This window comes from Rhinoraja longicauda, chromosome 13 (assembly GCF_053455715.1).
Source record: "Rhinoraja longicauda isolate Sanriku21f chromosome 13, sRhiLon1.1, whole genome shotgun sequence".
In the NCBI taxonomy this organism is placed as follows: Eukaryota; Metazoa; Chordata; class Chondrichthyes; order Rajiformes; family Arhynchobatidae; genus Rhinoraja; species Rhinoraja longicauda.
The window spans coordinates 21,030,081-21,258,277 of NC_135965.1; the positions used below are offsets into that span (position 1 = coordinate 21,030,081).

A 228,197-nucleotide genomic window follows, 5' to 3' on the forward strand; every position below is an offset into this window, starting at 1 on the left:
TGGAAAGGTGACATTTCGGGACGACACCCTTGTTCAGTCTTTGTTGGTCTGGAATGTTATGCCAACTGAAGCTATGGATATACATGTGAGCTATGGATCTGCCATAATCCTTTTGCACAGCTGAATAGGTTCAAGGGACGAAATTACCAATATATTTTCCTATATCTGACATTCTCTTAATCAACTCAGAGAAGGAATTCTGACATTCTCTTAATCAACTCAGAGAAGGAATTCTGCATGAAGCAGTGGACAAAGAGTTTAGGTTTGGATTTATTACTGTCACATGTACCGAGGTAGAGGGAAAAGCTTTTTTTTACATGTTATCCAAACATATCAGACATACTATACATGAAAACAATCAAGTTAATTTCAAGTACAATAGTTAGACCAAAGGGGAAGATACAAAATGTTTCACAGCATTGTAACACATCAGTTCCATAAACAAAGTACAATGTCCGCAATGGGATAGAGGTGAATCTCTAGCTTATGGAAGGAACCTGATAACAGAGGGGAAGAAGTTCTTCTTGAGTCTGGTTCCGTATCTTCTGGTGCATGGGAAGAGGGAGAAGATGGAATGACTGGGGTGGGGCAATTCCTTGATTAAGTTGGCAGCTTTTCCGAGGCAATGTGAAGTGCAGAAGGTGGGAGGTCTGGGCTGTGTGATGAACTGGGCTACATCTAAAACTCTCTGGAATTTCTTGCAGGCTTGGGCAGAGCTTTTCCCAAATCCCAGGCTGTGATGTAACCCAACAGTCTATGGTGCATCTATAGAGGCTCCTGTAGTTTCCTGTAGAATACAGCCAAAGCATTACGTTATATCGCCTTGGCTGGACTGTTTGGCATTCATCTGCTGAAACTATCTCAAGGTCACCATCGGGGCAAGATTGAAACAGAAAAATTGTACCAAACTTGTCTAAGATTAGAGCTATCCTAACCCTAACCAAGACTCATTACCCTTTTACACCTTTGCACTATAGACTTCAATGGTTCAATGATTCTTTGTTGTCACGTATGCACAGTGCAGTGAAATTGTTTTGCACTTTAGGAAGCAAAACCCACCGTCTGTTATGCCTCTCGGAGTGTAATCAGTGTGTGGGGGAACAGTATGTGTGATGATACCATTAAAATGCAGAATATATCTCATCTATCAATTCACAGTTTTTTTGTTATTTTTCTTTTTAAATGTTTTCCCCCAGCATAATCTCTCTGATTTTATTATTTCTTACTCTTTCTGCCCATTTCCCTCCCATCCTTTCTTCCCAGTCCCCTCTTTCATGCAGTTTCCCTTGTATTGCTCTAACACACACCCTGCACAAATTTTACTTTCATATATATATGTGTGTGTGTGTGTGTGTGTGTGTGTGTGTGTGTGTGTGTGTGTGTACGTGTGTGTGTGCGTGTGTGTGCGTGTGTGTGTGTGTGTGTGTGTGTGTGTGTGTGTGTGTGTGTGTGTGTGTGTGTGTGTGTGTGTGTGTGTGTGTGTGCCTGTGTGCGAGAGGCAAGATAGAGATAAATGGATCTCAAAGTTCCTTCTCATGGATCAGAATCAACTTTGATTTAAAGCAACGCTCTATTTCTTTCTTTATCTTATTTTTCACTTGATGTACATAAACCATAAAGGCAATTCGATCTTTATAGTTTATGTATATGCATATATATATGCATATACATAAACTATAAAGGTCGAATTGCCTTTATAGAGAAATAAGATAAAGAAAGAAACACACACACATATATATATATATATATATATATATATGTGTGTGTGTGTGTGTTTCTTTCTTTATCTTATTTCTTTATCATATATATATATATATATATATATATATATATAGTTTCTTTCTTGTGATTTCCTCTAATTATTTGTTTAGCAACCTTTTTCTTTTAATCTACCTCCCTCTCTCTCTCTCTTTCTCTCTCGTCATGCACACACTTCTCAGCACATGGTTCTCCCTATCATGATCACTGTTCCCTCACATACATTTCATTAGGGCCTACCCATACACATTCTTAATCAGTGACATCAAACCTATTGTATAAGAAGATAACTGCAGATGCTGGTACAAATCGAAGGTTTTTATTCACAAAATGCTGGAGTAACTCAGCAGGTCAGGCAGCATCTCGGGAGAGAAGGAATGGGTGACGTTTCGGGTCGAGACCCTTCTTCAGACTGAGGGTCTATTTCAAACCTATTTCCTGAAATCCTAATATTGTGAATAAAATAACTATGAACACGTGTCAAGATATGTTTTTCATTCTATATTAGTGTAATAAAATGTAATGCATACATACATACACTGATACAGGAGTGTTAGCTTTAGACATGAATAATGTACATTACTACCATAGTTTAGTTTTGAATTTAACATATAATTGAGGGAGTTGATGCAATATAGTGGTAACCCTCACTTTTGTGAAAAATCAGTTACATGCATGAACACGATCCTTACCCACTACCCTACAACCTGTAAAAATTTCATATTTAAATTCAACCGATAAGTTGGTCAAATAACATAGGCACCTTGTTTTTTTTCTGATTTATGGATTTTTCAAATGTAAATATCTCATAATGACATATTTGTGGGTTAGCAGTATATTGCACCAACCCCCTCAATTTTAAATCATTCAAAATTGAATTTCATAAACAAGGATAACACTTTTTATTTCTGTCATTCATGGTAAGATTTACATAATTTTGTGTGCGAGATATACACCATTTTGCATATCAGCGAGCAAATGAAAGATCAGGTCCTGAGTTATACCAGCTCTTCACCTTCCCCCCCTTGGCCGAAGAAGGGTCCCAACCTGAAACATCACCCATCCTTTGCCCACCAAGATCGCACTGACCAACGGTAGTACTATCCTACACACGAGGGACAATTTACAATTTTTAACCGAAGTCAATTAACCTACAAACCCGTACATCTTTGAAATGTGGGAGGAAACCGGAGTACCCGGAGAAAACACACGCGGTCTCAGGGAAAACGTACAAACACTGTCCAGACAGCACCCATAGTCAGGATTGAACCCAGGTCTCCGGCACTGTAAGGCAACAACTCTACCGCTGCACCACCATTCCGCACTAGTTTAGTTTTGTTTATTATTGTCACGTGTACGAGGCACAGTGGAAAGCTTTTGTTTGCCTGCTGACCAGTCAAAGACTATACATGAATACACTCAAGCTGTCCAGAGAGCACAGATACAAGATAACGGGTAAAATATGTAGTGCAAAGATTTATCATTGAAGTCTGGTAAAGTCTGATTAAATATAGTTCAACGGTCCCTAATGAGGGAGATTCTACGATTCTATGATTGAGAATCAAAGAGTTGGTTGCTTATTGGTTTTGGCCATAAGCTTTTATACAAGATTCTTGCTCCAAGATGGCACAGTGGTGTAGTGGAAATATTCAATCAGTACATCCAAAGTTTAAAGATCATAGACCCGGGTTCGATCCTGACCTCAGGTGCTGTCTGTGTGGAGGTGGCATTTTCTCATCAATTCCAGACTCCCACTTATTTCCCTGAAATCTATTAATCATCTATAGTTTCCTTTACTTAGTAGATATTCACATAGTTAGCTGCTTAGTAATGCTTACTGATAGCATGGGTGGTGAGAGCAGGTATTGAGGGGAGTGGTTCTGAGATGCCAGAGTTACCTGTTGAACCTTCCTGAGGTGTTATGGGCCTAACTCAACAAAATACTAGTGCAGGAAGGAGTCATGATAACCCCGTCGCTTAGTTTTTATGCGCTTGTTAACATGTAGATTATGGAGTTATTGTCCTATTGCATAAGCATGCATACGCAATTTAGATACTACTTTGGCATTGGCTTGGATTTCTTGGTTGAGCGCTTATCCTGGTGTTATAGCACAAGCACTTTGTATTTTAATAGTAATTAATTAGAAAATAGGTGCAGGAGGAGGCCATTCGGCCCTTCTCGCCAACACCGCCATTCATTGGATTCGTTGGATCCATGGCTGATCGTCTCCGATCAATAACCCATACCTGCCTTCTCCCCATATCCCTTGATTCCACTAGCCCCTAGAGCTCTATCTAACTCTCTCTTAAATCCATCCAGTGATTTGGCTTCCATTGCGCTCTGTGACAGAGAATTCCACAAATTCACAACTCTCTGGGTGAAAAAGTTTTCTCTCACCTCAGTTTTAAATGGCCTCCCCTTTATTTTAAGACTGTGGCCCCTGGTTCTGGACTCGCCCAACATTGGGGAAAATTTTCCTGCATCTAGCTTGTCCAGTCCTTTTATAATTTTATATGTTTCTATAAGATCCCCTCTCATCCTTCTAAACTCCAGTGAATACAAGCCTAGTCTTTTCAACCTTTCCTCATATGACAACCCAGCAATCAATCTCGTGAAACTACGCTGTACTGCCTCAATTATAAGGATATCCTTCCTCAAATTAGGAGACCAAAACTGTACACAATACTCCAGATGTGGTCTGACCAAGATATGCCCATATACAATACAATACAATACAATACAATACAATACAATACAATACTATACAACTGCAGAAGAACCTCTTTACTCCTATACTGAAAACCTCTTTTTATGAAGGACTCACACATCTCTCTCACATCATCATTTGATTAACAACTAGGGAATAGATTTTTCTGGGAAGTAAAGCAAAGATATGGCTTTCTACAAGATACGTGAAGACAATCCTCTGATTCTGCTTCACTCACTGTGAAGATCGATTGATCACAGCAGAAGGCCTTTCAGCCCATCATGCTGTGATAGTTCACCTCAACATCTCTAAATTAGTGTCCATCGTTGTTTAAGGTTGGAGCTCCATCAATCTTTCTAAAGTGATCATCCAATTTTCTTTTGAAAGCTGCCAAGCTCCCAAAGAATCAATTCCTGGCACTATTTCAGAAAATGCACTCCAAGTCATAATATACTGTGAAATAAAAGAAATTCTCATCTTGGTTTATTTGCCAATTAGCTTACAGCAACTTCTGTACCCAAGGTAATCCCCTACATATTTATAGCAACACATTCTCAACATCAAGATTGGATCTTTTTTATGTTTTTCTTGGCTAGTTATATGGCACACTGTGATACTTTGAACTTAATTAAGGTTCTGGGCACTAGCTAAATTTATTGACTTGATTTATTACCCACTGTATTTTAGACTTTAGACTTTAGAATTTGGAGATACAGTGCGGAAACAGGCCCTTCGGCCCACCGAGTCTATGCCAACCAGCGACCACCCCATACACTAAAAACTATCCTACGCACAAGGGACAATTTCCAATTTTTTACTGAAGCCAATTAAACCTCCACGTTTTTAGGACGTGGGAGGAATCTAGAGAACCCAGAGAAAACCCACGCAGTTACAGTGAAAATGTACAAACTCCGTACAGGCAGCACCTGTGATCAGGATCAAATCCGGGTCTCTAGCGCTGTAAGGCAGCAACTCTACCGCTGTGCCACTGTGCCGCCACCTAACGGGAAGATATGCCCATATACAATACAATACAATACAATACAATACAATACAATACAATACAATACAATACAATACAATACAATACAATACAATATAATATAATATATCATTATTGTCATTGTACAGGGGTACAACAAGAGTGGGAATGCGCCTCCCATACAATGCAATAAATCAATTAGCTAATCAATATTAATTTAAACAACCCAATGAAACAAATTGTAACAGTTTTAAAACAGAATAAAGTGCAAGTAGATCTGTGCCGGTTCACTGTGCGATGTGACCATCCGGCTCAGCAGGACCGGTTCATAGCAGCTATGGCCCTGGGGATGAAGCTGTTCCTGAGTCTGGAGGTGCGGGCGTAGAAGGCCTTGTATCGTCTGCCCGATGGTAGAAGTTCGAACAGACTGTTGCAGGGATGTGAAGAGTCTTTGTGGATGCTGGTGGCTTTTCTGAGGCATCGTGTATTGTAGATGCCCTCCAAGGCTGGTAGCTGTGTTCCGATAGTGTTCTGAGCTCTGTGGACTACCCGCTGAAGAGCTTTCCTCTCTGCCTCCGTGCAGCTGAGATACCACACAGGGATGCCATGTGTTAGGATGCTCTCTAGGGTGCAGCGGTAGAAGGTCGTCAGCAGCTGTTGGGGTAGACCAGACTTTTTCAATATTCTTAGGTAGAACAGTCGTTGCTGCGCCTTCTTGACCAGCACAGCAGTGTTAGTGGACCATGTTAGGTCCTCCGAAATGTGAGTGCCCAGAAACTTGAAGCTGGACACTCTCTCCACACTGACCCCGTTGATAAGGTTCGGGGCGTATACCCCGTTGTGTGACCTACGGAAGTTGATGATCAGCTCCTTGGTCTTGGTGGTATTTAGGGACAGGTTGTTATCAGAGCACCAGTCCGCCAGGTTCTGCACCTCCACTCTGTAGTTTGTTTCATCACCGTTGGTGATCAGCCCGATCACCGTTGTGTCGTCTGCAAACTTGACAATGGTGTTGGTGTCGAATGCAGGAACACAGTCGTGTGTGAATAAGGATTCATTTTGAGAGTCTAATCTATAGTATGGTTTTACCGGATTGTATGCAAAACAAAGAATTTGACTGGACCTAAGCACATGTGACAATAATGTATCATTGAATCATTGAATTATCATTGAGTCTGCAGCCATTCTCTCTTAGAGTTATACAGCATGGAAACAGTCCCTTCGGGCCAACTTGCCCATGCCTCATTCTGGTCTGAAGAAGGGTCGCAACCCACAACTATCTTTAATCAGACTTTACTGGTCTTGATCTTGCACTATACATTATTTCTTTATCCTGTATCTGTACACTGCGGACGACTCGATTGTAATCACGTATCGTCTTTCCGCTGACTGGACAGCACGCAACAAAAACGTTTTTCACTGTACCTCGGTAGGCGTGACAATAAACTAAACAGAAATGGTAATTGTCCACTGTCTGAACATTAGTACACCTATGTGTCGACACTGAATGTTTATGTGTCGACATTGAATTCTGAAACCACCTGCCGCTCACTCCAGGAACATAGAAAATAAAGTAGGTCAGTCAGCATCTCTGGAGAAAATGGATATCCCCTCTCTTCGTCCCTCCCCCCCCCACCCTAGTCATCGAACTAGTTTCACTGTCATCCTGCTGAGATTGCATCACTCGATATCACCTTCTCCACAGCCAACATTGGCCCATTGTGGGCTCTACCTTTCCTTGGTCATCATTGCTGGCTTTGATTTCTCCTCTTGCATACCTTTCCTTCATTTTTTCTTTGTACCTTTGTACCTTCATATCTCTTGTTTCTCTCCCCCTTGACTCTCAGACTCTCAGTCTATCCAAAACGTCACCTATTCCTTTTCTCCAGAGGTGCTGTCTGACACGTTGAGTTACGCTAGCTTTTTGTGTCTATCTTGTGGATAGGAGACATTTTGGTCAGGCTGAAGACTGGTCCCAGCCCGAAATGTCACCTATTTCATGTTCTCCAGAGATGCTGCCTGACCTACTGAGTTATTCCGGCACTTTTTAATTAGCGGAGAAGCAGCTGATCCTGAGTTGGGTGGTATGCACATTCAAGCATTTGTACCTTCTGCCGGATGAGAGAAACGGCACGGTGGCGCAGCAGGACAGCTGACCACGGGTGCTGCCTGTATGGAGTTTGTACGTTCTCCCTGTGACCGCGAGGGTTTTCTCCGGGTGCTCCGGCTTCCTCCCACATTCCAAAGACGTACAGGTTTGTAGGTTAATTGGCTTGAGTAAATTGTAAATTGGCCCTAGTGTGTAGGATCGTGCTAGTGTGCGGGGATTGCTGGTCGCCGCAGATTCGGTTGGCCTAAGGGCCTGTTTCCTCGCTGTATCTCTAAAACTAAAACAAAAAGGGGAAAATGACCAAAAGAGTTAGATAGTCAGCAGATTGATAAATTGATTCTGCTTGATTCGGGGAAACTAATGATGAAAAGTTTACATCAATGCTCTCTGGAGAGCAGCAAAGCTCTGGTCTATGATGACTTTCAGTAAATCATTCATCTCTAAAGAGGACATAGACAGAAGGAACTACAGATGCTGGATTACAAAAAAAAAGTGCTGGAGTAACTCAGTGGGTCAGGCAGCATCTCTGGGGAAGACAAAATGTGCTGGAAGGAGGAGAAGGAGGAATGAACAGGGCAGTACAAGTCTTTGATTATGTTGGCTGCTTCTCCAAGGCAGCATGAATTGGGAATGGAGTCAATAGTGGGGAGTCTGGTCTGTGTGATGGGACTGGGCTACATCTACAACTCTCTGCAATTTCTTGCGGTCTTGGGCAGAGCTGTTCCCAAACCAACCTGTGATGCTACGCGGGAGTATGCTTTCTATGGCGTGTCTGTATTGAGCTTATGGGCCAGAACTAACAGGCCCAACACACAGGTAACCTCAAAACACTCCCTACTTAATTCACCAACAGTGGGAGACAACTTAGAAGATTTGAGGAGATTTACGAGGATGTTGCACGGGCTCAACGGCTTGAGGTTGAACAGGCCAGGACTCTATTCCTTGTAACGCACGAGGATGAGGGGGGGGGGTGATCTTAGAGAAGGGGACAAAATCTGAAGAGTCTAAAGAAGGGTCGCGACCCGAAAGGTCGCCCATTCCTTCTCTCCATAGATGCTGCCTGACCCGCCGAGTTACTCCAGCATTTTGTGTTTACCTTCTGTACAAAATTCTGATCGGAATAGATCAGGTCTCTTGCCCAGAGTAGTGGGGGTGGAGAACCAGAGGACATGGGTTTCAGATGAGGGGAGGATCAGGTGTTAGTCGGTGTGGACAGCATCTGTGGGGGGGGGTCAACATTTGTGGTCCAAGGTCCAATATTTGTGGTCCCTCTTCCTCCAGAGATGCTGATCGATCCTCTAAATTCCCCCAGGAGTTTTTTTTTTGGCGAGAGAGAGAGAGATTATGCAAAGATGCAAATTAGATGGTGTGCACCGCTGTGTGTAAAAAATAATAATAGGGCTCCTCGCAGTGTCTGCCTGTTCATTCCAGAGAGAGAGAGAGGATTGCAAACCGACATCTTGCAAGCACCCTGAGCGGATGGAGTCCGTGCAGCGGGATCTCAGCTTCGGCTTCGTGGCTTGAATCCCTTCAACGCGGTCCAACGCTGCGGGGGTTGCTGGCCGGATCACCCGAGGGCAACTTCCGAGCAGTCTTCGGCTTCTTGAAGGCACGTTATCAGCCCGCTCCTCCTCCCCACGTTGAGCATGACCCGGAGAAATAGCTGGGGAATTAATGTCAGATCGCCTCTAGAAAATCATTTTGGTCTGACAAGTCGGTCGCAGGCTCCAGTGTGACTGTAGAGAGGAGAGAGAGAGAGAGAGAGAGAGAGAGAGAGAGAGAGAGAGAGAGAGAGAGAGAGAGAGAGAGAGAGAGAGAGAGAGAGAGAGAGAGAGAGAGAGAGAGAGAGAGAGAGAGAGAGAGAGAGAGGGGGTCCTAGGCTAAGGCTTGGAGCTGTTGGCTGCATCTCTCTCTCTTTAAATTCGTTTGGATTGAGGGGACCGTTATTATCACCTGGGTAATATTAGCATGACTGTAGCAGCCTTGCACGTTGGTCAATGATACCAGGTGAGTCGTGTAGTGTAACGAAGAGAACAGAGACATTTTCTATCTACCTTCATGTTTCTGCTTTTTTTTTAAAGTGTTCTGAAATCCTAAATCGTGGCCCCATTTGATTTAAACAGACATTCGTTCCCCGTTGGAGACCTGTTGCATGTGCAATGTTAGGGATTAAGTGTTTCGAATGTGTTAGTAATGATTGCATTTTAAATTGGCATGGGTCGACTCGATCTACGAGGTGGTCATTTACCCGTGGATGGCAATTACCCGGCTAATATTAGACAGGTATTTTGTCGAAGCGAGGAGCTGCAGATGCCGGTTTACCAAGGGAAGGCACAAAAGTGCCGGAGTAACTCAGCGGGTCAGGCAGCATCCGTGGAGAACGGAGATCGGGATCCTTCAGAATTGTGGTTGTGTTTACAACGGTTTGTCTGCGATAGAGGGAGGGAGTCGGCGGTTCAAGACACGAGCGTCGGAGTATTTAACGTCGTGTCTGTTCACTTCACCCCTGTGGGACCCCGAGTAGATCACCAGTATCGCTTTCACCTTTATTGGTAATCTTTACTGGTCTTCCTTTCCGCAAAAAAAACCCCGGTTAAATATAATCCGCAATCGCTTGTGCCCCGCTGTTATCACACAGTGAACTAAGGCTGTGTAATGTTCCCCTCCAGAGGTTGAGGGAAGACCTGATAGAAAAGTATATAAAATGATGAGAGGCACAGATAGGGTAGACAGTCAGAACCTCCCCCCTCGCCCCCAATGGGAGGAAAAGTCAAAGACTGCAGGGCATAGTTTTAAGATGAGAGGGACAAAGTTTAAAGGAGATGTGCAGGGAAAAGTTGTTTTTTTACACACACACACACACACACACACACACACACACACACACACACACACACACACAGTGGTGGGTGCCTGAAACGCGTTGCCAGGGGTGATGGTACAGGTAGAGACGATAGTGGCGTTTAAGACGCATTTAAATAGCCATATGGATATGGAGTGTGTGAAGGCACACTGCGTGGAAACAGGCCATTCGGCCCAGCTTGCACACGCCAACCAACGTACCACCTACACCAGTCCCACCTGCCTGCATTTGCCCCAGATCCCTCTATTCCCAGCCTGTGCAGGTGACATAGATCGTGTGCAGGCAGAGGCGATTCATTTAACTTGGCATCATATTCGGCACAGACAGAGTGGGCAGAAGTGCCTGTTCCTGTGCTGTTTTCCAGCTTTCTCCCCACTACTACGATCAGTCCGAAACGTCGTCTGTCAGTGTTCTTCAGAGATGCTGCATGGCCCGCTGAGTAGTCCAACGTGGAACCAGGCCCTTCGGCCCAACTTGCCCACGTCAAAAAACAAACATGCCACATCCACACTAGTCCCACTTGCCTGCTTTTGACCCATATCCCTCCAAATCTTTCATATCCATGTACCTGTCTAAATGCTTCTTAAACGTGCCTCCTCTGGCAGCTAATTCCATACACCCACCACCCTTTGTGTAAAAAAGTTCCGGCCCTCAGGTTCCAATTAAATCTTTCTCCCCTTCCTTTAATAGACAATAGACAATAGGTGCAGGAGGAGGCCATTCGGCCCTTCGAGCCAGCACCGCCATTCAATGTGATCATGGCTGATCATCCACAATCAGTACCCCGTTCCTGCTTTCTCCCCATACCCCCTGACTCCGCTATCCTTAAGAGCCCTATCTAACGCTCTCTTGAAAGCATCCAGAGAATTGGCCTCCACTGGCTTCTGAGGCAGAGAATTCCACAGATTTACAACTCTCTGAGTGAAAAAGTTTTTCCTCATCTCCGTTCCAAATGGCCTACCCCTTATTCTTAAACTGTGGCCCCTGGTAAACCTATGTCCTTTGGTACTCTGGGCAAGAGACTGTTCGTTTACCCGATCTATTACTCTCATGATCCTGCACACCTCTCTATAAGATCACCCCTCAAATTCCTGCGCTCCAAGGAATAGAGTCCTAGCCTGCTCAACCTCTCCCTATAGCCCTCGAGTCCTGGCAACATCTTGATAAATCTTCTCTGCGCCCTTTCCAGCTTGACAACGCCTTTCCTACAGCAGGGTGACCAAAACTTCAGCACTTCGTGTATTTATTTATTTTTGTAAACCAGCATCTGCAGTTCCTTGCGTCTGCCAGAGCGCGTTGCTCGCTGCAGCCAGGATTTAGTGCGGCTGGATTAAGTGTCGAGTTCAGAAAGGTGAAAATTCTCAAAGAAGACAAGTGCGTAAAACGCACTAGCGGGAAAGATGTTGGCTTCCCAATTCCTGCAGCCCGAGAGGCACCGGTCTATCGACCCTCTCATCCAAGCCCTGCGTTCAATGTAGCCTCTCGAGTTCACGTACTCTCTCTCTCTCTCCCTGTCTGTGAACTTGAGCTGAAATTGCTAGGCCGCCGTTGGAATGAACAACCTTTGACCGCAGGCTGTTTCCATCAGCACTAGCGGAGCGGCCTGACGCGATCCCTCCGTGTGATCTCTGAGCCCGCAGCCTCAGAAAATAGGTGCAGGCGGAGGTCATTTGGCCCTTCGAGCCAGCACCGCTATTCATGGCTGATCATCCACATTCGCGAATAATCAACAGCCTGCGTTTCATTTAAAGATCCAGCCCTTCCCGCTGGACAACCTCGAAAGCAACAACACCAAAACTAAGTTACTGCAAGGCTCCGGCTCCAAGAAAACCGTGCAGGCGGTGAAGGCAATGCTCCGAAACTGCAAACCGTACTCCCACAGAGTGGGTTAAATTACTTTTCTGTAGTGCCTGGAGTATAGTTCTACTCTCTTTAATAAACGTCTTGGGTGAGCAAAAACATATATGTAATATCATATAACATAATATAACTTTACATTATATTTTTTCTTTATTAATATATATGTGCGTGAATGTGTGTACGTGTGTGTGTTAGATATATATATATAATATATATTATATATATATATATTTATATATGCACATATATAAATATGTGCATATATATTATATATATATATATATTTATATATACCCATATATATATATATATATATATATATAACATGTTCCATCCGTTTCATTAAATCTATCCTACACACAAACAGGGTGTTTTTATCCAGTAAGAATGATAAACATATATTTTTAAATGCCCATTTAAATTTCCGTCTCAACGCAATAAAATGTTTGTGCAATTTCAAAGCTTGGAAGCTAAGATTAGCAGAACCCAAATAACTTCTGAAACCTTCATTGTGGCTTGTTAATGTCACAGGATTCGGTTTTAAATATAACAACGTTTGTGGGTTTTTTTAATAACATTTTTTTTAAAAAGACAAGCAATATAGTTTCATTCCATCCCTTGTTTATTTTTATTTTTCTTTCCAAACCCGGAGCTGGTCAAAGTTTATTATCACTGTGAGATCCCAACACGAAGTAAGGCGGCTGATGGTTTAGATAAGGGGATCCATCCGTATCGCCTGCTTCTCTTTACGAGACTCTTTCGACACCACGGCGAGTTACCTCGCCCAGAGCGAAGGCATTTTACATAAGATTATGAAAGTTAATTGAAGCTCTGATTGGGCACAGTCGGAGCCAACTGGCCGATCTTTAACTCTGGTCTGGGTGTGTAGATGACTGTTTCTCACTCGACTGTAAGGAGGTGGATGCTTAGAACAACCTCGCGCAGTTCTTTTATTTTCCACATTTCGCTGGTCTTCTAACTTCCTTGATCGCCAGTTACTGAACTGGTACTCTGCACTGCACTGTAAGTACTTCAAACCACCGAAGCCCAATGTCATCTGGTAATATGTTAGCCCCTGCCTTAAACTCTGTAGATAATATTGATACAAACCAGTCTTTAAATATTTTGAGCAACGCCATCGATTTAATGTATTGGATTCTGTATGTCTGTATATACTTTTGCAAAAACATCGGGTTCCTAATTTCGAATAATGCAACTTACAGCTGAATGATATTAATTGTACTTTCAAATTGAAATGCGTTTTTTCGTACTGCATTTTGTTTCTATTTTTGTTGGATAGTTGGCGGTGAGAGGAAATTCATTGCAAGCTTTCACGGCTGCATGTTTAAATAGGTTTATTTACAACGCGTAGCATCGCGAAAGGTTGGTAGCAGAACTCCGAGAGATTCCCATTGAATTCAGATTAGTGCCAACGGATAACATAGATCTAAATTTAGCAAACTATTGACGAGTGTTCGTTTAACTTCAACCTGCTATACTGTTGTATATCTCCCAACACCAAATAAAAGTGATGGACAATTATATTATATTTTTTGCAGTGGCGGTGCCGAGTTAGATAGACCCCGACAGGGTTCTGAGCGTGATCATTAGAGTGAGTTGATTGGGAGACGTGGATGGGATGTGCCCGCCCTTCCATCCATCGCTGTGTGGTGGAATGCAATATTATGGTTCCTAGGCTAACCGGCGTACTGTCCATTTGCTCTTCAGATCGATGTTATGGGCAAGTCTGAGAGCCAAATGGATATGATTGAAGGTAACCAAGAGAAATCAAAGAGGTCATTCAGATCGTGGAGCGCTCTGGAAATTGGACTGACAACCATTGTGGTTCTGCTGTTCATTGTGGTCATCAGTTTGATCGCCCTCTATGCAACTCGCAAAGGTAAGCGAAACAACCAATTCTGTGCCAATATTGTGTGTGTGTGTGTGTGTGTGTGTGTGTGTGTGCGTGTGCGTGTACCCGTGTGTGTGTGTGTGCGTGTGCGTGTACCCGTGTGTATGTGTATGTGTGTGTGTGTATGTGTGTGTGTGTGTGTGTGTGTACCTGTGTGTACCTGTGTGTGTGTGTGTGTGTGTACCTGTGTGTGTGTGTGTGTGTGTGTGTACCTGTGTGTGTGTGTGTGTGTGTGTGTGTGTGTGTCTGTGTGTGTGTGTTTGTGTGGGTGTGCCTGTGTGTGGATGTCTATACCTGTGTGTGTGTGTGTGTACCTGTGTGTGTGTGTGTGTGTACCTGTGTGTGTGTGTGTGTGTCTGTATGTGTGTGTGTGTGTGTGTGTTTGTGTGGGTGTGCCTGTGTGTGCATGTCTATACCTGTGTGTGTGTGTGTGTGTGTGTGTGTGTGTGTGTGTGTGTGTGTGTGTGTGGGTGTTTGTGTGGGTGTGCCTGTGTGTGTTTGTGTGGGTGTGCCTGTGTGTGCATGTCTATACCTGTGTGTGTGTGTGTGTGTGTGTGTGTGTGTGTGTGTGTGTGTGTGTGTGTACCTGTGTGTGTGTGTGTGTGTGTGTGTGTGTGTACCTGTGTGTGTGTGTGTGTGTGTGTGTGTGTGTACCTGTGTGTGTGTGTGTGTGTGTGTGTGTGTACCTGTGTGTGTGTGTGTGTGTGTGCCTGTGTGTGCATGTCTATACATGTGTGTGTGTCTCTGTGTGTTCGTGTGTATACCCGTGTGTGCGCGCCCGCGCGTGTATGTATGTGTGTATGTTTGTGCGTGTTTGTACCTATCTTTCGTTACCTCTCAATGTCTCGACCCGAAACATCTCCAGAGATGCTGCCTGTCCCGCTGAGTTACTCCAGCATTTTGTGTCTACCTTCTCCAGATATTCAGTCACTTCAGCACTCTGTGCCTTTTTTTGTAAACCAAGGACTTGTAAACCGGTTTCTGGTGTTTATCTATCCGTAAGCGGGTATGTGTCTCCCGAAGGCATTGATTACACCAACCGAGGAAGCTACGTAATACAATAAGTGCTGGAGGAACTCAGCGGGTCAGGCAGCATTTGTGAGGGCAATGGGCAGGCGACGGGTTTCTTAAACGTTGACATAGTACTTGCCTCAACTACTTCCTCTGGCAGTTCGCTCTATACACCCATCATCAAACCTTTGTGTGAAAAAGTTACCCCACAGGTCGGAACCCTTCTGGCTGATTGTAGTAGCCTCCTTCCAACTAAAATAGCGTCTGAAGAAGGGTCTCGACACGAAAATTCGTCCCTTCCATTCCCTCTTCTGCGGGTGCTGCCTGGCCCATTGAGTTCCTCCAGCACTTTGTGTTTTGCTCCAGATTCCAGCATCTGCAGTTCCTCGTGGCTACATAAAGCACTAGTTTGGCCCTCTTGCAATCGTGTTAATTTCTATGGCCGCCACAGTTGAGTGGAGTTTATCGTCATATGCACAAATACTGTGCGGTGCAGATGCAGTAAGAAATGAATAATGCATGAGTTACACCCATTTCTTTTTAAAGAAAGACTGCAAAACAAAAAACTGGTTCAAAAAAGAAGTTGGAAAAAAAACAAGTCCACATTAGAGACGTTCGGGCTCTGTTCCTTGGAGCGCAGAAGGATGAGGGGTGATCTGAAAGAGGCGCATAAAATCATGAGAGGAATAGATCTGGTTAATGCACAGTGTCTCTTGTACAGAGTAGGGGAATCGGGAAACAGTGGACATAGGTTTAAGGTGAGGGGGGGGAAGATTTAATAGGAACACAAGGGGTAACTTTTAACACGAAGGGTGGGGTGTATAGGGAATGAGCTGCCAGAGGAGGTAGTTGAGGGAGGTACTATTGCAACGTTTAAGAAACATTTAGACAGGTACATGGATAGGACAGGTTTAGAGGGATAAAGGCCAAACGCAGGCAGGTGGGAGTAGTGTAGGTGGGGCATGTTGGTCAGTGTTCCGTTGCCGAGGAAGGTTTAGGGTTGTGCAAGTCGGTTCAGGAATCTGGTGGTTGCAGGAAAGTAGCTGTCCCTGAACCTGGTGGTGTGGGACTTCGGGCTTCTGTACCTCCTGCCCAATGGTAGCAACGAGAGAAAGGCACGGCCTGGATGGTGGGGATCCTTGACGTTATGTGCCATAAATGTGAGGTTATCCACTTTGGTGGCAAGAACAGGAAGGCAGTTAATTATCTGAATGGTGTCAGGTTAGGTAAAGGGGAGGAGCAACGAGACCTGGGTGTCCTTGTACATCAGTCACTGAAAGTAAGCATGCAGGTAGAGCTGGCAGTGAGGAAAGCTAATGGCATGTTGGCCTTCATAATGAAAGATGTTGAGTACAGGAGTAAGGAGGTCCTTCTGCAGTTATACAGGGCCCTGGTGAGACCACACCTGGAGTATCATGTGCAATTTTCATCTCCTAATTTGAGGAAGGACATTCTTTCTATTGAGGGAATGCAGCGTAGGTTCACATGGTTAATTCCCGGGATGGCGGGACTGTCATATGATGAAAGAATGGAGCAACTGGGCTTGTATTCACTGGAATTTAGATGGATGAGAGGGGATCTTATAGAAACATGTAAAATTATTAAGGAATTGAACATGCTAGATGCAGGAAACATCTTCCCGATTTTGGGGGAGTACAGAACCTGGGGCCACAGTTTAAGAATAAGGGGTAGGCCATTTAGAACTGAGAGGAGGACAAACGTTTTCACGCAGAGAGTTATGAATCTGTGGAATTCTCTACCTCAGGAGGTGGTGGAGGCCGATTCAATAGATGCATTCAAAAGAGAGTTAGATAGAGCTCTTGGGGCTAGTGGAATCAAGGGATATGGGGAGATGGCGGGAACGGGGTACAGATAGTGAAAGATCAGCCATGATCACATTGAATGGCGGTGCTGGCTCGAAGGACCGAATAGCCTACTCCTGCAACTATTATCTATGTATCTATATATCTATGTGCCGCCTTCTTGAGGCAGTGCCTGGTGTAGATGCTTTTAACGGTGGGGCGGGCTGTTCCCGTGACGGACCGGGCTGAGTCCACCATTCTGCAGCCTTTCCTGTGCACCATTCTTTGGAAAGCTGTGAAGGCTTTGGAGAGATTATCAATTTCATTTATGCGAAGAGATTGGATTTGTTTTCCTTGGACAGTCAAAGATTGATTTGATGAGGATGCTTACGATTACACAGAAGGAAGTGAAGGAACCATCACCTGAGTGCATGAATATAAGGTGATGGATAAACAAGAGCTTGCGTCCTGTACACTGGGACAGCCTGATTGTAATCAAGTATAGTCTTTCCACTGACTGGATAGCACGCATCAAAAAGCTTTCACCGTACCTCGGTACACGTGACAATAAACTAAACCAAACTAGCTTGCATTGTGTTTCCAGTGATGGGTTCAGAAACAGTAGTAGCTTCCAGAAGGGAATTGGTCATCTATTTGATAATGCAGGGCTACGGGGAGAGTCGAGATTGATTCAAACATACAGCATGGAAACAGGCCCTTTGGCCCACAGAGTCCATGCCGACCTTCAATCACCCATTCACACTAGTTCCATGTTATCCCACTTACTCAACCACTCCCTACAAACTAGGTTTGATTCATAGAAGACCAATTGACGTATAAACCTGCAGGTCTTTGGGATGTGGGAGGAAGTTGCTGGTACAATCGCAGCGTTTAAGAAGCAACCAAGCAGATGCATGGATTGGACTGGTTTGGAGGGATATGGGCCAAATGCAGGCAGGTGGGACTGGTGTAGATGGGGCCTGTTGTCAACACGGGTAAATTAGGCCAAAGGGGCCTGTTTCCATGCTGTATGACTCCGTGACTCGATGAAACCGGAACACCTGGAGGAAACCCACGTGAACACAGGGAGAATGTGCAAACTCCTCCCAGACAGCATCTGAGGTCAGGATCGAACCGGGGTCTCTGAGAGGGAGCGGCTTTACCAGCTGCACCACTGTGCACCACTATGCTGGTGGTGTAGGAATAATAGAAAAAGCATTGTTCTTCCAAAGAGTCAATACCAGCACAATCCTCACTTTTCTCTTGCCCTAATTTCCTCATTATATCTCCAGATTCATTGAATGGATTTGCAAAAGAACAAAATACAGAATTCAGAATTTCAGGGCTTTACATAAATTTTCAATTGAAATCCATTAAGTACATAAAACATAGAACATAAAACAGTGCAGCATAGGAACAGGCCCTGTATCTCCTCTGCTTTAACGTGATCCATATCCCTCCATTTCCTGCATATCCTTGTGCTTGTCTAAAAGCCTCTTCAATGCCACTATTACATCTGCCTCTACCACTACCGCTGGCAAAACTAGACACCTTTGCCACCCTGGAGTGATATCCCATCCCCTATTTGAGGGATGCCCCCACCAGACATTGCCCCTCAATGTCCAGCAGCAGAAAGACCTTAGACTGTGGTCCTCATTACACAGAGCACTGGCATTGCATCGGAGCATCCCTCAGCACATACTCAGCAGTACGTTCCAGACACCCATCACCCTCTGTGTAAAAAACATTAAACTTTCCCTGTCTCACCTTAAAGCAATGCCCTCTAGTCTTTGACATGTCCACCCTGGGGAAAAAGGTTCTGACAGTTTAGGGCCTGAACTGTAGAGAGAGGTTGAACAGGCTCGGACTCTGTGTCTTGGAGCACAGGAGGATGAGGGGTGATCTTATAGAGGTGTACAAAATCGCGAGAGGAATAGATCGGGTAGACGCACAGAGTCCCTTTCCCAGAGTCGGAGAATCGAGAACTAGAGGACGTAGGTTTAAGGTGAGGGGGAAAGATTTAATAGGAACATGAGGGGTAACATTCACACAAAGGGTGGTGGGTGTTTGGAACGAGGTGTCAGCGGAGGTACTTGAGGCAGGTACTTTCGCAATATTTAAGAAATATTTTGACAGGTACATGTTTAGAGGGATATGGGCCAAACACAGGCAGATGGGACTAGTGTTGATGGGGCATGTTGGTCAGTGTGAGCAAGTTGGGCCGAAGGGCCTGTTTCCACGCTGCATGACTCTATGACACTGAGTCAAGTCAAGCCAAGTTTATTTGTCACATACACATACACGATGTGCAGTGAAATGAAAATGGCAATGCCTGCGGATTGTGCAAAAAAAAAGAATGTTAAAGACTATATTAAATACACAGAATAATTTGTGCCTCTGTGTTATCCTTAAGGTGTCTTTTTCTAACCTCCCTTCAATTTTCCATAAATTTGAATCTATTGTAAGCACAGAACTCTATCAGCCCCATAAGGAAAGGCTAGACGTATTTGGATTGTTTTTTTCCCTCTTGAAGTTTATAAAATTATGAGGAATAAATAGGATAGACAGTCAGGACTTTTTCCCCAAGGTGGAAATGTCAAAGACGAGAGGGAACAGCTTTAAGATGCAAGGAGCAACATTGAAAGATGTCAGGGCAGCACGGTGATGCAGCGGTAGAGTTGCTGCCTTACAGCACCAGAGACCCGGGTTCCATCCCAACTAGTGGGGTATGTTTGTACGGAGTTTGTACATTCTCCCCATGATCAGCGTGGGTTTTCTCTGGGAGCTCCGGTTTCCTCCCACATTCCAAAGACATAGAGTTTTGTAGGCTAATTGGCTTTGGTTCTAAATGATCCCTAGTGTGTGTGGGATAGTGTTTCTGTGCGGAGATTGCTGGTCAGCGCGGAGTCGGTGGGCCGAAGGGCCTGTTTCCGCACTGTGTCTCTAAACTAAACTAAAATACTAAATGCGCAGCGCAAGTTTTTTGTTACAAAGAGAATCAAATACTAGAGTGCTTAGCTTGAAGGTGAGAGAGGCAAGTTTATTTACACTGCATTGCAGTGGGTGCCTGGAAAGTGCTGCCAGGGGTGGGTGGCGAATGCAGATACAATAGGAGCATTTTAGAGACTTTTAGACAGGTAAATGGATGTGCAGGGAATGGAGGGATATCGATCATATGCAGGCAGCTGAGATTAGTTTATCTTGGCATCATGTTTGGCACAGACTTCATGGGCCGAAGGGCCTGTTCCTGTGTTGTACTATTCCATGTTATATGATTTCATTAGGCTGTTATCAGGACTGGATGGCTTGAGTTATAAGGAGAGACTGGACAGACTGTGGCTTTTTTTCACAGGGGTGTCTGAGGGCTGACCTGAAAGTGGTTTATAACATTAAGGGGAGCAAAGATAAGGTCACAGTTGTTTTCCCAACACAGGGAAGTTAAAACCTGGACTTATTTAAGACGAGAGGGGAAAGATTTAAAGAGGACCTGATGGGCAGCTTTTTCACACAGAGCGTGATGGATATATGGAACAAGCTGCCAGAGGAGGCTACACAGTTCTACAGTTCATGGGTTCTACACAGTAGCAGCAGGGTACACTGGGTAAACTGCCTCTGAATTCATTCCATTGAGGTCAATGGAAGGAATTTGATATGCAGTGTGCAACACACATACACCACTGTGTAGCAACATTTGCACTATTAATAGGGCCAGGCTTCTGGAAATCAGCCTCCATTTCCTTGAACCGTCCCAATTAATCCATATCCTACTTTTAGCCCTCTCGTCAACTATCCTTGTTACTTGTAAGAGTTAAAATAACTCATGTAAACTTTTGAAAGTTGTGCCATTTATAATGCGTTGTCTTTTCATTGAGGATAAGAGTTGGGAAGTCATGTTGCAGCTTTATAAAACTTTGGTTGGGCCACAGTGGAGTATTGTGTGTAGTTCTGGTCGCCCCGTTACAGAAAAGATGTGGAGACTTTGGAGAGGGTGCAGAAGAGGTTTACTAGAATGCTGCCTGGGTTAGAGGGTATTCACGACGAGGAAAGGTTGGACAAACTTGGATTGTCCACTTAGAAATACCCAACTCCTTGGTATCTATGAATGAACTGTCTTCATTATGCCTGCCATATTGCCAAGTTCCACATCAGATACCAACTATACATGTAGGCACAAGGAGTTGAGTCGAGTTTAGTTTAGTTTATTATTGTTACACCAAGGTACAGTGTAAAGCTTTGTTGTTGCATGCCATTCAGTCAACGAAAAGGCCATACATGATTACACTCAAAACCAACTCTTGATAACCACCAGTGAAAATCTCCTCCCAATCTGAAAATCTATCCATCTCCTGAAACCGTGTCTGGTACCATAATACCATTTAAAATACATTTTGATCAGATACACGGATAGAAAATGCAGGTGGGACTAGTGTTATCATGCAACTGAACCATTCTACACTGTTATCGGGCAACCAAACCATTCTACCACCAACCAGAGAGGAATCCTGATCTACTATCTGCCTCATTCGAGAACCTCGGGCTACCTTTCATCGGACTTTACTGGACGTAATCTTGCACTAAATAGTATTCATGTTATTCCCTTTATGTTGCATCTGTACACTGTGGATGGCTCGATTGTAATCATGTATTGCCTTTCTGCTGACTGATTAGCAAGCAACAAACGCTTTTCAGTGTACCTCGGTACACGTGACAGTAAGCTAAACTCAACTCAGTGTAGATGGGGCATCTTGGTCTGCATAGGTCAGTTGGGCCAAAGGGCCTGTTTGCATGCTCTATGATTCAGTAACATTAAGCTAATTCCTACCGATTCTGCTGCTTTCCACTTCCTTCCCTGGGCTTCCCGTCCTATCAACAAATGTACAAAGTGGCACATTGCATAACACCTTCTTTGAATCAATGCATTCACCAACGAATGATGTGTTTGCTCAACTTCATTCATATAAGTCAACCAAGACATTCAGTGCTGTCTGCCATTTGGACCATTTGATGCCCATTACCCTCATTGTTTCCATACTTCCATTGTCATCCAGATAGCAAGAATGAAGGGAAAGTGTACAGCCACATGGAGTTTGACCTTGCAGGTTCCATCTGTGGACTAGTTTAGTTTAGTTTAGTTTAGTTTAGATTAGTTTAGATTCATTTAGTTTGGTTTAGTTTAGTTTAGAGATACAGCATGGAAACAGACCCTTCTGCCCATCGAGTCCGCACCGACCATCGATCACCCATGTACTAGTTCTATCCTGCCCACTAGGGACAATTTACGGAAGCCAATTAACCATCAAACCTGCACGTCTTTGGAATGTGGGAGGAAACGGGAGCACCCAGAGAAAACCCATGCGGTCACAAACTCCATGCAGACAGCGTCAGTAGTCAGAATCAAACCCGGATCTCTGGCAGTGTAAGGCAGTAACTCTATCATTGTGCGACTTTGCTAACAATTATGAATAAATGGAGTAACCATAAACAATCACAACTAATGTACTAATATTAAGATCATATCAGTAGAAAATCAACATTCCAGTCTCTCTTGAGTAAAGTCTACAATTGAAATGACCTTTCATTATCGAAATGAGGGGAGGAAACAATGAAATGCTGATGCTGGTTTACAAAAACAAGACACAAACTGCCGGAGTAATTCATATGGGTCAGGCAGCATCTCTGGAGGAAATCGATAGATGACGTTTGGAGCCGGAACACTTCATCAGGAATGCCATCTATCCATGTTCTCGAGCGATGCTGCCTGACCCGTTGAGTTACTCCTGTGAGCCTCTCTCACTGCTCCGCCTCTGTGATTCCTGCTGTTCTCCTGCTCTATGACCATGTTCACCTATTACCTGCCAGGCTCCGTCCTGCCCCTCCTCTCTTCCAGAATTCTTCCCCACCCCTCCCCACCACAATCAGTCTGAAGTAGGGTCCTGTCCTGAAACGTCACCTGTCCATGTTCTCCAGAGATGCTGCCTGACCCGCTGTGTTACTCCAGCACATTGTGCCTTTTTTTTACAACTTTAAAACATTTTTTCTCCTCCAAACTTTTTTTAAACTAATAACAAGTAACTGCCAAAGTGGTTTATACTGAAGATAGACACAGAATGCTGGAATAACTCAGCGGGTCAGGCAACAGCCCTGGAGAAAAGAAATAGGTGAAGTTTCGGGCCAGGACCCTTCTTCAGATTCAGAAAATGTGAGATGACCTTGAACTAACCCACCAGTATCAAAAGGCTCTGTGGGCTACAGTTACAAGGTGAGGAGTCCTGGTGTCCATGACCCAGATACTGATTGTGGTCCAACTTGTCTTGAGTTACTCCAGCACTTTTTGCCTTTAGATGAGGGGAAGTCTGGTCTCGGGAGGAGAGCATGGAAAGCTGGCTCCAACCTGGCGCCAGTTGGTGATTTGATAGAGAAGTTGCTGGGAGCAAACTGTTTATCTTTGGCAGACTCAAGGCCTAAAATGTTGGCATGTTTGCAATGGAGCTCCTCGCTACTAGAAATTGTTTCTTGTTTCTGTTGGATTCAGTTTCCCACACTTGGCAATCACGCCACAATAAAAAGTTGATCTGTAAGTCAGCAATGCTTGACACTTTGCTGCCCCTCTGGGAGATTTCTGCTGATCAGGCATTCGGCATCAGGCCAGAAGGGACCAAGGTCACTCCAACCTCAATCAGCAACTAGAGCTTGCAAGTGATGCTTACAAATGCACTCATTAGGAGAGCAAACTCCCAGTGATTCATTCAATAAAGCTGACAAGAGAGTGGACTTTGCATTTGATCTCAAATTAATCTTGCCATTCTCAACCCACCCCATTCCCCACAACGCTGACTCCCTATGATGAATATCTGCGGCTGGCAAGACCCTGGTAAACATGGACCATTCCCCGTGGCTCAAGAGTCATCTCATCGGCATGAGCAAGTTGGGCCAAAGGGCTTGTTTTCATGCTATATGACTCTGAGTCATCCTTTAGAAGGACGAGAGGGGGACCTTAATGAAACTTACCAAATTACTGAAGGCCTGGATAGAGTGGATATGGGAAGGATGTTTCCACTCGGGGGAGAGTCTCGGACCAGGGGTACAAACAGCTTCAGAATAAAAGGATGTATCTTTAAAAAGGAGATGAGGAGGAATTTCTTTAACCAAAGGGTGGTGAATCTGTGGAATTCATTGCCACAGACAGCGGTGGAGGCCAAGTCATTGAGTATTTTCAAGGCGGACATGAACAAGTTCTTTGACACTAAGGGTGTCAAGGGTTACGTGGAGAAGGCAGGAGAATAGAGTTGAGAGGAAAGATAGATCAGCCTTGATTGAATGGTTAACCCAAAAGGACACAAAGTGCCAGAGCAACTCAGTTGGTTATGCAACATCTCTGGAGAACATGGATAGGTGACTTTTCGGGTTAGGTCCCTTCTTCAGGTCAATAAGATCTTGAGGGACATGGATAAAGTGAACGTTCTCAGTCTTTTTCCCAGGATAGAGGATTCTAAAACTAGAGGGCGTAGGCTTAAGGTGAGGTAGAGAGAATTAAGAGAGTGATTCAAATGGGATTCAAATAATACAACTCGCATACTTTGAATTAGTTTACAGAGATACAGCGCGGAAACAGGCCCTTCGGCCCACCGAGTCCGCACCGCCCAGCGATCCCCGCACATGAACACCATCCTACACACACTAGGGACAATTTTTACATTTACCCAGTCAATTAACCTACATACCTACACGTCTTATTGTCACGTGCACCGAGGTACAGTGAACAGCATTTTTATTGCGCGATGTCCGGTCAGCGGAAAGGCTATGAATGATTACAGTCAAGCCATCCACAGTGTACTGATACAGGATAAAGGGAATAACTTTTAGTGCAAAATAAAGTCCAGTAAAGTCCAATTAAAGATAGTCTTAGGTCTCCAATGAGTTAGTCAGGACCATTCTCGAGTTGGTGACAGAACGGTTCAGTTGCCTGATAACAGCTGTGAAGAAACTGTTCCTGAAATTGGAGGTGTGCGTTTTCAAACTTCTGTACCTCTTGCCTGATAGGAGAGGGGAGAAGAGGGAGTGACCGGGGTGAGGCTGATAGGTGTTCTCTCGGAGATTACGTGTCTGTGAAAGTGATCATGGATTTTTGTAGAAAGGAACTGCGGATGCTGGTTTGCACCGAAGATGGACACCAAAATGCGGGAGTAACTCAGTGGGTCAGGCAGCATCTCTGAAGAAAAGGGTTAGGTGACATTTCGTGTCAAGACCTTTCTTCTGACTGAGAGTCAGAGGAGAGGGAAAGTAGCGATGTGAAAAGGTATAAAGAATAAATGTATGAAAGGTCTACAAAAGGACAAATCAAAGCCAGCAACAATAATCAAGGAAAGGTAGAGGCCACAATGGTCCATTGTAGGCTGTGTATAAGATAACGAGGATGATGCTGTCAGATTAACGATGGAATATTGGCTCACCTTGACTGTCTTCTTTCTGCTTCCTTACAGATGAAACGTGTAGCACACCAGCATGTGTGTCAGCAGGTAAGCTGAAGCAATTGACTGTCACTAATCCAAATGAGCACACACTGGGACAACAAATACCTCACCTCCCAACTGGAAGTGTTGATTACTACCTCTGTATTGAACATAGAATGTAGAACAGTACAGCACAGGAACAAACCCAAGGAATTTCTTTAGCCAGAGGGTGGTTTGGATGTACGAGGAGTGTTTGAAGGCTCTGGGCCTGTACTCGCTAGTGCATAGAAGGATGAGGGGGGGACCTCGTTGAAACCTGCCGGATAATGAAAAGCTGAGATACAGTGGACGTGGAAAGGATGTTTCCAGTAATGGGAGAGTCAAGGACCAGCCTCAGAATAAAAGGACGTACCTTCGGAATGGAGATGAGGAGGAATTTCTTTAGCTGGAGGGTAGTGAATTTGTGGAATTCATTGCCACAGATGGCAGTGGAGGCCAAGTCATTGGGTATTTTTCAGGAGGAGATTAGCAGGTTTTTGATTAGTCAGGACATCAAAGGATATGGGGAGCAGGCAGGAGAATGGGTTTGAGAGGGAAAGATAGATTAGCCATAATTGAATGGTAGAGTTTTTATCCTTCTTCTTTTGAGGATAAATTCACACATGTATGATTGCCACTATTAAATGGCAGAGTGGACTTCTTCATACTGATTGTAGCAGGACGGGGTGGGGTGGGGAGAGAAAGCTGGAGAGGAGCGGCAGGACAAAGCCTGGCAGGTAATAGGTGGAACATGGTTGAAAACAAATTAAACTGTTGCTAATTAATTAACGGGGTGTAATTAAAGGACAAGGACATGGATGCAAAATGTTTAGTGGGATATGGGCTATAGGCAGGTGAATGGGACTTGCTTAGATGGGGCATCTATGTCAGCATGGGCAAGGTGGGCCGAAGAGCCTGTATCCATGTTGTATGGCTCTATAATTCACTGAGTGTTTATTTTATGACGCTATGGGGCTATCTAATCTAAACACTGTTATCCACTCTTTTCAAATGTCAGGAGAAAGTCTCTGTATATTTAGGCAATTATTATTTTACATATCTATTGATATGACTTTCCAATGTCACAATTAATTGTATCAGTTGTGTTTCTAAATTTAAATGGCAGCTGTAAATGATTAAGTTATTGTTAATGCATGAAAAGTGCATGGTGCATTAATGCAAAGTTTGTTCTTGCTTATCACAGTGTCTCACTGACAAACAGGCACTATTCGTGACCCGTATCGCTCTCTGGGCTGAACTAGTCGGGTTAGATTACAAGGGCTGGTTGGATCGGCAGAAATTGGCCACACAGCACTTTTCCCCTGTTCCAGTGTCCAATAGCTGATGAAAATTGAAAACAATAGCTGATTTTGTAAATATGAAATGAGGGCAGAAATTGAAGGGAAACACTCATAGAGGGTGACACTGTGGAGCAGCGGTAGAGTTCTTCCCTGCAGCACCAGAGGCCCAGGTTCCATCCTGACTGAAGGTGCTGTCCCTATGGAGTTTCTATGTTCTCCCCATGACCTGTGTCAGTTTTCTCCAGGTGCTCCTGTTTCTTCCTACATTCCAAATACAGGTTTGTGGGTTAATTGACTTGGTAATTGTAAATTGTTCCTAGAGTGTGTAGGATGGGATGGGATAGGCTAGTGCATGGAATGATCGCCGGTCAGCATGGACTCGGTGGGTCAAAAGGCCTGTTTCTGTGCTGTATCTCGAAATTAAACTAATCTAAAGGTCGGGCAGCATCTATGGAGGGAGAAACAAAGTTCACATTCTGGATTGGGGACCATTCATCCTAAATCTGTTCTTCATTCTACCGAGGACACCTGACATAGAACATACATGGAGATAACTGAAATCCTGAGCACCCTACAAAGTGCTGGAGGAACTGGGCAGAATCTGTGGAGGGAATGGATAGTCAATGTTCTGGGCTGGGATCTTGCTCATTCCTGCACTTTGTGTTTTATGTTTGAACAGTATGGCATAGGAACAGGCCCTTCGGCCCACAATAACTGTGCCAAACACGATGCCAAAATTAACCGATCTGACATTTAGACTTGAGACTTTAGAGATACAGTGCGGAGACAGCCCCTTTGGCCCACCGAGTCCGCGCTGACGAGCAATCCCCATACACTCGCACTATCCTACACATGAGGGACAATTTACAATTTTACCGAAGCCAAATTAACCGACAGACCCAACCCAAAACGTTGCCTATTCATGTTGTCCAGAGATGGCTGCCTGACCTGACCTGTTGAGTCATTGCATGTTGAGTCACTATTGTGTCTACCTTTGGTATAAACCAAACCAAATAACTTTGTTATTAAATCTTTATCCTTCGTCCCTCTGCAGCGGCCCGGATTATTGAGAACGCAGACCAAACTGTGGATCCTTGTCAGAACTTTTACCAGTATGCCTGTGGAGGATGGTTAAAGAAGCACATTATCCCTGAGACCAACTCTCGGTACAGCACCTTTGACATTCTGAGGAATGAACTGGAAGTCATTATGAAAGGTCAGTGACTCAACAATGAGTGTGGATGCTTTAAACTGATCTTTACAAGCTACTGTATGCAGTGCACAACCATCATCTGGATTGCTATTCCTCTGCTTAAGCAACTGATCCACTTATAATTAAGCAGTAATGAAGGATATCTTCCATTCCAACAAAAACTGAGTTAGTGGAATATGCTGGAATCCTTCGTAGAACACAATAGACAATAGACAATCGACAATAGGTGCAGGAGTAGGCCATTCAGCCCTTCGAGCCAGCAGCGCCATTCAATGTGATCATGGCTGATCATCCACAATCAGTACCCCGTTCCTGCCCTCTCCCCATACCCCCTGACTCCACTATCATTAAGAGCTCTATCTAACTCTCTCTTGAAAGCATCCAGAGAATTGGCCTCCACTGCCTTCTGAGGCAGAGAATTCCACCGATTTACAATTCTCTGAGTGAGAAAGTTTTTCCTCATCTCCATTCTAAATGGCCTACCCCTTATTCTTAAACTGTGGCCCCTAGTTCTGGATTCCCCCAACATTGGGAACATGTTTCCATGTGGGAACACAAAGTGCTGGAGTAACTCAGCGGGTCAGGCAGAATCTCTGGAGAACATGGATAGGTCCCATTTCAGGTTGGGACCCTTCTTCAGACTCAATTGGTGACGTTTCAAGTCAGGACCCATCTTCAGCCTCAGTAGGCGACATATTGGGTCGAGACCCTTCTTCAGATCCTGTAGACCCTTCTTCAAAGTCTAAAGTTGCCTATCCATGTCCTCCAGAGATGCTGCCTGACCTGTTGAGTAACTCCAGCACTTTGTGGCTTTCACTGAATTAAACTTCACCAGCGTCTGGTTTCCATTAATGGTGTTTGTTTGAGCCCATCTACTTTCATTGGCAAACTTGCCTTCAGACCATCTATGAGTTGTCCCTCACTTTGCAACTTCTGTTTGGGAGCCCAACTGTTGTGGGAAGCATGTTGTGTTGATCCTGTACTGGAAGTTCTTGAAGTTGAATTGGAAACGTGACATTGCAGGGAGGTTGGAGTTGTGTTCTGGAGACTGAAGCCCCCCCTAATTTGTCATGTCAGAGGGAATGAAACTGGTAGAAACAAGGAACTGCAGATACTGGTTTATACCAAAGATAGACATAAAGTGCAGAAGTAACTCAGCGGTTCAGGAAGTTCTCTGAAGAAAAAGGATGGGTGACATTTTGTGTCGAGACACTTCTTCAGACTGAATGTGGGGGGTGGGGGGGGGGTGATGATGAAGAGCTGGAGGCAAGAGAAGACCAGGACCAATCAAGGCAGGTCACAGATGTCCACAGGCAGGGCGGTGCCTGGTAGGTCCATGGTTGGCTAGGGAAGATGTGATCTCAAGAGGGAAACAGCTCAACGGGTCAGGCGGGGTCTCTGGGGAAAATAGACAGGTGACGTTTTGTGTCGGGACACACGTGCTCTGGTTCTCTCCCACATCTCAAAGATGTACCATAGAGGGAGTACAGAGAAGGTTCACCAGATTGATTCCTGGGATGGCAGGAGTTTCATATGAAGAAAGACTGGATAGACTCGGCTTTTACTCGCTGGAATTTAGAAGATTGAGGGGGGATCTTATAGAAACTTACAAAATTCTTAAGGGGTTGGACAGGCTAGATGCAGGAAGATTGTTCCCGATGTTGGGGAAGTCCAGAACAAGGGGTCACAGTTTAAAGATAAGGGGGAAGTCTTTTAGGACCGAAATGAGAAAGTTTTTTTTCACACAGAGAGTGGTGAATCTGTGGAATTCTCTGCCACAGAAGGTAGTTGAGGCCAGTTCATTGGCTACATTTAAGAGGGAGTTAGATGTGGCCCTTGTGGCTAAAGGGATCAGGGTGCATGGGGAGAAGGCAGGTATGGGATACTGAATTGGATGATCAGCCATGATCATATTGAATGGCGGTGCAGGCTCGAAGGGCCGAATGGCCTACTCCTGCACCTATTTTCTATGTTTCTATGTACAAGTTGGTAAGGCAATTGGCCTCTGTAAATTGCCCCTAGTGTGCAGGTAAGTGGTAGAATATATGGTGGGAGTTGATGGGGATATGGAGAGAATAAAACAAAATATGAGTAATGTAGGTTTAATATAATTAGGTGGATGATTGTTGGTGTAGACCAGCGTTTCTTAACCGGAGTTCCCAGGAACCCTAGGGTTCCGCGAGAAGTCGCTAGAGGTTCCGGGAGAAATAGTGATAAATAGGCAATCATATGTAAATGCATTTTTGAGTCATTTTTGTGTTTTGCATTGTCAATAAACCTGAGAAAAACATAAGGTTTTGTTTTGCTTAAACCAGTTATCAGAAAAATATATTATGTTTGCCTTATGAACTTTAAGTTTACGAAAGAGAAAGAAAGCGATTAATAAAGATATATAATCATTTTTATGTAGTGATTCCCTGAGGCATGAAAATCATTTCAAGGGTTCCTCAAGGGTAAAAAGGTTGAGAAACACTGGTGTCGACTGTGGGCCAAAGGTTCTGTTTCTGTGCAGTTTCTCAATTACTCAATAACTCTTTATAACTGCAATTTTGTGTAATGCAAAAACCTGTACTAATGATTTATCAAAGACCAGTGATTCTTTCTCTGGGACTGCATACATTTGTGGTTTACCATTGACAGTCCCCAATCACAGAATATTGTGCTTGAAGTGTAGTTTAGTTTATTTACTTTAGTTTAGTTTAGTTCAGTTTAGTTCAGTTTAGTTTAGACTAGTTTTGTTTATTGCCATGTGTACTGAGATACAGAGAAAAGCTTGGTGAGGTCGTACCTGGAGTATTGTGTGCAATTTTGGTCTCCTAATTTGAGGAAGGACATTATTGCTATTGAGGGAGTGCAGCGTAAGTTCACCAGGTTAATTCGCAGGGATGGCGGGACTGACATATGATGACTGGGCTAGTATTCACTGGAATTTGGAAGGATGAGAGGGGATCTCATAGAAACATATAACATTCTTAAAGGATTGGACAGGCTAGATGCAGGAAAAATGGTGGGGGAGTGCAGAACCAGGGGTCACAGTTGAAAAATAAGGGGTAGGCCATTTAGGACTGAGATGAGGAAAAACTTTTTCACTTAGGGAGTTGTGAATCTGTGGAATTCTCTGCCACAGAAGGCAATGGAGGCCAATTCACTGGATGAATTTAAAAGAGATAGATTTAGCTCATAGGCTAAACGTTTCAAGGGATATGGGGAAAAAGCAGGAACAGGGTGCTGATTTTAGATGATCAGCCATGATTATGTTAAATGGCAATGCTGGCTTGAAGGGCCAAATGGCCTACTCCTGCACCTGTTTTCTATGTATTTTCTATGGTATGTGTTTTCACACTTCTGTACCTCTTGCCTGATGGGAGAGGGAAGAAGAGGGAGTGACTGGGGTGAGACTCATCTTTGATTTTGCTCATGGCCTTGCCGAGACAGCGTGGTGTAGATGAAAGGAAGATTGGTTTCCGTGATGGTCTGGGCTGCATCCATAATTCTCTACAATTTCTTGTGGTCTTGGATGGAGTTGTTCCTAAACCATACTGTGATGCATCCCGATGTAATGCTTTCTAATGTAATCTGTAACATTGACCTGAAACGTTGCCTATCCATGTTCTCTAGAGATGCTGCTTGGCCTGGTGATGTATTCCAGCACTTTGTATTCAAGTGTATTCAAGAGAGAGTTAGATATAGTTCTTAGGGCTAACGGAATCATAGGATATGGGGAGAAAGCAGGAACGGGGCATTGATTTTAGATGATCAGCCATGATCATATTGAATGGCGGTACTGGCTCGAAAGGCCGATCGGCCTACTCCTGCACCTATTTGCTACATTTGTGAGAGTATTAACTGTCTCAGAGGCATCTGGCTGCTTATGAGGTATTTCTGCGACGCATGGTCTTCTGGGTTAGCATCGCCACCATTGCAGTCTTGTTTCCGATGCAAACCTGAGTGATCGTACAGTATTGGGATTACGAACTGCCAGATTGTTTTACGTAAGTGTGAGTTTATGTAAGTCGCCTATTGCATAAGTCAGGGAGTGTGTGTATGAAGCTGATTCCATGTTGGTTCTTTCTCGAGATGCCTGCGCTGTTACATACCAATGCCGTGGGAATTGAGATACTACTTATCATTTATTAGACGCTGAGTGTGTGTTAACAGCAAGAACTGTGACCGAGTTCTGCAGTCATTAATCATGGCTGACATTCCAATAGGGACAGTTCAGCAACTTTTTTATAAGTTGTGTCTCAGCCAAACCCTTTGCACTATGGCAAGGAGGTCAAGTCACTGGGTATTTTTAAAGCGGAGATTGACAAGTTCTTGATTAGTAAGGGAGTAAAAACGTTACGGGGATAAGACAGGAGAATGGAGTTGAGAGGGAGAGATACATCAGCCATGATTGAATGGTGGAATAGACTCGATGGGCCAAATGGACTATTTTTTCTCCTATGACTTATGAACATGAATTCCAATCAATACTGGGAAAGCTCAAATCTTTCACCACTACAACCCTATTGTTGTTACAATCTTTTGAAACCAATGACCGCGTGGGTTTTCCCCGGGTGCTCTGCTTTCCTCCCACACTCCAAAGATTTGCAGGTTCGTAGTATATCGTAGCAGGCTTCTGTATTTCGTAAATTGTCCCTCGTGTGTAGGATAGTGGTCGCTCGTGTATGGGGTGGTCGCTGGCCGGCTGTGCACTCGGTCGGCAGAAGGGCCATTTTCCACACTGTATCTCCAAACTAAACTAAACCTTGATTTAGTCTTTGATTTTTTCCATCCTGGGAAAAGGTTCTGACTGTCTACCCTAGCCATGCATCTTGTAACTTTATATACTTCGATTAAATTTCCTGAAGATAGACACAAAATGCTGGAGTAATTCAGCAGGTCAGCCAGTATCTATGGAGAAAAGGAGTAGATGATTTTTCAGATCAAGACCCTTCTACAGACTCTGACCTGCTGCCTGACCAGCTGAGTTACTCCAGCAATTTGTGTCTATCTTCGGTGTAAACCAGCACCTGCAGTTCCCCTCCTGCACGTATCAGATTTCCATTACACCATGTACCTCTCAACGTAAAGATATGCCCTCTGGTATTCGATATTTCTTTCAATGAAAAATGTAGCACCCGAAGTGCAGGAGTAACTCAGCAGGTTAGGTAGTGTCTCTGGAGAACATGGATAGCGGAACGACTTGTCTGAATGGGAGGATTAATTGAGCCAATAAGCATGATAGATCCGATACAGTTAGTTTGTTGCCATAGTTTCCTCAGCTATTGACTTTAAACCGATGGGACAAGAAATCTGCCTTCGGGGGTCATAGAGTCATAGATATTGGATAAAGGAATGTGATTATAATCATAGATGCATGATTGTGCAAAAAGAAAAGTGCAGATGAAGTAAATGAGCCTCATAAAACTGGGTCAAATTCCAATCCGTTACAAGTCATTGCTTGCTACCAGCAAAGCAGAATGCGTCTCACTATCTCTTGTCAGCTTACGCTGCACAGGAGAGAGCATGAACTGATGGACCTGTCTCGGGTTCAAGGGTCCACCTTGCACTTAATTGCAGCGTCATGAGAACAGGAGGAGAAGGCTACAGATGAACAATCATGTCACTTGTCCAAGCTGCCCAACCTGCTTACAGCGACACAGTGGCGCAGCGGTAGAGCTGCTGCCTCACAGCGCCAGGGACCAGGGTTCGATCCTGACTACGGGTGCTGTTTTTTATTTAATTTAATTTAGAGATATTAAACGGAAACAGGCCCTTCAGCCCACCGAGTCTGCGCTGATCAGCGATCACCCTGTACACCAGCACTATCCTACACACTAATGCCAATTTACAATTTTACCAAAGCCAATTAACCTGCAAATCTGTATGTTTTTGGAATGTGGGAGGAAACCGGAGCACCCAGAGAAAACCCATGCGGTCACAGTGAGAAAGTACAAACTCCGTACAGACAGCACCTGTGGTCAGGATCGAATTTGCTAGTCAATATGGACTCAGTGAGCCTGACTGTGGGTTCCTGAGTGAATGACCTGAGGAGTAAGACTAACTTGAAGCTGCTTGGTGTCAGCTTCCACAAACCCAATGGGCTGAATGGATTCCTTTTGTGCTGTAAAAGTCTGTGCAATTAATTTAACAGATGCACATAATTAAAATTTTGAGTGGAGTAGAATAGCAAGTTATTGGCTTGAAAACCAAAGGTTTGAAGCCCAGATGCAGCGTTCGAAACCAGAGATATTCAGTTAATTAAATAAATATTGAATTAAAAAGCTGGCATCAGTAATGGTGACTCTGACACTATCAGATTGGAGGAAAAGCACATCCGGTTTGCTAATGCCATTCTTGACTGCTCCAGCCTGCATGTGGCTCTTAATCAAAGGCATTGCAGATGGCTCTTAGTCTGCCTCTGAAATAACCCAGGAAAAAGCCCCAGTCAAATGCAGTAAGTCCCCTATTAATGCCACTGAATGAACCAAAACGGAAGAAAAAGTCTATTTGTTTTCAAAATTAGTTCCAACGAAGCAATCCCTCTTTCGCGAAAGACCATGCATGTCATAATTGATTTAAATAACTTTCACGCCTTAAGATATGATTACCCTCTATAAATATCTATTGACAATTGTCTCAATCCTTATTTTCCAGACATATTTTTAACAAAGTAAAGCTAACAAGAAAGAAACTCCACACAGACGGCATCTACTCCCTACCCATTCGAGGGAATTCACAGATTAATTTAGATTTGTTTTGGTTTAGAGAGATACTGCGTGGAAACAGGCCCTTTAGCCCAGCGAGCCCACGCCAACCAGCGATCACCCTTACACTGGTTCTATCCTTCACACGAAGGACAATTTACAGAGGTCAATCAATTTACAAGCCCGCACATCTTTGGAGTGTGGGAGGAAACCAGAGCACCCAGAGAAACCTCAGGCGGTCATAGGGAGAACGTACAAACTCCCTACAGACAGCACCCGTAGTCAGGATCAAACCCGGATCTCTGGCGCTGTAAGGCAGCAAATCTGCCGCTATGCCACCATAAGCAGGTCAAGCAGCCTAGACAAGTGGCGTGATGGTTTATGAGAATGTGCAAACTCCACACAGACAGCACTCGAAGTCTCTGGCACTGTGAGGCAGAGGCTCTACCTGCTGTGCCACTGTGCCACCCTTGATTTGTGTTGCTGATTTATTAATCATCTTATTTAATTTTGCACAGTGCCTTTTACAATCTCAAGCTATTCCAAAGTTCTTCACTGCCAATGGAGTATTTCCGAAATGCAGCCACAGCCATTATGAAAGAAATATCACGACAGCTCTGCCCATAGTCATGTTTCACAAACAGGAATGTCATAAATAACCCAATTCTCGATTACAGAAGTTGAGGAGGTGGTGGAATCAGATACTATGATTGTTTGAGAGGCATTTAAAAACGGCTTTATTATTGTCACGTGCACGGAAATGAAATTAAATACTTTGTTTGCTTGCTACCCAGGCAAATTATACTGTGGGTGAATACAATCAAACTATACACAAGTGCCACTGAGAGAGGAAAGAGACAGAGGAAACAGAGAGCTAACTATAGTGTTGTCGCTACAGAGAGAGTGCAGATCAAAACATACTGCCAAGGCCATAACTTTGGGGGGACGGTGACGCTGCGGTAGAGTTGCAGCCTTACAGCGCCAGAGGCCTGGGTTCAATCCTGACTACAGGTGCTGTCTGTACGGAGTTTGTACATTCTCCCCGTGACCTGCATGGATTTTCCCCGGGTACTCCGGTTTCCTCCCACACTCCAAAGACGTCCAGGTTTGTTGGCAAATTGGCTTGGTAAAATTGTAAATTGTCCCTAGTGTGTATAGGATACTGTTTGTGTGCGGGGACCGCTGGTCATCGAGGACTTGGTGGGCTGAAGGGCCTGGTTCCCCGCTATATCTCTAAACTAAACTAAACTAAAAGGTAAATACAAAATGCTGGAGTATCTCAGCGGGACAGGCAACATCACCGGAGAGAAGGAATGGGAGGCATTTTGGGTCGGGACCCTTTTTCAGACTCATGAAGCGACCTTTCTCTCCAGAGATGCTGCCTGTCCCGCTGAGTTACTCCAGCATTTTTTGTCTATCTTCGATGTAAACCAGTATCTGTATTTCCTTTCTAAACTTAAAAGGTAGATTGTCTGACTCAATTTGGATTTAATTCGTTCCTAATCTCAGGCCATCATCCGCAAGGTCTTCCGAACTTGCTCCTCAGAGGCTGGTGTGCTGCCTTCTTGAACCAGGCCCGTCCTGTTGCTGAGGGTAAAGTGTTGTTTGCTTTGAAAGTGCATCGAGGTGAAACTTGGTCTGTTATTCTCCTTTGAAGCCCTTTGGACTTCTTATCATGGAAAGGCATTCAAGGTATTTTAGGTTTAGGTTTATTATTGTCACACATACAGTCAAGTTGGATAATACTGCACATACTGTAGATATAAACAGGCCAATAGGCAGAGCAAAGGAGAAGATACAGAATGCAGTTTCCAGTGGGTCACGCATCTCTCTTGAAAAGGAAGAGGTGATATTTCGGGTCGAGACCCATCTTCAGACCTTCAGGCTGGTAGATTAATTGGCCGTGATAAAATTCTCCTGGTATAGGCAGAAGAATTAAGGAGAGTGACTGGATCTTTATGTGAGCATAGGTTGCTGGAAATAACAAGGAATGATCCAAAACCAGCAAAGACCTGATGGGTCGAATGGCGTCTGTCCAAGCTGGATGGAAAACATGTTTAGTCTAGTTTAGAGATACAGTATGGAAACAGGCCCCTCAACTCATCGAAGCCACGCCAACCATCGATGACCCCTTCACACTAGGTCTATGTGATCCCACTTTCCCATCCACTCCCTACACACTGGGAGCAAAAGGCTAATTAACCTACTAACCTACATGTCTTTGGGATGTGTGAGGAAACCAGGGCACCTGGAAGGAAACCCATGTAGTCACAGGGAGAACGTGCGGACTCCACACAAACAGCACCGGACAGTGTCTTCCCAGCTGATATTAGGCAAATGAACCATCCTGGCGCCAACTGGAGAGCGGTCCTGACCTCCCATCTACCTCATTGGAGATTCTTGGACTATCTTTAATTGGATTTAACTGGACTTTATCTTGCACTGAACGTTATTTCCTTTATCCTGTATCTGCAAACTGTGGACGGCTTAATTGTAATCGTGCACAGTCTTTCCGCTGATTGGATAGCACGCAACAAAAAAGCCTTTCCCTGTACCTCGGTGAATGTGACAGTAATAAACTAAACTAAACTAAACTAGGTCAGGATCAAACCCAGGTCACTGGCACTGTAAGGCAGCAACTCTACCGTATAGGATACGACATCAAGGCAAGTGCATCAATAACTTTCAAACTTTTGGATCTCTCGAAAATAGTTTATTTCTTTTTGCTGTCTTTACAATTGGACCTGGAAAGTTATTTCTCAACATAGGTTTCCTCCGATAACCTCCCAGAACTGCTGAGCCTTCTTCATTCTTATCTGGAGAATGACGTCCTTCTGGAACTTTGGCCCAAATTGCACTTGTGTAGACTTTAGAGATACAGAGTGGAAACAGGCTTCGGTCCACCGAGTCCACGCTGACCGGTGATCACCCCGTACACTAGCACTATCTTACATACTAGGGGCAATTTACAATTGAGATACAGCTTGGAAACAGGCCATTCAGCCCACCAGATCCACACCAACCATCAACCACTCATCAGCACCCATAATAACAATGAAATAAGCTGGTGGGGCAGAACACTTCGTGTCGGGTCGTATCACAACTTGGTATAGCAACTGTTCTGCCCAAGACCACACAAATTTGCAGAGTTGTAGATGTAGCCCAGTCCCTCACACAGACCAGACTCCCCACCACACACACACTCCATCTACACCACACTTATTTGGCAATGCAGCCAGATTTCCACAGATGACCATTTATTGTATATTTATTTGTTGTGTTGTTTAGTTTTAGCTTAGTTTTATCTTTGATTTGGCTTAGTTTTGGCTTAGTTTAAGTTTAGTTTTAGTTCAATTTTAGTTTCATTCAGACATACCGCTTAGAAATATGTACAGATGTTGCATTAATGTGCCTGTAAAGCTGGAGTAAGTAAGAATTTAATTGTTATGGTCCCGGTGCGTATGACAATTAAACACTCTTGACTCTTGAAATGGCAGCTTGTTGTGGGTAGTTGTGAAGCCGTGTTCATCTTTCGTGATTTAAGCTGTAATTCCGTGTGTTCCTGACACATGGATTTCAGGTTATCACTGCCATGTTAAATGGTCCTCTCTACTTGGTGTAATTGTGGGCCAAAGGTTACCGGGAAACAGTGGAGAAATTGTACTTCTTCACGGAGGTTTGGAGCACATCCCTAAATGGTTCTCATTGCCCATCTGATAAGCTCTTCCTGTAACTGAGCTCTGAATACAGTGTCTGCTTTGGGAGTCCGGTATTGTACAAAATACCCTGTTACCTCTATAGGGTATCAACTAACGTGCCAAACAAAAGACCCTAAACCAAGGTTTAGTTTAGTTTAGTACAATTTAATCTTTATTAACACTCGAGTAACTTTAAACATGCTTGCAAACAATTGACTTCTAATAACTTCTCATTTACTTTTCTATTTCAACATCACTTCTTAAACTAAATCACACAACAATAGACAATAGGTGCAGGAGGAGGCCATTCGGCCCTTCGAGCCAGCACCGCCATTCAATGTGATCATGGCTGATCATTCTCAATCAGTACCCCGTTCCTGCCTTCTCCCCATACCCCCTGACTCCGCTATCCTTAAGAGCTCTATCTAGCTCTCTCTTGAATGCATTCAGAGAATTGGCCTCCACTGCCTTCTGAGGCAGAGAAATCCACAGATTCACAACTCTCTGACTGAAAAAGTTTTTCCTCATCTCAGTTCTAAATGGAGATTTGGAACTCATGGCTTGGAGTCAGATATCACCCGTATAAATGAATTGGCCAGATTCACTCTGTTGGTAGGGTGTAGCCTTCTCTGAGTTTCGAACTTCGTGCCATGGTTGTTCCCAGGTTGTCACTGCCGAGGACTCCGACCGCCCCTCACCCCTCTTTTATACTAATTTCCCTTCAATGTTCGAAAGGAAGCCTTTGTTCTAACCCAAGGCTCCCATGATGTTAAAGTCAATCATTTCAAGTTGTCACTCCTCCAAGGGCTGAATAAACAAAGCACATCTTCGTTCCTTATCAGGCTAGGGAGTTCTTAATTATGTTGCCTGTTCATATTTTCATTCTCATCGTACAGTTCCTTTGCAAAATGCCCGTTCCCGGACACCTTATCTTCTCAAGGCCATACTGCCGAGCCATGAAGTTACTTGCAGCTCTGTTCTCACCAGATGTCCATCACGTGACCATTTTCACAGTGTTTCTTTGTTCCCCTGTTCCCAAGGTTTTGATCTGTCTGTCTCTAGCTAGTAGCATCCTCCCAAAGCATGTCGGGATACTTGACACCCAGTCCCAGGCTGCAGGTGACACGGTGGTGCAGCTGTTAGTGCTGCTGCCTCACGGCGCTAGAGACCCTGTTTCAATCCTAACCTAGGGTGCTGTGTATGTGTGTGCGGTAGTTTGCACGAATACCCTGTGACCATGCAGGCTTCCTCCAGGTGCTCCGGTTTCCTCCCACACATCCCACATTCATGCTAGTTGGCAGATTCATTGACCTATGTAAATTACCCCGATTGTGTGCGTAGTGGATGCGACAGTGGGATAAGATAGAACTAAAGTGAATGCGTGATCAATAGTCAGAGTGGGCCATGCTGTATCTCGAAACTAAGTGAAAGAAAATGGTGTATCCTGGCAGACAGTGTCAGCTGAGTATAATCTGGGCCCAGGTCTGGGGCAAGAGGTGGCCAAGTAAAGTCCGCATGGTTAACTCCACCACCACACCAATTCTCGATCCAGCCGGCTAGCTCTCCCTGAATCCCATGCAATCTATCCTTCCAGAGCAGCCTACCATACGGATCCTTATCAAATGCCTTACTGAAGCCCATAAAAACAATATCTACGGCTTTGCCCTCAACAAACCTTTTGGTTATTTCTTCAAAAAAGGCAATCAGATTTGTAAGACATGATATCCCGTGTACAAAACCATGCTGACTATCCCTCAGCCTTTTCCCGGTCACTCCCTCTTCTCCCCTCTCCATCAGGCAAGAGGTATAGAAGTGTGAAAACCCACAGCACCAAGTTCTGGGAGAGTTTCTTCCCAGCTGTTATCAGGCAACTGTACCATCCTACCAACAACTAGAAAATGGCCCTGAGCTACTATCTACTTTATTGGAGACCCTTGGGCCATTTTTAATCGGACTTTACTGGACTTTATCTTGCACTAAACGTTATTCTCTTTATCACATATCTCCGCACTGTAGATGACCCAATTGTAATCATGTATAGTCTAATCAATTGACTGATTAGCACGCAACAAAAAGTCTTTCACTACACCTGACATCTGACAAAAAACTAAACAAAACTGAACTAATCAGCCGCTATCTATTCAAATACATATATATCCTATCCCTCAGAAAAATCTCCAGTAACTTGCCGACCATAGATATTAGGCTCACAGCTCTATAGTTTCAAGGGTTTTCCTCGCAGCACTTCTTAAACAGAGGCATCACATTAGACACCCTCCAGTCTTCCAGTACCTCACCCATGTCTACTGATGGTTCGTATATCTCAGCCAGGGCTCCTGCGATTTCTTCTCTACCTTCCCACAGTGTCCTTAGATATATCTGATTCGGGTCAGGAGATTTGTGAATGGTCCTTCCGTATGAAGGCAGCCAGCTCTCCCTGGATTCTACATTACACCATGAGCTATACACAACAAATAGGCGGCGCAGTGGCACAGCGGTAGAGCTACTGCCTTACTGCACCAGAGATCCAGGTTTGACCTCGACTACGGGTGCTGTCTGTACGGAGTTTGTACATTCTCCCTGTGACCATGTTGGTGTTCTCTGGGTGCTGGGAATGGAAGGGCGGTTGGTTTGTGTGTATTTTGCTGAATCAGATGCTGAATACGAGTCACGGTGTTATGTTTTGGTTTCCCCATCAAGTAGAAACCTCTTTTCTGCCATCACTCTCTCAAAGGCCTTCATTGTATCTGTGGTCCACCAGAATCAGGAAGCACCACACTGACCGCATTGTTCCTACACACTCACAGAGCTCCTTATCCAGCTCCAGTAATGTGATCTTTTGGCCTCCAATGCAGAATGCTACACATTCCTCTAGTCCATGGAGGCATTTGCCCTGCACTTCAGTGACGGCAGAGGGATATCAGACCATCTAGTCTCTCCGATGAGTGAGGCGGTGACACTTATGTACGTCCCTGTCCAACTGACCACTCTGCAATCACACCCCCAGAACTTCCACAGAAGCTCATCTGATCAGTCCTCTTGTTTCACTGAGTCTTCAGACTCTTTGACTGGACTTTAGACTTTGGGGGATACAGCGTGGAAACAGGCCCTTCGGCCCACCGAGTCCGCACCAACCAGCGATCACCCGGTACACTAGCACTGTCCTACACACTAGTGACAGTTAACAATTTTCAGATGCCAACTAACATACAAACCTGTACGTCTTTGGAGGAAACCGGAGCACCCAGGGTGAAAGAACAAACTCTACAGACAGCACCCGTAGTCAGGGTCTATGGCGCTGTAAAGCAGTAACTCTATCGCTGCGCCACTGTACGGCCCCAGTAATTAGCTGACACACTCAAGTCTGTGCTAAATTCTGAGCGGGCACTCGCCATCTCTTGTGCGTTCCCCTCTCAAACTTCTCTGCCTTGTCCCCAGTCAAGAGTGTTTAATTGCCACATGTCCCGAAATCGAACATAGCACAGCAGTGGAGCTGCTGCCTCACAGAGCCAGAGACCCGGCTTCCATCCTGACCTCGGGTGCTGTCTGTGTGGAGTTTGCACATTCTCCCTTTGACCATGTGGGTTTTCTCCGGGTGCACCGGTTTCTTCCTGCATCCCAAAGATGTGCGGGTTTGTATTTTGATTGGCTTCTGTAAATTGTCCCTGTTGTGTAGGATAATGCCAGTGTATATAGGTGGTCACTGGTCGGCACGGACTCGGTGGGCCAAAGGGCCTGGTGCCACGCTGTATGCCTAAACCTAAACAATACTAAACTGAAATGTAAATTGCTCCTCCTGGTGTGTAGGAGTGGATGCGAAAGTAGGAAAACGCAGAATTAGTGTGAACGGGTGGTCGATGGTTGACGTGGACTGTATGTGCTGAAGGGCCTGCTTCCATGCTGCATCTCTGGAAGAAACGAAAGAAAAAATAATGAAATTCTTACTCACAGTAGCATAACGTCTGTAAACGTAATACTCAATAGAATTTCAACATATAAAAAAACATTAGTGCAAAAACAAAAGAATAGCCTTAAGCCCCTAGTGCGATCAAGACTGTTTGTAGTCCAATGGCATTTGTGGTGTTCAATAGCCTGATGGTTGTTGGGAAGAAGCTGCTCCGGAACCTGGGCATTACAGTTTTCAGGCACCTATATCTTCTTCTCAATGGCAGGAGTGAAATGAGAGTGTGACCAGGGTGACGTGGGTCTCTGATGATGCTGGCTGCCTTTTTGAGGCAGTGACGCCTGTAGATCCCTTTGATGGGGGTGGGGGTGGGGGGGGGGGGGGGGTAGTTCAGTACCCATGTTGAACAAGAACCTCATCTCCAGGTCTATCTCCATTTGAGATACCTCAGTGGTTTGAGACAACCCCAGTGCCAAGCAGAAGATGCCGAGGACAGGGGCAAAGACACGGACAAATTGCTAAAGTAGAATCCCTGTCAATGACGTTTAGCACCATGATGAAAGTGCAAATCACAACCAATTTCGTACCCCCCCCCACCCCCACCATATATCTCACCAGAATGATCCTCGGGACACAAAGTTAAATTAATGAGGATACGTTGCAAGGACTAAACACTCATTGAATGATGGAAAGCTGAAGGCTGATCAAAAGTAAGATTTTCAATTCATATATTTGACCGGGTGAATTGAACATAGAAGATCAGACATTCAGACATAGAACATGGAGTGCAGAACAGTACAGGAACAGCCCCATCGGCCCACAATATCTGTGCTGAACATAATGCCAAAACCAACTCTTATCTGCCTGCACTAATCCATATCCCTTAATTTTCCGCATATCTATATGCCTTTCCAAAAGTCTCTTAAACGCCACTATTGCATCTGCCTCACCACCACCCCCGGCAGCAAGTTCCAAGCATCCACCACCCTCTGTGTAAAAAAACGCCCCGCACATCTCCTTTAAACTTTACCCCTCTCACCTCAAAGCTATGCTTTCTAGTATTTGATTTTTCCATCCTGGAAAAAGACTCTTGACTGTTTACCCGATCTATGCCGCTCATAATTTTATTCTATCAGGTCTCCCTGCAACCTTTGGCATTCCAGAAAAACAATCCAAGTCTGTCCAACCTCTCCCTCTAGCAAATACCCAGGTGGTAATCTGCTGAAGAAGGTTTTATGTTACATTCCATCATATATACATTCCTGGTACACTTGCAGAAGAGATTTGAGCAGCAAATAGAGAGAACATTAAGTTGATAAGGCACACTGCTCATGTGGGCAAATGAGATTAATGTAGATGAGCAAAAAAGGTCGGCATGCATGTGATGGGCCGAAGGGCCTGTTCCTGTGCTGTACGACTCTATGACTGTATATCAGCTTCAAGTAAAAGGCAGGTTAAAGGATTTCCTTGATGGGTACTTCAGAAAACACCTAGGTTTAGGTTTAGGTTTAGGTATATTATTGTCACATAGGTGGAGTGAGTGACAAAGACTGGAGGACAAATGGAGGCAAAAGGTGTGAGATGATGGTAAGGAGACAAAAGAATTGGATAGACACAAAATGCTGAAGTAACGCAACAAGTCATGCAGCATCTCTGGAGAACATGGAAAGGTGACATTTTGAGTCGGGACCCTTCTGTCCTCGTTATTACATTTGATTTCACTTCATTGGATACTAGTTTTCAGTAAATCACACCGTAAATACTGACATCTTGTACTCACAAGTAAGCTTTCAGCATAGTAGAAGCTTTTCACTGTACCTCGGTACACGTGACAATAAACTAAACTCAATAACTCTGAGAGTGGCAACACAAGTAGAACGATAAAGAAGGCATATGGTATGCTTGCTTTTAAAGGTCAGGAATTTGAGTATAAAGTCAGGAACTCGTGATATAGTTTTATAGAACTTTTGGTTCTGCCATATTTGGAGTATTGAACGCTGTTCTGGTCGCCCCATTTCAAGATGATTGGAGATTTGAGTATAAAAGTCAGGAACTCGTGATGCTGCTCGAGAGGACTTTGGTTAGGCTGCATTTAGAGTATTCAATGCAGTTCTGGTTGCTCCATTATCAGAGAGACGTGGAGATTTTGGAAAGGGTGGTCAGAATGATGCCTGGATTTGAAGGTATTAGCTACAGGAAGAGGTGGACTGATTCGGATTGTTTTTCTCTGGAACACTGGAGGTGTAGTAGTATATCAAATTATGAGAGGAATTGATAGGGTCGACAGTCAGAACCATTTTCACAGGATGAGAAAAGCCAACTATTAGAGGACAGAGCTTTAAGGTGAGAGGGGCAAAGTTCAAAGGAGATGTGCGTGGCAAGTTTTATTACAGAGGGTGGTCATTATCTGGAAACTGTACCGGGTTATCGCTGGTTGGTGCAGACTCGGTGGGCCAAAGGGGCTGTTTCTACCTGTATTTCCCCTAAAGTCTAAAATGCTGCCAGAGGTGGTGATTAAGGCAGAAATGACCATGGCATTAAAAAAAAAACGTTTGAATAAACACATGGATATGGGGGAATATGGATTATGTGCAGGCAGATAAGAGTTGGTCTTGGCATCATATTCAACATGAATTATGGGCCAAAGGGCCTGTTCCTGGACTGTACTGTTCTATGTTCTATGCTCTGTATTCTAATCCTACAATGGGTACTGACATATTCCAAGAAACTTCATTCTTGGCTTTCCAGGGTATCCCAATGTTTAGTTTAGTTTAGAGATACAGCACGGAAACAGGCCCTTCGGCCCACCGGGTCTGCGCCGACCAGCGATCCCCGCACATTAACACTATCCTACACACACAAGGGACATTTTTTACATTTACCAAGCCAATCAACGTACAAACCTGTACGTCTTTGGAGTGTGGGAGGAAAACGAAGATCTCGGAGAAACCCCACGCAGGTCACGGGCAGAACGTACGAACTCCGTACAGACAGCACCTGTAGTCGGGATCGAACCCGAGTCTCCGGCACTGCATTCGCTGTGAGGCAGCAATTCTACCGCTGGGGGCACCGTGACGCCCATGTAAACTGCATGTAAATTCTGATCAGAAAATTCCAATGTACCACAATATAAGGATTGACAATCCTGGGCATTCTGTTGTGAATACCACCAGATGCCAGGGTAAATACTACCAAATTCCAGGAAATTCCACTGGAATAATTACACACTCAGGAAAAATGTCATTGGAATTTCCAGATGTTTCAGTATCTGCAATGTAAATAGTGGCACATTCCATGTAATCTCTAAATTCCAACCTGCACCTAGCTTTTCCAGTGCAAATACTGGTTCATTCCTGGAAGTTACATTGTAACTGCAAACAGATTCGAAGAAATCCTAAATGTAAGAAACAACACTCTGGGATATGACGTGCAAATATTGGCTCCATTTCAGGAACAGCAAAATATTGAATAAATAAACAGAATAACTGTAGGTTACTCCCACTACATATCATTAAATCCCCCTTATAAAGCAGCATCTTCCAGTTGATGCTTCAGTGCATTCTTTGACTAATTTTGGAAATACTGGCACGACTCAACAAATCCGATTTTGTAAAACAGCACGTGGAAATGTTTGCAGTATCTCCGAGCATATTCCAGAAGGATCTACCATGTTTACAGCACACCTGATGTGGATCATGACATATGTGGAGAATTGTTACCATAAAGTGCAGTCATAGAGTCTTACAACATGGAAATAGGCCCTTCAGCCCAATTTGTCCATGCCGACTAAAACGCCCATCTATGCAAATCACATTTACCCGCATTTGACCCACATCCCTCTAAACCTTTCTTATCCATGTACCTGTCCAAATGTCTTTTAAATGTGGTGACAGTACCTGTCTCAATAATTTCCTCTGCATTTTTAGCTTGTTCCACTGGCCTACTACCCTCTGTAGGTAATAGTCACCTCTCAGGCTCCTTTTAAATGTTTCCTGTCTCATCTTAAAGTTATGCCCTCTTGTCCCTGGTTCCCTGTGAAAAAGACTGCGTGCATTCACCCTACCTATTCCCCTCATGATTTTATACACTTTTGAAGCATCACCCCTCAGTCTTCCACTTTCCAAAGAATAATGTCCTGGCAAAAAACTCAGTGGGTCAGACAGAATCTGTGGAGAAATAAAGCCCTAACCTGCCCAACCTTTCCTATAACTCAGTCTTTCCAGTCCTGGCAACATCCTCGTGAATATTTTCTACACTCTTTGTACCTTAATGCCATCTTTCCTATTGCAGGGTGACCAAAACTGAACACAATATTCCAAATGCAGCCTTCCCCAGGGTCTTGTACAACCGTAACATAACATCCCACTGCTCATTATCCTGACCAATGAAGGCCTATGAACCAAAAGCCTTCTTGACCACCCTATCTACCGGTGTTGCCACTTTCAGGGAACTACATGCCTGCACTCCTGGATCCCTCTACTCCAAAGCATTCGAATGGCCCTTGCCATTCACCAAAGTCTTATACAATGGAAACATAACATCCCAATTTCTACATATAATGAAAATAGACACAAATTGCTGGAGTAACTCAGCATGTTAGGCAGCAGAAATAGGAGAAAAGGAATAGGTGACATTTTGAGTCAAGACCTTCTTCAGATAGTGAGTCAGGGTTATTTCTTGGACATAGGTCAGAAGGAATTGGACCAGAGGGGACAGCATGGAGTCGAGGTCTGTGGAAATGATTTCAGTGGGGCAGGAGCAGGCAGAAACTCATGGATCTGCCAGGGCAGTCCTCTTTATGAATTTTGGGGAGAAGGTAAAACCAGGCCGTGCGGGACTGGAGAACAATAAGGTTGGAGGCTGTGGAGGGCAGACAGCTGGAAGTGATAAAATCAGAGATGATCCATGAGATAATGGCCTGGTGCTTATCTGTGGGACTCCCTGACTCTCAGTCTGGAGGATCTCGGCCCGAGATGTTACCTTTTCCTATTCCCCAGAGATGCTGCCTGACCTGCTGAGTTAATCCAGCATTTTGTGTCTAACTTCGGTGTAAACCAGCATCTGCCAACACATTCTATACTCAATGCCCTGACTGATGAGGGGCAGAATGCAAAAAGCTTTCTTCACCACCCTATCTACCTGAGAGGCCGCTTTGAGGGAACGAACACGTTCCAGAAAAAAAATGTTGGGAACGTACACGTGATCATAGAGGTTGTTCTAGATGCAGTGACCTATTTTTACAATATTTACAATATATAACAATGATTTGGATGATGGAATTAAAAGTAACACTAGCAAGTTTGCAGATGACACAAAGCTGGGTGGCAGTGTGAACTGCGAAGAGGATGTTAGGAGGTTGCTGGATGACTTGGACCGGTTGAGTGAGTGGGCAGATGCATAGCAGATGAAGTGTAATGTAGATAAATGTGAGGTTATCCACTTTGGCGGCAAAAACAAGGAGGCAGATTATTATCTCAATGGTGTCTGATTAGGTAAAGGGGAAGTGCAACGAGACCTGGGTGTCCTTGTACATCAGCCACTGAAAGTAAGCGTGCAGATACAGCAGGCAGTGAAGAAAGCTAATGGCATTTTGGCCTTCATAACAAGAGGATTTGAGTATAGGAGCAAAGATGTCCTTCTGCAGTTGTATAGGGCGCTGGTGAGATCACATCTGGAGTATTGTGTGCAGTTTTGGTCTCCTAATTTGAGGAAGGACATCCTTGCTATTGAGGCAATGCAGCGTAGATTCACGAGGTTAATCCCTGAGATGGCGAGACTGTCATATGAGGAAAGATTGGAAAGATTGTATTAACTGGAGTTTAGAAGGATGAGAGGGAATCTTATAGAGACGTATAAAATTATGAAAGGACTGGACAAGCTAGTTGCAGGAAAAATATTCCCAATGTTGGGAGAGTCCAGAACCAGGGGCTACAGTCTAAGAATAAAGGGAAGGCCATTTAAAACTGAGGTGAGAAGAAACTTTTTCACCCAGAGTGTTGTGAATTTGTGGAATTCTCTGCCACAGAAGGCAGTGGAGGCCAATTCACTGGATGAATTTAAAAGAGAGTTAGATAGAGCTCTAGGGGCTAGTCGAATCAAGGGATATGGGGTGAAGGAAGGCACGGGTTACTGATTGTGGATGATCAGCCATGATCACAATGAATGGCGGTGTTGGGTCGAAGGGCCAAATGGCCTCCTCCTGCACCTATTTTCTATTTTTTTATGTTCCATTGTCCACATTAAAGTCTATTAGGTAATTGTATTCCAAAAATTTGTAATGCTTTGAAAACATTCCTGAACCGTTTCTGTGTGCTCCCGGAAATCTCCTGGTATGACAGAGTTCACAGTGCAAGTTTCAGAACTATAACGTTGGGCTTGTGAATGCTTTGACCCACCGTTTTGAATCAGCGGAGCAGCTGGTCGATCCACTGCCTCACAGCACCAGAGAACTGGGTTCCATCCTGACCTTGGGTGCTGTTTGTGTGTGTACAGTTTTCATGTTCTCCCTGTGATCGTGTGAGTTTCCTCCGGGTTATCCGGTTTCCTCCCACATCTCAAAGACGTGCGGGTTTGTAAGTTAATTGTCCCTCTGTAAATTGCCCCGAGTGTGTCGGGAGTGGATGCGAAAGAGGGAGAACATGGAACCAGTGTGAACGGATGATCGATGGTCGGTGTGGACTCGGTGGGTCAAAAGGCCTGTTTCTAAGACATATCTTTCAATCATCAATCTGAAGATTCCATAACACATTCTATAAAATACCACAAAAAATATTCACAGCAGCCCAGGTTGTGCACTTAATGTAATAACTGAAACATTGCAAAATAATTAATTTAAATAAAGAAATGGTCAATGAAATTGCACAGTAAATTATTTTATTGGAATTTGACCCACTGTTTTGAATCAGCGGAGCAGCTGGTCGATCCACTGCCTCACAGCACCACTGGAACTTAGAAGGATGAGAGGAGATCTTATCGAAACGTATAAGATTATTAAGGGGTTGGACACGTTAGAGGCAGGAAACATGTTCCCAATGTTGGGGGAGTCCAGGACAAGGGGCCACAGTTTAAGAATAAGGGGTAGGCCATTTAGAACTGAGATGAGGAAAAACTTTTTCAGTCAGAGAGTTGTGAATCTGGAATTCTCTGCGTCAGAAGGCAGTGGAGGCCAATTCTTTGAATGCATTCAAGAGAGAGCTAGGTAGAGCTCTTAAGGATAGCGGAGTCAGGGGGTATGGGGAGAAGGCGGGAACGGGGTACTGATTGAGAATGATCAGCCATGATCACATTGAATGGCGGTGCTGGTTCGAAGGGCCGAATGGCCTCCTCCTGCACCTATTGTCTATTGTCTATTGTCTATTTGGTCTGAGACGCCCGTGCCTAAGTTCTCCAGGAAATTGCATTGTAATTAATCACATTCCCCATGAAATTTAAATATACGTTTACATTGGAGGAAATTCCTTTGTAAGTACTGACACACTTCAGGAAAGGTTAGTACAATTGTTAGTACTCAATAAATAAACCCTGTGTTATTCAAACAAACTTCAAGAAGTAGCTTGAAATCACCAGTGTACACTCTGATAATCGTTGGCACTTTCCAGGAAATCCAATTGTAAATAGTGATTCACTCCAGACATTTGCATTGCCAATAATGATTCAGGGATATCCCGTGGATTAGTGGCACTGCAAGATATCCCAATGTTAGTACTGATACATCTCTGGAAATCCCAAAATAAGCATAATAATATTGCCAGGCAACATGTTCATAAATATACTTCATCCATCAGTCAATCAAACAACTCCCCCGCCCCCCCCACCTCATACGGTAACCACCTATCACTTACCAGGCTTTGTCCTGCCCCCACCCAGCATCTCCCCCCCCCCCTCACTCCAATCAGTGGGAAGAAGGATCCTGACCCAAAACAACATCTATCCATTTTCTCCTCAGATACTGCCTGACCCGCTGAATTACTCCAGCACTTTGTGTTTTGCTCAAGATTCCTGCATCTGCAGTTCATTGTGTCTCCAAAAATATTATTGGTGTTGGTGGATTATGGTCGTGCGTATCATGACACAGTGAAAAACTTTGTTTTACGTGCTCTCCTGGGAAATCATACTCTGCACGAGATGTGCAAAAGAGAAAAAAAACAGAGTGCAGAACACAGGCACTCCCCGACTTAGGAAGGATTATGTCCTGGAGCCACTTGCAGGACAATCCCCTGTCCTACTTAGGCGATTTTTTAGGCGACTGCAGGTGACTAGGCTGTCGCCACATGGTCGCCGGGGTATCGCCTGTACGGTCGTAAATTGTCTCCAAAGAATCATAGCGTTTTTCTGATCGCCGCTGGATTTTGAAATGTTTAAAAAATTTCGGCGACTGTTGGTTTGACGCCAATGATCGTAGCTTGACGTCTCCTGACGTAGGTGCTGTCGTAGGTTGTCGCCAGGTTGTCGCCAGGTGATGTAGGTTGTCGCCGGTGCCGACTTCAGTGGATTCCATTGGCGACTACTTACGTCAACCTACCTCAACCGGCAACAGGTACCAGCGTCAAAACCGGAGGCGAAAATGACGTGAACTGTCTTCAGTTATCGCCGCCAGGGTCATATCATATCATATCATCATATCATATATATACAGCCGGAAACAGGCCTTTTCGGCCCTCCAAGTCCGTGCCGCCCAGCGATCCCCGCACATTAACACTATCCTACACACACTAGGGACAATTTTTTTTACATTTACCCAGCCAATTAACCTACATACCTGTACGTCTTTGGAGTGTGGGAGGAAACCGAAGATCTCGGAGAAAACCCACGCAGGTCACGGGGAGAACGTACAAACTCCTTACAGTGCAGCACCCGTAGTCAGGATCGAACCTGAGTCTCCGGCGCTGCATTCGCTGTAAAGCAGCAACTCTACCGCTGCGCCACTCGTAGCTTGTCATAGCTTGTCGCGGGTAGACGTAGGTTGACTTCAGTTGTCATAAGCTGTCGCCTGTGTGGTCGTAGGTTGTTGTAGGCGCGGTCATAGGTGGACGTCCTAAGTCGCCGCGATTGGGTCGCCGGTTGTCGGTAGCTTACCGTAGCTTGACGTCGACTAGGTGGTAGGTTGTTATGGCTTGTCATAGACATTGTCGTGGGGAGGCGTCCAGTCGCCATTTTTTTGGCGACCTGCTGCGACTATGACAGTCGCCTAAAAAATCGCCTAAGTGGGACAGTAGGGACAATTTATAATTTTTTTTACCAAAGCCAATTAACTTACAAACCTGTACGTCTTTGGAGTGTGGGAGGAAACCAGAGCGCCTGGAGAAAACTCATGCAGTCACAGGGAGAACGTACAAATTATGTACAAACAGTACCTTCAGTCATAAAGAGCCATAAAGAGTAGAAACAGGCCTTTTGGCACAACTTGACAACATCAACCAACATGACCCAGCTACATGAGTCCTGCCTGTTTGCGTTTGGCCCATACTCCTCTAAACCTGTCCCATCCATGTACCTGTCCAAATGTTTCATAAACATTGTGACAATACCTGCCTCAACTACCTCCTCCGGCAGTTCGTTCCATACACCTACTACCGTTTGTGTAAAAAGGTTGCCCCTCAGGTATCTGTGAAATCTTTCCTCCCTCACCTTAAACATACTGTATATCCTCTGATTCTCAATTCCACTGCTCTGGGTAAAAGGCTCTGTGTGATTACCCAATCTATTCCTCTCATGATTTTGTACATCTCTATAAGGTCACCCCTCATCTTCCTGCACTCCAATGGATAAAGTCCTAGCCTGCTCAACCTTTCCCTATAGCTCAAGCCATCGAGTCCTGGCAACATCCCTATAAATCTTCTCTGCACTCTTACCAGGTTAACAACATCTCTCCTATAACAGGGTGACCAAAACTGAACACAATACTCTAAATGGGACCTCACCAATGTCTTGTAAAACTGAAGCATGACCTCCCAATTTCATCCTCCTGCCCTCCAAGGAATAAAATCTTGGGCAGAGCAGTTGATGAACCAAGCTGTACAGATACTTTGAAAACATGGCTTTGATGCAAAACCTATCAACTTTTAAATCGCTGTAATCCCATTGTAAAGATTTTTTGTTTAGTTTGTTTTATTATCGTGTGTACTAAGCTACAGTGAAAAGCTTTTGTTACGTGCTAACCAGTCAGCGGAAATATGATATATATGATTACAATCCAGCCATCCACAGTGTACCGATACATGATAAAGAAACTAACCAGAATAACATTTAGTGTAAGATAAAGTCTAGTCCGATCAAAGATAGTCCGAGAGTTTCCAATGAGGTAGATGAGGTCAGGACTGCTCTCTAATTGCTGGTAGGATGGTTGAGTTGCCCGACAACAACTGAGAAGAAACTGTCCCTGACTCTGGAGGTGTGCGTTTTTACACACCTGTACCTCTTGCCTGATTGGAGAGGGGAGAAGAGGAAGTTTCTGGGGTACGACCCGTCCTTGATTATGCTGGTGGCCTTGCCGAGACAGTGTGGAACAGGAAGAACTAAGGGAAAATGTAGGAAAAGTTCCAGGATTCCCTCTCCAATTACATACACCTCCTGGACACCCTATAGTCCAGGAAACCTTGCGTTAACTGTGTGACATTTTACAGGAATTCCCTCTGCAAATGTTTGACAAAGTCTGCAAATCACACCCCAGAAAAGGTGGATCTAAATTCCAACTCATTCTAGATCCAGGAAATCCCATGTTATACGCTAACGTTTTAACGTAGACTTTACCAAAAATTATGGCCAGAATCCAATAAGTATTGTTCACACACACCAGGAAATTTCACTGTTAATTAAGTCTGACATACTCCAGGAGATAGAGGCTACAAATACATTCCAAGAGATTCCCTTGTAATCGTTAACCAGTTCAGGAAACCAAATTGTAGATGGTGAAGCTTTTAAGCAGATTGCAATGTAAATATTATCTAGTAATTCGCAGAGTAAATACTGAAACAGTCTACTGAACCGTGGGGGAATTCTAAGCCGTGAAGGAAATCCTATCTGACACATTCCTGAAAATCATATTGATTCATGCAGCAAATCCCATTGAAAACCCTTGGCACAGTGGCAGAGACTAATAGCACCAGGAAACCAAAGGCAATCGGACTTTAGATGCTATCTGTGAAGTGTTTGTACCTTCTCTCCAAAAACACGAGGAAACCAAAGACGATCAAACTTTAGATGTGTAGGAAAATAACTGCAGATGCTGGTTCAAATAGAAGGTAGGCACAAGATGCTGGTGTAACTCAGTGGGACAGGCAGCATCTCAGGAGAGAAGGAATGGGTGACGTTTCGGGTCGAGACCCTTCTTCAGTCTGAAGAAGGGTCTCGACCCGAAACGTCACCCATTCGTTCTCTCCCGAGATGCTGCCTGACCCGCTGAGTTACTCCAGCATTTTGTATCAAACTGACCGTTTAGAGTTTGTACCTTCTCTCCATGACCATGAAGGTCTCCATTTTCTTCCCACAGCCTGAAGATGCGCTGGTAAGTTAATTGGCCACTGTAAATTTCCCTTCATGCAAGTGAAATAAGTTAGGGCCAGTCTCGCCCTAGTCACTCTCTCTTCTCTCCTCTCCCACCAGACAAAAGATACAGAGGTATGAAAACACACACCTCCAGATTCAGGGGCATTGTCTTAGACAATAGGCAATAGGCAATAGGTGCAGGAGTAGGCCCAGCTGTTATCATGTAACTGAACCATCCTATCACATCCTGACCTCCCATCTATCTCATTGGAGACCCTCAGACTATCTTTAATCGGGCTTTGCTGGACTTTATCATGCACATAACATTATTCCCTTTATCCAGTATCCGTGCACTGTGGGCAGCTTGATTGTAATCATGTATAATCTTTCCGCTGACTGGATAGCACACAAAAAAAACTCTTTTCACTGTACGTCGATACATGTAATAATAATAAACTAAATTAAACTAAGCACATAACAATAATAAACCTAAACCAAAACCTAAAGCTAAAGCTTTTCACTGCATCTGGAGACATTTGACAATATTGGGCGGCACAGTGGCGCAGCGGTAGAGTTGTTGCCTTACACCACCAAAGACCCTGGTTCGAACCTGACAATGTACGGGCTTTGCATGTTCTCCCTGTGACCTCGTAGGTTTTCTCCAGGTACTCCGGTTTCCTCCAACAATCCAAAGACGTGCAGGGTTGGAGGTTAACTGGCTTTTGTACATTGTCCCTAGTGTGTATGACAGAACTAGTGTACAGTGTGATCGCTGGTCAGCGCAGACTTGGTGGGCCGAAGGGCTTTTTCCATGATGGATCTTTAAGCTAAGCGAAGCTAGTTTTTTTGCTGACTGGATAGCACGCAACAGAAACGCTTTTCACCGTACCTCCTACCACGTGACGATAATAAACAAAACTAAAATTAACACATGACAATAATAAACCTAAACCAAAACTGTATCAGGGCGGCACAGTGGCGAACAGTAAACTTGCTGCCTTACAGCTCCAGAGATCCGGGTTCGATCACGAACATGGGTGTTGTCTGTACGGAGTTTGTAATTTCTCCCCGTGACCGTGTGGGCTTTCTCCGGGCGCTCCGGTTTCCTCCCACACTTCAAGATGTATATGTTTACAGGTTAATTTGTCTTCAGTAAAAATTGTAAATTGTCCCTAGTGTGTAGGATATATTCTACACACTGATCAATGGTCAGCACGGACTAGGTGGGCTGAAGGGCCTGTTTCCGTGCTGTACATCTAAACTAAACTAATGACCATCTTCATGAAACAATTTCATATTCTTTTCCCTCTGTTCTTTTGTGTTGTTGCTTCCAATTTTACCATCCCCAGAATTCTAGGCAGTCATTTCCCTGAAGCTCAGTTATCAAGTCTGAAGAATTACTGCACAGTGGGGTTTCATGTATTGCCTCTGTTCTTAATTAAAACCAGCGACACCACTTACTTTTTCCAGTGGTGATGATAGGTTATTGGCCTCAGGGGTTCTTTGGAAGATTTCTGCTGTGTTTTGCAATTTCACAATTTTTATTGAGTTGCTCGCAAAGATTAAAGTCACGAGTGCTGGTTCAAATAGAAGGTAGACACAAGATGCTGGTGTAACTCAGTGGGACAGGCAGCATCTCAGGAGAGAAGGAATGGGTGACATTTCGGGTCGAGACCCTTCTTCAGTCTGAAGAAGGGTCTCGACCCGAAACGTCACCCATTCCTTCTCTCCTGAGATGCTGCCTGACCCGCTGAGTTACTCTGTAAAGGTCTGTAAAGGTCGGGAAGTTGGAGAGTGGACCACCATTGGCTGAAAGTAAGTACCTGTTAATAGTGGTAGAAACGGCAGTTTAAAAAGAGCGCCAATAGGGCACTGTTAATCAGTCTGTAAAGGTCGGGAAGTTGGAGAGAGGACCACCATTGGCTGTAAGTGAGTGGGAATCACAGTGCAATAAGTCAGTCAGAAGAGAATATGTGGATTGGTTGATCATTTAAGTGAGAAGTCTGGTAAATTGGACAATCAGGCAATTTAAATTGGTGATATAAGCAAGACTTGCAAAAGGGTGCAGCCCTGTCCGGGTGCAGCCCAGTGAGCACCGCACCGCACCGCACCGTCATTCAATGCGATCATGGCTGATCACTCTCAATCAGTGCCCCGTTCCTGCCTTCTCCCCATACCCCCTCACTCCGCTATCCTTAAGAGCTCTATCCAGCTCTCTCTTGAAAGCATCCAACGAACTGGCCTCCACTGCCTTCTGAGGTAGAGAATTCCACACCTTCACCACTCTCTGACTGAAAAAGTTCTTCCTCATCTCCGTTCTAAATGGCCTACCCCTTATTCTTAAACTGTGGCCCCTTGTTCTGGACTCCCCCAACATTGGGAACATGTTTCCTGCCTCTAATGTGTCCAATCCCCTAATTATCTTATATGTTTCAATAAGATCCCCCCTCATCCTTCTATATTCCAGTGTATACAAGCCTAATTGCTCCAGCCTTTCAACATACGACAGTCCCGCCATTCTGGGAATTAACCTAGTGAACCTACGCTGCACGCCCTCAATAGCAAGAATATCCTTCCTCAAATTTGGAGACCAAAACTGCACACAATACTCCAGGTGCGGTCTCACCAGGGCCCGGTACAACTGTAGAAGGACCTCTTTGCTCCTATACTCAACTCCTCTTGTTATGAAGGCCAACATTCCATTGGCTTTCTTCACTGCCTGCTGTACCTGCATGCTTCCTTTCAGTGACTGATGCACTAGGACACCCAGATCTCGTTGAACATCCCCTCTTCCTAACTTGACACCATTCAGATAATAATCTGCCTTTCTATTCTTACTTCCAAAGTGAATAACCTCACACTTATCTACATTAAACTGCATCTGCCATGTATCCGCCCACTCACACAACCTGTCCAAGTCACCCTGCAGCCTTATTGCATCTTCCTCACAATTCACACTACCCCCCAGCTTAGTATCATCTGCAAATTTGCTAATGGTACTTTTAATCCCTTCATCTAAGTCATTAATGTATATCGTAAATAGCTGGGGTCCCAGCACCGAACCGTGCGGTACCCCACTGGTCACTGCCCGCCATTCCGAAAGGGACCCATTTATCCCCAGTCTTTGCTTTCTGTCTGTCAACCAATTTTCTATCCATGTCAGTACCCTACCCCCAATACCATGTGCTCTAATTTTGCCCACTAATCTCCTATGTGGGACCTTGTCGAAGGCTTTCTGAAAGGCGTTATGGGGAGAAGGCAGGAGAATGGGGTTAAGAGGGAAAGATAGATCGGCCATGATTGAATCGCGGAGTAGACTTGATGGTCCAAATGTCCTAATTCTGCTCCTATAACCTATGAACTTATGAACTTATGGATGATTGCAGATCCATTTCTGTGACCAGTACACAAAGAGTCACTCGGTTTGGATACTATATTGGATCATAAGTCCCAGGGTAACATAGAGTGGAAAATACAAGTGTGGACTCCTTCAAGGCTGAATGTTGGTCATGGCTCTGACAAAAGAAACACTGTGTAGGAAGGAACTACAGAAGCTGGTTTAAACAGAAGATAGACAAGAAATGCTGGAGAAACTCAGCAGGACAGGCAGTATCTCTGGAGAGAAGGAATGGGTGACATTTCTTCAGACTGAAAGTCACGGGAATTAGGAGCGAGAGATATAGACAATGATGTCGAGAGATATCGAACAAATGAATGAAAGATATGCGAAATGTAACCATAATAAAGGAAACAGGTCATTGTTAGCTGTCGCGAGATGAGAACGAAAATATATGAATATTGATTTCTCTAACTTCAAGTAACCCCTGCTTTCCCTCTCTCTCCATTCCTCCTCAACCCAAGCTTTTCATTCTCACCTTGCTACAGCTGACCATGACCTGTTTCCTTTCTCATTGTCACTTTTTTGCAGATCATTCATTCATCTGTCCTACATCTGTCAACATCATCGTCTATATCTCTTGTTTCCCTTTCCTGTGACTTTCAATCTGAAGAAGGGTCTTGACCTGAAACATCAACCATTCCTTCTCTCCAGAGATGCTGCCTGTCCCGCTGAGTTACTCCAGCATTTTGTGCCTATCTTCAAAAGATACACTGTGTTCATTGAGGAACTGATTAAGCCACGGCTGGTCTGTAATCATGGCATATGTTCATGTTACTCCAGTGAGGAGACCACAGACATTTTGGCTCCAGAACCTCTCAACATGTTACTGGAAGCTTTGAACACTACAAATCACTAGCTTTCTTTCATCCTCTTATTTTTAACCTCAAGTGTAGAGCAAAAGTTTACATTAGGTGGTGGATTTGGACTTGAAATGTTCATTTTTAACTAAAAATAACAAATTGAAATACCTTGAAATTCTACTTAAAAGAGTATTTGGGAATTCCTTTCAACACTGATTAAATCCTTTAGTCTTTAGACTTTAGATACAGTGCAGAAACAGGTCCTTCGGCCCACCGAGTTCGCGCTGACCAGCAGTTAACCTGTACACTTCCACTATCCCACACACTAGGGACAATTTACTATTTCAAAGCAAATTAACCGACAATTAACACACTCTTTGGAGTGTGGGAGGAAACCGGAGCACCCAGGAAAAACCCACGCGGTCGCAGGGAGAGCGTACTAACTCTGTACAGACAGCACTCGTAGTCAGGATTCAGCCTGGTCTCTGGCGTTGTAAGTCAACAACTCTGCCTCTGCGCCACTGTGCCATCCTTGCGTCAGTTATATAATTTATAACGTCAACCTTAAAATGTTGCTTTTAAAATGCAACTTGTAAAATGTGGACATGGAACAGAAAGAAATAAAGAATAGGAGTGGGGTGATTTTTTTTTTAACCATTTCCATCATTCAACAAGACCTTAGCTGATCTCAAGATTCTTGGATCTCCATAATGCAGAGGCTTCCAGGGTGATAACAATCACCAATGAAATGTATCTGGAGTATAGGCACGCTGTCATTTAGGAAACCCGGCAGTCAATTTAGCTTAGAAATACAGCATGGAAATAACTCCACACCGACTTCATCGACTCCACGCCGATCATTGATCACTTGTTCACACCAGTTCTATGTTATCCCACTTTCTCATCCACTCCCTGCACACTGACAATTTGCAGAAGCCAACTAATGTACAAACCCGCACGTCTTTGGGATGTTGGAGGAAAGTGGAGCACCGGCGGAAAAGTGCACGGTCACAGGGAGAACGTTCAGACTCCACACACACACACAGACAGCACCCGAGGTCAGGATTGAACCTGGGTCTCTGCTGCTGTGAGGCAGCGACTCTACCAGCTGTGCCATCCCATACTTGTGCATCGCATGCTCCCATGCACCAGGTCCTTATCTTTATTTCGCCTATCAGTTGCCAGGCTTTGTACCGATCCCACTTCTTTCATGCCCCTACTACAATCAGTATGAAGAAAGGTCTCGACCCGAAACGTCGCCTATCCGTGTCCTTCAGAGATGTCGCCTGTCCCGCTGAGCTACTCCAGCACTTTGTGGAGGTGGTTTGGCTCTATTTTAAGCAGCGTTCTTTTTGAGATAAACTTACCCTGCATTCTTTGTGATTGCATCATTGAGCTGGGCCCAGGACAGATCTTCAGAGATATGCATTGCTCAAGAACTGCAGATATAATAAGAAACCAAAAATCACTTGCAGGAATCAGGCATCCCGGTAAATAATTATTTCCTCTCAGCCATTACCATGCTAAGTGGTTCCTGAGCAGCCGGTAAACAAAAGCTAAATATAACCCGAAGGGATTGTGGCTTCACAGTGGAGATAACGTGTTGAAGCAGCTGAAACTGCAACCGCTGCTGATAATGGGTCAGAATTTTCCCACTGCTACTCTTGGACACACTGGGCAAGCTTTCCCTTTGCAATTTAAAAGGTGTACTTGCAAATATTTGACCAATTATTCTTGAAGTACAGTCTCTCAGTGTTTGGAAAGTTTAGTTCACAGATACAGCATGGAAACAGTCCCTTCCAGCCACCGAGTCCACACAGGCCATCAATCACCTCTACACTAGTTGCATACAGTTTAGAGGTACAGTGAGGAAACAGGCCCTTCGGCCCACCAAGTCCACTCCACCCAGCGATCCACACACACTAACACTATCATCCACACACTTGGGACAATTTACAATTTTACTAAGCCAATTAGCCAATTAGTACGTTTTTGAAGTGTGGGAGGAAACCGGATAATCCCGGAGAAAACCCACACAGGTCATGAGAAGAACGGACAGACAGCACCCGTGGTCAGGATCGAACCCAGCATAATCAAGGATGAATCGCATGTTGGCCACTCTCTCTTCGGGCAAAAGGTATAGAAGTGTGAAAATGCACACCTCCAGATTCAGGGACAGTTTCTTCCCAACTGTTATCAGGCAACTGAATCACCCTACCACAACTGTGGAGCAGTCCTGAACTACTATCTGCCCCATTGGTGACACTCGGATTATCCTTGATCGGACTTTACTGGCTCTACCTTGCACTAAACGTTATTCCCTTATCATGTATCTATACACTGTAAATGGCTCGATTGTAATCATGTATTGTCTTTCCGCTGACTGGTCAGCATGCAACAAAAGCTTTTCACTCTACCTCAGAACACGTGACAATAAACTAAACTGAAATGTCTCGGATCTTGCGATAAATGGCAGGTCCCAACCCGAAACCTCGACTATCCATTCCCTCCGCAGATGCACATTGACCCTTTGAGTTCCACCAGCACCTTATGTTTTGACGAGATCAGAGGACATAAGTTTAAGGCACGAGGTGAAAGATTTAATAGGAATCTGAGTGGGTGTATGGAATGAGCTGCTGGAAGAAGTAGTTGAGGCAGAAACGATAACAATACTTAAAAGGCATTTGGACAGGTAACATGGATAGGAAAGGTTTAGATGGACATGGGCCAAATACAGGCAAGTGGGACTAGTCTAAATGGTCGGCATGATCAAGCTGGGCTGAAGGGCCAGTTTCTGTGCAGTATGATTCTATCATTCATGAGTTAATTGTATTCATGAGTATTTAATTGTCATAGACGGGATAGACTCGGCTTGTACTCGCTGGAATTTAGAAGATTGAGGGGGGATCTTATAGAAACTTACAAAATTCTTAAGGGGTTGGACAGGCTAGATGCAGGAAGATTGTTCCCGATGTTGGGGAAGTCCAGAACAAGGGGTCACAGTTTAAGGATAAGGGGGAAGTCTTTTAGGACCGAGATGAGAAAGTTTTTTTTTACACAGAGAGTGGTGAATCTGTGGAATTCTCTGCCAGAGAAGGTAGTTGAGGCCAGTTCATTGGCTATATTTAAGAGGGAGTTAGATGTGGCCCTTGTGGCTAAAGGGATCAGGGGGTATGGAGAGAAGGCAGGTACGGGATACTGAGTTGGATGATCAGCCATGATCATATTGAATGGCGGTGCAGGCTCGAAGGGCTGAATGGCCTACTCCTGCACCTATTTTCTATGTTTCTATGTTTCTATATCCAACAGAACAATAAAAATCTTACTTGCTGTAGTTCCAGAGGCCCATTGAACAAAACAACGGTAATGATAAATATACAAGCCCACCACCGATTTTCCGGCAACTGATGGTCCGGCACCTCCTTTAATCTGGACAAAATTACGAGAGCACACTTGAAATCCCCCCCCCCCCCCCCCCCCCCCCCTCACCCCACAAACCGCGTCGGAACTTCAGCACCGATCGGCGGGTCGAATTTGCCGCCTGCGGCTGGGGCTCTGGAACTCCAGCTCGGCCCAGAGGGTTGTGGATCTGTGGCATTCTCTGCCACAGAAGGCAGTGGAGGCCAATTCACTGGATGTATTCGAGGGGGAGTTATATTTAGCTCTGAGGGCTAAAGGAATCGAGGGATATGGGGAAAAAGCAGGAACGGGGTACTGATTTTAGATGAACAGCCATGTTCATATTGAATGGTGGTGCTGGCTCGAAGGGCCAAATGGCCTACTCCTGCACATATCTTTCTATGTGTCTATGTTTCTATCCGTTCTCACAGCTGACACCCAAGACTGACTTTGCAGGCTGTATCTCAGACCCTAGGCAGACCGTCCATCCCGGTACCGTTGGACTCCTCTCAGAGGCCGTGACTTCTGTTGGTTCAGCAAAACGGATAGTCCACAAAGGCTCTGCAACCAAGGATTCCGGAAAGTCAGTGGTGGGCCTGTACAATAAATTACTGGTTATTCCTGATAAGCCAGAGTCTAACAGTGACAACGGAGACATAAAAAAAACTGCAGATGCTGGAATTTTGAGTAAAACACAAAAGTGCTGGAAGAACTCAGCAGGTCAGGCTGAATCTGTGGAGGGAACGGACAGGCAGCATTTCGGGTCGGGATCATTCTTCAGACTGGGAGAGGCGCGAGAGCTGGAAAAGAGGTGGGAACGGGACCTCCAGGTGAGAGGGTGATGAATGATAGGTGGATACATGTGAGAGGTGACCGCTGATAGGTGAATTCACGTGTGGAGGGGGGGGGGTTGATTGGCAGATCGGTGGAGTAAGTGACAACACCGGAGGTGAAAAGGAGACAAAAGGGTGTCAGTACTCTGTCTTTTGTTCTGCATTCTAACTTTTTTCAAATGGGTAATACCACACATCTCCCTTCTTGCAAATACACGTTACGAATTGCCCACAGATCACCTCCGATTGTTATTGTGGAAGCATAAAACTATCAGTCTACAGATTAAGCTGCAAATATATGCAGACTATATTTGATATTCTGGTCCAATAACAGTCACGTTACCATATTAACCACGGGTTGCCTTGTTGCCACGGGAACGCCACATTGGTAGAACATCCTTTTCTATCCTCAGTAGCCTCTGCAGGGTTGAGTCTATGGAAACCCTGCCTGTAGGGAAGAGTCAGACGGTGGTGAATCCCATTGCCGCAGACTTAGGCCATTCGGCCCATCAAGTCTACTCCGTCATTCAATCATGGTTGATCTATCTTTGCATTTCAACCCCATTCTGCCCTTTTCCCTTAATGCCTGACACCCTTACTAATCAAGAATCTGTTAATCTCCGCCTTAAATACATTCATTGACTTGGCCTCCACTGTCATCTGCGGCAATTAAATCCACAAATTCCTCCTCGTGTCCTTTCTAAAGGTATGTCCTTTTATTCTGAGGCTATGGCCTCCTAGACTCTCCCACTATAGACAATAGACAATAGACAATAGGTGCAGGAGTAGGCCATTCAGCCCTTCGAGCCAGCACCGCCATTCAATGCAATCATGGCTGATCACTCTCAATCAGTACCCCATTCCTGCCTTCTCCCCATACCCCCTCACTCCGCTATCCTTAAGAGCTCTATCCAGCTCTCTCTTGAAAGCATCCAACGAACTGGCCTCCACTGCCTTCTGAGGCAGAGAATTCCACACCTTCACCACTCTCTGACTGAAAAAGTTCTTCCTCATCTCCATTCTAAATGGCCTACCCCTTATTCTTAAACTGTGGCCCCTTGTTCTGGACTCCCCCAACATTGGGAACATGTTTCCTGCCTCTAATGTGTCCAATCCCCTAATTATCTTATATGTTTCAATAAGATCCCCCCTCAACCTCTACATATCCACTATGTCCAGGCCTTTCACTGTTTGGTAAGTTTCAATGAGGTCCCCCCCTCTTCCTTCTAAACGTTCTTTGACCTTTGGATGCGATGCTTTGCTTCTTTGGTGGCTAATTCTTCCACGAATGTTCCCAAGTCAATTCGCCCCCACTGATGTCATGTTTTCCCGCTGCTGCTAGATGTACTGGAGAAGCCTGGCGATGAAGGTTCTGTGGCGATTCAGAAAGCAAAGACACTGTACCAGTCATGCACGAATCAAAGTAAGTGACGGTCCTGCCATTACTCCAGCTGTTTCCCACCGTAGCCCTGACTCGCACTAACATCTCTCCCTGTGTTTACCTCAGCGGCCATTGAGAACAAAGGCGGGAAGCCATTGATCGCCATGCTGAAGGACCTGTCTGAGTGGCCCGTTGCAACAGATGACTGGGAGACTACTTACGGTAAGATCTCAACACAGCTCCACGTAGCACAGTTTAATGTCCAATCAAAGCTGCCGGTTTAGTGCATAGAACGTACCTTCAGAATGGGGATGAGGAGGAATTTCTTTAGCCAGAGGGTGGCAGATCTGTGGAATTCATTGCCACAGACGGGCGGCACAGTAACACAATAGGTTGGCACAATGGCGCAGTGGTGGAGCTGCTACCTCACAGCACCAGAGACATGGGTTCGATCCTGACTACAGGTGCTGCCTGTACAGAGTTTGTACATTCTCCCTGTGGCCACATGGGTTTTCTCCGGGGGCTCCGGTTTCCTATTGTCCCTAGTGTGTAGTATAGTGCTAGTGTACGGGGTGATTGCTGGTCTGCATGGACTCGGTGGGCCGAAGGGCTTGTTTCCGCGCTTTATCTCTAAGTAAAGATGACTGTGGAGGCCAAGTCATTGGATACTTTAAAAACTGAGATTGATGGTTCTTGATTAGTAAGGGTGTCACAAGGTTATGGGTAGAAGGCAGGAGAATGTTTAGTTTTGTTTTGTTCATTGTCACGTGTACCAGGGTACATTGAAAAGCTTTACCTGTTGCATGCTAACCAGTCAGTGGAAAGACTCAGTGGTCTCAGACAGCATCTCTGGAGAAAAAGAATGAGTGACGTTTGAAGTTGAGATCTTTCTTCAGACCCGAAATGTCACTATCCATGTTCTCCAGACATACTGTCTGTCATGCGAGTCACTCCAGCATTTTGTGTACTTTTATGTATTAACCATTATTTGCAGTTCCTTGTTTCTATTTTCTTCAATCTACGCCACACACTGTCACACTGTAAGATCGTGAGACATAGGAGTAGAATTGGAGCACACTCGGCTGTTCGATCATGTCTGATTTATTTTTCCATCTCATCCCAATTCTCCTGCCTTCTCCCCATAACCTTTGACACCCTTACTATTCAAGAATTCCAAATGTATTTTAAACGAGCGGGAAGAGCCACTACCTTACAGCACAAGAGTCCCAGGTTCAATCCTGACCTTCGGGTGCTTTTTGTGTGGAGTTTGCACATTCTCCCTGTGACTGCGTGGGTTTCCTTCGGGTGCTCTGGTTTCCTCCCACATCCCAAAGATGAGCGTGTTTGTAGGTTAATTAGCTTCTCCAAATCGCCCTTAGTGTGTAGGGAGTGGATGCGAAAGAGCGAGAACATAGAAATTTTAACATAGAAAAGTACAATATTATCGCTATATGATAATTATGTTAACATATAACATAAAATGGGTGATTGATGGTCGACATAAACTCGGTGGGCCAAAGGACCAATAACAACATTTAAAAGACGTTTGGACTGGTACATGGATAGGAGAGATTTAGTGGGCCAAATGTGGGCAGGAGGGACTAGTGTAAGTGGGGCACATTGGTCAGCATGGGCCAGTTGGGCTGAAGGGCCTGTTTCCTTGCTGTATGACTCTATGACACTCTATGACCTGCTCATGCATCAAAAGGTTCCACATTGGCCAACGCATATTCCTCTCCTCTAAGTCAACGGCATCTTATGAGATTAATTTCTGGCTTTGATGTCCAAACGTGCTTGCTTGCATTCGGACAAGGAGTGCGACTTCCTGTAATCCTGCTCACATTTGCCTTTGGGAGGGAGAGAAAATATATTCATGTTACTGAAGGTGAAAAGGTTTTGGAAGATTATAAACTCTATTTTCTTTCTTCCAGGTAAGACATGGTCACTTGAGAAGATCCTATCAACAATGAATGCCAAATATGGAAAACGTGTCCTTATCGACTTTTATGTTGGAACCGATGACAAAAACTCAAATGTTCACATCATCCACGTGCGTGCCTTTTTTGAGAATATTTTTTGTTCAATGGTCCATTTAGCTAGTTTGTTTAGTTTAGTTATTATTGTCATGTGTACCAAGGTACAGTGAAAGGTTTTTTGTTTGCGTGCTATCCAGTCCAAGAACAGATAATACATGATTACAATCAAGCTGTTAACAGTGTACAGATAAAGGATAAAGGTACAGCATTTTGTGCGAAGATATTGTTTTGAAGTCCGATTAAAGATAGTTCAAAGGTCTCCAATGAGGTAGATGGGAGGTCAGGCTGATGAGAGGACAGTTCAGTTGCGTGATATCAGCTGGGACGAAACTGTCCCTGAATCTGCAGGTATGCGTTTTCAAACTTCTGTTCTTTCCAAAGAGGTGCGGGTTTGTAGGTCAATTAGTTTCTGTAAATTGTCCCTTGTGTGTCGGACTGAACTAGTGCATGGGTGATTGCTGGTTGGCGCGGACTCGGTGGGCCAAAGGGCCTATTTCCACACTGTATCTCTAAACTAAACTAAACTAAACTAAACTGATGGGAGAGGGAGGAAGAAAGAGTGACCGAGGTGTGACTGATCCTTGATAATGCTGGTGGCCTTGCCGAGGCAGCGTGAAGTGTAGATGGAGTCAATGGAAGGGAGGCTGTAAAATATTGTTTCTGTTTGGAGTAGAACAATTTCAAAAGCATATTCTGAGCTAAAGATGGCAGGTCAGGGAGGATTAAGACCTTTGATTATAATCAGTGCAGAGGCAATAGAGGAAAGTGTGGGAGTTGTGGGAGAAGAATATAATGGGAATAGATATCCAATGTCAATCTAGGGGAGGCAGAATCAATACTAGGGAGACACAGGCAACTACAGATACTGGATTCTTGAGCAAAACATAAAGTGCTGCAGGAACTCAGTGGGCCAGGCAACATCTGTGGAGATGACGTTTTGGGTTGGGAGCCTTCTTCAGGCTGATTGTAGCATGAGCGAGAATGGTGGAAATGAAAGTTGGGGCAGGACAAAGCCTGGCAAGTGATAGGTAGCCACAGGTTGATTGGCGAAAGAGTAGAGTAAGTGACAAAGGCTAGAGGTGAAATGGAGACAAAAGGGTGTCAGATCCCAAGGATGATTGTGTTAACGTATGAGGAGCGTTTGAAGGCTCTGGGCCTGTACTCGCTGTAGTTTAGAAGATTGAGGGGGGGGATCTCATTGAAACTTACCAGATCATGAAAAGCTTAGCAATAGTGGACGTGGGAAAGAGAGACTAGAATCAGAGCCACAGGCGGCTATGGAGGCCAAATCATTGGTTACTTTTTAAATGGAAGTTGATAGGTTCTTAATTAGTAAGGGTGTCAAAGGTTACAGGGAGAAGGGAGGAGTTTGGGGTCAAGAGGGAAAAATAGTTCAGCCATCATTGAAAGATGGAGCAGACTGGATGGGCTGAATGCCCTAATTCTGCTCCTATGACTGGTTTTGTAGATTGGAGAATTAAAGAAAGCTGTAACCGACAATCTATTAACCCCACTTTAACTTTTGATGAATTCATAGATCGATCAGCCTAACCTTGGTATGCCTTCCCGGGATTACTATGCGTGCACAGGAGCATACAAAGAGGTAGGTGATTCTCATTTTAACATTGGTCATTATTCTTGAACAAAGAATGTAATGTTAATCAGTCGGGAAAACATAGAAACATAGAAAATAGGTGCAGGAGTAGGCCATTCGGCCCTTCGAGCCTGCACCACCATTCAATATGATCATGGCTGATCATCCAGCTCAGTAACCTGTACCTGCCTTCTCTCCATACCCCCTGATCCCTTTAGCAAAAAGAGCCACATCTAGCTCCCTCTTAAATATAGCCAATGAACTGGCCTCAACTACCTTCTGTGGCAGAGAATTCCACTGACTCACCACTCTCTGTGTGAAGAAATGTTTTCTCATCTCGGTCCTAAAAGACTTCCCCCTTATCCTTAAGCTGTGACCCCTGGTTCTGGACTCCCCCAACATCGGGAACAATCTTCCCGCATCTAGCCTCTCCAACCCCTTAAGAATTTTATATGTTTCTATAAGATCCCCCCTCAGTCTTCTAAATTCCAGCTAGTACAAGCCTAAGTACAAGATTTGATAAATGAAGGAAAGCTTATAGGAATGCTCACAATCAAGGTTTGGTGTACACTTCCATTAGCACGATGGTAAGTTTCCAATCATCTTCTTTCTAGTCCCCACTCTGGTAAGGGAGGAGGCCCAGGACAGAAAGATCAGAATGGGAATGGGAAGGGGAGTTAAAATGGTTGGCACCAGGGAGATACAGCAGACCTTGGCAGATCGAGCGCAAAAGTTCAGAGAAACGGTCGCCTAGTTCGGAGAAACGACACGGGTGGCACAGTGGCACAGCGGTAGAGTTGCTGCCTTACAGAACGAGAGACCCAGGTTCAATCCTGACTGTAGGTGCTGTCTGTATGGAGTTTGTACGTTCTCCCTGTGACCACGTGCGTTTTCTTCGGGTGCTCCAGATGCCTGCCACACTGCAAAGACGTACAAATTTGTAGCTTATTTGGCTTCGGTAAAAAAATTGTAAATTGTTCCTAGTGTGTAAGATAGTGCTAGTTTGCGGGGTGATCGCTTGTCGGTGCGAACTCAATGGGCCGAAGGGCCTGTTTCCGTGCTGTATGTCTAAATAAAAGAGTCCTTACTAAGATGGATAGGCAGGGAATGGAGGGTTATGGCAGTGCAGGCAGGGGATATTAGTTTAACCTCGCTGTAAAGGCGCCCACATGGGGAACACCGAATACAACGGATAAGGTAAGAGGAGATGCATTGGGACTAGATTTATACAACAATAAGCAAACATCGTATTGAGGAGCTTGGAGTTATTCACCATATGATGAAGAAACCTGTAACAGACTGATACCTGTAGACTGATACCTGTAGACTATCAAACTGAAAGGTGCCACAGTTTAGCATTGGACTCCCTGAGGTAATACGACTGAAATAATTCTTAGTTTCATTCAATGATGATTTCATGATACTTTATTGTCACATGTACCTTGCTACAGTGAAATGCTTTGTTTTGCATATAACCCAGTAAAATCGTGCAGTAAACCTCTCCGAGGCAGTACACAAGAGTCGCCAAAGTTTCTGGTGCCAACAAAAGTTACAAAAGTTCACCAAACAGTCCCATCTTCTGCCTGCCACTGCACTTGGCAACAGGAGCCCCCAAGCCATCCGCCCCCCCCCCCCATTCTCAGTAGCCCCCTGACATGTCCCCGTTCGTTCTCGGCTCTCACCTATCTCTACACGACCCTCCTCACTCTCCACGCCCCTTCTCACTCTCTACGACCCTGCTCACTCTCTACGGCCCTCCTCACTCTCCAAGCCCCTCCTCACTCTACGACCCTCCTCACTCTCCACGCCCCTCCTCACTCTACGACCCTCCTCACTCTCTACAACCCTCACTCTCTACAACCCTCCTCACTCTCCTTGGCCCTCCTCACTGTCTGCGACCCTTCTCACTCTCTATGCCCCTCCTCACTCACTACAGTGCTCACTCTCCATGACCCTCCTCACTCTCTACGACCCTCCTCACTCTCTACAACCCTCCTCACTCTCTACGACCCTCCTCTGTCTACGACCCTCCTCAATCTCTACGTTCCTCCTCTGTCTATGGCCCCAGGGCCGTTTTTACAGCATTATGGGCCCCCGGGCAAAGCAGTGTACTGGGGCCCCTACCGTTACTCTCCCCCACCCCCCTTTCCCTACCAGCCCCCCCCCCCCCCCTGTCGTGCCAGTGAAAAGCACTTACCGAAAAGCAATTAGCGATGGACTTAGGGTGCTACATTGTTGCGAAAAGCACTTACAGATCGCTGTGAGAAGCATTTGGGACCGAAAATGTTGCGAAAAAAGCACTTATTGAACCTACATTTTTAAAGTAGTATTTATTTATTGCAAGTCACTTAACATACACAGATCAGCATGGGGCCCCTATGCTCATGGGTCCCCGGGCAAGTGCCCATCAGGCCCATGCGTTAAGACGGCCCTGCATGGCCCTCCTCACTCTAAGGCCCTCCTCACTCTCTATGATCCTCCTCACTCTCTATGACCCTCCTCACTCTGCGATCCTCCTCACTCTCTATGACCCTCCTCACTCTACGACCCTCCTCACTCTCTATGCCCCTCCTCACTCTCCACGCCACTCCTCACTCTCTACGACCCTCCTCACTGTCTATGGCCCTCCTCACTCTCTATGGCCCTCCTCACTCTCTACAGCCCTCCTCACTCTCTACAGTGCTCACTCTCCACAACCCTCCTCACTGTCTATGGCCCTCCTCACTCTATGCCCCTCCTCACTCTCCACGCCCCTCCTCACTCTACGACCCTCCTCAATCTTGACGATCCTCCCCACCCTCAATGGTCCACCCCGCTCTCCACAGTCCTCCTCGCTCTCAACGGTCCAACTTGCTCTCGACGATCCACCGCACTCTCAACAACCCCCTCCCTCGCGTCGGTCCGCCTCGCTCTCGGAAATTCCTGGTAATTCCCCAGGCTTCTGCAGTAACAGTCATAAAATATCCCGTGGTTGGGCTCAGCAATTGTACCTACTGATGCAAGCTGTTCGCTATTCTGTTTTCTGGAATCTGTTTTGAACACAGGCTCTGGATTAACATGTGAGCTCTGCTTCCTCTATATAGGGTAAACAGCCTTTGTTGATCACAGCCTCACTAATGAGCTCAATTATAGGAGATTTCTGATGATTCTGCCTCTGCAGATAGACAGAGAATATAGAAAATTACGGCACAGGCTCACAATGTCCATGCCGAGCATAATGCCAAGTTAAACTGATCTCCTCTACCTGTACATAATCCATATCCCTCCATGCCGAGCATAATGCCAAGTTAAACTGATCTCCTCTACCTGTACATAATCCATATCCCTCCATGGCCTGCCTATCCATGTGCCTATCTGAAATCCGTGTTTGTCTCCACCACCACCCTTGAGCTTACATTACAGGTACTCACCACCATCTGTGTAAAGAACTTGCTCCACACACCTCCTTTAAACTTTGCCCATCTCACCTTCAAGGCATGCCCTGTTGTCTTTGGCATTTCCACCCTGGAAAAAAAACGTATGACTGCCTACCCTGTCTATGCCTCTCATGATTTTATGTACATCTACCAGGTCCCCCCTCAACCTCCAGTGTTCCAGAGAAAACAATTCAAGTTCGTCCAACCTCTTCTGAGGGCCCCGACCCGAATCATCACCAATCCATGTTCTTCAGGGACACTGCCTGACCCGCTGAGCTACTCCAGCACTTTGTATCATTTTTATTTGTAAACCAGCATCTGCAGTTGCTATTGTCTCTCCTTATAGCTAATATTTGGTTTAGTTTCGTTTAGTTTAATTTAAATTAGTTTAGTTTAGTTTATTGTCACGTACAGTGAGAAACATTTGTTGCGTGCTAACCAGCCAATGGAAAGACTATACATGATTACAATCGAGCCGTCCACAGTGTACAGATACGTGACCTGTAATCATTTTATATCTGTGAGCTTTTAACTGTGACACTGGGAAATACAACTGTGGTCAATAGCGTAGATTGATTTGGACTGGAGTTTCGGGAAAAATTGCAACTAATACCAAGAGGTCCACACTAATTGAAGCCTTTGAGATAATGAGTGGTCTATTAATTTGGTGACCTCAGTGACCAGACTAAAAGATGAATGGCCATAAATGTCATCCCAATTTCAGATATAGTCTCTGAAAAGGATTCATTATCACTTTAGTTTAATCTCTTTAGGGAGTTGTTGGGCAAGTAGCCAACCCCGATCTATCACAAAGATAAACACAATGTGCTGGAGTTACTCAGCGGGTCAGGCAGAATCTCTGGAGAAAAAAGATGGGTGATGTTGCAGGTCAGGACCCTCCTGAAAGATGGACCCGATTCGTCACCCATCGCACTTTGTGTCTATCTTTGGTATAAACCTGCATCTGCTGTTCCTTGTTTCTACATTTAATCTATCAGGGCTGCTTTATTTCTTTATTTCCTGTTCCCTCCTCTCTGAAACCTTCCAATGTTTCACCCAATAGATCATGTTCGTGTATGTGTTTTCTCGGGAATGTCAGAAGTTGAGGGGAGGCTTGATAGAAACATTTAAAACTCTGAGAGGCATAGATAGGGTAGACAGTCACAACCTTTAGATAGACCCATCAAGCTGGAGTAACTCAGCGGGTCAGGCAGCATCCCTGGAGAGAAGGAATGGGTGATGTTTCGGGTCGAGACCCTTCTTCAGAAACTTTATTCCTGGGAGGAAATGTCAAATGATAGAGGGTATAGCTTTATGGTGAGTGGGGCAATGTTTAAAGGAGATGTGCAGGGCAACCTTTATTACACAGAGGACGATGAGTGCCTGGAACGCACTGCCAGGGATGGTGCTGGAGGCAGATACGATAGTGGCACTTATGAGGCTTTAGGTAAGCACATGGATATGCAGGGAATGGAGGGATATGGATCACGTGCAGACGGAGGAAATTAGTTTAACTTGACGTCATGTTCAGCACAGACATTGTGGGTCGAAAGGCTCGTTCCTGTGCTGTACTTTTCTGTCTCTGTCCATGTGAGAATATAATCTTAAAATAAGGGATACTGACCATGTGCAGGCAGAGGAGATTAATTTAACTTGGCATCACGCGCAACACAGTGGCGCAGCGGTAGAGCTGCTGCCTTACAGCACCAGAGTCCTGAATTCGATCCTGACTACGGGTGCTGTCTGTACGGGGTTTGTACGTTTGTATGCGTGGGTTTTCTCTGGGTGCTCCGGTTTCCTCCTCCACTCCAAAGACGTACGAGTTTGTTGGTTAATTGGCTTCGGCAAAATTGTAAATTGTCCCTCGTGTGTAGGATAGTACTAGTGTATGGGCTGATCGCTGGTCGGCCCAGACTCGGTGGGCTGAAGGGCCAATTTCCGCGCTGTATCTCTAAAATCTAAAGTCTCAATCATATTCAGTATGGACATTGTGGGCCGAAGGGCCTTGTTCCTATGCTGCACTGTTCAACGTTCTACGATATTTTCCCCCAATCCCTGTTACTCATTGCTCTTCCTCTGGTGTTGAAACTTGCCTTGTTTCAATCTCTTCCCCTTGGGTTCATAAAATCACATGATTGAATTAGCTGGTGAGAATTAGATCTAAGGAATTCCCGGTCCTGTTCAGGCTCATTAAAACGTCTGGCAGAAAATAAACCAGAATATCATTGGGGAAGTGCCTCTACACGCTAACACGCTGATATATATGAATAGACAGTCCATTCCCATCTTGTGCCCTTGTCATTACATTTAATGAATGCATTACGTAAGTTTTTTTTTAAAGCATACACCATCAAACGTTGCACATATGCAATGCTGTCTGTAAATTTCTGGGCTCACATCTGAGATTAGGTTTAGTATAGTTTAGAGATACAACGTGGAAACAGGCCATTTGGCCCACCGGGTCCATACCAACCGGCAATCACCCATTAACACTAGTTTAGTTTAGTACAGTTTAGAGATACAAATCCACACATCTTTGGGATGTGGAACATCTGGAGGAAACCCACACAGTCACGGGGAGAAGGTGCAAACTCCACACGGACAGCACCCGAGGTCAGAAGCAAACCCGGGGTCTCTGGCGCTGTGAGGCAGCGACTCTATCAGCTGTGCCACTGTACTGCCCTGAGGACGTTTTGTAGTAGTGGAGATGTGTGTGTGTGTGTGTGTGTGTGTGTGTGTGTTTGCGTGTGTGTATATGAGAGTGTGTGTTCATGTGTGTGTGTGTGTGTGTGTGTGTGTGTGTGTGTGTGTTTGCGTGTGTGTATATGAGAGTGTGTGTTCATGTGTGTGTGTGTGTGTGTGTGTGTGTGTGTGTGTGTGTGTGTGTGTGTGCGTGTTTGTGAGAGAGAGAGAGAGAGAGAGAGAGAGAGAGAGAGAGAGAGAGAGAGAGAGAGAGAGAGAGAGAGAGAGAGAGAGAGAGAGAGAGAGAGAGAGAGAGAGAGAGAGAGAGAGAGAGAGAGAGGAGAGAGAGGAAGAGAGAGGAAGAGAGAGGAAGAGAGAGGAAGAGAGGGAGGAAGAGAGGGAGGAAGAGAGAGGAAGAGAGGGAGGAAGAGAGAGGAAGAGAGGGAGGAAGAGAGAGGAAGAGAGGGAGGAAGAGAGAGGAAGAGAGGGAGGAAGAGAGAGGAGCGGGTGACACCTTTCCAACTCAGGTCTCTGTCTACTTGGGTCAACCTCCATGGCTCCATTTGAGGAATAGACTGTACTGACCTACTGATGGCCAGCGGACTCGGTGGACTTAAGAGCTGGTTTCCATACTGCATCTCTAAACTAAATTAGGAGTAGGTTTCACAAATCACTCCACCAGTCCCACAGCACTTTGGACTCCTGAGAACATAATGAGAAACATCAGTGGTGAATTTATGTAATGCTTTTCCCTGTGCTGCACAGCACTTCAGCGATGGTGAAGTGCTTTTGAAAGTGTGGCCAGAAAGGAAATGTGGCAGCCACTCTCTGCACTGCAAACAGAAATCATATAATATTCAGCACTGGTGTTTATGATGGATATGCGGACAATGGAGAGAACAGAGCACTCCCAATGTGGGCATTATATCCATTAAAAGGTGAAGATGAAGCCCAGACCATCGCACAAATCAACCTCCCTTCCATTGACTCAATTTACACTTCACGCCCATGCAGGTGAAATACATGAGGACCAGTCACACCACGGTCATTCTCTCTTCTCCCCTCTCATCAGGCAAGAGGTACAGAGGTTTGAAAATGCACACCTCCAGATTCAGGGGCAGTTTTTTCCCAGCTGTTATCAGGCAACTAAACCACCATCTCACCAACTAGAGAGTGGTCCTGACCTCCCATCTACCTCGTGGAAGACCCCCAGACTATCTTTAATTGGATTTTACTGAACTATATTTTGCACTAAACGTTATTCCCTTTATCATGTGGATGGCTCGATTGTAATCACGCACAGTCTTGCCACGACTAGTTAGCACACAACAAAAGCTTTTCACTGTACCGCAGTACACGTGACAATAAACTAGAGTAAACTAAACCAATATTTCACATCAAGAGCACAGTTCAGCTCATAGACTATGGAGTGAAATTCAAGCCATGACCTTTGGTCTCAGCATGCTACACGTTCAGCTGAACACACTAGCGGAGAACCTAATGCGGCACTGAGATGCAATGGGTAAAGCTGCTGCCTCACTGCGCTAGAGACCCGGGTTCGATCCTGATCTCAGGCGCTGTCAGTGTGGAGTTTGCATGCTCTCTCCGGAATACCCAGGGAGAACGTGCAAACTCCACACACACAGCACCTTGAGTGAGTTTCCTCCGGGTATTCCAGGTTTCCTCCCACATCCCAAAGACGTGCGGATTTGTTGATTAATTGGCCCCCTCTGTAAATTGCCCCTAGTGAGTAGGGAGAAGATGTGAAATTGGGATTACATCGAACAAGTTTGTTTTGTGATACCTGCTCATAGTTTAGTTCAGAGATAGAGCATGGAAGAAGGCCCTTTAGCCCACCAAGTCCACACTGACCATCGATCACCTATTCATACCAGTTCTATGTTATCCCCAATTTCTCATCCATTCCCTAAACATTAGAGGCAATTTACAGAGGCCAGGACTCAAAGTGTGATTGGGTGATTGATGGTCTCAGTTGACTCAGTGGGCCGAATGGCCTGTTTACATCCTAAGTGTAGCAGTGTCATACAGCACGGAATCAGGCCCTTCGGCACAACTCGTCCATTCAACCAAGATGCCCCAACTAAGGCCCATTTGTCCTCAGTCTGAAGAAGATTTGCAATCAGTCTGAAGAAGGGTCCTGACTGGAAATGTCAACCATCCATGTCCTCCAGAGATAATGCCTGACCCGTTGAGTTACTCCAGCATTTTGAGTCTTTCCTCGGTAAACCAGCATCTACAGTTCTTTGTTTCTAATCATTTGCCTGCATTCGCTGCATATCCCTCTGAACCTTTCCTATCATTCCTGTATGCTTCAATCGATCAATCAAACTCATATTACTGAGCTGTTTTCTGATAGCCAGCATCTATCTTGACCAGTTACAAGTGGAATCCCTGGAGCGATAGCCCCTGCACCCTTATATTTATAATTCTCCTTATTTTTAATGATACTGTTGCTGATAACTAGCTCTGTTATCCATTCCATCGAATATATTTCACATCAGGTAGCGCAGCGGTAGAGTTGCTGCTTTACAGCGAATGCAGCGCCGGAGACTCAGGTTCGATCCTGACTACGGGTGCTGCACTGTAAGGAGTTTGTACGTTCTCCCCGTGACCTGCGTGGGTTTTCTCCGAGATCTTCGGTTTCCTCCCACACTCCAAAGACGTACAGGTATGTAGGTTAATTGGCTGGGTAAATGTAAAAATTGTCCCTAGTGGGTGTAGGATAGTGTTAGTGTGCGGGGATCGCTGGGCGGCACGGACTTGGTGGGCCGAAAAGGCCTGTTTCCGGCTGTATATATATGATGATATGATGATGATGAGTAATTAAAGTTCTGGGCTTCACATCTGCTCCAGATATTCACGTGGAAATGGTCACTAATTAGTTACAGCACGGAAACAGGCCCTTCACTCCCCCCCCCCCCCCCCCGAGTCCACGCCGACCAGTGATCCCCGCACATTAACACCATCCTACACACCACCAATAATTTACAATTTAAGCAAAGCCAATTAACCTACAACCTGCACGTTTTAGAGCGTGAGAAAACCCACGCAGGTCACAGGAAGAAAGTACAGACTTCATTCAGATAGCACCCGTAATCAGGATCTAACCCGGGTCTCCGGTGCTGTAAGGCAGCAACTCTACCGCTGCGCCCCCTTGCCGCCCGCAATGAATTCTTTAATTGCCGTCGGGAACTGCTCCCTCAGGCGCCTGTGTCCTCAGCCAACTGGTTTCCACCAAATGCCCGCAGGAAACTGCGCATCTTTGTTTAGTTTAGAGATACAGTGTGGAAACAGGCCCTTCAGCCCATCAAGTCCACGCCGACTAACAATCACCCGTACACTACATCAAGAACCAGAGGACATAGGTTTAAGGTATGGGGGGAAAGATTTAATAGGAACCTGAGGGGTATTTTTTACTTTGGCCCATATTCCTCTAAACCTTTCCTATCTATCTACCTGTCCAACTGACTTTGTATGTTGTATGTTGTATGTATGTATGTATGCATGTTGTAGTACCTACCTTCATCTTCTTCTCAACTTACTTCGTCATTGAAGAGGAAGAAAGCTATTTTTTCCCATCTGTTATCAGGCAACTGAACCATCCTGTCACTGACTAGAAAGCAGTCCTGACCTCCCATCTACCTCATTGGAGACCCTCAGACTATCTTTAATTGGACTTTGCAGGACCTCATGATGCATTGAACATTATTCCCTTTATCCTGTATCTGTACACTGAAGACACTTGATTGTTATCATGTATAGTCCTTCCGCTGACTGGATAGCATGCAACATAAAATATTTCAGTGTACATCGCTTCACGTGACAATAATAATAAACTAAACTAAACTGTTCATACTGTCTTGAGTATAATTTCTGCAATGACTATTTGCAGTAAAAAGATTATCTCTTCATGATCTTGTTAGTATTTTTATAGTCATAGAATCATAAAGCATGGAAACAGGCACTTCGGCCCAACTTGACCACATGGACCATCATGCCCCATCTACACCAGCCCTAGATGCCCGCGTTTGACCCATATCCTTCTAAACCTGTATAATCCATGTACCTGCCCAAAGGTCTCTTAAATGTTGGGGTAGTCCCTGCCTCAACTACCTCCTCCGGCAGCTTGTTCCATATATCCACCACCCTTTGTGTAAGGAACAGACTCCTAGCCTGCTGAACCTCTCCCTGCAGCTCAGGTCCTTGAGTCCTGGCAACATCCTCGTAAATCTTCTCTGCACCCCTTCCAGCTTGACAACATCTTTCCTATAACATGGTGCCCAAAACTGAACACAATATGCTAATGTGGCCTTACTAACCTCTTATATAACTGTTACATGACCTCCCAACTTCCATACTCAATACTCTAACTTATGAAAGCCAATGTGCTAAAAGCCTTTTTGACCACCCTATCTACTTGTGATGCCACTTTCAAGGAACAATGTACCTGGACTCCTAGATTGCTCTGCTCTGCAACACTCAATTCACTCAATTCATCGATTCCTCAGCCCACCTGCCCAAACGATCAAGATCCTGCTGCAGTTTTTGACAACCATCTTCACTATCTACAATACCAACCCCTTTTTTTGTCATCTGCAAACTTGTCAGAACTTTTGTGGAATCTTTTGGGCAAGTCAGAGAGAGAGAGAGTCATACAGCATGGAAATAGGCCTTTCGGCCCAACTTGCCCACACCGACCAACATGTCCCATCTACACTAGTCCCACCAGCCTGCCTTTGGCCCATAACCCTCTAAACCTGTCCTATCCATGTACCTAGGTGGGACAGGCAGCATCTCTGGAGAGAAGGAATGGGTTTTGGGTCAAGATCCTTCTTCAGACTAGTCAGGGGAAAGGGAAACAAGAGAGATAATGACAGTGATGTAGAGAGATATAGAACAAATTTATTCTATAACTTTAATTTGTTAATTTTTTTTATTTGTTCTATATCTCTCCATATAACTGTCTATATCTCTCATTTCCCTTTCCCCTGAATAGTCTGAAGAAGGGTCTCGACCCAAAACATCACCCATTCCTTCTCTCCAGAGATGCTACCTGTCCCGTTGATTTACTCCAGCATTTTATGTCTATCTTCGGTTTAAACCAACGTCTGCAGTTTGTTCCTATACACTATCCATGTACCTGTCTAATTGCTTCTTAAGAATTTTGATAGTACCTGCCTCAACTACCTCCTCCGGCTGCTTGTTCCATGCACCCACCACCCTTTGTGTAAAGATCAGAGCTCAACCTCTCCCTATAGCTCAGATCCTCGAGTTTTGGCAACATCCTCGTAAATCTTATTTGTACCCTTTCCAACTTCTTGACAACTTCTCTACTCGTTTCCAGTGTTGCAACAGTGGCTGCACATCCAAAGTACTTTGGGATGTTCTGAAAAGCCCTAACAAAAAGCATTTATTTCTTATTTTCATCCAACAGCCTCCACTAGACCGTGAAGTTTGTGCATTGTTTTGGAGATGCTATTTTGACCCTGTGCCAAAAATCCTAATTTCCAGTCTTTTCCAACAGTTGTTCCTACATTCACCATATGTGACTAATTGGGTGCCCAGGAGGAGCCAATTTCCATACATTACAAATGAGAAACAGACACCTCAAATGGGCCTATATTCTCATTGCCCACATTCAAACAGTTTACGTGTGAGAGATTAACCTCAGTGAGACAAACACCAGAGTGTGCCAGTGTTCTTTGATAAAAAGGCGTGATTTTCTTTCTTGGTTAATTTACAACAGTTAGTAAATATACCCAGGTGATGAACATTTGCCTTTATTAAGTGCAAGGGGTTTTCTACCAAAGTTTAGTGTGAATGATTACAGTCTCGAGGCCACATCTGTGCTTGGATTACATTAATTTCCATTGAATGTCTTTGTCTCACTAACCATGTTCCTTTTGATAAACAAAAGGACACAAAGTGCTGGACTAACTCAATGGGTAAAGCATCATCTCTGGAGAACATGGATAGGGGACGTTTCGGGTCAGGACCTTCGAAGGTCCAGTGAGAGAATTTTGTTTAGAACACATTCAGGATAATACTGCATCAGTTCCAGTCTTAGAACCCAGAGCAGGACAGCACAGGAATAGGCCCTTTGGCCCACAATGTTTGTGCTGAACATAATGCCTAGTTAAACTGATCTCACCTGCCACTACATGATCCTCTTTTCCCTGCATGTCCATGTGCCTATCGAAAAGCTTCTTAAACACCACTACCATATGTGCCTCCACCACCACCCCTGACAATACGTTCCCCGTCCCCACTACTCTCTGTGTAAATAACTTGCTCCACACATCTCCATTAAACTTTCTTCCTCTCACCTTATAGCTATGGCCTCTAGTGTTGCACATTTCCACCCTGGGGACTAGGGAAAATATGCTGAAGGTCTACCCTATCTATGCCTCTTGTAATTGTATGTAATTTTCTTGTCTCCACTCAATCTCCAATGTTCCAGAGAAAACAATCCAAGTCTGTCCAACCTCTCCCTGTAGCTGAAACCCTCTAATCTAGGCAGCATTCTGGTAAACCTCCTCTGCACCCTCTCCAAAGTCTCCATGTCTTTCCTGTAATAGGTCAACCAGAACTGCATGCAATACTGCAAATGTGGCCCAACCAAAGTCCTATAGAGCTCCATCATGACTACCTGACTCTTATATTCAATGGCCCTAGGAACGGAGGCAAGAATACCATAAGCCCTCTTTACCACCCTATCTACTTATGCTGCCACCTTCAGAGAGCTAAATTTGGCAGCACAATTTAAGCTCTTCTTAAAGAGGAAAGAGGAAGACGAAATGCATTGGCTGTGGTACCAAGTCTGGGTCAGAACACGGGCATACCCGCTGTGGTAGCGAGCCTGGGTCAGAACACGGGCATTCCCACTGTGGTAGCGAGCCTGGGTCAGAACACGGGCATACCCACTGTGGTAGCAAGTCTGGGCCAGAACACGGGCATTCCCACTGTGGTAGCAAGTCTGGGTCAGAACACGGGCATACCCACTGTGGTAGCAAGTCTGGGCCAGAACACGGGCTCCCCCTTTGTGAACAGGAGAGCAGCAAGAATCACAGAGGAGGAGCAGTTTGAGAGGGTCCCACAGAACTCCGGTCAGAGAGAGGAAGAAACTTCTGCAAAGCAGACATATCAAGAGGAAATTTCACAGAGGAGCAATAAAGTGGCGACAAAAGGAACTGCAGATGCTGGTTTACAAATAAAGAGCATGTAAAAGAAGAATTTGAAAGATATTGAGGATAATATAAAAGTTTTGTTTATTTTAGTTTAGTTGTCATGTCTAACCAGGTGAAAAGCTTTTTGTTGCATGCTATCCAGTCAAAGGAAAGACCATACATGATTACAATTGAGACTTCCAGTGAACAGATACTTAATAAAGGGAATAACGTTTAGTGCACGATAAAGTCCAGTAAAGTGAGTTAAAAAGAGAGTCCAAGGGACTTCAATGAGGTAGATATTAGCTCAGGAACGCTCTCTAGTTGTTGGTAGAATGGTTCCATTTCTTGATAACAGCTAGGAAGAAACTGTCTGAATCTGGAGGTATGCGTTTTCTCACTTCTGTACCTCTCGCCTGAAGGGTGAGGTATGAATCTGTCACTGTATCTAAAATAATGGTTTGTAAAGGCATTGGGGAGAATGTAAAAGAAGGATTTGCAAAGGCAAGACCAGAATTGAGAGGTTCTCATTTTCAGACATCCAGACTTTGAAGAGTTTACCATTCATTTATCAAAGTGATAGGATGTTGGCCTTTCTCAGAGGGGTAACCACACTTTTAATGTTTTTTCACAGGCGTGCGAAGCTTACTCTGAGTTTATGCAGAAAACAGCTAACTTAATCCGAAAGGACAAAGGTTTGAACAAGACAGAATTGGAAGTCAAAAGGGAAATGGATCTTGTCTTGCAATTGGAAAAAGAGATCGCCAATGTAAGTCTTCTACATCTTTGTGGCCATCAGGGCAGCACAGTGGTGCAGCGGTAGAGTTGCTGCCTTACAGCACCAGAGACCGGGTTCGATCCTGACTGCGGGTGCTGCCTGGATGGAGTTTGTACGTTCTACCCTTGACCTGCGTGGGTTTCCTCAGGGTGCCTCGGTTTCCTCCCACATTCCAAGGACGTGCAGGTTTCTAGGTTAATTGGCTTCTGTAAATTGTCTCTAGTGTGTGGTGTAGAACTAGGGACACATGATCACAGGTTGGCGTGGGTCTGTTTCAAGGCTCTATCTCTAAACTAAACTAAACTCTAAACTAATCAGTTTCATCTCAAACTTCCAAAGTAGTTGTGATGGCTGATTTCATTGCTTCTTCTTCTTGCGTTTGAGGCAGCAGAAATGATGTAACACCCTCCAGGCGCTGTACCCAGTGCAATGTGCTGTTGTCAGGGGCCATGAGGTCTACCCATCCACCAGGGGGACGGAGGAAAAGTGCAGTCGAAAATGACGACTCATTGCTTAAACATAAAACCTCACCTACTTCAGGCAGGAATGGGGCAAAAGCTTTTTTTCTAAGAAAGGTTTCAAGTCTTTGGAACTCTCTTTTTAAAGAATGATATTCAGAGTGTCCTCAAATATATTTAAGGCAGAGGTAGATAGATACTTGGAGGCACAAGGAACAGCAGGTACTGGAATCTTGAGTCAAACACAAAGTGCTGGTTGGACTCAGTGGGTCAGGCAGCAGAGGTGGGGGGAATGAACAGGTGAGGTTTCGGGTCGGGACCCTTCTTCAGGCTGATTGTAGGGGGGACGATATTTGAAAAAGAGCAGTGGGGCTGGGATAAATGATAGGTGGATACAGATGGGGGGGGGAGGCGGGGGAGGGTGTTTGACAGACAAAGGCCAGTGACACCAAGGAGAGACTGCAGAGGAGATTCACTAGGACTTTGCCTGGTTTGGAGGACTTTCGTTGAAGGCAGCGATTGGACAGGCTGGGATTGTTTTCCTGTAGTGAAGGAAACTGAGGGATAACGTGATAGCAGTTTAGTTTAGTTTAGTTTAGAGATGCAGCCAGGAACTTGGCCTTTCGACCCACCAAGTCCACGCTTACCATCGATCACCCGTTCACACTAATTCCAAGTTATCCCACTACCGACACACCAGGGGCAATGTACCAAGGCCAATTAACCTACAACGTACAAACCCACACGTCTTTGGGAACCGGTGCACCCGGAGAACTTTACTTTACACTTTATATTTTAGAGATACAGCGCAAAAAAAGACCGAGTCAACGCCAACCAGTGATTACCCCGTTCACTAGCACTATCCTACACACTAGGGCCAATTTACAATTTTTTTACCAAAGCCAATTAACTTGCAAACCTTTACGTCTTTGGAATGTGGGAGGAAACCAAAGAAAGCACACACGGTCAAAGAGAGAACATGGAAACTCCTCACGGGGAACGCCCAAGGTCAGGATTGAACCCAGGTCTCTGACGCTGTGAGGCAGCAGCTCTACCATTGTGCTGCTCTGGGATTATGATATATATTCGATTTTGAGTTTGATCTTAGTTTATTGTCACGTGCATCAAGCTTTAATAAGAGGCACAGATAGGGTAGACAGTCAAGATCTTATTTCTCCATGGTCGGGGCAACAAAAGCAAGAAGACACGGGTTAAAGTGGTTTTAAAGGGGATCTGAGGGGAAAGATTTTTAAACAGTGAATGATTGACTCACTACCGGAGGAGGTGGGGGAATCAGATACAATTATGTAAGGAGTGATTTAAACAGACGCTTAAATAACCAAGGTAGAAATGTTTTCATGCGATTGTCTTTATGTCTGTGATGTTGCTGCAAGCAAGGTTTCCATCGTACCTGTAACTCACCGTACTTGTGCATATGTAAAAGACTTAAAGTGCTGGAGCAACACAGCTAGTCAGGCAGCACCTCCGGATAACATGGATAGGTGACGCTTCGGGTCAGGACCCTTAGTGGTGGGGGAGAGGGTTAAGGAGAAAGCTGGAAGAGAGGTGGGATATCAGTCTGAAGAAGGCCACGACCCGAAACATCACCTACACTTGTTCTCCAGAGATGCTGCCTGACCCGTTGAGTTACTCCAGCATTTTTTTTGTAAACCAGCATCTGCAGTTCCTTGTGTCTCTGACAATAAATTCTGCTTGGCCAGTTTAGTTTAGTTTAATTTAGTTTAGTTTAGTTGAGAGATACAGCATGGAAACAGGCCCTTCGGCCCACCGAGTCAATGCCGACCATCGATCACGCGCTCACACTAGCTCTACATTGTCTCACTTTCTCATCCGGTCCCGACACACTAGAGGCAATTAACGGAGGCCAATTAGCCAACAAATCTGCATGTCTTGGGATGTGGGAGACAACCTGATTTGATTTGACATTATTCATTTATTTGTTGAAGTAAGTTAAGTCATTTTGCCTCTATTTGTGTTTGAAATAGGATTAAAGTATTAATATACATATTTATGTCTTTTTATGCCATAGGCTACAACCAAACCTGAAGATAGAAATGATCCAAATAAACTCTACAACAAGAAATCCCTTTCTGAAGTGATAAGTGAATACCCATTGAGTATCAAAGGCAAGGTAAATGATTTCTTGAATGAAATTTTGTGCTTTAACTGAAAGGCGGCAGAGTTGAGCAGTGGGTAGAGCTGCTGCCTCACAGCGCAAGAGACCCGGGTTCATTCCTGATCTTGGGTGCTGTCTGTGTGGAGTTTGCACGTTCTCTTTGTGACCATTGGGGTTTCTTCCGGGTGCTCCGGTTTCCTCCCACATCCCGTGCGGGTTTGTTGGTTAATTGGCCTCTGAAAATCGTCCCTTGTTTAACTACTCTATCTACTTGCCTTGTTACAGACTTGGACCCCAAAATCCCTCTGTACCTCAATCCCACAACCTACACACTAGGTACAATTTACAGAGGCCAATTAACCTACAACCCCCTACTCCTATGGGATGTGGGAGGAAACCAAGGTTCTCAGAGAAAACCCATGCGGTCACAAGGAGAACGTACAAACTCCGTACGGACAAGCACCCGTAGCCAGGATCGAACCTGGGTCTCTTGCGCTGTAAGGCAGCTTCTCTACTGCTGCACCACCGTGCCGCCTCTTCCAATGTTTCTAAAGAGCCAGAGGTGCAAAGCTCTGGGTGAACAGATTTTTTCTAATATTTTGAATTTTGTGTACTGCATAATATATATCCAATTTATTTCATTCAGCCTACATTCCAGTGGATGGATTTTATCAACCAAATCCTTTCCAGTGTACCTGTAACTGTGACAGAAACAGAGCAAATTGTGGTTTATGCACCTGGTTATCTTAAGAAGTTAGCAGATATCCTCAAGAAATATAATGACAGGTACGTGTGTCGAAAGTCTTGTGTGAGAAGGAGCATTACTATAGCTTAAAAATAAAGACACAAAGTGCTGGAGTAACTCACCGGGTCAGGCAGCATTGCCAGAAAATATGGATAGGTGACATATCGGGTTGGGACCCTTCTTTAGACTTGGACCTGAAACATCACCTATCCTTGTTCTCCAGAGCTGCCTTACCCGCTGAGTTACTCCAGCACTTTGTCTCATTTATTTGTAAACCAGCATTTGCAGTTCCTTGTTTCTATGACACTATAACTTCATTGGTTTGCTTCCCCCATTAAACCACACTCACCACCCATGCTTCTGGCTGGTTCTTTGATGGACATTGCCTAGTCCATCACGGGTACTGATCCTCCCACCATCAAATGGATCTATAGGAGGCACTGCCTCAAAAAGGAAACCAATTTATCAAAGACCCACACCACCCTGGCAACATTTCTATTTTATTCCTGCCATCAGAAATCGGAAAGCTGAGACCACCAGGTTAAAAAATATCTCAGAACCATGGTGTCATACATTGTGAAAACAGGCCCTTCAACCCAACTTGCCCACACCAACTAACATGCTCCATCTACTATAGTCCCACATGCCTGCATTTGGCCCATATCCCTCTAAACCTGTCCTACCCATGTATCTGTCCAAATGTTTCTTGAACATTTGATAGTACCTGCCTCAACTATCTCCACCGGCTGCTCGTTCCATGTACACCCTTTGTGTAAAACGATGCTCCTCAGCTTCCTATTAAATGTTTCCACCCTTACCTTAAACTTATGCCCTCTGGTATATAATAGGCAGACACAGGTGAGGAGGGTTAATTTGAAAAGCAGATGGTTGGTCAAAGGCCAGAGATGAAAAGACAGAAGGTGTAAGACAAAAGGGTTGAAGAGTTGCAAAATGAGAAGCAGGAGCAAGGAATTTAGGTAGAAAGTATCCTGGATGAATCATGGCCTGGTTCGGCAATTCCAACACACTTACACGCAAGAGGATGCAGAGAGTGATGGACTCAGCCTGGTCCATCAAAGGCACAGCCCACCTCATCATTGAAAGCATCTACACCAGGCGCTGCCCAAGAAGGCGGCATCTATCATCAAGGACTCCCACCTTCCGGGCCGTGCCCTTCTCTCACTGCTACCGTCGGGCAGGAGGCACAGAAGCCTGAAGTCCCACACCACCAGGTTCAGGAACAGCTCTTTTCCTGCAACCATCAGGTTCTTGAACCGACCCGCACAACCCTAATCCTACCTCAGCAACCGAACACTACTTCTTGCACCACCGTGGACTTGTTTTCTAATTGTGGTTTGCACTAATGTCCTGTTCTTTTACACATTTTTTTTCTTATAGAATTTATGTTTAATTTGTGTTTTTGAGTGTGGTCTGAGTCTGTGGTTGCTTCAAGCAAGTTTCCATTGTACGTGCACCTCATCCTACCTGCGCACATGACAATAATCTTGATTTAACCAAAGACTTTTGGACAAAGATTCAAAGTTTCTGCTTCATGTGATCTGCAGGGATATTCAAAACTACATCATATGGAAGCAAGTGATGGACCTCATGGGAAGTCTAAGCAGTGCCTACAGGGAGACAAGGGCAGCCTTCCGCAAGGTACGAGTTGTGTTCATATTTGAATGCTCAAACCTTGTCTAAAGTTATATTCATAACTACCGTTAAAGATAAGATCTGCTTTCACGCACCGTTTGGTCTTTGGGATTGGGGAAGGCTATACCAACCTTGACCCAAGCGGACATGGTACCATGACATCATAGGAAATGTATGATTGAACAGGTGTCAGAGGTTATGGGGAGAAGGCAGGAGAATGAGGTTAGGAGGGAGAGATAGATCAGCCATGATTGAATGGCAGAGTGGACTTGAAGGGCCGAATGGCCTAGTTCTGCTCCTATCACTTATGATCGTATGATCAGTAAAGCTGAGTTATTTGTTCCCTTCCGTTAATTTGTAATCATTTTTTAAAATAATTTAAATAAGCCAAGTTTTAAACATTTTTATGTAACTTTTTAATTTAAAGTCCTTTTTAATTTAAACGTGATGATTACTTTAGCTGTTTATTACTGTCTTAGATCACATCGTAGAACAAGGTCTCTTGGCCCATCGAGTCCTTGCTGGTGCTTAAAGGGCATGTCCCAGTTACGCCATTTTTAAGGCGACTGCCGGTGACTGTCAAAGTCGTAGCAGATCGCCAAAATTTTCTTTTACCCTACGACAATGACCACGACAATGCCGAGTCAGGTCGATACAAGTTACTTTTTTTGTGAAACTAGCACCTGGCTAAGAGATTACACCTTCTTCTGAAACATCGCGTAATTCCCACACTTACCTGACCGTCAAACTGTCGCCTCCAATCTAAATGCCTCCAAATGTCCTGACGGTAAATAAATTGGTTAAACAAAACTATCTTCTGGTATCTTCAAATGCCTTTTCTTAATTTAATATTACGTGCCTCTAAATGCATCTGCGACAAGGGTTTTTCAGTGATCCTCCAACAGAACCAATGCTTTCCCGTGGGGGACATGGGATCTGGTTTTAACGTGATGTCCGGGACTTTTCCGAAAGACAGCGAGAATCCGACTGCCAACACTGTTGTCCCCACTGTCTTTGTATCAGCCTCCCCGGTATCAACATCTTTCACTTATCCAGTCCCGCTGAAAATCTCTTCCTCCCACTGTTGGGAGATCCGATTCCTTGTAACCTGCTGCAGTCAGGTCGAAGAAAATAGACGCTAAAAAGCTGGAGTAACTCAGCGGGACAGGCAACATCTCTGGAGAGAAGGAATGGGTGACGTTTGGGGGTCGAGACCCTTTCTTCAGACTGAGAGTCAGTCCGGACCTTGCTGTCCTTATGACAGGTGTCCATACCCCCTTTAACAGCTTCACAGTAACTCATGGTCTTTGTGTTAGTAGTGTCTGTCTTTGTGTGAGTGTTTGCATTTAAACGTAGTGAAATGCTTGTGTATGTGTTTGCTTCATTGATCAAAATAAATGAATGAAAAGAGTTCTCAGAGTGCAGTGCTTGTGGCAGCGTTTTATTTCATTGGTCAAAATGAATGAGACTAGAATCTTTGAATGAGATGCCATGATAAAGTACTTAGAAACTCAATAAATTTAGACTCAAATTTTTTTTTAAATCACCAAAATCAACTTTATTACAACAAACTATATTCCTGGGAAAGATGGATAACTACATACCAAAATCTTTCTTTAAAAACGAACACTTCAAACGATTACAAAATATGCCTAAATATTTCACTGGCCGGACCTTGCCGTCGGTTTGTTCAAGTGTCCACCCACCTTTGACAGCATCGCGGTCTCCGCCCCATTCCACACCTGGCTGTTGCAGCTGCACTTCTGTCAGCTGTCAAAACGGGTTTTGACAGTTCCTGTCGGACCTTGCCTTCTCCTGATCCTGGTACCTGACGTTAGTAGTCGACAATGAAATTCATCCGTCCTCAGTACCTAGCAAACCTGGGGACAGCATGCGACAGAGCCCGCAATAAGCTACGATACCTGGCGACAAGCCCGCTGTCGCCGAGAAATTTCTAGCAGGAAAGTATTTCCGCGACGCGCCGATTCATTGAAGACTTCTCACGATCATGCCCGCGACACCCCGGCGAACGTTTGCCGGCAGCCTAGTCGCCGGCAGTCACCTTCAAATCGCCCAACTGGGACAGGCCCTTAAAGGCAATCCCATCAGTTGCACTCCCTCACATATCCCAGCATTTAATGCGATGACAGTGATGTAACATTTGAATGATGGACACGAAAGAAAGAAAAAGATTTGTTCTCAATCCCTTCCCCCACCAACCGCCTTTCCTTGTGCTCTCTCTTGCCATCTTGTGGTAAGGGATTGTAACTGGATTGTGACTGTTGACATTGCAAAATCGAACAATAGTTGACCTGCAAATTTACAGTGATGCAGGGGCGCAGCAGTGGAGTTGCTGCCTTACAGCGCCAGTGATCCGGGTTCAATCGTTACTTCGGATGCTGTCTGTATGGAGTTTGCACGTTATCCCTGTGACTGCTTGGGTTTTCTCCGAGTGCTCCAGTTTTCTCCCACACTCCAAAGACGTAGAGATTTGCAGGTTAATTGGTTTTGGTAAAGATTGTAAGTTGTCCCGAGTGTGTAGGATAATGTTAGTGTACGGGGTAATCGCTGGTCGGTGCGGATTCAGTGGGTTAAATGGCCTGTTTCCATGCTGTACCTCTAAAGTCTAAATTAGAGAACTGCAATTCTCTTAAACCAAAAAGGTTTAAGGCAAGAAAACCAGGATCTAAAGTGTTAAAAATAAATCTACAGATAATTCACGAACAGGGATTTAAAAACGGAAGTTAAATAGGCAATCAAAATCCACACCAAACGGGTAGCCATTTTAATGTGGTCAATCCCCCACCTTTCAAGTGTGATTTAATTTAGTTTTAATTTAGAGATATAGCATGAAAACAGGCCCTTCAGCCCACCGAGTCACACATACACTAGTTCTATCGTACACAGCAGGGCCAATTTACAGAAGCCAATTAACCCACAAATCCGCACATTTTTGGAGAGCGGGAGGAAACCGGATTACCCGGAAAAAACCCCACGTGGTCACAGGGAGAATGTACAAACTCCGTATGGACAGGACAGGCACCCGTAATCAGGATTGACCTCGGGTCTCTGGCACTGTGAGGCAACGAATCTACTGCTGTGCCACTGTGCCAAACGTGTGATAAAGTCATAGATGTCATAGTGATACAGTGTGGAAACAGGTCCTTCGCCCAACTTGCTCACACTGACCAACATGTCCCAGCTACACTAGTCCCACCTGCCAGCATTTGGTCCTTATCCCTCCAAACCTGTCCTATCCATGTACCTGTCTAACTGCTTCCTAAATGTTGGGATAGACTCAACTACCTCCTCTGGCAGCTTGTTTCATACATTCACCACCCTTTGTGTGAGAAAGTTACCCCTCAGATTCCTATTAAATCTTTTCCCCTTCACCTTAAACCTATGTTCTATGGTGCTCGATTCACCTACTCTGGGTAAGAGACTGTGCGTTTACCCGATCTATTCCTCTCATGATCTTATACACCTCTCTTAGATCACTCCTCATCCTCTTGCACTCCAATGTATACAGTCTGAGCCTACTCAACCTCTGCCTATAGTTCAGATCCTCTAGTCCTGGCAACATCCTCGTAAATCTTCTCTGTACCCTTTCCAGCTTGACAACATCTTTCCTATAACACAGTGCCAGAACTGAACATAATATTCTAAATGTGGGCTCACCAACGTTTTATACAACTGCAATGTTTGTACAACTGTGATGTTTTATTAAATATCCTCTTGGTTATTTTGTTGTGTGTAGGCACTCTATGGCACCACAACAGAGAATGCGGTGTGGAGAAAGTGCGCAAACTACGTCAACATCAACATGGACAAGGCCGTCGGTCGTCTGTATGTGGAGGAAGCTTTTGCAGGGGAGAGCAAGCACATGGTACACTGATCAACTTTCAGAACTTCTTATTGACTTTCAAAGTTTTATTGACTTTCAAAGCCAGGCTTTAGTTTATGATCTGCAAAGAAGACACAAAGTGCTGGGGTAACAGGCTGGGTCAGTGGTGCAGCGGTAGAGTTGCTAACTTACAGCACTGAGACCCGGGTTCCATCCTGACTATGGGTGCTGTCTGTGTGTGGAGTTTGTACGTTCTCCCTGTGACCACATGGGTTTTCTCCTGGTGCTCCCCCCACATTCCAAAAATATGCAAGTTTGCTGCCTGACCCACTAAGTTACTCCAGCACTTTGTGTCTATCTCTGGTATAAACTAGCATCCACAGTTCCCTGTCTCTATAGGTTTGTTGGTTAATTGGCCTCTGTAAATTGCCCCTAATTTTTGTGGAGTTGATATGGAATTGGCATAACTTAGAACTAGTCTGAAAGCATGATTGAAGGTCAGCATGCACTCGGTGGGCCGAAGGGCCTGTTTCCTTGCTGTATTTCTAGACTTAATTAAACTGAGCAGGTCAGGCAGAATCACTGGAGAACATAATAGGTTTTGTTTCGGGTCGGGACTCTTCTTCAGACTTCTGTTTTTGATTGATTGATTGATTGATTGATTGATTGATTGATTGATTGATTGATTGATTGATTGATTGATTGATTGGTTGATTGATTGATTGATTGATTGATTGATTGATTGATTGATTGATTGATTGATTGATTGATTGATTGATTGATTGATTGATTGATTGATTGATTGATTGATTGATTGATTGATTGATTGATTGATTGATTGATTGATTGATTGATTGATTGATTGATTGATTGATTGATTGATTGATTGATTGATTGATTGATTGATTGATTGATTGATTGATTGATTGATTGATTGATTGATTGATTGATTGATTGATTGATTGATTGATTGATTGATTAATGATGAAAATGAGGAAGTTGTTTTGCTTCTTTTTAGTCACAGTTGTGCTAAATGTTCCTTGACTTTGGCTTTGAAAGGTGGACTGGCCCAAAGTTTAATGTCTCAGCCGAAAGGATTGACTGTTTAGTTTAGTTTAGAGATTCAGTGTGGAAACAGGCCCTTCAACCCCATTCTCCTGCCTCTCCCCATAACCTTTGACACCCTTACTAATCAAGAAATGGTCTGATCTCCGCCTTAAAAATACCCAATCACTTGGCTCCACAGCCGTCTGTGGCAATGAGTTCCTCAGATTCACTACCCTTTGACAAAATTAATTCCTCCTCAACCAGAGTCCCAGACTCTGCCATCACTGGAAACATCCTCTCCACATTCACTCTATCCAGGCATTTCCGGTACACTTCAATGAGATCGTCCTTCATCCTCCAGCGAGTACAGGCCCTGTGCCTTAAGCTATCCTCATATACCAACCCAGTCATCCCTGGAATTGTTCTTGTAAACTTCCTCTGGACCCTCTCCAATGCGAGCACATCCTTCCTCAGAAGGCCCGAAACTGCTCACAATATTCCAAATGTGCATGTGTAATCAAATCAAGGATAGAACTTGTGTACGGGTGATCGGTGTTGGCTCTGTGGGCTGATGGGCCTGTTTCCACACTGGATCTCCACAAACTAAAAACTACAAACTGCAAATGCTGCTTGCCATGGAAAGACACAAAGTGTTAGAGTAACTCGGCGGGACAGGCAGCATCTCTGGAAAACGTGGATAGGTGGTGTTTCGGTTCAGGATAAGGTTCAGTCTGAAGAAGGGTCCCGACCTGAAACATCGCCCATCCGTGTTCTCCAGGGATGCTGTCTGACCCACTGAGTTACTCCAGCACTTAGTGTCTTCCCCTCTTTGGAAGAATCCCACATGGAGTGCAAATTAATTCCAGCACACAGTTCGGGTGACCATTCTCTGCCCCTTTTAAATCTATGGAACATAGAACAGTGCAGCCCAGGAACAAGCCCTTCGGCCCAAAATGTCTGTGATGAACATGATGTCAAGTTAATTTCCTCTGCCTGCATGTGATCCACATCCTTCCATTCCCTGCACCTCCCCAAAAGCCTCTTAAACGCGACCATTGTATCTGCTCCCACCACCACGTCTGGTAGCGTGTTCCAAGCACACACCACGCTTTGTATAGAAAGAAACTTCCCCACGCATCTCCTTTAAACTTTCCCCATCTGACCTTAACGAGGGAGGCCCGGTGGTGCAGTGTTAGAGCTGCTGCCATGCAGTGTCAGAGACCCGGGTTCAATCCTGACTACGGGTGCTGTTTTAACAGAGTTTGTATGTTCTCCCTGTGACCGCGTGGGTTTTCTCCAGGTGCCCTGGTTTCCTCCCACACTCCAAAGACGTGCAGATTTGTAGGTTAATTGACTTTGCTAAGTTGTGAAATTGCCCCTAGAGTGTGTGTAGGTTTGTGTACAGGGTGATCGCTGGTCGGCATGGGCTTGATGGGTCGATCGGCCTGTTCCCACACTGTATCTCGAAACTAAACTAAAATCTCATTTGATTTCTTATTAACCAACTGCAAAACCTTTTGTTTTGAAACATTAAGACCAAAGTATCGTTGGACAGAATAAAAGACTATATTATAGGCACCACACTGTCTGTGTGAAGTACAAAAATCAAATATACCTTCCAACAAAGGAGTACTTTGAAAATTGGTTGGAAACACCAGGTACATTGGAGAATGGAGGAGTTATTGTGTTTTGGTAATGTGCAAATTAATAATTGATTGGTTCTTCATAATGGCTTCTACAGTTAATCAACAATCTATCAGAAACTAAATGTGTGCCCATCTGTGTACAAGGCAACATCATAAATAGACAAATATTTATTGATATTTATTGACGTACAAAAACCTAATGTTCATCAGTTTACCTTTTCAGTCTATTTGAATGAATGGTTCTCCTGAATCTTTATCAATCGCTACTTTCCTTTTATCTCAAATTAATGGGACTCCTCGAATACAACCTTATTTAAAATAAAACACAAAGTGCTGGAGGAACTCAACGGGTCAGGCAGCATCTGTGGAGGGGAATGGACAGGCGACGTTTCGGTCGGGACGCTTCTACAGACTGACCCAGAGGAGGGGCGCAGTGAGAGAGGGTCTCACAGAACTCCCATCCGAGAGGGGAGGAGACCTTCAGCGTAGGCGTACCTTGAAGAGATTTTGCGGTGGAGCATTAAAATGGAGACATAAGGAACTGCAGACGCTAGAATCCTGAGCAAAATACAAAGTGCTGGAGGAATTCAGCAGGTCAGATGTGCATCTGACCCGACCCAAGAGTCCCGACCCCAAACATTGTCTGTCCATTTCCTTTCACAGTTCCTCCAGCATTTTGTGATTTGCTTAATGTATAAAATGTTCTCTCTCGCTACCAGTTGGGCATAGTGCAAGGAATGATTTTAGCAGACACAAGGAACTGCAGATGCTGGTTTATAAAAAGAGACGCAAAGTGCTGGAGGAACTCAACAAGTCAGTATGTTTTGGTTTCCCCAGTTCCTTTGCCTGAACATATAGAACGTAGAACAGTAAAGCACAGGAACAGGCCCTTCAGCCCACACTGTCTGTACTAAACATGATGTCTATAAACTGATCTAATGTGTCTGCATGCGATCCATATCCCTCTATTCACTGCATATCCATTCTAAAGCCCTCTTAAACACCACTCAACATATTTTACCAGAATATTGCCTGAATTAGAAGGGTTCATTTACAGAGAGAACGTTGGATAGACTTAGATTGTTTTCTCTGGATTGTTCGAGGTTGAGGAAAGACACCGAAGATAGACACAAAATGCTGGAGTAACTCAGTGGGTCAGGCAGCAGTATCTCTGGAGAAAAGGAATAGATGACGTTTCGGGTCAAAATCCTTCTTCAGCTTAGTTTAGTTTAGAGATACAACATGGAAACAAGCCCTTTGGGCCACTGAATCCATGCTGACCAACAATCAGCTGTACACTAGTTCTATCCTACATGCTAGCGCCAATTTATAGCAGCCAATTAACCTATAAACCTGCAAGTCTTTGGAATGTGGGAGGAAATGGAAGCACTGAGAGAAACCCCATGTGGTCACAGGGTACTGACAGCAACCGAGGACAGGATCGAACCCGGGCCCCTGATGCTGTGAGGCAACAACTCTACCGCTGCAGCATTGTGCCACCTTTGACTTGATAAAAGCCGTCCGCCGGCTGTTGCTGCTCCTCAGGCCCCGGGTACGGGCCCCAGGCCGCAGGCTCGAGTCTCCCCTGGGCGCCGGTGAGGCTCTGTCCCGGCCCGGGAGACCCGGCCTCCAGTCACCTCCAACCCGGCCGCGCTGCCCCCGGGAGGCAGGGTCGTCCTGACCCCGGCCCTGGCCCTGCCCACCCGTGTTGTACGAGGAGTGGCGGCCGTGGCAGCGCGGCGGGGCGAAGGCAGCGGCCACCGGAGGCCCGCGGTAAGATGGCGGCGCCCACTCCATGGCCAACTCCGCCGCCGCACGCTAACCGGACCGGACCGGACGCTCGCTTCCCTCTCCTTTCCTCGGGAGGAAAAAAGTGAACTCGGAGGCTGGATACAGGATGTCAAGGCTGCTCGGGTACTTTCTGCTGGCAGAGTCATCTCCTGCAACGTCAAATACTGTGGGGCCATGAGGGAGCAAGTCTGGATGGTTTGAATTCCAGCAGATTCAATGAATAACTTTCAGTCCATTTTAAAAGCCATCCACAAAACATTTGTTCTTCACTTAACCGGATTTTACAGAAAATTAATTTGCAGCTTTTAACTTTTTGCCAGCTCTTGATCCAAACATAAGATCTCTTGGTCTAATGTGTAGGAAGGAACTGCGGAGCCCGCAAAAGTCCTGCCACACCAGACCTCCACCACACCACACCTCCCCGCTTGGTCGAGGAGCCGGAGACCGGGTGCCCGAGGAAGGGAGAGGGAAGCGAGGCAGATACATATAGGCCCTCTAGTGTCGGACATTTCCATTCTGGGAAAAAGGTTCTGACTGTCTACCCTATCTATGCCTCTTATAATTTTATTTACTTTTATCAAGTCAAAGGTGGCACAGTGGTGCAGCGGTAGAGTTGTTTCCTCACAGCATCAGAGGCCCGGGTTCGATCCTGCCCTCGGTTGCTGTCTGTACTCTGTGACCACGTGGGGTTTCTCTCAGTGCTTCCATTTCCTCCCACATTCCAAAGACGTGCAGGTTTGTAGGTTAATTGGCTGCTATAAATTGTCGCTAGCATGTAGGATAGAACTAGTGTACTGGTGATCGTTGGTCAGCACAGATTCTGTGGCCCAAAGGGCTTGTTTCCATGTTGTATCTCTAAACGAAAGTAAACTGAAGAAGGGTCTGGACCAGAAACGTCATCTATGCCTTTTCTCCAGAGATACCAATGTAGGTTAATTGGCTGGGTAAATGTAAAAATTGTCCCTAGTGGGTGTAGGATAGTGTTAATGTACGGGGATCGCTGGGCGGCACGGACTTGGTGGGCCGAAAAGGCCTGTTTCCGGCTGTATATATATGATATGATGATGATATGATATATGATACTGTTGCCTGACCCACTGAGTTACTCCAGCATTTTGTGTCTATCTTCGGTGTCTTCCCTCAACCTCGGGCAATCCAGAGAAAACAATCTAAGTCTATCCAACGTTCTCCCTATAGATGAACCCTTCTAATCCAGGCAATATTCTGGTAAAATATGTTGACTGGCTGCAATGAATCAAGTTTCATTCTATCCACTGTCTCTCTTTGCTACGTTCCATCCAAACACCACTCAGAATCATCAATACCTGGAGGGAGAAGGCACTTAGCGGTGAATTCCCTGAGCAAAATATTCCCAAGGGAGAAATGTTTATTGGCGATTCAGTACTTTCAATATTTTCCACATGACTATTCTGATCCTAGTCTCCTTCTACCAGGGCACTAGTTTATGAATTTTTACCTCACTTGCTTTCTGATCAGGGAATCTTATGCCACAGCAAGATGTTGCTAGGATACTTTCCTTTAGAGATACAGCATGGAAACAGGCCCTTCGGCCCACCGGGTCCATGGCGACCGAGCTATAGGGAGAGGTTGGGCAGGCTAGGGTTTTATTCCTTGGAGCGCAGGAGGATGAAGGGTAATATTATGGAGGTGTATAAAATCATGAGGGGAAGAATAGGGTGAAAGTCTTTTACGAGGGTAGGGGAATCAAGAACCAGAGGGTATGGGTTTAAGGTGAGAAGGACAACTTTTTCCCACAGAGGTTGTGGGTATATGGAAAGAGCAGCCAGAGGAGGTAGTTGAGGCAGTTACTGTAACAACATTTAAGAGACACTTAGACAGGCACATGGATAGGAAAGGTTCAGAGGTATTGGCAGCACAGCGACACAGCAGTAGAGGCAGCGTGAAGTGTAGATGGAGTCGATGGAAGGGAGGTTGGTTTGCGTGATGTACTGGGCTGCATCCACAATTCACTGCACAGTGGCGCAGCGGTAGAGTTGCTGCCCTACAGCGCCAGATCCGGGTTCGATCCTGACTACAGGTGCTGTCTGTACGAAATTTGTACATACTCCCTGTGACCCCGTGGGGGTTTTTTCTGTCTTTCTTTGGAATAAACCAGTGTCAGTAGTTCCTTGTTGTTAAATGGATAGGTGACATTTCGCTGTGCGACCCATCTTCAGACCCATGTCTGAATCTGAGCCTGAAGAAGGGCCCCAACCCAAAATGTCACCTATCCATCTTCTCCAGAGATGCTGCCCGATCCACTGAGTTACTCCAGCACTTTTTGTACATGTCTGTGGCTTGGTTGAACTCATGTGTGGTGTAATGTAACTTGGTAGCCAGCAAACAAAGTTTTTCATTGTACCTCAGTATTTGTCATAGTCATACAGTGTGGAAACAGGCTCTTTGGCCCAACTTTCCCCTGCCGACATGACAATAATCAAACAATTACAATACCAATGGCAATTCTTGAAGGTGGAATGATAACTTATTTTAACTTTTATCTTGTCTTCCTCCCCGCACAGGTTGAAGAACTAATTGAGCAGATCCGTGTGATTTTCATCAAGAACCTGCACGAAATCAATTGGATGGATCAGGAAACGAAAACAAAGGCGGAAGCAAAAGTACGAGCTGTCGGTCCATGTAGACTTTCAAAGGGAATTTTTCATTATGCGTTGGAAGGATGGGGATACAGCACGGAAATAGGCCCTTCGACCCACCGAGTACACGCCAACCATCGATCACCCATTCACACGGTTCTATGTTATCCCACTTTCTCATCAACTCCTCTGGCCTCACAATTCACACTTCTTGACTCCATATCTCACCGCCTTTGGTCTGTTTTTCATCTCTGGCCTTTGTCCACCCATCTGACAATCAACCCCCCTCAACTGAATCCACTTATCACTTGCCAGGATTTGTCCTATCTCCACCTCCCCTCCACCTTTCTCCCCCCACCCCCTACTACAATCGTAAACTGCAAGGTTTACTGTAGTTCAACAGTTTATTTTAATCTTCACGCACCAAGTCCCCATCTCTGAGATCGCCAAGAATGATCTGAGCTCTGCTACACAATTCTCCACTTAGTTTCCAATGATACAATCGCAATCTTTACAATCCCCCACACTTTCCTGGCACTCCTTGAACATATTTTCACATTTTCTAGTCTTGTGCATTTTCTAAATATTTAACTGTCTGATATGTTTTCCAAAAATTCATTTGACCTTCAGTAAATACACCTTGGAGCAAAATTTGTCCCAGCAGAGAAATAATTAACTGTGTTACATTCCTCGGGTTTCGTTCATGTTTACAATTCAGTGAGGTTTAACACAAAACTTTTAATTCATCGTCTACAATCAACTCATGACTTAACGTGAAAGGGTAGAAGGCAACTTGCCACATAGGTTGTGATCTTAGAGGTCAAGTCCCAGAGCAAATGCTAATAATGTGAAATAAAAACAGAAAATACTAGATACATCCAAGGAGCCACTGTAGAGAAAGAAGCAGAGAAAATATTTTGGATCAATTTCCTTTCTTCAGAACTGCGAAAAGTTAGCAATGGTACAAGTTTAAAATTGGGTATGGTATGTGGTAAACCCTCGTTAGAACGGACCAATGTGGCAGGGAAATGGTGTCTGTTATTGCTGATTGGCACTTTAACCAAGTAAGGGAATATCATTGTACAAGCAGTAGAAACAAACAACAGTAGTCACTGGTTAATACATAAAAGACACAAAGTGTTGGGAGTAACGCAGCGGGTCAGGCAGCTTCTCTGGAGAACATGGATAGGTAACGTTTCAGGTCGAGACCCTTGTTCAGACTCTCGGTCTGGAACAGGGCCTGGAATCCAGGTGAGTTGACGGTCCTGGCCTGCTGGTGGTCGGGGCAGAGGCGCGGATCGACGGAGTCAATGGTTGCAGCCCGCAGGCGGCCGGAGTGCAGGGAAGGGTCAGCGGTGGCCGTGGCGGCGGCCATGGCGGCGGCAGATGTGGCAGGGAAGCTGCCGTGGACCGGTGGTGACAGCAGTAGGTCCGGCCTGGAAGCGGCGCAAGATGGGGGTGGCGTGGACAGCAGTCGGAAGGTCCGTCCGCTGTAACTAAAATCCGTTATAAAATGGTCGGTTAAAACAAGGGTTTACTGTATTTTAATAAAGAGTTATTTATTGTTAACCCCCAATCTCTATATTTCTAGGCAAAGGCCATCAAGCAGAGAATTGGCTACCCACCAGACATCAAGGACAATGCCAAACTGGATGAAGAATACAAAGACGTATGTAACTGGTTGTTTTTGTTTTAGGAAAATTATTTTGGCAATAAGTTCAGAGTTCCCATCTCATCGCTTAGTGTTATTGGCTATAAATTGGATAAAATATATCCCGTTGGATACACACGGGAAGTACTCATGAGGGAAGTCAGTATCTGTGGAGATTGGTCAGTGTTTCATGGACATGGTGGGACGAGAGGCCTGATTCTGTGCTCAACGATTTGTGCAACATTTTGAGTATCTCCAGCAGAAAGAGAACATAGAACTTGGAAAAGAACGCAAAAGAACAGGCCCAACAGCCTACAATGTATGTGTTGAGCATAATGGCCAAGAAAACTAATCTCTTCTGCCTCCACGTGATCCATCCCCCTCCAATCCCTGCATATTCGTGTGCCTATCTAAAAGCCTTTTAAATGCCACTGTTGTATCTGCCTCCACCACCACATCCGGCAGCTCGTTGCAGGCATGTACCCCATCTCCTGCAAAAATTATGCTCCACACATCTCTATACTAAAACTCTCGTTTGTTTGTTCCTGAACTACAGCCAAAACGGTACACGATAGCGCGACAATTTTAGGCCCACCTTACTCACCGTCATCCCTTTGGTGCTAATGGAAGAAGTTTCATTGAAATCGGTGTTATTTTAAAAGTTATTCACATTTTAAAGTTTAAATTTATCTCCTCGGGAGGGAGGGAGGAGGGAAGGGGGTTGAGGGGGTTGGAGTGGGGGGGGGGAGGGGGGAGAGGGAGGGGGGAGGGGGAGGGGCGGAAGGAGGGGAGGGGGGAGAGAGGATGCTGCACCAATGCAGGTGAGGTTTGGGCCCAACGGGTCCACTTGGTCTAGTCTCCTTTAAGCTTTGCCCCTTTCACTTAAAGGCTATGTCCTATAGTCTTTGAAATTTAATAATAATACATTTTTATTTTTATTTTTTATTTTTTTTTACTTTTGGAAAAAGGCTGCCTATCCTATCTGTGCCTCTCATAATTTTACAGGGTTCTCTCAGGTTTCCCGTCAGCCTCTGACACTCCAGAGGAAATAATTCTAGTCTGTCCAACCTCTCCTTGTAGCTCACACCCTCTGGTCCAGGCGACATTCTGATAAACCTCTTCTGCACCCTGTGAAACAAACAGAACTTATGCAGATGCAGCAACAAGTAAGCTTTGCAGCAGCAATAACGATATGTTTTCTACAGGTGAGATCCTGGGTTTAATGGAATAAAACTTCCTTCGTGCCAAATCTCAACGGCAGGCATAGAAACATAGGAACATAGAAACATAGAAAATAGGTGCAGGCCATTCGGCCCTTCAAGCCAGCACCGCCATTCATTGTGATCATGGCGGATCGGCCCCAATCAATAACCCGTGCCTGCCTTCTCCCCATATCCCTTGATTCCACTAGTCCCTAGAGCTCTATCTAACTCTCTTAAATCCATCCAGTGATTTGGCTTCCACTGCCCTCTGTGGCAGAGAATTCCACAAATTCACAACTCTCTGGGTGAAAAAGTTTTTTCTCACCTCAGTTTTAAATGGCCTCCCCTTTATTCTAAGACTGTGGCCCCTGGTTCTGGACTCGCCCAACATTGGGAACATTTTTCCTGCATCTAGCCTGTCCAGTCCTTTTATAATTTTATATGTTTCTATAAGATCCCCCCTCATCCTAAACTCCAGTGAATACAAGCCTAGTCTTTTCAATCTTTCCTCATATGTCAGTCCCGCCATCCCAGGGATCAATCTCGTGAACCTACGCTGCACTGCCTCAATTACAAGGATGTACTTTCTCAAATTAGAAGACCAAAACTGTACACAATACTCCAGATGTGGTCTTACCAGGGCCCTATACAACTGCAGAAGAACCTCTTTACTCCTATACTGAAATCCTCTTGTTATGAAGGCCAACATGCCATTAGCTTTCTTCACGGCCTGCTGTACCTGCACGCCAACTTTCAGTGACTGGTGTACAAGGACACCCAGGTCTCGCTGCACCTCCCCCTTACCTAACCTAACTCCATTGAGATAATAATCTGCCTCCTTGTTTCTGCCGCCAAAGTGGACAGCTCAAACAGACTGATGGGAAGTGTGGCTGAAGTTACAAAACACCCTGCTAAAATATTGGTGTTGACGTTACAATGGTATTGTGCCAATTAGCCTTCAGGACATGAGATCCAAGAAGTCAATGGGCTTTTCATCAGACTTATCTTATGATCTTGCAAAAGACTCAGGCAATGAGTAGGCTTTGTCTAATGACGCCAATAGACAATAAAAACTTATTTTTAGCTGATCTTAACTCCTTAATGCTTACATAGGTTTTCATTAATTCCTGTAAGCGTTGGATAAACTGATATTACTTGGGATCAGCCAAATGTTCATCAGTTGGAACATGAAAGATTGGATAGACAACGGTGGTAGTTACTGATAAATGGGTTACAATTTTCAATAGTTCAATAGTGCTTTATTTGTCGCATATGCAACTGCACCGTGAAATTCCTTTTGCATATTGCACATGCAGGCGCTGCCCTTTTTGGTGCCATTATCCAAAGTCCAACGTCTGGTCGGCCCGCGCGCGCGAAGTACCGGAGCAGTTCCCGCAAACCGACGTCCCTCGCCTCGCCTCGCCCGGCCATCTTTATGTCCTGGGGGTGCCTCCTGCAGCCGCCCATGTTACCCTCACCCTTCACCCTCCCACAGGGCCTTGCTCCTCGCGCCCGACGTCTCCAGCTCCCTCCCAGTTACACCGTCCTGACGAGCCTTCGGGTGGGCCCCGTCGACCACTGAGCCTTTTGGCTGAGGTCCCGCTGACGGAGGAGTCTTCGGGCGAGGTCCTGCTGACTGATGAACATTCCGGGCAGGTGACACAGCACCTTTTATGTGCAATGGGCTTCCTTCATGAATGTGTGGCCTTGGGGAAAACCTAGACGGATGGATGGAAAATTGCGCTATCACAACCAATCCCCGCTTGGTTGAATTGAATGATACAGAATGGAAAAATGCCCTTCGGCCCACAGAGTCCAAGACAACCATTGATCACCCGTTCGCACTCTTTCTACGTTATCCCAAAAAATGAGTAACTCGGTGGGTCAGGCAGCATCTTTGAAGGACATGGAACGATGACGTGTCGAATCGGGACCCTTCTTCAGAATTTGTGTCCATTTTGGTAAACCAGCAATTGCAGTTCCTTGTCTCAAAGTTATCCCACTTTCTCACCCACTCTGTACACATATGGGGGAATTTACAGAGGGGCAATTAACCTACAAACCCACATGTCTTTGGGATGTGGGAGGGATGCAGAGCACCCGAAGGAAACCCACGCGGTCACAGGGAGAACGTGCAGACACCACAAAGACAGCACCCGAGGTCAGGGTAATGTAGGCATTTATTCACAATGTACTTTCTTTTTCCTTCAGTTGCATTTCATCGTCGACGAATACTTTAGCAACATTCTTCAAAATTTACAGATGGAACAGAAAAAGAATCTGAAAAAACTCAGAGAAAAAGTTGACAAAGAAATGTAAGTGTTCCTTTATTCATTTCTCCGATAGCACCGTTGCACAGCTGGCAGAGCTGCTGCCTCACAAAGCCGGAGACTCTGTTCCACCCTGACTACATGTGGAGCATGTTCTTCCTCTGCTAAATGCTGACATTGCATTTGCCTTCCTTACCACCAATTCAACTTGCAAATTAACACTTTGGACGGCTCAGTGGCGTAGCGGTAGAGTTGCTGCCTCATAGCATCAGAGACCCGGGTTCGATCCTGACTTTGGGTGCTGTCAGTACAGAGTTTGTATGTTCTCCCCGGGACCGCGTGGGTTTTTTCTGGGTGCTCCGGTTTCCTCCCACATTCCAAAGACATGTAGGTTTGTAGGTTAATTGGCTTCTGTAAATTGTAAATCGTTCATAGTGTGTAAGATAGTGCTAGTATACAGGGTGATTGCTGGTCAGTGGGCCAAAGGGCCAGTTTCTACGCTGTATTTCTAAAGTCTAAACCTAGAGATATATTAACATTTATTTTTCCAGGGAATTCCAAGGGCTTTTAATGTGATGGTTCAACAACACAAAATAGAAGCAGTAAATAGAATTTTTTTTAATTTTTTTTAAAAATTGTCCCTAATGTGTAGGATAGTGCTACTGTACGGGGATCGCTAGTTGGCGCGGACACAGTCAGCCGTAGGGCCTGTTCCTGCACTGTATCTCTAAAGTATAAAGTCCAAAGGAACTCCTGCACCAGCATTCCCAACTCCCTTTGCACCTCCAATACCTGATTAGTAGGATGTTTCTAAAAGAGACGAGAGCACATTTAATGAGGTAAATACATGCTATTTTGGAAATCATACTTTGTGTTTATTTTTGTAAACCAGCAATTTCAATTCCTTGCATCACCATCCAGTTAGCTTTAGGTTTATTATTGTCAGGTGTACCGAGGTACAGTCAAAAGCTTTGTTTCGCATGATATCCAATCAGATCAGATATATCATACATGAAAATACGATTAATGTGTATGAAGGAACTGCAGATGCTGGTTTATACCGAAGATAGACACAAAGTTCTGAAGTAACTCAGCGGGTCATGCAGCACCTCTGGAGAAAAAGAATAGGCGATGTTTCGAGTCGGAACCCTTGTCCAGATTCTTCTTCTTTCGTATGTCCACTACAACAATCAAAAGTGTCAATTGGTGCTTCAGAGTACAGTAGTTGACGCTTTGCTGCAAATTTTGCCAGTTCTGTAGAACTACCTAGGGTGGATGACAAGGACGTAAAGCAGCTTCCACCCCTTCTCCAGATTGAGGTGATGAGAGGGGGGGGTGGAATAAACTAATAAACTGGAGGCGAGAAAAGGCTAGAACAAATCAGGGCCGGCAACAGATGACTTCAGGAGTGGTGGAGTGCATAATGGCCCATTGTTGGCTGGGGATGGTGTGATAACAAGGATACAAACAGTAGGATCAACGAGCAGGGGGAGGGATGGAGAGAGGGAGGGGTGAGAATGCAAGAGTTACTTGAAGGAACTAGTAGGATGACTAGGATTGGGAATGGAGGGAGAGAGAGAGAGAGAGAGAGGGAAGGGGAAGGAATGCAGGAGTTACTTGAAATTATGAGTTACTTGAAATACAATCAATAGGTAGAGTGAAGGGGAGGCTACAGAGTGCAGGGTATAGTTCTTAGCATTGTAGTGCATCAGTTCCAGAGACAAAGTCCAAGATGAAGCATGAAGCTCCCTCCTCCAGCTGCGTGGAAGTGATTGCAAGGTGACAGGTTACCACGGAAACCAAGGTGAATGGGAAAAGAATCGGAGTAATTTTTACCCTGGTCTGTTTTACAGGTGGATATCGGGAGCTGCTGTGGTAAACGCCTTCTATTCTGCAAGCAGTAATCAGATCGGTAAAACTCTTCATTCAATATAGACACAAGGAAGTGCAGATATTGGTTTACTGAGACAAGACACAATGTACTGAAGTAACTCAGAGGGTCAGGCAGCAGGATGTGGAAGGCGACATTTCGGGTCGGAGCCCTGCTATCAGTAGAAATGTCTGAAAAAGGGTCCCCAGCTGAAAAGTTTAGTTTATTACTTATTGTCACGTGTACCGAGGAACAGTGAAAAGGTTTTTGTTGCATGCTATCCAGTCAGTGGAAAGACGACACATGATTACAATTAAGCCGTCCACAGTGTACAGATACAGGATAAAGGGAATAACGTTTAGTCCAGTAAAGTCCGATTAAAGACGGTCCGAGGGTCTCCATTGAGGTAGATTGTAGCTCAGGTTCAGGACCGCTCTCTAGTTGGTGATGGGATAGTTCAGTTGCCTGATGACATCTAGGAAGATACTGTCCCTGAATCTGGAGGTACGCATTTTCATTCTTCCGCACTTCTTGCTTGAAGGGTGAGGTATGAATCTGTTTGTATCTAAAATAATGATTTGCCTGATGGGAGAGGGGAGCAGAGGGAATGACCGGGGTGAGACTGGTCCTTGATTATGCTGGTGGCCTTGCCGAGGCAGTGTGAAGTGAAGATGGAGTCGATGGAAAGGAGGTTGGTTTGTGTGATGGTCTGGGCTGCGCCCACATTTATCTGCAGTTTCTTGCAGTCTTGGATGAAGCTGCTGCCAAACCAGGCTGTGATGCATCCCGACTAAATGCTTCTATGCCAGTCCATGTACTGCAGAGATGCTGACTGATTCATTGAGTTACTCCAGCACTTTGTGTCTTTTTTTCTTAATTAAACATTCCAGTTTTAAGAATTAATGTCATATTACTTTCTATTTGGGTTATGTAGTCCAGTGGTGCTTACAAGTGTAACTTAAATCTACCATCTGCCTCTTGGGAGACCGTCAGACTATATTTAATCAGACTTCACTGGACTTTATCCTGCACTAAATGTTATTCCCCTTATCCTGTCACTGTACACTGTGGAAGGCTTAATTGTAATCATGTACAGTCTTTCCGCTGACTGGCTAGCACACGACATAAAAGCTTTCCACTGTACCTGAGTAAAGGTGACGATAATAAACTAAACTAAACAGCCACCTGCTTTGTTATGGATTCCACATAACAAAAACATCAAAGGGTTTTGTTCACAAATTCAAAGGACCATTCAGCAATGGAGACACACTGAACTGTCCGAGTTCTTCAGGAATTTCTCTGAACACTCACATAACAAATCCCATGTGTTACTGCATTGAGGGACAGTGCAGCGGTAGAGTAGCTGCCTGACTGCGCCAGAGACACGGGTTCGATCCTGACTAAAGGGTGCTGTCTGTACGGATTTTGCATGTTCTCCCTGAGACCGCGTGGATATTCTCTGGGAGCTCCGGTTTCCTCCCACACTCCAAAGACGTTTGTAGGTTAATTGGCTTTGGTACAAAATTGTAAATTGTCCCAAGTGTGTAGAATAGTGTTAATGTATGGGGTGATCGCTGGTCAGTGCAGACTCAGTGGGCCGAAGGGCCTGTTTCCGCGCGATATGTCAAAAGTCTAAAGTAAAGTCTAAAGAATATATTACCCGATCATCATTTTTAGAGCTAGCACCACCCTTGAAATCATGGAGCAGATTTTCAGTTTAGTTTATTATTGTCAGGTGTACCGAGGTACAGTGAAAAGCTTTTTTGTTGCGTACTATCCAGACAGGGAAAAGACTACACAAGATTACAATCAACCATCCACAATGCACAGATAAAGGATATAACATTTTGTTCAAGATAAAGGCCAGTACAGTCCAATTATAGATTAAATATAGTGTGAAGGTCGAGATAAAGCGCAACCTTTGATTGAAGCAATTTACAAGAATGATCCCAGGAATGAGTACGTTAACATATGATGACGTTCCACAGCACTGGGCCTCTGTTCACCAGGGTTTAGAAGAATGAGGGGGGATCTCATTGAAACATACAGAATAGTGTAAGGCTTGGATAAGAGTGGATGTGGAGAGGATGTTTCCACTAGTGGGAGAGTCTGGGACGAGTGGTCATAGCCTCAGAATTAAAGGACATTTTTTTAGGAAGGAGATGAGGAGAAATTTCTTTAGTCAGAGAGGGTGGTGAATGTGTGGAATTCTTTGCCACAGAAGGCTGTGGAGGAAAAGTCAGTGGATATATTTAAGGCAGAGATAGATAGATTCTTGATTAGTGCGGGTGTCAGAGGTTATGTGGAGAAGGCAGGAGAATGGGGTTAGGGATCAGCCAAGATTGAATGGCGGAGTAGACTTGATGGGCCAAATGACCTAATTCTACTCCTATTTCTTATGATCTTATGATCTTGTGATCTTATTATTACTTCCATTTACCCTAAATGTTTCCCAATTGATTATTTTATTATCCAGGCTTTGATTGATTTACTCCAGTCATAGAACTCAACAGGGATCTGGTAAACAATGATGTTACCAATAAAAATCTGGAAAAGATTGGATACTTGTGGTTGTTGGCTGGTTTTAATAAAGGATGATCAAATTAGCATTGCTTTACGTCAATTAAACCAAGATTCCCAAACAAAGTTGCGTAAAGAATGAGTTGGGTGTGGTAGATTGGGAAACTATTTTTAGAGATTTAAGAGCAACTCGCAATGGCTAACAGTTAAAGAATTAATGCATATTTTTCAAATATATATCCCTTTGAAGTGCAAAAGAAAAACAACAGGAAAAGTGGACCAACCGACTCTAACATGGAAAGTTGAAGATAGTGTTAGATCAAATAAAAAGTGTTGCCAAAAAGAAATATTTGCCCGAGGGTTGAGAAAATATCTGAATTTAGCAAGGGAAAACCAAAAAATTCCTAAGGATGGGAAAAACAGAATATGTAAGTAATGTAGAAAGAAAAATAAAAGCAATCTGTGAAAACTTCTGTAGATATTACTGGGGAAGTATGAATGGAAGAGAATTGACTCAAATTATTGTAGACACAAGAAGCCTCCTGAAAGAATGGGGAGCCCCATATCTGGGGAAATAAGGTGCTCAAAGGAATTAGCACAACCTCAATACAGCAGGAGAGATTAATGTGACCGAAAGCAAATATATCCCTGCAATGTGATAACCTGGATCTCAATTTTTTAAATGTCATTTCATATGGAAATGACAGTGTAATGATAGTCATCATTGAGTCATTGAGTTGTGGTACATAGATCAGATAGGTCAGTCGTGATAGAATGGCGGAGTAGACTTGATGGGCCGAATGGCCTAATTCTGTTCCTATCACTTACGAACCTATGGACTAAACTAAACTAAACTAAATTGTCGGGAAGGGAAGTCAAGGTAAAAGTTCAACCAAGAATTTAATGAATAACAGAAGTGCACAAGGAGGCATTTACCTTACACCGGTTTCTGCTCTGTACATCCTTAAGTTCTTAAACTTAATCAGTGGAAATAGGTCTTATGACTCAAAGTAGTATGCATCAAAAGAAATCTGCGGCAGCTTGTGACATGCTCATCACATGCGATACCGTTTTGCAGCTAACAAGGGCTTTTCTAAGTGCAGCCACTGTTGCGGTAAGAAAGGTACAAACAGCACGAGTCAGTCAAGAGTGTTTTATTCAGCAGAACAATGAAATTCTTACTTGCAGCAGCACAGTAGTTTTGTGAACATAGTACGCAATAGATAACATAATAAACAAACATAAAATGTTCAATATATCAATAACCCAATATAGTGCAAAAAAATACAAAGCCCAAAGTCCCAGTCTCATGCAACCCAGGCAATGCACAGTCCAGAGATTAGTTAGAGTTTGTATTGTTAAAAAATCCTGATGGGTGTTGGGAAGAAGTTGTTCCTGAAGCTGGACATTGCAGTTTTCAGGCTCCTGTAGCTTCTTCACGATGGCAGGAGCGAAATGAGAGTGTGGCCATGGTGGCATGGGTCTTTGATGATGCTGGCTGCCTTTTTGAGGCAACGCCTCCTGTAGATCCCTTTGATGGTGGGGAGGTCAGTACCCATGATGGACCAGACAGTGTTCACCACATTTTGTAATCTCCTTCGTTCCTGAGCATTCGAGCAGACCGTGATGCAAACAGTCAATCTGCTCTCTACCATACTACCTGTAGAAGTTCAGGAGAGTATTCGTTGACATGCCAAATCTCAATCTTCAAAGGAAGTAGAGGCGTTGATGGAGTTATTGATAAATCAACATTCACTTCTGGTGGGGCACGGCACCTCCTTTTATCCGAACACAATTACAAAATCAAACTTGAATCCCCCTCCCTCCCCCGAAAGTTCACCTGAAAATGTAGCACGTAGGCTGGTGAGGATAAAGGCCTGGATAGAGTGGATGTGGAGAAGTTTTTTCCACCAGTGGGAGAGTCTAGGACCAGAGGCCTTAGCCCCAGAATCAAAGGACGCATCTCAAGAAAGGCGATGAGGAGAAATTTCATTCGTCAGAATCTGTGGAATTCATTGCCACAGAAGGTTGTGGAGGCCAAGTCAATGGATATTTTTAAGGTGGAGATTGATAGATTCTTGATTAGTAAGAATGTCAGGGGTTATGGGGAGAAGGCAAGAGAATGGGGTTGGGAGGGAAAAATAGATCATCCATGATTGAATGGCGGAGTAGACTTGATGGGCTGAATGGCCTAATTCTGCTCCTTGAATTTATGAACTTATGTGGTGGCCAATCTGAACTCATCAGGACTTCTACAGCCGGATTTCCGATCAGAGGTCGAATTTGCCCCTTGCGGCCGGGGCTCTGGAACTCCATCCCGGCCGGAGCCATCAGATCTATTCCAATAGCTGACCTCCAAAGCTGACTTAGCAGGCCACATCTCGTCCCCCCCACGCCGACCTCTGTTGGTCCGGCAAAACGGATAATCCGGCAAGGCTCTGGAAACCAAGGGGGCCGGAAAATCGGTGGTGGACCTGTACAATCGTAAGGAAAATGGCTGTAATGTGTTTAGAATGACTCCAGAAGGTCATGAAAAGCATTCCATGAAAGCAAGTCCTTCTTTCTCTGTAAAACCTATCTTCCGATCCATCTGCTGCGGGTTAATTCAGCAGAGGCTAAATCCAAATCTCCCAATCAGCTCAGCCCTGTGTCATCTGGGAGTGTTTAACCCCATTTTACCTTGATAATGTGCAGAGTTTCTTTATCATTGGAGGGACCAGATTCATTGGGCTCTGGTTCAGCTCAAGAATATGGAAGCAATTAACCTCTTCAGCGGCACTGAAATGGAACACATCCGACTTGCAACCCAATTCCTTCTTTCTGTTGTTTCGTTGCCTCATTATCAGCCTGTTTGCAGTCAACCTTGATGTTCGTCCAAGTACTTCTGAAACTCTAGCTATTGAAATAAGAGGGCAGGGTGGCTTCAGCTTTACATCTCGCCCATTAGATGGCCTGTTGGTATTGGATTGAGAATATAACTGTGGAGAAGGTCTTTGTTTATTGTCACGTGTACCGACGTACAGTGAAAAGCCTTTGTTGCGTGCTAACCAGTCAGTGGAAAGACAATACATGATTACAATCGGGCCATCATGTACAGATACATGATAAAGGGTACAAGATAAAGCCAGTAAAGTCCAATCAAACATAGTCCAAGGGTCTCTAATGTGGTAGATAGTTCAGGACTGCTCTCTAGCTGTTGGCAGGTACGCTTTTTTAGGTGTAGGTTTATTATTGTCACGTGTACCAAGGTACCATGAAAGGTTTTCTTAGCATACTATCCAGTCAAATCAAATATGATTTTACTTTGATACAATCATGTATGGTCTGGTGGTATGACAACTTTAATCTGGACAAAATTACGAGAGTGCACTTGAAATCCCCCTCCCCAAAATTCCCCCCGGGAACGCGGCCCCTAGGCTGGGTGGCAGGGTGAGGCGGCCGATCTCTACCTCATCGGGGCTTCCGTGGCGATCGGCGGGTCGAATTCGCACTCTGCGGCCGAGGCTCGGGAACTCCAGCCCAGGCCAGAGCCGGCAGATCCGTTCCTATAGCCGACACCTGAGGCCGACTTTGCTGGCCGGTATCTCAACCCCTCGGCGGCCTAGGCAGACCGTTCCAGTAGTGCTGGACTCCTCTCGGAGGCCGTGACTTCTATTGGTCCGGCAAATAGATCATCCAGAATGGGTGTCGGAAAACCGGTGCTGGACCTGTTGTATTGGGGAAGAGAATTCCAATCAAGCTCCTCTTTGGAAAACGGATTTGGGAAATACCAGAGGAACATATCCCCTCGACAGCCTCCTTCATGACCCTGGAGAGCTGAGGACATCTCTTTGCCTAGAAGTCACCAGGGAGTGTAAACAGGCTCCGCAACCTCAACGGTTTGCCACGTACAATTTGGCTGCCACTTTCCGCACGGTCATAAAACAATTGATTCATTGGCTGCAAAGTGCTTGGTTTGACTTCAGAACGATGTGAAAAGTACTCTGTAGCCCAAGTCCTTCTTTCTCTGGAAAACATTTTTTCCGATCCATCTGCTGTTTGCTAATTCAGCAGAGGCTAAATCAAAACCAGGAGCCCCCCTAGTCAGCTTAGCCCTGTGTCATCTGGGAGTGCTTAAAACCAATTTACCTTGATAATGTGCAGAGTTTCTTTATCATTTGAGGGGACCCATTCTCTCGGCCCTGCTTCAGCTCAAGAATAGGGAAGGAATTAACCTCTTCATCGGCGCTGAAATCGAGCAGATCTGACTTGAAACCCAGTTCCTTTCCTAAGCACTTACGGCTGCGATCGTCATCAAACGTAAAGTGACAAAGTTGTGGTCACTGATCAAGCAGTGCTGTGGGAATGTCCTGGCAAGCAGGCCCGGCTCGCCCGCCACAGACCGAGGACACTCTCGCCACACGCGGACACAGTACCGAGGATCGCCCGGCTCGCCCGCCACAGACCGAGGACTCTCTCGCCACACGCGGACACAGTACCGAGGATCGCCCGGCTTGCCCGACACAGACCGAGGACTCTCTCGCCACACGCGGACACAGTACCGAGGATCGCCCAGCTCGCCCGCCACAGACCGAGGACACTCTCGCCACACGCGAACACAGTACCGAGGATCGCCCGGCTCGCCCGCCGCAGACCAAGGACACTCTCGCCACACGCGGACACAGTACCGAAGATCGCCCAGCTCGACCACCAAGGACCAAGGACACTCTCGCCGCACGCGGATGGAATACCAAGGATCGCCCGGCTCGCCCGCCGCAGACCGAGGACTCTCTCGCTGGGGACAGAGGACCGAGGATCGCCTGGCTCGACCACCAAGGACCGAGGATCACCCGTCCCTACCGCTGTGGACAGATGACTCTCTCGCTGTGGACAGAGGACCGAGGATCGCCCAGCTCGACCACCAAGGACCAAGGACACTCTCGCCGCGCGTGGACACAGTACCAAGGATCGCCCGGCTCTACCTCCAAGGACTGTGGACGGAGGGACTGCCGGTAGGCCCGGCTCACCCACCGCGCTCCAAAACCGGCCCCGAGCCATCGGCGTCGATAGGGCCCATGCTGCCCAAAAGCAAGGTGGGCCGTCGAGATGATTCCGGTTTCCGCGCCACCAAGTGCGCTACCTGGCGGGGGGCCACCAGGAATGAACTTCGACAGCGCTAGAAATGTGCGACACTTGTGCACTGCCGAGCTGAGGTTTGCTGTACGATTTTACTGGGTTGTGTACAAAAAAAGCATTTCACTGCACCTAGGTACACATGACAATAAAGTCTCATTGAATTGGATTGATGAACATTGAGCCTCGCAGGCTTTCCTGAAGATCTTTATAAATGTCCTGCTACTGGGATGATTCCAGCCAGCACATCCACATTCTTTTGTACAAAGTATGACAATTTTTACAGAAGCCAATTAACCTACAAACCTGTACGTTTTGGAGTGTGGAAGGAGATGGGAGCACCCGGAGAAAGTCACAGAGATAATGTACAAACTCCATACAGACAGCACCCATCAGGATCGAACCCAGGTCTTCGGCGCTGTAAGAGAGCAACTCTGCCGCTGCGCCACCGTACCGCCATGGCTGAATCTGTTTAGATAGCTTGCAAAACAAAACCTCTCACTGTACCTTGGTCACATGACAATAATAAGCCTAAACATAAATTAAAAAACCTAAACATAAATTTAAAAACCTAAACATAAATGCTGTTGATGGTGCTCCAAATATTGATGAGGCCACATTTCAAGTATTGTGTTCAGTTTTCGTCACCCTGTTATAAGAAAGCTGTTATCACGCTGGAAAGGGTGCCGAGAAGATTTACTAGGATGTTGCCAAAACCCGAGGGCCTGAGCTCCAGGGAGGGAGAGGTTGAGCAGGCTCGAACTTTATTCCTTGTAGCGCAGGAGGAGATCTTATACAGGCATAAAAATTCATGAGAGGAATAGATTGGGTAAACACACAGAGCCTTTTACCCAGAATAAGGGAATCGAGAACCAGAGGACATAGGTTTAACGTGAGGGGAGAAAGATTTAATAGGGTCCCGAGGGGCAACTTTTTTACATTAAAAACTTATAGGTGGTAGGTATATGGAACAAGCTGATGGAGGAGGTAGTTGACGAAGATATTATCACAACATTTAACAAATATTTGGATAGGATAGGTTTAGAGGGATGGAAAGGTTGGACCGAAGGGCCTGTTTCCAATCTCTGACTCTATGACTCATTATCTATCCCTTTGGAGTTAACTTTTTAAGGTCATTGATAAAGAACAGGAGTGGAAATGAGGTGGGTCTGTTTCTCAAAAAGGCACCAATCTTTCATACTTACCATTTTAATCATTCCACCACTGGTGACTATGCTGTTAGCAGCCTAGACCCTAACCTTTGGAGTTCCACACTCATCCATCATCAAAACCTTGGTGGCACAGCGGTAGAGCTGCTGCCTCACATTATAAGAGACCCGGGTCCAATCCTGGCCTCGGGTGCTGTCTGTGTGTAGTTTACACATTCTCCCTATGACCGCGTGGGTTTCCTCTGGGTGCTCCAGTTTCCACCCACATCCCAAAGCCGCGTGGGTTTGTAGGATAATTGGCTTCAGTAAATTGTCCCTAGTGTGTAGGATAGAACCAGTGTGCAGGTAATGGCTGGTTGGCGTAGACTTGGTGGGCTAAAGGGCCTGTTTCCACTCTCTATCTCTAAACTAAACTCTAAACTAAACTACTGGATTTTCATAAATCCCTGCCTGGCTCATTAATGTCCTTTGGGAGCTCAATCAGAAATGTTAACTTTATTTCTCTCTCAACAGATGCTGCCTGACCTGCTGTGTCTTTCCAGCATTTTCTGTTTTTATTTCAGATTTCTGCATCTGCTGTTTTTAAAAAATTATTTCCAGTTATAAAAGTGACTAGCCTTGCTGATTCCCAAAAAGAGATCCAAGGTGGATATAAAAATTGAGTCACAATTCTGCAAATGGGATATATCTTAGTGAAGGATGATTATTACAGGTAAACTAAAACCAGGGTGGCGCAGTGGTAGAGTTGATGCCTCACAGCGCCAGGGACCTTGGTTCGATCCTGGCAACGGATTCTATCTGTACGGAGTTTGTACGTTCTCCCCGTGACCTACATGGGTTTTCTCCAGGAGCTCCGGTTTCCTCCCACACTTCAAAGATGTATAGGTTGTAGGTTAATCGGCTTGGTAAAACTGTAACTTGTCCCTAGTATGTGTAGGATAGTGTTAGTGTGCGGGGATCGCTGGTCTGTGCAGACTTGGTGGGCTAAAGGGCCTGTTTCCACACTGTATCTCGAAACTAAACTAAAAAAGCCCAAATTCTTGTAGATTTCTAGAATGGGCAGCATCTTTTATGTAACAGAAAAAAATAACATTAGCAGCTAGGCACAATGGTGTGAACGATGCCATGGTGACTGGGATATGTTAACTCAATTACAGTTCAATTTTACCTAATGGGGCAATTTTACTAGTGTGGGTTCCTTTGATTCCTGGAAATTATCGTGAGCTTAATATATCCCTAGCAATTTCAGATACAGCTGTCAGACTACCGTGACTTCACTAAGCTGGAAGGGATGAGATATGTTTAGAAGGAATTGTAGAGTTACTCATGATGGTGTTCTATAGGACTTTGGTTAGGCTGCTTTTGGAGTATTGCGTGCAGTTTAGCTTAGTTTAATTTAGTTTAGTTTAGAGATACAGTGCAGAAACAGGCCTTTTGGCCCACCAGGTCCACACTGACCAGAGGGTCTTGAGTCCGAGGGTGATGAATCTATGGAATTGATTGCCACAGACAGCAGTGGAGGCCAAGTCATTGGGTATTTTTAAAGCAGAGATTGACAGGGTTTTGGTTAGTACAGGTGTCAAAGATTATGGGGAGGAGAATGAGGTTGAGAGGGAAAGACATCAGCTATGATTACCTGGCGGAGTAGACTTGATGGGCTGAATGGCCTAATTGGTCTTATCAAGACTTGATGGGCTGAATGGCCTAAATGGTCTTATTATGTTTGGTACAAACATAATAAGCTGTACTGTGTTGTACTGTCCTATGCTCTGGCTGATGTAAAAGATTTAGTGGGACTATCTCAGCCTCACTGAATCAGATTATTTGATCGCTACAATATTACAGTTTACGTGATCATACTGTGTGGACGTTTATTATGAATGTGAGTCAGGAGAATTGCTCCCACTCTCTTTTTCTTTTTTTTTTTCTCGTTCTTTCTGCCCTTTCTGACCTCGCATCACTAGAGACCCGGATACGATCCTGACCTCAGGTGCTGTCTGTGTTACGTTTGCACGTCCTCCCTGTGACCGCATGGGTTTCCTCCGGGTGCTCCGGTTTCCTCCTACATCACAAAGAAGTGTGGGTTTGTAGGTTAATTGGCCTCTGCCAGTTGCCCCTAGTGTGGCAGGATGGGGATGGGAATGGGAAATAGTGGTGCCAGCAATGGTGGTGGAGGAAGATGCAATAGTTGGTTTTAAGGGGGTTTAGACAGGCACATGGATATGCAGGGTATGGGGAGATGTGGATCACATGGAGGCAGAGGAGATTAGTTTAACTTGGCATCCTGTATGGTACATGCATTGTAGGCCAAAGGGCCTGTTTCCATACTGTTATTTTCTATGTTTTACAAGAAAGTTGCAATGATATTTTCCAATCGTTGCATCATACAGGTCCTTCGGCTCAGCTTGCCGATGCCGATGCTGACCAAGATGGGCCTTCTATGCTCGTCCCATCTGCCCACGTTTGGGCCCATATCCCTCTAAACCTTTCCGACCCATATACTTTAGTTTAGTTTAGAGATACAGCATGGAAACAGGCCCTGCGGCCAATTGAGTCAACGCCAACCATTGATCACCCATATCTACACACTAGGGACAAGTTATAGATGCCAATAAAACCTACAAACCCTCACGTCTTTGTGGGATATGGGATGAAACCGGAAAACCGGAGCACCCGGAGAAAACCCACGCAGTCCCATGAAGAACGTGCAAGCTCCGTACAGACAGCACCTGAGGTCAGCATTGAACCCAGGTCTCTGGTGCTGTGAGGCAGCAGCTTTACCGCTGTGCCATTGTGCTGCCCCTAAACTGTCCAAACGTCTTTTAATTCAACAATCTGGTTTGTTCTTGTGACAGTTTTCCCGGCTGGTATTCTCCAACCTCCTTTCTTTGGGAAAGGCCAACCAGCTGCATTGAACTTTGGTGGCATTGGCATGGTCATCGGCCATGAAATCACCCACGGGTTCGACGATAACGGTAAGAGATTGGACAAAACGGTAAAAAAATAAGTTAGAGAGAAGATGAGTTTACAGCCTCTGTGAGGCTCTAACTGAATGTCTGTACATTCGATACAGGTCGTAACTTTGACAAAAATGGCAACCTCTTGGACTGGTGGTCTCCGCAATCTGCTTCAAATTTCAAACGCCTCTCGCAGTGCATGGTGTACAAGTACGGGAACTTCACGTGGGATCTGGCAGGTGGACAACATGTACGTTAGCAAAGAGGACAACCTCCCATGTATTACTCTGTGGATGAACCCCTTTTAGCCACAGTGTGTTTCTGGTACATCCACACTGTTTGGTTTTGGTTTACAGATACCATGTGGAAACAAGCCCTTCGTCCCGCCGAGTCCACAACAACAAACCAATGATCACCCATTCACACTAGTTCTATCCTACACACTAGGAACAATTTACAGAAGCCAATTAACCTGCAAACCTGCACGTCTTTGGGATGTGGGGGGAAACCGGAGCACCTTGAGAAGGCCCACATGGTCACAGGGAGAACGTGCAAACTCCACACATCACCTGAGGTCAGGATCAAACTCAGGTCTCCGGCGCTGTAAGGCGGCAATCCTACCGCTGCGCGTTGTGCCGCCCCTAAATCTTGAAGGTGTTCATTTTAGAAGAGCATTTAAATCTAGTGAGCAGATAGTAAGACCTTGAGGTGTTTGAAACATATGAATGGGAGATTTAGGATTATGGTCTTGGTACAGTGACCATCCAACACCTCTGCATTCCCCCTCCCTGTAATGCTTTCAGAAAGCACATGGATATTCAGGAGATGGAGGGGTATGAATCACATGCAGGCAGAGGAGGTAAGATTAATGGCATGATGCTCAGCATGGACATTGTGGGGCGAAGGGCCTGTCCCTGTGCTCTACTGTTCCAAGTTCCATGTTAAGTTGTAGCTATTTGACATCACCTTCCCTCGTTACCAGTGCATTTCACAGTCAGGGTCTGTCCTTGTAGCATCTTCTCTGATCCATTACAGCTTCCTATCTCAGATGCTCACAAGTCATAGGTGCAGAATTTGGCCATTCAACCCGTCGTCTACTCCGCCATTCATTCGCGGCTGATCTACCGTTCCCTCTTAGCCACACTCTCCTGTCTTCTCCCCATAGACAACCTTTGAATGTCTATGTGACGCAAAATCATATTGCTGGGAAATGCTCATAATGGACACATTAGTTTAGTTTAGAGTCACAGCGTGGAAACAGGTGAACAGTGAACCCTGCACACTACCACTATGCTACACACTGAGGACAATTTACAATTTTGCCGAAGCCAATTAACTTACAAACCTGTACGTCTTTGAAGTGTGAGAGGAAACCAGAGAACCCGGAGAAAACCCATGCAGGTCACATGGAGATGGTACAAACTCCATACAGACAGCACTCTTAGTTAGGATGGAACCCGGGTCTCTGGAGCTGGAAAGCAGCAGCTCTACCGCGATACCACTGTGACACCCTCAACCTCAAAAGATGAACAATCCTCGGATTCCACCATGGATGCATATCTGATTTACTTTTCTTATCACATTACAGCTCAGTGGAATTAATACCCTGGGAGAGAACATTGCAGATAATGGAGGCATCAGGCAAGCCTACAAGGTAGGTGGTTACTCTTCTGCAATAACAACAGCACCTTACAATTACATAACGTGGTAAAAGCTCTCCCAGGTATGACTGACTGTCCACTATGATACGAAACGATATGATATGATAGAACTTTACTTATCCCAGGAGGGAAATTAATTTACCAAGTCATAAAAAACACAAAACACATGAAACATGAAACATGAAAATAAAGTGACGAACAATCCTCGACTTCCATCGAGTGTTCCACAGAACAACTATACTCCCATATTACATCTGTAAGGGGTTTCTGCGCCGAGCTTTCGCCCGACCTAAGGTCCCCGTGCCTTGCTCTGATCCCTTGACCAGGCCGTGCACACTGGTTCCCCGTGAGTGGTTCGACCCACTCACCCCTTACGGTTCTAGACACTGGACTTAGGTGCAGGAGCTCTGATAGTGCAGAAAAATTCAACCAGACCAGATTTTAAAACCAGGGTTTAAATGAAAAAGGCTTTTATTCAGCACTTGGGACTATTGTCCATGAATACTTATACAGTTCTATAATACATGTCTATGAAACACATACCGAATCACACGAATACTTATAACTATGAATCATAAAACACAGTTCTATAAGACATATACACGAATACCTTTTACTTATGAATTCTTAAACACAGTTCTGCAAGACACATACACGACTGTAAGATGGGGAACGCACGACGCATCGCAACCTTGACCAACACATATTTTAGTACACACCCAACGTTTATTCACAACCACCCTCCCCTCTACACTAAACTATGTCCAGGATATGTAGGATTTGGAATGCATGCTCACCATGGGGCTATTACTGGGGTTACTGGCTGTTCGTTTGGCAGTATTTCTCCTCGTGTTGCGTGCCTGTTCCTCTCTCTTGCATCCGTTTTTCTTGCCTGTCTTTTCTTCCTCCTGCATTCGTTTTCTTGCCTGCTTGCGTTTCCTGCAGGTTTTCTTCTCGAGTTGACTTAACTTCTTCTTCCAGTATTTCTTCTTGAGTTTAAAACCCAAAAGTAGTGGCCAGTTATACTGTTTCTGACCCGTCCTATCTCCCGCCAGATCTTGGAATCTCTTTGTTCAAAAAGATATGTATGAGGTTTTCTTCTGATCTGCGCTTATGTTCGGGGATACCGGGGATGGCCAGAAGGTGTAAATTGGGATTTCATTGTGAGGTGATGGGTGTTAACTGGTTTCCCATCACCTACCAGGTAGTTTTCTATGGGCTATTGTGCCCCCTCACTGAGATGAACTGTTTAGGTCGGCTTGGGGCATTGTGAGTATGCTGATGTCAGCGCCCCAGTGTCTGGACTCCGACCTGGTTTCGTAGGTTTCTGCATGGCCAATACCCATCCTTTGTTCTGGCCATGGCTTTGCAGAAAACCTAGAGACTGGGATGTAAGGTTTTTACCTTTTTTTTGTGGCTGGTCACGAGGTCCTGCAGCCATTTTAGGACCCACAGATTGTGACATCCTTTGGTAAACTGACTGCAGCCTTTCTCCGCTATCAGCCCCAGTCTCCCGTTTAAAATGTCCAAACTGCAGCTCTTTGGTTTTGTGTTGATTTCAGAATGAGGGAAAACTTCTCAAATCTTACACATCTTACAAGAGATGCTATTTCAACATGAGATTATGTGCAGGCAGATAAGTGATGGTTTTGGTACCAGGTTTGGCACAGACATTGTGGGCCAAAGGGCCTGTTCTTGTGTTGTACTGTTCCATGTTGTTTGGTCTATGTGAAAAGGACAGTTTAAAGGAGAGGTTTCTTACACAGAGTGGTGTGTGCCTGTAACGCACTGCAAGGGATGGTGGTGAAGGCAGGTACGATAAAAGAGGCTTTTGGATAGGCACATGGATATGCAGGTAATGGAGGGATATGGATCATGTGTGCGGGCAGAGGAGATTAGTTTAACCTGACATCATGTTCGGCACAGACATTGTGGGCTGTAAGGCCTGTTCCTATGTTGTACTGTTCTGAGTTCAATGTCGCCAGTATTTTTAATTCCAGACTTTTAATGATGAATTTAATTTCCCCACCTTCTGTGGAGGGATTAGAGCCAGCTTCACCGCATCAATTGTCCAAGAGTCTGGATGCCAGTCTAAAATGCTAACCCTTATGCCACCATATCCCTAATAGGAAGCACATTGCAGAATATTATAGCTCTGTGGCTTACCCATTCTCACTAATGAACAGCAGTGTAAAATCTCCCCGTGATCTAGGTGGCAATGGAGGTCAGACAAAATCCTTCCTCAAGATGTTTCACATCTGGAAGAGAAATTAAAACAAGCCCACAGTTTGGAGGTTTGGAAGGAAAGTCACTGTGGATGTTTTGACCTTTTTCATAGCCGAACATTGCCTATATTTCTAGCCGGGCTCTGATCCATAATCTACTGTTTTGGCTGTTTTGCTTCAGGCTTACCAATCATATGTGAAGAAAAGTGGAGCAGATGGCCTCCTACCAGGGATCAAGCTCAACCACGAACAGCTCTTCTTCATGAACTTTGCACAGGTACGGACAATTGTTCTGTGCTTCATTTAAATTTCTTCTGGGCAAATGCGTGGAGTTTTAAATCACCGCTCCAATTTGCATCACTTGTCCTAGGATGTTAGTTATAGAGTCGTAGAGTTTAGTTTAGTTTATTTAGAGATGCAGCGTGGAAACAAGCCAATCGGCCCTTGAAGTCTACGCCGACCAACAATCACACCAGACACTAGTTCTAGCCTACACACTTCACAGGAGCCAATTAACCTACCTCTTTGGAATGTGAGAGGAAACCGGAGCACCCGGAAAAAAACCCACGCGGTCACACGGACTTTAATGGACTTTATCTTGCACAAAATGTTATTCCCTTTATCATGTGTCCGTACACTGTGGATGGCTCGATTGTAATCAAGTATAGTCTTTCGACTGACTGGATAGTACGCGACAAAAGCTTTTCACTGTACCTCTGTGCATGTGACGATAAACTAAACTAAACTAAACTAGAATGTGTAAACTCCATATAAACAGCTCCTATAGCCAGGATAGAATCCGGCTCGCTGATGCTGTAAGGCAGCAACTCTATCGCTGCGTAACTGTGCTGACCCTTCCTAGTTATTGTTATACAACGCAGACTAAAGCTTTCCAGCTCAAAGCATCCATGCCAACCAAGATATTTTCCTGAGCTGGTCTCATTTGCCTGCATTTGGCTCACATCCCTCTACGCATTTCCAATCCATGAACCCTGTGCAAATAGATTCATACAGCACGGAAACAGGCTCTTCGGCCCAAAGCTTCTGTACCAATCAAGATGCCCCATCTAAGCTAATCCCATTTGCTTGCGCTGATCCATCTTCCTCTAAACTTTTTCTATCCACGTACTTGTCCAAGTGTCTCTTGAATGTACCTGCCTCAAATACTTCGTCTGGCAGCTGGATCCATATGCCCACGACTCTCTGTGTGTAAACATTGCCCCTCAGGTTCCTTTTAAAGTTTCCCCTCTCAATTGAACTATGAAAAGCTTTGTTTTGCATGCCATCCAAACAGGTCAGATAATACTGAAACACAATCAATTGGAACTCGTACAATAGGTCGAGCAAAGGGCAAAGATACAGAGGGCAGAATATACTGCAGTTTTCAGCTTTGTAGCGCATCAGTTCCAGAGACAATGTCCGCAATGGGGTACAGGTGAATCAGCCAGTACCCCAGCTTATGGAAGGACCGTTCAGAGGCCTGATAACAGAGGGGAATGTTTTATTCACTCACGGGGTGAGGGAGTCCCTGGCAACAGCCACGTTGCATGTCCCTAGTTGCCCAAGAGAAGGTGGAGGTGTGCTGCCTTCTCGACCTTTGGCGGGGCTGTTTGGGAGGGTTCAAGGATTAGATTCAACAATGATGAAGGATCAGCAACATGTTTCCAAGACAGGTGTCTGATTGACAGGAGTGAACCTCAGAGGCCCCCCTTAATTCTCACGCAAGCAAAAACTAAACATTCCCTTCAACAGTGACAGTCCCTTCAGGAAAACCTGAATACGTCTCATTTTCTAAGCGTCTATGAAGAAAAATTACAAGAGTCCTTAGTGCCAACAGTTAATTCTCTCCATCCATCTCTGTGTGTCTGTCTGTCTCCATCTTTGTCGACCCCTACCCTCTCACCCTCTCTGCGTCTCTCATGCTCTCTCTGTCTCTGTGTGTCTCTCTCTCTCTGCCTCTGTGTGTCTCTCTGTTCCTCTCTGTCTCTCTCTCTGTCTCTCTCTCTCTCTCTCTCACACTCACTTTCTCTCACACACTTTCTCTCTCACACTCACTCTCTCTCTCTCTCTCTCTCTCTCTCTCTCTCTCTCTCTCTCTCTCTCTCTCTCTCTCTCTCTCTCTCTCTCTCTCTCTCTCTCTCTCTCTCTCTCTCGCTCTCTCTCACTCTCACCCATTGATTTGACTGTTTGGAGTTTTCAGCCCAATCATTGTTCTGTCTGTTAGGGGACAAAATTAGAGAAAAGCTTCTTATGGTGATTAAGTATTCATTTCCAAATTTAATGCAAAATAAATGTCCTGTATTAAAATTCATTTTGCGATTTCTGGTCTAGAAACCGAATTAAACACTGAGATTGCTTTTATTAATAGCTCTTCAAGTTTGCATCTCACAGGATTAATTTTTAATTACTATTTCTTAACCTTCAAGTGATCTTCGGTCATGCTATTAATTTCATGGTTTTTTATCTTCACATTAAAATGTCCATACCAAGCCAGGGTTTTACTCTGCAGCGTAACAGGACTGAGTGGTGAGCTGTTTCAAAGTGCAGACACAGACACAATGGACAAAACATCTCCCCCACTTGTAGTGCCACTCAATCAAGGGGCGGCGCAGTGGCGCAGCAGTAGAGTTGTTGCCTTACAGCGCTAGAGACCCAGGTTCGATCCTGACTACGGGTGCTGTCTGTACAGAGTTTGCGTGAGGGTTTCCTCCAGGTGCAGGTTTGTAGGTAAATTGGCTTCTGTAAATTTCCCCCAGTGTGTAGGATGCAGATGTGGGGTAACATAGAGCTAGTGTACGGTTGATCGCTGGTCGGTGCAGACTCTAAACTAAACGAACTAAATGATAAAATCGCAGCATAAAGTTATAGCATTTATTCCATCCATACCTTGGCACTCCAGCTTTCTTCCCCTTAACCCCCCCCCCCCCCCCCCCACCCACCTTCCAACAGTCGTCTGAAGAAGGATCCCAATGTCACCTATCCATATTCTCCAGAGATTCAGCCTAGCCTGCTGAGTTACTTCAGCACTTTGTGTGTGTTTTTTTGGCGATTGATTTCTGTTTTAGACATTCTGTATATGGGGTCCGCACGTTATCCCTGTGACCGCGTGGGTTTTCTCTGGGTGCTCCTGTTTCCACTGACACTCCAAAGATGTACAGGTTTGTAGGTTAATTGGCTTTGGTAATTCAGTAGTCGTAAAATTGTCCCTTTTGTGCTGGAGTGTGGGTGATCGATCGCTGGTCGATGCGGACTTGGTGGGTCGAGGGACCAGCTTCCGCACTGTATCTCCAAACTAAACTAAACTAAAACATTCACTTGTCGAAGTTGAAGTTGGATACCACCACAGTTACTATGATGTGAGAATTAATGATTGTGACTCATTACATTTCCAGGTGTGGTGTGGAATGTACAGACCAGAATATGCCGTCAACTCCATTAAAACAGATGTGCACAGCCCTGGTGAATTCAGGTGACCGTTTTATCTTGTTTCATTCAGGGACAGTTTCTTCCTCGCGTGATCAGGGAACTGAACCATCCAATTACCAACAAGAGAGTGGTCCTGACCTCCTATCTATCTCATTGGAGACCCTCGGACTTAATTGAACTTTACTGGACTCTGTCTTGCACTAAACGTAGTTCCCCTTATCCTGTATCTGTACATTACGAATGGCCTGATTGTAATCATGTGGTCTTTCCGCTGACTGGATAGTACACTACAAAAAAGCTTCTCACTGTACCTTGGTACACGTGACAGTAAACAAACTAACTAAAATATGAGACCAGATTTTCTTATTTTTGTGAAAAGTGGCCGTGAAACTTTCCATACCTACTCTTCCCACCATTGACAAACAAGTCCCATCCAAATCAGCAACTAAATTCCTACCAAATCCCATCCGCCGTCATCCCTGTGCTCACAAAACTACCAAGACCATAATTCTTTATTTCCCATTCTCCTGTTTTAAACTACACATCTTACCCCTCTTTATCTCTAAATGGTCTTCCAAACTTAACCTCTTCAAGCTTTAGGAGTGGCACAGTGGTGCAGCGGTAGAGTTGCTGCCTTACAGCACCAGAGACCCGGGTTTGATCCTGATTACGGATGCTATCTGTATGGAGTTTATACGTTCTCCCTGTTACCGCACAGGTTTTCCCCGGGTGCTCCAGTTTCATCACACACTCCAAAGACGTACATGTTTGTAGGTTAATTGGCTCTGTAAATTACCCCAAGTGTAGGATAGAACTAGTGTGAACAAATGATCGTTGGTCAATGCGGACTCAATGGGCCAAAGGGCAAGTTTCCAAGCTGTATCTCTAAAACTAAAACTAAGATTTCTCTCTTCCTCCAAGTTTCCATTTTCTTTCATCTTGCCATGGCTGGTCTTGCCTTTGGGCAAATAGCCTCTCATCTTAAGTTCCCTCTCTCCACCTCCCTCTGTGACAATCTATTGATGTCCCTTGGGCACACTTTGATGACCAACAGAAGCTAATTATGAACATGAGTGTAGGAGGTGCTCAGTCGTGTTATTGAGCTTGATGTGCTTTTCAGTGGAATCATTTTTGATTGATTGAAACAAACCCTTCAGCCCACCAAATCCATGCCAGCCATCAATCATGCATTCACACTCATTCTCTATCTTTGTAGTTTAGAGATACAGCATGGAAACAGGCCCATCGAGTCCACGCCAACCATTGATCACCATTCGCACTAGGGTGGCACGGTGGCGCAGCAGTAGAGTTGCTGCATTACAGGACAGAGAACCAGGTTCTATCCTAGTTACGGGTGCTGTCTGTATGGAGTTTGCACATTCTCCCCGTGACCTGGGTTTTCTCCAACTGCTCCGGTTTCCTCCCATGTTCCAAAAACGTACACGTTCGTATGTTAATTGGCTTTGGCAAGTGTTGTAAATTGTCCCTTGTATGTAGGATAGTGCTAGTGTATGGGGATTGCGGGTTGGCGCGGTCCCGGTGGGCCAAAGCGCTTGTTTCCGCGCTGGATCTCTAAATTAAACTAAACTAAACTAGTTCTACGTTACCCGCAGGCTAAGTTACTCCAGCACTTAGTCTTTTTTTGTTGGTAAACCAGCATCTGCAGTTCCTTATGCCACCCTTTCACAGTTGCTGCCTGACCCAAAGAGATTTTCCAGTATTTTCAGTTTTTGTTTCAGATTTCCATCATCTCACGGATTATGCTCCATTTTAGACTAGGTAAAAATCTATATAAATGTCAGTATTTCTTGGATAAATCTTGACTGTGTTTTTCTCTATTTCTCTCTTGCAGAATTTTAGGATCTCTGCAGAATTATGAAGAGTTCAGTAATGCATTTCACTGCAGTAAGAATACACACATGAATCCTAAAGACAAGTGCCGAGTTTGGTGATCAAACAGGCCAGCTGTGTAGAATGTCTTTAGCCTGGACTTGTTAAGTGGGTGGAGCTTTGAACGGCAATGAATAATTTTGTACTTAATAATTTCCGATTCCAATACTGTCGGTACCTCATTTCAATCTTCTGAAATAATCCAACAAAAATATCTAGATTGGAAACCAATGGGCTGCAATGATAGGCACAGCTACTGCATCTGAAGACACAAAGTGCTGGAGTAACTTGGCAGGTCAGGCAGCATCTCTGGAGAACATGGATAGGCGACTGAGGCTGAGGGGATTCTCAGCAGAAGTAGATAAAATGATGAGAGGCATAGATAGGGTAGACAGTCAGAGCCTGTCCCAGGGTGGAAATATCCAGCACTAGAAGGCATAGCACAGAAGGGGAAAGTTTAACAATAGACAATAGATAATAGACAATAGGTGTGGGAGTAGGCCATTCGACCCTTTGAGCCAGCACCACCATTCAATGTGATCATGGCTGATCATTCTCAATCAGTACCCCGTTCCTGCCTTCTCCCCATACCCCCTGACTCTGCTATCCTTCAGAGCTCTATCTAGCTCTCTCTTGAATGCATTCAGAGAATTGGCCTCCACTGCCTTCTGAGACAGAGAATTCCACAGATTTATAACTCTCTGACGGAAAAGGTTTTCTCCCTGGTAGGCTCCAGTACAAGCTGCTCTAAGAATCCATCTCGGAGGCACTCCACAAACTCTCTTTCCTGGGGTCCATTATCAACCTGATTTTCCCAGTCTACCTGCAGGTTGAAATCTCACATAACCACCGTAGCATTACATTTGCGACACGCCAATTTTAGCTCTTGATTCAACTTGCACCCTATGTCGAGGCTACTGTTTGGGGGCCTGTAGAATACTCCCATTAGGGTCTTTTTACCCTTACAATTCCTCATTTCTATCCATACTGATTCTACATCTCCTGATTCTATGTCACCCCTTTCAAGGGAGTGAATATCATTCCTTACCAACAGAGCGACCCCACCCCCTCTGCCCACGTGTCTGTCTTTTCTATAGGTTGTGTACCCCTGAATATTTAGTTCCCAGCCCTGGTCCTCTTGTAGCCATGTCTCTGTAATTCCCACAACATCATACTTGCCAATGTCTAACTGAGCCTCAAGCTCATCCACTTTATTTTTTATACTTCGCGCATTTAAATACAACACTTTAACTCTGGTATTCACCTCCCCTCTCACACCGGTCACAATTGGCCCTGACCTTACTCTCTTATCCCATCTAGAACTTCCCTTCCCATTTATTCGAGAGTCCTTTGCGATTTCTCCAGTATTCGCTTCCCCTTTAACTCCATCTTCATATTCCCAATTTGTCAACCCCTCCCCCCCACTACTTAGTTTAAAGCCACACGTGTAGCACTAGCAAACCTGCCTGCCAGAATGTTGGTCCCCCTGCTGTTAAGGTGTAACCCGTCCCTTTTGTACAGGTCACCCCTACCCCAGAAGAGATCCCAGTGGTCTAGAAATCGAAATCCCTGCTCCCTGCACCAGCCCCTCAGTCATACATTCATATCCCCGATCTCTCTGTTCCTGCCCTCACCAGCACGAGGTACAGGAAGCAATCCAGAGATAACCACCCTCGACGTCCTAATTCTCAGTCTTCTTCCTAACTCTCTAAACTCACGTCGCAGCATCTCCTTCCTCTTCCTCCCGACGTCATTCATGCCCACGTGCACAACTACTTCAGGTTGATTGCCTTCCCTCGCTAGGATGTTCTGAAGCCAGTCCGTGATGTGTTGAACCCTGGCACCAGGGAAGCAACAGACCATCCTCAAGTCCCGCCTGCCGCCACAGAATCTACTGTCCGTACCTCGGACAATGGAGTCACCCACTACTATGGCTCTTCCTGACTTCGGTCAACCCCGGTCGAGTCTCCTTGCCTGGATTAGAGCCACCAACCTGTCCGCCGCTCGGACTGGAAGCGTCTTCTGCTCCAACTGTTCCCAAGAGGGTGTACCTGTTTGCAATAGGGGTCTCCTGTAGTCCATGTTCACTCCTCCCTGAAACGGTCTCCCACCTTCGCTCGACCTGGACCCTTGGTGTGACAGCCTCACAGTAGGTCCTGTCCAGGAAACTCTCGCATTCCCGGATGGCCCTGAGGTCATCCAGCTGCTTTTCCAACTCCACCACACGTCCATTCAGGAGCTGCACGGGGCAAGATCTTTACACAGAGAGTGGTGAATGCCTGGAATGCACTGCCGGGGGTGGTGGTGGTGGAGGCAGACATAGTGATGTTTAAGCTTTTAGACATGCACATGGATGAGCAGGGAACAGGGGGATATGAATCATGTCATCTAATGTAATTTAATCATGTATTGTCTTTCTGCTTGAAACAAAAGATTTTCACCTCGGTACACATGACGATAAACTAAATGAACTAACTAACTAATGTACAAGCTGAGGAGATTAGTTTAACCTGGTGTCATGTTCGGCACAAACATTAACGGCTGAATATCCCGTTCCTGTGGTGTTCTGGTCTATGTTCTATGTAATGTCACCTATACATATTCTTCATAGATACTGCCTGACCCGCTGAGTTATTCCAGCACATTGTGTCTTTTTTTGTTGTAAACCAGCATCTGCAGTTCTTTGTGTCCATACTTGACAGCATCTAAAGCACTGACTAACTTAATATTGTGTACCTTCCCAAATGAAGAGCTCTTTAGCAAGAACACAGACTTTAAAAGAGGATGAGAGAAGATTGATTGACACCACTAGTATTTTATCGCCTGACGTATCATTCTGCCCAAGATTGTAAATGTTTATAGAACAATAGGCCCCCAGGTAAATGAGTGGAGATGAATGCAGATTGAACAAACCTAAAATAAGATTCGAAGCTCGGATGAGAAATCAATTAGAAACAGCTAATGTTGTGTTAAATTCTGAATTACATGCATAAAATTATCAGATGATCCGTGGAAAGATGACAAAGATTTCCTTTTAATGACTTGGACTTCATGCTGCTCTAAGGGGACTGGTGGAGTCCAGGTTTCAGTGCTGTCTCGGAGCCAACAAAACCCCAAGCCTGGTTGTATTGGTGGGGATTACTGGTCAGGGATTGAGGTTTGGAGATGGTGACATTCGTACAGTTTTACCCATCGCCATTATCCCCCTTCGACACAAATTGTGCTTTGGGAAGAAGGCTCCCAACCCGAAACGTCACCCATCCTTTCTCTCCACTGAAGCTGCCTGACCCGCTGAGTTTCTCCAGTGCTTTGTGTACACCTTTGTGCTTTGGCCTATTGAGGAATGGATTGTTAAGCCAACTGGCACTTTGTTACCCAACACGTGGCATTTGTCCGAGAGTCATCAATTAAGAAGAGGGCGTAGTCTGCGTTTGTTAAGTAATATAGAAGGACTTTGCACTCAGACAGTGCCTTTGTGACCTCAAGACATCCCAAAGTGCCTTACAGCAGACTAAGCAGAGGGGAACATTTATTGTAAAATAGAGAAGGGAGAATGTTGATTTGCACAAAGAAACCATCCACTGCCAACAGTGTAGATAATTTGTTTTAATGATTTTGTTCAAGGAACAAATATCAGTCAGGATTCAAAACTAATGTTAAACTACAATCTGACATTGAAGAGTGTTTCTTAATTTTGCCTCATTGTTATGTGAGAGAGAGACCAGATCATTCAATGTTTGAATTGAAAGATGCAGCATGGGAACAGGCACTTCGGCCCACTGAGTCTACGCCCGTTCACATCGATCACCCGTTCACACTAGGTCCATGTTATCCCACTTTCTCAACCACTCCCTACACACCAGGGGCAATTTACAAGGGGCCAATTAACCTACAAATCCGCACGGCTTTGGGATGTGGATGGAAACTGGAGCACCCAGAGGAAACCCACGCGGTCAGAGGGAGAACGTGCAAACTCCACACAGACGGCACCCGAGGTCAGGATCGAACACGGGTCTCTGGCGCTGTGAGGCAGCGGCTCCTTCAGCTGCACCACTGTGCTGCCCACAAGAAGAGAAAAATCCGTCATTTTCCTCTAGCTTGCCAAGTGTCGAAACTTGGGATTCATTGCCAAAAGCAACTGCAGTAGATGGTGGCAATATGGAACGAGCTGCCAGAGGAGGTAGCTGAGACAGGTACTTGAAGAACATTTAAAAGGCATTTGGACAGGTACATGGATAGAAAGGCAGAGGGATATGGGCCGAGCATGGACATGTGGGATTAGCATAAATGGGACATCTTGCACGACATGGACGGGTTGGGCTGAACGGCCGGTTTCCATGCTGTGTGGTTCTATGACTCGGTTAACAGCAGCCAAAGTAAGAAGATGGAGATGAGTCACAAATCAGTGAGATCGTGAAGTGAGGAGAGGGTAGATGTTGTTAGATAATCTCCTGTTGGAACTATATTCCTATTACTGTTTGTGGGATCTTGCTTTGTGCAAATTATCTGCGGCATCTCCAACACTACTATAATGACCACAAATTCTACCCCAGCTGCTGATGGCTTTGGGACCTTCTGAGATCATGAATGGCGTTGTGTAAATGGTTCAATGGTTCTTTATTGCCAGATGTGTAAACGCACAGTGAAATTATTTTCTTACATACGGTCCAATAGAGTATTGCCATACCTAAGGACAATCTCCAATTAGCAAATTGTAGAGGAATAGTCCACTGAGTCCACATGCAATTGGCACCATGTTTTGGCACCTTTTCAAAGTCCTATCCACATTCTAGATCTTACGAGCAGTGCCTGATCCAGGCGAGCCCCAGGCTTCTGCAGGGCCTCCAGCCATTGCCTTCCTTGGACGTCAGAATCAACCAGTGAACCAACGTCCCTGACCTCACCGATCCAAATTTGAAACCAGGGCGCCTCCCGCAACCGACCTTGAGGGCGCGGTAGGCCAGACCACGGTTCCCTTTCCTCTCCTACCGGCCTCGTTCCTCGCTTGTCGCTGACTCCATCTTCCATTTGACTCTGGTCTTCAGGGGACGAGCAGGAGCTGCTCGGGCCACGGCCCGCTGGGACCATTCTTTGTCACTGGGCGGGTCATCAGTTGCAGTGAAAGACTTTCGCTGCAGTCAGTTTTGTTGTCCTCAGTGTGGAAGGACCCTGACATCTCTTGCATCCGGTGAGATGCACGTTGAATTTTGAGATCATCTCCTGGAAGCAGTGTCACCACAATCCACTTACCCCATGTGTGTTAATCGTTAGCTACTAGATTCCAAAGAAGGCAGTCAAAAGGATATCTCGCCAAAGCCAACCATTACTCAAACGTCCTGCAATATTTTGGCATAAATTCACCAAATCTTATCTGAATATTTCAAAAACCTAGCACAGGCACACAGGGCCAAATGGCTTTCTGTGTTTCCACATGATGACTGTCAATACCTGGATTGTGAATAACATCAATCCCAATCCTTTCCATACACACATCATTTACTCTTTATCTCCAGAGACGCTGCCTGCCCTGCCAAGTTACTCCAGTGCTTTGTGTCTATCTTTGTTCCCATTCCAGTCCATTTCTTTTCTCTCTTAGTTGGCAACGTATAATATATTGACTGGTCAGCTTAAATGCAAATAAAGCAAAAATAAACACAGGACAGGTCAGAAGAAATTTGTGGTGAATCTGTGGAATTCATTGCCACAGACGGCTGTGGTGGCCGTCAATTGATATCTTTAAGGCAGAGGTTGACAGATTCTTGATTAGTATGGGTGTCAAAGGTTATGGAGAGAAGGGATAAGAATGGGGTTGAGAGGGAAAGATAGATCCGCCATGATTAAATGTTGGGCTGAATGGCCTAATTCTGCTCCTACAATCTGTGAACCTGTGAGTACCAGAAGTCAAGAAGTAATTAAGAAATTGAACTGCATAGCATTCCATTCAGGGCCTGAAGTAGAAAGGTTCTTTTAGGTTATGAATTGAGGAAGGACACATCACAACGATGGAAATCAGATGCAAATATGAACCCACCTTTCCCATTCAAACACTAAACCACCCGCTGAATGCTTGCACTAGTGTTTGCTCTAAATAAATAGGGTCGCTCCTTCAAATTCAGCAGTATAGTAGAGATGGAGCTACATTTGAATGGGAAGGGTGGGGGGTGTGCGTCGGGGTTGTTAAAGCTGATTTTCACACTGGGTGCATATCATTCGGTTTGTGGCACCGTGCGGCGTCACACTAAGGAGGGAGGCAGTAATTGCAAGTAGTTGATGCTCTCGTACAAATGCTTAATCTGCGACACCAAGTGCCTCACCCAACTACCAGACTACCAGCATGCATTAGCCGGCTCAGTGCTCTAAAACAACAAACATTTGCTTCAAAAACGAGCACAGACTGGTTTTTCATTTGCTAACAGCATGCCAGGTTGATGTGGGAACACCAGAGATTATCGTCTCAAGAAATGGTATTTTAATTCAGTTTGGAGGTAGGGGTGAGGAAGAAGGCAGACAAGAAAAAATAACTTCGCTTAATGCATCTCCCAGGTTGTGGTCAGACGAGGAGGATAGCTACGCCATAATATTAATCTGGGTAAAGTATAGAGGCCACACTCTACCGAGGCTATTTGTGCAGATAGCGGCTTCGAGGCGCCTCAGGGGCACTATTGGCTGGGCTTGTTCTCCAGTGATTTGAAGGCACATTATGACTGCCAGCAGTCGGCTTGTTAGCCGCTGAGCAATTGCCCTTAGCTATGAGCTAGACTAATGTTGGATCAGATTCACTGGCTGCTCTCTACAGTGGGGACTGCAAACATTTTCCAAGTTGTACCTCATACATTAAGAAATCATCATGTCTTTTTACTTTTAAACCAATGCAACTATATTATGGGGTCGCAAACAACAATTGACCCCAGTGGAAACTTGATTTTATAAATTGAATTTTAGTCATCTAGTGTTGTGTAGGAATATACAATGTGATATCTTTCTCTCCCCTTTGGTAAACTTTTTTTATCAAAGCTGATTACCAGGAGTTGTTCTCAGGAACAAAGGGCCTGACTTTTGATATTCTGATGCTGTTCTTGACTGAACTAGTGAGAGGGACAAAATGTAATAGGAACCCGAGGTGCGACTTTTTCACTCTGAGTGTGGTGGGTACATGGACGAGCTGCCAGAAGAGGTAGTTGAGGCAGATAGATGCTGAGTCTGAAAAAGGGTCACAATACAAAACATCACCCATCCATTTTCTCCAGGGATGCTGCCTGACCCACTGAGTTACTCCAGCACTTTGCGTCCATCTTAGGTTATTGAGGCAGATACTACAACAACATTTAAAAGGCATTTGGGCAGGTACATGGATGGGAATTTTTTAGCGGGCTATGGGCCAAACACAGGCAAGTGGGATTAGTTTAGATAGGGCATCTTGATTGGCATGGGTGAGTTGGGCAGAAGGGCCTGTTTCTTTGTTGTTTCACACTATGGCAAAGTCAAATCAATGCAGCACAGAACCAGTCCAAATTCAGAGCAAAATCCCAGTGAACATCTCACAAAATTGTACAGTAAGGGAGTTTATTTACAATATCAAAACAATTAGCTTTTAGCTTACTTCTGAATGTAACATTTTTTTGAAAACTATAATTAAAATGATTTTAAAATAAAGCATTGAATGTTACTAATTTTCTAGAGTAAACATTTCTTATAAATTATACATGGGATTCAGAAATGGTTCCAAATGTTGTTGATTAAATTGTTGCTATATACGACACCAAAGATTTTCGTATCTATTGAAACCAGTGAGTATTCTATTGAGTACTTTCTTGGTTGTGTACATATGCTTTACTAATTTTTCATTGATCTTTTCTAGCTGAAGCCCTGTTCCAATCATTTGCCAACTAATACTGGCAGTGCTAAGTAATCTTTCCACGTTATTACTTTATTGTTGCTTCCCAAAGAGATCATTATCGGACATTATCAGATACATTAAAATAATCTGTCACCAAGTGGTAAAGGACATGTTTAAGATATCACATGACTCACAGTCAAGAAAGACTGGTGAGACTCTAATGATTGGGTCTGGGCTAAGCTAGTTAATGATAAAGGAAGAATCTTTAAAAATAACCTTGTTGGAAATCTGCCTTAACCCTTTAACTGCCTGGTTTGTATGTTCAATGGTACTTTATTGTCACATGTACCGAGCTAGGTACTTTGAAATTCCTCTTTTGCATACAATTTGATAAAAATCTTACTACACATTGGTACAATCAGAATTAAGTACGAGAGTGTAGGAATAGTAGATTACACTGAAGCAGTACACAGGAGTCACCAAAAAGGCGTTTATGCCGCCTTTTTGTATGATTCAAGTTTAAAGTTGTTCAAAATGTAGAGTCTTAACTTGGCCATGAAGTTTCGTTGTCCGTGTTGGTTTGAAAGTTGGTTGAGTGATTGGAAGTTCTTCATGAGCAAGGGAAAGCGCAGGGGATGCTTGCTTTGATGTTGAGATGATGCCCGGTAATGTTTCACTCACTTGTAATGCTAGTGTAATCAGATGTCGATATGACTGAACAGCACTGGCCATACGCCCAAGGCCTGAGATGGGATACCCCTGCCCGGCCCCAACGTTCTACAATATAGAATGGGGAGAGAGTTGACAGAGAGGCAGACTCCTGCTTTGATCCCAGGTGGAATTGGGATCCCACGAGATCCCTCTTGGCCAGCACTGTAGTGCTGAGGTACAGCTGCTGCCTCACAGTGCCAGAGAAATGGGTTCGAACCTAACTACGGGGTGCTGTCTGTACAGAGTTTGTACGTTCTCCCTGTTACCACGTGGGTTTTCTCCGGGTGTTTCGGTTTCCTCCCACATTCCAATGGCATACAAGTTTGCAGGTTAATTGGCTACTGTACAATTGTAAATTGTCCCTAGTCTGTAGGATAGTGTGTGTGCATGGGGTGGTCGGTGGTCGGCGCTGACTCGGTGGGCCGAAGTCTAAATGAAGTCACCCACAGAAGCCGTGCCGTCTAGCTCACCATATTCTCTCTGAATTTCCCCAGTAACTGTTGCAATGACTGGTCAGTGTTGAGGGCATCAAGTTTGGAGTTTCATTTCCTGACTCATGGTTGACATCTGACATCTGCAAAGGCAGCTGGAAGGTCGGATGAGTGGGACACAAGAATGAGTGGGACACAAGCTAAATGAACCAAGATGTAGGCTGGGGAGGGTTGATGATCGCAAGCATGCAAGCAAAAGATGGCGATGCATGTACAAGCTTTACAAAGGACAACCTGATTCATTGGCGTTGACTTGAGGGAATCTCAATAAAACAATAACATCCTTTAACCGTCACTGTACATTGTGTTCTGCTTAATTACAATCCCTTAGTTATAGTCCCTCAAAAAGGACTTCTCTATTTTTGTTAAATAAATATACCTGTGGGGGAACATATTTAGACCTCTCCTGGTTAAATATAAGTCAGTTACATGATTGAAGAGCCGAAAGACCACTAGTTAATTAAATTGAGGCAATTAACATATATATTTTGCTTTAACACCAAATGCTTTGGACATTGGCTTTCAATTAAATGCCATCGCTTTTGAAATTGGCTTGAGATAAAACGATTAAGAAGTTTTATCAAGAGAATGCCTGGGGTAAAGTGTTAAGCAGATTTCAAGAGACCATACATAGAGATTGACAATGAATTCTCCTTTGTTTGAAACTAAGTTCTCATTTTTTTCTCCTGTTATGATTCAAAAATTACAAATGATTTTCTGCAAATTGTTTTGTTTATGAAACCAATAAAAAGATTGCAAAATGTAATTTAATTGTTTTTCTTTGTTTAATTTATAACACGTATGTGTTATAACACTATTTAGTGTTATTTCTGTCAGAAAAGAATTATAGTCAGGACGAACTTTTTCCTTGTGGGATTGTAGACCAAGCTCTGTTTTATAAAGCAGGGGGAATGCTTTGATTGATTTGATTGAAAGGTGCAGCTTGAAACTGGCCCACCAAGTCCAAGCCGACCTGTTCACACTAATTCTATGTTATCCCACTTTCACATGCACTTCCTGTACACTATTGGTAATTTACAGAGGCCAATTAACCTACAAACTGCACGTCTTTGGGATGTGGGAGGAAACCGGAGCACCCGTGGCAAACCCACGGGGAGAACGTGCAAAGTCCAGACCGAGAGCACCCGAGTTCAGGATCACACTTGGATTTCCAGCGCTATGAGGTAGCTGCTATACGTGCTGTGCCACCCTGCTGTGCCACAAAGTACTGGGTATACAGAATGATCTGGAAAATGCAGTGGGTATATGGAATGAGCTGCCAGAGGAGGAAGTTAAGACAGGTAGAATATTTACAATTAAAAGAAGCTTGGACAGATATATGGGTAGGAAATGTTTCGATGGATATGGACCAAACATGGGCAAATCTAGCTTAGATGGGCATCTTGGTCAGCATGGACGAGTTGGGCTGAAGGGCCTGCTTCATTGCTATACTCTGTTGTCACACTGAGAAAGTTCCAAATTAACATTTGCAAGTTCCTTATTCAATGGAGAATGCTAAGTGGAACATTTTAAAGACCTTTGAGTCTTTAAAAACATTTGAGTCTGAAGAAGGGTCTCGACCCGAAACATCGCCCATTCCTTCTCTCCAGAGATACTGCCTGTCCCGCTGAGATTCTCCAGCATTTTGTGTCGACCTTCATTTTAAAGGCCATCACAGATGCTAAACATGCTCCTTCAGTAACTCAATAAATCATCTCTCATTTTGGTTTTGGCAGACAGGCACCACTTAATTAAAAACAAATAAATTAGAGAGGATCAGAAAGGCCATAATTAGTTGGCAGAAACACACTGGATCACTTGCACGTTTTGTGCAAACAAGGGCACCTTCTAATGCTCTAAAAGTAATTAGGAGCAACAGCTAAATGCCATCTGCAAAAACATGGAAAGATAAATATGTAGGAAATTACTCTTGTACTGAGCTATTCAGAGGTAGTGTGCAATGGTGAAGATAAACACTTTAGACAGACTTTTGCTTTTGATATTTGCTAATTAAAAACTAATTAGAAAGCAGTGGTGGTAAACATATTGAGCTCCTGGACATCTCAAGTCTTTGGGCATTATTAGTAATTCAATGACTAAGTGTTAGCTTGTGTCATATGGTGAAGCCACTCAAATGATCAGTTTCTCTCTACATGAAGCATTTGCCAGATCATGGTTTAGTGTTTGGGGACCGAGGTGCAGTGAAAAACCTTTTGTTGGATGCTATCCAGTCAGCGGAACTACAGACTTTAGACTTTAGAGATACAGGCCCTTCGGCCCACCAAGTCTGCGCCGACCACCGTACACTGACACTATCCTACACATGAGGGACATTTTTGCAACCTTTCAAAGTCAATTAACCTATATAACTGTACGTCTTTGGAATGTGAGAGGAAATCGGAGCACCCAGAGAAAACCCACGTGGTCACAAGGAGAACGTACAAACTCCGTACAGACACCAACCGTAGTCAGGATTGAACTTGGATGTCTGCCGCTGTAAACATGTTTACAATCAAGCTGTTTACAGTGTACAGATACAGGATAAAGGGAATAACATTTAGTGCAAGATAAAATCCAGTAAAGTCCAATTAAAGATAGCTTAAGGGATTCCAATGAGGTAGATGGTACCTGAGGACTGATCTCTAGTTTTTGATAGTATGCTTAGTTGCCTGATAACAGCTGGGAAAAAACTGTTCCCGAGTCTGGAGATATGCGTTTTCATACTTCTGTACCTCTTGCCTGATGGGAGAGGGGAGAAGAGGAAGTGTCCGGGGTGATACAAGGGGTACTCTGTGTGTTTCCAGCTGGCCAGTTAATTTGTTTATGGCTGTGTTGATTGGATCAGGTGCTTGCTTCCAAGCTTCTGTACCTTTGGCCAGACAGGAACAGGGAGAAGAAGGATCGACCGGGGTGGGACAAGTCTTTGATAATGTTGGCTGCTTTTCTGAGGCAGCGTGGTGTAGATGGAGTCAATGGTGAGAACACGAAACTGCAGGTGCTGGTATACACAAAAGGACACAAATGCAGGAGTAACTCACTGGTTCAAGCAGCATCACTGAAGAGCACGCATAGGTGACGTTTCGGGTCGGGACCATTCTTCAGTCTGAAGAAAGCTCTCGACCCGAAACGTCACCTATCCATGTTCTCCAGAGATGCTGCCTGACCCGCTGAGTTACTCCAGCACTTTGTGTCCTTAATGTCGGGGAGTCTGGTCTGTGTGACGGACTGGGCTACATCCACAACACTCTGCAATTTCTTGCGGTCTTGGGCAGAGCTGTTCCAAACCAAGCTGAGATTAAGCCCTACCTTATGGAAGAACCATTCAGAAGCCTGAATACAATCTCAACAGTCGTTAACACATTGATGATCGTGGAAGGTGTTTGTGCACATATGTCCTAAATATTACACCAGTGCCACACTTCAGAAGTTCCTCTGCTCTTGTAACGTGCAGTGGGACAGCAACCAGAGGTGATGACAGATACAGATGACAGATGACAGGAAACATCACTATTGCACACTGTCTCTTACCCCAGCCAAAGGCGATGTCTGAAAGAGAGGAAGTATGCAAATTTGAAAAGAAGCAGAGGGCTATTTTTTTGGCACTGAAACATGTCTCCACACCTCATTACGCCTCAGCCTCTCAGAACTAAACAATAAATTCCATGAGCAGAGTTTCCGAAAAAGATTAAAGCCCGGATAATTGTAGAGGAAAGGATATACCAGAGGGACGCTTGCTTTCAATTTGTGTGCAAGATGGTTGGAATAAATGGGCAGAAGAAAGAGCCAGGCACAAGGCAGATGCCAAAAAATAGTTTAAGGGGATAAAGATGGCGGCCAGTGGATGGAATTAAAATACAATCAATCCGAGCATAGAAAAGTACAGCACAGGAACAGGCCCTTCGGCCCGCAATGTCTGTGCTGATCATAATGTCAAGATAAACTAATCTCATCTTCCTGCACATGCATGCACTAATGCATGAAGTTTATAAATTTAGAGGTTATAGCAGCAGAATTAGGCCACTCTGCCCATCAAGTCGACTCCGCCATTCAACCATGGCTGATCTATCTTTCCCTCTCAACCCATTCTGCCTTCTCCCTATAACCCATGACACCATTACTAATTAAGAAATTATTGTATGATTAATGCATTAATACATGATTAATTAATGCATGATTAATACATGGTTGGTTGATTAATCAATTAATTGATCAATTAATTAATTGATCAGTGAATGATTAATTCATGTATAACTGATGCAGAATTAATGCACTTATTAATGCATGCATGCACTAATCTATCTGCCTGCATCTACCTTCTCTCTGGCATTGCACCTCCTGGAATCAGAAGAGCTGTAGCCAGTCAAAAAGAACGACTCAGACAATCAGAGGAGTGATGGGTTCCAAGCACCCATCACTCCACACTTTGCTACCTCAGCGTTTGAAATCATGCAGAAGTTTCCTCTCTTCTGTCCATCCCCTGGACTGCAGTGCATCATCCAGCAGGCTCAAACTCTGGGAAGAGAGATTAGAGACATTTCCGGAAGAAACACACATGGCAATCGATCCCTCTGAGAAACTCCCACCAGGTTCCGACCGACCGTGGATAACCTGGCGCAGTCTCAACAGACAGCGGACAGGCAAGGGGAGGAACAAATCGAACACGCTGAAGTGGGGATATACTGAAGATGCGGCAGACTGCGTGTGCGGACGGGGCCTCCAGACTATGGAACATCTCCTGAGCTGTGACATGCTGCATGACACATGCACTGTAAAGGATCTTGCAGAGGCCAACAACGTGGCACTAAAATTTGCTCGCTATTGGCAAACAGCTGTGTGATGACACAAATAAATTATTTCATAAATAAAATCTGCCTGCACAGCAGAAGTCAATAGCCTTTTACTGTCCTTCATCCCAAAACAGAGCAATGAAATTCTTACTTGCTAACATGATCCATATCCCTGAATATCCATGTACCAAGCTTATAGCTTTTAAATGCCATTGTTGTATCTGACTTCACCACCACCTCTGGCAATGTATTCCAGGCACCCATCACTCCGTATTAGAAATTTGGCCCACACATTTCCTTTAAACTTTGCTCCTCTTAAAGCTATCCCTCTAGTCCTTGACATTTCCAACCTGGGAGAAAGGTTCTGACTGTCCTTTGGAGCGCCAAGGTGGCACAGAGGTAGAGTTGCTGCCTTACAAAGATAGACGCCCAGGTTTGATCCTGATTACGGGTGCTGTCTGCATGGTGATGTATGTTCTCCCTCCTAGCATGTGGGTTTTCTCCGGGTGCTCCGGTTTCCTCTTACACTCCAAAGTCGTACAGGTTTGTAGGTTAATTGGATTCAGTAAAATTGTAAAAATATTGTCCCTAGTGCATAGGATAGTGCAGGGTGATCACTAGTCGACGTGGACTTGGTATGCCAAAGGGCTTGTTTCCACACTGTGTCTAGAAAGTCTAATATATCTACCCTATCTATGCCTCTCATAATTTTATATCCTTCTGTTGGTTCTTCCCTCAGCTTCCGATGCTTAGGAGGAAACAATGCTAGTTTGTCCAACATCTCCTTGTAGCTACTGTAATAACCATCCTTAATACGTGTGGTGGCACAGTGATTCAATTATCGGACTAGTAATCCAGTCATCTGAGTTCAAATCCCACCATAGGTGGGACTAGTGTAGATGGGACATCTTATTCGGCATGGGTATGTTGATGCCAAGGATTGATTGTGACTCCTCAGAAGGGAATGTAATAAAAAGGAACTGTAGATGCCGGTTTATAGCAAAGTTGGGCACAATATGCTGTAGTAACACAGCGGGTCAGGCAGCATCTCTGGAGAAAATGGATAGGACTCTACTTCAGATCAGAAATGTCACCTATTCATTTTCTCCTGAGATGCTGCCTGACGTGCTGAGTTACTCCAGCATAATACGAAGGGAAATTGGTCATAAAGTCACAGTCCGACAGCACAGAAATAGGTCCTTTGGCCCACCGAGCCCTCATCAAACTTGGTCCTTCAAATGTGTAGGAAGGAACTGTAGATGCTGATTTACACCGAAGATAGGCACAAAATGCTAGAGTAACTCGGTGGGTCAGGCAGCATCTCTGGAGGAAAGGAATATGTGAGATTTTGGGTGTCTGGTCTGAACAACCCGAAACGTTACCTATTCCTTTTCTCCAGAGATGCTGCCTGAACTGGTGAGCTACTTCAGCACTTTAGGTCTATCTTTGGTCCTTCAAGTGTTTCCTGTGAAGACTTTGACTGTTAATAAGCAGCAATCCAAGTTCTCTGTAAAGACAACAATCTCATCCAATACAAAATGTTCTCTTTTTGAGCAACCGTTCCTCAGTCACATAGGTACAATGTGTTCCCAGGTGTATATTAGATAAACTCTGGAACATGATAAAGGACTTTGACGGAGATAAAGATATTATAATGCTTTGTTCATGGCATTTGACTTATAGGTTCAGTGACTCAGTGCATTAGCCTGCAGTTGGACAGTATCTCCATTGTGAGAAGGGGCAGGTCAGGTCAGCAACTGTTCATTTCTGATTCTAGTCGTGTGCACCTAGACTTTATGTGGTGGAAAAAATGGGGACTTCATCAACTGATGGGGAGAAAGCGGGAACGGGGCACTGATTCAGGATGATCAGCCATGATCATATTGAATGGCGGTGCTGGCTCGAAGGGCCGAATGGCCTACTCCTGCACCTATTTTTTATGTTTCTAACTACTAGCAAAATCAAGGACCAGTCTCACCCAGGTCACTCTCTCTTCTCCCCTCTCCCATCAAGGTACAGGAAGTGTGAAAACACATACCCCCAGATTTGGGGGCAGATTCTTGGCAGCTATTATCAGGCAACTTGAACCGTCCTATCAACAACTAGAGAGCAAGTCAGACCTCCCATCTACCTCATTGGAGATCGTCAGACTATCTCTAATCAAACTTTATTGGACTTCATCTTGCACTAAACTTTATCCCCTTAATCCTGTATCTGTACACTATGGACAGTTTGATTGAGATCATGTACATTATCGTCTTTTCACTGACTGGACAAAAATAGCTTTCACTGTACCTAGTTACATGTGACAAAAATAAACAAAACTAAAAACTAAAAACCTAGAGTTGACCATGCAGCACCTCACAGTGGGCATGTGTAGATACACTGGACAATTAGAAGATTGCTGCATCTCCCCTCTGGAGGAAGAGGTGACACCATCGAAGGGATCTACAGGATTTACTGGAAAAGATAGCCAATATTATCAGAGACCCACACCATGCTGGCCACGCTGTCATTTCACTCCCGCCATCAGGAAGAAGGTATAGGATTCTGAAAACTGTGTGCACAAGGTTTAAGAACAGCATCCCCCCACCAACAATAACCTCACCAAAAGATGCAAAGTGCAGGAATAACTCAACGGGTCAGGCAACATCCCAGGAAAACATGAATAGTTGACGTTTTGGGTTGAGACCCTTCTTCAGATGGACTTCAGCAACTGTGAACTTCTATAGACTTTCTTTGGTTGCACAATGGACTTTGGTTTTTTTGAACTAGTAGTATGCATCTTAATTTAAAGAACTTTTTAAAAATCACCATATATTTATCTGTGAGCATCAAAGACTTATCCCTTCTTCACCCTGCTCCCATCGGGCAGAGAGTTCAGAAGCCTGAAACCACCAGACTCAGGAACAGCTTCTTCCCCTCTTGTATCAAGGTCCTTCCATAAACTGGGGTACTGTCCAATCCACCTCTATCCACGTGGCCACACGGTTCAATCCTGACCTCGGATGATGTCTGTGCAGTGTTTGTATGTTCTCCTGTGATTGCGTGAGTTTTTTTCCCACATCCCAAAGACATTTGGGTTTGTAGGTTAATTGACCTCAGTAAATTGCCACCAAATCCATGCCGACTATTGATCACTTGTTCACACTGGTACCTTGTTACTACACTTTCCCATCTACTCCCCAGCCACCAGGGGGAATTTACAGAGGGCCAATTCATCTACAAACCCATACCTCTTCCGGATGTGGGAGAAAACCGGAGCACCCGGAGGAAGCCTATGTGGTTACAGGGAGAACATGCAAACTCCACACAGAGATAGCTCCCGAGGTCAGGATCGAAGACAGGTCATTGGTGCTGTGAGGCAGTAGCTCTACCAGCTGCGTCACTGTTCCACGCTATAGCTTCTATAACATGCAAAAATACGTGGCATAATGCTGAATTTTGTAGCCCGCAGAAAATATAAGCTTATTATATAAGCAGGATTCTTCTGTCAAAGTAATGTTTTGGGCTGTTCACACCAAATCTCTATGGAAGGCAATGTGCTGTTTTAGCTTTCTTAAAGTTTCTGTATAAAGATCCAGAAAATGTCTTTGGGCAGAAAGTCTAGGTTTTAATGAACAGCAAATGTTGCTCGTTCGCCCTGCCTGCAAATACCAAGCTATTATGACACAGAGGCAATAACCAGATGCCAGGAATTTTGCTCATGGACAGAGAGAGGGTGAACAGAAGGAAAGGCATTTCCGATATTTCTAATGATATTAATGTGACATCGAGCTAACAGACAAGATGGCACCAACTATCATTATGTATTCTTCAAGCTACTGGCGACAACGGAGGTCGTATCATTAATTCAATGTTTCATTTATATTGTAGTGTTTTGGGCCAGTATATTGCACAACACCATTCAAAAAGCCAAAGCCGTGACAAAGAGCATATTTGGCTTAGTTTAGTTTAGTTTAGTTTAGTTTGGTTTAGTTTTTTCTCACTCTACCAAGGTACAGTGAAAAGCTTTTTTGTTCTGCGCTGTCCAGTCAACGATAAAACTATACAAGATTACAATCAAGCGGTCCATAGTGTACAGATACAGCTTATATCATATACATACAGCCGGAAACAGGCCTTTTCGGCCCTCCAAGTCCGTGCAGCCCAGTGATCCCCGTACATTAACACTATCCTACACCCACTAGGGACAATTTTTACATTTACCCAGCCAATTAACCTACATACCTGTACGTCTTTGGAGTGTGGGAGGAAACCGAAGATCTCGGAGAAAACCCACGCAGGTCACGGGGAGAACGTACAAACTCCTTACAGTGCAGCACCCGTAGTCAGGATCGAACCTGAGTCTCCGGCGCTGCATTCGCTGTAAAGCAGCAACTCTACCGCTGCGCTACCGTGCCGCTTAAAGTGTATAACGTTTAGTGCAAGATAAAGTCCAGCAAAGTCCAATTATAGATAGTCCAAGGGGTCAGAACTGCTCTCTAGTTGGTGATAGGATGGTCCAGTTGCCTGATAACAGCTGGGAAGAAACTGTACCTGAATCTGGAGGTGTGCTTTTTCATACTTCTAAAACTTTTGTCTCGATGGAGTCAATGGAAGGGTGGCTGATTTACGTGAATAAAAAAGGACACAAAGTGCTGGAGTATCTCAGCTGGTCAGGCAGCGTCTCTGGAGGACATGTATAGGTGCTGTTTCAGGTCGGGACCTTTCTTCTGACCCGAAACGTCGCCTATCCATGTTCTCCAGAGATGCCACCTGACATACTGAGTCACTCCAGCACTTTGTGTCTATGTTTTTTTGTAAACCAGCAGTTCCTTGCCTCAACATATTGAGTGAGGTGGAAAAACTGACACCTTTTAGCCGTTTGGTATTGGTACTATTAATGGTTTATTTTTGTTACGTGTAGCGAGATATGGTGTAAAGCTTAGTTTGCGTGCTATCCAGCCCCATCACACTGGTCATGAGTCCCATCAAGCCACATACTAGTACAACAGGTAGTGCAAGTGAAAAATACTAGTGCAGAATATAGTGTTATAGCGTTATAGTGTTACAGTTACCGGGAAAACATCCAACGGCCGTAATGAGGTAGGATGGAAGATCGGGGAAGAAGCCGTTCCTGAGTCTGGTGGTGCGCTCTTTCAAGCCTCTGTACCTTCTGCCCAGATGGGAGCAGGGAGAAGAAGGAATGATAGGGGCGGGACAAGTCTTTGATTATGTTGGCCGCTTTTCCATGCAGCATGAAGTATAGATAGAGTCAATTGTGGGAAGTCCGGTCTTTGAGATGGACTGGGCTACATCTACAACTTTCTGCAATTTCTTTGGGTCCTTTGCAAAACTTATCATACGGTTGTATAACATAGAGTCATAGAGTTATATAGCATAGAAACAGGCCCTTCAGCCCAACCTGTCCATGCTGTTCAAGTTAGTACTCTGTGCTAGTCCCATTTGCCTGCATTTGGCCGGAATACCCTCTAAATCCTTCCTATCCATTTATCTGTCTAAGTGTCTTTTGAAAGTCGTAATTGTATCCGCTTCTATAGTTTCCTCTGGCAGCTTGTTCCAGATACGAACCACTCTCTAAGTCATGGAGTCATACAACATGGAAACAGGCCCTGCAGCGCAGCTTGGCCATGCCGACCAAGATTCCTCATCCACACTATTCCTACCTGCCTTTGTTTAGCCATATCCCTCTAAACCTTTCCTATCCATGTACCTGTCAAAATGTCTTTTAAATGTTGTTATTGTTTCTGCCTCAACTACCTCCTCCGGCAGCTCATTCCATATACCCACCACACTCTGTTTGAAAAGGTTGCCCCTCAGATTCCTATTAAATCTTTCCCCTCTCATCCTAAACCTATGTCCTCTGGTTCTTGTTTGTGCATCTACCCTATCTTTTCACCTCATTGGAAAAAGTTGTCTTTGAGGTAAATCTAAATCCCTCCCCTCTCACCTTAAACTTATGCCCTCTAGTGTTAGAATCCTCTACAGTAGAAAATAAACTGTGAGGGCTCACTTTATGCAGGTAAGATAAAGTGATATAAAAACATGTTTTTATATTAATAACGTCCCATAATCCTGAATGTGCGCAGATGCAAATTTGCATGGGTGCTAGATTATTGGAGTTTTACTGTATAACTAAGAGCCTTCACACCATGTATTACTCAGTAAAATATTGTAATTAACTTCTGCTAACCGACACAGTGGCACAGCTGGTAGAGCTGCTGCCTCACTGCACCAGAAAGCCTCCTGTGCTGTCTGTGTGGAGTTTGCACGTATTCCCTGTGACCATGTGGGTTTCCTCTCACATCCCAAAGACGTGCAGGTTTGTAGGTTATGGCGAGTGGAGAGGTAGGTACTAAGAAACATTTAGACAAGGATAGGTTTAGAGGGATATGGTTGAAATGCAGGCAGGTGGGACTAGTGTAGATGGGGCATGTTGGTCAGCATGGGAAAGTTCGGCCGAAGGGCCTGTTTCCACACTCTATGATTCTATAACTCTACGACTCTATGACTGTGTTCTGATTATGACAGAGTGGCGCAGTGCAAGAGTTGCAGTCTTATAGCGCCAGAGACCCGGGTTTAATCCTGACCATTTTAAAAAATATATATATATATATATAAATTTTATTCCAAAAGAAACCATACAAACAGACAAAGTGAAATGGAATCAAACAAAAGCCGCCTGTATCGGCAGTTTACAAAATAAACAATTATCACATTCAAATCCCGCCATCTCTGTCAACAATACATTCGACCCCCCACGGCGACCAGCGTTCACGGAAGGCCTCCAGTGTCCCCATGGATACCACGTGTTCCCTCTCCAGGGACACGCGTGCACGGACGTAGGCCCGGAACAGGGGTAGGCAGCCGACCTCTGTGCGGCCATCGACTGCCCGCTGCCTGGACCCGCGGATGGCCATCTTGGCCAGGCCCAGGAGCAGACCGACAGGGAGACCCCCTCCTCCCTCCTGACCCTCCCCCCTCTGTACCGGGTGCCCAAAAATTAAAAGCGTAGGGCTAAAATGGAGCCAGAACTTGAGGATTAGCCCCTTCAGATACTGGAACAGGGGCTGTAACCTCACGCACTCTGTATACAAATGGTACACGGTCTCCTCCTCACCGCAGAAGCGACAGGCGGCAGACGAGACCGTGAACCGGCTCAAGTACCTGTTACAGGCCACAGCCTTATGCAACACTCTCCACCCCAGGTCCCCGATGTGAAGGGGGAGGACCCTCTTATAGAGAGACCTCCACTGGGGACCGCTCCCGCCGTCAGGTGGTAACACGGACTGCCAGGGCGTGTCCGGACGGAAGACGAGAGCGAGGAAGTGGAGAGTGTGCAGGAGCAGCCTGTACAATACGCTCCTCTCCATGTCCCGGAACGGCACGTTGGGCAGCTTAGAAAGGCGGCTCATATTGCGTGGGGCCGGCTCTCGGGAAGGGACCCGGGCCGTGGGTCCGATGACCAATTCCGACGGGGTGGGGGTAAGCCCCCCCCCATCAATCCACCCTCTAAGCTAGCGGATGCAATCCCTAGGGGAACAGCCCCCTCGGGTAGCGTTTCACCACTTTCAGATGGTCCCTGCACTACAGAGGCATCCTCCTGCCCAGAGGAAGCGTGCACTGGGTACTCTGCCATAACAGGGGGGAATCGCCTCCCTTCGGGTCGGCCCTGACCTTCAGGGCCGTTCTCCGTATCAGAGGACCCATGCCTCCTCCTCTTCCATCCACTAGGGTGTGGTGGTACTGTCAGCTCCATTGCTGAAGCCTGTTCCTCCGCCCCGCCATCTACCTGCTCAACCTCTCCAGCCTTCAGACCCTTAGGGTCCTCAGGCTTCCCTGGGCTAGGCTCAGAGGCGAGCTCGATAATTTCTACTGCCGGCGAACCCGCATAGAGGTGACCTTCTGCCTGGTGTCCCGCTTGGAGGTGCTTTTTTTTTTAGCTTTCCTCCTCCCCTGACGCTCCCACACCTCCTCATCCACCCCCACACTCCACCGGCATCGCCCGCCACAGGTACGGGACATGGGGGTGGTGGCGGAATAGGGGTTGGGGGCAAGGGAGCAAAGCCATCACGGGCCACCGTGGTAGAACCAGCAGCCCCAGATGGGCCAGCAGTGCCTTCCTGGGCCACCTTGGCAGAACTGGCAGCCCGGTTCCTGGGACAATTCCTGCGGAAATGCCCCACCTCTTTGCATGCATGGCAGCGTGCTTGGCCCGTGTTCCAAAACACGCGATAGCAGAATCCTTCCCACTCCACCTCAAAACTCCCCTCCATGTCAATCCCCTGTGCCAGCTGTATGTACACGTGGCGATTGAACGTTAATACATGCTGCATCTCGGGATCATCCAACCTATGCAACAGTTTGGTGGGCCCAGACCGCACCTCCCCCAGCTTAGTTACATGTGGGAGCAGGAGTGCGTCCGGAACATAAGGGGGAACGTTGGACAGCATGACCGGCATACTTATGATGAATAAGTATGGTGCATGGGCACATGTGGAGGGCAGACAGTTGAATGAATAACCAGTTGCACATGTTCTGATCGTGCTGTTAGTGACTCCCCATGTTCTCTGTACTGCAAGGCTTGGAATGAAGGAATACATGCATATGCACATTAACTACAAACAGTTGACAAAGTTAGAGTGTCAACAGAAAGAAAAGGAAGTCACAGATCCTGGGTTGGCATGGCTGAGGCAAAACGCACGCCACTTGTTTTAGCTCCAGTCTCCTGCTGGGATCAGCTGAAGTCAATTGTTAACAGGGCATTGCGGACAAGAAAAATCTATATAACTAAAATTCTCGTTTGTCTGTTTGTTTGTTCCTGAACTACAGCCAAAACGGTACACGATAGCGCGACAATTTTAGGTCCACCTTACTCACTGTCGTCCCTTTGGTGCTAATGGAAGAAGTTTCATTGAAATCGGTGTTATATTTAAGGTCCCTGGAGATGATGGTTCCAAGGAACTTAAATGACTTCACAGATGTGACTATAGTTTTGTTGATGGTGAGTGGGGGGAGGGAAGGGGGATCTCTTCGAAAGTCTACAATTTGTTCTACTGTCTTAAGAACGTTGAGCTCCAGGTTGTTACGATGGCACCAGGACGTCAGCTGTGTCACTTCCCATCTGTAGGCAGATTCCTCCCCATCCTGGATCAGTCCAATCAGGGATGTGTCATCCGCAAACTTGAGGAGCTTGACAGAGGAGTCTGTGGAGGTGCAGTCGTTGGTGTAGAAAGAGTAAAGGAGAGGGGAGAGTACGCAGCCTTGCGATGCTCCTATGCCGAGGGTCTGCGGGTCCGAGATGTGCTTTCCCAGCATCACATGCTGCTTCCTGTCCGTCAGGAAGTTGATGATCCACTGACAGAGGGGTTCAGGCACAGTCAGCTGGGAGAGTTTGGTGTGTAGTAGCTCTGGCACAATGGTGTTAAATGCAGAGCTAAAGTCCACAAACAGAATCCTGGCATAGGTCCCCTTGCATCTCGGTGCTGGAGGATTAAGTGCAGGCCTAGGTTGACTGCGTCGTCCACCGATCTATTGACCCTGTATGCAAACTACAGAGGGTCCAGCAGGGGGGGTGTGATGTTTTTCAGCTGGGCCAGCACAAGTCTTTCAACTTTGGTATAAACCAACATCGGCAGTTCCTTCCTACACACTTAGCCAACAAACCTGCACGCCTTTGGGATGTGGGAGGAAACCGGGGCACCCAAAGAAAACCCACGCAGTCACAGGGAGAATGTACAAAATCTGTACAGCCGGCACCCATAGTCAGGATGGAACCCGAGTCTATGCCGCTGTAAGGCAGCAACTCTACCGCTGAGCCACAGTACTTATGGTTCTGGCTGACCTATTGCAGGAGGCTTTGGAAAGGGTGTAAATGATGTTTACCAGAATGATGCCTGGATTAGGGGGTATTAGTTCCAGGGAGAGGTTGGATAGGCTTGGGTTGCTGTCCCTGGAATGTGTGAGGGGAGACCTGATAGAAGTATATAAAATGATGAGAGGCACAGATAGGGTGCACAATTGGAACCGTTTTCCCAGGGTGGAAAATCACACGGTAGAAGCCATAGCTTTAAGGTGAGCTGTCCCGAACACCCGTCTACCTCATCACAGACCTATCTTTAATTGGACTTTATCTGGCACTAAATGTTGTGTCCTTTATCATTTATCTGTACACTGTGGACGGCTCAATTAATAGACAATAAACAATAGACAATAGACAATAGGTTGCAGGAGAAGGCCATTCGGCCCTTCGAGCCAGAACCCCCATTCAATGTGATCATGGCTGATCACTCACAATCAGTACCCCGTTCCTGCCCTCTCCCCATACCCCCTGACTCTGCCAACATTAAGAGCTCTGTCTAACTCTCTCATGAAAGCATCCAGAGAATTGGCCTCAACTGCCTTCTGAGGCAGAGAATTCCACAGATTTACAACTCTCTGACTGAAAAAAGTTTTTCCTCGTTTCCGTTCTGAATGGCCTACCCCTTATTCTTAAACTGTGGCCCCTGGTTCTGGACTCACCCAACATTGGGAACACGTTTCCTGCCTCTAACGTGTCCAATCCCTTAATAATCTTATATCTTTCAACTCTCATCCTTCTAAATTCCAGCGTATACAAGCCTGGTCGCTCCAGTCTTTCAACATACGACAGTCCCGCCATTCCAGGAATTAACCTGGTGAACCTACGCTGCACACCCTCAATAGCAAGAATGTCCTTCCTCAAATTTGAAGACCAACACTGCACACAGTACTCCAGGTGCGGTCTTACTAGGGCCCTGTACAACTGCAGAAGGACCTCTTTGCTCCTATACTCAACTCCTCTTGTCATAAAGGCCAACATGCCATTAGCTTTCTTCACTGGCTGCTGTACATGCATGCTAACTTTAAGTGACTGATGAACAAGAACACAGTAACTTGACACCATTTCCTAACTTGACACCATTCAGATAATAATCTGCCTTCCTGTTCTTACCACCAAAGTAGATAACCTCACATTTATCCACATTAGACTGCATCTGCCATGCATCTGCCCACTCACACAACCTGTCCAAGTCACCCTGCATCCTCATAGCATCCTCCTCACAGTTCACTCTGCCACCCAGCTTTGTGTCATCCGCAAATTTGCTAATGGTAATTTTAATCCTTCATCTAATGTATTATGTATATAATGTTAATAGTTGCTGTCCCAACACCGAGCCTTGCGGATCGCACACAACAAAGGTTTTTCACTGTACCTCGACACACATGACAATAATAAGCTAAACTAAACTAAACTAAAGGAGATGCGCAGGGCAAGTGTTTACACAAAGGGCAGTGAGTGCCTGGAACACGCTGCCAACGGTGGTGGTGGAAGCCGCTACAATGTTGGCTTTTATCTGACTTTTGGATCGGCACATGGATATGCAGGGAATGGAGATGGATTTTCGGCAGGCCGATAAGAGATGGTTATGTCTTCATTTATGCCACAGGCATTGCGGCAAGAGTGCTAACAGGATAAAATGGCTGCTCGGAGTTGTTATATTTCTGCAAATTTGGTTTACCTTGATTTAGCATGGAAACAGACCCTTTGGCCCACTGAGGTCACACCAACCATCGATCATCCATTCACACTAGCTCTATGTTATCCCATTTTCGCATCCACTCCCTGCACACTTGGGGGCTATTTACAGAGGGCCAGTTAACCCTACAAACTCGCACGTCTTTGGGATGTGAGTGGAAACCGGAGCACCTGGAGATAACCCAGGAAGAACGTACAAGCTCCACACTGTCTGCACAGAGGTCAGGATTGAACCCGGGTCTCTGGCGATGGGAGGCAGCGGCTCTACCAGTTGCACCATTTGAGCTGAGCACATAATGTAGATGAAGGCCAAGAATTATATCAGCAAGGCTGCCACGGATGCGGGGAGAACATTCCAGACCAAGCCGGAGGCTTAATTCAATCAAACAGATGCCAAGCGTCTTTAACAGGACCTAATTACTAGATGGGTAACAAGCCAAAATCAAGGGCAATCTCTGGCAACAACACATCTCTACTGGATGAGGTTAATGCCTGTTATGTCCATGTCAGACAGGCACCAATGTTCCACCAAGACTCATCTCTCCATCCCCTGCTGGCTCTGACCTACCCACCTCGATGGCAGAAGGAAGCAAAGTGCTACACATACCCTGGTTTACATTGACAGTGCCAAAGTAGGGATAGTTGAAAGCTTCAAATTCCTAGGAATAAATATCACCAGCAACTTGTACCTGTACTGGATCTGGTACAAGTATCGGCGAAGCAATGGCCAAGAAAGCACACCCACACCTCTACTTCCTTAGAAGACTTACGACGTTAGACATGTCCCCAACAACTCTCAGTAACTTGTACAGATGAGCCGTAGAAACCATTTTATCAGGATGCATCACAGCATGATTTGGGAACAGCTCCATCCAAGACCACTAGAAATTGCTGAGAATTGTGGATGCAGCCCAAACCATCACACAAACCAACCTCCCTCCCATTGACTCTATTTATACCTCACGCTGCCTCGGTAAGGCCACCAGCACAATCAAAGACGAGTCACATCCCGGACACCCCCTTTTCTCCCCTCGCCCATCAGGCAAGAGTTACAGAAGTGTGCAAACGTACACCTCCAGATTCAGGGACAGTTTCTTCCCAGCTGTTATCAGGTAACTGAACCATCCTACTAATAACGAGAGAGCAGTCCTGAGCTACAATCTACCTCATTGGAGACCCTCGGACTATCTTTGATTGGACTTTACTGGACTATTTTGTACTAAACATTATTCACATTATTCCCTTTATCATGTATCTGTACACTATGGGTGGTTCGATTGAAATCATTTACTGTAATTCTGCTGACTACTTAGCATACAACATAAGCTTTTCTCTGTACCGCGATACACACGAAAATAAATTAATTTCAAACTCAAATCAAACTCAAAGTTAGATCTGCTTTCACGAGAGTAAATCTTGGAAAGCACGCAGCCCGGATGGATGGAGTCCCTGGACAGGTTCTGAAATCACTCGTCTGTCACTGTTCACCAACAGCTTCAACCTTCACTTCATTGAGGGTACTGATTGAGAGTGATCAGCCATGATCGCATTGAATGGCGGTGCTGGCTCGAAGGGCTGAATGGCCTACTCCTGCACCTATTGTCTATTGTCTATTGTCTATTGTACCTGCCGTTAATAAAAATAAAAAATCTCACACCTGATCTATTATGTAAATGGCAATGAAAGAAAGGCACAAAATGCTGGAGACAGCGGGTCAGGCAGCATCTCTGGAAAAAAAGACTTGGCAACGGTTCTGGTCGGAAACCTTCTTCAGACTGAAAGTAGAGATGGGGGGGTGGGGGGTGGATAATGTAGAGGCGAGAAAAGGCCAGAACAAGCCAGGACAAAGGGCCTGTTTCCATGCTGTATGTCTCTATCCATCCCGATAAAATGCTTTCTGCATTAAAATGCAGCGTATCTGTAGAAGTTAGTAAGGGGTGTTAGGGACATGCCGAACCTCGTCAGCCTACTAAGGGAGTAGAGGCATTGATGTGCTTTCTTGGCCATTGCTTCGATGTGGCTAGTCCAGAACAAATTATTGATATTTATTCCTAAGAACATGAATCTCTCAACCATCTCCACTTTGGCAACATCAATGTATTCCGGGCTGTGTACCTCTTCGCTTCCAATCCAGCCAATCACAATCTCCTTTGTCTGCTGACATTGAGGGAGAGGTTGTTATTCTTGGCAGCAGGTTACCAGATTCTGAATCTCCTTCCTGTAATCCGTCTCGTTATTATTTTTAAATCTGGCCCACTACAGTGTTGTCGTTAACTAATTTGTAAATTGAGTTATTTTGGCATTTGGATTCATTGTTCTGTTATCACCATCAAACATACTGGCTTGAAACACTGAAACATAGAACAAGCTAACATAGAAAAATAGGTGCAGGAGTAGGCCATTCCACCCTTTGAGCCAGCACCACCATTCAATATGATCATGGCTGATCATCTATAATTGGGACCCCGTTCCTGCTTTCTCCCCATATCCCTTGATTCCTTTAGCCCCAAGAGTTAGATCTAACTCTCTCTTGAAAACAAACTGCTATTGCAGATGTATTGTCAAAGGTATCATTCAAATGTGGGGTAATGTAAATATTATCTTTGTACACATATAGACACGAGGAACTGCAGATGCTGGTTCTCAAAAAAAGACACAAAGTGCTGGAGGTACTCAGCAGTTCTGAAGATGGGTCTCGACCTGAAACATCACCTATCCATGTTCCCCAGAGATGCTGCCTGACCCGCTGAATTACTCCAGCAATTTGTTCTAAATTGGAAGGCTTTTCAGTTAATGCTGCCTGGGTTAGAGGCTCATAACTATTAAGGAGAGATTGGACAAACGTGGATTGTTTGCTCTGGAGCGCCAGAGGCTGCGGAGCGACCTGATAGAAGTATATAAAATTATGAGGTGCAGATAGGGTTGATGGTCAGAACGGTTTTCCCAGGGTGGAAATGACAAAGACTAGCGGGCATAGCTTTAAGGTGAGAGGGCTGAGTAACTCCAGCATTTTGTGCTTTAAACAACTTGCTGTATCTCCTTGAGTTGCCTTAAACACTCCACTTTGATTAATTGAATTGGAAGATACAGCAAGGAAACAGGCCCTTCATCCACCGTCCATACTGGCCAACGAACATCCATTCGCACTAGCTCTATGTTATCCCACTTTCTCATGTACTCCCTACCACTAGGGGCAATTTACAGAAGGCAATTAACCTACAAACCATCATGTCTTTGAAGTGTGGGAGGAAACCAGAGCACCCGGAGAAAACCCACGTGGTCACAGTGAGAATGTACAAACTCCACACACAGGCAGCACCAGAGGTCTGGATCGAAGCCGGGTCTCTGGCGCTGTGAGGCTTGGGTTCTAAGCGAGGATTGTGTACACATTTACAACCATATCAATTAAGGCCGCTATATAAATGCAAATACTTGTTGGCCTATCGCATCTCATCAGCTGCAGATTGCAATCAGTCCCGATGTCCACAGAAAGAAAAATAAAACCCAAACTACCAAACACGGAAAAGTTAATGATTGACAAATAGTTTTTCTGGGATGTCAAGACAGAGAAAGGACAAAGTGAACCAGAGCAACAATTTTCTTTTGATAAAGTGTAAGTGGAATGTTCTAGTATTGAATCCAGACAAAGTATTTTTTAGAAACCTAGCCACAAATTACATGAGTACTGAACAACAATGTCATAGGGCAGCTGCCATCATGGCAATAATTAACTTAAATGAGGCTTGTTTTACTTGGATGTTAATGCCAAAGTATCTGAGAAGGAAACTAATGCTTCTATTTGCTTACGTAGCAACAATGATTGTATTGCATGCATGATTAACTGTTTTGGAAATCATTTGAGGGATCCCAAGATATGATAAACTGTCCTATAAATCAAAGATCTTCCTCCCCACACACTTATGAAACATGGATAAAGGCCATTCAGTCCATTATGCTTGTACTAGCATTTGGAAATTAACTTGCAACCACTCCCTAGTCATTGCTAATTCATACATTTCTTCAATTCCTTTTTAAAAACTGTTATTAAATCGGAACCTACAAGCATTTAAGAAACCAGTTTCAAGATCACAATAACATTGTGATAACCTTAAGAGGGTGTTACATACAAGGAGATGTTGGATAAATTTGGATAGTTTTCTCAGGAACGCTGGAGGCTACAGAAGACCCAATAGAAGCATTTAAAATTATGAGAGGCATAGATAGGGTAGACAGTCAAAACCTTTTTCCCACGGTGGAAATGTCAAAGACTAAGGGCATAGCTTTAAGGTCAGAAGGAGAAAGTTTAAAGGAGATGTACAGGAAACCAGAGCACCTGGAGAAAACCCAGGTGGTCACAGGGAGAACGTCCAAACTCCATACGGAGAGCATAGATAGTCAGGATTGAATCTGGGTCTCTGGTGCTGTAAGGCAGCAACTCTACCGCTGCACCACAGTGCTGCACACATGACACTGGCTGTCATCAATCAGCAAATTGAGTATAGAAGTTGGGATGTTATTTTACAGGTGTACACACTCTGGTGAGGCTGTGCTTTGTTTTGGTGTGCTATCCAGGCACATCATACCACACATCAGTACAACAGGATTCATGCAAAAAGAGGAAAGGAAAGAGTGCAGAATATAATGTTGCAGCTACAGGGAACATGCAGAAAAAAAACGCAAGGGCGGCAATGAGGTAGATTGGAAGATCGGGAAAAACATCTTTGGCATGTGAGAGGTCCATTCAAGAATGTGACAGCAGGGAAGAAGCTGTTCCTGAGTTTCGTGGTGCGCACTTTCAAGCTTTTGTATCTTCTGCCCAATGGGAGTGAGGAGAAAAAGGAATGATCGGAGTGTTAGGGGTGGCACCATGGAACAATGATAGAGCTGCTGCCTCACAGCAGGAGAGACCCGGATTCCATCCTGACTACGGGTGCTGCCTGTACGGAGTTTGTTCATTCTCCCCGTGACCGTGTGGGTTTTCTCTGGGTGCTCCGGTTTTCTCCCATACTCCAAAGAAATGCAGGTTTGTAGGTTAATTTACTTTGGTAAAAAAAAAAATTGACCATAGTGTAGTCAGGGATGGGGGGGGGGGTTAATAGGCAAATGGTGGACAAAGGCCAGAGATGAAAGGACAAAATGTAGGGCGGCATAGTGGCGCAGTATCAGAGTCTCTGCCTTACCGTGCCAGAGACTCGGGTTCCATCCTGGCTATGGAGGTCATCTGTATGGAGTTTGTACGTTCTCCTTGTGACCACGTGGGTTTTCTCCGGGTGCTCCGGTTTCCTCCCACACTCCAATGGCCTACAGGTTTGTAGGTTAATTAGGCTTCAGTAAAATTGTAAACTATCCCTAGTGTGTGTAGAATAGTGCTAATATACAGGGTGATTGCTGGTTGGCGTGGGGTCAGTAGGCCAAAGGGCCTGTTTCCGCACTGTATTTCTAACATCTAAAGTCCAAAGTGTGAGACAAAAGGATCGAGGAGGTGCAAATTGTGATACTAGAGAAAGGAATGGTGGGGGTGGGGAGGGGAAAGGATTTTTTTTGCATTTTCCAAAGCTTATTTTTAATAAAGTGCATTTTTTGATAATTGGTTCAAAAATGCTGATGTTTTGGGAGTATGAGGAAATTAATGATGCTGGAAATTCTGGTTGATTTTCGGGTGATGATTATACTATCTATTATACTTGAACGTTTGGTAGTTAAGGTCAGGTTGCAATCATCTTTGGGAAGTCGCGCTTTCAAATCAACATATGGGGAGATATCTTAACTAACTTAAAAATCACATTTATCACATTGGGACATCAGCCCAGTGTAATTTCATTTCATTTCCTCAGCTAAGTACTCTCCTGCCACAGAACTCCCTTTCCAGTGGTTGTAAGTTAAAAAAGATAAATCCCCATAAATGACTTTCACAGAAACAGTTCATGAGAGACTGTGGTAGCAGCAAAGACTGTCACAATGTAGTAGGATTGATTAGTCCTGGTAGACCGTATTTTGACTGGAAGTCAGATGAGCTGTAAAGCAGATAAATGATCGACCGCCAGACTTCTTTGATCTCCGCCCATGATAAACAGCAACGCCATACACCAAAAGAAAATAGAATTAAAGCAATTTTTTTTTACACACAGTGCAGTTCTGGCCACCAAGCTATGAGAAGGATCTGATTAAACTAGGGACTGCAGAACGACTCAGAGGAACATTGCCTGGACTGGAGTTCTTAAATTAGTAGAGAGAGTTTGGATTTTGTGACTATGTAGGAAGCTAAGATTATGGCCTTGTAGAGCCATAGAATCATACAGCATGGAAGTTTGGCATGTTCCAAACAAGCCTCACCAACTTCGACAGATGTGCTGTAGAAAGCATTTTATTGGGATGCACCACAGCCTGGTTGCCCAGACCATCACGCAAAAATCACCCTCCCTTCCGTTGACTCCATCTATACTTCATGCTGCCCCCGCAAGACCACCAGCATAATCAAGGATCAGAATCACCCCAGTCACTCCCTCTTCTCCCCTCTCCCATCAGGCAAAGGTTCAGATGTTTGAAAACGCACACCTCCAGATTCAGGGACAACAGAGATTCTCAGCTGTTATCAGGCAACTGAACCATCCTATTGCCAACTAAAGAGCTGTCCTGACCTCCCATTTACCTAGTTCGAAACCTTCAAACAATCTTTAATCGGACTTTACTGGACCTTATCTTGCACTAAACGTTATAACCTTTACCCTGCATCTGTAATCTGTGGACGGCTTGATTTTAATCATGTAAAGTCTTTTCGCTGACTGAATAGCACGCAACAAAAAAGCTTTTCACCTGGGTACACGTGACAATGATAAACTAAACTAAATAGGACCTTTGGCACAACTTTCCCATGCTGACCAAGATGGTTTAGTTTATTTAGTAAGGAGAAAGGGTATAACGTTTACTACAAGATAAATCCTGATAAAATCTGGTTATAGTTCAGAGGTCTCCAATGAGGTAGATCGGAGGTCAGGTCCGCACTCTAGCTGATGAGAGAACACTTTAGTTGCCTGATAACAGCAGTTAGAGTTTGGCCTAACTTATATCATGGGATGGATCACGATTTACACTAGTCCCGTTACACTGCCTGCGTTTATTCCATATCCCTCTAAACCTTTCCTATCCAGGTACCTGTCCAAATATCTTTTAAGTGTTGCTATAGTACCTCCTTCACCTACCTCCTCTGGCAGCTCGTTCCATATACTCACCACCCTCTGTGTGAGAAACACCTTAGAAGTTTTTTAAACCATAATGGGCATTGATAGTGCAGATAATCACAGTAATTTTCAAAAGTAAGGGAATCTAAACCTAGAGGCTAGAGGTTGAAGGTGACAGGGACAAGATTTAAAGGGGGTATGAGGGGCACATTTTTCACAAAGAGGGTGGAGGGGATATGGAACGTGCTGCTAGAGGAAGTGCTAGAGGCAGGTACAATAACAATATCAAAAGACATTGGACTGGTACATGGTAGGAAAGGTTTGGAGGAATATGGACCAAATGGGATTAACAAAGATAGACTTCTAGGTCGGCATGGATAAGTTGAGTCAAAGGCCCTGTTTCCATGTTGTATAACTCTGAGAATATTTGAAACATTGGGGATATGGACTAATTCTGGGTAAATGGGACAAGCTTAGATGGGGCATTTTGGGTGGCATGGACGTGTTGGAATGAAGGGCCTGTTTCCATGCTGTATGACTCTATGACTCTACGACACCCATTGAAGTGGCATGGCAGTAAAAGGTGTTGGCTTTCAAGTTCTTTGGAACATGCTGATTTTGTAACAAGGTGCTATGTAAATGCAGGATTTTACTTCCATTCTTTATTGTTACCTCGCACTGTTGCCATGGTTTTGAGTGCAGGAGTCATTTCTAATTGGTGGTTCTCCTTTCTGTTGGAAGTAGCGTGGTTGCCAGGGGAACATTTGGTGTTTAGCGCATAATTTTCTTTAACATGTGGGTGATGGGTGCCCAGCTGTACCAATTTAATCCTTTCCCTCCCTGTGCCATGAGCATTTTACGAAGTGAAAATTATTCCCGTCACTCCCTTGGTTCTTATCCAAAGCATTGTGTAAGACACTCCCAGGGTGGAAAGTCCGGTTCACAATAACTGAAGAGGAACTGTCTTCAATTTACAATGGGAAATCTTTCATAACAAGATAACCCAAGGTATACTTTTCAATCCAATTAATGTCACTTTTCCAGAGTAATCTATCCTATCATTTTCCATTAATGCCTCGTAAATCAGTCTGATTCCAATTGTCATTTAAGTCGATATAATGGATTATGTCTGACATTTATCCTCAAAAGTACTTCTTAACTTCTCTATAAATCTCTGAACGCTCCACATTAATTTTCTTTATTTGAAACTGTATCCACGTTATGTTTTGCCATTGATGTTACCAAACAACTACAATGTTAAGAATCAAGAGTCAATAGGGGTGGCATGGTGGCGCAGATTTGCTGCCTCACAGTGCCAGAGACCCGGGTTCGATCCTGACAATTGGTGCTGTCTTTGCGGAGATTTCCCTCCTTTTTCTTCAGAAATGCTGACTGACCCATTCAGTTATTCCAACACTTTGTGTCTATCTTTGGTAGAAACCAACATCTGCAGTTCCATGTTTCTACATGGGAATTTGTAGTTTGGAGAAATGGAAATTCGTTCCTCTTTCTATATTTGCTCTCAGGATAAAGTGCTCCCAGAAATTAAACTCATTAAGCTGATGCCTGAGCTCGTGAACTTGAGTGTCAAAGTTCTGGAGAAGACACCAACAATAGACACAAAATGCTGGAATGACTCAGCAAGTCAGATAGTATCTCTTGAGAGAAGGAATTGATGATGTTTCGGGTTGGAACCCTTCTTCAGACCCAGATGGTTGCTGTCGACCTGACATTGGTGATAGATCAGGCTTTTGGTGGAGCATATCCAACATGGCCTGCAATGGTTGGTGAGGTGAAAAAATCCATTCTAATTTCTGCATAAAACTAAATGAATGATGGGTTTGCTTTTGGCAGAGGAATACACAGGCCTTTGTCAGAAGTTGAGTCGAGAGTGTTTAATTATCTTTCGTACCGAAAAGGAATCATGAAATTCTTACTTGCAGTAAACACTACTCCATAATTAAGATGGACACAAAAAGCTGAAGTAACTCAGTGGGACAGGCAGCATCTCTGGAGAGAAGGAATGGGTGACGTTTTGGGCTGAGAGCCTTCTTCAGACCCATAACTAAACTCTTCTCCCCACTCCCATCAAGCAAGAGGTACAGAAATGTGAAAACACACACCTCCAGATTCAGGAACAGTTTCTTCCCAGCTGTTTTCAGGCAACTGTCCCACCTTAGCAACAACTAGATAGCAGTCCTGATCTACCATCTACCTCATTGGAGACCCTTGGACTATGTTTGATCAGACATTACTGGACTTTACCTTGCAGTAAGTGTTACTCACGTTATTCCCTTTATCATGTATCTGTGCTCTGTGGATGGCTCGATTGTAATCATATATTGTCTTTCCGCTGACTGATTAGCACCAACAAAAGATTTCACTATACCACAGTACACGAGACAATAAACTAAACTCAAACTCAAGCATTAAAAAAAATTCAATAAATAAAAATCTCAATTTCATGCAACAAAAAAAACAATGCCTGAAATCCCAAATGCAACCAAAGCCGTTTGTAGTTTGTAGTTTAGTGGAGTTCATAGTGTTCAATAGCCTGATGGTCCTTTGGACAAAGCTGTTCCTGAACCTGGACATTACAGTTTTCAGACTCTAATTCCTTATTCCCAATGGCAAGAGTGAAATGAGTGTGTGGCCAGGAATGGTGTGGGTCCTTGATGATGCTGGCTGCCTTTTTGGGACATTGATTCCATCAATGACAGTGCAGATTCAGGGCTTGTACTAAAATACAAAGACACTTTCGGCGGCACAATGGAGCAGCGGTAGATTTGCTGCTTTGCAGCACCAGAGACCCGGGTTCGATCCTGACTACGGGTACAGTCTGTACAGAGTCTCTACGTCCTGTGACCACGTGGGTTTTCTCCGGGTGCTCCGATTTCCACCCACACTCCAAAGATGTACAAGTCTGTAGGTTAATTGGCTTTTGTATAATTGTAAATTGTCCCTAGTGTGTAAGATAGTGCTAGTGTGCGGGGTGATCGCTGGTCGGCGTGGACTCGGTGGGCCGTAGGGCCTGTTCCATGCTGTATCTCTAATGTCTAAAGTCACTTTATGTCTTTTTAGAAAGAGAACAGAACAGATTTTTTTTCACATTTTAATCACTTATTCTTTTGTTTCCCCTCATTACCCATTGTCAAGTCAAGTCAATTTTTATTTGTACAGCACATTTAAAAACAACCCACGTTGACCAAAGTGCTGCACATTGTGTTAAAGCTATTGTGTTCAACTAATGACATTTGACATTTGAATTTATTTTGGAACAAATTTTAGTTTGTATTCACAATAGGCACATTCCACTCAATATAATAAATTATTATCAGAATCTCTAATACTGGAGATGTGACATTTTCACATTATGAAAATTGGCAACTATTGAATAATTTGATTTGGCATTTGGGGATATTTGAGATGATTTTGTTGATCTCGCTAATTTTTTACTTAAGGGAAAATTGGGTGAGGTTTTGGAAATTGCAAAGAATGACTGTGTTCCTGCAAGTCAAATTAGTACCTTTGGCTCCTACGTTGAGGCAGAGTCCTGTTTTTTTTAAACAGTTGAGATCCATATTTTGTCACCACAAGAGTCCCAAGTTTGAGTACTGGTGATTTTACCTGCAAACATCAGCATGTTGGTAATGTCTATATAATTTTTTGAGCTGCCTGGCTCACAGACTTAACATGTTCAGAGCTGTTTGGAATGTTTTTTATAACATTGATCACAAGAAGGAGAAATTAACTTGAATTCTGAGTAAGTGATCAAGTTTTGATTGTCAAAGAAATCCATTATGGAGCTTTAATGTGTAGGAAGGAACTATAGATGTTGGTTTAAACTGAAGATAGACACAGAAAGCTGGAGTAACTCAGCGGGACAGGCAGCATCTCTGGCGAGAAATGCAATCTGAAGAAGGGTCTTGACCTGAAACGTGACCCATTCCTTCTCTCCAGAGATGTGGCCTGTCCCACTGAGTCACTCCAGCTTTTTGTGTCTACCTATGGAGGTTTAATGCACTGAAAATAACTTCTGGTTGGCAAACAATATTTCAATTAGGATATAGATACATGGAACTGCAGATGCTGGTTTACAAACAGAGATATAAAGTGCTGGAGTAACTCAGCAGCATCTCTGGAGAAGTTGGATAGACAACGTTTTGGATCGGAACGCTTCTTGAGTCTGAAGAAGGGTTTCGACCCGAAACATCACACATTCCTTTTCTCCAGGGATGCTGCCTGACCCACCGAGTTACTCCAGCATATTGTGCCTATTCCTGGTGTAAACCAGCATCTGCAGTTTATCATGCATTTTGGTCAACAGGATCATTGTGGGCAGAAGATCCTGTTCTATGCAGTATTGTTCTATTGTTGCACGTTATTTAAAATTTGTTCTCACAAAATTTATTCAAAATAAAAGTAAATGAATAAACATCATTTTTATTCAAATCGCATTTCTTGATGCATGCACAGATGATGTGGCTTCTTGTTATTGAAAATTGCAAAATAAACCATTTACTCATAGCACAACTGCCCTGTGCCTTCCCTTGTTACGTGAGGGATGCAGCAGAAAGTCCTGGCGAGCTGCGGCCACACCCCGACAGCAGACCTGGCTCCCCGGTCACGGAACTGGGAGAGGGAAGCCGTCGAGCCCGGCCCCTGCTCGCCCCTGAAGACCGGGACCCGGGGAGGAGGTGGAGCGAGTCGCCGATGGCAGCGGACGCTGGACAAGGGATGGTAGGAAGAACTGGGGAGGTCTTACCTTCCGCGCCCTCAAGATCGGCTGCAGGAGGCGCCCCCTGGGGTACGAAGGCAGAAGGTGGCTGGGCGAGGAGAGTTACAATGGTTCGCTGGACGATCCGGATGGAGGCGACAGCTGCAACGGGCCTTTATGGCCAGATGTAGCCGGGACTGCGAAACGGTGCGAAATCCTGGCGACCATTGCAAATGGACAATGGGCTGTTCCTATGCATTATGTGCTTAAAGGAAGGATTGTACTTGTGTGTGTCAATAATCTTACTGATCTGTGTGCAAAAAGAGAATCTCTCTGTACCTTGGTACACGTGATAATAAAGGAACATTTGAACCATTGAATCATTGCCTGTAGTGGACACCAATCTTTTCCATCGTTCCTGAACTAGGTGCAATAATAATTTAATTCACACAATATGAATCACAAATGCTGTGGTTTCTCCACCAAATGGGAAGTGTTCTAAATGGACGTAAGGAACTTCAGATGTTGGAATTTTGTGTAGAACACAAAGTGCTGGAGTAACTCGACGGGTCAGGCAACGTCTGTGCAGGGAATGGACAGGCGACATGACTGGATAGCATGCAACAAATAGCTTTTCAATGTACTCGTGACAATAATAAACTAAACTAAACTAAACTAGTGTGTACACGCTGACAAAGTCACATGTCCTTGTGACTCTCTATGTTATTTTGTGTGCATTTATCTGTTTGTGTCTGGGCATGTATACATGGATATGTCTGAATATATGAGGTGTGTTCGTGTGACCGAGTGTCCATAGTGCTTGTATTTACATGCGTGTGTTTCTGTATGCACTCATGGTGTATCAGAGCAAGGGACTGTGCCATCTAGTGTTCAAAAGCCTTTCCAAACTTTCATAGTTGGAGGAAGTTGCAGCCTAGTGCTGTTGACTATGTCGCTGAAAGCAAAAATGTATTGACATAAACACTCAGAACCTTCCTCCCCATGGCCTGGACACTGAATATTCTATTTTCACCAGTTTAGTTTAGTTTAGTTTAGTTTAGTTTAGTTTAGTTTAGTTTAGTTTAGTTTAGTTTAGTTTAGTTTAGTTTAGTTTAGTTTAGTTTAGTGAGACAGTGTGGAAACAAGCCCTCCCTGTGACCGCCTGGGTTTTCTCCGATCCTGACTACTGGTGCTGTCTGTACGGAGTTTGCACGTTCTCCCTGTGACCACGTGGGTTTTCTCCAGGTGCTCCGGTTTCCTCCCACACTCCAAAGATGTGCACGTTTGTAGGTTAATTGGCTTTGATAAAAATTGTTAAATTGTCCCGAGTGTGTAGGATAGTGCTAGTGCACGAGGTGATCGCTGGTCAGCGCGGACTTGTTGGGTCGAAGGACCTGTTTCCGCGCTTTATCTCAAAACTAAACTAAAACTAAATTGTGTAGTAATGTTACCTTAAATTAGGTGCCTGAGTCTCAAAATGGAGAGCATGACATTTTTACTCGGATAAACTGCTAAACCAAGGGTCATACGAATTCCAGTGTGAACTTAAAATATTTAGCAAGAACTAGACACTGAAAGGAACTTTCACATCAATTGGGCTACAAAGAAGTTTTTAATTATGTTTACCGTTGATAATCCTTCCACTAAAACAGAAATGCATTATACGTCGTTTCTTCATGATGTACTGTGATGCAGTGGTGTTTTACATGGTTTGGGTTGCATTTACAGTCAGTTATTCAGAGCCGTCCACAATATTTCCACATCATCTGCTTGCGTAATGAAGTCCCATACTCCTGTATACAATACAAATCCAGAGCACACCATGATAAAATCATTAAAGTTCTGGCGCAGGTTCAAAATATTTAACAACATCAGTCAAAGAAACCTCAAGGAAACAGCACTTCAAACTTCATTTAGTCACTCCACATCCCTTTTGAGTTCAATAAGACCTCACTATTCCCATTCTATAAGTTGACAGTTAAATTGAATAGATTTTACATTTATTCTCCCACCCTCCTGCTCCCGCTGGGCAGAAGATACAGAAGCTTGAAACGGCGCACCAACAGACTCTGGAGCAGTTTCTTCCCCTCTGTTGGACCTTCTTCCATAAGCTAGGGTACTGCCCGATTCACTACCCCATTGAGGACATTGGACTTTGTCTATGGAACTGATGCGCTACAATACTGAGACGATATGCTGCACTCTGTATCTTCCCCTTTAAACTCGTTTAGTTTAGTTTAGTTTAGTTTAGTTTAATTTATTATTGTCAAATGTACTGAGGTACAGTGAAAAGCCTTTTAGCCGCATGCTACCCAGTCAGGGAAAATACTGTACATGATTACAATTAATCCATCCACAGTGCACAGATAGGGGAGAAGGGGATAATGTTTAGTGCAAGATAAAGTCCAGTAAAGTCCAATTAAAGATAGTCCAAGGGTCTCAAATAAGGTAGATGATAGCTGAGGATAACACTCTAGTTGATGATAGCATGGTTCAGTTGTCTGGTAGCAGCCATATCTATAATACTTGAGTTTGACTTGATTATATTTATGTATAGTATTAACTGATTTGACTGCAAAGCCTTTTACTGTACCTCGGTACACGTGACTCTCATAAACCTCAGCCTAAGCCTAGATGCCGCTGTCCTTGCTAGTGATCACTCATTTTATTTTCAGGTAAATTATCATTTATCTAGATCTGCGGAGCGAATTGCTTTACCTCCTGCTGCGCCCTGATGGTCAGGAGAAGACGTAGTAAACTACCACAGAGCACCCGACGATCCAGCCAAGCAGGAGAAGGGCGGGGACAATGTAGCGCTGATCTGGAGAAACACAAGATCAAACCATCATTTACAAAATCCATCGATCTGTGCATGTCTCACTTGTACACCTCCTCCACAGCCAACAGTGGACCATCAGACTATATTTGATCAGACTTTACTGGCTTTATTGTGCACTACATGTTATTCATGTTATTCCTTTACTTTGTATTTATACAGTGTGGACAACTCGATTGTAATCATGTATTGTCCTTCCACTGACAGGATAGCAACAAAAGCTTTTCACTGTACCTCGCTCGGTACATGTGACAATAAACTAAACTCAACTGAACAACACAACTCAAATTGTATGCTCCTTGATCATCGGTGCCAGTTCTGATTTGTTCTGTGCCTTTTCACACCTCTAGATTCCCTCTCCCCTGACTCTCAGTCTGACTCAAAACGTCACCTATTCCTTTTCTCCAAAGATGCTGCCGGACTGGCTGAGTTACTCCAGCGTTTTGTGTCTGTCTATCAAACTTGTACAGCTCAGCAACCCACATGCAGTCAGAAATAGACTTACAGAGCACAGAAACAGGCCATTCGATCCATTGAATATGTGCTGAGCATCCTCATCTGCTTGTACTAATCATAGAAGGTAGAATGGTACAGCACAGCAATAGGCCGTTTGACCCATCAAGTCTCTGCTGGACATCAAGCATCCATGCACTGATCATAGATCGTAGAACACTGCAGCACAGGAAAAGGCCTTCCGGCCTCAATGTTAATGCTGTACATGATGCCACGTTAAACTAATTTCCTCTGCCTGCACGTGATCCATATCCTGCCCTTCCTTGCATATCTATGTGCCTGTCCAAACGTCACCTTCATATCTGCCTCCACCACCATTCCTGACAGCACGTTCCAGCCACTCATCACCCTCTGTGTAAAGAACCATCTCCTTTAAACTTTTCTCCTCTCACCTTAAAGCTGTGCCATCTAATCATTGACATTTCCACCCTGGGAGAAAGGTTCTGACTGTCCACCCTGTCTATGCCTCTTGTAATTTTACATATTTTTATCGGGTCTCCGCTCAGTCACCGATGCTACAGAGGGCGGCAAAGTGTCGCAGTGATAGACTCGCTGCCTTACAGTGCCAGACAGCAGGGCTTGATCATCAGGGTTAACTACGGGTGCTGTTTGAACGGAGTTTGTACGCTTTCCCTGGGACTGCGTGAGGTTTCCTCCGGGTGCTCTGCCTTCCTCCCACATCTTAAAGACGTGCAGGTTTGTAGATTAATTGGCCTCTGTAAATTGTCCCGAGTGTGTAGGATAGAACTAGTGTATGAGTGATCTTCGGTCAGCGCGGACTCTGAGGGCCAAAGGTATTATTTCCACGCAGTTTCCATCTCTAAACTAAACTAAACTAAACATCTCCTTTAAATTTTGCTCCTCTCAACTTAAAACCATGCCCTCTAGTCTTAGAGATTTCTATCCTAGGAAAAAAATTCCAACTGTCCACCCATCTAGCTTTCACTCATAAAATCAGTCAGCGTCTGCAGAGAGCAGCTCTCTGCTCTCTCTCTCTCAGTGTAGCCCAGTCCATTACACAGACCAGATGCCCAACATTGACTCCATATACACTTCACGCTGTCTTGGAAAAACAGCCAACATAATCAAAGACTTGTTCCACCCTGATCATTTCTTCTTCTCCCCGCAGAAGGTGCAGAAGTTTGAAAGCGCGCACCACCAGACTCAGGAACAGCTTAGTCCCCTCTTTTATCAGTCCTCCCTTAAGCTGGGATACCGTCCGATTCACCTCTACCCCATTGAGGACATTGCACTTTGCCTATGAAACTGCTCTGCCACAGTGCTTGAGAACTACATTCTGCACTCTGTATCTTCCCATTTGCTCTACCTATTGTACTTACATTTGACAATTGTATTTACGTATAGTATTGTCTGATTTGATTGGATTGCATTCAAAAGAAAGCTTTTAACGTACCTCGATACATGTGACAATAATAAACCTAAACCTAAAGCAGAAAGGTCTCAGAATATTGAATCTTTCTCCACTGATGCTGCCTGACCTGACATTTCCATTAACTGCAGCAGTTGGCTTTTAGATTAGTTCAGTTCAGAGTTCAGAGATAAAGCATGGCCCTTCGACCCACCGTGACCACGCCGATCAGCAATCCCCGTTCTATCCTACATGAGTTCTATCTTACATAATGGAGACAATTTAACCAAAGCCAATTAACCTACAAACCTGCATGTCTTTGGAGTGTAGGAGTAAACCGGAGCACCTGGAGAAAACCCACGTAGTCACAGGCAGTACCAGAAGTCAGGATCGAACCTGTGTCTCTGGTGCTGTGAGGCAGCAACTCAACCACTGAGCTACTGTATCGATTAATCTCATCAGACCATTGAATGAGAGATAGCTTTTGGCCAAGATATTCTTCTCCCCACCGAAGAGATGGAGCATTGGTTGAACTTTCATCCAAAAGGTAGCGTTTCTGGCATTCCCCACAACGTTTGTCTGGACTTTAATGCTCACGTCTCTGGAGTGAGACTCAAACATGCAGTGTCAGGCCTGAGATTGTGACTTATTGAGAGACAGCAGACACCACAAAAGCAAAACGACCAGAAAATAACAACCACACAGGATGTAAAGCCACTGCCACCTCCCTCTCACCAATTTCACGTCGTCAAGCAAGTCACAATTACCCCACGCAGTTTTAAATTAGACTACCTTCCCCATTACAGACCTCACTCAGTGGTCCAACATCACTCTGTCTAATGGTTAATATTGCAAGCAATATTAGACTTTAGACTTTAGAGATGTAGCGTGGAAACAGGTCCGTCGGCCCACGGAGTCCACGCCGACCATCGATCACCCCTGTAGTTCTATCCTACACATTAGGAATAATTTTTTGCAGAAGGTAATTAACCTACAAACCTGCACGTCTTTGGAATGTGGGAGGAAACCGGAGCACCCAGAGGAAACCCAGGCAGTCATAGGGAGAACATACAAACTCCGTACAGTAGTGAATCGAACCCAGGTCTCTGATGTTGTAAGGCGGCAACTCTACCGCTGCACCACCGTGCCATCCATATTCTAGTCATATTCTGCAAATGATCAATGCTCAATGGTTGTTTATTATCACATGTTCCGTGGTACAGTGAAATTATTTTTTTATACTTACTGAACTGCATGCAAAAAACTAATTTCACTGTACCTCGGTACACATGACAAATAAACAACCTTTGCCCATTGACCATTGATCATTAGCAAAATATGATAAGGATCTGCTTCTTGTAATATTAACGATTAGACAGAATACTTCAATTAAAGGAAACATTTTGATTATCTTCAAGGCGCAGACTGAGAATAGGATCACAAAGAAGACAGCTACTCACCAAATTGTACCATTATTTTAGCTTCGGGTTTTAATGAAGTAACCATTTGTCGACTCAAGTCCACTGATCTTTAAATAGAGCTGCTTCTGTATTGAGACACGTTTAGTGGCCACTGTCTGGGTCAATGCTGCAGCCTTACAGAGTGCGAATCAACTACAACTAGCCCATTTCCTTTCTGCCTCAGTCCAAAATCGTCCCGTTCAACACTGCACAGACTGAAGCTATTTCCAACAGGAGGTGGGGCTGCACATTACAATAGGTGGATATTTTTGGACATTCTTGGCACCACTATCCTTTATTTTTTTATAAATCCATCCAGTTATATTTTGACTCATTGACTGAAACAAACAGCATGAAACAAGGCCGGTCGGCCCACCGAGTCCACGCCGACCATCGATCACGCATTCACACTAGTTCAATGTTATCCCACTTTCTCATCCACTCCCTACACACACGAGGGGCAATTTACAGAGGGCCAGTTAACCAACAAACCTGCACGTCTTTGGGATGTAGGAGGAAACCGGAGCACCCGAGGAAACCCATGGGGTCAAGGGGAGAACGTGCAAACTCCACATACAGACAGCACCCGAGATCAGGATCGAACCAGGGTCTCTGGTGCTGTGAGGTAGCAGCTCTACCAGCTGCGTCATTAAGTCTCCACAATTATGTGATTGTAAGTGGGTCTGTGTTGTTGTGTGTGGAGTTTGCACATTCTCCATGTGAACACATAGGCTTTTACTGTGTGCTCCAGTTTTCTCCCACATCCCAAATATGTTTGAGTTTGGAGGTTAATTGGCCTCCGTAAAACTACCCCTCGTGTGTCGGGAGCAAATACGAAAGTGGGATACCATGGAACTCGTGTGAGCGGGTGATCAACAGTTGGTGTGCAAGGGCTTGTTCCATGCTTTACCTCTAAGTACAGGTGACAATAAAGTGCGTTGAACTTTATGGGTCAATAAACTCAGAGTGAGGCCACATGCAAATTGGAGGAACAGCACCTCATATTTTGCTTGGGCAGCTTACAATCCAACGGTATGAACATTAATCTATCTCATTTCAAGTAACTCCTGCATTTTCCCACCATCCACCTCTCTTCCTCCATCCCCCGCCCGAGTCACACTGCCAGCGCCACTGTTCACATTCTTGTATTCCTGTCGTTAGCCACATCTTCCCCAGCCAACAATGGACTCCACCCTTCCTTAGGTCATCTGTTGCCGGCCCCATTTTGTTCTGGCCTTCTCTATCTTTCAGTCTGAAGAAGGGTCTCGACCAGAAACGTCATCCGTTCCTTATCTCCAGAGGTGCTGCCAGACCCGCTGAGTTACTCCAGCACTTTGTGTCTACCTAAAGTGCTTTGAAACATTACACTGTTTTGTAGCCGAGGCCCGACCATCACTTAGCTGTTGTGAAGAAATGCAACCCTCTTGCTGCCCCTGTTAACATTTATTCCTTAACACCCTCTAACAAGAAGATCCTGAGTTATCCTGTCATTATTGCATCGCTGATACCAGAAGCTTGCCCTCCACAAATGGATTGAGGATAATTCTCATGAAACATTGGACACGCCACCTTGTCTACGAAGTGCTTCGGGTAGTTGGAAGCCCTTGAATAATGTAGGAAGTTTCCAAATATTTCTTTCAATCACTGTCCTCTCTGTATCCAACAGTGAAAGTGCAAATCTGAATTGATTCGTTAACGTATCAGGAACGCTATGCCGGAGGTTTTGCCAGCTGCCAAAGAGTGATCTCTTGATCCTGTCGTAAATTGTGGGGAGCTATATTAGGAAGCCAGCCTTGACAAACGGAGAACAGAAGGTCAGTGCATTCACTGGAGACTGACGTTGGGGGAGAATGTCATGCCATCTGGATTTTCCAGAAGTGGCTGATTCGCACAGGCCAACTATGACCTTGAAATGCACCATGTCCGAAAGTCACCCAGTACAGCTCGGCCTGGCACTGCCAACTACGAATGGCACCTGATAGGGTGGCATGGTGGCACAGCTGGTAGACCTGCTGCCTCACAGCGCCAGAGACCCGGGTTCAATCCTAACCTTGGATGCTGTCTGTATGGAGTTTGCATGCTCTCCCTGTGACCACGTGGGTCTTTTCCGGGTGCTCCGGTTTCCTCCCACATTCCAAAGATGTACAGGTTTATAGGTTAATTGGCTTTTGTAAATTGTAAATTATCCCTAGTGTGTAGGATAGTGCTAGTATAAGGGGTGATCGTTGGTCGCCGTGGATTTGGTGGGCCGAAGGGCCTCTTTCCACACTATATCTCTATATCCAATGATGTTGCCTGACCTGCTGAGTTACTCCAGCATTCTGCATCTTACCAGGGTACACATGTTTAAGGTGTGAGCAAAAGGATTTAATAGGAACCTGAGAGGCAATTTCTTCAATCAGATGGTGGTGGGTATATGGGGTGATCTGCCAGAGGAACTAGTTAAGGCAGGTACTATAAAACATTTAGAAGACACTTGGACAGGTACATGGATAGGAAAGGTTGAGAGGGTTATGGGCTAAACTCAGGCAAATGGGAGTAGCGTAGATGGGGCATCTTGGTTTTCTTGAACGAGTTGTGCCGAACTTGTTTCCATCTTGGTCGGCTTGGACAAGCTGTTTCCATTCTGTGTAACAATGACTGTGCACCACTCTCTGAGGCCATTTGTGTTCCTGTGCGTCGGAAATGCTGTACCAAGCCATGAATGCAACCAGTCAGGATGCATCCTCCTGTTTTGTCCCACCCCATCCTCAACTCATTGAGTAATGCCGTGTAACTGTTACCTGACACTGGTGTTATTAGATGCTCTGGTAGATATATTCAGATCCATGATCAAGCAGTGAGACCTGGTGTTGGTATTGCCATTTCTGATTCTATTGGATTCTATGTTACAGCTATAAGGTGAGATGGGAAAAGTTTAATGGAAATGCGCGGGGCAAGTTAAAAAGAAAATTATTTTTCTCCAGAGATGCTGCCTGACTCGCTGAGTTACCCCAGCATTTTGTGTCCCATTTTGAAGACGTTCTCCTCCTCTCTCCGATGGGAGTTCTGTGCGAGCCTCTCTCGCTGCTCCTCCCGTGTTGTCCCACCCCACCTCTATAATCCAGTTTTCTCTCCCCCACTACAATCTGTCTGAAGAAAGGTCCCGACCTGGAACATTGGTTATCCATGTCCTCCAGAGATGTTGCCTGACCCGCTGAGTTACTCCAGCACCTTGTGTTCTACGCAGGATTCCTGCACCAGCTGTTCCTTCTGTCTATTTTAAAACTCTTCCTATTTGCGGGACAAAGCAATGGCGTGTTTTTTTCCCCCCTCCAGGTGCTCCAGTTTCCTCCCTCACCCCACGAACATGTGGGTTGGTAGGTTAATTGGCGTCTCTAAAATTGTCCACTGTGTGTTGGTGAGCAGAAGAAAAGGCAGAGGGAGAGTTTGGTTTAGTTGAGAAATACAGCATGGAAACTGGCCCTCTGGTCCACTGAGTCCGTGCAAAACATCAATCATCCCATACACTAGCACTATTCCACACTCCAAAGACACCTACAAACCTGTATGTCTTTGGAGTGTGGGAGGAAACCTGAGCACCTGGAGAAACCCCACACTGTCACGGGAGAACGTACAAACTCCATTCAGACAGCACCTGTACTCAGTGGTTCAAAGGACCAGTGGTTCAATTGTTCTTCATTGTCATGCATGCACAGCACAGTGAAATTATTTTGCACAAATGCACGGTTGCCATATTTTGGTACCGTTTAATCAGGATCGAACCCAGGTCGTATGTAGAGTCTTCCCAATTTTTATTGCAGGAACACAACGGGAAGCAAGTCTGTTTGCCAAAATGTTTCCAGACATTAAGTATGCATGCAGAGATAAAAGGGTAATTTGTCGTGGTTTGGTTTATCTTTAGTCATTCAATAATATTCTCAGATGGTAGCGATGGTCTGTTAAAACTTTCTCGGACAGAAACGGTTGATTGATTGAAAGATACAGCATGGAATCAGGCCCTTCAGCCCACTGAGTCCATGCCGACCATTGATCGCCTGTTCACGCTAGTTCTATGTTATCCCACTTTCTCATCCACTCCCTACACACTAGGGGCAGTTTGCAGCGGGCCGATTAACCTACAAACCCACACGTCTTTGGGATGTGGGAGAAAACTGGAGCACCCGGAGAAAACCCACGTGGTCACAGGGAGAACGTGCACACTCCACGCAGACAGCACCCGAGATCAGGTTCAAACCCAGGTCTCTGGTGCTGTGCGGCTCTACCAGCTGCACCACCATGCTGAACATTAGCTACATAAACATAGTTTCAGGGATGTGACTGCAGAATCATAAGGTAAGTACAGATATAAACATAGAAACATAGAAAATAGGTGCAGGAGTAGGCTATATAATCATGGCTATTCATCCAAACTCAGTACCCTGTTCCTGCTTTCTCCCCATATCCCTTGATTCCGTTTGCCCTCAGAGCTATATCTAACTCTCTCTTGAATACATCAAGATGAGGAAGGTTATTCAAGTCTTATACAGTTATAGAGTCGTACAGCATGGAAACAGGCCCTTTGGCCCAACTTGCCCACGCCGACCAACATGCCCCATCTACACTAGTCCCATCTGCCTACTTTTGTCTCACGTCCCACTAAACCTATCTTATCCATGTCCCTGTCTAAATGTTTCTTAAACATTGTGATAGTACATGACTCAGCAGCAGTACCAGCTGTTCAATACACCAGCAGCTCGTTCCATGCACCCACCACCCTTTGGGCAGAAATGTTGCCCCTCAAGTTCCTATTAAACCTTTCCCCTCTCACCTTAAACCTATGTCCTATGGTTCTTGATTCCTCTACTCTGGATAAAAAAGACTCTGTGCATTCTCCCTGTCCGTTCCTCTCATGCTCTTTTACACGTATCTTGTAGCTCATCCAAAAATAATAGCTTAGTTACCTCTCCCTGCAGAATGTGAGAAGCTATTCAACAAATGCCCACATATTGATTGAAAGTCTTCCTCTTTCCCTTTTACAAGTTTATCATTTCCTCCATTATCAAGCTGCCTGTATCAACGGTGTCGATGTAGAGATGATCGAAAACTTTAGGTTTCTCGCTGTAAATACCAACATTTTGGAAACACAAGAACGATGGAGATGCTGGCTTATACAAATAGAAAAAGACACAAAGCGCTGGAGTAACTCAGCAGGTCAGGCAGCATCTGTGGAGAACATGGATAGGCAACGTTTCAGGTGGAGACCGCTCTTCAGACACGTGTGGGCTCGACAACACCTCGTTCAACTACAACATAACATCCCGATTTCTACACTCAATACCCTTATTGATGAAAGCCAGCATTCCCAAGGCATCCTTTACCATGCAGTGGTGGGATTGTATGAGCTGTATGAACAGTGTTACCCTGCAACTTTTGTATCACCAGCAACTTGTTCTGGACCAGCCATATCGAAGCAATGGCCTAGAAAGCACACCAATGCCTCTTCTTCCTTGGAAGGCTTAGCAAGGTTGGCATGTCCCAATAACTCTCCACCAACTTTTACTGATGGGCTGTAGAAAGCATTTTATTGGGATGCGTCCAAGAACACAAGAAATTTGCAGAGCATTGTGACACAGCCCAGGTCATCACACAAACCAACCTCCCTTCCAATGACTCCATCTACATGCTGCCTCGGCAAGACCACCAGCATCATTAAGTTTCACCCCCTCTTATTCCCTCTCCCATCGGGCAAGAGATACAGAAGTGTGAAAACGTATACCTCCAGATTCAGGGACAGTTTCTCCCAGCTGTTATCAGGCATCTGAACCAACCAGTGAATGGTCTTGATCTACCATCTACCTCATTGGAAACCCTTGGACAATCTTGAATCGGACTTTATGGACTTTATCTTGCACTGAATGTTATTCCCTTTATCCTGTATCTGTACACGGTAGGCGGCTTGATTGTAATCATGTATTGCCTCTCCACTGACTGGATAGCATGTTACAAAAAAGCTTTTCACTGCACCTTGCTACACATGAGAATAAACTAAACTAAACTAAACTAAACTAAACTAAACTAAACTAAACTAAACAAAACCACTGGATATTCCTAACTTTGATGAAGGTCAATCTCTGATGTTCATCAGAGACTGTACCTGCATTTTGTGGGATCTTGGTAGCCAAAGTGCTAGGGCCTTTCATGTTCCACAGTCCATTTCACTGGACAGAGAAAAATCATGACCTTCTCTTCTTTCTCAAGGGCACAGACATGCAAAGCCATCACCAAAGCAGCTTTGCATACCATTGTACTTCAGGCAGTAAGTACTCTCTGGAATTCCTGACTTGCTGAATTCCTAATTCTGAGCATCCACTTCAGTGCCAGAGACCAAAGCCCCGTGATCTGTAGAACAACAGCGTACAGAGCATAAGAACGCATCGCCACAAATAACTCCAGTAGTTCCACATCAGACACTGTTGTTGATGTGTACAATGTCATTGCTTGTTGCTATGCTTTGCTTTGCTTTATGACAAGCCAGTCCCTTCACCTTAACTATCACGCAGTGGCCCTCCAATAATATCTGCCACTTTGTGTTAATTTAATGATTGCCTTACAAGAGATAATTTGATGCCTTCAATTATTGAGTGTCTAATCCACTTGAACCCATTACCTCCTCACTGCCACTGCCTCTTCTACACATGCATGGAATTGTTTCCTATGCCTTTTTCCAAAATTAGTTTCTGCTTTGTCCCAGGTGCTGACAGGCCATCTCTTTAATACACGCTATGATTGCAGACCCATTGCATTGCTAATAATTTAATTTTAGCTTTCCATGCTCTGGGATGGATCCCGTCTTTCTCTGAATAGATGAAAGAGCGTCTTCCCATTTTATATCCCTCTCAATTTTCAATCTCATATAGAAAATGGTCAGTGTTTTACATTAACTGTACACATCCATATTCTCTGATGCCTCGCAGAAAGACCTGATGTGGCAGCATCTGCACTTTCTGAACATGAATTTTACAATAGTGGTGTTTAAGAGACTTTTAGATAAGCACAAAGATATCATATCATATCATATATATACAGCCGGAAACAGGCCTTTTCTGCCCTCCAAGTCCGTGCCGCCCAGTGATCCCCGTACATTAACACTACCCTACACCCACTAGGGACAATTTTTTACATTTACCCAGCCAATTAACCTACATACCTGTACGTCTTTGGAGTGTGGGAGGAAACCGAAGATCTCGGAGAAAACCCACGCAGGTCACGGGGAGAACGTACAAACTCCTTACAGTGCAGCACCCGTAGTCAGGATCGAACCTGAGTCTCCGGCGGGAATTGATATGGATCATGTGCAGGGAATTGATATGGATCATGTGCAGGCAGAGGAGATTAGTTTAACCAGGCGTCATGTTCGGCACAGACATTGTGGGCTGAAGGGCCTGTTCCTGTTCTGTATTGTTTTCACACCTTATACTTCCTTATCTCTGTATCTCCCTCTCCCCTGACTCAGTCGGAAGAAGGGTCTCGACCCGAAACATCATCCATTCCTTCTATCCAGATAAGCTGCCTGTCCCGCTGAGTTACTCCAGCATTTTGTGTCTATCTTAACATAGAAACATAGAAAATAGGTGCAGGAGGAGGCCATTCGGCCCTTCGAGCCAGCACCGCCATTCATTGTGATCATGGCTTAGATGGAGCCCCTAGAGCTTTATCTAACTCTTTCTTAAATCCATCCAGTGATTTGGCCTCCACTGCCCTCTGTGGCAGAGAATTCCACAATTCACAATTCTCTGGGTGAAAAAGTTCCTTCTCACCTCAGTTTTAAATGGCTTCCCCTTTATTCTAAGACTGTGACCCCTGGTTCTGGACTTGCCCAACATTGGGAACATTTTTCCTGCATCTAGCTTGTCCAGTCCTTTTATAATTTTATATGTTTCTATAAGATCCCCTCTCATCCTTCTAACCTCCAGTGAATACAAGCCTAGTCTTTTCAATCTTTCCTCATATGACAGTCCCGTCTTCCCAAGGATCAATCTCGTGAACCTTCGCTGCACTGCCTCAATTACAAGGATATCCTTCCTCAAATTAGGAGACCAAAACTGTACACAATACTCCAGATGTGGTCTTACCAGGGCCCTATACAACTGCAGAAGAACCTATTTACTCCTATACTGAAATCCTCTCGTTATGAAGGCCAACATTCCATTAGCTTTCTTCACTGCCTGCTGTACCTGCACGCCAACTTTCAGTGATTGGTGTACAAGGACACCCAGGTCTCGCTGCACTTCCCCCTTACCTAACCTAACACCATTGAGATAATAACCTGCCTCTTCATTTTTGCCGCCAAAGTGGATAACCTCACATTTATCTATATTATGCTGCATCTGTCATGCATCTGCCCACTCACTCAACCTGTCCAGGTCACCCTGCAACATCCTAACATCCTCTTCACAGCTCACTCTGCCACCCAGCTTTGTGTCATCTGCAAACATGCTAGTGTTGCTTCTAATTCCCTCTTCCAAATCATTAGTATATATGGTAAACAGTACCATATACCATGATCTTCTGTACTGTTCTATGTTCGATGTTTGAACAGCACAACATTAATTTGAGAGACACAACGTGCATTGCACAGCACATTGTAACAGTTTAGAGTTGTTTATCTTGGCATCGTGTTCGGCACAGTCACTGTGGGCTGAAGGACCTGTTCCTGTGCTGTGTTCTATGTTTTGTATGGTTTTGTTAACATGTGATTCCACGTCTACAATATACTGATCTCATCAGCTAAATTGCAGTCCTGACCTGGGGCTCATGTTGTTGACCTCCCCGTGGTGAGCCCTGTCAACTGACCTCAGTCAGGCGAACACAATAAACAGAGACAGCAGAAACAGAAGCAGCTTCATAACTTCTGCTGCCTCAAACGCAAGAAGAAGAGTCCTGACCTCCCATTTACCTCATTGGAGATCTTTGAACTATCCTTAGTTGGACTTTATCAGTCTTCAACGTTAAATCGTGTACAGAATGTGTACCCTTTATGCGTTATCTATGCACTGTGGACAGCTTGATTGTATTCATGTATGGTCTTTTCTTTGACTGGGTAGATCACAAACAGAAACTTTTCACTGTACCTCGTTACACATGGGGAGAAGGCATGAGAATGGGGTTGAGAGGAAAAGATAGATCAGGCATGATTGAATGGTCGAGTAGATTTGATTGGCCAAATGGCCGAATTCTGCTCCCATATCTTATGGACATATGAACTTGTAGGATCTACTGAATCCCACGACAGAAAGCAAAAGAACAAACAACACTTAGCTGAGCCAGAAACCTTGTGTCCCGTTTATTCCAGAAGCCCCTTTTACCTACATTCTCACCAATCATAACCTATGTGCAGATAAGGCCAATCAGTGCGTATGACCTTGGAGTTGTTGATGAGCTCTTGTGGCTGGACCTTCTCGTGAGGCTGCTAGCGAGTCGCCAGCGGTGACAGGCTGTATGCAAACTCAACGTGGGCGTGAAGGCGCCACAAACTAATTAGTTATACTTCCATTGGAAATGCTATTGGTAATGGTATTTCTCGAGGAAATTGAATTCGAGGAAAATTAAAGGAGAAAGGGAGACTTCAAGTTTTTCTATCATCGTAGCCGTCGCTCGCAAGCAGGCTGGCATGCCATGTATTACAGCTGGTAAAGCCATGGAATAATCGCTTAAATAATATTTCCCCCCCTCGATGTTCGTGAGCCAGGGCCCCGGTTGCAAACCCCTTTGATTCATTTACATAGAGTTGAAAGGGCTTTTAAGAATTTGGCAATCCCAGTGTCGGAGCAGTAACCATAGCGTTCTCCAGATCTCTAAACGCCTGGTCTCTTTCTGCGGTCCATTCTACTCTGGAGGGCTCAGTCTGCAGGGTGGCTGAACGCAATGCTGCACCTGGTTCCCTGGAGTCATGGATCCATTGTCTGCAGTAACCCACCATGTCTACGTGGGAGAGAATGTCCTTCTTTGTCTTCGGCATCGGGACGTTCTCTACTGCTTTTATTCTTCCTTTTCCAAGTCTCCTTCTGCCTTCCAGCAGCTGGAATCCCAGATACTGTATCCAGGCTGGCAGAACTGTAATGTTCCAGGGATACTCTATGCCCTCTTTCTGCCCAATGTTACAGCAATTTAATCGAGTCTTCTTTACAATCGAGGCCTGTCACAAAGGCTACCAAAAGGTCATCAGCGGACTGGATCAAAGTAGACCTTTCCGATAATGGGCATTCCTCAAGGTCATTTTTCACAGCTGCTGCATATACAGCCGGGCTTTCAGTATAACCCCCGGGGTAGACTATATCAGGTACATTGTTGATCGTTGTAGGTAAAAGCAAACACGAACTGGCTGTATGTGCAAGGGTATGGAGAAAAAGGCCGAGCATAGGTCACTACTGGAAAGGTGTTGGCTTCTGCTGGTGCGGATGACAGAATAATATTGGTGCCAGGTACTAGGGGGGCGAGAGGGATCGCTATTTTGTTAATAGCCCGAAGGTCCTGGACAGAGCACCATTCGTTTCGTCTCCCCACTTTTGGGACTGGCAGAATAGGAATATTACACAGACTTTGCGTTTTTTATCAATACTCCTTGTTGTAATAAAGACATGATTACTATAGCTATTCCTTTCTTCTGCCTCCGGGGTCAATCGATACTGTTTTAGACATGGCAGGGCAACGCCGTTTTTTAAAGTCACTTAATGCTCAGGGGCTGAACGCACCGATTCCTACGCTTTGCCCATCGTTGAGACGGTACTTGGATCAGAGCCACTGGCAGCCATGGTGGATCCTCAGCTGTTGGTTTTCAAATATTGCGTCCCATTCCTTCCTGACCCATGTGATCTTTCCTTCTGTGTCATAAAGATGTACATCCGGACCTCTCCTTTTTCTCCATTGGCAACATTAAAACATGAACTGACCGTTTGTCCTTCAGCCTCTTTGTCATCTCTCCTACTTCCTTCGCTGCTGTTGGAGGTCTAGTAGCTATGGTCAAGTGTGTCTCCCATCTTAAGTCGGTCCCTTTGGTTTTGAGAGAGGTGGACTATTATTCCTAACCCCGGGTCCCCAAAGAATAAATAAAGGGTCACTGTTATTGTTTGAGTTTATTCAACCAGGGGGGAGGCTTTTTCCTGGTACCCGGGATTAGGAAGGCGCGTATATAATGCCGTGCAATGCATTCACTTATGCTCTTGGCCGGTTTCGACAAGATACTGTAAATACCGGCCTTTTGGATCCTGCACTCTTAGCAGGGCACAAGGGAGTCGGCTGACCAATTGACTGTACGGATTGCCACTCAATTGCCAACTATATAGGTTGGGCGTCTTTTGCCCTTGTTCTTCCTTATCAATTAAATTTAGCAATTGATGGGTCCGAATTTGAGGTATTTCCATAAACGGTAAAGTGTAAGACCGCTCCCAGTTAGCACGGAGCCTGTCTTACTAGTAACGTGAGTGGGGCTGCTTTAGAGATTATAACAGTATCAGTAAGGGGCTGACCATCTACTTGTATTTGGTATACTTGGGTTCTGATAGAGATTCTAACATGAGGATGCCGGCAACCCCAACAGTATTAATATTTGACTGACTGACTGACTGACTGACTGACGGGGATGTCTACTGAGGGAGATACAGATGACATAGTGGCTCCGGTTTCAACCAGATGGTCTAAATGGCAGTCACCTATCTTGACTGTAGCCAAGGGTTCTTCCTCCATTGATTTAACAATCTGATCATAGCCGCCTGTACCACCATGCCTCCGCGACATCCCTATGCTGGTGGATTAGGATTACTGAAAGAGAAGGGGCCAGGGGCTGGATACCCTCCTTGTCGGGCCTTCCCTTGCTGATGCTGTGGGGGACATCGGCAATCGCGATCCCAATGCCCTTTTTTTTAACCACATCTTCAGCATCCATCTGTCATTTGCCATTGTTCCCTTCCTCTGCCGCTTCCTCCTCGCCCACAGCCCCTCCCTTTGTAATACTGTTCTGTTGTTTTGGATCTCATCTGTCTTAGCTTGGGCAAGCAGTCCTTCCCTCTCCATCTTCACGAGCGAAGTGATCACATTTTCCCACAGCTTAGTTTGCCAATCGACGTTAATCAATGTATAAGCTTGAGCTTGTTGGGGCATCATACAATTTAGTAATGTTTGAGGAGCAAGAGGCCCATCAACAGCTCGGGGCACTCCGGCATGTTCCTCCCACGTACTCCTAAATCGGGCTATAAACTCTGGGATCGGCTCGTCTTTCTGTTGCAAAAATCCAGCGCCACTTCACCTATATCACTGTGTGTTCTAGCTCTCCCCATTACAGCCTCCGTGGGCCAACCAGTGAGTGAGGGGCTCATTTCCCTGAGCCTGCTGATCATCATTTTCTCTCCAATCTCCACTTTCTCTGGGAGGAACATCCAACCCATCTTTTAGGGTCGCCCAGGAGGCTCCATGTGCACATTTCAGCAGCATTTGTACATCCCCAGGGAGGGGGCTGTAAATGCTGCACATCTGATTTAACCAATTAAGAAATCCATTGGGTTTTCTTAATGGATCTGGAGCTTCGGCAACCATGGCTTCAGTTGGGGTCCAGGGTTTCATCACCGGACATCTCCTACCATAATATGGAGGAACTGTCTCGCTGACCCGGGCTTCGACTCTTCCGCTACATACACCATCTTCTGTGGCTTTGTTTGCTCATCCTTCTTTTTGGTATCTTTCTTTGACTTTGATCGCGTATCAGAGGGTCCCCTATCATTGATACCACCTGCTTTTACTAAACTTGCCGGAGGAGCTGTGGGCTGATCCACCTGAGACGCCAGAGGTAGCAGCAGGGCCGCAGCACCCGGCTGTGCAGCGGCCTGTTCTCCTGCTCTGGGTTATAAGGAGGGTGTTGTCGCTGGCGTATTGCAGCCACTATCATCAACAGATCATCATATTCATCCCCAACAGGGGGCGCCTTTTCTACAGGGAGTCAGGGATGTATTGCTGCCACCTGCTTTGGTGTTATAGGCACAGGTCACCTGGAGCATTGTGTGCAGTTTTGGTCTCCTAACCTGAGGAAAGACGTTCTTGCCTTAGAGGGAGTACAGAGAAGGTTCACCAGATTAATCCCTGGGATGGCGGGACTTGCATATGAGGAAAGACTGGATAGACTGGGCTTGTACTCGCTGGAATTTAGAAGACTGAGGGGGGATCTTATAGAAACATATAAAATTCTTAAGGGGTTGGAGAGGCTAGATGCGGGAAGATTGTTCCCGATGTTGGGGGAGTCCAGAACCAGGGGTTACAGCTTAAGGATAAGGGGGAAGTCTTTTAGGACCGAGATGAGAAAACATTTCTTCACACAGAGAGTGGTGAGTCTGTGGAATTCTCTGCCACAGAAGGTAGTTGAGGTCAGTTCATTGGCTATATTTAAGAGGGAGTTAGATGTGGCCCTTTTTGCTAAAGGGATCAGGGGGTATGGAGCGAAGGCAGGTACAGGCTACTGAGCTGGATGATCAGCCATGATCATATTGAATGGCGGTGCAGGCTCGAAGGGCCGAATGGCCTACTCCTGCACCTATTTTCTATGTTTCTATGTTTCTATTTCCCTCCTTTCGTTTATCACCTTCTTTGGGGGTTGGGTGTCTTTTCGCTATCTCAGTCCATTTTGCGAAACAGAACATCATATAAAGGACATCCCACTTGGGGTCTCCTTCTCCTAATTTAATTACCTCTTCCCGTTTCTTTATCAGAGATAGTTTCCAATTCTAGACCAAGTGGACCTGTTGGGCCCAAACCTCTCCTGCATTGGTGCAGCACCCTCTCCTCCCCCACTCCCCTCTACCTCCCCCTCCCCACCTCACCCCCTCCCCTCCACCCTCCCTCCCTCCTCCTCCTCCTCCTCCCTCCCCCTCCTTGCCCCCCTCCCCCTCTCCCTCTCCCTTCCCCCCCTCTCTCCCTCCACTCCCCCCCCCCCCCCCCCGTTTGTCCAATCTTACAGACCGCTACTAAAAGTTACCACTTCTCCGGTCTCTTTTATTACAACATCAGTTGGCGATCCCGGTGGGACAATGGGACCTCCTACCTGTTCCCGGCGTCTAAAGATATTTTTTTATTCCTTTGGCATTATTCCTTCCTGGCCCACCTGTTTCTTTCCCTTTGCATTTTTCCTGCCAGTCGGATCCGATTTCTCCGGTCGACTACTGTTGTTTCCTATGTTCTTTTCTCAAGTCTGTAAAACAAAAGTTAGGTTTTCCGCAGACAGTTTCTTATAATCTACAGTTTGCGCTCACCGGTTTTATTCCGTCCTTGAGCCTCGGAGATCACCCTTCAATGACTCAGCGCGCTATTTGGCACCCACACTTTCACTCTCGTTCTCCACAATCTTGCCTCACCCCACAGGCGTCTTGGCTCAGTGTGAGTCACCGGCCGGCCGGGTAGTTAGGTTGCCGGGGCTATCCTTCCCCTCTGTCCCCCTTTCAGCTAGGATTATTTCATGTTATTCCTTTTATTTCCCACTTGTATTCGTTCGGATCCCGTTACAATTGGGATCCTGCCCACTGCGCCAGATCCCGTCGTGGAAATTGACAGAGGACAATTAAAGGAAAAGACTTCGAGTTTTGCTTCAAGAAACTTTATTGCATGATATCATGGAGAGACGGCGGCTGTTAACTGCTCGCCAGTTCTCTGCCTTTTCAGCAGAATTAGCCGACAGCTATACAGAGCAGCAAACAACTTTGTTTTTGTTAGATACAATTATAGAAAATATACTTTGTCTTTGGCTATATGTGTTCCTGTTATTACCATCCACTACATGGGTATTAATTATTTCATTAGTCATAATATACTTATTGTTTATGTTACTCTTATTCAACAACAGATGGTTAATACAAGTCAAACATAATACAAGGGCATCTTGACATTATTATGTCTCACCTTTCAAACAGATCGCTCCCCGAGCCCCCATTTACTGCAACGTTTCTGCGCTACTAGCGGTAGGGGTCACGGGTGGTCTACCCAGCTATTGGTAGTTGAACAAGTGTTTCTTGAACACAATAGTTACCGACGTTACAGGGTTAACTATTGTGATCCAACATTCATTAGCTTTCCGCTGAGAACCAGGCTTCCTTATCTATGCACTGAGCGGTTGTGCTTTGTTCAACAACGCTACGCATTCCCAGACAAGAGGAAAAACAGGTGCAAGGTCAATTCTAGAAGGGATAATGGATCAGAAACTTGTTTTGCCAGATTCCCATGATCTTCACATGATCTCCTTCTGCAGCTGGTCAACAAGAAATGCCAATTGCCACATCCGCACATCCTTTCGGTGCCTTATTTAATTCCGATCAAAATTAAGTAAATGAAGATTTTAAATTTTTCCTCCACAGTATTAATTTATGATATTGTTCTAATTTATCATAAACTAAACTAAACTAAACTCTTTCTCTGCTCAGTTATACTTCCACTGGATATATTATAGGCATTGACACGAATTTATTATGTTGCTCCAATTTATCGTTTCAATAATAATTCTACTTACAGACAGTATTAGAATTATTACCGGGATTTAAATATAGCTCCGCACCGCGGCCAGGGAAAGCAAGTCCCACTTCTGATATATAAATTCTGTTGTTTTGTAAAATGTTTTGCAAATCCTTACAGTACAACTGGAAAATGAAAAACAGATGCCTTTGGCAAGCGTCAATTTTATTGGGATTGGCAGAGCAATTAATACTTTGTTCAGCCTGATTTCTCCTGGTGCTTTCAGGAAATTAAAAGGGCCTCCATTTGGAACTGTTTACAGCGCTAATGATGATTGGAGCCTCGGGTGTGCTGGTGGACCCAGGTGCCACCGGGAGCTGTGATCACTGCTCACTTTGTGGGAGGGCCGCATGGAGACCGTGCTACACCTGATGCGTCCACAGAGACCAAGGATCCGTTTGGTACAGTGCTGCCCATCTTTGCAAAGTGACGGGCTCCAGATCCAACAACTTGCCTTACTTTGAGGTATTTGAAGCAGCGAAGCCACCCTGCGAGGATCCACTGTGACACAGGGCACACAGGAACAAACCCTTCAGCCCACAACATCTGGGCTGAACGTGACGCCAAGATAGGCTGATCTCCTCTGTCTGCAAAAATACAACACAAAGGTGCTGTCGAAATTGAACGGGTCGGTCAGCATCCCGGTAGAACATGTAGGAAAATAACTACAGATGCTGGTCCAAATCGAAGGTATCACGAAATGCTGGAGTAACTCAGCAGGTCAGGCTACATCAAGGAGAGAGGGAATGGGTGACGTTTTGAGTCGAGACCCTTCTTCAGACTGATCAGTCTGAAGAAGGGTCTCGGCCCGAAACACTTTGGGAACCCTTCTTCATCTTAAAGCAACGTCCAATGGTAATTGAGATTTTTACACCCTGGGAGAAAGGTTCTAACTATCCTATCTATTTCATAATGTTATGAACGTCTATCAGGTCCTCCCTCAGCCTCTGACGTTCCAGAGAAAAAAATAAGTTAGTTTAGTTTAGAAATACAGCATGGAAACAGGCCCATTGGCCCACTAAGTCTGCGCTGACTAGCGATCACCCTGTACACTAGTTCTATCCTACATTCATAAGGACAGTTTTACAGAAGCTAATTAACTGAAAAACCTGCACGTCTTTGGAATGTGGGAGGAAACCAGGGCACCCAAAGAAAACCCACGCTGTCACAGGGAGAACGTACAAACTCCATACACAAAGCACCCGTAGTCAGGATCCATCCGAGATCTATGGCGCTGTAAGGCCACAACTCTACTGCTGTGTCACTGTGCTGCCCAAATCCAACCCAAGTAAAACAATCCAAGTTTGTCCTCCTGTCCTTATAGATAAATTAAGTGCTGGAGTGTCTCAGCGGGTCAGGCAGCCAAAATGTCACCTAATCATTTTATCCAGAGATGCTGCCTGACCTGCTGAATTACTCCAGCACTTTGTGTCTATCCGTGGTACAAACTAGCATCTGCAGTTCTTTGTTTCTACTCTCCTTATAGCTAATAACCTTCAATCCAGGCAGCATTCTGTTAAACTTTTTCTACGAAGCCTCCACATCCTTCCTGTAATGGGGCGATCAGAACAGGGCACAACTGTTCTATTTCACACACTTTCTATTGCAGACAGATGTGTTTGTGCTTGTTCTATATACTGATCATGGCCCAGACTGTCAGAACGAGACCATGTGTCTTGTGCTATGTTTGAGGTTTTGATCTTCAAATAAATACCCTTTCCTTCAGTCAACCAAAGGTGAGCTGATGCATTAAAGATGGTGAATTTCCTCAGTGATGTCTGATTTCCCCAAGAGTGGGCTCATGACATGCAGGTTGTGTATCCATAGTCAGGCCATGAACCTTTGTTGTTTTAGAATGGTATTGTTGAAGGATCTTTGCGTTGTTGAGTTTGAGATGTTGAGTGTAATATTAATTCACAATTCAATAATATTAGAATGCCAGAGGTTGAGGGGAGATTTGATAGGTATATAAAATTATGAAAGGTATACTGTAGACTTTAGAGTTTAGAGATGCAGCGCGGAAACAGGTCCATCAGCCCACCGAGTCCACGCCGACCAGCGATCATTCTGTACACTAGCACTATACCTACACACAGGGACAATTTACAATTTCACCAAAGCCAATTAACCTACAAACCTATATGTTTTTGGAGTGTGGGAGGAAACCCAGAGAAAACCCATGCGGTCAGAGGGAGAACATACAAACTCTATACAGACAGCACCCAGAGTCAGGACCGTAACCAGGTCTCTAGCACGGTAAGGCAGCAACTCTACTACTGCACCACTGTGCCATAGATAGGGTAGACAATCAAAACCTTTTTCCTAGAGTGGAAATGTACAACGCTAGAGGACATAGCTGTAAGGTGAGAGGAGGAATGTTTAAAGGGGATGTGCAGGTTTTTTTTAACACACACGGTGGTGGGTGCCTGGAACATGCTGTCAGGGGTGGGAGTGGAGCCAGACACGATAGTGGCATTTCAGAGGTTTTTGGATAGGCACATGGAAGTGTGGGGTGTAGAGGGATATGGATCATGTATAGGCAGAGGAGATCAGTTTAACTTGGGATCATGTTCAACAAAAAACATTGTGGGCTAAAGTGCCTGTTCCTGTGCTGTATTGTTCTATGTTCTGTTATACAAAATGGAGGCATGGCCAAACCAGGTGCTGATGTGTGTCTCATATTGTTGCCTCAGTGAACACGTCAACAATGGCTTGGAGCTTGGCCTGTGAATCTTTGCAATCATAAGCTGCAGCTCCACTGTGGATTTTAAGTTTAGGTTTATTATTGTTACGTGTACCGAGGTACAGTGAAAAGCATTGTTATGCATGCTATCCAATGGAAGCAGTTATACTGTACATAAATACAATCAAGTCAAACTCAAGTACAATAGGTAGAGCAAAGGGGAAGATACAGAGTGCAGAATATAGTTCTCAGCATTGTAGCGCATCAGTTCCAGAGATAAAATCCAAGGTCCACAATGGGGTAGAGGTGAATCAGACAGTACCCTAGCTTATGGAATAAGTGTTCAGAAGCCTGATAACCAAGGGAAAGAAGCTGCTCCTGAGTCTGGTGGTGTGCATTTTCAAGCTTCTTTATCTTTTGCCAGACGGGAGCAGGGAGATGAAGTAATGACCAGGATGGGACAAGTGTTTGATTATGTTGGCTGCTCTTTCAATGTAGCGTGGTGTAGATAGAGTCAGTGGTGGGGACTCTGTATGGTGGACTGGGCTCAGAGTGAAAAGCACATATGTTGAATAGTGGCCTGTTAGTTCAGTAGATTAGTTACTCTCTAGTGTTCAGCTTGTCAGAAGCAAGGTGTGGCATGTGGCAAATGGTATGTCAGTCTCTCTTACAACAGAATTTGATTTTAAGAGTAAGGAAGCTTTACTGCAACTGGACAGAGTTTTGGTGAGATTGCACCTGAAATATTGTGCGCAGTTTTGGTCCCCTTACCTAAGATATCATGGATGTGCCACAGAAAGAGTGCAGAAACGATTCACAAGATTGGCTCCAGGAATGTAGAAACAAGGAATTGCTGATGCCGGTTTACATAAAAAAACACAAAGTGCTGGAGCAACTCAGCGGGTCAGGCAGCATCTCTGGAGAACATGGATAGGTGACTTTTCCAAGTTTACTCAATTTTAATGTTTCTCAATTTTACCAAAGCTAATGAACCTGTAAACCTATATGTCTTTGAAGTGTGGGAGGAAACTGGAACACCCGGAAAACCTCACATGATCACAAGGAGAACGTTCAAACTCCGTACGGACAGTACCCGTAGTCAGGATAAAAGTTGGGTCTCTAGCACGTTAAGGCAGCAGCTCTACCGCTGGACCGCTATGCCACCCGATGCTGTGCTTGGTTATGTTAACTCTGTTTCACTCTCCACTGACGCTGCCTGACCTGCTGAGTATTTCCAGAGATAAGACAGAAAAAGCTGGAGCAACTCAGCGGGTCAGGAAGCATCTCTGGAGACAAGGAACAGGTGACGTTTCGGGTCGTGACCCTTCTTCAGACCAGGTTTGTTTCTATCCCCAATTTATTTGACTACTTGCACTTCTCCAGTCATCCATTGAGTGGCACAGCAGTCCACAAAATCCACAATCAACACCTGCATCAGCACATTGGGGAGTTCCTTCCAGTGTTATTTAAACGTATCTGTCCATACATTTATTTTGAAGGTAATTACTTGGTCACTTGTTGAATTAAGTTGAGATTAATTTTTGGAGGCACAAGAATCTACAAATGAGCAAAACACAAAATGTTGGAGGAAATCGGCAGGTCAGGCAGCATCTGTGGAGGGGATGGAAATTGGAGATGATTCAGGACGAGACCCTTAATATGGTACTGTACACAAGGTCAAGAGACAAGAGTTAAGAGTGTTTTATTGCCATATGCCCTGAAACAGAACAACAAAGTTCTTATTTGCAGCAGCACTATAGTAATATAAGCAGAGTACTCAATAAACACTGTAATAAACAACACAAAAATATAATAAACAACAATAAAACATACCAAACGTTGTTGACTGCAATGACCACGATCAGCTACACCCTACACTAAACTACACTATACTAACTGGGAACAATTTTTTTATAACTCTCCGAAGCCAATTAACCTACAAACCTGTAACACCTTTGGAGTGTGGGAGGAAACTGGAGCACCCGGAAAAAACCCACACAGGTCACAAGGAGAACGTACAAACTCCAGACAGACATTACCTGCAGTCAGGATCAAACCCGGGTCTCTGGCGCTGTAAGGCAGCAACTCTACCACGCCACTGCAATGCTATATTTGTGTGCTGTTCCAATCCAGGTCAAACACAATTCCCTCCAACTAATGTGGTGACCTTGCCTCATCATACACGCCTCCCGAGTGAAATCAGTGTTCAGAATGAAGCAAAGACACAGAGATCACAAGATGTTGAATAAGAAAATAACTGCAGATGCTGGTACAAATCGAAGGTATTTATTCACAAAATGCTGGAGTAACTCAGCAGGTCAGGCAGCATCTCGGGAGAGAAGGAATGGGTGACGTTTCGGGTCGAGACCCTTCTTCAGACTGATGTCAGGGGGGGCGGGACAAAGGAAGGATATAGGTGGAGACAGGAAGATAGAGGGAGATCTGGGAAGGAGGAGGGGAAGAGAGGGACAGAAGAAGTTGAATGGTCACAAGAAGCTGATCTCCAACAATAAAGTTACAAATCCAGCTAGCTTGGAAAATGCATCTTGAAGCTATGCATCTGATATTAACCAATGGCACAGATATTTGAGTTGGAGTTCAACATATTTAAAGGGAGGGGATGGGAGGATAGGTGTTGGAGGTTGATGTGTGATGTGGGTAGGGATGGAAGAACCTTTTTCCCAGGGTGGAAATGTCGGAGACTAGAGGGCAGAGCGATAAGGTAAAAGGGACAAAGCTGGAGATGTGCGGGACAAGTTTTTTATACAGAGCGTGGTGGGATGTACTGTTACACTGTTACACTTTTACACAGGGGTAGTGGTAGAGGCCAATAAGATAGTGGTATTTAAGAAGCCTTTTGATAGGCACATGGCTTTGCAGGGAATGGAGGGAAATGGATCACGTACAGGCAGAGGAGTTTAGGTGGCACAGCTATAGCATTGCTGCCTCACAGCGCCAGAGACCTGGGTTCCATCCTGAGTATGGGTGCTGTTCGTACAGAGTTTGCACGTTCTCTCCATGTCCTGCGTGGGTTTTCTCCCGGAGCACCAGTTTCCTCCTACACTCCAAAGACCAACAGGTGTGTAGGCTAATTGGCTTGGTGAAATTGTACATTGTCCTTAGTGTGTAGGGTAGCGTTCGTGTGCAGGGATCGCTGGACGGCGTAGACTTGGCGGGCCGAAGGGCCTGTCTCTGCACTGCATCTCTAACCTAAACTAAACAAATGAGTTTATCTTAACATCATTGTGGGCCGAAGAGCCGGTTCCTGAGTTGTATTATTCTCTGTTGTATGTACACACCAAGACTTATGTTAGCCTGTTCTTCCCATGAGATGTCTCTTGGTGTTTTGTTCTGGTTTTAAAAGGATGATGTAACATTTGGGCACAAATAGGCAGATCAGCAGGCCGAAGCTCGACGCCAGGATGGCAAACACCTCGACGGCCACGGAGTACTTGCCGGGAGAACTGGCGTAAGCGGGGATAAAGGCCAGCCACACGGCGCAGAAGATCAGCATGCTGAAGGTGATGAACTTGGCCTCGTTGAAGTTATCCGGGAGCTTTCGGGCTAGAAAGGCGAGGCCAAAGCTGACACAGGCCAGGAAGCCGATGTACCCCAACATGTAGCAAAAGGCAGCCACCGAGCCTACGTCGCACTCGTAGATTATCTTCTCCTTGTAGTATTTGGTCTGCTTCACGGGGAAGGGGGCTGCCAGGAGTAACCACGCCAGACAGATGCCCACCTGGACCGCCGTACAGAGGAGGACACTGAGGATCTGCTGCAGGCTCCCGAACCATCTCATCAGATTGTTGCCGGGAAGGGTGGATGTGAAGGCCACCAGTACCACCAGGGTCTTGGCCAGCACGCAGGAGAGGCAGAGGACAAAGCTGATGCCAAACAGCGTGTGCCTCAGCCTGCAGGACCAGGCCGAGGGTCTGCCGATGAAGCTGAGCGAGCACAGGAAGCAGAGCGCCAAGGAGAAGAGGAGCAGGAAGCTGAGGGCAGAGTTGTTGGCGCGGATGATGGGGGTCCTCCTGTAGTACCAGACCACTCCGGCCATCAACACCGTGCTAGCCGTTCCCAGCAAGGACACGGTGGCCAGGGTCATTCCCGTGCCATCTTCCATCGAGAGGAACTCAATGTGTTTGGGGATGCACTCATTCCTTGGTGCGTTGGGCCAATACTCCGGAGCACAAGCAATGCAGTTGAGGGAATCTGAGGAGCAGAAAAATTAATAATATTTACCATTGATTAAAAATCTCCTCTGACACACTTCACAGAGGACATCACCAAAAATTATTATTGGATAGACCAGCCAAGAAGGTTTGAGAATGTTTGCTAAAATTGATGCAGAAATGAAAGGAAGTATTTCTAGAAGGCAGGTTTAATTTAGTCTGAAGAAGGGTTCTGACCCGAAACTTCACCTATTCCTTTTCTGCAGAGATGCTGCCTGGCCCACTAAGTTACTCCAGCATTTTGAGTCTATCTTGAGTTTAGTTTAGTTTAGTTTAGTTTAGTTTAATTTAGTTTAGTTTAGTTTAGTTTATTCGAGGTACAGTGAAAAGCTTTTTTTGTTTTGTGCTGTCCAGTCAGCGGAAAACTATACATGATTATAATCGTGCAGTCCACAGTGGACAGACACAGAAAATAGGAAATAGGTTTTAGTGCAAGATAAACTCCAGTAAAGTCTGATTAAGTCTCGGTGGGCCGAAGGGCCTGTTTCCACGCTTTATCTCTAGAGTCTAAGGTCTAAAGACACCAATCCATGTTAAGAGATGCTGCCTGACCTTCCGAGTTACCCCTACACACTGGGGACAATTTAGCACAGCCAATTACCCTTTTGCTAACCAAACAATCTTTTGAGTGTGGGAGGAAACTGTAGCACCCGGAGAAAACCCAGGCGGTCACAGGGAGAACGTACAAACTCGGCACAGACAGCCAGCACCCGATGTCAGGATCGAACCCGGGTGTCCGGCACAGTGAGGCAGTGGCCCCACCCGCTGCCCCCCCCCCCCCCCCCCGATTTCAGAATGAGCATTTTGAATGTCAAGGTGCAGATTAACCGGAGCCTGTGTAGGTCAGAGAGAAGGGGGGGGGGGCAGGAATAGGCACGCAGGAAGGCAACAAAAGCACAGAGGAGGATCTCGGTAGCAGAGGGGCTGAGGCACTGGGAGGAGATATCACAGTAGTCACACACACAGCGTCAGGCTTGCCTGTGGCCTGACCCTGGAAACACCAGCGGACAATCACTGTGGTGGGTTTTACAAAAGGTCAGTGGTCTACCTGTTACATTACTGATCTCTCCATCGGGACACTGCAGGCATTCAGAACAGCAAACAGGTCGTCCTTTTGCAAGAGCTTTCCTTGTACCTGGAGGGCACCTCTCCGTGCAGACAGAGAGCGGGACCTGAAGCAGAACAACATAGAACGTTAACTTCGTCGGCACAACGCTGACAAAACCCATTCACCCACCACCTGCCAGTTCCCAATCAGCACAGACAGAGGTGATGATTGATTGAAAGATACGGCATACAAACCGCCCCTTTCTCCCTGTGACCATGTAGCTTTCCTCTGGGTGCTCCCACACTCCAAAGACATACAGGTTTGTAGGTTAATCAGCTTTGGCAAATTGTTCAACACAAATTGTCCCTAATGTGTAGCTTAGTGTACGGGATGATCGCTCGTCTGCACAGAATCGGTCGGCCGAAGGGTATGCTGTATCTCTAGAGTCTAAAGTCTAAAGACACCAATCCATGGTAAGAGATGCTGCCTGACCTTCTGAGTTACCCCAGCATTTTATACCTTTTTTTCATAAATCAGCATCTGCAGTTCCTTGTGTCTAGAATTACTCCCTGTTGCTGATTCTGGTGTCAACGTCTCTCAGTAAACATGCAGAGTCTAGAACTGAATCAACAAATAACAGAATTTACCAAGGTTTGGTTGCAGTGCCAAATGATAAGTTCTTCTTCTATCTGAAGATCATGGTCCAAGCTTGAAGCTGCATTGAATCTGCCAACGTGCACATACTTAATGGACCCATCTGTTTTTCTTTGCCAATTGATGATATCATACGATGCCAGTGGGTCCCCATTCTCATCAAAGTAAACCTTCTCCCCCAACTTGGTTGTGTACATCACCTGCTTCAGGTAATGGAGGAGCTGGGAAAAGATTAAAACAAAGAGAAGAGCTCATAAAATTATATTTATACGGAACAACCTATCTGTGAAGATTGACTGATTGAAAGATACAGCATGGAATCAACCCCTTTGGCCCACCGAGTCCATGCCGATCATTGATCACTCGTTCACTCTATTTCTGCTATCCCACTTTCTCATCCACTCCCTACACATTACAGGCAATTTACAGAGAAGAATTAACCTACAAACCCGCACGTCTTTGGGATGTGGCAGGAAAGCAGAGCACCCGAAGGGGAGCCAAGATCCAGATTGATTCTGGAAACCCACGCAATCGCAAGGTTCAATGCAAACTCCACACAGACAGCACCAGATGTCAGAATCGAGCACAGGTCTCTGGTGCTGTGAGGCAGCGGCTCTACCAGCTGCGCTATTGTGCCGCCCATAACCATATCCATATCCATATTTGTTGCTGAGACTGTACACAACAAATATCTCAAAGGTGCATATGTTTTCACGGCAAAGTAATATTAAACACTCTTGGAGGGCAAACCCCATCCCAGGAAGCAAACCGATCAACTTTTGTTGCAATCAATTAAGTAGGAATAGAGTCATAGCGTCATACAACATGGAAACAGGCCCTTTGGCCCAACTTGCCCATGCTGACCAACACTCCCTATCTGTGCTAGTCCTACCTGTCTGTTATTGGCCCATATCTCTCTAAACCTTCCCTATCCATGTACCTGTCCAAAAGTCTTTTAATATTGTTATAGTTACTGCCTCAACTACCTCCCCTTGGCAGCTCATTCCATAAACCCACTATCCTCTGTGTGAAAACATTGCCCCTTAGATTCCTATTAAATCATTCCCCTCTCACCTTAAACCTATGTCCTCTGGTTCTTGATTCCCCTACCCTGGGTTAAAAAACTTCATCTACCCTATCTATTCCGCTCATGATTTTATACATCTCTATAAAATTATCTGTCATCGTCTTGCGCTCCAAATAATAAATTCCTCGACTGCCCAACCTCTCCCTGTAGTTCTGGCCCTCAAGTCCTGGCAACATCCTCATAAATCTTCTCTGCACTCTTTCCAGCTTGAGAACATCCTTCCTATAGCAGGGTGACCAAAAATTAACACTGTACTCCAAATGTTGCCTCACCAACATCTTGTACAGCTGCAACAAATCATCTAAAACCCTGAGCTTCCTTTACTATGAGATTCTTTGATCAAGATTTTTGTAATCAAAGGTTGTAGCCTAGATGGTCATTGGTTATATGGATGATTTATTCACCCTGCCAGCACCTACTACTTCCAGTCACTCTCCTACAAAGCTAACTGACCAGCTAGGTATTTCTAGTATTTCCTACTCTTATTCCCTGACCTAGTCTCAACTGACCCAAGTCTTCATAAGTGAGCTCAGCTAATGCAGAGGGAACTTAGAATTTGGCATTTGGGATCCATCTGCTTTGTGAGATCCTACAGAACATAGAACAGTACAGCACAGTAACAGGCTCTTTGGCCCATCATGTCTGTGCCAAACATGATGCCAAGATAAACTGATCTCCTCTGTCCGCATGTGATCCATATCCCTCATTCCCTGCACACCCATGGGCCTGCAACTCCACCATCATACCTGCCTTCACCACCACCCCCAGCAGTGTATTCCATGTACTCACTCTGTGTAAAAAAACCTGCCCCGCACGACTCCTATAAACTTTGCCCCTCTCACCTTAAAGCTAGGTCCTCTCGTCTTCGACATCTCCATCCTATGAGAAAGGTTCTGATTGTCTGCATGTTCATAAGTTATAGGAGCAGAATTAGGCCATTCAGCCCATCAAGGCTACTCTGCCATTCAATCATGGCTGATCTATCTTTCCCTCTCAACCCCATTCTCCACTTCTACCAGATCTCCCCTTAATCTCCGACGTTCCAGAGGAAACAATCCAAATCTGTCCAATGTCTCCTTATAGCTAATGCCCTCTAAACCAGGCTATATTCTGGTAAACCTCTTCTACACCCTCATCCAAGTCTTCATATCCTTCCTGCAATGGGGTGACCAGAACTTCATGCAATTCTCCGTTTGCAGCCCGATCGAAGTCCTTTAACACTCCATCATGACCTCCTAACTCTTGTACTCATTACCCATGACCACTGAGGAGAAGCGTACAATACATGAAGGGATCCGCAGGGGAATGAGCTGACCAGAGAACCATAACACAACTGGTTTCTAGAAAAGATAAAGAATGGAAAATGTCCACCAATTATATAATTAGATTGTTTCCTCCACAGACATATTCTTCATACAAGAGATGTTCAACTCTGCCTTGAATGTTAAAACTCTTACCTGCCATGGTTTGAAGTTGAAAATATTTGCACAGGTATTATTTGGTCCTGTGCCACTTTTACATGAGTTCATATTGTGAAGGGCATGAGCTATTGAATATACGGCTTTGTAGACATTATAGGAGACTCTCAGTTGTGACACATCTGAATATATATTGTATGTACTGCTTAAGTCCTCTGAGCCCGTGCATTGGGTAGGAGCGACATTTGATGCATTACTTCCTTTGATGCTACCTGAATTCTTAAGGGAGCATTGAAATATGGTCTCCCAGAGTTCCTTCACGAAGGGGTTATTGGGAGTTTTCGAAGGATGGGCTTCAAGAAGGAAGTCCCTCAGGCCCGGGATATGGCCTCTGCGGATTGCGAAGCCGATAGTCCCGCTCAGAGAGAGGAGGTTCTCTCTGGCTCCCATCAAGGCCGACGTCACCCAGGCCTCGCTGGCGATCCACTGGCGGCCGCTGATGTTCTGCCGGACAATTTCTCTGACCAAGGGGTAGGCGTCTCCCTCGATGGCGAACATGACGATGACTCTGGCGCTCGACGCTCGGATAGTCTCCGCGATCTGAAGGATCTTCGGCCTGGAGTACACCTTCGGGATGAGTTCGGAGAAAGCGACGCAGACCCCGAGCCTGCTGACCTCGTCCGTGAAGGCCTGAATGCCAGTGCGTCCGTAGTCATCGTCACCCGCCACTGACCCCACCCAGGTCCAGCCGAAGCGAGCCACCAGCTGGGCCATGGCCCGCGCCTGATGGGCGTCGCTGGGCATGGTCCTGAAGAAGGTCGGAAACTCACTCCTCCGGCTCAGGCACGCGCAGGAGGCAAAGTAGCTGACCTGCAAAACAAACACAGGCCGTGCAAAGCTCAGCACTTAACATTACAGCAACCCCACGCACGTTCAAACTCACCCCAACAAAACAAGAGAAAACCAGACCAAGCTAAAGGAAGGACGTCGTTAAGCTAGAATGAGTGCAGAGAAGATGTACGAAGATGGTACTAGAACCTAGGGCCTGCAGTTCCTTTCTACCCACACTTGACCTTTCTGTCCTAGGCCTCCTCCACTGTCAGAGTGAGGCCACACGCAAATTGGAGGAACAGCACCTCATATTTCACTTGGGCAGCTTACAATCCAGCGGTATGAACTTTGATTTCTCTAATTTCAAATAATTCCTGCATTCCCTCTCTCCCCCACCCTAATCATCCTACCAGTTTCACTGTTCGCATCCTTATACGGTTTCGTTGTCACCTCTTCCCCAGCCAACAATGGGCCATTATGGGCTCCTGTTGCCGGCCCTGATTTGTTCTGGCCTTTTCTTACCTCCAGTTCCCTCTCCTTTCCTTTCCGTTTGAAGAAGGGTCCTGACCCCGAAACGTCACCCATTTTTTTTGTCCACAGATGCTGCCTGAACCGTTGTGTTACTCCAGCACTTTGTATCTATCTTCGGTATAAACCAGCATCTCCAGTTCCTTTCTACACATCGATGAGAGAACCATCCAACCAGACTGAGCTACATGATACATGATTACAAGACTATATATGATTACAATCAAGCCGTCCACAGTGTACAGATACAGGATAAAGGGAATAGATTAAGAAGGGCATAGTTAGTGCAAGGAATGCTGCTGTTGGAATAGAGGTTTAAAGGAGTGGAGCGATTGGAATGCGTGATGGCACATCCACTGCAGGGACCAGCATGGGGAGAGCCACCTGGCTTGGGCGCCATCCTGCTGAGTTACTCCAGCATATTGTACTTTTTTGTACAACCAGCATCTTCAGTTTAGACTTTAGACTTTAAAGAAAGAGCATGGAAACAGGCCTTTTGGCCCACCAAGTCCACGCCAATCATCAATCACCCCATACACTAACCTACACAAACTAGGGACAATTGTTCAACTTAACTAAGCCAATTAACCTAAATCCTGCATGTCTGTGGAGTGGGGGAGGAAACCGGAGCACCTGGAGAAAACCGTCTGTCTTTCTGCTGACTGCTTAGCAAGCAACAAAAACCTTTCATTCCATCTTGGTACATGTGACAATAAAGTAAACTCAACTCAAAACTAAACTCAACCTACAAACTCCTTACAGACAGCACCCGTAGTCAGGTTTGATCCAGGGTCTCTGGTGCTGTAAGGCAGCAACTCTACCGCTGCGCCACTGTGCCGCCCCTTGCCTTGTGCTCCCATTTTACCTGTACCACTAAAATTCATTGGAAGGCAACTCACCATTGGAACTCTGAAAGGGCCCAGGGTCCTCTGTATTATCATGGTCTGTGTGGACCCTGAGTCACCAACAATCACAGGAACGGAAGCAGATCCCTCACAGTCGTGTGCGGGCACGTCCTCCATCTTGCCCGCCGTTGCTGCCAAGGTCGATCTCAGGGACTGGGTGTGCGTGGCACAGGTGTCGTAAATACGGTAGCCCAGCTTCACGCCCGGAAGCAGCTCATCGTCCTTGTTTATTTGTCCAATCGCAAAAATCATCGTCTGCACCCAGCGGAAGCTCCTGAGGTCAAAGCTGGAGAGAGAGAGAGAGAGAGAGAGAGGGAGAGAGAGAGAGACAGAGAGACAGAGACAGAGAGAGAGAGTGAGAGAGTGAGACAGAGAGAGAAAGAGGGAGAGGGGGAGAGAGGGAGAGAGAGACAGAGACAGAGACAGAGACAGGGAGAGGGAGAGGGAGAGGGAGAGGGAGAGGGAGAGGGAGAGGGAGAGGGAGAGGGAGAGGGAGAGGGAGAGGGAGAGGGAGAGGGAGAGGGAGAGGGAGAGGGAGAGGGAGAGGGAGAGGGAGAGGGAGAGGGAGAGGGAGTCGGAGAGGGAGTCGGATTGAGCAGGGTTTAATCATAGAACATCAAACAGAAGAGCCGTCAGACCACAGCCTGCTGGAAGATGCCACCCAGCCAGTCCCCAGCTCGTCGGACCCAGCGCACCACTGGCCTGTGAGGGGGAGGGCCGCTGATCTGGCCACTGCTTGTTCCCCGAAGACCAGAGACGTGGACTGCTGAGGAGAGGGACGTGGCGTCCAGGGAAGGAGATGACTGGAGGTCTGCAACAACCCGGGGCTTGCCTGGCACTGGCATCGCTCTGAAGAACTGGAGCATGAACTTTGAAAAATGGCGCCAAAACATGGCACCTCTTGCATACGGCATCAGTAGACTATGTCTGCACACTTGCTAATCGGGAATCAGGGGTACGGCAATGCTCTACTGGACTGTTTGTAATGAAAAGTATTTCACTGTGTTCGCACATCGCACATGTGACAATCAAAGCACCATTGAATCATGGAACATAGACCAGTTACAGCGCAGGAACAAGCCCTTTGACCCCCAATGTTTGTGCCAAACATGATGCCAAGTTAGGCTAATCTCCTCTGCCTGCTCGTGATCCATATCCCTCCCTTCCTGGCATAACCATGTGCCTACCGTAAAGCCTCTTAAATGCCACTATTGTATCTGCCTCCAGCACCACACATGGCAGCGCGTTCCAGGTACCCACCACTCTCTGTGTAAACAAACTTGCCCCACACATCCCCATTAAACTTGCCCCACACATCCCCATTAAACTTGCCCCACACATCCCCATTAAACTTGCCCCACACATCCCCATTAAACTTGCCCCACACATCCCCATTAAACTTGCCCCACACATCCCCATTAAACTTGCCCCACACATCCCCATTAAACTTGCCCCACACATCCCCATTAAACTTGCCCCCTCTCACCTTATAACTATACCCTCTATTGTTCGACATATCCACCTTGGGAAAAGGTTCTGACTCTCGACCCTACTTCTCCCTGTCCTCTCTCTTCAACCTCCGGCGTTCCAGAGAGGAAGAAACAGCAAGAGGACGCAGGATTTGACCATACTTGGCCAAACAGTGCATGAATGCATCAATACAGAGTGGCTACATTTTACAGCACAGTGGCGCAGCTGGTAGTGCTGCTGCCTCACAGCACCAGAGACCCGGGTTCCATCCTGACCTCAGGTGCTGTGTGTGTGGAATCTCCACATTCTCCCTGTGACCGCGTGGGATTCATCCGGATGCTCCGGTTTCCTACCACATCCCAATGACTTGCGGGTTTGTAGGTTAATTGGCCTCTGTAAATTGCCCCTGGTGTGTAGGGAGGGTGTGTGAAAGTGGGATAGCATAGAACTAGTGTTGCATGGGTGATCGATGGACATGGACTCAGTGGACCAAAGGGCCTGTTTCCATGCTGTATCGTCAAATCCAATCAATCAAATTGGAATTTCCAAGGCAACGTAAGGAGAAACAGCGAGTTGTTTAAAGCACACGTTGCTGGAGTAACTCAGCCCTCTCACCTTAAAGCTATGCCCTCTAATCTTAATCATTTTCATGATGTAACTTTCAATCAATCAATTAAACTGCCACAGTCGTGTTAAGTGATAAATACTGACAAGGCAAACTCACTTTCTGTTCTTTGAAGAATACCACAGGGCCTTTGGCAATGTTTCTGGCAGCAGTGGTGTGGTTGTGCATTGAAATACCAGTCCAGTTTACCTGTCAGGTCTCTGAGGTGAAGCGTGAATTGTCTCATCTGACCTACCAGCAAGTTTGTCATCCACTGATGTACACCAGGCTCCTGACAAAAGGACATCCTTCACAGCTGCAAGGCAGCTGACTAAATATATGCCTTTCCCAGTCCATTGTTTAGGTTTAGTTTTATTATGGTCACGTGTATCGAGGTACAGTGAAAAGCTTTGTTCTGCATCATATCCGAACAGATTAGATATAATATACAAAAATACAATTAAGTCAAACTCAAGTACAATAGATGGAGCAAAGGAGAAGATACAGAGTGCAGAATATTCTAAGGCCCTCTGGTCCTTGACTCTCCCTCTACTGGAAACATCCTCTCCACATCCACTTTATTTGGGCCTTTTACTATTCGGTAAGTTTCAATGAGGTCCCTCCACATCCTTCTAAACACCAGCGAGTACAGGCCCAGTGCTGTCAAACGCTCATCATATGTTAACCCAATCATTCCTGGGATCATTCTCGTAAACCTCCTCTGGACCCTCTCCAATGGCAACATCTCCTTCCTCAGATGTGGGGCCCAAAACTCCTCACAATACTCCAAATATGACCTGACCAGCACCTTATAAAGCCTTAGCATTACCTCCCTGTATTTATATTCTAGTCCTCTCGAAATAAATGCTAGCATTGGTTTTGCCTTCCTTGCTACCGATTCAACTTGCAAATTAACATTTTGGGAATCCTGCACCAGCACTCCCAAGTCCCTTTGCTCCTCCGATTTCTGAATTCTCTCCCCAGTTAGAAAATAGTCTACGCCTTTATTCCTATGACCAAAGCGCATGACTCCGCACTTTGCAGTGCTGTATTCTATCTGCTTGTTCCCACACTTACCCCTCACAAGCAGGTGTTACTGCCTCCACTTGGAAGGAGGGATCAGGTTGAATTATCCGGTAGTGAACGGGAAACAAACCGGCCAGGGTCACGTCTCCAGCCTCGGAGGTCGTGCTGAGATTAAACTTTGCCCAAAGTCTGCAGCTCGGATCTGCTGCTGCAAGAGCTGCCGATGCAAAAAGCAGGGCTGGATACAGGAGCACCATCATCATGACTTTAACCCGTCTGTGAGAGGAGGAGGACCTGTCCATTTATACGGAGAGATTCAAAAGAAAACCGTGGCATTTCCCCAAAGCCTGGGGAGGAAAAGATGACCCACATCACCCTTGAGAATGACTATGTGTTCATTCTTCACTGAATGATCTAAACATATTCACACAGCCACATCTGCATTGAGACATGAGAACAAGAAACATATTTGGAAAAGTAAGCCAATGCATATTTAATTATATTGTTCTGGGTCCAAAGATCCCTGGTGTCATTTTTTTCACAAATTAGAGTAAGACCGCGCAAATGAAAAGTTAAAGATCTGTTGAGAACGGAGATCTGCAGAGATTATCACTGAATGTAAAATTCCTCAGGAGACTGATCAAATTTGGCCTGTCAACAATAACTCTCACAAACTTCTACAGATGCACTGTAGAAAGCATACTGTCGGGTTCATCGCAGCTTGGTTTGAGAACGGTTCTGCCCAAGACTGGAAGAAATTACAGAGAGTTGTAAATGTAACCCAGTCCGTCACACAGACCAGACTCCCCACCATTGATTCCATCTACATTTCACGCTGCCTCGGAAACGCGGCCAAGATAATCAAGGACATGTCCCACCCCGGTCATTCCTTCTTCTCCCGTCCAGCAAAAGGTACAGAAGCTTGAAAGCGCGCACCATCAGACTCAAGAACAGCTTCTTCCCCTCTGGTATCTGACTTCTGAACAGTCCTTCCATCAGCTGGGGTGCTGTCTGATTCAAATCTACCCCACTGTGGATATTTAACTTTGTCTCTGGAGCCGATGCGCTACAATGCTGAGAACTATATTCTGCACTCTGTATCCCTTTGCTCTACCTATTGTACTTGAGTTTGACTTGATTATATTCATATATATCAGATTTGATTGGATAGCATGCAAAATAAAACTTCTCACTGTACACGTGACAATAATAATCCTAAACTTCAACCTATATAAAATGATAAGAAACATAGATAGGGTAGACAGTCAGAATCATTTTCCCAGAGTGGAAATGTCAAGGACTGGAGGGCATAGCTTTATGGTGAGAGGGGCAAAGTTTAAAGCGGATGTGCGAGGAGGCTTTTACGATAGTGGTGGAGGTTTATACAATAGTGGCATTGAAGAGACTTTTAAAATAGACATAGGGAATGGAGGGATAAGGATCACATGCAGGCTGAGGAGATTAGTTTAACTTGGCAGCAATTCAGCACAGGCATTGTGGGCAGTAGGGCCTGTTCCTGCAGTGTACCATGCTATGTTCTATGTTTTAGTCATTGAATCACAGCACAGAAACAGGCCCTTCGGCCCACCAATTCCACACGGAATATCAACTATCCATTTGTATTCATCTGAGTTTATTCTCCATACATTCCCCTCTACTCTTTCCAGATTCAACCAATACCAAGCTGTACAGAGTTTGTACATTCTCCATGTAACCACGTGGGTTTTCTCCGGGTGCTCTGGTTTCCTCCCACACAACAAAGACGTGCAAGTTTGTAGGTTAATTGGCTTCCGTAAAACAAATGTCCCTAGTGTGTAGGATAGTGTAGGTGATTGCTGGTCAGCACGGACTCGGTGGGCCGAAGGGACTGTTTTCAAGCTGTATCTCTAAATCAATACCAAGGACAATTACAGAGGCCAATTAATCTACAAACCCGCAAGTCTTTGGGATGTGGGACGAAACCCACACGGTCACAGGAAGAACGTGCAAACTCCACACAGACAGCACCTGAGGTCAGGATCGAACCTCATCTGGTGATGTGCGACAGCACTCCTATCACTGCTTTTAGTTAATCTGTTTATAAAGTCTTACATTTGTGCTTTAAATGTAATAAAGTGCAATCAAAACAATTCATTGGGCAATTATATAAAGCTGCTCTGTGTGTTTGGAGTTAACAGGAAGATAAATGAATCATTATAAAATGCCTGGAGCCGTTGTGAGTAACAGCACATTAATTACTCACATGGCATCTAAAACAATACTATAATGTTATCAGATCTTGCTGCATCAGATCAAATGCGTATAAAGTTATGCTATGCAACAAAACCTTTCAAATTAATGAATTAGACATTGATTTTATGCTGAATTCAGAAGTGCAGTGTACAAAGCTAATTGGTGAAGGGTTGATTTCAGAATTTTGCTGAACTGAAGGCAGCCAAGTGTGGTGAAATTAGGCACAAAATGTTGGAATAACTCAGCGGGTCAGGCTGCATCTCTGGAGAACATGGATAGGTGCTTTTACAAGTCCTGAAATATCACCTATCCGGTTTTTCCAGAAATGCTGCCTGACCCGTTAAGTTGAACTCTAGCATTTTGTGTCCTTCTTTGGTATAAACCAGATCTGCAGTTTCTTTTTATGACAAAGTGAAATTAGGCTTTGGTGAGGACACTGTTGTAAAGGTCTTCCCATTCCCTATCTCATCCCAATTATCTTGCATGCCCAATATTCCGTGCTAATGAGGTCAACAAGGCTGAATGTCAGGAATGATGCGTCAAAAAGGTAATAGTTCATAAATCATCGGTGCAGATTTAAACCACTGGGCCCATCGAATCTACTCCACCATTCAATCATGGCTGATTTATCTGTTCCTCTCAACCCCATTCTCCTGCCTTCTCCCCGTAACCTTTGATGCCCTTACTAATCAAGAACCGGTCAATCTCTGCTTTTAAAATATCCAATGACTTGGCCTCCACTACCGTCTAAAGCATTGAATTTCACAGATTCACCACCCTCTGACTAATGAAATTCCTCCTCATCTCCTTTCTAAAGGGATGTAAAATTGTGAGAGACATAGATAGGATAGATAGCCAGAACCTTTTTCATAGAGTGGAAACATCAAAGACTTAAGGGCACAGCACTAAGTGAGAGGGGCAAAGTTTAGAGATGTGAGATGCAAATCTTTTATCCTAAGGTGGGTGCCTGGAATGTGGTGCCATGGATAGTGGTGGAGGCAGATACGATAGTACCGTTTAAGAGGTTTTTGAACATTTCTTGTTTGATTTCTTATTGCCACCTGCACCAAGATATAGTGAGAAACTTTGTGTAACTTGCTATCCAGGCTGATCATATCAATGACCCTTCTTCAGGCTGGTCAACTTGAAACATCACCCGTCCGTTCCCTCTCCTCTACAACACTCTCCAGAGCCCTACCGTTCATTGTGTAGGTCCAGCCCATGTCAGTCTTCCCAAAATCCAACACCTCACATTTCTCTGTGTTAAACTTGTAACCCAGCATCTGCAGTTCCTTGTTTCTATACTGTGTAAATAGTGAATTGCCTTTGTGATTTATGTTTTAAATAATAGAGATAGGGGGTGCTCCGGTTTCCTCACGCACTGCAAAGATATACAGGTATGTAGGTTAAATGGCTTCGGTAAAAATTGTGAATTTTTACAATTTTACCATTTTTTAAATTCGTGTATAAAATAGTGGTAGTGTACGGGGGTGATTGTTAGTCGGCACAGACTCGGTGGGCCGAAGGGCCTGTTTCGGCACTGTATTCCTAAAGTCCAAAGTCCAAAAAAGATTTCTAGCATTTACTGAGAATAATTCAGCAAATTTGATATTAATTACATTTTGTCAAGTGGAATGACTTTATCCAAGTTTCAGAAGTTTATTTTGTCTTGAGAGTGACTCAGGCACTCAGGTTGAAGGAGTCTCATTTTAGATGGAGCTTGTTTTTTCCCCAGAAGTGACACCTGAGGCTTTGTTATTGCCACAGATCTGCACAATTAATCAGCAGGAGGAAGGAGAAGCAATTATCTTCAAATGAAACATAAACTACAAAGGGGGACTGATACTCAGAGACACAGTGCCCTGGAGTCTGACACAAATTAATCTCACTTTGTGAATTAGTTCCATTAAATCCTGCTATCAATTTACGGATACATCATTACAAATTGGTTCTTTTATATGTGACAAGTTTTGGAGGCCTTGGGATTATCTTTAATCGGACTTTACTGGACTTGCACTAAACGTTATTCCCTTTGTCATGTGTCTGCACACTGTGGACGGCTCGATTGTGATAATATACAGTCTTTCCGCTAATTGGTTAGCACGCAACAAAAACTTTTCACTGTACCTCGGTACACGTGACAATGAACGAAACTAACTAAGTTTAAAAAATCAAATACCATTGGCATAGTGATAGAAAAGACAAAGAGTGTGAGATAAGGATAAAAGAGGTACAAATTGTGAAGCCAGAGAAAGGAATACAGGTGGAAGGAGACAGGGGGGAGGGGGGGTGGGAAGGGGTGAAATGGGTATCATTTTGTCTTTTCATCTCTGTTCTTTGTTCAACCATCCACCTATTAACTTTCCTCCCTCACCTGTATCCACCTATCACTTGCCAGGCTTTGTCCTAACCCCATTACTCTTCCAGCTTTCTCCCCACCCCCCTCCTCCCCCACAATCAGTCTAAAGGAGGGTCTAAATACGAAGCATTACCTATCCATGTTCTCCAGGGATGCTGCCTGACCCATTGAGTTTTACTCCAACATTTTGTCTCTTTTTTTGTAAACCAGCATCTGCAATTCCTTGTTTCTAACATATTGTTGCCAGTCTATCCCAAGAGCAAGTGCAGAAAGATATGAGGGAATGCACTAAATATAGTGCATAAACATCGTACGTCAGAACAAGGGTCCCGACAGGGAATGGAGGGACGTCGATCACATGCAGGCAGAGGAGATAGGTTTATCTTGCCAACTCGATACGTCATTAATGACTTAGATGAAAGGATTAAAAGTACCATTAGCAAATTTGCAGATGATACTAAGCTGGGGGGTAGTGTGAATTGTGTGGAAGATGCAATAAGGCTGCAGGGTGACTTGGACAGGTTGTGTGAGTGGGCGGATACATGGCAGATGCAGTTTAATGTAGATAAGTGTGAGGTTATTCACTTTGGAAGTAAGAATAGAAAGGCAGATTATTATCTGAATGGTGTCAAGTTAGGAAGAGGGGATGTTCAACGAGATCTGGGTGTCCTAGTGCATCAGTCACTGAAAGGAAGCATGCAGGTACAGCAGGCAGTGAAGAAAGCCAATGGAATGTTGGCCTTCGTAACAAGAGGAGTTGAGTATAGGAGCAAAGAGGTCCTTCTACAGTTGTACTGGGCCCTGGTGAGACCGCACCTGGAGTACTGTGTGCAGTTTTGGTCTCCAAATTTGAGGAAGGATATTCTTGCTATTGAGGGCGTGCAGCGTAGGTTCACTAGGTTAATTCCCGGAATGGCGGGACTGTCGTATGTTGAAAGGCTGGAGCAATTAGGCTTGTATACACTGGAATTTAGAAGGATCAGGGGGGATCTTATTGAAACATATAAGATAATTAGGGGATTGGACACATTAGAGGCAGGAAACATGTTCCCAATGTTGGGGGAGTCCAGAACAAGGGGCCACAGTTTAAGAACAAGGGGTAGGCCATTTAGAACAGAGGTGAGGAAGAACTTTTTCAGTCAGAGAGTGGTGAAGGTGTGGAATTCTCTGCCTCAGAAGGCAGTGGAGGCCAGTTCGTTGGATGCTTTCAAGAGAGAGCTGGATAGAGCTCTTAAGGATAGCGGAGTGAGGGGGTATGGGGAGAAGGCAGGAACGGGGTACTGATTGAGAGTGATCAGCCATGATCGCATTGAATGGCGGTGCTGGCTCGAAGGGCTGAATGGCCTACTCCTGCACTTATTGTCTATTGTCTATTGTCTATTGTCTATTGTCTATTGTCTATTGTCTATTGTCTATTGTCTATTGTCTATTGTCTAATGTCTATTGTCTATTGTCATCTGTCCATTCCTCCACAGATGTCGTCTGACCCGCTGAGTTCCTCCATCACATTGTGTTTTTCTCAACATTCCAAGATCTGCAGTTCCTTATGTCGACATTAAAAATAAATTTGTTGTAAGCGCCTCGTCCTCAATCTCTGAATAACATGGATAGGTGACGTTTGGAGTCGTGAGTTTAGAAGGATGAGAGGGGATCTTATCGAAACAGATCACCACTCTCCAGTTGGTGATCGGCTGGTTCAGTTGTCCGATAGTAGCTGGAAAGAATGTCCCTGAATCTGGAGGTGTGCGTTTCCATACTTATGTACCTCTTGACCAATGGGAGAGGGGAGAAGAGAAAGTGACCAAAGTGACCAAAGGTCCTTGATTATGCAGGTGGCCTAACAGAGGCTGGGTGATGCGTACGTAGACACAAAATGTTAGTACTCCAAAATGTTTCAATGTGATCATGGCTGATCATTCTCAATCAGTACCCCGTTCCTGCCTTCTCCCCATACCCCCTGATTCCGCTATCCTTAAGAGCTCTATCTAGCTCTCTCTTGTATGCATTCAGAATTGGCCTCCACTGCCTTCTGAGGCAGAGAATTCCACAGATTTACAACTCTCTGACTGAAAAAGTTTTTCCTCATCTCCGTTCTAAATGGCCTACCCCTTATTCTTAAACTGTGGGCCCTGGTTCTGGACTCCCCGAACATTGGGAACAATGATCTTATATGTTTCAATAAGATCCCCTCTCATCCTTCTAAATTCCAGTGTATACAAGCCTAGTCACTCCAGTCTTTCAACATATGACAGTCCCGCCATTCCGGGAATTAACCTAGTAAACCTATGCTGCACGCCCTCAATAGCAAGAATATCCTTCCTCAAATTTGGAGACCAAAACTGCACACAGTACTCCAGGTGCGGTCTTACTAGTGCCCTGTACAACTGCAGAAGGACCTCTTTGCTCCTATACTCAACTCCTCTTGTTATGAAGTCCAGCATTCCATTGGCTTTCTTCACTGCCTGCTGTACCTGCATGCTTCCTTTCAGTGACTGATACACTAGGACACCCAGATCTCGTTGTACGTCCCCTTTTCCTAACGACACCATTCAGATAATAATCTGCCTTTCTATTCTTACCACCAAAGTGGATAACCTCGCACTTATCCACATTAAACTGCATCTACCATGCATCCGCCCACTCACACAACCTGTCCAAGTCACCCTGCAACCTCATAGCATCTTCCTCACAGTTCACACTGCCACCCAGCTTTGTATCATCTGCAAATTTGCTAATGGTACTTTTAATCCTTTCATCCAAGTCATTAATGTATATTGTAAATAGCTGCGGTCCCAGCACCGAGCCTTGCGGTATCCCACTAGTCACTGCTTGCCATTCTGAAAGGGACCCATTTATCCCCACTCTTTGCTTTCTGTCTGTCAACCAACTTTCTATCCATGTCAGTACCCTACCCCCAATACCATATGCTCTAATTTTGCGCACTAATCTCCTATGTGGGACCTTGTCGAAGGCTTTCTGAAAGTCAAGTTGCACTACATCTACCGGCTCTCCCCTTCAATTTTCCTAGTTGCATCCTCAAAAAATTCCAGAAAATTAGTCAAGCATGATTTCCCCTTCGTAAATCCATGCTGACTCGGATCGATCCTGTTACTGCGATCCAAATGCTCCGCAATTTCGTCTTTTATAATTGACTCCAGCATCTTCCCTACCACTGATGTCAGACTAACTGGTCTATAATTTCCCGTTTTCTCTCTCCCTCCTTTCTTAAAAAGGTTGAGAGGGAAAGATAGATCAGCCATGATTGGATGGTGGTGTAGGCTTGATGAGCCGGATGGCCTAAAGGGCCTGTCCCCCTTAGGCGATTTTGTAGGCGACTGCCGGTGACTGCCATAGTCATAGCAGGTCGCCCACGGCAATGCCTACGACAAGCTATAACAACCTACCACCTAGTCAAGCTACGGCAAGCTACCAAAAACCGGCGACCCAATCGTCGTGAGTAGGATGTCCACCTACTAGCGCACCTACGACAACCTACGACCACACAGGCGACAACCTACAACAACCAAAGTCAACCTACGTCCACCCGCGACAAGCTACGACAAGCTACGACCCTGTCGGCGACAACTGAAGACAGTCCACGTCATTTTGGCCTTGGTTTTGATGCCGGTACCTGTCGCCGGTTGACGTAGGTTGATGTAGGTAGTCACCAATGGAATCCACCAAAGTCAGCACCGGCGACAACCTACGTCACCTGGCAACAACCTACGACAGCACCTACGTCAGGAGACGGCACACTGTCACCAAAAACTTTTCACCATTGTGAAAATCCAGCGGCGACCAGAAAGACGCTACGACTCTTTGGAGACTACTCACGACCATACAGGCGATACCCCGGTGACCATATGGCGACAGCCTAGTCACCTGTAGTCGCCTAAAAAATCACCTAAGTGGGACAGGGGTTTAATTCTGCTCCTACAAATTATGAACTTATAATACTCTGGTAATGGCCAATGTGCCAAAATTCTTTTTGACCACCCTATTCACCTGCGACACCAAGTATAATGTGAAATGTGCTTACTTTAATCAGTAAGTGTGTACATTAAGAGATGGGTTGATTTATTTGTCGCCTTAGAATCCCAGGTGAGGAAATTGCTTGAGGCCAGAATCCTCAATGATATTTCAATGTACGCTCCACTTGGAGTTTGGAGAGATGATATTCCTGTGAGATTCCCTGAGATGGGTGCAATTGAATTAACGATAGTTGACCATGGGGGTATTGTCAGCCTATATAAAGCAGCACATGTATCTTTGTGTATAGAAGGCGCGGTGTCTTTCCACACATGGATATGTATCGCCTGTGGGTCTTGGTTGCTCTCCCATTTCTGGGAGTAGGCGACTCAACCTGCAAACGTTTCGCAAAGTTTCACTTGCCCGAACTGTCTGAGGACGGAGACGTTGTTATCGGAGGCGTGTTCCCAATCTACAACAAGGCTTTGGAGGAAACGCACTCTTTTAAAACCAAACCTACACCTTCACGCTGCGTCAGGTGAGATGGAACAAAATTGGGGATATTAATGTTGTTCGTTATTGCCTTCTGGTCATTTGCCAATTCAGATTGAGGAATGCTCTCTCGTCTTATTGCCATTAAAAATATAATTCTCTGTCTTCTATATTTTCAAATCCAGTCTCCATTCCTTCTGAAGCCAAACACAAAGTGCTAGAGTAACTGAGCGGGTCAGGCAGCATCCCTGGAGGTCATGGGAGAGGAGTCTGATGAAGGGTCCAGACTCTAAACATCGCCCACCCATGTCCTCCAGCGATGCCATGTAACTCGTTGAGTTCCTCCAGCACTTTGCATTTTGCTCAAGATTCCAGCATCCGCAGTTCCTTGTTTCTCAAAACCTTCTGGATCCCAAACAAAAACGTCACCTGTCCATGTCATCCAGAGATGCTGCCTGACCTGTTGAGCTACTCCAGTGTTTTGTTCAATATTCCTGCATCTGCAGTTCATTTTTTCCTCCATTCCTTCCGGTTCCCAACCCGAAAAGTGGTCTGTCCATTTCCCTCCACAGATGCTGCCCGACCCACTGAGTACTACCAGCAATTCGGTTTTCCAAGTGCCTTTAAAATATTTTAAAGATGGTCAAGATTCTAGCATCTGTGGCTTCTTGTGTCTCCATTTCTTCTGATCTTAAGGTGACATTAAGTGTTAAGATCACAGGACCTTCAGTTATAATCTGTAGATCCTTAAGTTTCAATTCAAGAATTTATTTTCACAATGAAAACTCCATTTATCCGTGAGCTATAAAAGGATAACTACAAATAAGGAAAAATTAGAAAGTGCTAAATATACTCAGCATGTCAGGCAACATGGGTGGAGAGAGATTCAGAGCCAAGGAAGTTCTGGTCACCCCCCTTTACATGAAGGATGTGGAGGCTTTGGAGAGGGTGCAAGAAGAGATTTACCGGGAGGATGCCTGGTTTGGAGTGTATTAGCTACAAGGAGAGGATGGACATTCTTGGATTGTTTTCTCTGGATTGTCAGAGGCTGAGGGGAGACCTGAAAGAAGTACCCAGTGTGTAAAATTAAAAGAGGCATCGATAGGGTAGATAGTTTGAACCTTTTTCCCAGGGTAGAAATGTCAAAGACTGGAGGGCACGGTTTTGGAGGCAAAGATTAAAGGAGATGTGCGGGACAGAGGATGGTGTGGGCCTGGAACACACTGCCAGGGGTGGCGGTGGAGCTGGATACGATAGTAGTGTTTAAGAGGCTTTTAGATTCGGCAAATGAATATGTTGGGGATGGAGAGGTACAGATCATGTGCAAGTATCTTGGCATCATTTTCGGTACAGACATCGTGGGCTGAAGAGACTGTTCCTGCCCTGTTCAATGTTCTGTGTTCTAAGGTTGTCTTGAGTCCAAAGCATTAACTCCTTAACTCTCTCCATAGATGCTGTCTAATTTGTTGGGTGCATTCAGTATTTTAATCTATGTTTTATATCTCCAACCAAAAGCGTTTCCAGCTTGCAAGATGGAGTATTTGATCTAAATATGTAAACCTTGCCATCACTATAATCAATTCTTTGTTGCATCTAAAAACGGAATAGAAATTGTTATAAAAACACTTAACTATGTTCTCCTCTCCTTCCACATTATGCCATCTCATTTATAAATGGAAAGAAAAGATTCCAAGGAACTGCAGATGTTGGAATCTTGGGCAAAGCACAGTGATAGAGTAACACATCGGGTCAGGCAGCATCTGTGGAGAACATGGGTAGATGACGTTTCAGGTTGAAATGTTTCACATCTCTCGACCCAAAAGATAGTCCACATCTCTCAACCCAAAACGTCACCTGTCCATGTTCTCCAGAAATGCTGCCTGACCCGCTAAGTTACTCCAGCACTTTATGTCTTTTTTTTAAAAACCAGTATCAGCAGTTCCTTGCTTCTACTGTTTATAAATAGTTTTAACACCCTATATTTCTGGTGTATACCAACGCGTTTACTTCCTTAGAAGGTTTAGGAAGTTCAACATGTTCCCAACACCCCTCACCAACCTCTACAGATACGCCGTAGAAAGCATTTTATCGGAAATGCATCACAGCATGGTTTGGGAACAGCTCCATCCAAGACCGCACCAAATTACAGAGACTTGTGGACGCAGCTAAGACCATCATGCAAATCAACCTCCCTTTCATTGATTCCATCTATATTTCACTCATACCTTAGCAAGGCCACCAGCATAATCGCAGACAGTCTCCGCCCAAACATTCCCTCTTCTCCCCTCTCTCATCGGGCAAGAGGTATAGAAGTATGAAAATGCATACCTCCAGATTCAGGGACAATTTCTTCCCAGCTGTTATCAGGCAACTGAACCGTCCTCTCACCAACTAGAGAGCAGTCCTGATCTTCAATCTAACTCATTGGAGATCGACGAACTATCTTTAATCAGACTTTATTGGACTTTGTACTGCACTAAATGTTATTCTCTTTATCTTGTATCTGTACGCTGTCGACAGCTAATTACAATCATGTATAAACATGATTTCCCAGTCTGAAGAAGGGTCCCGATTCGAAAGCTCACCTGTCCTATTTCTCCAGAGATGTTGCCTGCGACGCTGAGTTACTTCAGCATTTTGTGTCAAATGTATAGTCTTTTGGCTGACTGGATAGCACGCAACAAAAAGCTTTTCACTGTGGCAATAATGTTCACACATGGCAATAATAAACTAAACTAAACTGTTGCGCTCCCTGCCTCCTAGCTTTGACCTCAGGGCGTTTCGCTGGACGCAGGTTATGATCTTCGCCATAAAGGAGATAAACCGGGATCACACGCTCCTGCCCAACATCACGCTGGGGTACAGGATCCACGATTCCTGTGCCTCCCCCTCGCAGGCTCTGAGAGCGGCCCTCACGTTGATTAGTGGACAGGCAGCAACCAGCCCTGACTTGACATGCACGGGAGCCGCTCCAGTGCCCGTCATCATCGGAGAATCGGGATCTTCCCAATCGATATCCATTTCAAGAGCAGTCGCTCCCTTTGGAGTCCCAATGGTAAGACAAGTTATTGAAACCATCCTTCTCCAAAAATAATGATTAAACAGTAATCAAAATCTGTTATCATCGATGTTACAACAGGAGGAAGCAAATCAGCTCCTCCAGTATTGGTAGTGCAGAAAATAATGTTACAGCATTTTGGCGTTACAGTTTCAAGGAATGTGCAGATGAAAAAAAACTGCAAAGTCGACAATGCGGTAGGTCGGAAGATCGGAACTATACTCCAGCTTATGCAAGGAACGTTCAGTAGTCTGATAACAACAGCGAAGAAGCTGTTCTTGAATCTGGTGGTACGTGCTCCCAAGCTTTTGTATTGGTATTGGGATTGGATTATTAGTGTCACATTTAGTTTAGGAATTCAGCATGGAAATAGGCCCTTTGGTGCACTGAGTCTATTCTGACTGTTGATCATCCATTCACACTACTTCTATGTTATCCCACTTTCTCATCCACTCCCTACAAACTAGGGGCAATTTACAGAGTCCAATTAACCCACAAGCTTGCACGTATTTGGGATGTGGAAGGAAACCGGAGCAGCCGGAAGAAACCCATCTGGTCACAGGGAGAACGTGCAAACTCCACAGAATATCGAGATACAAGTACCAAGATACAGTGAAAAACCTTGTTTGCACGCTATCCAATCAAATTTTGCTGTACATTTACAGTCAAGCCGTGCAGGTAGATTAGTATGGCAGATACAAGCCATACAGCAGGTAGTGCATAGAGAAGTATAACAGAGTGCAGAATATAACATGACAGCGCTATAGTGTTCTAGCTACAGAGAAAGTGCAGCGTTATCAATGCGGTAAGTTGGAAGATTGGGACTACACCCTTTAGTTTATGGGGGGGAAGTTCAGTAGTCTGATAATAGTGGAGCAGAAAGCTTTCTTGAATCTGGTGGTTCATGCTTTCAAGCTTTTGTATCTTCTGCTCGATGATCCCAAAGATGTGCAGGTTTGTAGGTTAATTGGCCTTTGTAAATATGTAGGAAGTAGATGAGAAAGTGGGATAACATAGAACTAGTGTACGGATGAGCAATGGACTGCATGGACACGGTGGGCCGAAGGATCAATTTCTATGCTGCATCCTTCAATCAATCAATCGCTAGGTTCATGCTTGAAATGAGAGTAGCTATTTCGAATATTCTTAGTTTAGTTTAATCTAGAGATACAGCATAGAAACAGGCACTATGACTATGAGACTGCGCCGACCAGCAATACACACTAATTCTATCCTACAATTTAGGACAATCTGCAGAAGCCAATTAACCTAAAAACCTGTACGTCTTTGGAATGTGGGAGGAAACAGGAGCACCCTGAGGAAACCCATGTGGTCACAGGGAGAATGTACTGTATAAACTCCAAACAGACAGTACTTGAGGTCACTTTCGAATGCAGATCTTTGGCACTGTAAGGCAGCAAGTCCACCGCTGCGCCATCGTGTCTCGGGGTTTCTTCCCAAGTCCCAAAGACGTGCGGGTTTGTAACTTAATTGGCCCTCTGTAAATTGCCTCTAGTGTGCAGGGAATGCGAAAGTGGGATAACATAGAACATAGAACATAGAACATCAGACAGCACCTGTGGTCAGGATTGAACCTAGGTCTCGAGCACTGTAAGGCAGCAGCTTTACCATTGCACCACTTTGCAACCCATTGATTCCCTTTGCCAATCACGCTGAAAGAAAACAATTGACACGTCATAAAATACTGTGGTTCGGAATCATTTGATTGAATTTTTCTCTGCTTCCTTGCAGGTTAGTTATTTCTCTACCTGTGCATGCCTTAGCAACAAGCGGGAATACCCAACATTTTTTAGAACAGTCCCAAGCGACTTATTTCAAGCCAAGGCTTTAGCTCAGCTGGTAAAGTACTTTGGCTGGACTTGGATTGGAACCATTGCCGGAGACAATGATTATGGCCAGTATGGGGTCCAAGCATTTACTGAGCAGGTGAAGCAAGCTGGGGCCTGCATCGCTTTTTCAGAAACAATTCTCAGAACATACTCCAAAGAGAGGATACTCAAGATCATAGGGACCATAAAAAGGTCAACTGCCAAGGTCATCCTGGCCTTCGCCTCCGAGGGCGACCTTTACCCTCTGCTGAGAGAAATTGTCCATCAGAACATCTCTGGGATTCAGTGGATAGCGAGTGAGGCTTGGATTACTGCATCGAGACCTTCCACCAAGCACAATTTCCAATCTCTCGGGGGCACGATTGGATTTGCAAGCCACAAAATGAAAATCCCCGAATTTGGAAAATTCCTCTCAAGTCTGCGCCCTTCAAATTCTACTGGGAGCTTCCTGGATGCTTTCTGGGAGACACTGTTTGGTTGCTCTTTTAAAGCAGAAATGCATGACTCTGCATTTAACACTGCGAAATGCACAGGTCAAGAGGACTTACAGAAGGTGAATGATTCCTTCTTTGACATCAATGAATTGCGAGTGACTTATAATGTCTACAAAGGAGTTTATGCCATCGCGCATGGCCTCCACAATCTGCTATTTTGTCGAGATAAATTATTGGGAGCTAATCTCTGTGCCAACGTTTCAAATATTGATCCATGGCAGGTAAGTGTTGAGTCAAGTGTTTACTTGTCATATGTACTGTCAATGGAACAATGAAATTCTTACTTGCAGCACCATAACAGGCGTATAAACACAATACTTATAGATAACGCATCATTAAAATAATATTCAGTAAATTAATAACCCCAATATAACCCCCTATCCGAAAGTCTTTTAAAAACCACCAGTGTATCTGCCTCAACATCACATTCCAGGCACTCACCATCCTCTATATAAATTCAAAAATATATACTTGCACATCTTCTTTAAACTTTGCCCCTCATCTTAAACCCCCAAAAATCCCAGAGTTCTTAGTGCAAAGACAGTCCATAGTTCAATGGTCCATTGGTTCAATGGTTCTCTATTGTCACGTCTGCACAGCACAGTGAAATTCCTTTGCACAACCACAGATGAACAGTCACCATATTTTGGCACTGATTGCAAAGAAAAAGAAAATGTCCAACGTCCAAAGTCCTGTCCACATACATATCATAGTTTAGTCAGTGTTGCCTAGTGTTCATGAGCTTGATGGTTGTAGGGAAGAAGCTGTTCTTGAACCTGGACATTACAATTTTCAGACACCTATACCTTCTTCCCGATGGCAGAAGTGAAATGAGAGCGTGGCCAGGGTGGTGTGGGTCTCTGATGATGCTGGCTGCCTTTTTCGAGGCAGCGACTCTTGTAGATTCCTTCGATGATGTCTCAGAATCCAATGCCCAAAGTCTTTAGTGCAACCAAAGGAGATGCACCGGTAAGTATTTCACTGATGAAATGAGTAGTTGTTAATCACAAACCACATGTCGATAAACCGGACTCTCGTTACGAACAGAGTTATGGACTTGGACCCCAAGATTCCCTCAGTATGTCAATTCGTCAAATGAATACTGTATGTTAACCAGGCATGCAAAATATAAAAATTCAATTCTTCTTTTCTGATTGTTGTACGTAGCTCTTTCATCACTTGAAAGATGTAAGATTCACCAACCGTCTTGGGGAGCAAGTATATTTTGATCCCAAAGGTGATCCACCTGCATCGTATGATATCATAAACTGGCAGATGAATAACAAGGGCTTGGTTCAACATGTAACAGTCGGCTACTTTGACACATCTGCGGCACCGGGAGAAGAGTTTGTGATAAATGAAGATATTATTCTCTGGCATGGGAACCAAAGAGCAGTAAGCCTCTCTTTAAATCTATACTTTATCAAAATGGTAGAACGTCTGAAGTCATTTAAATACGGTAGAAACAAGGAACTGCTGTTTTTAGACAAAAGTACACAAAGTGCTGGAGTTACTCAGCAGGTCAGGCAGCATCTCTGGAGAACACGGACACAACGTCTCAGATCAGGACACTTCTTCAAACTGATTGTAAGGAGGGGGAAAAGGAAGTTGGGAGAGAGAGGATCGGCAGGACAAAGCTTAGTGGGTAATAGGTGAACACAGGCGAGAGGGGGGTTTGATTGGCAGATGTTTGGAACAAAGACCAGAAATTAAAACGGGAAGGTGTGAGACAGAAGGGTTGAAGAAGGACCTCGACCCAAAGCATCACTTATCCATGTTCTCCTGAGATGCTGCCGGACCTGTTGAGTTACTCCAGCACTTTGCATCCTTTATTAAAAGTGTCCTTATTTGTATAGTGTCTTGGGTATACAATTTTAAAATTTTCGACCATTTAGTGCAAGGAATTCCCATTTCAGTGGAAATCCCAGCCTGGATTTTGCTCTTGACTGCTGAAGGCTCAGAACTTAACAACAGATGTGTTAAACGTTTGACGATCCTGACACAAAGTGTTGGAGTTAACTCAACAGGTCAGGCAGCATCTCTGGAGGAAAAGGATGGGTGGCGTTTTGGTTCGGGACCCTTCTTCAGACTGATTGTAGTTGGGGGGGGGGAGGAGGCAGAAAGCTGGAAGAGAGGTGGACAAAGCCAGGCAAGTGATAGGTGGAGGAAATGTGTAGGATAACTGCAGATGCTGGTTAATAACGAAGATAGACCCAAAATGCTGGAATAACAGTGGCTCAAGGCAACATCTCTGGAGAGAAAGAATGGGTGGGATTTCAAGTCAGAACAGTTCTTCAGACTGAAAGTAGAGGTGGGAGAGGAGGGGGGAATAAACTGAAGGCGAGAAAAGGTCAGAACAAATCAGGGCCGACAACAGATGACCACAGGAAGGTTGAAGCTAATAATAGTCCAATGTTAGCTGGGGAAAAGATGAAAACAAGGATGTACAAGGATACGTGGGACTGGTAGCATGACTAGGGAGGGGACTAGGGAGGGGAGGGGGGAGAGAGGGGAGGGGAGGGAATGTAGGAGTTACTTGAAATTAGAGAATTCAATGTTCATAAAGGCAATATGCAGGGAATGGAGGAATATGGATCCGAGGTACACAGATGAGGTTAGTTTATCTTTGGCAGGTGACTGGACAAAGACCTATCCCCTTCCACATAAGCTCCAAGGATGTGCAGGTTTGTAGGTTAATTGGCTGCTGTAAATGGCCCCTAGTGTGTAGGATGAAAAACTGGAATAACATGAAACTAACATATCGATGACCATTGGTCAGTGTAGACTTGGTGAGCCAAAGGGCCTGTTTCCGCACTATCTCTAAAAAAAATCCTTTCCACTGACTTCACATTTCACGCACCTGTAGGTGTGGGTTAATTGGCCTCTGTAATTTGTTCCTAGTATGTCGAGAGTGGTAGAATCTGGGAGGAATTCATGAGAAGGTGAGAAGAATAAAATGTTGGAATTAATGTAGGATTAGTGTAAATGGGTGTTTGATGGTTGGAGTGGACTCTGTGGGCCAAAGGACTTGTTTCCATGGTGTATGTCTCTACTATATCAACATCTTTCTTCCTCACACTTTGAAGGTCCCACAGTCCATCTGCAGTGAACATTGCCCACCTGGCACTCGAAAAGCTACACAAGATGGGCAACCTGTTTGCTGCTTTGACTGCATCTCATGTGCCGAGGACGAAATCAGCAACTCAACAGGTTAGTAGATGGATGGATAGGAAAGGCTTAGAGGGATATGGCCAAACACAGGCAGGTGGCACTAGTGTAGATGGGGCACCTTGGTTTAGTTTAGCTTAGTTTAGTTAAGTTTAGTTTGGTTTAGCTTCATTTGGTTTAGTTTAGTTTAGCGTAGTTTAGTACGTGCACCGAGGTAAAGTGAAAAGCTTTTTGTTGCGTGCAATCCAATCAGCAGAAAGACTATATATGATTACAATCAAGCTGTCCTCAGTGTACAGACACAGGATAAAGGGAATAACGTTTAGTGCAAGGTAAAGTCCAGTAAAGTCCGATTAAAGATAGTCCGAGGGTCTCAAAGGGGTAGATGGGACCCCTCAGGACCGCCCTCTACCCTTGGTGAGAGGTCGGTTCAGTTGCCTGTTAACAGCTGGGAAGAAACTGTCCGTGAATCTGGAGGTATGCGTTCTCACAGATTTGGGGACAGTTTCTTCAGGGTCAGCATGGGTAAAGTGTTAGGGGGAGTGTTTGCTAGTGCTGTCGGGGAGGATTTAAACTAATGTGGCAGGGGGATGGGAGCAGGATCAGAGAGACAGAGGGGTGTAAAATGAGGGTAGAAGCAACAGGTAGCAAGGTGAAAGGTAAAAGTGGTAGGCAGACAAATCCAGGGCAAAAATCAAAAAGGGCCACTTTTCAATATAATTGTATAAGGGGTAAGAGAGTTGTAAAAACAAGCCTGAAGGCTTTGTGTCTCAATGCAAGGAGTATAAGTAATAAGGTGGATGAATTAAATGTGGAGATAGTTATTAATGATTATGATATAGTTGGGATTACGGAGACATGGCTCCAGGGTGACCAAGGCTGGGAGCTCAACATCCAGGGATATTCTATATTCAGGCGGGATAGACAGAAAGGAAAAGGAGGTGGGGTAGCGTTACTGGTTAGAGAGGAGATTAAAGCAGTGGAAAGGAAGGACATTAGCTTGGAGGAAGTGGAATCGATATGGGTAGAGCTACGAAACACTAAGGGGCAGAAAACGCTAGTGGAAGTTGTGTACAGGCCACCTAACAGCAGTAGTGAGGTTGGGGATGGCATCAAGCAGGAAATTAGAAATGCGTGCACTAAAGGTGCAGCAGTTATAATGGGTGACTTCAATCTACATATAGATTGGGTGAACCAAACTGGCAGGGGTGCTGAGGAACAGGATTTCTTGGAATGTTTGAAAGATGGTTTTCTAAACCAACATGTCGAGGAACCAACGAGAGAACAGGCCATTCTAGACTGGATATTGAGTAATGAGGAAGGGTTAGTTAGCAGTCTTGTTGTGCGAGGCCCCTTGGGCAAGAGTGATCATAATATGGTAGAGTTCTTCATTAGGATGGAGAGTGACAAAGTCGATTCAGAAACAAGTGTTCTGAACTTAAAGAAAGGTAACTTTGAGGGTATGAGGCGTGAATTGTCCAAGATAGACTGGCGATTGATGCTGAAAGGGTTGACGGTGGACATGCAATGGAAGGCATTTAAAGGTCGCATGGATGAACTACAACAAGTGTTCATCCCAGTTTGGCAAAAGAACAAACCAGGAAAGGTAGTGCATCCGTGGTTAACAAGGGAAATCAAGGATAGTATTAAAACAAAAGATGAAGCATACAGATTAGCCAGAAAAAGTAGCATACCAGAGGACTGGGAGAAATTCAGAGTCCAGCAGAGGAGGACAAAGGGCTTAATTAGGAAAGGGAAAATAGACTATGAGGGAAAACTGGCAAGGAACATAAAAACAGACTGCAAAAGCTTTTATAGATATGTCAAGAGAAAAAGATTAGTTAAGGCAAATGTAGGTCCCTTGCAGTCGGAAACAGGTGAATTGATCATAGGGAACAAGGAGATGGCAGACCAATTGAACAAATACTTTGGTTCTGTCTTCACTAAGGAAGACATAAACCGTCTGCCGGAAATAGCGGGGGACCGGTGGTCTAATGAGATGGAGGAACTGAGGGAAATCCAGGTTAGTCGGGAAGTGGTGTTAGGTAAATTAAATGGATTAAAGGCAGATAAATCCCCAGGGCCAGATAGGCTGCATCCCAGAGTGCTTAAGGAAGTAGCCTCCAATAGTGGATGCATTAGTGATAATTTTTCAAAACTCTTTAGATTCTGGAGTAGTTCCTGAGGACTGGAGGGTAGCTAATGTAACCCCACTTTTAAAAAAGGGAGGGAGAGAGAAAACGGGAAATTATAGACCAGTTAGCCTAACATCGGTAGTGGGGAAAATGCTAGAGTCAGTTATTAAAGATGTGATAGCATCACATTTGGAAAGCGGTGAAATCATCGGACAAAGTCAGCATGGATTTACCAAAGGCAAATCATGTCTGACGAATCTTATAGAATTTTTCGAGGATGTAACTAGTAGAGTGGATAAGGGAGAACCAGTCAATGTGTTATATCTGGACTTTCAGAAGGCCTTCGACAAGGTCCCACATAGGAGATTGGTGTACAAACTTAAAGCACACGGTATTGAGGGTTCAGTTTTGAGGTGGATAGAAAATTGGTTGGCGGACAGGAAGCAAAGAGTAGGAATAAATGGGTCCTTTTCGGAATGGCAGGCAGTGACTAGTGGGGTACCGCAAGGCTCAGTGCTGGGACCCCAGTTATTTACAGTGTATATTAATGATTTGGACGAGGGAATTGAATGCAACATCTCTAAGTTTGCGGATGACACGAAGCTGGGTGGCAGTGTTAGCTGCGAGGAGGATGCTAGGAGGCTGCAGAGTGACTTGGATAGATTAGGCGAGTGAGCAAATGCATGGCAGATGCAATATAATGTGGATAAATGTGAGGTTATCCTCTTTGGCGGCAAGAACAGGAAAGCAGAGTATTACCTGAATGGTGACCGATTGGGAGAAGGGGAGATGCAACGTGACCTGGGTGTCATGGTGCACCAGTCATTGAAAGCAAGCATGCAGGTGCAGCAGGCAGTGAGGAAAGCGAATGGTATGTTGGCATTCATAGCAAGAGGATTTGAGTTTAGGAGCAGGGAGGTTCTGCTGCAGTTGTACAGGGCCTTGGTGAGACCGCACCTGGAGTATTGTGTGCAGTTTTGGTCTCCTAACCTGAGGAAAGACGTTCTTGCCTTAGAGGGAGTACAGAGAAGGTTCACCAGATTAATCCTTGGGATGGCGGGACTTGCATATGAGGAAAGACTGGATAGACTGGGCTTGTACTCGCTGGAATTTAGAAGACTGAGGGGGGATCTTATAGAAACATATAAAATTCTTAAGCGGTTGGAGAGGCTAGATGCGGGAAGATGGTTCCCGATGTTGGGGGAGTCCAGAACCAGGGGTCACAGCTTAAGGATAAGGGGGAAGTCTTTTAGGACCGAGATGAGAAAACATTTCTTCACACAGAGAGTGGTGAGTCTGTGGAATTCTCTGCCACAGAAGGTAGTTGAGGCCAGTTCATTGGCTATATTTAAGAGGGAGTTAGATGTGGCCCTTTTTGCTAAAGGGATCAGAGGGTATGGAGAGAAGGCAGGTACAGGCTACTGAGCTGGATGATCAGCCATGATCATATTGAATGGCGGTGCAGGCTCGAAGGGCCGAATGGCCTACTCCTGCACCTATTTTCTATGTTTCTATGTTTCTATGTTAAACTGGGCTGAAGGGCATTTCCATGCTGTCTGGCTCTGACACTTTTTTACTCCATCAATTTAATGGAAAGGTTTTTGGAATATATTCAAATCTAATATCTTAATAATGCATGTAATCCAAATGATATGGTAATAGGATCGGATTCAACAAATTCTTCTTGTAGCAGGAAGATCGATAACAGGTTTAAGTTCACTAGTAAAGATAGCAGAGTGGAAATTAAGATGTTTTTTAACATGGTGAGTTCTTATGATCTGAATTGCATCGCCTGAATGGATGGTGGAGCCAGGTTTGATACTGATGTTGTTGACGGTAGAGTGCGGCGGGTGGAGCTGCTGCCTCACAGCGCCAGAGGCCCAGGTTCAATCCTGAACTCGGGTGTCATCTGTATGGAGTTTGCATGTTCTTCCTGTGACCATGTGGGTTTCCTCCGGTTTACTCCCACATCGCAAAGATGAGTGGGTTTGTAGGTTATTTGGTCTCTGTCAATTGCCCCCAGTGTGTAAGTGAGTGGTCGAATCTGGGGGGATTTGATAGCAATATTACATCGGCGAAACCAAGCGCAGGGTCGGCGATCGCTTCGCTGAACACCTGCGCTCGGTCCGCATTATTCAAACTGATGTCCCGGTGGCTGAGCACTTCAACTCCCCCTTCCATTCCCAGTCTGACCTTTCTGTCATGGGCCTCCTCCAGTGCCATAGTGAGGCCCACCGGAAATTGGAGGAACAGCCCATATTTCGCCTGGGCAGTTTGCAACCCAGTGGTATGAACATTGACTTCTCCAACTTTAGATAGCTCCTCAGTTCCTCCCTTCCCCGCCTCCTTCCCAGATCTCCCTCTATCTTCCTGTCTCCACCTATATCCTTCCTTTGTCCCGCCCCCCTGACATCAGTCTGAAGAAGGGTCTCGACCCGAAACGTCACCCATTCCTTCTCTCCCGAGATGCTGCCCGACCTGCTGAGTTACTCCAGCATTTTGTGAATAAATCGATACTACAAGGTGTGATTTGTTAGATAACGCAGATATAATTGATAATTAATGAATGATTGAATTTTCCATTTTAGATTCAATAGAATGCATGAAGTGCCCCTTGGAATATTGGTCCAGTGAGGACAGACAACAGTGTGTACGTAAAGACATTGAGTTCCTTTCATTTAATGATACAATGGGAATGATACTGGGGACTGTGGCATTGCTCGGAACGTTGACCACTCTCGTTATTGCATCTCTCTTCGTGTACCGCAAGGATACGCCCATCGTCAAGGGCAATAATGCTGAGCTCAGTTTCCTGCTGCTGTTTTCCCTGGGACTTTGCTTCCTGTGCTCGCTCACCTTCATCGGCCGCCCTTCCCACTGGTCCTGCGCACTGCGGCACACTCTTTTCGGGATCACGTTTGCCCTCTGCGTATCCTGCCTGCTGGTCAAGACTGTTGTGGTGCTGTCGGCCTTTAAGGCGACTGTGCCCCAGACGAGGACAATGAAGTGGTTCGGAGCAGCCCAGCAGAGACTCATCGTTTGTGGGTGCACCGTCCTCCAAATTCTGATCTGCGCCACCTGGCTTGCTATGGCTCCACCCTTCCCATCGAAGAACACAAGATACCACAACACAAAGGTTCTCCTGGAGTGTGATGTAGGATCTCCAATAGCTTTCTACTGCGTATTGGGCTACATCGGTGTTTTATCCGGCTTGTGTTTTGTGCTGGCTTTTCTAGCCAGGGAGCTCCCTGGGAAATTCAATGAGGCCAAACTCATAACCTTCAGCATGATCATCTTCTGTGCTGTTTGGCTGACCTTCATTCCAGCCTACGTCAGCTCACCGGGAAAGTACACGGTCGCCGTCGAAATCTTTGCTATTCTGTCCTCCAGCTTTGGTTTGCTCTTCTGCATTTTCGTTCCCAAGTGCTACATTATCTTGTTCAAACCGGAGGAAAATACCAAGAAGGGCTTGATGGGGAAAGGCACTTTCAAAAAGAGTTAACAGAGAAGCTGTGCTAATGCCATCCATCCTTTCAGAAAGGCTTTACAGAAGAGACATTGACACATGGAACCATCAAGACCCTCCTCACTAGTTATTTTTGAGTGAAAGATACAGCGTGGAAACCCACTGAGTCCACCCGACCCATTCACACTCGTTTTTTTATCCCACTTTCGAATCCACTCCCTACACATTAGGAGCAATTTACAGAGGGTCAATTAATCTACAAACTCACACGTCTTTAGGATTTCGGCTCAAATATGATGCCAGGACCATCTGTTATCTACTTGTGCATATTCCATCTCCCTTCATTTCCTGCATATCCATGTGCCTATCCAAAAGCCTCTTTAATACACTATCGTATCTGCCTCCACCATCACCCTTGCCAACGTGTTCCAGGCACTCACTACTCAATGCAAAAAGCTTATCCCACACATCTTTTAAAATTTACCCTTCTACCCTTAACGCTATGCTCTCTAGTATTTAATTTTTCCATCCGGGAAAAAAAGGTTCTGACTATCTATCTTATTTATGCCAAGTTTTATGTTGAATTTATTGTCAATATGCACAAGTACAGTGAGGTACAGGTACATCAAAAATCTTGCTTGCAGCAGCGCCACAGGCACGTGGTCTCAGATGAACACACAAAATTATACTTAGATTACACGGAAAATTGTGGAAGGCAGTAATGAAAAACAAGACTGTGCAACAAAGAGGGAGAGCAAAAACGACAATTAGAAAACAAGCCCACAGTAGTGCAAGAGGTGGTCCGTAGCCGAGGTGGGATTAGGGTCGTGCGGGTCGGTTCAAGAACCTGATGGTTGCAGGAAAGTAGCTGTTCCTGAACCTGGTGGTGTGGGACTTCAGGCTTCTGTACCTCCTGCTCGACAGTAGCGGTGAGAAGAGGGCACGGCCCGGATGGTGGGGATCCTTGATGGATAGATATTGCCTACTTTAGTTGGAATTTTGGTATCCAATTCCAAAATGTACCGTGTACTGCAATATGTCAAATCTGGTAATAAAGGTGATTATTTCATTTAATACTTCATTAATACGACCATTAATTAGCCATATGATGATTCATTTCATAATTGACTATACTTTTGTCAATATGACAATTGAAGCTGCAATGATAATTGATGCACCACAATATACAACCTTCTATTCTCTGTCGAAGCAAAGAACTGCAGATGCTACTATGTCAAGCACAAAGTGCTGGAGTAACTCAGCGGGTCAGGCAGCATCCCTGGAGAACATGGATAGGTGATGTTTCAGGTTGGGATCCCTCTATTCACTAAATTACATTACAATATGATTGAAAATACAGTGAATATAGTTTGTGCTAAATGGGGCGTTTGAATGGTTGAAGGTAAAGACTTTGTTCTTTGGATCAATGGCCATGTATTAAGTATCCTGAGAAATGGAAATAAACTCATGCTTTGAACGATAGAGATTGATTTTCTTTGTTATTTATTAATATGCATTCGCCATTCAATTTGTTTTTACTTTCATATACACTTAACTTTTTTGAAGACCCGCAGTCACTGAAGCTAATTCTAACTTACCCATAGAGTTTCTGTAGTCTCTTGTGTCTCCTCTCACTTTAGTTTAGTTTATTGTCACGTGTACTGAAGTTCAGTGAAAACCTTTTCTATTCCGTGCTATTTTATTGAGTCAGCGAAAAGTCATGTGTCCATAATTCTCTGCATTTTCTTGCGGTTTTGGATGGTACAGTTCCCAATCCATGCTGTGATGTATCCCGATAAAATGCTTTATTCGGCGCATCTGTAGAAGTTAGTGAGGGTTGTGGGGACATGCCGGACTTCCTGAGCCTTCTAAGGACGAAGAGGCGTTGCGTTGGTGTGCTTTCTTTGCCACATGGTCTGTGATGTTGCTCTGGATTGTTGGGTCAGGTGACTGGGTACTTAAGGAAAGATTTGTCGATGAAATCCTTTGTCACGGTGCCAGAATGGGGAGAGAGCCGTTGCCTTTAGGAGTAAGCAACAATATCAGTTAAACACTGCACGGTTTTGATCCCCTTACCGAAAAAACATTATCGCATCATTGGAGGCACTCCAAAGAGATCCACTTGGGATGAGATTGTTATCCTATCAAGAGAGGCGAAACAGGTTGGAGATTACCAGAATGAGGGATACAGCGCGGAAACAGGCCCTGTGGTCCACTGTGACCACGCCAATCACCCCATACACTAGTACGATCCTACACACTGGGGAAAATTCACAATTTACAGAAGCTAATTAACCCACAAACATGTACATCTTTGGAGTATGGGAGGAAACTGGAGCACCCGAAGAAAACCCACGCCATCACAGGGTACAAATTCCATAGACAGCACCTATGGTCAGGGTCGAACCGGGGTCTCTGGTGCTAAGGCAGAGTTCTACTGTTGCACCACTGAGCCACCCATAAATCATTTGTTCTTTCTAAGATGACCCATGCATAAAAGTTCACACTCGCGCGCACACACATGGAATCCTACCATTGGAACTTTGAAACGTATCATTGTGTTCACAAGACCAGAGTCACCAACAATCACAGGAACGGATGATGTTCCTTTGCAGTTATAATTGGAGATATCTCCATCAGGTCCATTGCCCAATGTTATCACCACTCGCAGTGAATGAATTGGACTGGTGCACGTGTGGTAAGTATTATAGCCCAGGGTTACATTTGGCAGGAGCAAGGGGTCTTTGTTTCTTTCTTGTAACGTAAAGAATATTGTTTGCATCCAACGAAAAGACCTGGAATGGAAACTAAAAGCAGACATTGAATTGATTGGGCACCTTTATGAGTCATAGACTCATGCAGCGTGGAAACAGGCCCGTCAGCCCAACGCCCAATCTGACCAACACGCCCCATCTACACTAGTCCCATCTGTTTTTGGCCCATATCCCCCTAAACCTGAAGAATAAAGGTTCTGTCTACCCTGTCTATGCCTCTCATAATTTTATACATTTCTGTCAAGTCTCCCCTCAGCCTCCGATGCTCCAGAGAAGACAATCCAAGTTTGTCCAACCTTCTCCTTATAGCTAAAACCCTCTAATCCAGGCAGCATTTTTGGTAAACCTCTTCTGCACCCTCTCCAAGGTCTCCACATCCTACCTGTAATGAGGCGACAAGAACTATATTCAATGCTCCAAATGCAGCCTAATTAAGTCGGATATAGCAGCATCATGACTTCCTGACTCTTATACTCAATACCCTGGCCACACCATACACCTTCTCTACCACTCTATGGTGTTGTCACTTTCAGGGAGGTATGGACTTGGACTCCAAGATTCTTCTGTACATTAATGCTGTTTTGCCAGTAACTGTATATTTTTCCTTTACATTTGACCTCCCAAAGTGCAGTATCTAAGATTAAACTCCACCTGCCATTTCTCCATCCATTTCTGCAGCTTATCTAATATCCCACTGCATACTTTGGCAGCATTTCTCACAGTGCACAACTTCAACAATCTTGGTGTCATCTGCAAACTTACTAACCAACCCATCAGCAAGTCATTTAAATATATCACAGAGTTCCCAATAAGCCACTGGTCACAGGCCTCCAGCCTCAATAATCACTTCCACAAGAACCCTCTTTCTTTTATTAGTAAGCCAGTTCTGAATCCATATGACCAAGTCACTGCAAATTCCACGTCTCTTCATATTCTGGATCAGTCTTCCATGCGGCACTTTATTAAAATCCATGCAGACAACATCTACTGCCCTATCCTCATTGATCAACTTCGTCGCCTCCTCACAAAACTCGATTAAGGATGTACGACATGCCTTGCCACATACAAATCCATATTGACTGTCCCGAATTGCCCATTCCCTTCCAAATGGAAGTAAATTCTATCCTGAAGCCTCTCCAATAATTTACCTACCACTGACGCAAGGCTCACCTACCTTTCATTCCATGGATTCTCTCTATTTTCCTTATGTAAAGAAACAACATTAACCACTCTCCAGTCCTTCACAACTTTGCCTGTGGCAGGAGGAGCAAAGGTCCTCGCCAAAGTTCCTGCAATCTACTCTCTTGATAACCTGGGATAGAACACATTCAGCCCTGGGGCTCCATCTTAATGCTCAAGAGCCCCAACTCCTCCTCCTTCTTAATCCCAAACTGGACTTGCATATTAGTATTCTTCACACTGATCTTACTGTCCTACTGTTTAATGAACACAGATGCAAAGTATTTGTTTAGTACCTCACCTACATTCTCTGATTCTAGGCACAAGTTCCCTCCTTTATCTTTGACTCCTCTTATACTCAATGTCCTG

General features: G+C 45.0%; 3 protein-coding genes and 1 long non-coding RNA gene across 8 annotated transcripts; 2 read left to right on the forward strand and 2 right to left on the reverse strand.

Annotated features, from left to right (window-relative positions):
- Nucleotides 1–8,992: 8,992 nt before the first annotated feature.
- Nucleotides 8,993–134,990, forward strand: LOC144599524 (neprilysin-like). 4 transcript variants are annotated; one of them, XM_078410518.1, is made up of 23 exons: nucleotides 8,993–9,167; nucleotides 14,010–14,181; nucleotides 25,487–25,522; nucleotides 27,851–28,012; nucleotides 63,562–63,642; nucleotides 63,727–63,822; nucleotides 65,532–65,650; nucleotides 67,174–67,239; nucleotides 81,150–81,284; nucleotides 83,802–83,903; nucleotides 84,535–84,674; nucleotides 86,199–86,292; nucleotides 90,044–90,172; nucleotides 97,158–97,256; nucleotides 98,824–98,901; nucleotides 102,297–102,400; nucleotides 104,209–104,267; nucleotides 115,882–116,001; nucleotides 116,100–116,233; nucleotides 117,572–117,637; nucleotides 120,051–120,146; nucleotides 123,262–123,338; nucleotides 125,148–134,990. In XM_078410518.1, the coding sequence occupies exons 2-23, from the start codon at nucleotides 14,019–14,021 to the stop codon at nucleotides 125,245–125,247; spliced, it is 2,256 nt and encodes a 751-aa protein (XP_078266644.1). In that variant the 5' UTR covers nucleotides 8,993–9,167; nucleotides 14,010–14,018; the 3' UTR covers nucleotides 125,248–134,990. The 4 variants fall into 4 exon arrangements, with proteins under 4 accessions (XP_078266644.1, XP_078266643.1, XP_078266642.1 ...); XM_078410517.1 differs by lacking the exon at nucleotides 8,993–9,167 and adding an exon at nucleotides 9,468–9,565; XM_078410516.1 differs by lacking the exon at nucleotides 8,993–9,167 and adding an exon at nucleotides 11,807–12,369.
- Nucleotides 134,991–164,070: 29,080 nt separating this feature from the next.
- Nucleotides 164,071–183,000, reverse strand: LOC144599163 (uncharacterized). 2 transcript variants are annotated; one of them, XR_013547970.1, is made up of 3 exons: nucleotides 168,645–168,735; nucleotides 165,185–165,287; nucleotides 164,071–164,259 (listed from the first exon to the last, which is right to left on the reverse strand). It is a non-coding gene; the product is annotated as an uncharacterized LOC144599163 (long non-coding RNA). The 2 variants fall into 2 exon arrangements; XR_013547971.1 differs by lacking the exon at nucleotides 168,645–168,735 and adding an exon at nucleotides 182,918–183,000 and having other exon boundaries at nucleotides 164,232–164,259.
- Nucleotides 183,001–190,159: 7,159 nt separating this feature from the next.
- LOC144599046 (extracellular calcium-sensing receptor-like) lies at nucleotides 190,160–197,831 on the reverse strand. The gene is made up of 5 exons (XM_078409770.1): nucleotides 197,547–197,831; nucleotides 195,328–196,158; nucleotides 192,777–193,004; nucleotides 192,130–192,253; nucleotides 190,160–191,061 (listed from the first exon to the last, which is right to left on the reverse strand). The coding sequence occupies exons 1-5, from the start codon at nucleotides 197,802–197,804 to the stop codon at nucleotides 190,160–190,162; spliced, it is 2,343 nt and encodes a 780-aa protein (XP_078265896.1). The 5' UTR covers nucleotides 197,805–197,831.
- Nucleotides 197,832–209,628: 11,797 nt separating this feature from the next.
- Nucleotides 209,629–223,911, forward strand: LOC144599164 (extracellular calcium-sensing receptor-like). Its single transcript, XM_078409898.1, has 6 exons — nucleotides 209,629–209,750; nucleotides 212,468–212,759; nucleotides 214,515–215,327; nucleotides 216,274–216,501; nucleotides 218,193–218,316; nucleotides 222,998–223,911. The coding sequence occupies exons 2-6, from the start codon at nucleotides 212,502–212,504 to the stop codon at nucleotides 223,909–223,911; spliced, it is 2,337 nt and encodes a 778-aa protein (XP_078266024.1). The 5' UTR covers nucleotides 209,629–209,750; nucleotides 212,468–212,501.
- The last annotated feature ends 4,286 nt before the right edge of the window (nucleotides 223,912–228,197 follow it).

Excerpts from the sequence above, each read along its gene's own strand:
- LOC144599524 (XM_078410518.1), top strand. The coding sequence starts at position 14,019 with ATGGGCAAGTCTGAGAGCCAAATGGATATGATTGAAGGTAACCAAGAG. Across the intron at positions 65,651-67,173 it reads CAAATGTTCACATCATCCAC|ATCGATCAGCCTAACCTTGG; the intron begins GTGCGTGCCTTT and ends ATGAATTCATAG. Across the intron at positions 83,904-84,534 it reads CATTGAGTATCAAAGGCAAG|CCTACATTCCAGTGGATGGA; the intron begins GTAAATGATTTC and ends TATTTCATTCAG.
- LOC144599046 (XM_078409770.1), bottom strand. The coding sequence starts at position 197,804 with ATGATTTTTGCGATTGGACAAATAAACAAGGACGATGAGCTGCTTCCG. Across the intron at positions 192,254-192,776 it reads GGCACTGCAACCAAACCTTG|GTCCCGCTCTCTGTCTGCAC; the intron begins GTAAATTCTGTT and ends GTTCTGCTTCAG. Across the intron at positions 191,062-192,129 it reads AGAGATCAGTAATGTAACAG|ATTCCCTCAACTGCATTGCT; the intron begins GTAGACCACTGA and ends TCTGCTCCTCAG.
- LOC144599164 (XM_078409898.1), top strand. The coding sequence starts at position 212,502 with ATGATCTTCGCCATAAAGGAGATAAACCGGGATCACACGCTCCTGCCC. Across the intron at positions 212,760-214,514 it reads CTCCCTTTGGAGTCCCAATG|GTTAGTTATTTCTCTACCTG; the intron begins GTAAGACAAGTT and ends GCTTCCTTGCAG. Across the intron at positions 218,317-222,997 it reads CGAAATCAGCAACTCAACAG|ATTCAATAGAATGCATGAAG; the intron begins GTTAGTAGATGG and ends TTTCCATTTTAG.